General features: G+C 37.2%; 3 protein-coding genes across 3 annotated transcripts; 2 read left to right on the top strand and 1 right to left on the bottom strand.

Moving 5' to 3' along the window:
* Positions 1-51,527: 51,527 nt before the first annotated feature.
* On the bottom strand, positions 51,528-181,692 carry LOC140147511 (uncharacterized). The gene is made up of 18 exons (XM_072169293.1): positions 181,592-181,692; positions 150,444-150,640; positions 149,833-150,003; positions 148,047-148,207; positions 147,817-147,889; positions 147,578-147,654; positions 144,205-144,362; positions 143,903-143,935; positions 143,586-143,695; positions 142,851-143,079; positions 141,866-142,017; positions 141,139-141,342; positions 140,317-140,490; positions 138,750-138,991; positions 137,554-137,725; positions 136,978-137,126; positions 87,810-87,954; positions 51,528-54,252 (listed from the first exon to the last, which is right to left on the bottom strand). The coding sequence occupies exons 2-18, from the start codon at positions 150,637-150,639 to the stop codon at positions 54,125-54,127; spliced, it is 2,574 nt and encodes an 857-aa protein (XP_072025394.1). The 5' UTR covers position 150,640; positions 181,592-181,692; the 3' UTR covers positions 51,528-54,124.
* Positions 181,693-183,820: 2,128 nt separating this feature from the next.
* On the top strand, positions 183,821-197,250 carry LOC140149168 (succinate--CoA ligase [GDP-forming] subunit beta, mitochondrial-like). The gene is given in 12 exon segments (XM_072171365.1): positions 183,821-183,953; positions 186,382-186,529; positions 187,710-187,751; positions 187,754-187,808; positions 189,944-190,034; positions 190,728-190,880; positions 191,541-191,630; positions 192,101-192,197; positions 192,650-192,811; positions 193,311-193,453; positions 193,839-193,959; positions 195,360-197,250. Coding segments are annotated over 12 exon segments (1,293 nt in total). The 5' UTR covers positions 183,821-183,872; the 3' UTR covers positions 195,470-197,250.
* Positions 197,251-232,160: 34,910 nt separating this feature from the next.
* On the top strand, positions 232,161-280,461 carry LOC140149167 (sodium- and chloride-dependent GABA transporter 2-like). The gene is made up of 15 exons (XM_072171364.1): positions 232,161-232,312; positions 244,528-244,755; positions 257,938-258,069; positions 261,426-261,589; positions 262,549-262,691; positions 263,847-263,979; positions 265,480-265,614; positions 266,055-266,158; positions 267,173-267,297; positions 268,125-268,237; positions 269,108-269,245; positions 270,071-270,173; positions 272,091-272,191; positions 274,302-274,469; positions 277,149-280,461. Exons 2-15 carry the CDS (start codon positions 244,587-244,589, stop codon positions 277,284-277,286), a joined length of 1,866 nt encoding a protein of 621 aa, XP_072027465.1. The 5' UTR covers positions 232,161-232,312; positions 244,528-244,586; the 3' UTR covers positions 277,287-280,461.
* Positions 280,462-288,358: the final 7,897 nt, after the last annotated feature.

Here is a 288,358-nt window from a genome sequence, read left to right as displayed (position 1 = left end):
GTCGTGCGCAGAATGGATTTTGATGTTTGTAAGTCTTCAGTATACAATGTAGGTGTCATAGTATCTGTTATAACAACCTTTTCAGGTGCAACTGTTGTTATCGCGCCTGAACCCAAATCTTCGCTTGCTAATGACGTAGCTATTATTTCTTCTGTATAAAATGAAGTTTGTTCTGGTGCTTCAGTAGTAAATGTTCCAGATACTTCAATATCAACAGGCGCTTGAGTCATATTTCCGTTGCTTCGGTTTCAAGTGTTGTTCCTTCAGTTTTCATTACTTCCGTCACAATTTCGACTATTCCTGACCCTTCTTCAGTAACTGACGGTGTCGGGGAAGCGGTAACATCAATAAAACCTTCTTCCGTCGTAGCCTCTGTTACAACATAAGTCGTGCGCAGAATGGATTTTGATGTTAGTAAGTCTTCAGTATACAATGTAGGTTTCATAGTCTCTGTTATAACAACTTTTTCAGGTGCAACTGTTGTTATCGCGCCTGAACCCAAATCTTCGGTAGCTAATGACGTATCAATTATTTCTTCTGTATAAAATGAAGTTTGTTCTGGTGCTTCAGTAGTAAATGTTCCAGATCCCTCAAAATCAACAGGCGCTTGAGTCATAATTTCCGTTGCTTCGGTTTCAAGTGTTGTTCTATTTTCAGATTCCATTACTTCAGTCACAATTTCGACAATTCCTGACCCTTCTTCAGTAACTGACGGTGTCGGGGAAGCGGTAACATCAATAAAACCTTCTTCTGTCGTAGCCTCTGTTACAACATCAGTCGTGAGCAGAATGGATTTTGATGTTTGTAAGTCTTCAGTATACAGTGTAGGTGTCATAGTCTCTGTTATAACAACCTTTTCAGGTGCAACTGTTGTTATCGCGCCTGAACCCAAATCTTCGCTTGCTAATGACGTAGCTATTATTTCTTCTGTATAAAATGAAGTTTGTTCTGGTGCTTCAGTAGTAAATGTTCCAGATACTTCAATATCAACAGGCGCTTGAGTCATAATTTCCGTTGCTTCGGTTTCAAGTGTTGTTCCTTCAGTTTTCATTACTTCCGTCACAATTTCGACTATTCCTGACCCTTCTTCAGTAACTGACGGTGTCGGGGAAGCGGTAACATCAATAAAACCTTCTTCCGTCGTAGCCTCTGTTACAACATAAGTCGTGCGCAGAATGGATTTTGATGTTAGTAAGTCTTCAGTATACAATGTAGGTTTCATAGTCTCTGTTATAACAACCTTTTCAGGTGCAACTGTTGTTATCGCGCCTGAACCCACATCTTCGGTAGCTAATGACGTAGCTATTATTTCTTCTGTATAAAATGAAGTTTGTTCTGGTGCTTCAGTAGTTAATGTTCCAGATACTTCAATATCAACAGGCGCTTGAGTCATAATTTCCGTTGCTTCGGTTTCAAGTGTTGTTCCTTCAGTTTGCATTATTTCCGTCACAATTTCGACTATTCCTGACCCTTCTTCAGTAACTGACGGTGTCGGAGAAGCGGTAACGTCATTAAAACCTTCTTCAGTCGTAGCCTCTGTTACAACATCAGTCGTGCGCAGAATGGATTTTGATGTTTGTAAGTCTTCAGTATACAATGTAGGTTTCATAGTCTCTGTTATAACAACCTTTTCAGGTGCAACTGTTGTTATCGCGCCTGAACCCAAATCTTCGGTAGCTAATGACGTAGCTATTATTTCTTCTGTATAAAATGAAGTTTGTTCTGGTGCTTCAGTAGTAAATGTTCCAGATCCCTCAATATCAACAGGCGCTTGAGTCATCATTTCCGTTGCTTCGGTTTCAAGTGTTGTTCCTTCAGTTTTCATAACTTCCGTCACTATTTCGACAATTCCTGACCCTTCTTCAGTAACTGACGGTGTCGGGGAAGCGGTAACATCAATAAAACCTTCTTCTGTCGTAGCCTCTGTTACAACATCAGTCGTGCGTAGAATGGATTTTGATGTTAGTAAGTCTTCAGTATACAATGTAGGTGTCATAGTCTCTGTTATAACAACCTTTTCAGGTGCAACTGTTGTTATCGCGCCTGAACCCAAATCTTCGGTAGCTAATGACGTAGCTATTATTTCTTCTGTATAAAATGAAGTTTGTTCCGGTGCTTCAGTGGTAAATGTTCCAGATACTTCAATATCAACAGGCGCTTGAGTCATAATTTCCGTTGCTTCGGTTTCAAGTGTTATTCCTTCAGTTTTCATTACTTCCGTCACTATTTCGACTATTCCTGACCCTTCTTCAGTAACTGACGGTGTCGGGGAAGCGGTAACATCAATAAAACCTTCTTCAGTCGTAGCCTCTGTTACAACAACAGTCGTGAGCAGAATGGATTTTGATGTTTGTAAGTCTTCAGTATACAATGTAGGTGTCATAGTCTCTGTTATAACAACCTTTTCAGGTGCAACTGTTGTTATCGCGCCTGAACCCAAATCTTCGGTTGCTAATGACGTATCAATTATTTCTTCTGTATAAAATGAAGTTTGTTCTGGTGCTTCAGTAGTAAATGTTCCAGATACTTCAATATCAACAGGCGCTTGAGTCATAATTTCCGTTGCTTCGGTTTCAAGTGTTGTTCCTTCAGTTTTCATTACTTCCGTCACAATTTCGACTATTCCTGACCCTTCTTCAGTACCTGACGGTGTCGGGGAAGCGGTAACGGCAATAAAACCTTCTTCAGTCGTAGCCTCTGTTACAACATCAGTCGTTCGCAGAATGGATTTTGATGTTTGTAAGTCTTCAGTATACAATGTAGGTTTCATAGTCTCTGTTATAACAACCTTTTCAGGTGCAACTGTTGTTAGCACCTGAACACAAATCTTCGGTAGCTAATGACGTAGCAATTATTTCTTCTGTATAAAATGAAGTTTGTTCTGATGCTTCAGTAGTAAATGTTCCAGATACTTCAATATCAACAGGCGCTTGAGTCATCATTTCCGTTGCTTCGGTTTCAAGTGTTGTTCCTTCAGTTTTCATTACTTCCGTCACAATTTCGACTCTCCCTGACCCTTCTTCAGTAACTGACGGTGTCGGGGAAGCGGTAACGTCAATAAAACCTTCTTCAGTCGTAGCTTCTGTTACAACATCAGTCGTGCGCAGAATGGATGTTGCTGTTTGTAAGTCTTCAGTATACAATGTAGGTTTCATAGTCTCTGTTATAACAACCTTTTCAGGTGCAACTGTTGTTATCTCCCCTGAACCCAAATCTTCGGTAGCTAATGACGTAGCAATTATTTCTTCTGTATAAAATGAAGTTTGTTCCGGTGCTTCAGTTTTAAATGTTCCAGATACTTCAATATCAACAGGCGCTTGAGTCATCATTTCCGTTGCTTCGGTTTCAAGTGTTGTTCCTTCAGTTTCCATTACTTCCGTCACAATTTCGAATATTCCTGACCCTTCTTCAGTAACTGACGGTGTCGGGGAAGCGGTAACATCAATAAAACTTTCCGTCGTAGCCTCTGTTACAACAGCAGTTGTGCGCAGGATGGATTTTGATGTTTGTAAGTCTTCAGTATACAATGTAGGTTTTATGGTTTCTGTTATAACATCTTTTTCGGGTGCAACTGTTATTATCGCGCCTGAACCCAAATCTTGGGTTGCTAATGACGTAGATATTATTTCTTCTGTATAAAATGAAGTTTGTTCTGGTGCTTCAGTAGTTAATTTTTCAGATACTTCAATATCAACAGGTGGTTGAGTCATCATCTCTGTTGCTTCCTCTGTTGCCATTTTATCGGTCATGATTGTTTCTGTAAGACTCTCTACAGTATGTTCCTGTCCAGAGGTAACACCGGCATTGGTCACCAGTGGTGTCGTTTCGGAAAGAAACACAGGCTCTGTAATTCCATCTCCTGAGGTGATTATTGCACCGGTGGTTCCATCTACAGAAAATGCATCTGTAACAAGAACAGGAGTTGTGCCTTCTTTTATGATTCCGGAGGAGATGTAGGCTGGGATAATTTGTCAGTGGTTACCGAAGTTGCTGTCGTTTTATGTGGAAACTCGAGTTCACTGGTAACATCCCTTGACATGCTTGATGGTGTTGTTGATGGCTGCGTTTGTAGCTCGGAAGTAAGAGTAATAAAGGTTGTTGCAAACCCTGGCTCAGACGTTTCGCCAGAAAATGTATCGGTTACACCAATTGTTGTAAGCTCCGTCATTTCTGTAAGCCTTTGTGTCAGTGGTTCTAATGTAGGTGATGTATCAATTTTGGACAAGGTAGTTCTCTGATCTGTTGGTATTGTGTCCGTGTCCGTTTGAAAAGGAACTTTCGTTGCTGTAACATAAGATTCGGTAGTGTGGTGACCTGAAAAGGCATCCGTTTCCTCCATTTCGGTTGTCGAAGGTATTTGTGTTGTTTTAACTGAGGACTCTTTAACGGTTTCCATTGTCTCAGTGGTTGCTAGAAATGTTTCAGACGTCTTGGGCACGTCTGGCGCCTTCGTGGTTTCGATTGATATTGTACTGGACACCAACACATCTGGTTCGAGTGTTTGATTTGCAGATAAACCACTAGTTTCTGAAGTAACAGAGTTTGTAGGAATGGAAGTCGTTTCTAAAATCAAACCGTCTGGTGTTGAAGTTTCTTCAAGTGTCGTTGTCAAAATACACCTCTCTCTGTAGTTGTGCTTTTAGTTAAAATGCTAGTTTCTGAAGTTTTGTCTCCTGATGAAAGGGGCAGTTGTGTCGTGACTTCTTTGAAAAACATAGTAGTCGAAGTCTCTCTACTTGTTCCTAGATCTACATCAGTCATAATTTCTTCTGTCGAAAATGGCGTAGGTGAGGCAGTATCAGTTTTCTCAATGTCCACGGGTGGTAATGTCACAGGCGTTGTCTTCATTTGTTCTGTTAGATCCGACAGCATCGTGGTAGGTTTTGGGAACAGTTTCTGTGTTGTGGGTTTTTCAGAAGCGGTTAGAGTCAAAGCAGGGAGTGCTGTAAATGTGGTAGTTTCCGGTTTTGTAGCTGATTCGGTGGTCGTTGCAATTGCACTAGGAGTTGTTGTTTGAATATCGGGTGACGAGGTTCTTTCTATGGTAACTGTCGCTTTTATTTCCGGAGAAGAAATTGGTGTCACTGTTTCGCTACTTTTTTGACTAGTTGCATCCTTTGGTTCTGTTATAAATTTTGGTTCATTTGTAGCACTTGAAAGTTCAGGCGTAGTTGACATTACCGTACTACTAGTTCGTTCATGAGATGTAATCTCCGTTGTTAAATGAATAGTTCTAGTTGGTTCGGTTTTAACAGATTCTGTACTAGCTGTCGAAGACAGTGAAATTGCACTTGTTGTTTCTAAAGGTTCTACCGTTGTTGAAACATCAGCAACGGTTGTGTCTAACTCATCCCCTGTAAAAGGAGTTGTTCTAATACTAGCTGACGTGGTTTCTTGTACTGATTCTGTTATTCTACTAGTTTCTATACTGGGTGATATACTAGTTGTACCAGACTCATCTGGTAATACACTAAGTGTTACAGTGGGTGACACAGCACCCTTTGTTCTTGGCGACACAGCGCCTGTTTTGGAACCTATACTTTCTTCTGTTACAACAGAAGTCCTTGGTTCTAAAGTAGTAACAAATAGTGTTGTTTGAACATTATCCACAGGTTCTGTTCTTTCTAATTTACCAGTAGTTGTTTCTGTAAACACTGTTGTTATGTCACTGGGCTTTTGCGTCATTATATCTGATGTTTCAGGTTCAACAATTGGTCCAGTGGAAGTATGGGGTTCCGGCGATTTTGCAGGGATTCCCTCTAGTTGAGTTGTTGATAGTGGTGGTGACGTTGTGGTACTCAAAATTTTTTCGGGTAATTTTCTAGTTGTAATTTGTTCTGTGGTAGTTTCAACTAGTGTTTCTGTTGTATGCTTCACAGTAGTAGCCTTTGGCGTAGTTGTAATGAATGGGGTAGTAGTTTGCCGGATTGGCTCTGTAGTTGGAGGCTGCGGTACAGTCTGTGCACGTGACTGTGGAGTTTGTGACGGAGCAACTGTAGTGGTGGCTTTGGTGAGATGTGGAGTAGGAGTACTGGGAGCTTTTGTTGGTTTCGTTCTTGTGACGATTACTGCAAAAAAGGAAAGAGACAAATGGTAAATATAGATCAAATTAAGCGTAGTATCATTGTATGTTATATGTGCCTATCACATCATCATGTATATAGTTATAATATTTGTACCTTAACTTGTATTTTACTTTGTACCCCAGCTTTGCACATTGTAATATTATGTTTGCTTCACGTACTGATTTTTAAAAATGCTTATATTTAATTGCTTTCTATTTTATCGTGTTGTACATGTTGTAGTTGTACTTAAATTATATTTTGTTTATATCAAGTTGTATCATGTGTAAGTTTAAGTTAAATTTGGTAGTTTTATGTATTTTATTCAGTTGATTTGCATGTTTTCTTTGTAAAGCGCCTAGAGGCTTTTTTGTATTCCCTTGTTTGGTTACAGAGAAAATATAGCACCGATATTAATTCATCAAGACTAATGTGTCATCAGCAAAGTTTCATCACTACATCATCGAAGTCTTCCAGAGTAAAACCCGTGTTTGTTACCTGTTATGTACGCAACAATTATTAATTTACATTCATAAATATTTATTCACTGTATTTTTAGCATACCTTCCTGTCTGCACTCTCCTGGGTACAGCAACCTTAAGGTGTCGTCTCCCCGTGCACAGGAGAGGAAAGACATGAAGCATCTATTGAGATAAGTCTTGAAGTCTGTGCCGCAAACGGGTGCGTATGTGGCCTCGCATTCATGTCGCATTGACTTTCGCATCTTGCATTTTCTAGATGCTTTCGGAGCACCTGGATGATAAAAGAAATTTGGAGTTAAAGAAAGTAGAAGGTTAAATTTTGGAGAGTCAGTGGACTTCAATAGGGTACATAATAATAATAAGGATATGTTCTAAAATAATTATAATGGTAGATTGGGTTAATAGGATGAACACCATTTATCTGGGTCATCTTGGATCTATACGCCGATATAATTTTCCCGCCAAGCATTTAATATCCGGGGAAAACATATAGCGGGAAGTATATTATGAGAATGTCGATGAAGGCTCTGATAGTCACTACTGCATGTTACGTCAACAAAATCACACTTGTTATGGTTATACTGTCAATATTACAACCGCAAATAAATAAACACAAATGGACTTACCGCCAAATTCACATTCTCCTTTATGAACATAAAAATTAAGACTGGGATCATTATTGATGCAAGCTGCTGATTGCAGTACACCTCTGTTGTAGTAGGTTTTCCCATCTGGTCCGCATACAGGTCTGTATCTTAGGTTGTAATTGGTATTACACATCCGGGAGCCTGTCACAAAGTAAAATCGACATTATATATTACATGACATTCATTATGTGACGTAACCAACCTTACTTTTTTATATTTTATTTAGCGCAAGTCTTGAAGCTGGGCACACGAGGATTGACATGGTCAGGTCCGACGTTATTACAAACTAAACTCTTTGAAAAAATGCTTGTTTGAATAGAACTGAAGCATTTCAGGTTGCTAGTGTTTAACCACAACCTTAATTATTTCTTCATAATTATGATATAACATAATTATGCTATAGATTTGCTATAGGGACACCATGTACGAATTTAACATAATTTCGACGAGTACAGACATTGCCTCAGCTGATTTACCCATTTTTATAGGTACATGAAACATTCTTTTATGAATTCGTATAAACGTTGATATCACTTTAACATGTTTAAAGGAAAGTACTGGATGGAAGCTATTTATTGCGTAGAATATGCATGTATTATCTATGTACCCACTAGCTATACCTGAAATAGTACAGTAGAGTCTATTCCATGTAGACACAAATAGAAAGTATAATCCTATGCACTTTTTTTTAAAAGTCTGCTTGTCAAATATGTAAGAATGACTTTTATACAGTTAGACAACGAAAGCCAAAAGGAAGGATAAATTTACAGTTTAAGTTAAAAATGGAAACGTGTTTATGTTCAAAGAAATACTCAACAATGGGTCTTTTTTTCTCAATTTTATTGTTAGCGAGTTTTCTGTCTTAAGATAATTATACCACCTTGTCTTAAATAGTAAAGTATGCAACCTCCTTATAATCGGAGTATTAATTGTTATGCTGTTCACTCTTGGATACAAAGGTTACACAAGGGTTCTAAATTGTTTTGGGAGAACCCTCACAATTGAACCCTCAAAATGGTTCATCATTGTAACCAAATACATTCTTATAGTTCCTTTTAAGATGCATCAATGGTTTTCCTGGAACCTTTTTCTCTAAGACTAGAGTGCTAAACAATAAAACAAATGTACAAAGAAAACTGACCAAGAGCTACCAAGTTGCCCAACTTACCACTATCAAGACAGAATCTATCATGTGACTTGACTAGTCTTGGGTCTCTCCTGAGACAAGCAGCTGCTTCCAGGTGGCAATAGGTATCATAACTTCTGCCGTCTGTGCCACATACAGGTAATACCACATCTGGACAATCTTTTGGGCATATCTGGTCTATCGCTTTACGAAATAGGAGAAAATTGAAAAAAAAGTCATCATAATGAATCATTATTTATCTCTTAAAATATTCCACATTTTATTTGCCGGGAGGAGTTCTCTCATTTCTCATTTTCATGGCTGCAATGATATGTATTCCTAGGTTATTCACATTTTATTTATAGTCTTAATATAGATTCACTCCCTAAGCCATTTTTGAAAGCCGTATTTACATACTTCCCAAAGTTATTTTCATTATAAAACGAAGTCTGAAGAATAAGTTAATCATGTTTATTTCAATAAAATAAAAGTGACGAAAGTCCACTTTGTCCACGGTTAATTCTATTCTTTTACAGTCTCCCATCAGAAGGGCTTGCTCACATCTAATGCATTAACTTATCTTAAGGGGTAGGATACAGGTTATTTTTAGTTTAGATTCCAGAGGGAGAGTATATGTAAGAGACACTGTCATCTGCAAAAAGTTATCTCTAACTGATATCGTGTAATTTTAATTCTAGCCAAAAATGGTGAAATAAAATGTTACTGAGTATATGATTACCGACTTTCTGTGTTATTTAAAACACCTGTCCATTAAGGATTGAATGTGGTATTATTTTATCATTAACAGAAAATGGACAAAACAGTGATTTTTTGCTAATTTGCCCATTATAAAATGCCCCCAATACGCTTTCCTATTCCTATACTTACGTAATGGGTGTATGGTGACACATCTCCCTTGATAATCTATTGTTAATGTTCTATCTTGTTTTTTACAGGCCACCGTCAGCAATACACAAAAACTGTAGTATGTATTTCCATCTGTACCACAAACTGGTGCATAGTATCTGTCGCAACGTCGGCTGCATGGATCCCGAGCTGAACAATTGGGAGAAAGAGACGCAATTAAAGATAAGTTAAACACTGCCGCTGTTGTTTGATTGCAATATTAAGGAATTTTATGAATTTTTAAATTGTATTAAAATTCAAACGCCATAATTTAAAGAGTGAGAAATAATTCAGATCTATCAATTAGAAAATACGACGATTTCGATCACAAATACACAGAGTGAGGAAGAGACGTGTCTATCCGGAGGAATCTACATTTGTACCACATTTTAGAAAAGCAACTAAGTTTAGCAATAACATATGTAGGTGTGCTCTCACAATAATGCAGCATACGGGTACAAGATCACCGCTTCAACATGCATTCATTTTGAGTTGTATTTACTTACGATTAAACACGAAAGGATCAATAGAGGCGACCATATCTGTGAAGCCAATCCATAGTAAGATTGAAAACAACCACGTTATATCCATTGCACTTTAAATATATCACTAGCCAGGCGGGCCAAAACTCGCGTTCTGATTGGCCGTTAAAATGAGATTTCTCTTGCTAATGCTCCAATAACAAGCTTGCAACCACCCGGCTAGTTTGAGTTCTAATCAAGGCTGACGTTCTGCCTGCGTTGTTGGTTTCGAACCATCCATTCTATGATTTCTGTTGAAGGAATGAGAAAGTATTAAAACAAATGTTAAAGGAAAAATATTTAAAATAACCATACAAATATAGCTGACATGACATTTCGGATTTTTAAATGAGCGAATATGAATTGTTCATGACTGTTATACCATGTATGTGAAATGCCGCCCCCATCAAGTAAACCGCTCACTTCAGGAAAACTCAGAGGAAAACTATTACTAGTAACGAAGTCCAGCTACTAATCATGCTAATAGAGTAAGCTAGAGTAGAGGTTTGAAATTATTCTGAAGAGGTAATATCACGTTCAACTTCTATATTCTTATTTTGAAACAAATTTACATACAAACATAGTTCTTTTTGTAACAGTGTAGCAACATTTTAGCATACTTCTAGCACACTTTGCACTAGAGTCCATCACTCCGGCACAAACACTACAGTGATTTGGTGACCAAACCCACGGTATCAGCCATTATAATAAAATCCACCTGCGTTTTCCAAATTTCGCATTTCAAGATTGTGTGATACCTCTTATTTTGGCAAGTAGGCCTATCACGTACGTGGAATCAAAATAATTCTTGAATTGAAGTACATGTAGACCCTATGATTCGGATATTAACAGAAATTCAAACGGGAAATCCCGGCTGCCTTTAGCAACTTGAGCATCAGGCGAGGCCTACGCTTAATTCAAATTCCTATAGAATGTATTTTCGTCATTGGTAGCATATAGCACGAAGGGTAAGTAACATTCCCATCCAGATTCATCAACGCTTCAATAATACGATACGCATTTTACATTATACGAATTTTATGAGCACTAGTTATCATAAAACTCATGATATGAAGAACTTTCCGATCTAACATATGAAAAGGTTTGACTACAAAAACGATTCTCTTATAAATGCATATACGCACAGTTTCCACCTCTATACACCTGAGCACACAGATATTTCCAAGCACAGCGAGTCTAGCCTCTACGCAGTCTGTTTTATACTACACGGTTGAGTGCATAGCATCATAAGAACTGTGTGAGATCTAATGGAAAATAGGCATCTGTGATTGGTTTTTGTCAAACCCTCAAGTGTTCTCTTCATCCAATCAAATTTTTTTTTTATATATCGAACGAAAGCTAATAATTCCCCCTAAAAACTTTTTTTTTTTTTCATTTGGTCAACAGATAACGCAATTCATGCAAAGCGAGGGTGGTACATCTCTTGAAAACGACATATCACCTATCCCAGCATAACTTTTGATCAAAATGTAGATTTTAAAAGTCAAAACTTCAAGTGTTCCTTACATTATTTTCCAATTTTATGTCATTAAATGAAAGAGCACACTTATATTATCCATATACTACATTGTAGCTTAATTTTAATGGGCACTGGCCAATTCTCTTTAAATTGCAAATCATGTGCAAAAAGTTACCATTTTCGCCTGTTTTGCCATACGGTTGTAAATTCAATGAACTATGACTTTGCTAAAGAGTGCTTATAAATTGATATGTATCCAGTCATAGGTCGCATCTCACGAAAATACGTTCAATCCCGTGAAGATGGTGAAACTTGCAGCAACTACAGTGTTTATCTTCTCTCTCCTTATTCCTGCACTTGTTCCTGGCCCTCGGGCTCCACAACTCCTCCCCTCTCATAGATGTTGGAATACAACCCAATACAATAATATACCTCGGCAAATCCGTAAGTCTAATTCTCTTTTGACAATATACCATATTATTTTGTCAAATGCCCTGGTGAGTGGGCCCTGGTCAACCATGTCAACAGCTAATATTAGTGAACTCGTCATTCGAGCACTTGGTTATAGACGTGAATGAATATTATTTATTCACATTTTTAACTTTATCATCTTTCAGTTCCAATCTTTGAATCTGATTTTAAACAAACGCAAGGTTCCAAGGCATGAGTTTAGATAATAATCAGGTTCAATGATTTATATAAATTACAAATCATTTGTGAGCATGAAAACATCCGTCAAATGGCGGTGTATGCGGAAGAAACGAAGTCAAATGTTATTTGAACATCCAAATTAATACAATTTATGTTCGTGTACGGATACATTATACTTGATTTACTTGTTCAACTATTAGCCCCATCATGTCATAAAATGTGCATTTATATCGCAAATTTTGAAGAAAAAAAATTGATATCAAAAGGACTTTCTTCGTTTTCAGAATGCAGTTCGATATGTATGATGTGCTCTCAGGTTCCACAAAAAATACTGTCCAAACGTTCATATCCCACCCCTTAAAACAGGGACTGGCTAAAATCATTTCTATAGTAAATATCTAGTTATAATATTCTAGTCAATCAAAAACAGCTGAAATAGTGTTCATACAATAGTAAACCATACTTCTTACAGCATGATTTTATTACGTACTCAGAGTTTTACGCCTGAGCGTCGATCATCAGTGAAGTGAATTTTGAACTGCAACTCCAAAACAATATGGTTTGCCCGATGGTATGTACCTGATTTGGAGTTCTTGTTGAAGTTAAGAATTCAGCAGCAATTTTATCTGATGATCGGAAATATGTAAAATACGTAATCCTAATCAAGCATATTTTGTGCAAATTATATAATTATGTTCAACATTTAATTTCCTTCAACATGTTTAAATTTACACATGGTATTTGAAATCTATACGACGTATAGTCCTAAGCTTTCAAGAATTTAAGCAAAGTTGATTTTAGCTCGAAACCGAAATGTTTTTAATTACTCAATTAATTCAGTCAACTATATAGTCTGCTTGTTCTGTGGCGTCACAGCTGGCCAACATGTGCCGATAGTTTAGCCCAATTTTACAAACTGTACATAAATATTATTATAAATTTATGTATTATTATTATTTGCAAAACGATTTCAAGAGACTTATTTTGTAAATACGATAAATAACACGATGCGCTTCAATCTGTTAGTATCTTGATGCGTGCATTTACGTATGACACGCGTTTATCTCGTTTTTGATTCGCATATCCGCACTATAAGTGAATCTAAAAAGTCGTGTGTCAATATTTCTGATTGAAATGATAATGTTTACGCAAATGAAACCAAACCCTATCCAAATCCAGGATTAGATGTTCTGATTCCCATTCATGTGTTTGGTTCAACATGATCTGGATTCACTTCCTTTTTTTGGCTCATTGCTTAGGGCACAATTTCAAAAGGTTTAAAAGTATTAAAGCATCATTTATCGTTATAACATTTGAGTTATTTTTAAACATAAGAGTACAATGACATTGACATCACAATGTTTCTGTATGCAATGTGTACAAACATTACAAACGAACAAACATATTGTCATGGTTCCATTTTAGAATACTCAATAGGTACGCACATTGTTTTAATTAAGTGTGGAAAGAATTATCTAATTTGAAAGTAGCAAAAAAATTAACAAAGTTTTCTTGTCGCTTTTTTGTGTGGTTTTTTAGCAGATGGAAAACTGCAAGCATTGAATAAATTTGTTGCAATTATAACTGCAGTCAGTGAGCCTGGAACACATAAACACACAGGGCATGTGCATCTATTCCATGATGTTTGATTACAGGTCGAACACAGCGTCAATTTGCTAAAATATGATATCATAAAAAAACTAATATTGAATACGGTATTCACTTACCATTTATAACCAAAGTTAAATATAATTTTGCAGTAATACCAGATATTGAAAAAGTGTAACATTGTGATGCTGATGATGACGATGCGACTGAACTCAGAATGAGACAATGCATTACATCTATTGAAGAGCGCAATATTTTCATTGGATAGGTAAAACCTACGAGTATAATTGCAATTCCAGATAAGTAACATGAATGTGTCATACTTTATATAGGTTTCTTTGTGTGGTGGTTTTCATACGAGTATGGTATAGACATGGTAGACCACGAAACTAGTGGCATATGGTTTGGTATGTGATTGGTTAAAAGTTACAAGCCTTTAGTTCTTTGAACCTCGGAAGTGCAATCATATTGATAAATGGGGATAGTACGGTTATTATTTTTAGTTACTATGCTTATTAACGGAGGAAATCGCGCTTATTATTAACACCATAGACCCTATAAATCGGTTATCGGAAATTTTGTGTATCGCATTATTATTGAAAAAATACAAACAAGAAAATCATAAATCACTTGACATAAATGACATAGTCCAATGCGAGCATGACAATTAATGGGAACATTTGTACTCCTATAAGCATGATTATAAGTGGCTATAACAAGAAGTGAAAATAGGAAAGAGAAAACAATTGATAAAAAACATTTTTTGGTTCAAGCAGAGAAGGGGTGGATATTTTGTTGTATTGCATCGCTTTAATAAAATTATATGTCTTTTATATCATGCTTTTCATATTAAAACTTGATTTTATTTGGTTTGAAATTGCTATTACTCTGGTAGAAATTGCAATCATTTTTCATAAAAAGGGTGGTCATTAACTTTCGAAAAGTTCACACCTAAAATTGAGAAAACAATGACCTCAGAGTTAAATTGAGTTAACCGGCTCATTAATACACTCCCTTGTCCTCCGCCACAACCTAAAAGAATCATTAGACCTTAAATACCTAGATTGGTTAAGTCGCCGAAACCCTTCAATATAAATACAGACTACATGAATTTAATAATTTTGCCCTAGGGTTTACAAAGGTTGCTGTCATAGTGAAATTGTGCCGGTTGCCCATCATAATTTTATGCTGGGTGGTTTAAATTAGTATGATCAAAGAAAACTTTTGGTACGATATAAAGGCGTGACTGCCGGAAGATAATAGGCGGTCAGATTTGCACTGTAGGTATGTCGGTACACATACATCATGGAGTATTGTGCACGACAAGAACTTGAATATCATGGAATTAGTCAATTATGTCTATTATGCATATAGAATAATAATAAGGAATATAATTATATACCGGTAGAGATAAAAAAAAAATACAGGGAACAAGAAATATGTTGTATAGTACATAGCAAACGATGAAAGAAACTCGAAAGAAAGATTCGAACCAAACAATGCAGCCCAGAGGTATACCTACACGAAAATAAAGTAGCTCATCAACAAGCGAAATTTCAAGCGCCATCCAGGTTGATTCATTTACTTTTTGAGAAAAATAGGACACCTGAATGCTGCAGATCTTGGTTTTGATTGAAGCAGCTAGATTTATTCTAATGTTCTAAATTGCCTTCCGAAATTGCGACCCAATTTGACTGTTCAAGATTTCATTTACTGGATGACTAACCAAGATGGGATAGTGTCGGACTAGTTGGAGCCTGTAATTTCCAGGTCATCTCCATGTGAGTCTCAAAACATCATTAGTAAATTTGAATAATCTGAATCCATATATGAAAAGTTTCACGTATTGTGGTTTGTATAGGAGTTGATGCTACGGTCAGATCCCCGGCGTTCAGTGACCTTGTGAACTACTCTTAATTGTATTCAATTTGCACCATACGTATATTACTATTTATTAGAACTATAGAAATATTAATTTAAATTTTTGTGAGTGAATTTGAAGATGATATTATGGAAACCCAGTTGCAGCTAGAACCTACCCTGCAGGGAAGTGAAATTCGAAGCATTTAAAATACAGATATAAAATGATAACATTGACAATCTTAAAACCAGAAAAGGATACTACAGTGACAATAGATAATAATTTGCAAGTGGAAATATGTAAGTCTTTCATATTATGAAAAAATTTGTTAATTTTTCATTGTGCTTGATTTCCAAAGATCAAAGACAAAGATCCAATAATTATTCAAATGTACTTTGTAAGTAAGACACGTCTTTCTGTTGTGAAATGCGTCTTAGTTTAACAGCAAGAGCATTCATTTCGGTTACAGTTTCCAAAATGTGGAACCTTTAATATACATCATAGAACACTCTTTGCACTCTTATCATTTCATCCTCTGAAGTTTAAACACAATATTCTCAAATTAGTATGCTAAATGGCGTTACTTGCTCATTTACAGGGGATACTTGTCGCAAGTGATTTGGTAGAGTAGGCATATCGGTTTTGAGAAAAGACTAGTTATTTAAGGAAATAAGAAGTCCTACATGTGGTTGAATAATTGCGGATTTCGTTCAAGATTGAAGTTACTTAACTCTTTGTGAATATTGACAATCAACGTGCTGAAATACTTTAAGGGATCAAATCAAAACTCGACCGCCGGTTGACCGCCGGTTCCAACCAGTACGACACATTGGACAATTATTTACTCATTCAGTTACTTCAGTTTTCTGGCGAATATGGAAATCAAGTTGAATGACCGTAAGATACAAATTAGTCATAAAATATGATATGAAGTGTAAGGATCTAGTGCTGTCTGTTTAGGATGCACCATTAGATACTCAGGGGGGGTAGGAAGTTGGGGTCGGGGGAAGAATTTTTTTTTTCGCCGCCGAAGGCGGCGAATTTTTTTTTTTTTCGCCGCGGAAGGCGGCAAGTTTTTTTAAAAAATTTCATGCATTTATACACAGTTAGGTGGGGAAGGTTTTTTTTTTTTTTTTTAGTGTTGGTGGGGAAAGTTTTTTTTTTTGCTCATGTAGTGGGGAAGTTTTTTTTTTTGAAAACTTCCTACTCCCCCTGAGTATCAAATGGTGCGTCCCTTACTGCATGCAATTTCCATGATTTCGTTTGCTCACTAAATACAGGAAACTCATCGTGTCTATATATTGTCTGCCATCAACTTTGGAAATCAAAAACTTCCTCAATGATCTTGTCGCGGTCAAGATGCATATAATGTCATGGTTATTACACAACAGATTGATTATTCACTGAGTGACTCGATACGCTACATTATTCCATTCCTAATGCATTATGAATTTTATTTTGGAAGGTGTTCAATGTGACAAACACACAGACGATTTTATGATCAGGGGCGGCATTTCAGGGAGGGTATTGGGGATAATCCCCACCCCTCTCGTGATTTTGTTTATAATTAAAACGTCATTATCTTACGATCCCGTTATCATGGTTATTACGTGACAGATTTATTACAGGCAGATATTTATGCGTTGGATGATACATATGTATTAAATTCTTATGTAATTCGTAAAAATAAATCTAGATATTTAAGTGATTCCATATAAAATGCGTTATGTAATCGTATATTAAAGAAAATCAACAGAGATGATAATGAGGCATGTTTCATTCAGGAAGAGCATGTATGGATGATAGCTTATCCATAGAAACCTTTGCAAAGTAAAATAGTATAATTCTTTGTCGTTTTGTCATAAGGTTATGTGACATGTCCCCGGGGGGGGGCACTCAACTTTGGAAGTCGCGAAGTAGGGGCCTATCGGGTAAAAAGATTTATATAAAAAAAGGGGTCATTGGGTACAAACAAAATAAAAAAGGGGGTCATTGGGTACAATATTTTGAAAAAAGGGGGTCATCGAGTATAAAATTTTTAAAAAAGGGTCATCGGGTAGAAAATTTTGAAAAAATGCAGCAAAATTTTGAAAATTTCGGCATAATTTTGAAAAAATGGAGCAAAATTTGACAGTTTCGGCATTTTTGTGGTTGCATTTTGATGATGCTATTCTAGAAAAAAGGGGTCATTGGGTAGCCTCAACCAAAAAAAGGGGGTCATTGGGTAGCCGCAACTAAAAAAAAGGGGGGTCATCGGGTATGGCTTTTAAAAAAAGGGGGTCATCGGGTATAGTCGACTTCAAAAGAGGGGGCCTATTGACAGGCACATACCGTCACTTCCAAAGTTGAGTGCCCCCCGGGGACATGTCACAAGAAAAATTATTGTAGGGCATGTTGAAATCCCGGGTTGAAATATAGAATAATATAGACAAGTTTCTAGGCCTAGGTTTAACAGGGCCTTTGTCACACAAAAAATTCACCCTTAAAAATAAAGACCTATGATCTCTTCAAACATTCCTGTTAACGAATGACGCACACTAAAATAAACATGTCACGCTTATTTATGTGTTCGCCACTGTCCATGCATCCTGCTACTGGATAAGAATAACCCAATCATGACCAGTTATGTCCAATGAGTCTGTCCAAGCAAGGAGTCTGTTTGCCGCGATAACCCGTAGCAGCAACATCTAGGACACAGCTCGTTGAACCCACTCCCGGTTGTTTGTCACTCTTCCTTTACTGACCACCGCTAAATACTGCAACACTCATGTATTCAATGTCCGTTGTAGGCCTACCATAAGGCTCTCACGCCAATGGCAAACTTGTCTAATTTGTCTGCGGGTACTAGCCACCTTTATTGATGACCAATTTCCTCATCTTCAGGGGGTCATCAAACTCACTCTATGAAGGAATTATGCTTAATGTTATTATTTTTGTCTCAAAGAGAACTGCAAAAGAAGAAAGGTATAGGTGACCATGCCGATGGTATGAAGTATGCCAGGTGTACATTAAGTAACTCTTATCGTTAATTTGTATGTGTAGCAAAACATTAACTTTGTTTGTTTTCGCACTTAGTTTTGTCATTTCCATTAATAAGACTCACTGGACCCAAGAGAGGAACTAAGCATTATTTCTTCATTTCGCGTCAGTTAATTTGTGTTGACGGTATGTATGGTATATAAAAACGTTGCTCGCAATTTTCTGGATTGTAAACTGAGCTCAAATAGAAACTTATAGTTTTTCACAAGGTCATATTTTAAAATCCTGTCCATCAAAATGAACCAAATTTACACACAGGGTTACTTCAATACTCTACTCTAAGCACATGTCAGTAACCAAGCAGTTGTCTGACTGATACAACAGCAAAATGCACTGACATGGAACAGCTTTCTGGACCACATTCACAGCCCAATAATTGGCACCCAGCACAAGAATTCTGTGAGAATGTGTATAAGATCCTTACATAGATTATAATTTCCAAAGAGCAAGTGGAATAGTGTGTGCTGTTTTATGCTTTTCACTGTTTTAAAGAAAAACCAGGTCTTATTCCATACTATTTCCACTTACTCACAGAATTCTGTTGTTGGGTGCCAGTTATTGGGCTGTGAATGTTGTCCAGGAAGCTGTTCCATGTCAGTGCATTTTGCTGTTGTGTCATTATGACAACTGCCTGGTTACTGGAGTATTGAAGTAATCATATGTGTAATTTTGGTTCATTTTGATGGACAGGGTTTAAGATATGACCTTGTGAAAAACTATAAGTTTCTATTTGAGCTCAGTTTACAATCCAGAAAATTGCGAGCAACGTTTTTATATACCATACATACCGTCAACACAAATTAACTGACGCGAAATGAAGAAATAATGCTTAGTTCCTCTCTTTGAACTCAGTTATGTGTTTGCTACAATAGTATTTGGCGGTAATTAACTTTGATATCTTCAATTTGCCTGAATTGGCGAAAAGTGGCTGAAAAGAACAAAACTTGTTTTCAAGGTGTGTAGGTCAGTAGCGTAGCCAGCGGGGGGGGCAGGGGGCAGAGTGCCCCCTGACAAAAAATGAAAGAAAAAGTGCCCTCTGACAAAAAATAAAAGGGCAAATCAGGAGGGCAAAGGAAAAGAAAAGGGGGCAAGGAGCCCTTTTCTACCGAAATTCAGCCCGAAAATACAAACTTTTTCTGCGCTACGCGCGCATATTGCAAAGATTAAGCCCTTTCCATCCTGATAATAGGCAAAAATAGTGTAAAATACCACATCGTCCAAATAAAGCCTTTCGTCTCTATGTATTGTATGATGCAACTGTATTTTTTTCGTCTGTGCCCCACAAATTTCATTTTGCCCCCCCCGACCAAAAAAGCTGGCTACGCCCCTGGTGTAGGTGGGCAGATCCTTCTTTCTGTAGGGTCTGTGGTAGGAGAATTAAATACCTGATTTGAAGGTCACCTGAAAATAGTATGTGGAAAAATTTAAATTAATTACTCAAACACACTAAAATTGAAGTGAATTCCATTTAATGCTATCAATTCTGTTTCAAGAAGCAATATAATGTTATCATCAAAGCTCTTTATGGAAGACTATTTTATTCATGTTACATTCTCAACAGCTAGATGTAAAATATTAGTTGACACCTTGCAGCGTGACAGGCCACAAAAACATTGTGAATTTAGGTTCAATATTGACCCGATGCTATGTTTGAATTCATGCCAGGTAAACTCAGCAATGAGGTAAAATATACTATATTTAGATATGTCGATTCCATCAATTGAGAATTACAAACGCTAGGGCTCAGTGCATATGATAAATGATGGAATTCACACAATTTGCAGTTGTCTTTGTTTTATGTTCTTGTTCTTTATTGACAAATGTATGATACTTTCCTCCCAAACTTATACAATTACGTAAAAGGTTCTTCGTACAGCTATACAGCTACAGTTAATAACCACAAAAGAGTTCACTCTTTAGTCTCTACAATTTCGAAGGTTTTGAGGAAAATTCTATCACTCTTGAGTTTTGATTTGCATAAAGGAGAATAATTAATAGGAGAATAGTTAATATGTTCAACATGATCGCATCACTCATGACCTATATTGTTTATTTGCTATTGGTTCCAATGTGAAAGGTTATGTGTATATAGTATTCGATTCATGCAGTCATTCCATATGTGCAAATGATGTTTATTATTCTTGAAATGGCATCATCGCTTGGTATATTAACATCCTGATAATCATGATAATGATACGACGTTCCGTACATTGCAACAAATAGACCAAGCAACATCTAATGGGTACACTTTGATAAGCATATGCAATAAAAGGTTCTTCAGCAGGAGTTGATGTATACCTATACATTATTTAGATTACATGATTTTTTAAGAGTGATATATGAGCGTATCATCATGTACAAATAGAAAAACATTAACTTAGTTTGTTTTTGCACTTAGTTTTGTCATTTCCATTAAGAAGACTCACTGGACCCAAGAGAGGAACTATGCATTATTTCTTCATTTCGCGTCAGTTAATTTGTGTTGACGGTATGTATGGTATATAAAAACGTTGCTCGCAATTTTCTGGATTGTAAACTGAGCTCAGATATAAAATGAACCAAAATTACACACAGGGGTTACTTCAATACTCTACTCTAAACACATGTCAGTTGTCCAACCGATACAACAGCAAAATGGCATGGAACAGCTTTCTGACCACATTCACAGCCCAATAATTGGCATTCTGTGAGAATGTGTACAAGATCCCTACATAATAGATGATAATTTCCATAGTGTAAATGGAATAGTGTGGAACGGTGCAGCTTTATGCTTTTCACGCACTTTCATCAGAAAACAGGTTTTGTTCCACATTATTCCACTCACAGATTTCTTTTGCTGGGTGCCAGTTATTGGGCTGTGAATGTGGTCTAGGAAGCTGTTCCATGTCAGTGCATTTTGCTATTGTGTCATTATGACAACTGCTTGGTTACTGACATGTGTTTAGAGTAGACAAATGGTAGAGTATTGAAGTAATCATGTGTGTAATTTTGGTTCATTTTGATGGACAGGGTTTTAAGATTATTATGACCTTGTGAAAAAGTATAAGTTTCTTCTTGAGCTCAGTTATAATTATGTTTGCTACAATAATATTTGGAGGTTGTAATTAACTTTGATATCTTCAATTTGCCTGAATTGGCCAAAAGTGGCTGAAAAGAACAAAACATTGGTAATCTTGCCAAAAGACACACACACCAACAGGCTGTACGTCAGTAGTTTCAAATGAAGTCGCTGTCAGACACGGTTAAACTACAAACACTGGTCAAAAGGATTTTTACAATGTCCTTAAAAACGAATTTGGGAAACTGTAATTTGAACGTTCATGCGCCATGCAGTCGATTACAAATTCCATTCTAGTGCATTGTTTTCATGCCAATCATATAAAATCTGGGAAATAACGGTGACAAATCTTCAACCACTTTGCATAATCATTGATAATATAAGATGACCTATGATTAAAAAAAATATTGGTTTCTGCAAGATATCAGGATAATGGTGGTGGGAGAATGTTTCATGTATGTGCGTCGTGGAAGACATTACCAGCCTTATAAGACAACTATCCTTCAAAATCTTGCGGTCTTAGAAGAAAGAAAGATCACATGGCCTTCATAAGAGATCGAATGACCTTGAACCACACCAAAAACATTGTCGTGACACTAAGTCCTTTATGGAGTAGCCACGTGACCTTAATAATTTCAATTGAAGTTGCTGAATCTCCAGCCCAACCTTTGCAAAACGTTGGCCATCTAGCTCAGACTGTTCTTCTCGTCCAAGCATCACTTCCGTGTTACCTTCGTCAGATACTATTTTCCTGATATCTTGCATCATCTGGACATTTTGTGGATAAAACTTCCTTCGTCTATGCGTTCAAGCGGATTTCCATTAATCCGTCATTGCATTAGGTACTGGAATGCTCGCATTACCATCTAGTATCAGTATATTGGATGAATGCAGCAGTTTGCCCATATCATTTTTTAGCGACAGGAGGAAACAATGACTCTGATGAAAAGAGCTGCATGTGCGTGATGTGGAAATAATATATCTAAAACAATAATATTAGTAAACCGCTTTAAAGATCACGCAATATTTCACCTTACTATACAATAATTAACGGAATATCCAATCGGAATTCACATGTCCTCTGGTTTGCAACTTCATCTACAAAATAATGACTAACTTTTTCATTAATGTTCTTTTAAGGAAAAAACATCATATGCTTTTGATCAGTGCAAAAATATTCCACTGAAATATAACCTCACAAAGGAAATCATAACATGTAACATAAAACCAATCATTATATCAAAGTAATCATATAGTTTCATGGTCATGATGGTAAGGTATAGGTTTTTGTATGAATGAATGTGTTGGAACACATTATGTTCTCTTGTCTTGAAGGTTTTATGATCTATATTACTCCGCACGCTATTTGTTGGCACGTTGGCTTTCAACACGCAAAGCGTATGTTAAAGAAAAAGTTAAAGAAAGCTTTATTTTTTCATATAACATTATACACTCCTTTGAAATTCGGTTGAGTTCTCAATTTGACAACTAAGTATTAGCGGACTTCCCTGTAACCGGAACACTCTTTCAAGTGACACACGTGGGCATTAATTGGAGTTACTCTGACATTTTACAATATATTCAGAGTTCGCAATAATTTCATTGATCAAAGAATCATCAAACATTGCGATATCCCGAGTGTTCTTACATGCTGATTACCCTGAGTTACTTTGGACCTTTTGTCATTACAAAGCACCCTCCTATTTGTAATTCAAACCACGCTAACTAATCCTTCATCAAAAGTCGTTTTACAGCTTATTATATTCGGGGCGTAATTTTGCAGCGTGGAAATGTATTTGTTCCGGGATCCACCGCTGATGATGGCAACTTTTGTTGTCATCCACTTAACTTAAGTAGAGGGAGTGACATGGGGAGGCCATAGGGATATCCAGGATATTACCAGTGTCTTACCCAGGTCTTAACATTATGTCTTCTATTAACAAAATCCACAACGTGCGGTCAACAAACTGTGATCTAGGACACATGAGCAAGCCTTCCAGATGAGCCAAAGTTTACTTGTCTCGGATTCAGAAACATGAGTAATGAACTTATCAAATATTCAACAAGACGAGATGGATTTATAATTAAGACACAATATATTATGAGACATTTAATATAAGACGAATTAAGTTGTGTAGTGATGAAACTGCCTATCATAAATAGTGGTGTTTCCCTTATCAGAGGGGAGGTTTTGGTATTTTTTCTTTTTGCGTTTTTACGATTTACCTCAGGAAAGAATTTTCGTCAAAAATGTTTCGTTAGGAGGGTTTTAATAAAGTATATCACCAATGCTTAACTGGTATGAACGTTTGGACAGTATTGTTTGTGGGACATAAGAGCACATCAGACATGATCGAATTGCATTCTGAATACGAAGAATGTACTTCTGATATCAAATAATTTTGATTTTTTGAAATTCGCGATATAATACACATTTGTGATATTGAACAGTCCTCGAAGTAAACTTTACAAATTTAATGGTGTACTTAAAGCATGTTAAAGCGTATGCAGCTGGGATGAAAAGCCGGCGATCAATTGAAAAATTTTGAGCTTTCATATCGAAGATATGGAATTTTTTCCTAAAAACACCAAAACAAATTAGGGAAAACATTTATATAATTACCTTAATTATGAAATGTCAAAATTTTCAATCGATCGTCGGCTTTTCATCCCAGCTACATATATTTCAATATCAGGACTGAGTATTATCACGACAAAGAAATTATTTACTGTAGCTAACATCCATCTGTGATGTCAGCTGGTTGATGTTGATGTGTGGATGAGTATAAATCTATTTCTGTCATAAAATATCGTATGTTCCCAAGTTATGTAATAAGCATGTCAATGATACTTGATTAAGATCATGGGCTGATGTATTCCTAATTACGCATCCGCTTGCGTCCATTTCATTAAACCAACATAGTTCCCGAGTTTCTGAAACGTTTTTCCTTAGCACATGCCGCATGGAAATATCACATGCCGCACCACACAATTAACATGACCACTACCATTGAACTTAAAACAAATAAATTCAAATTATATCCCAAATTACTAATTCTAATCATATTAATTGTAGTTATGAAATAAGTACTCAATGTCAAATACATGCAGTGTAGCCATAGTTTTCCTGATTACAGATGCAGAACGCTCCACAAAGCTCCACAGGCCTGATTTGGCTTCAACCCAGACTTCAACATGCTCAGGACCTTGATACTTTGGAGCAACTTCAAATGCCTCTGAAACCTTGAAACCTCAATTGACTACATTTATTTACAGATCTATACACAGCATGTGTCAACAAATGTATACGCACAAAAAAGAATAAAATAGTAGGACCGAGAGTCGAATTATGTTTCTGTGCCCCTTTTCATAATCGATAAGTGATAAATGCAATGATGCAGTAAATGTGCTTTTGAAGAAGATAAATCACAGAGAATAAAATTCTTTGTATAACACACAATATTTATAGCCCCTATTTTTAATATGACTAAGGAAGCAGTATATTCAGTAGGTCAATCTAGATATGAATGTAGAGCTGCATTGGGACACCAAAAGCTGCAATAATAGAGCGCCTGGATAAATTTGTTGAATGTCCTCTAGACTAGACAACTATAACACTGTTACAATGCTTCAGACACTCATCGGGGATTGTATTTTGATGCTACCTCTGGCAAGATGTACATAAAATAGTGTCTGCTTTCTATATTTGTCAACTTGACCATGTTGACTCATGATGAGCATCACTGAACATGCTGAAGATGTGTACGTGTTATCTATAGAAGTCTTTTTTTTTTTGGCGAGAGATTCCTTAGATGTGCCACCAAGCCAATTTTGCGAGAGATTCCTTAGATGTGCCACCGAGCCAATGTAAAGACATTGGCTCGGTTCAAGTATTTGCCTCATTAAATAATGATATCAAGTTTTTGTGATTTATTCGGTTTTTTACACAGGGTTATCAGCTTGATCAAGTGAAATTGTGTGCACAACAAAAAAAGCTGGCAATCCACGTAATTAAACAAACGGTAGTGTTACAGAATATATTAATCCAAGGCGTAACGTATTCTGTTTTGCATAACTCATGTTTCTCACGCATCTAGACACTTCAATTGGTCCTGACTACTACGTATGGAACCCGGGGTATGGAACCCAACAATAGGAGCTACAAAATTTAATGGATTTGTCAAGCAAATAATAAATATGTTTGAATTACAAACTTTTATCAATATGCAATACGAAAGATTTGTAACAACCTATTGTCATTGTTTCAATGTGTATTTTCGTAGAAAGATTCGAGCCAGGTATACCAACTTGGTGTGGGGAACAAAGACAAAGACAAGATAAAAACTAATGCAGTATGTAAACCAGAATGGTGTACATGCACTGTTACGTCTGCACTAGAAAAATCCAAAACCACAGGGATGGTAGACAAAGTTAACAAAAATACAACTGACGTTTCGAGCAGATAAACTGCTCTTCTTCAGGGACAGACAACAAAATATAAAAGCAGTATTTTCGTAGTTTTAGTGTTTTTAACCATGTTTAATTTTCTTTCTTTTTTCTAATTATACAAAATTCCATAAAGTTAAAAAAAAGACTTCATAATTTGTCAAATCTAATTTTATCAAAGTTTTTATATGTTTCGATAATTATGACCAATTTCATTACACAAAAATCATTAAATAAGAACTCAGCCCTACTGCACGCCCTAGTTCTGTCATTCGATACAATTAGCTTCAATATTTATCCCACATACCATGCATACTATACTCCCCTTAAGAAAGAGTAGAATAAGGGGTTCACATTTCCTGTAATTACTTCCCGTAAACGAGACAAACAGGCCATAACACTTGCTTATGATAGAAAACTGTTTCAAATTGTTTCGATAAAAGCTTTAAAATCCGGTTTACTATCGACATTTCGATATTAAAATCAAGCAGCTTAGCTCAAAAAGTGACGCTTTGTTTTTAGTCGAGACTATTGTCTAAAATAGCACATTGCGACATGGCCCTTTTCCTGTAGCACAGACGTACTAATGCCAAGAGGTAAATATGTATAACAAGTAAAGCCAGCGAGAGTTTGCATTGGGGTTCTCTCTAATATCACTCTGAGACAACCTTATGATTTGTTAGGCAGAAGTAACTAGCATCAATGTTTCTTAGGTACTGTAACATCTCCAAAGCAGGTTGTATAGGGGTTCCAATCGTATTCACTTTAGTGTGCACATCAAAGCCTTGCATTAAATGATAGACACTGTTAATTTATAGTGCCAAATAATAGGATGGTGGAATTGTGTTCCACAAGGATATAAATGCAGGCCAACACCATTAACAATGGATAAGTAATACGACAATCATCGGACACAATAGGAACCTTGATCTACAATATTATATTCTACATTGTATCATTCATTTAATTTTGTAAATGTACTTGCAATATATTATTTATTATTATATTTATAGAATAATGAATGAATGAATGAATACTGTTTCTAGTTTGCCTTACATTATTATAATTATTAACCGTCTATTAGTGCCATTAAATTGCCCTTAGTGCCAATCATATTCTGACGCCTAAATAATAGGTCATTGTCCCATGCCTTAATTCTATCACACAGATTGGTTTCCTTACCTTTTTCTTGCCACTGTAAGTCTGCATGTTATCTAATGGGTTAAACTAGTTGACGTTGTTGATTAAATGGTATTATGGTAGTAGTGCTAGGTAATTATTGTTTCGGCATTGCTGTTTCAATCGCCTGCAATGTAAAAATAAAAAAGGTCAAGAACAATTAATACCTACATTTTGATATTTTCCCTTACTTTCATTTTTAAAATCACATACACACATATTAGATCTTTTTAGAAACAAATATAATCCGAGGCTCTCTCACAAAACATTAAGAAAAGAGAGCGATGTACAGGCTGTATCAAAAGATTGGTACCCATCAGCTTTGCTGTCTAATGAAACACCTGCCTCTTCCACATTCAACATTAGATCCTCTTGAAATGACTACAAATTACAGTTTTATGACCGTTTATAACATAATCTACAAATAAAATAAGGTAGATGTTAAACTGCATTTTGATGTGGGAGTCTTAGCCATGCTCAGTGGATGGGTATCAAATTAACCAAACATTTTGATTCACCCTGTATTAATTTCTATTGACTTTATTCTATTGACAATATTATCAAGTTGTACTTCATTTATCGCTTCTCAGTGTAAGTTTCGAAGTAGTCCAACAAGGGTTTTTTTTTTGTGTGTGTGTTTTTGTTATATACAGATTACATTTTATATAGTGAAATGAATATTTTCTTAAATGTGACGACGTACGCGTAGTCACCTTTTAGGTCTTTTTTTTGGGTTGGAGGGAAATCTTCAATACGAAAGGTCAAAATTTTTAAATGATCATCGGCTTTCCTCCCAGCTACATACACTAAGTTTACTTCGAGGACTGTTAAATATCAAAAATATCAATTTTTAATAAATTGCCATAAAATTTGTATTATATCGCGAATTTCAAAAAATCATTTGATATCAGACGGACATCCCTTGTATTCAGAATGCAACTCGATATGTCTGATGTGCTCTCATGTGTCAGAAAAATAATGTGCAAATGTTGCTATCCGAGCTCTTAATGAATCAGATAATGAATGCCCGACAAGTATTTCCGCCATGCATTACATCTTAACTGTATCCATAATTAAATATATTATAACATTAACTTAATTTACTACTATTACAATCACGTGCTCGATTAACTCTTATTTGATAAGCTTCCGCTTAGTTTAACAAATTTAGAACTGGAAAATAACTTGAATGGATGCACTAAGATCGAAAAGCTGCAAGCACTACGTTACACAGTTAAGAAAAACACCCTGTTATTAACTTGACGGACAAGCAATATTCAAGAAACAACATCTTTAGTCCGTTTACCAAATAATTATGTTGCAAGGAAATTATTAATATATTATTTATATTGCCTACGTATATTATACATTTGTATTGCTGGTTGAACATGATTGTTAAAACTATGGCCATGCCATGGCGAGGTTCGAATAAGACAATAAATATTTTTTTTTTTTGTTACTTGAAAATTTGGATCTCCTAACGTTAATCTACGAATATGATAAACTTCTAAACGCAGTTGTACTAAAAATATACAGTTACAGTTGTAAAGGGATTATAAGTTAATAAAATTATATAAAAAATACAACAAGTGTTTAATTGTAGCCGAAGGATTGTTGCTAACCTAAATAATGTTTAATTTACACACGCCTGTCATTATCATGTTTCTGTCTCGGATTATAATCTGTATAGCTTACCGGGATTTCTTCGTGTTCGTAAGGCCTATTTTTGGGATATAATACTTAACGCCGCATGTTATGTGTTACATTCAAGTTCACAGAATAGGCTATATGCCAAACTAAAGACAATAGAGATATTATAACATAATGGGTTTCGTGTTCAATAAAAACATTTCCACATGGAGTGTTTTGAGAAAGGTATAAAGAGGCATAGCTTTATTATACAAACCTATATGCTGTTAGACGTTTTAGTAACTTCTGCTATTGGGCAATAGTTTTTCAAGAATAAAATTCCATGGAATTGCATATGCCTAATTTATCAAGTTATAAAATCTGCTTTGTTGGCAAAAAATGTAGCTATAAGTTGCATTAACCGCACGATAAATGAAATTATCCTATATTTGTGAAAATTGCAGATATCATTTTTTTTCATATCATTTACCGCCAAATCTTAAGAATACAATCCAGGGTTTAGCAGACGACACACTGCTAGTGGTTTATGCGGTCATGCTGTCTACCATCCGTAAGAATTGCCACCATATAGAGTAAATAAATATCACAAGGAGACATTTGAAAAGTGATACACAGCGTTTTATAGCTGACAGATGATGACCTAATATTGAAGAAGGTGTCCATGTCTCTGTTATCTTCATGTTGGTCTAGGAACAAACTGTGATTCAAAGATGCGCCTCACGGAAGGGAATGTTATCAGATGTTAGCTCCAGTTTCAGAGCTTCTTGCATGCATTGTTCAACTTTGTTGCCTTCTGACAGTAAAACTGTCTACGAACAACTTTCTATAATAATAATAATAAATATTGCATCTTGCAAATAACTATCTCTGATTTTTCTGCAATACATGGTGTCTCTGAAAGATTGGTAGCGAAAACACTGTGGGTTCCTTTTCTAAATTGAAAGTCAGAAACATGGGGATTTACCAAAGGTACCAATGGTAGGCATGTCCCGTTTTAAAATTTTAAAATTCACTTATGTTGTTTCGGAAGTACAGCGATTTCTCCAAAATCCATGAGCCAGCTTTTCATCCACGGATGATTAGCTGATACACACGTCATTTTTACATCATTTGTTAGCCTTATTACTTTGCTTGTAAGCTCTTGTATACTTGTGTTTCAAATTAAGTGCGTGTTTCTAGGATATTGTGTACGTATTAAGGATGTTTTTATTCTTAAGTAGTCAATGCTTTACATGGAAATATAATTGTACAAGTATAATTATGTCAAGGAACTTAGTAAAATGTTCGATTTATATTTTGTTATTATTTTCAATTTTCAAGGTCACTTAAATGCGAGACCAAAAGGCCCAGATATATTGCACTTATGAGAAATAACAGCTTAAAGGTCCTCCTTAACGAAATAATTATATAATACATTGGGTAATACAATATTGATGTTTGGTCTACATAACAAAAGGTCAAAGTTCAAATATCCCTTGGTCGGATGGAATATGAACCTCTGCACGATGTCTATTGGCGAGTTCAACTTAAGAAAACACAAGTAAGTAAGTTAGTGTTATTCGCTGTCACATTTGCTCTAGTCAGTCTCTGTTTACAAGAGCTACTGATGATACGTCACCTTGGAGAGTGACACACTTTTAGCTCTGGAGATGATGGTTGAAAAAGTGAAGATGGAGTTAAAGCAGTTGTAAATCTTTCATACACTCTTAGATAGCGATAACCAATCAGAACAAACGTTAGAAAAATGCAAAGAGTACCGGTATATGAATTGTGTACATATGCACGGGCGCGCACTCCTCGAAATACTTGCAGTGATTTCGGATGCGTTCATTTTTGTTACGGGTTGATGCAATTATATATTTACTCGCAGTTTCTAACATTTCTAGTGAAAATTTTGTTTAAAAATAGCAAAAATCACGGGATTTTTCACTCGTGTATGAAAAAAGGTTACTAAATAAGTATCACTTGTTGCTCGAGAAATTGTACAAATTAATGCACTTGTACTGAAATGTTGATGCGTCTAATGCACCCCCTGTGGTGGCTCGTGCATTAGACGCATCAATATCTCCGTACGCGTGCATTATTTCGTACAATTTCACTCCCAACGAGTGATACGCATTTATTAACCTTTAATATAAGTGTATGAAAAAAGGTTAATAAATAAGTATCACTTGTTGCTCGAGAAATTGTACAAATTAATGCACTTGTACTGAGATGTTGATGCGTCAAATGCACCCCTTGTGGTGGCTCGTGCATTAGACGCATCAACATCTCCGTACGCGTGGATTATTCCGTACAATTTCACTCCCAACAAGTGATACGCATTTATTGGCTTTTGTCTAACACACGCGTCACGTCACGTCACGTCACGTCACGTCACGTCACGTCACGTCGCGTCACGTCACGTTGATATCTTCTTAAAAGTTACAAACAAGTCATACGGATCAGTTCACGATTTCGTTTAGTTTTTCCGGGGTGTTTCCGCATCGAACCCGTCATTATCCCAGGCCCACAGTGAAATGGTTATCGGCGTGGCGATTGCTGACGGCCGCACACCACCAAATAAGCCCCATCGAAATGCACGTAAAAGGGCAAACAGATTCGCGATTTTACCTTCCATGAATTTCCAGACACGATCATTTATTTAAAAATGACTTTTTCTATGGCAAAATATTTACTTGTATTTGTATGAACAAATATTCCTTATTAATTTTACTTGGCCTATACAAATGTAGGTCCTACCAGCTTTAAACCACGATGACGATTCGCATCACAATAGCCACGACAAACGCGGAGTGATTTTATTTTTTTATCCTTTTTTCCAACTTCAAGTAGCAAACCTTATTTATTATTCGGACTAGCAAGCTTTGATATCTAAATTCGGACTTGCGAAACGGAATAGAAAGAAGAAAAGAACTAGGGTTCATTGTGAGCACATGTGCACATGTGCATTTGGCAACGAATTGGCCTTGACCTTTATTTGACCTTTGGCCCCTCAACGGTAGATTGCACATCGGGTCACTGTGGAAACGTTTTTGGTAACATTTATTGTTGACCTCTGTTTTCAGGTCAAAAGTCATACGTGGGTCAAGGTCATTCAACATGTCAGGTCAAGGTCAAGGTTAATTAATTCGACTAGGTTTGGATCAAATCCATTGAGTCTGGAGTGAGATCAAACTTTTAACACAAATGACCCCTCAATGACCTTTGACCTTGAAGCCATATAGGAAACTTAGTAGCCACTTACCCACTTGTGCTTCCCACAAGGTTTGTGCGAATTATATGACCAGCTATTTACACCGCCATCAAAGAAGACCAAATAATACCGCATCATATACCTCATAGATTCTGCAAAAATGGCTAACGTGTTTTATAAGTCTGAAACACGCGAATGAGGTAGCTTATTTTGTTTTGATAGGCCATTTTCACGTGTGTTTCAGTGGGAGCATTATTTAGTGGTGTGCGCACTGTACGTAGCCTCCGTCGCAGGCTACTCGTGTTTTTATCACACTCATAGTTTGAGAAAAGCGAAAACGCACCGCCTGCAAAAGAGGCTACACTAAACTAGGATACGGGCTGTGGTTTAAAAGTAGTTCCAGCAATCCCGATTATTTTATTCATTGAAGCTTTGCTGTGCTTTGCGGCATTGATGAAAAGCTGGAATTCCATGGACTATTTCACGGACTATTTATCACGTAGGGAGATAAGGGTAATTGTGGAGTTAATAATTTATTATGAACTTTTGATAACATTTCAACGTGACACGACGTGACGTGACGTGACGTGACGTGACGTGACGTGACGTGACGTGACGTGACGCGTGTGTTAGACAAAAGCCCATTTATTAACCTATAAATGAACCAATGGTAGGTTTGTGTTTGAGGTTGCAAAACAACTCTAATAATATTATCACACCCCCTACATCCCACATTGTAGCATACGATACAAACGCACCCCCACACAAATCAATAAAAATCGAGTTAAAGTAGTTTCAACACAATGCATAAGACAAGGGGGAGGGTGCCTTATTAAATAATGTCCTGTGTTGATAACAAACAATTTCCCAAGTGGAAAGTGACTATGCAATCCTTTTACCAAACTCACTGACCAAAAAGGAGGCCATATCAATGATAATAATACTGAGTGCCATATTCCCAGGTAAATCATGTTATGCCAGTGACCATTGAATGAGTTGAATCAATGGTCTGATGTGTTCAAATTGAACTTGAAGATTGTACCGTTGAAGATTAAAGAGACGTTCACACTGGCACAACACCTTTGAATTTACTTCAATCTGGATCATAGTAATTTAGATTACCCAGTTCAATTCAACACCCACTTTATTTTGTGTTAATGCATGTGTATCGCGTATGCTGCATTGTTTCATCAGACTGAGAGTTCATCAGATCTTGATTGATTCGCATCTTTATCTCAAACAACGCTGCACTGGATTGGTACACTAAGAATGAATCCAGATTGGTCTCGGCTCATAGATGACCTCAATTTTGTCAAGCGAACGGTGATAGAGATCAGAGTTTCCCTTGTCTTACTTTCACGACTAAAAGTATCAATTCACTGCTAAATATAGCTTTTGGTTCTAAGCTCCAACTGGTACTCCGCGAAAATTACGTTTAAAAAAAGAAGTCATGAATGTCAGATTAATACTTTCAAACGGTGAACTTGAACCAATAAACTTAACAAAGTATATTATGTCATATGCAACAAATGAATGCTTTGATGGAAATTTGATTACGCACAATTTTATGATTCCGCATTAAGGGCTGGGGTATGAACGTTTGGACAGTATTTATTTTGGGACATCAGAGCACATCAGACATATCGAATTGCATTCTGAATACGAAGAATGTCATTCTGATATCAAATAATTTTGATTTTTGAAATTCGCAATTTAATACACATTTTATGGCAAATCATTAAAAATTGATATTTTTGATATTTAACAGTACTTGAAGTAAACTTTATAAATCTGATGATTTATACTTAAAGTGTATGTAAGTGGGATGAAAAGCCGACGATCAATTGAAAATTTTGACCTTTCGTATTGAAGATATGGATTTTTTTCCCAAAACACCAAAAAAATTAGGTCTTTTTGGGAAAAAATCCATATCTTCAATATGAAAAGTCAAAATTTTCAATTGACCGACGGCTTTTCCTCCTGCTACATACACTTTAAGAATATATCATTAGATTTATATAATTTACTTGAGGACTGTTATATATCAAAAATTTGAAAAATATCAAATTTTTATAATTTGTCATAAAATTTGTATTATATTGTGATTTTCAACAAATGAAAATTATTTGATATCAGAAAGACATGCTTCGTATTCAGAATGCAATTCGATAGGTCTGAGGTGCTCTCATGTCCCACAGAAAATACTGTCGAAACGCAATAAACACTCATTTTAGATCCCTTAATATAGATGATATAGATGAAGACCTCATAACAGTGAATTTGCATTTTGCAAATTTGTGTCAAATAGCTCTAAAAATATAATGGTTTATGTTATAGATTTAGCTTAATAATCTGTTTGAATAATATTGCTTAGTGTTCGAAGTTAAAGCTAATTTGTGCAAGAATCATGTTATTTCTGAAGTAGAATAAAACCACTTGAATAAAGTTTTTGATCTTTAAATCACGAAATCCGATTACAAGACCATCCATGCAATCGTACATAAATGACAACCATGCTTGACAGGTGTAATGAGTAGAGTATTTAAACAAGACAACACTGACGTACACCCCCTTAGACACCCACACACAACCAACATACAAACTGCAACAACAACCTAACAACAATAACAACAGCAAGAACATCCTCAACAGCAAAAACAACAGCAACAATAGCAACAGCAGCAACACAACATCATATGCACCCGGAGCATGCAGCAGCACCAACAACAGTGACAAAGCCAATTCTGATCTATATAGCAATCGAGTAGTGCGAGTTGATTGTTGAGATGGGATAAGAATGAAATGTTTCTTGGCCCACTGAATGATTGTTCGCCTGATTTTGTCATGTTGGTGGCAGTGACCTTCTTTTTGCTTTGTTGCTTTTCCCTCTTCTTTCAAGGTCTGCATGCTTATGCATCTTTAAGTCGGGCTTTGGCACTTTGCCTCAGTCATGTCAGTCTGGCCTAAGAGTGTTCCGCACGACAACGACCAGTTAAATAGTAGTAAATAAATTAACAATAAATAAGCAAGCAAATACACCCCACACACCCCTCCACGTTACCCACACATCACTAACTACAAAAAAACACACATGACACATCTGCTCTTTCGAATTTATTACGAGGATTCAGATAGACCCTCCCTCGGGTCCGTGGAGAACGACTGGTAATGTAGATTACATAGCATTAAAAATCAACCAATGGACTTTCGCGTTCACTTATATAAATACGAGTATATTTCTATATTGCTGCATGGTTGACTGTGGTGGGTGTAATTAGTGGCGTCGATTTGTGGATGAAGAGGAATGGGTTTTTGGCATTGAAGAAAATAAGGGGGGAGTTGGCTTTTTTTTCATAAGGCATTACGTAATTATTTATTGTTACATTATCCAGAGATGGAACCGAACCGAGACTGGGGGCCAGTCTAGGATTCAGATTAAAGGAGACGCTCAAAAGATGTTCACATATTAGCATAACATTTCAAAGGTGGTCATATCACATTTAATTCTTCAAATTTTCAAAAGCGTGTGATCGCAACATTTTGTCTATATAACCTGAATTCTCTACAGGTATAGTCGTCGTATTCGCGGGCGTCCGTTACCCTCACCTGTTCCGACATGACCTTCTTACTATTTCGCGTAACCTCTTTCTCGCGTTAAGTATATTTTGATAGTAAAATTGAGAAGCAAATGCTGATATTTGAGTTTTCATAAATTCACCTCGGGAATAATTGATACGACCATACAAATGTAGCATGTGTGCAAACAGCGGGTTCTTCTGACTCGAGTGGTTTGTAACATCCAGATGTATTTTGTTATCATGGTTATAGGTTCTTATTCTTGAAGATTATATCTTTTAATGACTCCAAATGTCCAAAATAATAAGCTTTACTCTCCCCTGAGTACATCATTTGTTGTATACATGTGCCTGTATGGGAAACCTTTCGTGGGCGATGGCTTGTCCAGTTCACACAATGTGGATTGTTTTCGTCTACCGAAGATAGCATTCTTGTCAAACGTCAGTAGGTACCTCAGCAGTCATCACATACATGTTTCAATATCTTGCTTCATATTTCATACTTGTTGGATACACGTGCTTAACATAACATTTGTCAAAATTAACCCACCTCCCCTTTGACGTGTTATTTATTTAAATTATTGCATAGCTTTGATTTGTTACATGGGTATGCCAGGCATGATGTGAAATGTTTATACAATTTAAAAAACAGGTTCAAGGTTGTGTGTGTTTTGACGGTATAAAGCTGTGAAACTCACTAGGAACATGGTGAGACACATTTGATCTTCCAACATCTGTTACTATGGAAACGACATCAATAAAAGATACATATATTGGAATCATTTTACCCATCGCGCCGGTAGAGTAATTGTTATATAATATGCTTGGATAGAGAAGACAAATAAGGATGTAGTGAGATAACACTGGGTATCCAGCAGTGGAATTTCGGGAGTATTAGACACACATCATGAAAGGTGTCAAGTTATTTAACGCGAAATCAGGAGGTACATGGGCTGCTCCAACGGGTATCACACTATTAGATTTAAAAAAAACTTTTTTTGATGTTCAAAATTTTGCATTTACTCAAAATATGTAGTTTTACCCAATTAAGGTACCAAGGAATTTGAAAAAAGCAATAAGTTTTGTGGTTTTCGAAGAAGTAGTTCAATGTGAAAAAAATGTACCATTGTTTGATTGAGGAAACCCGGTCAGGAAACGTTACTGAATAAAATGTATGCAGTTTCCGACGTGAAGATGTATAAAAGGACACTTGCAGCGGAAAAAGAAGAACTACCAAACATTTTGTAAAATAAAGAAACATTAAGGATTCCCATAAGGACTTAAACCAAATGAGCTAATGTTCTATGTTAAAAATATGGAAATATTATGGTAAGACACATTTTTGTCACATTTTACAATCGAATGTAACAGTCTAATTTATCCCGGGAATTTTATATTTTGTTTAACTTTCCGTGTAAAAGAAAATCTCCTTGCATAGTAGAATTATTATTGAATATGTTGAACGTTGTTAGCATTGACGATGTGCATGTGTCGGGCATGGGTGTAGTCGGTAAAAGAAATTAAGATGAAACCCCATTTCAGTAATGAGTAAAACAATCGTCCATAGCATCCAAAGCAAGTTGACTGAAAGGCTTAAAACAGAATAACTTGATTGAACTTGATATGTACCTCTGATCATGATAATTGAGTGCATCCTGTAATACACGCTCATACATATGGTACCACTCGCGGCGAGGGTGCATGGTTGGAACACCGAAATGCTCAGTGCTTTCAAAACTCTTGCAGATTATTATGTTATTAAGTGTATTCCTAAGAACTATATGTTTTCCAGACATGTAGAATCTTAGCGAATAATTATGGTAGAAACTTTCAAGGTAATCATGGTAATTACACACTTGAAGTAGTGAGACACATATAATAATTCGCCTATCTAAGATGATAAGTATTTCGCCTTCGGATGTTGTCAATACATTGAATTTCAAAGATGTTCGTGCCTATGTTTAATCCTTTGCCCCTATTATATGCAGTAGTGTAATGTAGCATATTTAATTATGTAACAGGCGTAAGACGATACATATCCTAATTGAGCACACTAGAACACACACAATTAGCACGTAAAATCGAGAGTAAAAAGTTGTGTAAAACCTACTATACACCATATCGTGCATTAGTAATTAAGCAGTCAATTTATTTATAGGTTAAAGTTTAATGTAACTTTAATATGAAAACGTAAATTATCTGCGTTAAAATATTTCATGAATCAAAACATTATGAAAGCGTTCTTAAAAAATATGATATAGATAATTTACTGCTATATATAATGCTGGTATTAATCATCCATAAATGAGCTGTTTATTATTTCATCTGTAATCTTGGACTATATAATTTTACCGCGATTATCTAGCGATGGTTTAAAGGATATCATTGATTGCGTCATAGATTTACCACAGACATATAACAGGGGTTGCAGACACTCTTAATATATCGTCTTCGTACTTTATAGACCTTGGACTTCAGACTTCTAGTTCAAGATTGATTCCCAACTTACCTCAATGATATCCCATTAAGTATAACCGTATTTCATAAGGAATACCAAACAGATGGCATGTTATTAAGGGTTTTATTTCATAAATATATCATAAGTACCAAATAGTGTGATTTAATATTCAATCTTCAATGCGGAAGTAACTTTGAGTAACAGTATTTGAAATACTGCATGAAAGAACAAGTAATGCAGCAAATAGAGCAATGGGTCCACTTATTAGATAATAATACCTGTTCTAAATGTATGTAGTCACTCAGGAGAGTACGTCAACCCGTAAGCCTTGCAAAGTGCAGACAATGTAACATAATCGTATGCACCGTGACCTTGAAAATTCAAAAAACTGATATAAAGTAATGTGTTGCTAGCATATCAACATGAATCGCAACATTATTCACAACATGAAAGTTGTTTTGTATCAAGTTTGCTTTACTTTGTTTACAGCTCTAAGACAATCCAGCTAGCGGGTGATACACTAGAAATCGCGAAATTAGGTTAAGGATAGAAAGGTAAGTAGGGGGTGGGTATACAACTTTCTATCATGGTGGCCACGACGTTTCATGAACGCCGGTATGCACGGAAGTTGTCAACTTCGTGAGCCGGCGCCAAAGGCTATCCATATTTGTGAGCATTTTGTTTTGCTTGGTTCAATCATGAAATAATGTAACTGAAATGTGAATATGTTTTAAGTTATTAAGTATGATCATGCAATAAGTGAAAGCAAAGAAAAACGCGGTTATTTTGGGTGTGGTCGCTATAAATTGAAGACTGCATCAATATCAAATTCATTTGAATATGGAGTTATAAATCGGTTGTGATAAGTTAGACGTTAATATTGGGTTCGGTCACCAGCATAATTTTGATTTTTTTGAAATTCGCGATATGATACAAATTTTATTGCAAATTATTAAAAATTTATATTTTTGATATTTAGGCCTAGCAGCCCTCGTCATTAACTTTATAAATCTACTGATGTACTAACTTTAAGTGTATGTAGCTGGGAGGGGAAAGCCGACGATCATTTGAAAATTTTGACTTTTCGTATTAAAGATATACATTTTTTTTTCCAAAACAAAACCCCTAAAACATTTCCTCCCAGAAACATACATTTTAAGTACATATCAGTAGATTTATAAATTTGACTTCGAGAACTGTTAAATAATTGTGAAAAATAATAATATGCCATAAAATGTGTTTTATATCGCTAATTCCAAAATTACTTGATATCAAAAGGACAATCCTCGTATGCAGAAAGCAATTCGATATGTCAGATATGCACTCATGTCCCACAATGTGCAAACATTGATATTCAATCCCTTTACAGCTTTAAGCAACTTGATTTGTGTCTTCTAAATCTGAAATATTATCAATAAGGCTAGGGTCTATGTGAAACATCTTTCGTATTATTTATTTTCATTGAGATAACTAATGAATGTCAGATTAATATTAAATATAAGTAAAAGTTTATCAGCTATCTAATATATAATCACATAATTTTCACATGGGAAGATTGCGTAATCAAAGGTGTAAATTTGGAGAGTGATAGTGACTTCCTTTCATACATGATGCAAGGCGTGTTTGCCGGTATAACACAGGGGTAGCATAGCCCTATATCATGTATATTGTCCAGCCCTTGATCTAAAGGTTATAACTCACATATTAAGAAACAAAACAAATTGTACACTACCGGTAGCCATTAACGAATTTGGTCTCAATTTTAGGTTAATTTTCTATTTTGTACAGCTATCAAGATTACAAAAGTGAAATTTCGACAAGTTGCGGGTTGAACGGTTCACACATGATGTTACACCCGAAGTTTATCATGAAACGGAAATAATAACGCAACTAATTAACACCTTGAATAAGAGATTGTGTCAGGTGAGAAAAGTCCAGTTCCGTAATAAGGTTGATGAACTGTTCATTAATGGATTCATTCGGTGTTGTGCAATCATTGTGAGCTATTATGAGCCCCATGGGGTAAAATTTACATATGTCGTGGCAAAGATTGCTCGCCTCCCCCCTCTCGGCCTGCTAAAAATTGCTTGCCACCCCTCTCTCGGCTGGCCAAAAAATCTTTGTCCCTCCACCCTCCCACCGGGCTTATAATTATTGCACAACATCTAGGGCCCTAATTAATTTTCATTTATTATTATATGTGATGCGATCAAGCAAAATCAGTCGGAACTCGGAAATATTGATTTTGAGATAGAGCCAAACAAAGATAATTTCCTTTTGTTCCGTCTTGTTTTGGAAACTTTTTAATTGCTCATACCTTTGGAACTGGTTGTTTGATTTCATTGGGGTTTTCTGCAAAATCAGACTACTCTCCTATAAGAAACTGAAAATTTAATATTTCCGAGTTCCGACTGGTTTTGCTTGATCGCATCACATATATTACTCGTATTTATTTATCATTATTATTATGAGGGCCTACGCTTGTATTGTTATTATCATTATTATTATTATTATTATTATTATTATTATTATTATTATTATTATTATTATTATTATTATTATTATTATTATTATTATTATTACAATTTTATCATATTATTGATTATTTAAAGGTCGTAAATATTTGTCCATTCGTCAAGGATTTTGTGAGAAAAGAAAAGAGTCATGTAGTTCCATTGAATTTTTTTTCAATTGTTTTTCATTATACTACATTAGGCCTATATTATTTATTTGCAATGTTTGGAATTTTTCCTCTGGAATAAACTTGCCCCTGCCCATTTCAAGAAAACTTGGTACTTTAATGAATGTGGAACATAATATAGTTCAATATGACTACCTTGTAAAATATACATTGTAAGGAAAGTAGCTGAAAGTATAACAAACCTATCATTTATGTGTTCCGCACTTTACCTTCATCAACAGATTGAAACAAATTTGGTGTAGGGTACATCACAAGGTGGATAACATTTTGTGAATCGTAACAACAAAGTTGAAAAATAGTAACGTCTTGCTTTTTGATGCGCTTGGTAGTGTATTAAAAAAACTTCCTTTTTTCCTCGACCTAGGTAAAACGCCCGGAGGCAAATATTTTCATGTTCATAATAAATATAATAACCCTAAAGCAATAATATGCAATGCGCACAGCATGCTAGCAGATTTCGGTTCTGCCAATTTCTGTTTCCGATTTGAGAAATTAAAACTGAAAAGCCTGGCATAATTTCCGCGACATTTAGTTGAAGGCTCATTCATATTATTTCAAAATTCTTTTCTTTTATTTCTTTTTTAACCTTCGAGGTACTATAAAAGTGTTTTTAACACGCAAGCCTATTGGAGTGAACCTTTAAAACAGATTGATGAAGTTTTTTCAAAAAATAATCCCCACACTGCATGAGCCACCAAGCAACTTGGCTTTATTTAATAACAGCCAAAATCATATCAAACAATAATTCAAAACATGTTAAGGCCGTATAAAATTATTGTTTTGGTTCTCGTCTAGAAGATTTTCATAAATTGATGAGGGTGTTTTTTCTTCTTCTCAATGTAATATTAGCATTATCAGTAATTTCGGTCTCTTTCACAGTGCTCGAGGAAAGGAGGGGCTCTTTTTTTTCAAATGTGAGATTCTTAGACATGTTAGACTACCACAAAAAAATCTTGGAAGTGATCCATGTTCTCTAATAAACTTACAATTATATGTATAAAGTTTTCCTAAAGTATTTCAAAGTCTAAAATGTTTTGAAAATCTAAAAAAAGGTATATACTATCATGTTAAAATATTGCTTGATCAGTTTCATATCAAAAATTACCGTCAAATTTGCAAGACTACTATTATTTTGAACACACAATGTTTGCGCTACTGAAAAAGAGCAGAAGAGCTTTAGTATCATATATAAATAGTAACTAAAGAAATGCAGGTCATAAAAATTAAGTTACTCACCAACACTAGCAAAACACCCAATCCAGTTTCATAAACTTATAAAAATATATCCAAAGATTTCAATAGTTGCAAAATATACAATAAATATAAATCCAAAAAGGCGCAGTTATCGTCAGTTGTAATATTTCCAGATTAATTCCAGTTTGCATAAATCCTCAAGTTCTTCTTAAAGTTGTAAGTTGTTTCCTTTCTTTTGAAGTTGCTTCTTGTTGGTTACCTTGCTATCACGTGTGAAGAGATACGCGATGATACCTTGTTACAGATGGAGTGAGCAAGTTATTCCTTAGTTCTGTCGTGCTTGTTGGACACAACACGACTGGCTAGACATTGGCGGATCCATATCACGGTAGCTACAGACGACCATATATCAGAGATTTAATTAGGCGCAGAAAGGCATCAAGTTTATTAAAAGCTCTCTATGTTCAGAAAGGAAAAGTGCCTTGGGAACACACCAAGTGGAACAGCGCCACTTAGCGAAGAAATAGTCATAGTGTTTCACGTGACCAATGCTGCTTTACTATTGACCAATCACAGACGAGAGGATAGTTGGTTGGTACTGATGGTATGTTTCACATGCATCATGAACAAAATTGCGCTAATCGACTTTAGTTGTGAAACAAACGCTTTTTCGTGATTCGAGACACACTTCATAATTACAACACGATTTTTCGTGCAGTTGGTTATGAGCTGTTTAAAATAAAGCAACACTGAAAGCACAGACAAAAAGAATTATTATCTATAGGCTGCTTGATTGAAAAAAAACCAGTAAAAAGTCTTGATTTGAAAATCGTCTACTTACAATTTAAATTCACAAGCAGGAAAATATCTCTACAGTACAAAGCAAACAATGAGTTATTAATGTTTATTTGGGACTTCTACATGTGGGACGAGTCATCCTGGGTACGAGCGGGTGACGAGTTGTCATGAAATCAGAGTTAGGGTCGTCTTTCTACATTGTTTCTAACACTAAGGGGCCGGGGGTGTTCATAAATACTTTGGTGGGTGGTTAGAAAATATAGGGGTGGGAAAAATAAAAAAAAATGAATCCTAAAAAAGGGGATAAAATCATAGGGGTCCAAAAATTTTGAGGGTAAACGTCCAGGGCCTACGACAACGCACATGTGCATTCTAATTTTTTTTTGCGCGCTTCGATCGAATGAATGTTAAAATATTCGATTGTGTACTCGACAAAATTTGCGTTTGCGCACTTTACAATTAGGATCAGGTAGGCCAGTTTTCAGGTAGGCCTATTTACCTGATTTCCTACTTTTTATTACTCCAAATTTCCGCACTTTTATTTATTTTCAGCCCATTTTGAGGCTTTATAGCCCAACTCGCGCACTTTTTCAGGCTTTTCCTGCAAAGTCACTTTAGGCCACTGGCATCCCTGTTTGGGTGTAACACTATGACTCCAATGAGTAATAGGCCTATACTCCAAACGGTCATAACTCCAATAACCTAAATTTTTGGTTTCTTTTTTTTAGGACATGAAGAGGGGGGGGGGGAGGGAAAAAACTTCCACCCTTTTTTAGGGGGGGGGGGTCAAAAAACTTTTCCAACCCCCACCAAATGATTATTTACGAACACTCCCTAAATAATAGAAAATAACCCTAGCATTTGGACATGTAAATATCATTGAAACGAAGTATGATAGTAAATTGCGTGATAGGCTTTTACGACCGGAGTTCATAACAATTAGTAAGTTTTTAGCGGGTTTGCCGTCAGACAAGTTTGGAACTGTCAAGCTTTTGTCAGGAGTAGGCCTAGTCCCGAAGAAGTCAGAGCTGCTACTCTTTTCGAAACTGGCTGCGAGATACATGTACAGCTCTGAGTACTTTCATGATTCATTCACCCAATTTTATATGAACCATGGGAAGAGCGGAAGTCTGAATTTAATCTACAGAGGTCCCTAAATAATTTCAGACTTTTTTCCAAGTCAATATCCCAGCAAATCACCACCGTCGGGAATTGAACCAGGGGCCTTATGCACTATAAAGACAAGTACCCTAACCACTGCGCCACGCTCTCCATTGAATGTGAACAATTTTTTAACATGCAAATGTTGCAAATTACCGGTATAAGGTATCACGATTATTATGCCAAGATATGTTGCATTCGATAACATATGTAATATTCTTACTTCAATCATGTTAATTGTGACTAATTAGATTAACCATTTTGCCATTTATTGATTACATTACGTGTGATAAACATTTGTATAATTTCGACCTTCATGAACTGAATATGTTCATGATGATGAATAACTTATTTTGCATTGATCAAAAATTGACTATATTTAGAGCATAGTCTATGCAACATGATCCAATATTTAAAGACCCATTCAGTGATCCCAGCCAAGTGTGGAAAATTTTAATTTGTTTATAAATTGCTTAAAATTGAAGGATAAGTCATTCAAATTGTCATTTGGTATTTTTGAAATGACAAATTTGGAAAAAAACGAAGAAAACAGCAGTACTATGACGAAGTTGAAGCCCCATTCAAATACATGTAGCTAATTTAGATACTGTCAGTATCTAAATTACAGGTTCGTGTAAAATGTCTTATTTTGTCTTAAATACACGGCTTTCGGCTGAACCACTCGCAGGCTATGTTAACACATCTATGACAATGACAAAATCCGAATTTTGATGATTTTTACGATCGTCCGGAGGAGCAAATCACTGAATGGGCCTTTAAAGGAAAACGGAAGAATTTGCTTAATGTATATTACGTAGCCATGTCTGATTGTTTAATTATTTCTCAGAAGATTTTTATGAAATGCAATGAGGTAATGATTGACCTCATTTAAGACACCGAGTTGTAACTGCGTTCAACATATTTAGTAGTCTTTTCTGGCTGTAGTTTTCTTACGGTCCAGAGAATCTCCATGTTCATGTTTCGTGTGTTTATCATTATTGTGCATGATATGTGCGCTGTTGCGGTGTATATATTAAAATATTAATATCTTAAAATCCTGTGCATCAAAATGAACCAAAATTACACACAGGATTACTTAAATACTCTACTCAATGTCAGTAACCAAGCAGTTGTCCAACTGACACAACAGCAAAATGCACTGAGATTGAACAGTTCCTGGACAACATTCACAGCCCAATAATTGGCACCCAGCAAGAATGCGTATCATCAGATACTTATACATAGATGGAAATTTCCAAAGAGTAAATGGAATAGCGTGGAACGGGCTGATTTATGCTTTTCACGCACTTGCTTCAAGAAACAGGTCTTGTTCTACACTCTTCTTCAAAGATTTCTTGTGCTGGGTGCCAATGATTGGGCTTTGAATGTTGTCCAGGAAGCTATTCCATGTCAGTCCATTTTGCTGTTGTGTCAGTTGGACAACTGCTTGGTTATTGACATGTGTTTAGAGTAGAGTATTGAAGTAATCCTGTGTGTAATTTTGGTTAATTTTGATACACAGGATTTTAAGACATGACCTTGTGAAAAATTATAAGTTTCTTTTTTGGTTTAGTGTATTTATCTTGTTATGTGATGTAAATAATCAGTAAATTATTGCATTTTATGTAGAAATAGTATTGGTATAATATTAAAATTGAATAAATGATCCTCTCTGAGCATGAAGCTAGCAGAGACTAGCTTAGTGATAATTGATTGAGTGGCTCTATATCAGCTTTATAAAACAAGTCAGTTATATTCCTATGATGAACATGGTGAATCTCACAAGTTTTTACAAGCCAATTCGTCAAGCCATTTCGCAAAGCTAAGACTTGCAAGACTTCTTTCCACATTGCAGTGTTCAAGTACATGTATTGTCTACATCTCAGCATTATGACGTTGTGAGTTCATTCATTTAATGCGCCTTTCCTAATTCATTCAAGTTAAACAAATATGAACAACAAGATGCGGATATGAAACGCGGTGAGGGGGATAATAAAGGGAAGGGAGGGGTCAGCAAAGGAAAAAGTCAGACCATTCTCAGATAATATGTTATATTAGTATAATGTGAAATGTAATATTATGTAAATTCTAAATAGTTTATCTAATGATGTGCTTCAAGGCAATGAAGTGAAAACTCTTTGCCTTTCTTGCTCTTGTTTCCCGCTTTATATTTGTGTCATTGGTTTTATCATTATTCTTCACACTTAACCTCTCAACACCTCTGGCGAAATAACGCATTCAAAATTATCTATATTATCAAGCCATACCTCGGGTTATATAGCCCTAATCCGAACCCTAATTTTCACTTGTATTTCCGAATCCAAATGCGATAGAAAGAATTAAGCCAAGTATACAAACTTAAGTGGAGGAACAACCAGTTCAAGGACAGGAGTTAAAAATATATGGAAAATATAATTTAAATATTGTACTGCAACACCCAGGGAAAAGATGATTACTGAGCACTAAATACGGGACAAAATTATCTAGAGCACAAAACAGACAACCGATGTTTTAGGCAGATACACCAAACTTCCTCAGGGATAAACATGAAAATTACCAAATAAAAAAAGTGCAGCAAGAAGTAAATATTGTAAATGTCAACATCAAGACTTGCCTTTCTTCAACAGGATTATGCCCCAAGCTTGGATTTGTTGTCCCCACTTTTTGAAGGGTAAAATAAGGAACAATTCTTGGCTTTTTAAAATTCTCGAACATGGCAAAGAGTGTTCTGTAAAGTCGTAGGCCTACCCCTCTTACAGATTGGAATATTCTTATCATTTCAATATTATTTACTTCTACAGTAATTTGAATTTGACCCCTGTTAAATTGGTTAACATAGCCTATTGTTTTCTATGCATTTTTTATTGATCTAGAGACGTCGATTACAAGTTGATTTCTGAGGAAGCACGATAGCCCCCTTCTTCCAATTATAATAGCGAACCATATTTTTCAACATATAGCGAACCTGTGACATTATAAGGAACGTTCCCGGGGGAACCTTCGACATAGCAGGCTGTACCTACTTTTCTGCATGTAGACACGGAACATACCCGTTTCACCTTTGAAACAATCAATCAGGTATTGTCTCAAAATGCAGTATTCTGAATCTCAAGACATCTGATAACGTCAAAATATCGTTATAGCAGAATGCTATTGTTAACACCCTGCTTATGTTTTAAACAATATGTTGTACTACCCATGCTAACTGCAGTGTTCGGGTTTATTTCCCCAAGGCTTTTTGAAAATTGCTGCTCTATTTTGAGACTTACCTTGGTGTTTAATTTCCTTTTTATTTAGTTAAGTGGGTAAGTGTCAATTTTTGTTATCAGTGATTTTAGGCAGGTGAAAAATCCTTATCTTACAACTAATTATTGGTGATTATTTCTTTTAACACATTTGTTATTACTCATTTTATATTATCATGATTATTGTTACAATTACTCCTGAACGTTTCAACATCTTAATGCAGATTCCCTTGCCATTTCTTTATCGAAATATCAGTGGCATGCAACTGGGAAAACGCGTGTTACGAGAAAACAAATCAGCAGCTTAAAACATGCATTCTATGTCCTGTAATGTTTAAGTTCTAACGAATATTTGATGACATAAAATCCATGATGTTACATAGAATCTGGTAGAAATATAATATGTTACGTCATCGAATATTTGTTACAATTTTCACAGTGCACCATGTTTAAGGCTCTATGCAGACAGAATGTGACATTATCAACCCTTTCACAGTGCACCATGTTTAAGGCTCTACTATGGATGGATTCTGTCCCTGGTATTTGTCAGTATGCAGATAGAGTGTGACATTATCAACCCTTTCACAGTGCACCTTGTTTAAGGCTCTACTATGGATGGATTCTGTCCCTGGTATTTGTCAGTATGCAGATAGAGTGTGACATTATCAACCCTTTCACAGTGCACCTTGTTTAAGGCTCTACTATGGATGGATTCTGTCCCTGGTATTTGTTAGTATGCAGATAGAGTGTGACATTATCAACCCTTTCACGGTGCACCATGTTTAAGGCTCTACTATGGATGGATTCTGTCCCTGGTATTTGTCAGTATGCAGATAGAGTGTGACATTATCAACCCTTTCACGGTGCACCATGTTTAAGGCTCTACTATGGATGGATTCTGTCCCTGGTATTTGTCAGTATGCAGATAGAGTGTGACATTATCAACCCTTTCACAGTGCACCATATTTAAGGCTCTACTATGGATGGATTCTGTCCCTGGTATTTTGTCAGTATGCAGATAGAGTGTGACATTATCAACCCTTTCACGGTGCACCATGTTTAAGGCTCTACTATGGATGGATTCTGTCCCTGGTATTTGTCAGTATGCAGATAGAGTGTGACATTATCAACCCTTTCACAGTGCACCTTGTTTAAGGCTCTACTATGGATGGATTCTGTCCCTGGTATTTGTCAGTATGCAGATAGAGTGTTACATTATTAACCCTTTCACGGTGCACCATGTTTAAGGCTCTACTATGGATAGATTCTGTCCCTGGTATTTGTCAGTATGCAGATAGAGTGTGACATTATCATCCCTTTTACGGTGCACCTTGTTTAAGGCTCTACTATGGATGGATTCTGTCCCTGGTATTTGTCAGTATGCAGATAGAGTGTGACATTATCAACCCTTTCACGGTGCACCATGTTTAAGGCTCTACTATGGATGGATTCTGTCCCTGGTATTTGTCAGTATGCAGATAGAGTGTGACATTATCAACCCTTTCACAGTGCACCTTGTTTAAGGCTCTACTATGGATGGATTCTGTCCCTGGTATTTGTCAGTATGCAGATAGAGTGTGACATTATCAACCCTTTCACCGTGCACCATGTTTAAGGCTCTACTATGGATGGATTCTGTCCCTGGTATTTGTCAGTATGCAGATAGAGTGTGACATTATCAACCCTTTTACGGTGCACCTTGTTTAAGGCTCTACTATGGATGGATTCTGTCTCTGGTATTTGTCAGTATGCAGATAGAGTGTGACATTATCAACCCTTTCACCGTGCACCATGTTTAAGGTTCTACTATGGATGGATTCTGTCCCTGGTATTTGTCAGTATGCAGATAGAAGTGTGACATTATCAACCCTTTCACCGTGCACCATGTTTAAGGCTCTACTATGGATGGATTCTGTCTCTGGTATTTGTCAGTATGCAGATAGAGTGTGACATTATCAACCCTTTCACAGTGCACCATGTTTAAGGCTCTACTATGGATGGATTATGTCCCTGGTATTTTTCAGTATGCAGATAGTGTGTTACATTATCAACCCTTTTACGGTGCACCATGTTTAAGGCTCTACTATGGATGGATTATGTCCCTGGTTTTTGTCAGTATGCAGATAGAGTGTGACATTATCAACCCTTTCACAGGGCACCATGTTTAACTCTCTTCACGCGGGTGTCAACTGCAGACGACAAGTTTCAATTTTTTTTCAAAAGGTCAAAAATTTCAGAAATGTGAATTTTCATGACCATATTTGGAATCAGCATGAAAAATGCATTAAAATGAGTACAAACAAGCCTACAATTGGTTCAGTGGTTCTTAAGATAGCTCTTGATATTTTGAGAAAATACCTGAAAACTTGGACTTTTCATGTTGAAGCCTTTGGCTAGCATGCAGAGCATTAAGGCTCTACTATGGATGGATTCTGTCTCTGGTTTTTGTCAGTATGCAGATAGAGTGTGACATTATCAACCCTTTCACAGTGCACCATGTTTAAGGCTCTACTATGGATGGATTCTGTCTCTGGTATTTGTCAGTATGCAGATAGAGTGTGACATTATCAACCCTTTCACGGTACACCATGTTATTTTATTTTATTTTATTAGATCTTATTTTGCCTGGGGAACAAACTCAGTGGTCCACACTGATTTCCAGTCTGGCCCAGGGGTCAAACAAAATACATCAAAATACAAATGAAATACATACAAAAGAATTACATACCATGGATTTAACAAATAACATCATATATGAACACACCAAGGAAGCACATTTGTGCAGGTCGGCTGCAGTGCAGCAATGTCGGCAGGCTTCTAAGACAGCCCGCAGACAGAGTCCGCACTGCAGGATCTACTATGGATGAATTCTGTCTCTGGTATTTTGTCAGTATGCAGATAAAGTGTAACATTATCAACCCTTTCACGGTGCACCATGTTTAAGGCTCTACTATGGATGGATTCTGTCCCTGGTATTTGTCAGTATGCAGATAGAGTGTGACATTATCAACCCTTTCACGGTGCACCATGTTTAAGGCTCTACTATGGATGGATTATGTCCCTGGTATTTGTCAGTATGCAGATAGAGTGTGACATTATCAACCCTTTTACGGTGCACCTTGTTTAAGGCTCTACTATGGATGGATTCTGTCCCTGGTATTTGTCAGTATGCAGATAGAGTGTGACATTATCAACCCTTTCACGGTGCACCATGTTTAAGGCTCTACTATGGATGGATTGTCCCTGGTATTTGTCAGTATGCAGATAGAGTGTGACATTATCAACCCTTTCACGGTACACCATGTTTAAGGATCTACTATGGATGAATTCTGTCTCTGGTATTTTGTCAGTATGCAGATAAAGTGTAACATTATCAACCCTTTCACAGTGCACCATGTTTAAGGCTCTACTATGGATGGATTCTGTCCCTGGTATTTGTCAGTATGCTGGATTTAATTTGATTAGAATTTGGTATACTTATGATTAATATTTGAATTGAAGTGTTTAAAAATGATTTTAATTTTCATACTTTTTTTTATAAATTCTGAAAGTTTGAAATAATATTCTGCTTGGATTTGTTAGCTTCACAGCAGGATAGTTGGGTAATTAGAGACAGGTAGAGAGAGTGACAAAATGCAAATGGATAGACACTTCAAATTATTATCACAATATCATATATGATATATTTAATTTTATCACAATAAATATCTTTTCATTCCACAAATATACAAGAACATACCACACAATTCATATGTTTTAATGCCCATAAAAACCTATATTGAACCTTACATGATAACATATATGCTAATAATGTAATTAAGGGCTGGGGTATGAACGTTTGGACAGTATTTATTTTGGGACATTAGAGCACATCAGACATATCGAATTGCATTCTGAATACGAAGAATGTCATTCTGATATCAAATAATTTTGATTTTTTGAAATTAGCAATTTAATACACATTTTATGGCAAATCATTAAAATTGATATTTTTGATATTTAACAGTACTTGAAGTAAACTTTATAAATCTGATGATTTATACTTAAAGTGTATGTAGGTGGGATGAAAAGCCGACGATCAATTGAAAATTTTGACCTTTCAGTATTGAAGATATGGATTTTTTTCCCAAAACACCAAAAAAATTAGGTCTTTTTGGGAAAAAATCCATATCTTCAACATGAAAGGTCAAAATTTTCAATTGACCGTCGGCTTTTCCTCCCTGCTACATACACTTTAAGAATATATCATTAGATTTATATAATTTACCGAGGACTGTTATATATCAAAAATTTGAAAAATATCAAATTTTTATAATTTGTCATAAAATTTGTATTATATTGTGATTTAAAAAAATGAAAATTATTTGATATCAGAAAGACATGCTTCGTATTCAGAATGCAATTCGATAGGTCTGAGGTGCTCTCATGTCCAAACAAAAAATACTGTCGAAACGCAATAAACGCTCATTTTGGATCCCTTAAGGCATTTTCTTTAATTCATACAACATAAATCTGCCTCATATTCACCAGGCCCAAAAGCAGTGAGCTATAACAGCCCCAAGATGACCAACCGCTATTGTCTTTTATACAATGGTTTTAGATCTGCATTTCTGACTTCCATACTTTGTTCAGCTTATAATTGGTGAAAAAATGGGACTCATAACATTGTGGATTGATATAGAATGCCGTGCACAAAGTTGGGGCACAGCACCTACAATGTATCGTGTTGTGTGACTTGAGCACGCTTATGTGAATTTATGTGAGTGTAAGTTAGCACTATTGGTGTGTGTACTGTGTAGTCACAAAAAAATAATAAAAATTGTCAATTATATAAGCTGAATAAAGTAAAATTACTATTCTGCATTGGTGGCAAGCAGCTTTTTTCCAAATGATCAAATCTAGAACACTAAAATAAAATCTTTCAAAATAATTTTTCATCAATAAAATTCCCACGATGTGTTAACGTAGACAATTGTCCACCCAAAGGTGGACAATTGTCCACCTTTAATTAGTTTATCTGCACAAAGTTCCAGTTTGAAGATTTCAGAATGACACTTTTTCTGGAAAAAAACTCATTTTGAAAGATTTTATTTTAGTAATTTAGATTATATCTCATTAAAAAAAATCTTTGGACCTATAAAAGGCAATGCTATGAATCCAACTTGCTATGCATCCTATGCATAGGGTCAGTCAGTCAGTCTCCTTAGGCATATACACTGAGCTAGCTAGACTAGGACACATCCAAGTGCCTTTGGTGTAAAGCTCTGCTTCCTGCAATCCCAGGGACAACCTTCAATACACTTATAGAAATCAATGGGCTTCCTGAATTTCTGCAGTGGTGTTGAAAGAGACTGTTTGACCAAGACCTATGTAAGGTTTCTGGTTACAATATACTACAGGATAAAACTTCAAATGTACCCTTACAATTTTGGTTTAGTTTGATAATGTTGATGCTGAATGATGTCTGCTCTTGATGCTGGTCATTGATACATGTCTACGTTTGAATGATCATAATGTATAACACAGCCACAAACAAATGAGAAAGATATTGGCAGTCAATGCTAAAATAAAAATATGAATATCTATTCTTTTGTAGCAATACTTACACCTTGATATATCCTCTTTCAGGAATCATACATTGTGATAAACTGACAATGACTGTATTTTGATAAACGTTGTAGCACATTGTCAGCCTGCTACGCTAATTGCCTAAGTCATTTTTTATAATTTTGAGAACAAAGTACAAAATGTGGTTCATGCATGCATCAGTTACGTAATCACCATGATTATTTTGGATTATACCTTTTCACTTGTATCCTTCTCATTTGTTCTTGTTCAAAGATCAGTGAATAATGCAGATTTGACCCATATTTTGTACTTTGTTCTCAAAATTACAAAAAATACTTACACAATTAGCATAGCAGGCTGACAATATGTTACTTTTCTTTTGTCGCATCAAATATGCAACTTTATCATTTTTCTGTGATGGGGAAGCCTCAGATTTGAGAAAAAAACCCTTTCAGTTGGAAATGATACTGACATGCTGAATTCATACCTAGATCTTTACTCATTATTGGTGCTAATTTTATGGTGCTGTTTTCACACCACATTTAGTCCATTTTGGAATGATTCCTAACATAAAGCCAAGTAATTTACATGTATCATAAGCAACTTGTTGTTTGAAATTATCCTGTGATAGACTTTTCATCAAAGAGGTTGTTAATATTTATAATAGAGCTTGAGGTCTATGGCAGTGAAGAATCATATGAAATCCGAATATGAACTGAGCCTTATATCAAATTTAGGAGCAACTTATCCTGCAATCATATGAAATCCGAATATGAACTGGGCCTTATATCAATTTTAGGAGCAACTTGACCTGCATTACTGAGACATCTTGGCATGGGTGAACTATGATTAGATCTCTCCAGTATTATGCAACTTACACAGATAGTACTACAGTTGTTTGAAAAATATGGAGCACACTAAGCTTCACACAATCATGATAAAGTCCTTCTTACTTGTAGTACTAAGTAAGAATGTTGAATTGATAGCCATCACAATACAAAACGCTAAAAGCGTGCAATAAATGTTGTCAATTTAGCTCTTGGGTATAATTCTGGATGTTATCAGATTATACCTAATACAACAGCCCTTTTTAATTTTCTGCAGTTGATTGGAAATCTTCAGAAATCAGGTCAAAAAGATGTAATGTGCAGTAAACAAAAATACCACAACTAATCACACACTGGCGACAACACATTCGATGAGCATGTGATGTAGTATGATTGTTCACACCAATCATGTACCGTGTTGGTCTTACTTGATGCAATGTATTGAAAGTGTTGTCCACTGCGTGGTCGAATATGCATTCAAATCTCCATATTATATCTCCATGGTCTATATTTTGATAGCCTCTCATTATCAGCGTTTTTCTTAAATGTCCTCCTGAAAAGGTCTATATAGTAGTAAAGCCAATCACAGACATTGCAGAGCTTTTATCCCCCTTTGCTAGATCATGTGCACAAAGATTTTTTTTTGATACAGCCATATGATTGACTAAACTAGCCTCTTCTAAAGTCATGAATCTACACTGTCATGGTTGTGGTGATCCGGTGGGGAGTCAACAAGTTTGTCCTTGCATGAGTCGGAGTCTACAGGTGATGCCATTAAATCACTGTTGTCAGGTTGACTGTGTAGCATAGGTCCTGTACAAAATATAATAAGAAATAAAGAATAGAAAATGAAAGATTTTTTTACAAGACCTTTTGCATCATTCATTATCATATAACCCCTCTGCAGGGTAAAACGTTTTTTTTGGCTTGTGCAAGGGCAACCAGGTAATTTGGCCATTTCATGCTAGAGTACAATGGCAATCACATGCTAAAGAATATGTGATGCGATCAAGCAAAATGAGTCGGAAGTCGGGAACTTTGATTTTGAGATTCAATCAATAATAGTATTCAACTTCTTTTGTATTTTATTGTTCTGAGCAACACTAAAATGGCCATATCTCCGGAACCGTAAGTCTAATTATGATGGATTTTTCAGTGAAATAAAGCTCTGAGAATAGCTCATATAAAGAGATTGAAAACTCAATTTTGATTTTGATCGACATCCGACTGATTTTGCTTGATCGCATCACATATGTCCAAAATTATACATTTGTTGGTGCACCAAGGCAAAGGAATGGCGTATCCAAGGCAAATGGTTTCACTGCCTTTGGTTATTTTCCCCCTGTCTCTGCAGTGCACATAAAATAGCATACACAAGTTTCTTAGCTAGAATTTACTTGTTCTCGTCATTTGCACCAAAACTGCATGTCTAAAATCTGATCTTGAAAACATAAACCACCTTCTGGGATTCAGTCAGTAGAAAAAGCTTTTGCTATAGCCTTGATTTATTGGTCTGGTTTTGTTTTGAGTTCACAGAATTTATTCAAGCATTATTTTTAGAATTTGGCACACTGTATAAACAGGTATTAATTTTGCTTGTCCCACAAGTAAACTGGTTGTCCCACAAGTAAACTGCCTGTCCAAAGCAACTGGACTGCCGATGGGTGGCTAGTTAACACATTGGTACACCCCCCATTTATTCATACAACACTGCACAAACAGCATGAACAAAATAATTTTCATAATAATAATGGGAAATTATATCCAAGAACAGATCAGTATAAATTAAACCTGTGGTAAACACAATGAATAATATCTAAACATTTAACATGTGTCAAACTTCTAAATTTAAATACTAAATTTCAAAGCAAAAAAAAACCCCAACCACAATGAACATTCACTTGGTTCCTTTGTTTTCTATGGTTATAAAAAACAAGATGGAAGCAACGAACTTAAATTGGAAACAATTACAGCTGATTTCCTCCTGAGTTACACAGAGGGTACACAATCAATTGATTTCTGGCAGCTCATACAGATACATACATGCATGTTTAGGATCTATCATGGCCAATTATTATATTAGGCCTATATATAATCTGGTAAATGTCCTGTTCTACGTCACAAAACTATGTTTGGTATTTTCCTACAGTTTTCACATTACATCATCAGGGACTGCCTTTTGAGGAGAGTGAGAGCTAAATCTGATACAGGAGAGTGATTTTTAGCTCTCCTTAGTTGACCATTCTCTCCTTACATTCCACTGAAAATGCTCTAAACAACTCTCCTTGAAGGCTCCAGAAGAGCTATTTAATGCTCTCCTGCAAATTCCAAAAGACAGTCCCTGCATCATTTTACTAAGGCTGATTTGATGTAACTTTTTAAAAAGAAAGAAAATCCTTAGTCAGGACCTAAGAAATTGAGTCTAGTAGCTCACCACTTTTATCCCATTAATTGGAACAGGTCAAGTTTATTCACAGAGAACTTGGTAGTAATTATATTCTGACCTATATGATGTTGTCCAAGATGTTTGTTATTATGTAAACTGGTTTCTCCTTTGGGTCAGGGTGTCATATCAGGTTAACAATGAGTAAACCCATGGATGAACCATGCTATACTGCATTGAGTCCACCATCAGCTTGCTTACAAAACAACATGGTCCACAAGAGCTACATGTATATCATGAAAAGAGTTCTTAAGATTAGTTTACTTTTTGGGCACATATCTGCTGATTTCTATTGTCTTTTAATGTTGTTACTAGTGATGGCAGAGAAATTGAAATAAAAAATAATAAACAAAGTATGTATCTACATCAATATATCCCAACTAATATGGCAATGGTAAGCTATATGTTTCCTTTGGCAAAGCATGATAGTATTTTGTAAATGCCAAAAAATAAAACATTTACTGCTGTATTTTTTTCTGGATTTTATGGAGTGGCTTCTATGGACCTGGTATTATCCATACTGTCTTCCACCCCAATATGATTTTTATATAGAAATGAAGACAATTGATCCTGAGGTTTTAGTCAGCCAACCCACATCAATTAAACAATCTAGTTTAAAAAGTTTGAAACAATGTATTAATTCTAAGAATGCCTAATCCTTAAGTAATGTATCCTTAAGTGTTGAAAACCAGCCTGTAACCCCTATGTCATCAATGTAAAGTAGAAGGAGGAGGTCCGTCCATTCAGCCTCCATCATCCCTCGGATTAATGGGTCAAGCAGTACTTCCTATCCTCAAACTAGATACCAGATGGTGTGGCCATAGATGGTGTGGCCATGTATGACTCAATTGGTAGGCACATTGTGATAGACTGGGGTTAACCAATATAACCAGATATATTGACAGACAATTTGCCACATGATAATCATTTTTTACAAACACAGGAAAGATATCTGTTGAGTGTATACAAATATTCCTACTTTTCATATACAAATATATACCAGTACAAATAAAAGTTATCAATCAATCACTAGGTTTTTCGGTTAAACATATAATGTGCATAATTCTCTTTAATACACAAAATTTTCATTCCCCTACAAATTCTAAGGAAAACAAACAAACAATGAACTATTAAAATAAATAAAAATAATAAAAATTAACAGATAGTCCTACATAATCAAAAACAGAAAAAAAAAGATTAATTATAGGTTAATGAACACCTATAACTTGTTGGGAGATAAATTAGACAAAATAATGCATGAGCACTGATGTTGATGCATCTAATGCACAAGCCCCAAAGGGAAAAGTGCATTAGACACATCAATATCAGCGCAACATCAGCACTGCGCTTAGTATGCTGAGCGCACATTAGACACAATCTATGCATGGTTTGGATTTTTCTAACGCTTGTATGAATGCCCACTAATATTTCTCTAGTAGCAGTCGATATTTTTAAACTTTGTATACATGGGAACACTTTTGTACACATATCCATTTGGTTCTGCTAAATACATTTTCTAAATTCTGAAAATCAGGTGATGGGGTAAACGAAGAAAATTGTGTATTTAAGCTGGTCAATCAGTCGCATTGCATGTATTATTCAGCAGAGCTTCATGCAACTGGGATGTATAAATAAGACATAAGACGAATAGCAATATGCACACAGTTTATACGTCACTGATTCAATGATACATGTACACATGAGCTCACACACACAAGACAAGCCATCATTCGATCAAAGATTCAATGATCTCTGGATTTAAAATTAAAACTTCAATTTTACTGTACATAATTAAAGCACTTCAGGCTTAGTTTTTCACATGATATTTACAATCATGCAAAAGGTAGCAATTCAAGAAAAATTAAGGGTGTCGCTCTAGAGCATAATCACTTATTATGGCTCTCACTCATTAGTCTGCCTTATATGCAAATCTGGAAAATAAGAAACTAGCAAATCAAAAATAAAGTAACCACTGTGAAGTGATTTGTATCGCTTCCATGCCTTCAGAAATAGAAAAACTTAACATGCCTAAATTCAGAACTTGCAGATATGATGGCAAAATTACACAAATTTACTATGGAAATCCTGACCTAAAATTTGGAACCTGAAGTTGGATACAACCATGTGTAGCCACTGACGGAGTAAGACATTGTCTGTGGTTTAGCCAATCACATATTCCCTAATTTTAACAAATGACCTAATGGAAGTAAACTTTTGACACCAATAATTACGTAAGTGTTGCTTATGAAGGGCGCACACATAATGTCCGTGCTCGTTAATGACTCAATCTACATATTACATGTTACTAATAACTGTCTATGGTTTAGCCATGGACAAATGAAGACACTGTCGGTGGTTAAGCCAATCACACCTTCCTTAATTGTTAATGATCTGATGGAAAAACTTTTCACCATTACTTCACACCATTAATTACACCAGGTGCCCACACCTGTCCCTGCATTGCTCATTAATGACTCAATCTACATATTATGTAAATCAGGATCTAATTAATACTATAATACATTAATAGTCATTGGGGTACAGGGGAAAAGAAGAATCATGCAATCACACACTAGCACAATTAAACATGAAATTACAATAGAAACATAACATGCATAGGCAGATAACCCAGAGAAAAACCTCCGGCCAAACCTGCCTGTGCGGGGAATAGAACCCCAGACCTCTCGCTTATGGGTTGATATTAGCAGCTACATTAACACCCTTCTTTTCTGGGTTTTCCCAAGGCAGAAAATAATACAGAATTTTTCCTTTCCTTGAAAACCAGAATTCTGGCTAAAACTGGAAAGTGGCATCTCTGCAGGTGAAGTAATTCTGGGAGCAGATGGCTTAGAAATTTTGAAGGACACCCTTTCAAAAATTGAAAACTTGGCTACACCACTGTACACATGCATTTTTGCATCTTATCCAAACTGCTGGGGCAATTTAACTATTCCCCCAATTAGTCGATATCCAAGTCATCAGGTCAGATGAACAGCAATGTAATAGTGACCTATCATGTGCTACAGATTATATCATGCAGCATTTTTAGCTATTTTTACTGTGACAAATCACATCAAGCACAGTGGTTTCAGGAAGCTTCAATGATATAATTTGCATACTCTCTTTATTTCTTTATTGCGGGCTTTATTGATATTTTGATCATATATTTTGATCATATGGGGAAACTGGTTCAGGGAAATTTAGAGCATGGGAAAGCAATATAACAGTATCATTAAAAATATTGTTGCACAGCCCCACAGAGGATGAGTGGCCCACTGTTATTGCTGTGGAATTACCAGTTCTGTGGGCATGATACAGGTTGGAAGAAGAGTTAGTAAAACAGTAATTTTCAATAGTAATCCCTCATAAAAATTTAAAATATACCTTTGTTTGTGAAGCTGAATAGTAATAGTAAAATTTGAATGCCGAGCTAGGTCAATTTGGGGAAAGTTTTTGGGTCCCTATACATGCTCTGTATAGCTGTGTGAGTGCACTGTACATGGCTGTAGGCAATGAATGGATGATGTCCACATAGATTTCATAAAGGTAGGTAAAATATGCAAATAAGCTCATTAATATTCATAAATATGCAAATAACATGACACAAAACTATACAGCACATCAGGCCACTATTATCAATCACCCAATAAAGTTTGAAGTTGATTGTACTTGTATACATATTAACATATTAATTGGTAATATGTATACATGTAGTAATATTAATCAGTAGGTATGTTTCTGGCAGAATGACTCTTAGCACAATGGTATAGTTTCTGGACTATGGATCCATAGGTTGTTGTTTCGACCCCTGGTAGAATGCTGGTAGAATTTTAATTCTAATAAATTTCTTTTCTTTTTGTTAAGAGGAAATAATAATGGCAAAAAAACTTGTGTTATAAAACTGAACACCGTGCAGGGGCGGATCCAGGAATTTTTGATAGAGGGGGCACCTTTTGGTCGATGACAAAAAAATGGTGTTAAGGGGGTTACCCCCTCGAAAACTCAACGGTTTTGGCCCATTGTTTGCTGTTCATGGCTGAATTTGTTCATTTTTTGTATTTCTTTCTTTTTTTGTATTTCTAAGTTAGGCCGGCGCCCTTTGCTAGTCAAAAAATAGAGGGGGCGCGCGCCGGCTGCGCCCCTCCCTAAATCCGCCACTGCCGTGCAATCTAACCTAATATGTGACATGATCAAGGGAAATGAGTCGGATGTCACTAATATTGATTTTGAGATATTGGCAAAGAAAGTGTTAAAATTCTTTTGTTTTAATTTGTTTTCTGCAATTGATAAATTGATGTAATTTAAAAAAACAAGTCATATCAACATGGGGTTTACAGTTTCTGAAAGCTCTAAATGTCCGCTTTAGAAGCATATATAAAAGTTATTTTCGACTAGGGTCGACATGTGACTCATTCCCCTTGATCATGTCACATATACGATGTATGGGATGTAAATGTTAACTACAGGAAAAAATATCTCTGCCCAGAGAGCCAAACAAACATTTGTACCATAACATACACATTGTTGTGGAAGCCAAAAATACAAAAAAGTTAAACTTATGTTTTTGACCAAACCTTCTGGAATAGGGTCAAACTTTGAGGATGTGAGACAACCTCTTGGAATGCCTTGCACTCAATTCTTAGAAGATGCAAAAGAGTATTCAATGTTATATCAAATTTTGTGCTTGTGTATTTGTTTTGTTGTATGAATTCAACTTCATGGCAAAATGGTCCAGTTCCAGTGACAGATTATCTAGAAAAGACAATCCTGGTAATGTATGGTGGTGCCAGTGTTCACATAACAGAATACAGTTATAACAGGTGACAATATGACACAGCGCATTGTATTTTTGATGGCAGATAATATGGAATGGCCATTATGTGCATGCATAGTCATCAAAAGGAAGCGAATTAAATTTATTTTAAGAGTGTTATATAACACACATATATTGTAGACAGTTTTTATGGTAACTTAATAAAACCATTTGGTGCTCTGCTATATCTGAGCTAGACAAGAAGGAATACTGCAATACTGCTATTCAGTTAGCAGCCTGCACAACCGATTCTTTTGTTTGGCAAGGCTCACTCAGTCATTTAATGAGGCAATACAAACGATCGAATTTGGTGTTGAAATGAGCTAAATTTTTAGTTACACCTTTTCGATGTAAAATTAATTTACTCGGCCAAATGAAAAGCAATCATTTTCATTTTTTCAGTAAATGTCAAGAAAAATTGTAGTGCTTGATACTGTATTTTTTTTTTCAAATTCTAGTGTTAAACTTAGGCGTGAAATTTAGTCATTTAGTGTAAGATTTTCGATTTTGATAGGCTTAAACTCTGTCCATGAGCCTTTTTTTGGATCAACCTTTTAGCTTTTCAAAGTAAGATAGTTCGCTAATGAAGGATTTTTCCCAACTTTCTAACGCACATCACCGTGAGCGATATATCATAGTTTTGTCAGAATTTGCGTTTTCATTTCACTATTTTAACTGCCGGGTGACCATTTTTCAAAATCAACGAGTGAAATCTATAGGCTAATACTAGCATTGTGGATCGATATCCCTGGGTTTAATAGGAATACCGGCATGGCTACAGTGTTGCTAGAACTTCAATATAGCAAAGAAATCCCCAGGCCTATAGCGCTCCTACTGATCATGTTTAACCAGAACACTCAATTGGGGATTTGGGCTACAAATCGCTGGTCGAACAATTTGCTTTCAATGGAAAATTGACCTGGATAAACAACAAAGGAAATATCGACTATTTCTGTTGGTTGCTCTCGAGATAAAAGCACTGAGTTAGACATTTTCGGAGTATGAAGGGAAAAAGGGTAAAATAAAAAAGGAAATTCTAACAAAACTATAATATATAGACCCACACGATGTGCTTTACAGAGGTGGGAAATATCTTTCTTTAGCAAACTATATTAGTTTGAGCGCTAAAAATGAATTCCGTAAAAAGCTGGCGTGCGAACTGAAGGCCTAAAAAAAACAAAAATATCACACTAAAAGACACAATTTGATGCTTAATTTTAACACCAGGATTTGTAAAAAAATGTATATCAAGCACCAAGTTTTAAACTGACATTACTGAAGAAAAAAATATTGCTTTATATTTGACCGAGAAAATTAATTTCATAGCAAAAAGGTGTATCTCTGAATTGTGCTGATTTTAACATGTATCGATCGACTTTCAGCAGCGACTAAGCATTTCTAAAGAATCGGTTGTGCAGGCTGCTAACTGTATTCACACCTTGATCAGTTCATCCATTATTGGGTAGAGCCTCAAACTGGCAACAGACATGAAAAGATACCTTTATACAATGTTAAGAACTCGGTCACCCACCTTTGCACAGTATTTTTTGTGGGATCTGTGAGCACATCAGACACACCAATGACATTCTCAATTAGAGGAATGTGATTCTGATATCAAATAATTTTGACTTAAAAAAATTGTGATATACAAATGGTGACCATTCCATGGGATTCTGAAGTATTGCATAACTACCAACACTATATCAATAACAATTGTGTTCACACTGAACTTGTATTCCACAATATTGATCATGTCTATGAACTTTGAGATTCCAAAAATTTGACAAAAACTTAAACAGTGTACCATGGACTGTTAAATGAAATAGCCTGTGATTGTACTGGTGAGGTCTTTGAAGATGTTGTGTCATGTACCAAAGATCCTAAGGATCTTTGCATGTACTGGTGCTAATTATCTTGAGATTTCTGACTCTACTGGTAGAATACATGCCATATATGTCATCAGCTTATATCCAATCAAAGTATATCCTCTAACATAAAAAGAATTTTTGATCAAAGCTTTGCTGGTTACAGACTAATCTTCAGTTATCATTCAGATCAACTAAGATCATCTCATAATAACCTCTCAAGTAGGTTCAACAAAGAGTCCAATATCTTCAAAAATAGGTCATCTTTCCTTTAGGATATACTCTATAGGGGTAAAGATAACAGTAATTGTGTCCTTAATGCTATGCCTAGATGCACCCTAATGCTATGGACTTACTCGATAAATCTCTGGTCAAACCTCAGACTATGCCTTGCAAACCACAGACTATGCCTTGGGTTGGACCTCAGGCCAATGCTAAGGTCTTGTGTTGTCATAATAGAATGAAGCATGCAGTTCTTGTATGGTTGAAGTCACATTGTATCCAGCCACAGTAAGGTTCAGTAGGCCAACAAACTCTGGCAAGCAACAGGTCATTTTTGGTCATTAACTAAAATGCACACATTGTACCCATATCCATGGTAACAGCACAACTTTTGAACATGAAATTGCCCATTTCCATGTAAGTGTAATTAAATACTTTGAAATTAAGCACCTCAAAATAAAGCATACCAACATATTATGATAGATAGACACTTGCATCATCTTTTTAGAGTGATAATTACTGATTGCTCACTATTATTTTCCAAATGTTACCTCAATGAAACACATCATATCAATGATCAAATAAGATAGTAAGGCTAAACGAGGACAAGTCTCTCCTGGTGGGTGTTGCTATTTTAGGGGTGGAGGACCTCCAAATGCTAAAGAACCATAAAACCACTTTCTGTCATCCTATACATGCTATAAACAGCACTCATTCACCATCATATTTCTGTTAATCATCCATACATCCATAGAGCAAAAGCTTCAGGCAAGGTCTGTCTTCCTGGAAGGAAAGACATGATTTCTTATTATTTACATTTTTCTGAAAACATAGCAAACATATTGAGCATCTTTCCTGCAACATGAATTGAAGCTGCAGGCATCTTATGAAAGGAAGTGAGAAGAGACAAGATAATAATAGACCCCTCTCTCTCTCTCATCCTTGATTAATTGTATTTAGGCTAGGAGACCACAGAATGGATGAAATGTGTGTCACAGACTGTATGTATCAGGTTTAAATATGCTGACAGACACTCAGTAGTAATAATAATGCATGAGGAAACTTACAGGTTCTGACCTTAATTTCACCTGAAAATCACTACAATCAAACTGAGAAATTACTTTTCATATAGGCCTATAATGTTAACTAATTTATGTTTAACTAGAGCGGTTCTCGACTTGCGCGGTTCTCGACGCAAAGCATCGGCCACAATGCCTCCACCATGAGGCGTATGATGCCCATATGACAGTTTTCAGTAACTTGACCCCAGATGGCCCCAAAATGACCTTCCAAAATTTTGGCTCTAAATGTTACCTGTACCCACAAAGTTTCATGCCCATACAACAGTTTTTAGTAATTTGACCTCAGATGACCCCTGGGTGACCCCAAAATGACTGCCCAAAAATGTGACCCTAAATGTTGACTGTACCCACCAAGTTCCATGCCATACAACAATTTAGTAACTTGACCTTAGATGACCCCTGGATGACCTTGGATGACCCTGGAATGACCTTCCAAAGATTTGACTCTAAATGTTGACTGTACCCACCAAGTTTCATGCCCATATGACAGTTTTTAGTAACTTGACCTCAGATGACCCCGGATGACCCCGAAATGACCTTCAAAAAATTGGCTCTAAATATTGACTGTACTCACCCAGTTTCATGCCCATACGGCAGTTTTTGTTAATTTGACCTCAGATGACACCTGGATGACCTCTGGTGACCTTGACCAACTGACCAATACAAACTTGTTCTGTCTAGGGTCAAGATGCACCCACCCACCAAGTTTGAGGAACGTGCAACCCCTAGTCTCCGAGAAAATGGTATTTTGCTTGTTACGCATAAATTATGCAAATTAGGTACTTAATTACCATATTTTGCGCTGAAAATCTAATCAGGTCAAGAACCTTTAGCCCCGCTACTCCCCAACAAGTGACGTCACTGTAACCCATACGGATCTCCAGATAATCTGTTCACAAGGTTTTTTTTGCTTGATACGTATCAAACACGCATAAATTATGCAAATTAGTACGCAATTAGCATATTTTGCGCTGAAAATCTAATCAGGTCGAGAACATCTGGCCCCGCTACTCCCCACCAAGTTACGCCACTGTACCCCATACGGATCTCCAGATAATCTGTGCACAAGGTATTTTGCTTATTACGCATATTATGCATAAATTATGCAAATTAGGTACTTAATTACCATATTTTGCGACCAAAACCTCCTATAATTTGAAGACCCCCAATGACCATCCCTCCACCAACTTGCATCACTGCATGTCTTACCAATTCTGAGAAATTGCACTCGCAAGCTCGGACGGACAGACAGAGAGACGGACAACCAGGAAACATAATACCTCCGGTGGAGGCATAAAAATGCTATAGTTTTTAAGTAACAATCTTCAAAGTTAACATTTCTGCACCATCAAATACTCTGAATAAGTCTTGCAGACAAGGGGGACTCAAGTTTGGTTTGGGTAGAGGTGTGCTGCTTAAAATTTTAAAGTGGACCCATCAATATACCAATTTTTCAAGAAATTTGGACCTCTACCTGGACAATTCACATAAGAAGATATCAGACCAAGTTTCAGCATTATTATGCTTTGAGAATCTTCCATCCTATACTTTATACACATTTAAAAAAACCAATTCTCCAAAGTAGCCAAACCTCCTCCGTGGACAGAGTGAAAAATGGATACATTTCTTTAAAAGGGCATATCTTCAAAAGTTATGAGCCGATTAAAATAAATGTTTCGGTTTATTAAAGCTAACGGGTAAAGGCTTCTTTACATACCAACATATACTTGATCAACTTTTCTGAAATCTAAATAGGAGAAAATGAGGGTGCAATGAGGGCCTCTTTTTTTGGGACACCCTGTATATGTCTGGCAGACTTAAAATACTGCATTTTTAAGTTCAACATATTTTACTTATGCAGATGCTGATATTTATAATACGAAATAGCGAAACCCTCAGCCATGGACAACTGGACAGGGGAAACATGCAGGAAATGGTATTTTACAACATTTCTGTTATATCTTCAGTTTTTCAGACGAAAAGTTCATGACTTTTTTGGGAAAATGTAAAAAAAAACTTTAAAAAAAAAGTTCTACGGTCGGGACTGCTGAGATGGTCGGTCGGACAAGGACAAGCAAACAACTTTTTTTTTTGGCCTTAAACAAGATCTTAAAAACAGCTAATATAATTTGGTGCATCAACAGAGTTTATGATGATAACAATGATCTGAGATGTATGAGAAAAAGCATCAGTTTCTCTATCATGTTGTTCTACAGGGAGTTGTCCACTTAGTAAAGTAAATCCGTCCAATACCTAAACAAACCACAATACATTGAACTGATTAGATAGTTCCTTCTATATTCATTACCATTCTTTTACACACACAAATTACCTCAATGATGAGTACCTAGCCAACAGATGACTTAATGCCTCCGTTAAGATCTAGTACTTCCTGGTCAACTAAGCCGCCTAATTTACACTGGAGCCCAGTAAATGGGCCAATACAATTCAGTTTTTCAAATAGTGAATTGTTCAGCTTGTAACAACAAGGAGGATTATCTAGGAAGTCCTTATCATGTCCTTAATTGAAGATGATTATAGCAGACTGGATAGCTTGACTTTAACATCAAAATGTGGCTGGCGACATCCACCCAGATTAGTTAAAGCTTCATGTTCAAGTTCCTGTCCTTTTTGGGTCAAGTTTCCCAAAAGTTTTGTCTAATCAAATTGTTTTCCTTTAAATATTAAATGTGTATATCATTTTGTATCAATGAATTTCTAATTCAGGTATAATCACTTAATCATATGACACTAAGCTTCATTTTCCCTAAAGGGTAAGTATTTAATTTAAACCACATCATGAAGGAACTACACATATTTCATTCTTTTATGTTTGAGTTATGAAATATCTTTTATGTTTTTATGTGAGATTGGGAAGTTATAATTTTGTTATGGAGGGAAATAGTAACTTTGCTACCTAGTGACTCACAGTTTTGTTTATTTTGTTACAGTACTATCAATAGCACACAAAGCCTACATCTACAGGGTGGGGTAAGAGAGTATTATCAAAAATGAGCATAAAGGAACGCATTAAGAAAAATTCAAAAGCAATTTAAGCTTCATGATTACTCAGTATATTCATTCCATTTAAGTCTTTTTTAGCATGCGCTTATTTCCCATTTTTTAGAAATGGTTAAACATACACTGCAATTTCAGTTGAAGAGCCACCAAAAGTGATTTTTTTATCAGAGAGTTTTGCAAATTTTTCATGCTGAATGACCATACCTTTACTTGAAAGGTAATGAGGAAATACCCTGAGCATATTTTTACAGATTAATGAGTATGGCAAAGTTTGATATAAAATTGGATCGATTGAGCCCATATTTATTGGTCGAGCTGTGAGTTTTAAAATAGTGGACGAGACGTAGTCGAGTCCAATGTTTTAAAACTCATATAGCGAGACCAATAAATATTGGGCGTAAAGCATCCAATTTTATCATTATGTTTTGGATCTAATAATGTATGAATTTATATTTACTTTGCACCTTATTGTTTTTGTAAATAATCAATGTAGTTAATGAGATCAAATGAGTGCAAAGGCCCATTAATATGTAATTTTTGCCAATATTTTTCTAAAACTATGTACATAAATGTTCAGGGTACTTTTATTTTAAAGACATTTACCTTCAAATTTGGTGAAAGTGTTTCTGATATGCTCCAATCAATGTATTATACTGTCTAGCCACCCTCGATTTGCATAATTAATTAGCATTTACACAAATTAGCTCATAGGGCTTCATTTTTCGCAAGTAAATTAATTTCAACAATAACACACAAAATATATTCAATGTGCAATAATTATTAGGAAGTTCACAGAGAAGGCACCGTTTATTCATACTGTAAACATGGTAAATGTATGTTAAAAGCCAAGACCAGGTGTTAAAGCTCCACATGTTCCAAAATGTTCACAACCCTGCATGTTCCAACGCCAAACCGATTGATTGCACTTTATTAACACATTACCAAGCCATTTGTGCCCGACAGGCCTAAATTTACACCTTATTGTATAAGTTACCTACACCACCATCCAACCAAACTACTGTGTACATTCAAATAAACTGCATAGACGTTTTGACATTTTGCAGTTGAGCCAAACATTGGAATAGATTCATGCACCAACAATTTGTTTAAGTTTATCAACAGAAGCTTATCCCGATTTGTGCATTGCAGGGACTCTCACACTCGCATTTCAGAGCGTTGTTTATCCAGGTGTAAATAGCAGGGACTCGTAAATGCGATGTACATGTAGCAGTAAACTCGAAGGCGAGAAATGCTGCGGCCAGGGACCAAAAATAAATGGATGGGGCTCAATTATAGATAAGAAGATATAAATATGAAATTATTTACACAAGATAGCTAGATAGACATATTATGGATATGTTTCATGGGTGGGATAAAATAGGTCAAATTTGATTTTATCAGTTTTGATATCAAACATGAAATAGGAAAATGACTTTCACATTTCCATACTTGGCAAAAGCGTAAAACCCTGACCAAGAAAGAGTATTAAATAGGTCATATATGAGCAGGGCATAGGAAAAATATTTCCTGTCTGGGAACTTAAACTATGTTGCTTAAAATTTTCTGTGAAATTTTAGCGCCTTTGTCGCCGCCCTTAATGGTTGGGGTCCAGGGGCTCAAAAAAAGCCTAAAAAGCTCATGGATTTTAGACTTTTAAAGTAAGAAATCAGGCACTAGAGTGAGCTTTGATGAAAAAAAATCTGAAATATTATCCATGTGGGTCGAGGAGGCAGAGCCCCTGCGGGGGTCGAGGGGGCAGTCGAGCCCAGGCGATTTGAGCAGATTTAGCACCCCAAAAGAGGCCATTTGTGACATAAAAATGCATATATCTATGTTACAGTAATTCTTGGCCTGTTTCAGACATTTTTGAAAAAATGCTTCCTTCATCCTAAAAAAGTGGTTTTAAATGTTCAGTTTCCTATACTTTTGTACATGAGAGGCATTCTTCAAAGTTTTTTCTTTGCCTAATAACATGGCCTACATGGCTGAAATTGATATATATAATGCACAATATAAAACAATGATTCATAAAATTTTGACACCCCTCTTGGTATGTGGGAGGGGGCCCTAAATGGGGGTACTAATGTGCATGAAGAATGCATTGTATGATAAGAGTAATGTGTAAAATATGCTACATTTTATGGGGAAAAAGTCTAAAATTCTGAAAATACAAAAAAGTGTCATAAAAGTGCATAAGCTTTTTTCTTCTGGGTAAGAATTTTTTTCTTGCATGCAACAGCCTTTTTCTTGCAGGTTAGAAATTTGATAAATAGGTCCATGCATGCATTTTGTATATGATGACCTATTTATCAAATTTCTACCATGCAATAAAAAAGCTGTTGCATGTAAGAAAAAGTTCTTACCCAGAAGAAAAAAGCTTTTGCACTTAAATGTAATTTTTTTTGTATTTCCAGAATTTTAGAAATTTTAGAAAGGTTTCTCTTTTATTTTGTTAGCAATAAAAATAATAATTTCCATGAAAATTGAAATGAGGCAAATTTAAATTAATTAATTATTCCCTTTTGGGGGTAAGGCCAAGGGTTTTGGGTTATGTTAAAGGTTAGTTGGTCTTGGGTGGTTTGAATACATGCAGTAAGGTTTGTGAGTGGGTAGGAAAACATTTCAAAAAACTTTAAAAAATTTAAAAAAAAAAAAAAAAATCGATTTTTTTTTTTTTTTTTTTCCACTGTGACCTCCACTTTTTTTCTGGGAACGGCGCGGCCGCATTACCGCAGATTTCGAGGGCCTGTATATGAGTATGAGTTGAAAATGTAAATGTCACTGTGGATGAAAGAAGGGAAATAAAACTCATGTCACAAATCAGAATAAAGTCAATGAAGGAAATAGGCCAAGTACTGTCAATGAAGTGTAGCTATTTAAGTTGATATGATCTGGATAGTTTCACAGTGTCTACTGACAACATAATTGTTGAATCAATCTAGATATTTATGATTTTTTAAATATTCTTCATTATTTCTTTAAATTACCCTCTCTCGAGTCCCACTAGGACATTGTCACTTCTGACAACTGAGCAAGCAACTAGAATTTTATTCAAGTCTTTAATACTTGTTTAGTCCATGGTTTCCTCGAGGCAGTAATTTAGGTATTGTTTTTTATCGTATCTTTTTTTCTTACTGTTTTGAAAAAAATACAACAAAAAAGACGTACAAAATATTAAAATTATAGAAAAAAAAAGTTCCAAGGCCTTTATCATATGCAATTTACAGCTTAAAATGTGTGTAAAAAAATATATTGCCAACCGACCTACCCTTATTTTTTGTTATGTTACGTCAATCAAACAATTTTTTTAGGCCAAGGATATAACAGTAAACATTTTCAGAAACGAAATGACACAAGGAATCCAACTAGCATAACAAACTCCGGCAGAAATGAGCCGTTTTTAAGAAAATTGCAAAAATTGCATTTACTTTACAGACCTGAGGAAGGTATATGGACTATATACCTATGATGCATCAGTTCTTTTCAACCTAATATGCACATACACACACCCACCCCCACACAAATGAACAAAAGACCACAAAGTCACAAAATGCTACATATTGTCAAGAGAGGAAGAGGATTCACCCATTTGATGTTAAATGACATAGATGTAACTTCAAACAAGGCCTGCCACCATTGTTTAATTTTCAAAAACCAATGCAAAGTCCACAAACTGGCTACCCTGAAGGGCTCAGAGTGCACCAGAAGGGCCAAGTGACTGAAATGTGCCCAATATAGGCTAATTTTGCATGATTTTTCTGAAAACCCAGGGAGGAGGCATTGAAACCCCAAAGCCACCACTGCAATATCACCCCTCATCAGATGCTCTCATTTCATTCTGGACACATTAATTACTGTACATGCTCTTCACCTAACATGAACAATTCCAATAAAGATGCACAAATCTCCCCAACCTTTTGACAGACAACACAATTGTACACAAGGGGTATATAATGTCTACAGACCCTGATCTATTTTCATATCAAGAGTGCAGTTGTATCGCAGACTAGCTTAGCATAGCCGTTGGTGTAACTAAGGGATGGCGACAGCTCTAGCATCTTGCAAGGCAAACAGCAAGTGTTGTCTTGAAGGTGTAATCAGAGTATTATTAAGTCATGTTGGGCATGTAACAGGTCATCATAAGGTCGTTCCAGTAGGGATTCACCTAGATAAACACCTTATCATCAATCACAAATTGTTCTTTAAACTTCAAGATCAATTCAAAATAATTTGATCTTCTTTTTAATTTCTTTTCAACTTAAAAATGTATTTAGTTTAGATAAAGGTACAATATCTTGACCTGGTATTCAAGATTTTAGAAAATCATACTTTGGAAAGTGGCAGCGAATCAACAAGTTTGAATGACATATATTTATGTGGATAACATACAAAGCTTCAAAGTCATAACACACATGTTGGGCTCAAACATAACAAAAACAAGCAACCTAAATGAGGTTTAATGACTACTTGTATGTCATGATTCTAGTTTGTTTTGCCTTTTGCTTGTCATCTTTTACAGCACCGCTCTCAAAGACTGTGATGATGACAAAACCTAAAATAAGATTTAAAATTCAAATGTGGTGCAAGCTGTCATTCAAATTTGAAGACTAACATCTCTCACCTTTGTTTTGCTACCAAGAAAATAAATAAATGTATGGATGAATTGATCAATGGAAAGTAATACAAAATATAAACAATCCAAACTAGACCACTGACATCTGTAACACATATGTGACGTGTCATATCAAAAAGAGACACTTTTGGGCAGGTTATCAATTTTGAGTGTTTTACATATCTTAAATATGGAGATATTTTGCTCCAAAACACAGTTTTCCCCGATGAAAACGGACATTCCAAAGCACAGATATTGAGTTCGTAAGTTATGGTATTATAAAATTGGGAATTGAGATATCGGCCTTTAAAAATATAGTGTTGAAAGTAGGAATTACCTTGAAAAATTCCTCGAAAAAACAAGATGCCAGTTATATTCCGATCTGAAACTAGCAGACAATATTTTAAACATTATTAACATCACAAATTTGCAACAAACCCAAATTGTGAAAAAATCACCCTCAGGCAGATTTTTTGCTATTTCTTTGCTATGTGTCTCCTTTCGATATACCATGTAACATATACAAAAAAAAAAATCAAACAGATGAACACATCAAGGGTTGAGAACCAGAAAGCCTTAACTCACAATGGATTTCATTGTGAGTTAAGGCTTTTCTGATTCTCAACCCTATACATACATGTATAGGGAAATGAGAAGTATTGAACTGAAGACAACATTCTTAGCACTATAAAAATGAGAAATTGATCATGACAAATCCACCAACTTTCAAATCCCGATTTCGGCATGGACAAATATAACGATGAAGTCATCACTAGAAGATCAACATGCTCAAGTATATTTAGTTGAGAAAGACCTATTTCTTCACCTGAATCACAAGTAGCATTTCCTGGATGGATGATGGTACACTTCATCGCTGCGATTAACAGATTACTTTTTTTGGGCTAAGGTTGTTTCCGATGCTTTTGGTACCTTTACATTATACAGTGCATTAAAAACAAAATTTATGAACACAAAATACAGCTTTTAAGACTTTTTGGCAATTGGTCCACTCCTCATAGAAGAAAGACATACTTAGCCCCTACTTAAACTTTCATCTTTAATCGGAAGAGCCCTTTGTGTAATGAATATGTGTAAACAAGATGGATATTCAACAACAAAATTTCATTAAAAATTGCAACAGCTAGGGATTGGTTACCAAAAATCCTGATGGGTAGAAACATAACACAGGAGTGTCTAGCTGACATTGAGTCCACCCAATGGCCAGAGTTCACAGCACTCTCCCAGCGGGCTAAAACTGATCCAACTGGCACACTTTTGCCGCTGTATGAACTTGGTGATTTTGGTGTTAGCTTTCCTCTACCTGTTTGAAGTTCCTTGTTAGGGGGTCTGGGTGTAGGAGTTACAGCTACCTCAACTTTCAGTGACTTTTGAGGTAATAACTGTGGGATCTGATATAATATTTCGACCAAAATAACTTATTATTATACAACTTCAAGTAGATGCAGGGACAAATGAAGAAAAGGGGAATCGCCAGATCATCTGAGTTACAAAATGTGGTGGAATTTTAACATCTACAATCAAGGAAAAAAAGTCTTGGAACGCTTGCGTGTAAATAACGGAAAACTGTCACCCCCTCTCCCCCGTGCAATGTTGAGAACTGCCAATGTCTTCAGCGGTTCCCCAATGTGTTCCAACATTGCTTGATGGGGGGGAGGGAAGGGTAAATCATTGTTGTAGATGTCATGTTTCTTCCCAAACACAATATTGGTCATTTCCATGAACATAAGAAATTCTGCACGGAATTTCGACAGAGTGTATAAGCGTTCAAGGACTTTTTCCTTGATTGTCTCTACCGAATGCAAAATATTTCATCTAAATTTCGTTTTTGTCTCATAACTCAAAAACGGAATGTCGTATGAGCTTCAAATTTCACACGATTTGAGAGCGGGTTATATACTTTGCAATCAAAATAAAATTGTTGATAACGAATTTGGTTTACTTAGGGAGTGGTCACCGAAAACACCCCATATGCTAAATTACACACGTTTCATAATTATGGCTCTAAACTGCTCTAAAATGTCGTTTTTGTCCATAACTCAAAAACAGAATGTTGTATGAGCTTCATATTGTACACGATTTGAGAGGGGATTATATGCTTTGCAATCATAATAAAATTGTTGATAAAGAATTTGGTTTATTTAGGGAGTGGTCACTGAAAACACCCCATATGCTAAATTACACACTTTTCATAATTATGGCTCTAAACTGCTCTAAAATGTCGATTTTGTCCATAACTCAAAAACAGAATGTTGTATGAGCTTCATATTGCACACGATTAGAGAGTAGATAATATCCTTTTGAATCATAATAAAATTGTTGATAAAAATGTTGAGTTATTTAGGATTGGTCACTGACAACACCTCCTATGCTAAATGACACAAGTTTTGTAATTATGGCCCTCTTCTGTATGATACTGAGTCAATTTTCGTTTTTGTCTCATAACTCAAAAACACTACAAATGCATTTTTCGTACAATATCACAATGTTTTGCAGCATGTTTCCAAAATGGTTTTTTTAATGTTATTAAAACGTTATGTACCCTTTATGATATAACCTAACGTGTAAAATTTATGTTTTCTCTAAAACTTGTGTTTACTGAGTATAGGCACATCCGGCGAATCAGAAAGATTATGATGTAACAATTTGAAACAACGCTTTTCTGAATAGTATTTATAACAAAAAACGCTTTTGCGATGAGAAAAAAAAAAAAAAAAAAAACAACAACAATTTAATACACTTAAAGAAAAAATATAGACCACCATTGGGACTCGAACCATGCACATCAGTCAATAGCCAAAAGGTTAACAGTCGGAGGACTAATCCGCTTCATGCGCTGCCATTGCACAAGCGAAGTAACAAGTTTTGTTCTTTTATAGTAGTCAGGTATCGGAAAGTGTAAACTTGTATAGTAGAAATGGCAAAAGTGTATCAGTTTACCATAATGACAAAATGGTCCAAAATCGACATTTTATGTTTTTGAGGCGCATCTCATACAGCGTCACGTTCGTTTACATTTGCTATACCAATTGAGAATGTTTTATTGCAATCGGAATGACACCTTGATCTCTTATATGAAATTTGTTAACACTTTACCATTTGAATTGAAATAAATATACGTATTTCTTTCAATTCAGACTGATAACCTGTTTGACTATTGACCGATGTGGTTCAGTCCCAATGGTAAAATCTTTTTTCAAAGTATATTCAATTGTTGTTTTCTTTTTTCTTTTTTTTTTTCTCATCAAAGCGTATTTTAATATAAATAATATTCAGAAATGAGTTGTTTATGCGTATTTATTTCAATTCAAATTGGTAAACCTAACTGTTAACAAATTTTATATCATTCCTGTTGCAATAAAACATTTTCAATTGGTATAGCAAATGTAAGCGAACGTGACGCTTCGTGAGATGCTTGCCTAAAAACATAAAATATCGATTTTGGACCATTTTGTCATTATGGTAAACTGATACATTTTGAGGTTTCTACTATAGGGTGCTTGCATGGAAGATCACAAAGTTCAAACCATCCTAAAGACACGCTCCAGAGGACATGCAAATGCACGGAGTACAATACCAATCACCTGTTTAACTGGTTTTGATCAAAGTAATTCTTTGTACTCCATGCATTAGCATATCTTATGGAGCGTGTCTGAAATGATTTGAACTCATGACCTTTCGTGCAAGCACTCTATACTAAGTTTACACTTTCCCCGATACCTGATTACTATAAAAGAACAAAACTTGTTACTTGATTGCGAAATGGCAGCGTGGCGTAGCGGATTAGTCCTCAGACTGATAACCTTTTGACTATTGACCGATGTGAATGGTTCGAGTCCCAGTGGTGGTCTTTTTAAAAAAGTATATTCAATTGTGTGTTTTTTTCTTGTTTTTCTCATCGCAAAAGCGTGTCTTAATAGAAATAATATTCAGAAACGAGTTGTTTCAAATTGTTACATCATGATCTTTGTGATTCGCTCGGATATGCCTATACTCAGCATACACAAGTTTTCCAGAAAACATTTATATATGCCTATACTCAGCAAACACAAGTTTTAGACAAAACATTTACATGTTGGGTTATATCATAAAGGGTACAAAATGTTTGAAGTTTTAATAACATTGAAAATATTTTGGAAACATGCTGCAAAACATTGTGATATTGTAAATAAATGTATTTGTAGTGTTTTTGAGTTCTGAGACAAAAACGAAATTTGACTACAGTAGAGGGCATAATTACGAAACTTGTGTAATTTAGCATAGGAGGTGTTTTCAGTGACCACTCCTGAATAACCCAACAATTTTATCAAAATTTTATTATGATTCAAAAGGATATTATCTACTCTCAAATCTGGTGCAATATGAAACTCATACAACATTCTGTTTTTGAGTTATGGACAAAAACGACATTTTAGAGCATTTTAGAGCCATGATTAAGAAAGCGTGAGTAATTTAGCATAGGGGTGTTTCAATGACCACTCCCTAAAAAACCAAATTCTTTATTAACAATTTTATTATGATTACAAAGCATATGATCCACTCTCAAATCGTGTGCAATTTGAAGCTCATACGACATTCCGTTTTTGAGTTATGAGACAAAAAAAGCGAAATTTAGATGAAATATTTTGCATTCGGTAGAGACAATCAAGGAAAAAAGTCTTGGGCAACTTGCGTGTAAATAACGGAAAACTGTCACCCCTCTCCCCGTGCAATGTTGAGAACTGCCAATGTCTTCAGCGGTTCCCCAATGTGTTCCAACATTGCTTGATGGGGAGAGGGAAGGAAATAAATCATTGTTGTAGATGTCATGTTTCTTCCCAAACACAATATAGGTCATTTCCATGAACATAAGAAATTCTGCACGGAATTTCGACAGAGTGTGCCAAGCGTTCCAAGGACTTTTTTTTCCTTGATTGTCTCTACCGAATGCAAAATATTTCATCTAAATTTCGTTTTTTGTCTCATAACTCAAAAACGGAATGTCGTATGAGCTTCAAATTTCACACGATTTGAGAGCGGGTTATATACTTTGCAATCAAAATAAAATTGTTGATAACTGAATTTGGTTTACTTTAGGAGTGGTCACCGAAAACACCCCATATGCTAAATTACACACGTTTCATAATTATGGCTCTAAACTGCTCTAAAATGTCGTTTTTGTCCATAACTCAAAAACAGAATGTTGTATGAGCTTCATATTGTACACGATTTGAGAGGGGATTATATGCTTTGCAATCATAATAAAATTGTTGATAAAGAATTTGGTTTATTTAGGAGTGGTCACTGAAAACACCCCATATGCTAAATTACACACTTTTCATAATTATGGCTCTAAACTGCTCTAAAATGTCGATTTTGTCCATAACTCAAAAACAGAATGTTGTATGAGCTTCATATTGCACACGATTAGAGAGTAGATAATATCCTTTTGAATCATAATAAAATTGTTGATAAAAATGTTGAGTTATTTAGGGATTGGTCACTGACAACACCTCCTATGCTAAATGACACAAGTTTTGTAATTATGGCCCTCTTCTGTATGATACTGAGTCAATTTTCGTTTTTTGTCTCATAACTCAGAAACACTACAAATGCATTTGTCGTACAATATCACAATGTTTTGCAGCATGTTTCCAAAATGGTTTTTTAATGTTATTAAAACGTTATGTACCCTTTATGATATAATCTAACGAGTAAAATTTATGTTTTCTCTAAAACTTGTGTTTACTGAGTATAGGCACATCCGGCGAATCAGAAAGATTATGATGTAACAATTTGAAACAACGCTTTTCTGAATAGTATTTATAACAAAATACGCTTTTGCGATGAGAAAAAAATAAAAAAAAAAAACAACAACAATTTAATACACTTAAAGAAAAAATATAGACCACCATTGGGACTCGAACCATGCACATCAGTCAATAGCCAAAAGGTTAACAGTCGGAGGACTAATCCGCTTTCATACGCTGCCATTGCACAAGCAAAGTAACAAGTTTTGTTCTTTTATAGTAGTCAGGTATCGGAAAGTTAAACTTGTATAGTAGAAATGGCAAAGTGTATCAGTTTACCATAATGACAAAATGGTCCAAAATGTAAACATTTTATGTTTTTTGAGAGGCGCATCAAAACATAAAATGTCCGTTTGGACCATTTTGTCATTATTGTAAACTGATTTTAATGCATTTCTAATATACAAGTTTACACCTTGATCTCTTATATAAATTTGTTAACACTTTACCATTTGAATTGAAATGGCATATATATGCGGATTAGTCCTCAGACTGATAACCTTTTGACTATTGACCGATGTGGTTCGAGTCCCAATGGTGGTCTTTTTCAAAGTATATTCAATTGTTGTTTTCTTTTTTTTCTTTTTTTTTTTTCATCGCAAAGCGTATTTTAATATAAATAATATTCAGAAATGAGTTGTTTATGCGTATTTATTTCAATTCAAATTGGTAAACCTAACTGTTAACAAATTTTATATCATTCCTGTTGCAATAAAACATTTTCAATTGGTATAGCAAATGTAAACGAACGTGACGCTTCGTGAGATGCGGCCTAAAAACATAAAATATCGATTTTGGACCATTTTGTCATTATGGTAAACTGATACATTTTGAGGTTTCTACTATAGGGTGCTTGCATGGAAGATCACAAAGTTCAAACCATCCTAAAGACACGCTCCAGAGGACATGCAAATGCACGGAGTACAATACCAATCACCTGTTTAACTGGTTTTGATCAAAGTAATTCTTTGTACTCCATGCATTAGCATATCTTATGGAGCGTGTCTGAAGATGATTTGAACTCATGACCTTCGTGCAAGCACTCTATACAAGTTTACACTTTCCCGATACCTGATTACTATAAAAGAACAAAACTTGTTACTTCGATTGCGAAATGGCAGCGTGGCGTAGCGGATTAGTCCTCAGACTGATAACCTTTTGACTATTGACCGATGTGAATGGTTCGAGTCCCAGTGGTGGTCTTTTTAAAAAAGTATATTCAATTGTGTGTTTTTTTCTTGTTTTTCTCATCGCAAAAGCGTGTCTTAATAGAAATAATATTCAGAAATGAGTTGTTTCAAATTGTTACATCATGATCTTTGTGATTAAGCTCGGATATGCCTATACTCAGCATACACAAGTTTTCCAGAAAACATTTATATATGCCTATACTCAGCAAACACAAGTTTTAGACAAAACATTTACATGTTGGGTTATATCATAAAGGGTACAAAATGTTTGAAGTTTTAATAACATTGAAAATATTTTGGAAACATGCTGCAAAACATTGTGATATTGTAAATAAATGTATTTGTAGTGTTTTTGAGTTACGATACAAAAACTAAATTTGACTACAGTAGAGTGCATAATTACTAAACTTGTGTAATTTAGCATAGGAGGTGTTTTCAGTGACCACTCCTGAATAACCCAACAATTTTATCAAAATTTTATTATGATTCAAAAGGATATTATCTACTCTCAAATCTGGTGCAATATGAAACTCATACAACATTCTGTTTTTGAGTTATGGACAAAAACGACATTTTAGAGCATTTTAGAGCCATGATTAAGAAACGTGAGTAATTTAGCATAGGGGGTGTTTCCAATGACCACTCCCTAAAAAAACCAAATTCTTTATTAACAATTTTATTATGATTACAAACCATATGATCCACTCTCAAATCGTGTGCAATTTGAAGCTCATACGACATTCCGTTTTTGAGTTATGAGACAAAAACGAAATTTAGATGAAATATTTTGCATTCGGTAGAGACAATCAAGGAAAAAAAGTCTTGGAACGCTTGCGTGTAAATAACGGAAAACTGTCACCCCCTCTCCCCGTGCAATGTTGAGAACTGCCAATGTCTTCAGCGGTTCCCCAATGTGTTCCAACATTGCTTGATGGGGAGAGGGAAGGTAAATCATTGTTGTAGATGTCATGTTTCTTCCCAAACACAATATAGGTCATTTCCATGAACATAAGAAATTCTGCACGGAATTTCGACAGAGTGTGCCAAGCGTTCCAAGGACTTTTTTCCTTGATTGTAGATGCTGCAAATAAAGCAAAGATTGCAAGAGTTCTTATAGGAACAATAAGGCTCTTCATTGCACCCCGCATGGATCATGTCATCACAAACTTGCTACTTGATGTAAGCTTAAAAATGAAAGCTCCACCTGTCTTAGCATTGTCATTTAACAATGTTAACAGCTTGTGTATGAAAATTTAGCTTGAAATAGGTTAACTAACTCTTTCTTCCATTCTTTCCCACAAATGCCCTTTCCAAACTGTCTCGCTATCCCCATGAAATGGCAGACTGTCCCCTTCAAGCAGGCTGGGATAAAGCCTAACACTCATGCTTTGTTGACAGTTACTATGGTAACATGCATAGAAATGCCACTGAACTTTTTCACTACAGCTTTTTACGTCGATATTTGCATGAACATTATCACCTGTTTTAATTTTAGAATGAAATATAATATATTGACCCTCTTTCTAAATATTATTCTTGTCTTTATATATTAGTTGATGATTATTTGAGTAAACCTGTGTCATATTAAGCAAAATGTAATTAATGAATAGATATATCATTTCTATGATCACAAATGCACAAAATACTTTAATAGAAATGATTAGCTAATGGATTGGCATTTAACTGGTCTTCAGCTTACTCCTTGCCACTTGTATAATTGCTAAATTGCTGTGATCACAGTTTGTCATAATAACTTCAAAGTGAAGTAGCAGAAACATTACTTTCTTTGTGTTTTGCATTCAATTTTATACATCATTAGCTAACCATACCCAATGTAACATTGTACTTCTATCATCACAGCTAATGCACATGATTAAGTTGTTGATGTAAAGCTAACACTGGGTTCATGGTGTAAATCTATTTAGAACCATTTGTGAGAGCATTTGTCACCACTCCTATGTATTTGCATCCTCAATAAGCCCCATGAGCATAACAGTGTTACCACTCAAAGGAACCTGTAAGCCAAATTCATGCAGCATACAGTTTTGTCTGCAGTGCAAGAACTAAAGTGCAGTTGTTGCCCAACTTTAAATGCCTTGCTAAGCAGTACCGTCACTTCATGGACTGGAGATTGGATCTTTTAGAAATTTCACAAGTTATAGATCAATTTATGACTTAACCAGAACAGCTACAATATCTTCTGAACTAGTTGGACTACATGGTGGATATCCAATCAGATTCACACACCAATTTTCATGAATCTGTCCTGATTTCTGAAACATTAACATGCTTTTAAAAGGCCTCAGTCACATAGAGCACATTTAAAACTCCTGAATATCTGTAAAACATGAGACATTTCTTTAAAATGTTGCAAATAAAGAAAATGAAGTGCAGCAACAGTTGTTTCTCAGGTAAGACAAATTCCACACTGACAAAATACATCTTTACAAGTGCATAATGAACCGGGCCAAATATAGAGCACAGCAATTATGGCTTATTTGCACAGAATTCAGGGACCAAGGAACTCCACACTGAGAAAATCTTATAGTACCTGGATTTAACTTTGAACTGCTGTAATGGTTCTAAAGGTGATATTAAGGTGCTGGTGTGGTGCATTATGTGTCTCACATTGTGTCTAAAAGCCACACAGGTCTGAAAGCATTCAAAGAAATGCAACACCACTATTTTGAACCTGAAAATAAAGACTTTTATTTGTGATTAACACATACGACTTGTATGTGTTCCTGCAGAGCACACACACTTCCATGCACACATGCATGTGTTTGTGTAAAATCACCTTTTGAACAACTTTTGAGTATAGTATGAAGTGTCAGTTGCATTCAAACTTATAAAACAATCATCTACAGACATTACTCTTTGGTCCCTTCTCATCTCCTATTGCTAAAATGCACCTCTACGTTGACTCATTGCTTTGCATGCTAGACAGAAAATAACACCCCTGTTGCCACTTTAGCTAATTTAGACCTCCCCATGCTAGGCAACAACTGCCGCTAGATATCCTCTTTGTGCTCAATTCTACATCTCATGATCTGTTGACTCAAATAATCACAAAAACAGCCAGGATTCAATCCACCAATGTATTGCTTGTGAATTGGGGAGCTACTGTCAGATACATTTATTCACCATCAGAAAAAAAAAACCCATGCTGTAATTATAGCTGTGACCCAGTCACTCATTCAGAAATCACCCAAAAATTTAAAAGCACATTGATGGTACACACTGCAAAGTACTTGAATTTGAATTGCCATTTGTTGTTTCATTGACTAACTGACAATATGTGTGAAATAAAATCTGTAAAGATCTTTGTGAAAAATACCTAGATTTTCTAGTAAAATATCCTCTGCTATTATCTGTTGAAGCTATCTGGTCAGCATACAGCACATGAAAATATGACAAGGTAAATCATCAGGCAATGAAGATACTGCAGAAGACAGGAACTTAACACAGGACTCAAGGGGAACATAATATGACAAAGATGTGATACAAAATATTTGTATCATTTCCTTTCTAGACATAGAAGGTTGGGTGGGTGTGGTCTACACATCATCAATAGTGAGTACATTGGTGACAGAGAACCATACCCTGCCTTGTACAAGAATATAATGCGATGTGTTAAGTGACATGGTCATCAACAGGTTTTCAAAATCAATCCACTAGTATCAGTGTGCTTTTTCAGCATGCATTGATGTTGTTTGAGTAACTTTCAAGATATTTAGTGTACCATAATGGTATCAAGAAGTCTGATAACTAACCCTGGTAATCAGAGCCATCGAAGTCAATGCAACTGAAGTGACAAATGATGTTAGATTGCCTTGTGAATTACTTTCACAAGCAATATTTGTCTGGTCAAAATGATCTGCGATGCTGTACACAAGATGCATCACTTATTGAATGTCAGATATCACCAATAAAACTTCTTTGGTATAAAACAATTATTGTTGTCTGCAAGTTGAGAATGTAATTGTAACCATATTTGTAGCATGTTAAATTGAAAATAATTTCGGCTGCTTGATATCATAGTTTAAATTATAAATGTGTCCAGAAATAAACCTGTTTGGCTCATAGCCTGAAAACATGTATCTTTATCTCCAGATAATATCCATCTATGATGAGTGGGTTATGTGGGGGAATATCAGAGTCAATATCAGCATCACTGGTGACAGAATTGTATGAAACCTCTGCAACCAGACCCAACATCTACCTATTTCTGTCTATCCCTGTAAAAGGCTATAGTGTGTTGATGGGCAATATCATTTTATAAAGGATGCAATCAATTTGGTATCCTAGCTCTTACCTCAATATGCTCATATAACTGACACATTATATTACACATAAAGATGGTATAGATTCTAAATGTGTAATAACCAGGTGGAACCATTTTAGTCGGTGTAATTTAACTGTGTAATCTCAATGAGAATTTATCTAAACAGTTATAATCTATCTATTAATCAGTTATTTGCTGGCTAAGTATGATGTTAGAGCTTTTAGCACATAGAGAAACCTGGTTCACACTATGCTTTCTTATTTCTCACAACATTTAATGGCTTACCGAGAGGGTAAGCTTTCATCCAGTTTACTCTTGGATGTCGTCAGCCACAATACCTGACACATGGGAGCGCTGTTGGGCTATACTGAGCCACGGACACCAGACAGTGTCAGTCGACTCAGAAGAGAGTTGTCACACTGTAGGTAGGTAGAACCTCCTGGCATCTCTGTTCAGGTTGCTCTTGCTAAGGCCAAGTAAAAAATAAAACATGTTTCACGTCCGGGTTTTCGAAAAAAAGGAGGAAGAGGGGGCTTTTTATTTTCTATTTTTTATCGTAAAATTGGTGTAAATACCCATACTTAGAGCCGTTTTAGCGTAATACAATAATGCCTGGAAAAAGGAGGAGGCCCTTTTTTATTTGTTGTTCTGAGAGTTACACCCCCTCTAATGATCACAAAACCTTCCTAAAATGTTTCTTGTATCTTAACAAGGCTATAGAAAGCATCCCAACTTCCTAGACATATTTTTTGAAAAGTTATAACTGAATTTCAAAAATAAAAATTTATTTGAGAAAACCTCAAAAAGGAAGCGGGAGGGACGTGAAACATGTTTATTTTTTTATTTGGCCTAATCCTTATGTGGCAAGCCTCGCGAAGTCCACACCCGAACCAGGACTCATCCTGGTCAATAACTTTGACCTAATCTGTGGAGATGTTATGTCCAGTATCCCTGGCATGTAGCACTACAAGAGAAGGTCCTGCAGCTGATATTTTTAACATTGGATAAACTACCTTAGTAGTGGGAAGTCTATGTGTTCATCCCTTCATCACACTTGATTTCCTCTTCACAAAAAGAGTAAAGACAATTATAAGAATTAAATATTCTACCAGTGTTGGAACCCATAATCTCTCATCGTAGACCAAATTTCCACTGTGCGATGAAAACTTTCACCACCAAGGTTGATATAAAATTGGACTGATTGAGCCCATATTTATTGGTTGAATCCAATATTTTAAATTTCATAACGAGACCAATAAATATTGGGCGTAAAGCATCTAATTCAAGTCAAGTCAAGTCAAGTAAGAATATCATTATTATGTTTTGGGTCCAATATTTCACACACTTGGATTCATCAAAACATAAAAATGTAAAAACCTGATGTGGAGTCTGAATCGGACTTAATACATGTTATCAGTGAACCCAGTGAATCGTTAGGTCTGCTTTTGTATTGTGTGTGATTATGGGCCAAAATTAACATTAGTCCATCACCAAACAATAAGCAGTCTACTGGTATGTTATTTTAGTAAGTAACTAGTCTATGAGTACATACCATTTTAGGTCTGAATTTCCCTGATTGAGAAATGTGCTGCTTTCTTCCAAAACTAGGCATACACCAAACTTAGTTGACAGCAGAGATATTCTTAACAACATCCCCATCCATATTGTCTCTAATTTGTCACACCTCATTACTTTTGACAAGTTGCTTCACACCTTATCTAATATAATACAATAGTGCTCCATTCCACAAAACACTTCTCTACCACAAGGGTGGGATTAGAAGCAGCTGGAGAAATTTTTTGTCAAAATTGGTCATAACTGGGATAATTCAACAACCTGGTTCCTCATTAATTCCAATAAAGGAAATGTGAATCTCTGTGATACACTTACTCATTCCTTTCATAAGATAGGTCACCAATAAATATCAATTACAACTGTACAGGTGATGTGAGTTATTCACACATTGGAGGAATCTAGGGACTCATGATGAAGCTAATAACATATGACAATGACGGGTTGAATGGACAGCTGGCTATGCTTGCTTCATTACCATATATTAAATTGGAAGATTAAACAGGTTATGGGATCTAAAGACAGTACCCACTTGGCATTGGGGATAAAAAGGTATTTGACTCCTGCATGTGACAACTTATGCAATTTCATTGCAAACTGTGGTTGAGTCACTACAGACATTAAAAAAATAATCATCATTACTTCGTACTTATGCCGTCCACACCAGCAGTGGGCTGTGTGATGGCTTCTGCTTCACAATGTTCTGCCATCTGCCTCGGTTGGTTGTTAGCCTGCTCATTTCTGTTAGGGTTGGTATTCCTCTTGCTTGCCCATCTGCTTTAGCACACGCCAGCCATCTTTTACTTGGTCTTCCTCTTGGTCTTGTTCCATGTGTTTTACCCTCAATGGTTATCTTTGGATATCTGTTTATCTCCATCCTTTTAATGTGGCCAAAGTACTTCAATCTTCTTTCTGAGATAGTGTCTAAAACTGTGTGTTCTTTGCCTAGGGTTTCCCGGATAGCCTGGTTACGAACTTTATCTAGTCTGGTGACTCCAGCAATTCGGCGAAGGCATGCCATCTCGAAAGTCAGAAGCACGTTTTCGCCCTGCTTTCTGAGGGTCCAGGGCTCTGATCCATATAGTAATACAGAGAGGATGAGTGTTTGGTACAATTGTAATTTGGTGTCTTGCTTGATGTCTTTTGCTTTCCAGATGCTGTGGAGACTTTGAACTGCACCTACTACTTTGCTGATTCGGTGCCTCACATCTTCCTCACATGTCCCATCTCCAGATATGGTGCCGCCCAGATACACAAATGATTTTACTTGTTCCAGCTTATCTCCTCCAATTGTAATATCCAGTCTGTTGTTATATTTGGTAATGGCTTGAACTTGTGTTTTGGCAATATTTATTTTGAGTCCATAGTTGCTGCTTTCGTTGTATGCTTTGTTTACCAGGGTGTGTAGTTCTTCTGGTGATTCTGCTATTAGAACTATATCATCCGCAAATCTAAGATTATTTATTTTGAAGCCAGAGATAACTGCTCCTGCATCTTCATTTTCTAGTGCTGAGGATATAACTAGTTCCAGAAGTATGTTAAAAAGCTGTGGCGAGATCACACAACCTTGCCTCACACCAACTTTTGTGTGGAACCAGTTGGTCAGTTCTCCATTGACTCTCACGGCACTCTGTGATATTTCATACAGTGATTTCAGTAGGCAGATGATCTTCTGTGGGTATCCATAGAACCTCATTGCTTTCCATAGTCCTTCTTGCCAGATGGAATCAAATGCTTTTTGGAAGTCTATGTAGCATAGGTACAAGTTTTTATTCTTTTCCAGGTATTTTTCAATGATCATTATGAGATAATATTTACACAAGATGGACTAAAACAATTGACATTTTTGGTAAATCCCATATTTTTCAATCATCATTATGAGATAATATTTACACAAGATGGACTAAAACGATTGACATTTTTGGTAAATCCCATAAGCCTTTGTGGGTAGACCTGAGATGTCGTCATTTGACTTCACACCAATGTGCACATCATTTAGCGAACATTGTTACTGCACATTTAAAGCTGTGAAGTGTGCAGCAATGATGCATGTGCACATTGGCGTGATGACATCATAGGTCTACCCGTAACTTTAGGCTTATAGGATTTACTAAAAAGGTTAATAAGACCACTGTAGAACTTTCAAGATGTCTTCTTTTGCAAGTTCTGTGAATTTTGTCCCAAATACCCTCCAGCATATCAAACAGTAGGTTCTAAAACACAATCAGTGTTGAAGCTATGCCGGTCGGGTGTAATCCGCACTGATGCTAGCCAACCGGCCCGGCCAACCGGTAGGAGTGATAACCCTGTAGCCTATTACATAATACCCCACATTCACTAAAACGATTGTGCCAAGCCAGCGCTCCAAGTGAATAGTAAAATTAGCTGGCACTCAACTTGGGCTAGCTACAGCCTACAACCCTGAACACAATGTATGGTATTGTGTGCCCGGGATTGTGTGTCAAAGAATCTCTTAATTCTGCTTAAGGGATCTAAAATTAGCGTTTATTGCGTTTCTACAGTATTTTTGTGGGACATGAGAGCACCTCAGACCTATCGAATTGCATTCTGAATATGAAGCATGTCTTTCTGATATCAAATAATTTTCATTTTTTGAAAATCACAATATAATACATATTTTATGACAAATTATACAAATTTGATATTTTTCAAATTTTTGATATATAACAGTCCTCGAAGTAAATTATATAAATCTAATGACATATTCTTAAAGTGTATGTAGCAGGGAGGAAAAGCCGACGGTCAATTGAAAATTTTGACCTTTCATATTGAAGATATGGATTTTTTCCCCAAAAGACCTAATTTTTTTTTTTGGTGTTTTGGGAAAAAATCCATATCTTCAATACTTAAAGGTCAAAATTTTCAATTGATCGTCGGCTTTTCATCCCACCATATACACTTTAAGTATAAATCATCAGATTTATAAAGTTTACTTCAAGTACTGTTAAATATCAAAATATCAATTTTAATGATTTGCCATAAAATGTGTATTAAATTGCTAATTTCAAAATATCAAAATTATTTGATATCAGAATGACATTCTTCGTATTCAGAATGCAATTCGATATGTCTGATGTGCTCTGATGTCCCACAATAAATACTGTCCAAACATTCATACCCCAGCCCTTAATTGCAAGCAACATTCAAATGTTTCAATGTAATGAATGGTATAACAATAGTTTCTGTAAATTATTCCTATCTTATAATGAAGTTTGAAATTTGATAGGAAGGTCCTTTTGATGATCCCAAATTTGAGTGACAGCCCTACTGTGGAACATGGAATTAACTATAGAAATATTTGTTACTTAATAAGGTTAACTTGTGAAATTTCAACAGGGCCATGTTTGCTACTGTGGCCTTGCGCTCAGTTAAACCTTACTTGCAAAATAAGTTCCTGTCAATTAGGAGTATTGTAACTCAATGAAGCTATACCATACCTCCCAACTGAAACACACCACCAAGTTGACTATCTTCAACGGATCCTGATGATTGCACAAGATCTGATGAGGGTGCTGAACTGACGATTACGAGTGTGGTCTCTGGTTCGCTACTTACTTCTGTTAAATCTGATGAACCCACATCCTGCAAAGGCACAAACAAAACACAATGCAATTATTTTCATTGTTATATTTATAATCAACTGAACAATTTAAATGTTTTAAGTTGTACATCCACACATACTCTGTGAAAACAATATCTGTGGATGTTGAATTGTTACTATCCAACTGTGGATGCATAAAGTGAGTTTTTTTGCCTTACCATGGACATGGTTATTTTGTCGAGACTGCCCCTACATGGTCTATGCCAGCAACTGTGGTTTATGGATATAATGCATTCTTATGCTGTTTTAGATCTACGAACACTGTCCAGGAAGGAAGTGTGTCCACACAACAATTTCTCAGGTGTTTGTTCTTGTTTGCTGATGTTTACAAATACGCACCAAACCCTATTCACTTGTTGTTTGTTTCTTTGCTTTTTTTTCTGTGTCCAGGGATAAAAACAAGCACTGACATCATTTCCTGAAACTTCTTAAATTACATTTCCTGAAAATACTTAACACAGGGAAGATCCAAGCAAAATTTCCTGAAATCAGAAAATTTCCTGAATATCTACACCCCTGTGTGTCAGTAAAAAGATTTGGCAAGAATTTCAAGATGAAATGCAAGATGTATTGAGGACATTGGAAGCCTACTATCTTCACCTGACATACATTAACTCACCCATATCAAACAAACAGTAGTCATAAAAGGATATCACAAACATGTTGGCAACATTTTATTAATAATCTTAGATTCCTTAATATAGAGGAAACTAAATGTCACATCACTGTACCTCCTGCTACCGATAACCTTTGCAGTATGTTTTACTTAAGAGATAAGGAATGATTTCCCTTAGGGTACTTTGATTATGTTTTAAATTTGTGTAATACCTTAGAGCAACTTTAAAACCTGTGTCAAAATAATTTCTTTTTTTTGTGACTGAAAAGTGTAATTTGCAAAAGGTTTATCAAGCATTTTGTCATTATGATGAGGTGTTATTTTTAATTCAATTCTTGGAAACCATTTCTGAAAGTGGATACATATATACGCCTCTGGCTCTATGGTTCTTTACATTGATAGGTACAAGCTATGATGAAATCAAGCTTTGTATAATTCTGAGAGATCACTAATGACCATATAACCACCCATACTCAAGCTATACAATCAAGTTGCTAAATGACACATAAACAAAAAACTTTCTTTTATTCCAATTGCTTATTTAAATAGTTATTTAAATATAATTGATTGCTTTTAGAAATTGCTTTGCATTTAATTTTATCATTCTCATTTCTTTTTTCATACAATCAAACACAGTGTTCTGAACTGATTTAAGAGTCTCTGGTAAACCAGTCATACATTCAGGAAATGAAATAATTAATATTAAACACTTCATATAATCTATTCACTGAATATAAAAAAATAATAATGAAACATCTTGCAATTAAGCCAAATGCTCACTTATAAGTGCCCTATTGTACAGTTGACTTTTCTTTCTTTCCAACTGGAATATGCTTCCTGAATCTAGTGATGTTGAAGTACTATCAGGAAGCAATTTTATTTTTCAGAAAATATAAACAATATGGAGATCAATTACTACAGCTTGACCAGAAGTATGCGTTTCTCCTTCCCTATGGCTCCTGTAATGCAAACCAAAATAACTGCTAGCACAATTTAACAGAATGTTCAAAAACATACTAAAAAGCAGTGGAAGAATAACAATGTTAATTGAAAACACTTCACATAAGTTTGGATAACAAGTGTAAAATCACGCTGGGTAAAAAAACTGGGCATTTTGTGAGTCTATTTATATTTGAGATGAGTATGCCTTTCAGATATTTTGATGAGTGGTTAGGTGACCAGTGTGAGAAGTTCACTGGTTACATTGATGAACAGAAAAAAGAACAAATCATCAATGTGACCATTTTGCACGTACTCTGTTACTAGTAAAAGTAGCGTGAATGTTTACAATGAAATCTCCTGTAATTGTGGATAGGAAGTAAGGAAAATTGGATGACTGGCATTTCAATGGTTTAAATGTGAAATGAAGGATTTTTAACGATCAGTGAAACACATATATTTTATGCCTGTGGAACATTACCCTATTGCCTATGAAATAGTTCCCTTGGTGTCAGTGTTACTAATATTTTCTCGAGCTAAGAAATATTTTAATTTGCATAATTTATCAGTATACTTTTGTAGCTATACAAGTAATACTGGTTTAGTTTTGAATACCCCTTCATTGTCCTAGAACTGAAAACAAATTACACATTAACCCTAACCATTGCTTTATGCTATTGGAAGTTAAAGAAAGGAGAGAAGATGAACAAAGAAGTCACTTGGTACCCGGGATTCGAACCTTAGACCCCTCGCGTGCTAAGCACACGATCGCCGACCCGTAGCCTCAGGGATTGCACTGGCCTAGCCAGCGATTCCCTGAGCATGTAGCACTTCTAAAGGGTGATTGTGTCACTGCATCATGTGGGATTCATGCATGCGCAGTAGTTATCATTGTGCCTAGCCGTGTAAGGGTTAATACATGAACAGATGAAAGTCAATGTATAACAAGTGCATCAATGCCAGCCTCTTTCAACAACATTTCTAAAAAAACATATAGAGAACATTCTCACTGTTGGAACATGTAAATGTTGATTTTTCTAGGGTCTGTGATGGCACTAGAGTTTATCTCAATCAAATGTATAAGAATTATTTTGTTTTCATTGCTAGCATGCAAGCACATTCTATCAAGAGACAAACCTCCAACTGATCGGCCTGCAACATTTTTCATCGCATTAACTCAAGAATGAGAGTAATTGAAATGGTAACATGAACAATAATGTGGTCAACCCCAGGCAGTCACTTTAATCGTTATATTTCAGCAAGTAAGTTAATGGCAGATTAACTGAACTATTTCATTTCTTCTTGATCCAACTGTTGTTTCAATACCCAGGACTTGATCGTAAGCAACGTGTAGTGGCAACCCCCTCCTCATGGAGAACACACACATACAATAAATTGAAAACAAAATATTACATTTGAAAAGCAAATTTCTTATCAACCACTACATGTACTGATCAACAAAACCAATGTATTTACAAATGATACCTAGTATCTATTTGCTTGTTTTAAATGATCCTCCAAAAGGCACTCAGCAACAACCCAATTCGGGGATACAGGGTGTATCAAAATGATTGGTACCCATCAGTTTTTAGTGTTTATTGACAAGCCACATGCTTCTTCAATATGCAACATGGATCTTCAAATGCCCAAGATTTGTTTGTTTCATATAACCTTTCATAACATTCATCTACAAATAAGGTGTACCTCATAGCCTCTATGTTTCATTTTGTTGTGGTAGTCCATTATCACTGGAAACTGACGGGTACCAATCATTTTGATACAGCCTGTAGGGTTAATTATACCCCAACTTAGGTCTACAGCAAGTCTGTAAGCAAATCTAAAGCTAGTGGCCAGTTTCTACAAACTTATTCTTTTATAGGAGATGCCATTTTAGCTCATTTTAAGGTAAGTGCCTTGACAAATCCTTTTTGGATGGTACAGTATTTACTCTAGCCTTTGTTTTTAGCATTTTGTAACATTGTTTGACATTTTGACTGTTCTTAATGTCCAACAACATAAATACAATAAATACTAGAACATTTAAAAGAATTAACCCTTGTGACATCACTCACAAATGATCCAGACAAGTTTTTTCTTGGTCAAGTAAACCAGTAAATGTCCTATTTTTGATTCAATTGGAAACAATCACCTTTGTTGTTAAACCAGCTAGCCTCTCCCTAAGTGTGCTAAGCAGTCAACGCATGAACCCACTAGGATCTGTTATTGCAAGAAATTTTCCTTGATGGGGATTCTGTAGGGTTATCCACATCAAAGCGTTTAAACTGGAATTAAAGTGGAACGTTGAGTTCTAGTTGTGAAGGGAAATGTGGAAACTGCTCTTGAAATTAAAGACCAGTATGAAACACAATTGACACAAACATGCATGTGCTGTTGAAAATGAAGCAACAGAAGTAAATAACAGTGGCATCTGTATCTACTAACGGTACAAACAGTGTGGTCTTTACACACAGTGGTATTTGGTGGTTAAACGAAACCCCACCAAATGATTTGGTTTGCTAACTAACTCAACTCAAAAATGAAAACTGCAACTCGCTAAAATGACCCCTACCTAAAAAAATTATCCCGTAAACCCCCACAAATAGTATAAACAGTACTATCTTTTGCTACTAACAGTATGGTCTTTGCTGGGTGGTTAAAACACCCCAAATGATTGGATTTGCTAACTTAACCCCCAAAAGCATATTGCAACCCCCAAAACTACCCAAAGAAAAATTCCAACCCTAAACCAATACAAATGGTGTATGTGAAAATTGATACGGTAAACACAAAATGTCACCTTTATTTTGGGCTAAATGAGTGTAAAATTGAAAATTGGCTTGTTAAATACAAAAAGTTCATCTTTATTTTGTGCTAAAATAGTGTAAAGGTGCAAAAAAATGGTCAAAGTACCACAGGGCCAAAATGATGCCTACGGTACCAGGAATTTCCTAACTTTTCTCCCTCAGACAATTGACCCTGATATTTGGACCCCCAAAAGGATTTCCACAAAGGCCACACTGAGTACGAACAGTGTAAAATCCTCTTCTGAAGACAAGATAGCGGAGAGGAAACTCTAATCAATGTGTGGGGAAACCAGTTGTGACTGATTATTGCCGCATCAGGAACTGGACAACACTGGACAAGCATGGATGAAAAGTACAAGAAACAGTTAACCTAAAAACAGAAGTGTTGGGATGGTTTAATTGATTAGGGTACGTAAAGATGTGCTACCTTCTTCCACATATCTTTACTTTGCTCATAGGCAACAAATAGTGTCCAATAATAATTGGTGAGGAAGTGAGAATTGGTAAGAAAGTGACATGTTGTACAGTGTCAAAAAATTGCAAACACAGATACAACTTTTTCCAAGTTTTTCCATAGGTGTCCCATCTGTTCTCATTGTAGACTGGTTTGATTCCGCTTCAATCTGAATCAATATTTGTAGTTTGAATGGTCCATCTCGCATTATTCACCTCAGTTTGTTGGGTCTGCACATTGCAGTCTGGTATACTTTGTCCTACATAGGACAACAATAGTTCTTTTACCTCCAGACTGACTGCATAAAGAAGTACCTAGATGTTTACCCTGTTTTCTTAGTCATGAACAAACATTGAAATGTCTGTTCCAGTTCCACTGACATTGATCACAAGATCATGCAGGGGAGATGAAGGTGAAAGCCAGTTGGATGCATGGATTGCATCGCAATTTGAAGCTTTTGAGCCGGAAGTTAGAGTGAAAAACAAAATCACATTCAGAATATTGCTTCTGTGGAATCAACAAAACTCTTTATACATGAATTAAATGATATATCAGAATGTTTAATCAAAGCATCTTCAACCATAATATTCTTAAATACATTTTACATTTGCTTAATATCTGAACTATTCGATGCAATTGTTTGGTTTTTCTAATATTTATAAAAATAATTTTATTTTCTGTCTGCGTGTTTGCTCTTTGTATACAGTTCTTGCTAAACTAAAATAGATCAAGGGACCAGAAAGCTACATGTACACACTGCATGAGATAAATATTTCTGTCCAATCCCACTGGGTAAAGTTGGTCACAATGATAAGCACATTTGTAACACAAAATGTCTTGGATCGTAATATTAGTTTCCTAATGAATTACATAGGGGGTAGATCCTGTCTACCTCAACTTAACTGTCCTGTTGTAAAAGTGGGTTTCCTTAGCTTTTCCTGCTATCTCTCTGTAACTACATTGGGAAGCTGCTATATTTGTACAGAAATCAAAAGTACGAAGTTCTTGCTATTAATAGTATACATGTTTATATACACACACACACCTACACAAAAATCTTATTCTGTAAAGTACCTATCTTTATCACACTTTGGAACAACACTCTTCCTGAAGACACTTCCACTATGAAAGTATATTAAAGCTGACATTCACACCTAGACATAGATGGTAATCAAGTCAGTGGATCTGAATCAAAATGCAGAGCACATATCACGATATGGTAAATACTTAGTGTGCAGGTATTATTTTGTCAGATTTTTGCTTTAATAAAGCAAAAAACAGGTATGGCACACTACTCAAGAGATCGGGAAGTGCATTTCTGCTCCAACACAGATAAGCAGAGAACTTTTAACTTAATTGTGTCTTTGATTTACAACTCCTTGTATATGCAGAATACTAATGTCACATGGCAAGTCACAGCGCTCATCTCATCAGTATACAATTTTGAATTTGATGCTTATGTAAGCCTGTTGGAAATATTGAGGACACGTATTGTCATGAGAGTGTAAGAACATTGTGCAACCGAGCTGTCTCATAACATCAGCATTTTATTGCATTCAAATCAAACATACAAAGTTGGTCACTTGATTTTGCAACAGGTCACACTTGAGAGTACTTATAATTTGCCTTTTTATTATCCTCCCCAAAAACCACCTACAAGCATAATGAATACCTTCCTGGTATTACTTCAAATAGGATCCATAATGTCTGACAGAGAAAAGCTGTGGGTTATGTTATGCAATCAAGCAAAATGAGTCACATGTCAATGACATATACTAAAATGTTGTGCTTTCCTATATATAATTAATCCCTGCATTTTGACACTGCAATTTGCTGGAACTATCTCAAACTTATTGGTTATAGTATCCCTTAGAAAAGTACATAATCACAGTCACAACATGCCACTCATTTTGTTTGATCCTGTCCAACAGGATCAATATTTTGAATGCAACTATAATGAAAGACAGAGATAAAAAGACTAGTTCGCATCGGACGTCAGGGCAAAGGCGCACCGTGATTGGTTCCCGACCTGCACAGTACGGCATTTTCTGGTTAGTTATCAGAATTTTAGATGCAAACTAGTCTTTTTATCACTGTCTTTCAATATATACTATATAGGCTGATCCTTTTACTGGAATAAGAATTTTGAATCTCTTGCTTTGTACACATCACATTTGCATCTTAAATTCCATTTATAACTGTCTAATGCTAACTAGTCTTTTTATCTGTCTTTCATTATATAGGCTGATCATTTTACAGGAATAAGAATTTTGAATCTCTTGTTTTTACACATCACATTTGCATCTTTAGTTCTATTTATAACTGTCTCCAGGCAACATGATAGCTGGAGTAATGTTAACTTAATAGACCTGTACATGTAGCCCTATCTTGACATTAAGTTAAGTAATGCTGATACATGGGTGGGGTTGACTGACTAGCTATAGACTGTCTTGATCAGTTTATCAATGTCCAGCAGCTGTCCAAAAAGGTACTTGACCCACATGAACCACCTCTTCCACCTGTCCAGTTGACTGCTGGTAAATAAATATGAAATAGAGGCATTAATAAGAACCGTTGGATCATGTAATAACACAGGGTCATTAACACTGTAATTAGTGACAGAGGTGTTAATTAGGTCATCATGGCTTCCTGCATATTATGCATGCCAAACTTAACTCAATATAGGTTATTGGGAGGACATTTTAAATATTTGGTAAAAACCCAACTTTGTGTGGTGTTCTTGTCCTTCAGGCTTTTTAAATCACTGAAGGGTAGAAAAAAAGAGAGAAATCTCTGCTCTACAAGTGGAGGCATTCTTGAAGTCCGGTCGGTCGGTTGTGGTATCTTATTTTAACATAACATGCATTCTCATAACAATTAATTATTCACAATATTGGCCTCATCTTAATGTTATAATATTATATATTGGTTCAGTATTGTCAATAAAAGCATTTCTATTACTTTGGGTATAATATGAATTACAGAACCAAATAATTAGATAAATATGTTTAAAAGTTTTCTAATAATATGGATCAGTTGGGCCAAAGAAGATGGTTTCTCTTTTTTGTCCCCTAACTCTTTAATGTGAATATATTATTTAACAGGTCTACTCTCTATAAAGACATTTGATGAAAATATTATGATAATAAAAAAATTCCCTTTAAAAGGGAAAGCCAGCCTCAATGTAGAAGAGGTCTTGTAATTAGTTTGGTCACCATGAAAGGCATTTTAAGCACATTATAAAGATTATTGTGCGGCAAAATTTCATACAGCTTTCATACAAAACAATTAAGAAGTATATGGTTTACAACTGCTATACAATAATTATATACCAAGTAAAGTTCAAAACATCAAGTCTACAATATTGTGAATACTTTGTACATACATGTTCATATTTTGAACATTTAACTATCCAAATGAACCTTTTCAGAATAATTTTATATGAAATTGATACAGATGTGTAAGACTTTTAAAGTAAGTCATCCAAAGATATGGGTAGTGCATACCATTGGTCTTTGGGTGATATTTCCAAGGAGAAATAAAGGTCTTTGGGTGACAAGAGCATGGGTTTGAAAAACATAATGGGTCTTTGAATGAAAACAATGCTGAAAAGGGGGCCCTTATAGTCCGGGCTTATAGTATATTTGCCATTTTACATAAAAATGCATCACAAATGGAAAAAAAATTTAATTGCCAACTTCCCTTCAGATATTGGGACCAAATCCATCTCAAAGAAAGTGGTAAACCTCTCTAAGTATATAAAAGGAAATACACTCACTCCACATAATTATGGCTGACTGTACAAAATATCCAAGTGTTATTCACTAAGCAAAATATATAAAAATTGCATATATATTACTGGGGAAGAGCTCATTTTCAGGAATGGGTTGTGTCTGTGTACAAAATCTTTTTATTTACAAAAAATACAGACAGAAACTTCGTTCTTAGCATATTCAAAATAGATAGTTAGCGACACATTGGCAGTCGGAAGTGAAATATGGTGCAATCAAAGCGGAAATTCTGATAAAAGCGATGATATGTAGCCCTGAATGATGTCCTTTAGCAGTTGGGAAAAATCTTTCATTAGCAAACTATATTATTTTGAAAAGCTAAAAAGTCTGCCCCCCCCCCCAAAAGCTCATGGGCGAAGTTCAGGTGCGTCAATATCGAAAATCTTATACTAGAAGACTCAATTTCATGTCTAAGTTTAACACCAGGATTTTTTTTTAAATAGTATCAAGCATTATGGTTTTTTCTGATATTTACTGAAACAATGAAAATTATTACTTTTCATTTGGCCAAGAAAATTTTAGAGAGAAAAGGTGTAGCTCACAATTTGCCTAATTTCAATACAGAATTTGATCACTTCCAGTGCCTAATTAAATGACTGAGTGAGCCTTTTATAACAATAGCCGGTGAGTGACTAGCACTCTGAGTGACAGCAGCAAAAAGTGAAACAACAGAAAGTCTTATTCTTGCATCACTATTTAATATGTGTCTTTTATCACATAGACTCTGACAGGAAGAGAATTTATATTTTATATTAATATTATGTAAGCTTATGCCAATACCACATTTGTAAAATATCTTTAGGTGAGACAAAGATGACACACAACATTACATTTATCCCAAAGTACAATGACATAAATCAACAGTAATTCATTATAGTGATCGTAAAATTTAATTGGTTTTTTCCTCACTGCAATAAATGTTATACAATCAAAAAGTACAATTCTGAAATTAAAAAGAATAATTGTTTTATTTCATTAGCACCTCTTCATGAATTAAATGAAATATATCTTCAAATGAAGGATGCACATATTATTTTAGCATCACATTAATACAAGCAAGATCTGATACATAATTCACATTCTGGTCATTTGATGTAAAACATTTTGTTCTTTTCAACAGCAGTGCAGGTGATTGAACAGACATGCACCTGGTACAAGTGCATGATGATTATTGCATATGGTATAACTAAGCAGATGATACCTGATAGAGATAGTATTTACCATCAACACAGGTGATGATGTAAACCAATCACAAATTATAATATGAGTAAGTTATACACCAAGCACAGAAAGTAGCTACTCAGTTTTATAAGCTGCCATGCTTGTAAGTCATTCAATGAAACTAAAATCTGAAATAAGGTACTGTTACGTTTTGTTATGGGAGATGTCTTCTTTAATTTGACAACTCATTTAAGTGGAAATTGAGCACAAAAAAAACCAAACAATTCAAATATTGGGACAGAAAGTCTGTTATCATCCAAATCAAAAGTTGCACTTTGTGAGATTTTCAATGTGATATGTGATGGATAAATGCACACTGTCTGTGTTGTATGATTCCTGTTGCCTATCTCATCAAATGCATCTTTTGATTTGGATGATAACACAACTTTCTGGCCCAATATCTCCCTCATTTCTTGGTCAATTTTCACAAACAAGGTGTCAAAATTAAAGAAGACATTTTCTGTAATGAAATGCTTTTTTGGATTTTAGTTTTATTAAACAACTTAAGAGCAGTTTGATGGGAATTCATAATCAAATCCATTTTTGGTGACATACCTTGTTACAGTTTCATGATGCTACGCAGCACTTCATCAGACTGTCAACCTTGCTTCTTCTCTCCTGAAGTTTCTTTCCCGAAGTTGCTGTTGTTGGCGGCCCCAGAAGCTGGTCGAAAATATTCAGTAAGAAATAGTACCCTTCATTTCTGCTCATGGTGTTTCGCCTTCGTCGCCTGATCCAAATTGCCTCTCTAATATTTTGACCACCTTCTGGCGCCACCAACGACAGCAACTTCAGGAAAGAAGAAGCAAGGTTGACAGTCTGATGAAGTGCTGCTACTGCAGCATGAAACTGTAACAAGGTATATCAATAAAAAAGTGGATTTGATAGTATGATTAGAATTCTCATCAAACAGTATCCAGTTAACCTAATATAACATATTCGAAGTGACTTAGGAGCAATCATGGCTTACAAACTGAGCAGTTACTTATTGTGCCAGGTGTATGTTTGCTACTACCATTAAAATCCCACATTCTGATGACCTGGTAACAGGAATACTTGGTAACAGGACCATAGCAAGTAATTTGATATTATGTAATTCTTTTTTAAAACATCTTGACCATTGTATCAATTTTGCCACAGAAACTTATTTGGGGCCATCCTAATTCTTGATGGTTGCTTCAATATTGTCTACCTTACTTTTTGCCCTACTTGGTGACCAAGTTTATGCTGGTATCCATGGTGATTGACCTACTTAATCTCAATCATCTACTAGTAATGTCAAGTGCACATTTCCTCGGTAATCTGCATGGCTGGAAACCTGTCTATGACAATGACATAGGCCTACCGGTATCTGATCAACTTGCTGCCAAAAGTGATTAAAAACTTCCACCTAGAAATGATGGCACTGATAATTACATTAGTGGTGCATTCTATTTTGAAAACAACAAACATCAAACAGCATGCTGTTGTTTTAAGCTTCAGGCCCCTGAACATGACTTGGGGAAAATGCAAGGGTTATAAACTTGTTTGGATAGCAGCTTGATTCCGCAAGAATTTGGAGTACCAGAAGTGGTTAGTTTGTAGTCTGTGAATTGTACTTGATGAATTTCTTTACTGGTAATATCATTAGTCAAAATGACTGACAAAGGGGGGTACATATATTGGGGACAGGATGGCAAATCAGGGATTCAGGTCATAAAAGATGAACATTGAGGGTAGATGAACCCTCTATAACCATTTGAATACCTGAGTGGAAGAAGGGCCCAACTACATCAAAACTGTTTTTGAGATATTAAGAAAAAACTTACTATTTGGAAAAGTTTAATAGACAGAATGTTTTCATCTTCAGGGGACCTTTAAGACATGACCATACAATATTACATACATTCGAAATTATATATGATGTTTCCATGGCAACAGTACAGGTCTTAATACGAGCTGGAGTTGGGCCCTTCTTCCACTAATACACTGCAAGTGCCAGTTCCGTAAGCAAGAGTGTTATAAATAGCTACAGAAAATTGATAATTATCCAAGTAGAAGCATGTAATATGTTAGCAAATAAGTTTATTGTAGTGAAAAGCAGATTTAATGGATGACAAAATTCCAATATTTGTGGAAGAAGGGCCCAACTCCATGGAGTTGGGCCTTTCTTCCATGAAAACCATGATTAAGTGTAACGTGGAAGACTATTTAGAGAGTGGATTTTGGCTCATCTTTCACACACAAGGAATAACAGTCTGCTGGCAATAAAATGCTGGGTCTAACTCATTTTTGTAAAAAATTGGAGTTGGGCCCTTCTTCCACTCAGGTATTCATTTATACCCTTTGACTGTGCCAAACTTTTCCTGTAAACATGTTTTGGTACTCCTGTACCTCAATGAGACTTAACTGGGTAGGCCACACCCCAATGGTTTGTACCCACATATATCCTAAAAAGAAACTCTCCAAGATCTATGGTTCCTGCAATATCAATAATTATTCTAAAGTTTTGACATGATCATCAAACACAAAATGAAATTTAGGCAAAATCACAAGCATGACTGTATGAAATGCCAAATTGACTGGCATTAAACTATAAAAGCAACTACATAAACATAAACCCCTGATAACTACAGACCAGTCAGTCTCACCTCTATACCATGCAAAATGCTTGGAAACTAAGTTAGAAAGCACTTTCTGCATTTGGAGGAGCTGAACGAAATCACTGAGGACCAGCATGGATTTATCAAGAGCAAGTCATGCATCACAAATCTTCTTGTAACCCTGGAGGACATCACAAGTATGTTGGATTGAAGGAGGAAGAGTGTATCTTTGACTATTCCAAGGCCTTTGATTTAGTACACCATCAGAGATTGTTGTCTAAGCTGCAAGCTTATGGAGTCCCCATGAGAGTGAGAAGAAAGACATGGGAGTAGTAATCAGAAGATGGGAAGGCAAGTAAACAGTATGCAGCAGCAACCAACAAAATTAATGACCAAGTTGAGAATAATCAAGGAGAGCTTGTAAGTTTTTCAACAAGGAGATCTTTATTCTGCTCTACAAAATGTACATCCGCCCCACCTAGAGTATTTTGTTCAAGCCTGGTGCCCAAACTACAGGAAGGATATATATACATGATTGAGAAAGTACAGTACAGGGCAACAAAGCTGATTCCAAGGCTAAGATCCAAAGAGTACTCTAAAACTAAAGTAGAAAGAGCTGAAGTTATAGAGTCTAGAATGGAGATGATTGAGAAGTGACCTGAACGGTCTGGAGGGAAAACTATGTTCAGAAGAGACAAGAACCAACTGTGGGCACAGTGACAAGCTGTTTAAACCATCACTGAAGAAAGGGCTGAGCTGTAGGAGCAAGTTCTTCTCCACAAGAGTTATAAACCACTGGAACATTCTCCTAGGAATTCTCCTAGTGATGGCAAAGTCAGTAAATGATTTCAAAAGAAAGATCAATACCTATTTGCAGCAAAAATTTGGATATAAGCTAAATAACCTATCTATTGCCCATCAACATAAGTATAAGTGTAAAAACCAACTTTGATCAAAGTACAGAAAACTTGTGTAAACAGAAGTTGAATCATTTCTAGTCTTGGCTTATTAAAAAATGATGAAAAACACAGTAAATGTCACATTGGACTATCCAGTTGAAATCCATACAACCCCTATGGAAGACATTACCTTAATCTTCCACACAGAAGTTGAAACATTTCTAGTCTTGGCCTATAGTATTAAAAAAATAATGAAAAACAGTAAATGTCACATTGGGCTATCCAGTTGAAATACATGTACAATCCCTATGGAAGACATGACCTTAATCTTCCACATACAAGTTGAATCATTTCTAGTCTTGGCCTAGTATTAACAAAATAATGAAAAACAGTAAATGTCACATTGGACTATCCAGTTGAAATACATGTACAACCCCTATGGAAGACATGACCTTAATCTTCCACATACAAGTTGAATCATTTCTAGTCTTGGCCTAGTATTAAAAAAATAATGAAAAACAGTAAATGTCACATTGGACTATCCACTTGAAACACATACAACCGCTATGGAAGATACGGCCTTAACCTTCCACACGGGGGTATAGATTTCAAATGGGAGTCACCCATTCAGGTTAACTCAAGTTGAAAATTAAGGTAATGTCTTCCATAGGGGGTATATGGATTTCAACTGAAATAAGCCATTGTATAAGATCCAAGTTAGCTACCCCAAGCCAGCACTTTCCAACTAATACCATGGATTTAAAAGCAGCTTAAAAAGTACAGGACATTCATGTGTAATGACCCTATGAAATAAAACTCATGAAATAATCATCTCAACATGTTAAGCTTAATTGATCATGCCGGAGTAAACCAGGCAGTGGCAGGAACATCAAGGTTGTCCGAATTTGCCCATATTTGGTGTAGTAGGGGTGTTTGATGAAACATTCTCACTGAAACTTTTTCAGGATTCTGACCCCCCTTGATAAGGGTTTATAGCCCTTATTTGTTTTGGTACAATCTACCCCCTTCAAAATGGATGAATTTTTCCTGAATTTAAGACAATTTTGTATTCTCATTTTTTCACAAGTGGTTGAAGTTATTTAAGTAAATTAAGTATTTGTAGGAAACATCTACCTCGGGCATTACAGGGAACAATTGACATTCAACCAACCCCTATCATTTGGCTTTAGGGGGTGTCTAAACATACCCCCTCAATCTGTCTTGAAGAATTGAATTTTTAGTTGATGAATTCAAATGCAAATATAAAAAATATACATCCAAATTTTCAATGTTTGTTGGTGTCATTAGAGTGACCCAACATGTGGCTGTGGGAAACAAATTAGAATATCTTGGGGCGGTGTTGCTTTTTTTAGAAAATACAGTGTTTCTATATGGTATTTAAGCAATATTACAAAGCTGAAAATATTGTTATATTAATGAAATACGTGATTATTTCAACTACATACTTTATTTAGAGTTGGTTATTAAGTTGAGTAAGGTTTTAAACTTTAATAAAATGGATAACAAAAGCAAAATGTTACTAAAATGTTAAGTGTTTCTAGATTTTATTCGATCTAAAATGAGAAAAACCTAAAATACTTGGTCAAACACTCAGGAATTTTAAAGAACAGTTTGATTATTATTCATTATATCTCATTCATTCTAGTGAACATTATAGTTAACAAATAATAATTCAAGCAACCCCTATCATTTGGCCTCCCTCAGAACTTCTTTAAAATTTTCATTTTTATTAAATTAATTCACAAGCATATAGAATATACATCCAAATTTTGTTTTGTTTTCATCTTCCTCCAAATGAACCAACCTTAGGCTGTAGGCAGCGTTCGAAATTTTGGTTGTCCGGTTGCCCGGGACAACTAAAAAAGTCACCGGACAACCAAAAATACTGATTCGGTTGTCCGCCGGACAACCATAAATCTAGCCAAAAGTCACATTTGTAGGCCTACGGACAACCAAAAACTTAGACAGACAACCAGAAATTGTAATCTGGTTGTCCGTGGGACAACCACTTATTTTTCCTAAATTCGAACACTGGCTGTAGGCCTAGACTGTGGGAAACAAATCAGATTATCTTTGGATGATGTTGATTGGTTTAATAGAAAATTCAGTGTTTCTATATGGTATTTTAGCAAGATCACAAAACTGAAAATCTCCGTTAATAAGGAAGCACATGTCTTTTAAGGCATTTCATTATAAAGTTGACCAAAGTTACCAAGCTGATATTAAATGGAAAATAAACATTACTAAACCTTTAAAATGTAGATGTTTCTATATCTTATTCCCTCCAAAATGTGTAAAACAAAATTATCGTATTTAATCAAATACTGAAGACTATTAAAGAACATTTGATTAAACAATCATAAAGCTGAAAGATATGTCTTTCATGCATAATGAAATGTTGCATGTATACTAAAATCGAATGAACATGTATGCCAGAATCTTATCTATGCAAGAATAGTATCATAAGAATAAATATTCTTATGTAGATCTTGAGGTTAATTTGTTTCAGCAACAAGTGTCAACATTATTTTCGAGTTGACTTGACATCTAAAGATCTTGTTTGGAGCTGAAAGTGCAAAGTTACATTCCTCTAAGCCCAGTGGCGGCGCCAGGAATTTTTTGGAGGGATGGCATTGGGGGGGAAAGTGACTTTCAGGGGGGGCAAAATTGGCAAATTTTGCCCAAAATTGCCCCAAAAAGTGGAAATTTACGTGATTTCGGGGTTTTGCCTCAAAAGTGGGGGGGCAAACTGGGGGCAAGATAAATATTTGGGGCCCCTTGACCCCCCCCTCGTAGCGCCGCCACTGTCTAAGACATCTAGATTGGCTGTGCCCTTATTGCTTTGTTTCAAAATATCACAATCAGCCTATAGATAATATAATGTAAGAAAACAAAATGTTACCTCATACTGGTGTTTGAAATACAATTATCGTGGCATTGTTGAAAAAGTCTATTGAAAACAAGTTACAAAGTAACCACTAAAGAAAAAAACAAAGCAGGATACTCGCAATATTTGGGTATCTTAAATGGAAATCTGTCACTTTTTGTTGGACATTGCAAAAAAGACAAGATTCTTGGATTTTACTCTCAATCGTCCATTGATATTTCTGATCCTGATTAATCCTGATAATATATATAGAACAACTCATCCCAACTTACCCAATATTTTATTGAAAAGTATACCATTTTATAACTCAAATATTTCAAGCACAAGCTAAGTATTCCAGCCAGAATTGATACTTTGATTCAATCATATACATCAAACATGTTTTACTTCTCAAGTATTTATGATGTCTTGCTGTAATATTATTTCCAGTTCAAAGATGCACGCAAAAGCTTTCAAAGGTCACTTTATGACTGTGCAAGTTATCTAGGTTATTTTATTCTCAGGAACAAATAACATAACATCTGATATCATGATGTTCCAAGAAGTTTGCTTTTTAATAAACAAAATATGGATTGGTACCAATCTTTTTGATACAGCCTGTATATATCGCATGTAAATGTAGGCCTATGAATTACATTCCAGACAGTTGTCCAAAAAATAAATTTCTAAAATTTGACCTCTGCATGACCTTTGACTTGACCCGTGCAAAATGTTCCCCTGGTCATGAGTTTGAGCCCCATACCCCTTACAGATGTCCAGAAAATGAAATGAAGATTTGACCCCAGATAACCTTTGACCTGACCCCTGCAAAGTGTTCCAAAATATTCCCCTGATCATTAAGTTTGTTGTCACAGAGTTTGAGTCCTGTACCCCTTACAGATGTACAGAAAATGCATTTCTAAAATTTGACCTCTGCATGACCTTTGACCTGACCCCTGTAAAATGTTCCCCTGGTCATGAGATTTGTTGTCACCGAGTTTGAGCCCCATATCCCTTACGGATGTCCAGATAATGCAATTGTAAGATTTTACCCCCTTAATGACCTTTGACCCCAATTCTTTGTACAAGTTTTAGACATTGGCTAAAGCCGAGGCAGGTATGCAAGTGACGTCATTGTGTTATGTAATTTGTGGAAGAAGAAGCATTTTTAGTGAAAATCACATTTTTGGCCATAATGACCTTTAAATGACCTTTGACCCCGAGTATGGTCATGTAACATTTGTGCCCCACCCATTGGTCCTTGTGACCAAATATTATGGTTACATTGGCCTAAAGCATATGGCTATGATGGCTCGTTACAAATTTGACAGAAGAAAGAAAGAAGAACTGATCATAAATAATACAATTGCAAATTTGAAATTTGCGATTGTAATTAAATAAAATAATGGTTTGATTTAGTGAATACTTCAGTATTTATAAGGCAGTTCCAGTTCAAGCATTATAGCATGAAATTGAAGATCATAAAAGACCATATTTGCCTCAGCTACTAGCTAGGCCTACTGGAACTACATCCTATGGCTAAGATTCTTGGGCACTTGCAGTATAGTGTTTCTAGAATAATTATTTGTGAATATAAAATGTGATCCAATTTATTTGAAATGATTAAGGGCTGGGGTATGAGCGACCTTCAAGTACAGGTATCTGGAGAAGGGAAGCAACGAGTTACCCCAAATCACAGCGACAGGTAGTGACTTGGCCGTCGAGTGTTAATATATATTTATTTTGGAAGGCTTGTGTTTGTTTTAAATTTTGGGGCGTTTTTCCAAAATTTGATATTTTTGGTGATATTTCAAAAAAGCGACATGCCAAAGACAAATGTTTTTGCACCTACTTTGTTATTGTTCATACAACTATTTTCAGGATACCTACGTTACAATTCGTTTTGGTGATTTAGTAATATTATAAATTTTGTGACTGCATTTTGGTGTTTTCGATGCGATTTTAGGCTTACCGTGATTTAACGTTGATATCTGGTCTTGCTCCTTTTATAATTTCACTTTGATCGTCGGCTTTTGTAAATAACAGAATGTAGATTGGCTCTGAATAAGTCTCGTAGTCCTCTTGGTGGTTTTTTTCATGATATATTTAGTTTGTATTTGCATGTAACAACCCAAAAACGACCTCTGATTTCAGGGTTGAAGGCTGTTTTCGGAATTTCCGTGGACTCAAACAAGTGCATGAGTGGCGACTATGGTTTTATACTTCCGCATTGATGATTGCGTCTACGCCTAACAATATACTTCTTTTTATATGTTGACTGTAGCTGGTAATAATGGTATATACACTGGTATACAAAGAATTGGTTACATGTCAATGACCATTAATTTCAGGGATAGACCCTTAGATTATTTATGCGCCTTTCTATCATGCAGTATATTTACCCGCAGACATGTGCCCGTGCCATGTGCCAATATTGCGTAACGTGAAAGGTTAATACATTTCTTTGACTTCGAAGAAACTGTGTGCTTCTATGGCCTAGCGGTCTAAGCGTTGTGGTTTCTAAGTTGCTGTTCTTGGCGCCGCTTGTTCGAAACCGTCGCCTGTCACTTTTCTTATGCTGCTTTATTTTTCCAACGTTGGGCTTAGAAACACTAATTTATAATTTCTTTTTGTATTATTTATTTATTCATTTGTTTATTGATTCATTGATTTATTGATTTATTTATTTATTTATTTTATATATTTAATGACGTTTTGGGGCTCGAGAGAACGGACACATTTATTTATTTATTTATTTTTGGATTGATTATTTGATGATTGAGTGAGCAGATTTGTCGATTGCTACTTTAGTTGTGGGATTTCTATTTGATTTTGAGTGACATCGTACATTAGTATTGATTTTTTCCGTTAAGCATTATCAAGAATTAATATCACAGGTTTTAGTGCAGATAGAAAGTTGGCTTAGTGATACTATCCGTTGATTCATAACCGGAAGATGCCGGGTTCGATTCCCACCTATGCCTATTTTTTTAAAGACTTGGAAAATTTCTGCAGTAAGTTTATTTGGCGCGCGATCTCAGTTATTCATTTTCTGATGGCTTTGCCTCTCACAGACACCCTCCCTCTGGAATCCAAACCACGGTTCGCTCATTACACCTCCCTTAACTTACTCCTTTATAAACTCTTGTGATTTATGTTAGTTATCAGCTATCATCACAGTAGCCAACTAATATTATAGTTTCTTACTCATAACATTGAGGGCTTTTAGGCATAATTTTTATTAATATATAAAAACAATATATATGATATAATTAAAAAATGCATACACAATAGGCCTAAATAATGGACCTATACATTTATATTGCAATTTTGTTCATCATGGTTTATCACAAGGTAGTCTTGTATTCAGTATTTCTGTTTTGCATTTTACTCAGATAGCTAAATATGAATTGTTTTGTATTTAGAAACACTTCTGCAGACTTGACATGATTCTGTTTAGAAAATCTAAAACAATGTCACCATATGAAAACATTTTAAGCATTTTAAGACTAAAAAATAGAATTGTCACATTCAGTTTCCTCCAATTTTTAGACTTACAATATCATTTTCAAGAAAATTATTAGGCGAAAATACTGTCTAGAAACACCAATTTTATGCAAATTAAGTTAATCGCCCGAATCTACCATTTATTGTTTGGAGTAGACCAATATAGCCTCAAAATGTTGACATTAAAAAAATCAATATTTAAGATGTATATTTTCATAAAAGGGCTTTAAAAATTACCCTTTTTTTACATTTTTTTAAAATGCTAAAGAGGGGTAACATTGATGACCCCCTCCTGAAAACACAAGACCCCAATCATTGCAATTTAAAGTTCTATATTACAAATAAACCATGCTCTTGACAAATATTTCAAAATAAAATCCAATCGAGAAGTTGCTGATAGAAAAATAACTTCATAAACTTTGCCATTTTTCAACTGTTTTCACAGCAATTTTCCTGTGTCAAAAGCCCCAAATTAGGGGGTACCCATATCTCCCTACCCAGGGGGGTCAGGTGGGTCTAGTCTGGCATGTGAAAATATGTCATCCAGTACATCGATCTTACAAAGTATGAACCGATTTGGCCAACCTTCATGTTCCCAGATTTTGTCATATTGCCTGGATCTCTCTCAGCACATACATAGAGTCATAGCCCAAATTGCTTTCTAAATGTTTCCTTTGACAAACCAACAGTTGATGAATTTTTGAGGTACATGAAATTCTTAAGTGTAACTGATATTACCCACTGCAATGGTATCATTCTCATTTCCTATCACTGGTTGATAACCTTACATCAATATACTGACCTAATCATTTCAAAGTTCAACACACTCACTTACGTCATCCATATCCTACTCTTTGTATGAAGTGTGAACGACTCTCTGGTGTGAATTGTCAAGTTATGCATTAATCACAATCACATATCTCATAGGATGTTGATTTTGTTTATTTGAACTAATCTTGTCTAATGAGCATATCGTTTGATCACATGAGAGGTTACGCAAAGCTAAATACCACAAACTTGACCACCATCTATTATATCATATCTCTCCAAGATAAATACAGTGCTTCAGTCTCAGTTGACATGTAAAACTTCCAAGGTTTCAAGTTGGCAGTGTTTCAGGAGTAGAAAGTCCTTGTTTAACTGGAAAAGGTCCTGGGTTGACTGACCTGAAGAAAAAAACCTGACAAGTATGTGAATCTGGGCCAAAAGCCTCCAAAACGGGCTGAAAATAAAGAAAAGTGCAGGAATTTGGACTTCATGAAAGCAGGAATTCCTGCAAAATCAGGAAAACTTGCATGCCTTTGAAAATCCAAGGTCTTATGTGGGTATGTGTAAACTTATGAATGGGCAGATTGATAGCTACTAGTATTCTCAGTTCAATAGTGCACATGCCTAAACTCTCATGAATGGTGCAGCTTTGATGAACAGGAAATCTCAGGAAAGACACTTCCCCTCCTATTAACACCTCAGTGAAAAAGTTTTCAACAAGTTATGTTTCTTTAAAAAGTGCAAATGTCATTACATTTGTACAAAAGTATAAAATATATCAAATTGGGATTAATTTTAATTAAAAGTTTTTGCTCATTTCCAATCTTTTTGAGGCACAGGACACAAGTTACGAACAGTCTTGTAAGGCTGGGTTGCCAAACAATTTCAGCCATTGGACTATAAGTATAATGAATAGAACTATTGTTTCTCCTCCTTTGCTGCAATTTTTCTCATAAATTAAGGTTCAAATATTTGTAATGTTACAATTTATTACTTGTATCATTAATTTCTTTTTAAGTTTCACACATGTTTTGATCAAGATTGGAATAATGCAATACATTGTAATATTAAAGCAACTTAAAGTAGCATGCTTCTTAGGCATGGACCATTGGGGGAGGATCTTGATATGGTTTCCAGAGACATGATTAACACCTCCCTCTAGCTGTCCATAAGTCATTTTGTATCCTATGGTAAATGTAAAGTTAAACAATAAAGTGCTAATTGTTTAATATACTCTTCTCGGAATAAAGATGTTTGAAGTCTCAATATCCTGTAGTTGTGGCATATATACACATAAAAAACGCAACTAACAATTTGCTCAATTGGATTATAAGCCACTTAGATACACAGGTCCCATTTGTAGGATCAATCATTTTATGTAGGTAATATTACATGTATGTACATATCCTCAGGGCTGAGAACGTCTTGTCATTTTATCTGGATGCTACAACAACATAGTAAGAGCTATACAACATGTGAAAATAAATACATGCAAGCAATAAGGTCTGTCAGGGGCCAATGCAATTGTATGTAATATGGGTAACATGGAAATGCTTGACTTGCAAAAGGTGTCTAAATGTTTGGGAATTATTTGTCTGTGACTGGAGGTTGTAGACATGTACTATTGCTCTGTGTGTTAAAGTTCAACTGCAGGGTTTGAGAAGGAGAACTTATTACTAAGGAGAAGATTAGGAGGGTTAATAAGACATTTCACCGTTTGGATTAATTTACGGCAATAAAGGGTATTATTGCACAAATGTGCCTTCTATCTCTCTCTGGGTCTGACTTTACCTGTCTGCCTTTTAGACTCTCGCTGTCTTCCTTTCTATCACTCATCCCATCCCATATTACTATTTAATCAATTTACATTTGTGGAAAAATATGGAATTGACATTAGCAACTCATTTAGAGCTATCAAATAAAAAGGAAACACACAAAACCATAATACTTTTTTGTAATTTTTAAATATATTCATAAATATTTCTGAAATTCTTATGTATTTTACACCACATGCATTTAGTAAACTCATGCTTTGTACACCTCCTCTACATCACCTGAAGCAATGGAGTTCAACAGTATATTACCACATAATCAATAGAGGGTGCTATTTGCCTTCTAGGTGATTTCTAGTGGTCAACATGGAAATCTTGAGCAACGACAGCTAAGACCTGGCAAGCTAATGAGTTGTATGGAATCTGACTGCTGATTGGATAAAAGTTTTAAAGTTAAAAGTTGAGTAATTCCTCCTGTATCAATGAAGAAGCTAATGTGAATGTATCTATGAAAGATTGTAATTAGAATCAAAGTAAGGAAAAGTGAATAATTTCAATCAGGCTACCTTACAATTTTCTGAATGAAAGGCATTGATCATCCATTCAATCCTCATCTTGTTTTCAAAATGCCATCAAGAGAAACAATTCATAAAAGTCCCACATTTTTGCAATATCTACTGGTACAATTCTATAAGATTGCCTTGGTTTGAGACCCAGTAAAATGTACAAGACAAAATAAGATATGCCACTATATTAATTTAGAAAGAAGTAGGCTGGAGTTCATATTATTATCCACGTCTATACATCAACCAGACCCATATTCATTCACACTAGAACTTCCCCTTTAATTGAGACATTTCTTTATTTCAATCATTATACTCTTAAGGGTCATTCACATATTTCGTGTTGGGGAAGTATTTTGGAGATTGCAGTAGATAAGGGAAGTTCCGGACATTCAAATATAAAGATATACTTTTATATAGGGAGAATGCCAGATGCTGAAATCGTTTGTAAGTAGATTTCAGGTTTTTTTCATAATTTTGATTTCCATTCAAATGCAATTCAAATTACTAATTATCAACTAATAACTCATTTCACCTTGTTTTTAGTAAAGGAAATTCTTTTTATATCCACTATTTTCCACTATTTTCTTGGACCCACTAGCAGGAAAAAACTAAATATTGCCTTTACACATTAAGAAGACTTTTGATGGCAAAACTTGTGAGTTGCACAATCATATGCAACAAAAACACATGTTCAAATGGGAAACATTATAACACAAGCCCAGCCCCCCCAACTCAACCCAAAATTGGCAACTGTGAGAGTTACCAAATAGCACGAAAAGGGATAATGTTTTTACCAGCAGCAAGGACCACGATATTGGCAAAATAGGGGGTATTTAAGACTGTCCACGAGATTGGACCATGAAATCAGCAAAATAGGGGGTATTTAATTTGCCCTGTTCGCAAAATTTGGATAAAAGGGAACTTAGACACCCGGCAATTTTATGTCAATATTTAGTGTCATTGAAAAGAGGTGTTTAAAATTCTAGTTATTAAAAAGGGGTGTTTGAAAATCTAGTCATTGAAAACCACAAAAAAGGTGTTGTTTTGGGCCAAATTTTGTCCTTGATTTTGCATGAAAAAGGGGGGTAAATTTGATGAAAAATCATTGCAAAGGGGGTCTCTGAAAGATTTTGGTAACTCTCATGGTTGCCAACTTTTGTGTTGAGCTGGGGGGGGGGGGCAGGAACGTAAGTTAAACAAGAGGTAGTATATTGGCAGTGATATTTGCTGATCTCATTTGATCAATATGGTGATTTGTAACCAAAATGATTGTATGTAATACTTCCAATGCACTTTTTGAAGAAATAAACCAGTTACATCACAATGGTTCTGTCGTGTCCTGTAATATTTCCTAGCTAGATTATTGCCTATGATTAATTAAAAATCAGTCCACCTATAGGCTCAATTAAACTTCCATGATTACTCAACACTGTCTGTGTTAAGTAATTATTGCACTTTTAACTGTGTCCTCCAATGGGAAGCAACCTATTTTCCACATGCATATATGTAATGTCAGTTTTATTAATTGATCTGAACCAAATTGCACTGATACATTCCAATTGTCAGTACAGGGCGAGTCAGAAATAGTGCAATAAAGCAAAGAAGTTATTTTTTCACCAAGTTGAAATTTACAGTTGTTGAAAGTTTCTATAGTCACAAAGGTAAAGGAGTCGAACCTGTATTATGCAGGACAGAGTGCCCATCTCTCTTTTGTTAGCGATTAGGCCAGACTCTACCGTTGCTGCGGAGTGATCGCCACACAGAGAGTCTGTTACCTTCCCCAAATGTATAAACCTGGGTGGAGAAGGGTATTCGAGATGAAGTGCCTTACTCAAGGGCACAACACGATGGCGTCACTGGGGCTCGAATCCTCCCACAACCTTCCCATTATGAGTCAGATATCAAGCCCGTTCCCTTCACAAAGTTTGAAGAAATGAAGTGAATCCCAAGATTATTTACTGTGATACCTTATTTCAATTTTTATCCACAAGGCACCAGTACATTGAATGAGAGCACACACTGCCCAATAAAGACACTCAATTTGAAACAAACTTCAACTTAAGGGCTGGGGTATGAACGTTTGGACAGTATCTATTTTGGGACATTAGAGCACATCAGACATATCGAATTGCATTCTGAATCGAAGAATGTCATTCTGATATCAAATAATTTTGATTTTTGAAATTGCAATTCAATACACATTTTATGGCAATTCATTAAAATTGATATTTTTGATATTTAACAGTACTTGAAGTAAACTTTATAAATCTGATGATTTATACTTAAAGTGTATGTAGGTGGGATGAAAAGCCGACGATCAATTGAAAATTTTGACCTTTCGTATTGAAGATATGGATTTTTTTCCCAAAACACCAAAAAAATTTTTTTTGGTGTTTTGGGAAAAAAATCCATATCTTCAATATGAAAGGTCAAATTTTCAATTGACCGTCGGCTTTTCCTCCCTGCTACATACACTTTAAGAATATATCATTAGATTTATATAATTCACTTCGAGGACTGTTATTATATCAAAAATTTGAAAAATATCAAATTTTTATAATTTGTCATGAAATTTGTATTATATTGTGATTTTAAAAAATGAAAATTATTTGATATCAGAAAGACATGCTTCAGTATTCAGAATGCAATTCGATAGGTCTGAGGTGCTCTCATGTCCCACAAAAATACTGTCGAAACGCATAATAAACGCTCATTTTGGATCCCTTAATTGAAGCTTGATTTTGCTTTCCTTCCTTTTTGTGTTCAAACAAAGCTCTCACATTTCTGAAGTCATTCATGGTAATTTACCATCATGTGAAATACTTGTGTTTCAAACTGATCTATACTGCTTTGTGGCAATCAAGCAACAAATGAGAGATTATACATTCTTGAGATCATCTTGATCAAGTATTTGATTTCACTGTCCAAGCTGTAACTTTGAATGCACTTTAGTCTTTTAGTCTTCCTTCATTGGCAAAGATGTTTCAACAAAATCAAATCATTGAATATGGTGTGAACTGATAATATGTTATATGCATTAATTGTTTTCTAAATCATGACAAGTATTATTTTTCAATTCATAATTTTTTTCTAAAATATGAATGAGTTTTTATTTTGTGACAAATTTTTTCAAAGTGCCATACTGAGAGTATCACTGGGCTCATTCCTACCCTGAGGTGCTACCAGCTATCACATTTCTTGACAACTTCCGTCCACTATATCCCCTGTTTCATCTAGGACTCTTGGGTTTATTCAATTCGTTCATAACCTGCCCATCAGCAATAAATGACTTCCTTTCAGCAAGCACACATTCCAAATCCAAACTTTCCCTATCTTAAAGACATAAACCACCTGCTGATGAGTGTTTGTGATCTTTGAGATTTCCTCAATCTTATATAATTTCCCCAGTATTTGTCTTTATTATAACATTGGGTGTTTTTTGTCTTCTCTTGAGACACATTTGTAGAATGTTTGGGTGAGAACTTCCCAACACTTGGCATGCTTACAAGTATAATCACATGGGAATTTCACTTATGTTAACATAACTCTGCTATCTTCCATCCAAGCTGCAATTTTGTCATGGTCTGCTATGACTTTTTTGCTTATTTCACATGCTGTTTTGCAGCGTGAAAACAACAGTGTCATCTGCATAAAGATTGATCTTCAGTAGACACAACTGAAGGCAGACTATAATCAGGCATGAGACTGCACTTTCCTAAAAGAAACTGAAAAAATTTGACAAAAAGTACCAAAAACAGGTTGAAATTAAATAAAGTTCTGACTAAAAAAACCTGAATTCGGTTTTAAAACTGAGATTTCTCATGCCTGTATAATCTAATGTAGTTTTTATCTGGGAATAATTTCAGAATATCTTCCACAAGTAAGATTAGTCAATTGGTCTATAACAGAATAAAGTGAACACTGTGTAAGTGTATTTTATGTGGTATCTTTGTCTCTAACCCACAGAATTAGTGGACATGGAGCAAAAATTAGGGGTGTTTGGTTTGCCCTTGGAATGCGCTTGTTGCAATCGTTGTCATGCAAGCACGACATGGATGAGATGCACTTGATGCAACCTGCACGCAATACCAAGCCGCTTAAGATAAGACGCAACAATTGTTTTCGTACATCTCCGCGCACCTTCGGCAAGGACCCGAATACCCCCAATTATCTCCCAGGCCCCATAGCTGATAGCACTATTGTATATGGTGGTATAGGGCGTCCGGGTTCTCCTTCTCTAATTCTGCGCTTTAACCACAGATCCAGAATCACATAATGACATAATACTGGCGCGTTTTGGGTCAAGCTGGGAGAAAAATCCCAGGTCGACCAAAATAGCGTATCACACGATAGACCACCTAAGTTATAAATGAATCGGTTTCTCCCAGGTCGACCGTAGAATTTTGGGTTGCCACATTCGGCCCACAAACGCCAGGATTTTTAGCCAGGTCGACCCATGACAAGCATGCAAAATAGCCCTACATACGCTACGTGCCCCGACCATGGCGATATACATGTGATGAGTATAAACCATTGTACCGCATGATTCATTCATAACTTTGTGCAAGCGCTGACTTTTACGATATCAGTTTCAGTGTCTGAGACTTGGCATCTATTTCAATTCAGTCATAGGCCTACTCTCATTTTCGTATTTATTTAATAGAGTAGGCCCTATTCTTGTTTTAGTTTGCAAAATACAGAGGCAGATATATTCATACTTCCAAGTTTTCTACTTTCTTGAATTTGCGTCAACATGTAGGCCTAAGCGCTTAAGCTTACATCCAAGCCGGGCATCCAAGTACGCAAGGACGGTACTATGACTCGATGTTTCAGACTTTACTTGTGAGAAAAGGAAAGTAATAAATTATGAGAAGAGGTCACAAATAGGATCAAATAAAATAATCCAACAAAGAATCACCCTGCCTAAGTGCCGGACATAGGCTAGGCCTACATGTTTTAAACTTTATTATTATCCACCACGAATGGAGTGCCAATTTCTATTAGCCTAGGCTGTCTTTCTATCAACAAACGTGGAATCTCCCAGCTTGACCAATTTGGCAATACTGGCCAACCCTGACTGTGGACATGATTACAAGGTACAATGAAATGTTCAGGAACATACATGTATACACAAGTATACACAAGTTAAATTTCCTTACCAACAAGCGATTACACATATTTTTTCAAGTTGATTTATTTAACACTGGGGCAATTGAAGAGGAAGAAATCAAAAGTAAGTTAGAATTTAGACTGACAGGGTAATCGGTGATAGGTGCCACATTTCACAACTCAAATTTGGCTTGATTTCCACACTTTCCTGTCTAGGCTTTAACTTCTATAAATTAATTCAGCATGAGTGTTTCATAATATGTATACAACAATGATATATTCACTAATGATGTGATATAACAAACATGGCTTTTGTTATCCATCAAACTTAATGATGTCAAATGAACCCAAATCATACCTGGTTTGAAGTTGAGAAGTTGGTTGCTCCACGATTGTGCCCCCTAATGATAGTAATCGTGTGTATATGACTTTAATAGGGCGACTGCATCATGGCATCACATGGGATTAAGGTGGTATTGGATGCATTTTCTAGAAATTAGAAAATGCTTTGAGCATGTTTTAAACAGATTAATTGAGTAGGGTAAAGTACACTGATCAATATGCCTTTTTTTGGAGCAAATCGGACATACGGTTTCCATAATACATCAATTTATATTTTCTTTGTATCCTATTGTTTTTGTCAATAATCAATATAGTTAATGAGCTAAAAGGACTAGAAAGGCTCATTAATATGTCATTTTTGTCAATATTTTGCTAAAAATCAATGCATAAATGTTCAGGGTACTTTTATTTTGCATACTTTTGCCCTGAAACTTGGTCAAAGTGTTTCTAATATGTTCTAATGTATTATATAGTGAAGCTGCCCTCTAATTTGCATATTTGCATAATTAATGAGCTAATTTGCATAAATGCTAATTAATTATGCAAATATGCAAATTAGGGGCAACTTCACTATATAATACATTAGAACATATTAGAAACACTTTGACCAAGTTTCAGGGCAAAATTATTTTGTAGTTAGGGTTAATCAGTGGCAAGGAATTCAGAATGGGGGGGGCACAAACTTGTAAATGTACAGACAGAAATATTTTTACCGACTAAAATTTTATACATTTTTAAACAAAATTTCCCCCCAGGATACCAACTGTTTTTATTAAAATTTTCTTTCTTCATTAGTAACTACTTTTGACAGGATTGCTATTGCAACACATATTTAACATTTATATAGCATTATTAGTCCCAATACTTTCCAATTCAAAATGACAGCATTGGTAATGCCACTGTCATTAATTGTTCTCCCCCCAAGAGTCACCTACCATGTAATACAAAATCAGGGTACAATAAGCAAAAAGAAGTTAAGGTGGTACGAAAGGCAAAATCAAGTTGCTCTGATTGAGATTAAAATAGACTTGTTGCAGAGAGATATGCAAAATAATCTTAAGGGCAGAGTAATGGGAGAGAACATGGACCTTTTCGAGCATCATTATTTTTTAATTGTATGTCGAAAGTATATAAAACTATACATTTTTGGAAAGGAAATGAGTCAAGGAATCCCATGGTGACGTCAGATTTATTCAAAAATCTCAAGTTTTTTGAAAAAATAACAAAAATGCACTTTTTTACCCCAATTTTTTTGTGACAAGTTTAAAAAAAATCCGTGCAGAGTAAAAACTTTTAGTTAGTTTTTCATGGAGAAGAGACATGAACTAAGGGAAGGTTTTTTTTATTTTTTTGAAATTCGTCTTATTTTTCAAAATATTGCAAAAAACATGTGAAAAAAACTATTTTGTCACTCTATTAAGCTAAACATTGCACATAATGGTGTATATTTTTGTTTAAAACAAATATTTTGAAAAAATGAGAAAACCTTCCCTAGACTTTGATGTGCTCTAAACGATAGTGCAAAATGTTTACCTTTTGCTTGCATATATTTCGAGTTATCTTGTCACAAAAATTTTGCAATATTGTCAAAAATGAACTCTGAGAAATCGATGTTTTAGTAAAAAAATGTCAAAATTATGCACAAAACGTCCTTATATATTAAAACGGTAAGACTTTCACGCTTGTAAAAGCTGTATCTGGTGCATGGTCTAAATATGCATCTTTTTGCACCAATGAATCTATAATGTCTGCTTTTAGTGCGCCAAAATCCAAAATAATTAAAAAATCTAAGTGGCTTTTTCACTGCAAATTTTTGTTTTGTTTACATCACATTTGCTGGCGTTAACAATATACCGAATGCGCCTTGATCTACGCCGGACATACAGCAAGAGAGTTGCGCTGGCGATCACGCGACGCTTGAATCGCTGTAGCGTAATCACAATATTTCACATTCGGCGCATTTCTGACTCATTATTTCCGCCAATTTACTAAGCTGTCTTGAGCCATGTGACATTTTAGATTTGAAAGGAGTGAAATAAATCAAGCAAAAATACAAGTAAATATTAGGAAGTTGTATTTTTGTCAGTTTCAAGTGAAAGAATACATGTTAGTGTTGATAAATATCAAGAAATCTCAAATTCGGGCATGAACGAATGTGTCTTCCATTACTCTGGCCTTAATTCTAAAATTTGAGCCAAATCGGAAAAACAGTTTTTGAGATATTGCTGTTGAAAGATTCTTTGTATTCTATAGTTTTTGCCAATATATTGATGAAGTTAATGAAGAAAATTGGCAAAATGTGCTCATTAATATTAATTTTTGCCAATATTTTCCCAATATTTTATTACTAAACCTTCATTCTACTTTTACCTTTAAGAATTTTGACCTGAAACTTTGCCAATGTGTCTCTATGACCTAAACCCTGCACATGTGATTTTCCTGCAAATCTAATTTGCATATTTGCATAATTAATTAGCCTTAAGTATAATGCTAATTAATTATGCAAATATGCAAATTAGATGTATGGAAAATCACATGGTAATGTTTTAGGCCATAGAAACACATTGGCAAAGTTTCATGACAAAATCATATAAAATAAAAGTAGTATGAAGGTTGAATCATAAGATATGGGTATAATATTGGCAAACATGAATATTCATGAGCACATTTTGCCAATTTTCCTCATTAACTTCATCAATATATTGGCAAAAAACAATAGAATACAAAGAAACTAAAAACATGCATATCTTGACAACCGTATGTCCGATTTCCTTCAAACAAAAACTATTTTGCTCAGTGTATTTAGCTTAACTTATTCAATCTATTCAAATGGTTCTATATAAATTCAGTTTCAGTTTTCCAGAAACATCGTTTCGAACCCCCTTAAGCTTGATCAGATGAGATATCAAAAAAATATTTATGTTTAATGTATTTCTCCTTGGTATTTGACACTTAAATTGAAAAGAAAAATATGCTGGGAAACTAATTAAGTGTTCGGATTTTAAAATAGTTCAACCCTTATGAAACCCATACTGGATCTTTGTGTGCATGTTATAGTAATTATAGACTAAAGCAGATTTTGGATGAAGTGATGCACTAAGGACCTCTTGTATTAATGACTGCACTTTTAGCTTGGATTATTGGTATCCATGACATGTTGCTAATAGATAATGCTAATCCTCACTAATTGGCTGATTGGGGAGGAAAAATCTTGATTCCAAATTTGGTAAAAATTAGATGATGTAAATTTATGTATCACTGTTATACAGTTATTACTGGGCTGATACTTCAGTGGCCTGCCTTAAATCTTCTTCTCCCCCCCCCCCCTTTTTTCTTCTTTAGAGGCCTTGTTCCAATTCTTGGAAGTGCTGGACCACATTATGAAAACTATGTGGACATCCTGCACTAATTACCTTCAGCCATGTGAGAGCATGTATAGGTGCACCAAAACACTTTCCCCCATCTTGACCCACTTACCTCTATTATTTATTTTTAGCTCTACATTCATAATTTACTTTTACTATTCAGCTTCTCAAACAGAGGTATATTTTTTATGAGTGATTACTATTCAAAATGACTGTTTTACCGACTCTTCGTCCAACCTGTAATATGCCTGTGGAACTGGTAATTACATAGATATAACAAGGTCACTTATCCACTGTGGGGATGTGCAACAACCAATCAAATCATTCAAAAATACATTGACAAATACACATTTTAATGAGGAGAAGCTGAAAACGCCAAAAGGCCTGAAACAAACACCCCCTAACATATATGGGCCTAAGTTGCATAATTTGCCTAATAAAACATTTACATACACACACACACACCCCACTCATGTCCATACCTACAGAAAAATTCAATGAGTAAAGAAAATGCAGGACATACAAGCCTAAAAAAAGGTTTGGTTGCCCTCTCCCGACCGACCCCAAAAAATTGAAAAATCACTGTCGCTTTTGGTTTCAAAGTGGAAATGTAGCCCTTTTAACATTTTGATGGAGTTCTCAGATTTTACATCATAATCACTTAGCATATCGCATAAGAGAGCTGTCATATGACTAAATATAGTGTAAAAAGCTACGAAATAGTAACATTTTGACATAACAGTAACCTGATCATGCACTACATTACTTCATGCATGATTTTTATGTGACAACATTATAATGACACTGTATATCAATTATAATGATTAAATGTGCAATTTCAACCAATAGAAATAAAGAGAAGTACCGGTATGCAAATTATATCATTTAAGCATCCCTTATAATTGTCTGAAACCAAGTGCTGCGTGATGCAACTTGTCACGTACAAATCATGCATGACATAATCTGTAGTGCATGATCAGGTTACTATTATTATGTAATTGTTTACCCAATCTGATGACCTGGATATCGACTGATTTGAGGACCCTCCAATTGTTAAAGAGGGATATTTATATTTTTTGTGTTAATGCCTGCATGAATATAACTTTGAATTTCAGAAATTAAAATTGTGAATACATTTAAAGATAAAAAGAAATGTATGAAAATATAAAATATAATTTTTTGGATGGAAAATATCACATTTTTGCATACAATATAGGGAGGCCAGCTGAAATGGACTTCCCAATGAAAAGTTATCATGGATATTATCAAAATAGCTTGACAGAACTTCAACTAGAATTACGTGGTTCGTAATTAAGGTGGCCCCCACACAAAGGTGTGTAAATAACAAAGGTTTGTTAATAAAAATGATATGTAATATGCAAATAAGCTCATTGATATTCATAAATATGCAAATAACATGACACAAAACTATACAGCACACCAGGCCACCATATCCAATCACTGTAAGTAATGATGAGAATATATTGAAAAACAAGGATAACTAGACTTAGCTGTGGTCTAAGACCACGAACACAGCCGTGTTGTGACCTCTTAATGACCTTTGACCCCAAAATATATGAAAACCCCATAGACATTGGCTAATGTCAATGTATGCGTGCACATGGCATTACTTTGCCATGTTATTTGTGGCAGAAGGGGCATTTTGAAGGTTTTTCGTCTCAGACAGGAAGTGACCCCTTAATGACCTTTGACCTCAAATCTGTGTACACCCCATAGACACTGGGAAATAACAATGCATGTGTGTAAGTGGCATCACTGTCCTACGTAAGTTGTGGGAGAAGATGCATTTTAAAGGTATTTCGTTTTATACCGGAAATGACCCCTTAATGACCTTTGACCCCAAATAAAAAAATACCATATATACATTGGGTAAACACAATTCATGTGTGAACATATCATTACTCTCCTATGTTTTTCTTAGCTAATAAAATTTTTTGAAGATATTTCGATTTATACCGACGTGACCCCTTACTGACCTTTGACCCCAAATCTGTGTACACCCCATAGACACTGGGTAATAACAATGCATGTGTGCAAGTGGCGTCTCTGTCCCACATGATTTGTGAAAGAAGATGCATTTTAAAGGTATTTTTTTATACCGGAAGTGACCCCTTAATGAGCTTTGACCCCAAATAAAAAAAACTAGACTTAGCTGTGGTCTAAGACCACAAACACAGCCGTGTTGTGACCCCTTTATCACCGTTGACCTCAAAATATATGAAAACCCCATAGACATTGGCTAATGTCAATGCACGTGTCCACGTGGTATCTCTTTGCTATGCTTTTTGTGGCAGAAGGGGCATTTTGAAGGTATATCGTTTTATACCGGAAGTGACCCCTTACTGACCTTTGACCCCAAATGTGTGCACACTATATAGACACTGTGTTATAACAATGCATGTGTGCAAGTGGCGTCACTGTCCCACGTAATTTGTGGAAGAAGAAGCATTTTAAAGGTATTTCGCTTTTATACCGGAAGTGACCCCTTAATGACCTTTGACCCCAAATCTGTGTACACCCCATAGACACTGGGTAATAACAATGCATGTGTGCAAGTGGCGTCACTGTCCTACAGAATCTGTGGAAGAAGATGCATTTTAACGGTATTTCGTTTTATACCGGAAGTGACCCCTTAATGAGATTTGACCCCAAATAAAAAAATACCACATATATATTGGGTGACTGCAGATCATGTGTGAACATACCGTTACTATCCAATGTTTTACTAAGCTGATACAAATTTTTGAAAGTATTTCGTTTTATACCAGAAGTGACCCCTTAATGACCTTTGACCCCAAATCTGTGTACACCCCATAGACACTGGGTAATAACAATGCATATGTGCAAGTGGCGTCTCTGTCCCACATAATTTGTGGAAGAAGATTCATTTTAAAGGTATTTCTTTTTATACCGAAGTGACCCCTTAATGAGCTTTGACCCCCCAAAAAATACCACATATACATTAGGTGACTGCAGATCATATGTTAACATACCGTTACTGTGCTATGTTTTACTTAGCTAATAAAATTTTTGAAGGTTTTTCGTTTTATACCGGAAGTGACCCCTTAATGACCTTTGACCACAAATCTGTGTACACCACATAGACACTGGGTAGTAACAATGCATGTGTGCAAGTGGGGTTGCTGTCCTACGTAAGTTGTAGGAGAAGATGCATTTTTAGTTGAAATCACGTTTTTGACCCCTGTGACCCCTGCGTGACCTTTGACCCCGCGAGTTTCACGTGACATGTAGGGGCATGGTCAATGATCATTGTGACCAAGTTAGGTCAAAATCGATGTAAGCATGTGAGTGCTAGAGCAAATGTAATGGTTGACAGAAGAAGAAGAAAGTCACGGCTGTGTAAATACCACATATACATTGGGTGACTGCAGATCATATGTGAACATACCGTTACTGTGCTATGTTTTACTTAGCTAACAAATTTTTTTAAAGGTTTTTCGTTTTATACCGGAAGTGACCCCTTAATGACCTTTGACCACAAATCTGTGTACACCACATAGACACTGGGTAATAACAATGCATGTGTGCAAGTGGGGTCGCTGTCCCACGTAAGTTGTAGGAGAAGATGCATTTTAGTTGAAATCACGTTTTTTGACCCCTGTGACCCCTCGTGACCTTTGACCTCATGAGTTTCATGTGACATGTAGGGGCATGGTCAATGATCATTGTGACCAAGTTAGGTCAAAATCGATGTAATCTTTTAGAGCAAATGTAATGGTTGACAGAAGAAGAAGAAAGAACCTGTAAGAAAAAAGACACAGCCGTGACTAACGTCACGGCTGTGTAAATACCACATATACATTGGGTGACTGCAGATCATATGTGAACATACCGTTACTGTGCTATGTTTTACTTAGCTAATAAAATTTTTAAAGGTTTTTCGTTTTATACCGGAAGTGACCCTTAATGACCTTTGACCACAAATCTGTGTACACCACATAGACACTGGGTAATAACAATGCATGTGTGCAAGTGGTGTCGCTGTCCTACGTAAGTTGTAGAAGATGCATTTTAGTTGAAATCACGTTTTGACCCCTGTGACCCCTGCGTGACCTTTGACCCCGCAAGTTTCATGCGACATGTAGGGGCATGGTCAATGATCATTGTGACCAAATTAGGTCAAAATCGATGTAAGCATGTTAGTGCTAGAGCAAATGTAATGGTTGACAGAAAGAAGAAGAAAGAAAGAAAGAAAGAACCTGTAAGAAAAAAGACACAGCTGTGACTAACGTCACGGCTGTGTAATTACTTATGTCAATAGGCTTATATCAAAACCCTCATTTGCCTTCCATTTCAGACATAGAACACTTTCATTAAAATGCAGTACTCTTTTTTTCAATATCCAATGGATGATGGAATCTTCTTGTGGAGTTCTTGATCGGCTAACCATGGTAACTGGTGTAAATAATGAATACATAATGCAGGTTGGGACAATGTTTAGTGCATGGCTTGCATACTTAAACAAAAAGGGACAACCTAAAACCGTTAATGTAAAAAACATGAAAGTAATGTTTTGATAATTATGTCTTTTTGATTGCAAAGTTGGCACAGGAACAGTTTGCAGGGGCAGCATAGTAAAATTTGTCAAAAGTTTCATACACATTCATTCACAAATATTGGGTCAAATAATCAGCTAGATCCAGGATATACCTAATGTTGTAAAGCTGTTAAACCCATTTTGAGCTTGGTGAAGGGGGAAACTGAATTATGAGAGGGGTAAATTTCAAAATTAATATAAATTAAGATTCCAGATGAGAGGATACTTCTGTAACCAAAGTATCCTGTTACAAAGTTACCAACTTTTCATTTTCCTCTTGTTCTGATTTTGTCAAAGTTTAAAAAGATATCTATCATATTAGCCATGTTAGAGGATTTTGAAAACAAAGGGGTTTTGAAAACCTACCATGTATTTTCAATTCTATGCGATTCATATGAATTTCTTTTCAGCACACAAGATAGCATGGCATAATCAATGTGTTCACATGTTCACATACCTAGTAAACTGTACATGTTCAATACAGGGATGTAAGTAGCCCTGAAGAAAAAACACGGAAAATTGTGAAATAAGTGCATAAATTCGGGCTAAAAAGCCCAAAAATGGGCTGAAAATAAAAGAAATTGTGTAAATCTGGACCACAAAAAAACCTGAATTCTGTAAAAATACAGAAAACTTACATCCCTGTCAATAATAAACATCAGATCTAGAAATATGTGACAGTGTGCACAAATCCATTTGGATTCAAGATCGCTGTGATTTACGTTCATCCTTCCCACTGCCCAAAAATAATGATTAAAAAATACTGCCCTCTATCAGTCAGTCACCAAATCAAAGATGGCGATCAGAAGTTGTGCGGCCTTTTCACACAACTAAATGACCATTTTTAGCTGTTAAAAAGCCCCCTCATATCATATTAATGTACAAAATATTACTGCTTGAAGTAAATTAGATTATAATTTGCCATTTTGGTGGTTCAGTTCAGAATTAAGTAATAAAGTGTAATTGCAGTATCAGTAGACAACTTGGAGTCAAACTCAGTACTTCACAAGTTCATATTTTTCTTTCTGCAAGCTGTTAATGTTTACATGAATCTATGTGAATTTGCCCTGTTGATGTTTTACAAGAATCTTTGCGCAAATGGATTCATGGATTGCATCAAATTTCTAAGCCTGAACATCCATATATCAACATACAACTAAATATAACATTTCCAATTTTAGTCATGGAAACCACATAATTAATTTCCCTTTTCTACCAAATTCTTGTTTTCAAAGGTAATCTCATGGATTCCACAGAGTCCATTGTGGGGTCATCTAAATTTGATAAGCACCAAACTGCCCTCAATTGATTCTAATTTTGCTTTCTAATATTCCCCTGTGAGAGCATTTGTTGAGTTCATTTCAAAAATGGAATTGCATGTACTTAAACTGCACATCTAAAACTTTGGTTCAATTCAAGTTTGGTAGTAATGAAGGTACATATTTCGATGGTCACAACATTGAACTGCGATAGATACACCCGCAGAGCACACACTCCCGTACAAGGGCAGTTTGTTGGTATGTTTGCGGCGCACACATACAAGGGTGGTTTGTAGGAACATTTACGGCGCACCTGTGCAAGGGCAGTAATGGCATGTTTGTAGTGCAACTGGAAAAAAAGGATTGATGCCAATATCAAACCTGAGGTGAACTGGAGTATAACTCATCCCTTTTCTAATACAAATTATTCTTTATTTGAGTAGTTCGAACAAGACAAACATTTTTAGAGTAATTTGTTCTCTTTTCATTATTTTGTTTAGGTGACTGTTTCAGGTTGCAGATAGACTTCCCTGACTTCCACTTATCCTTTACATCAATAAAACAATACTCATATGGCACTTTATACTCGAGAGATATTTCGGTATTATCTTCTTGACTACAAACAAGAAAAAGAAAAGGACAACTGAAAGTATGTTATTCCCCTAACATTACAATGAATTAGCATTTTTCTTCCATTTCATCTTTCCTTCCACATTATGTATAATTGATAGAGTTATGGAAACACCTGTCACCACATACTTGATACTCTCATGTATTGAATTGGAGTTTCTTGTCACCTGCTAGATAGGACTCAACACTGTAATAATGTTGTAGACATAACAGTACCAAAGGAAATGGCATTGGCATTAAACCATAGCTAATATGCAAAGGATGTTACCGCTTGAGATCCTGTGCACAGGTTCAAGTCAATGTTACCAGCAGTGCTAGGTAGAAGTAAGCACATCACATTGCAGTAATGATGAGACACATGTTACACAACTTTGCTGAGTGGAATTTGCTACCTGATATTTCCCTTCTAGATGTTGCAACTAAAACAAATGGTCTATGACTGATATTTCTTAATTTAGACCCAATCTGGAAGGAAGTGTTTTTCTTCCTTCAATTTATTTGTTCAATATCAAATGTTAGCATATTGTAGCAAACAGTTTGAAATGACAAACAATGATCTAGATTTACATATAGCACTTCCATTTCATAAACATGCTGTTAATAATTAGTAACTTCACTCTCATCAGAGACTAATGCATAACACATGACAATCATTTATGCAAGCTTCATATGACATAGTTGAACATAATATTATAGAATCACACATCATATTCTGAGAGCAGTTAGATACATCAGTGGTCTTTGACTTTGGAGCAAGAAGCCCTGGATTGGATTTGCGATGGAGGCAAAAGCCATTACCAATTATCTGCTATCTTTATTCATTTGAATTGTGATGCTGCGCATAACAAAGACATGCCCTTGTAGAAGATGTTGTGGATGGCAAATATCTTGGAATTGTTTAGTTTATATGAAGTATTTAAGTGTGAAGGGGAATTAACTTCTTTCCAAATCCCACTACTTATATGTACTGAAATTACATATAAACGAAAAAAGTTATCACAAACTGCTGTAAAAGAGTGCTCGATTTCAAAAAAGAGCAGTAGTATTACTACAGCAGTAGCAGTAGTTGTACTGAAATTACTGCATCCTGGTTAATTGGCACAAGATGTGTGAGTATTATGAACACATTTCAAACAAACAACTGGTGTTGAATGTATATATCTGCAGATCACCATAATTGCATAATGCCACAAGAGTGGGACTTTGACAAATAGCCAAATTACTTAATATTTCGGAAGAAAAACAGTGCCTGTAAGTATTATCAGTCTAGAAATCTAAATCAAAGGAAACTAGTGAACTGCTACAATATTACACTTTCACATAACTTGTTTATCATCATGGATCTGGAACATGATTTTTGAATTGATGAATAGCCCATATATTAAGATATCACATTCAGTAGGGAAACAATTAACATGGAGTGAACCACTGAACCAGGCAGGATTTCATATAGGAGCTAATATGTTTCTTCCATGAACTCGGCTACATTGAATATCAATTTTATCCTGTGGTTCTAATGTTCATGATCTACCTACCATACCATCACTCACTACATGTCCAGGGTTCAAAATTGGCAGATTTCCGAGACTTCAAATAGATGAACTTAATTCACTAATGTAGACTAAGTTGCCTTAATTCACTTATGTAGACTAAGTTGTAACATGGCTGTTCTATGCCCAGGTATATACATTGTGTATTTCCGAGTTAGTGATGTCAAAATGCTTTTGTGTATGTTAGAGCTTTCCCTTTGTGTTGCCTTTACACACAAGCATATTATGCTGTGATTCTGTGAATGGCATACACATTTTAAGGCTATCTAGTTGTAAACATGAGCCTTGTTATTGAAATCATGAAATTTCATTGATATAGAACTTGGCAAAATAAATAAAGGCCTATAAAAAAATCAAGTTGAATTCCCAGCAGACCCTAAGCAACTTGATCAAATAGAGCTGATCAGCAAGTTGATAAAGAGTCAAATGCGAGCCATGTGCTTGTCAAAATAATTGACTCCCACCTTATTTCTTTCTTCACACAACAACATTAGGATTTCAATGTTTAGTATTTATAGCACAACATTAGGAAAGTCTGACTTATTTTTGTTCTTATGAAGATTGATGGGGCAAAGTTTATCTCAAATACCATACTTATTTGTGACACAATGTTGAAATCTAAGAATAAGATCTGTCCAAGCCATTCAGGATATTGTCAGTATGTGATACGATCAAGCGAATACCATATTGTCTGTAATAAATGCAATTTTTCAAAAGGGGGCATTCATTAGAAGCAAATTTCAGTGAAAAAAGCTTAAATTAAAAATCAGGGCAAAAATCGCAAAGTATCACTCACTTATGCTTTGTTTCCAGGTACGAATCCAATATGGCGGTGCCCACATAATAGCATATTATCGTGGTAGATACTACAGAATTACATTTTGTAAATGCATTTTACCCAAGAATGTGATTGGCTTACAGAAATTCTACCATTATTTGGCAATGAACTGGATACAAGTTAGGACAGGTTTTGTCCAGGTAATTAAGTGATTGTGACAGCCAGTTTTAAGCTTACTTTCACCATGCTCACATGATATGGCATAGACTTGTTGAAAATCGGTCACTTTTTATTGAAAAATTGCAGAGTGACATTAATTAGAGGGGAGCATTTATTACAGACAATATGGTAAATTTAGATGGATATATGGCCAAAAGCTGAATAACAAGGCCAAAAAAAGAAAATTGTTTGCTTGCCCTCGAATGGATTTTAAAAATTGGGTCGGTCGGTCGGGAAAAGTTTTTTTTTTTTTTTTTTTTTCTTTCCGCTTCCCAGAAACAGACATGGCGAATACCGAATGCAATTAATGGTTCAATTCAAGCATTTCCGTAGCAGCAACATCACGCCATATTATGGTCCAGCATCTGTGCTCGCCACTTGCACCTTAAACAATTGTAGCTCTTCTACATGTAGGCCTACGTTTAATGAAGTGTACAATTCTCCTACATGTAGTGTTTTCTGCTTTTCAAAACTATCATATTAACCAGCGTGTTCGGTCCCTTGCTTCACCTGTACAACTAGCGCTACCGGTACTCGTGTTGTGTCCGCCATGTTTAAAGTGAAATCATATTTGTACCGAGCGATTTGTGCTCTTAATAAAAGTAGCCTCAACAAACATGTTGAAAAAAATAGTGCAATGTTACTTCCTAGTCGATACAAACAAATATCATGAATCTAAATATTTATAAACAAGAAATGAATATCTGGTACAACTGTTTTCAAATTTTATCTACTTTTACTATATTTTAACATCTGCTATATTGTATCCATTCTTGCACGATATGCACGGTTATATTTTGCCTGTAAATAAACTCATCCCTAGATGCGCTGTCCGAAATGTGCAGGTGGATAGCAAATTGTATTAGAGCTTAGACGCTGAGGTGGTATACGAAATTGCGGAACCCGACAGTCAGGTACAGCCGGACACGTAAACATGCAGGATATGGTATTTTACAACGTTTCTTTTAAATCATCGGTTTTTCAGACGAAAAATACATGCCATTTTTGGGAAAATCGCAAAAAAAAAACTTTTTTCAAAAAAAAAAGTTCTACGGTCGGGACTGCCGAGACGGTCGGTCGGACGAGGGCAAGTAAACAACTTTTTTTTTTTGGCCCAATATATAAACTTGTATTCAGCAACATGACAATATTCATGTCAGGAACTGAAAGACCCATTGCAATCAAGTTTCCAATACAGGCTAAGATGACCAAATAACATTAATTGGAAGCACAGAAAACAACATGTCTTACATGAGACTCAATTTGCTTGCTTGATCGCATCAGATTATGTTCAACAAAGACTTACCCTGTAGCATTTAAGCTTACAGGAAGGAAATATAACAGGGTTAGGAATGTTATACACAAGGTACCTGATCAACTCTCTATTATAACCAACATTTGAGCTATATATATTTAAACTGTGCTAACATCTTAGTGATGATAGTGGTTGGCTGCAGTTTGTATGTTTGCCACTACATAATAATAACTAATGACTTTTAAATATTTGCTATTTTGTCATCATAACATCATTTAGATATAACTTGATCTAGTTGTATCTTCCACATTGATTCAGGCAAGATGCGCTAGTACATCTCTGTAAGTCATACTTAGCATTTGCATCCTTGTTCAGCTGTTGGCAACAACCCCACCTCTAAACAATTTGCATTGTAACATAATACTGTATGAGTGGGCGCAAACTGCCCAGGAAATACTATATAGGTAATAGGGCCAAATCTGCTAGCCATCATGTCAGTACAGTCAAACTGTTGATTTATTGCTTTAACATGTGCACCACACAGGTAATGGTTTATATATAGCATTTCATGCAGTCATGATTGCTGTACGTTGCAACCACAGAAATACACATTTAATAGGGGGTGACAATTCATGTTATTTGTGGGGTTAAGTTATGACAGGATATGCACTATTAAAGGAAATCCATACACTTTCATTTAGGATTCAAATGGCATTTCTTTAAAAGCTTCCCTTTTTCACTGGCCATTAACTATTGGGTAATAGCTAGCAGCAATCATTGATATATTTAGGTTTTAATTGAAACAAAACAACTATCAAATTGCAGTCTGAATTTATTTTGTGGTTATTGTTGGCCAACGTAACAGTTGTTTCTTATAACCAACAGTCAAGAATTAATGAAGCCGTTATCTAAATGGAAAAAGTTTTTTGGACATCACATGTTTACTACAACTTATCCATAATTGCATGGGGACTTTCACAAGGAAAGAAAGGACAACTATAGTGAGTCCAAAAGGGTCAGAATGGGCAAATACACTTGAAAGGTGCAAAGAGATACTCATTATTACACCTCATACATATTCATGAGAGAATGACACCAATTCATTGGTCAATCGCAACTTTGGGGAAATGTTATGGATTGGTGTCATTCTCTCATAAATATGTATGAGGTGTAATAAAACAAACACTTGGTATTTTCAGGGAAATATGGTCACCATTTTTCCTTGGGTACTGGCTAAGGCCTACTACCCCTCACCCGTAGGCGCCTGTAGCCATTACCTCAGAAAAAATAGTTTCCCCTTCCCTTCAAATCATTACTAGATATGTGGAGATATGTATTACCAGCTGCTCAAAGAATGTTGCCATTTACAGTCAACAATAACTAGAGCAGAGGCGCTCAAATGTCATGACAAATGCGACTCTATATGCCATTCTGGGGAGCCTGAAGGGGGTACCCCTGGGAGTAGACAAAATGTGCACAATTCACCCCTTTTTTCAGGATAGGAAGTACTTGAATCTAGTGCAAAACTGTCTCAATCACAGGAAAATTGATGGAGATTTGATAATGAACCTTTTATACAATAATCTGAGACAACTTTTTAGCAATAATCAGTAACAATCCCATTGAATTTCTATGTGTGTGAATCACACAGTTGCAGTCTAGTGTTTCCAACCAAATATTTAACAAATATGTGAATTGATATTTCAAGACAGAAAATCACATGAGACATGAATGTGAAGCTATGTAATAACATTCAATATGGAGGTGGTTATCAATGGTATTCAAACCTGACAAGAGCGTGTACATGGGAGGAAATGCATAGTTTTATTTTGGATATAGGTGTCAATTCAAACTTCCCTTTTCTTAATACTTATGTGAAACTAGATACAAAAATAATAATTGGAAGGAAATTCACAAAAACTGACATTATTTATGTTTTTGATAGGATTAATGTTAAACCTGCACTTTTACTTTTCTGTATTTAACTTTTTTTCCTATTCACATAAAACTATAACTTTGTATCTTATTTTGAAAACCCATAGACCAATTTCACTATATCTTACAATCCACTTTTCCAAGTTACTTCCATCAGCATCAAGTCTTATGCATCACATTGCGGAGGTAAGGCTCACCTGGGGTAGTGGGTGGGACATATGGGAAAGGTACACAGAATTTGATAAAAAAGGAACATTCTGCATGGTTTTGTCAAAATAATCTGTACTTGGCCGAAAAAGGTGGATTTTGCGATGCAGTCTCAGACAACTGCAAGGTTATATGTGACATGATCTGCTCCATGGGAGGCCAAAGGAGGCACTTTTGAAAATTGAGTTACTATAATTAATACCAATTATACAGCCCTCGAATTAAGGATCTGAAGGGGCACAGCAACTTTTTCAGGGCAAATTGAAAATTGCCTTGGATTTTCACAGAAAAGGCAAGGCAGCACGGCAGTTTGTAATATTTCAAGAGGGCATCATGGCAACTGTTGAAAATTTGAGAAGGGCACCAAGGCAATTTCTCAAAAGTGAAGAAAACACACACAAACATAGATAGATGATTTCATAATGAAGGGGCAGGGCTGGGGCACCGACGGCAACTTCATTAGAGGGCACGGCAAGTGACTGCCTTGGGTAAAGGACATATTTTGAGGGCATTACGGCAGTGGGGATGGGCACCCACGGCAAAATGCCATGGGTGCCGTGGGTTAATTCGAGGGCTGCAATTATACAAACGATAGGCTATCTAATACTTAAAACACCTAGGTCCGTATGCACAAACAAGTTAGACCGGGTCTAAACTTAGATCTGGTCTAAGTGGAATTTAGTCCCAGGAGAAAGGACACTTTCCTTTGCATTTGGTTAAGTTATTTTGTATTATTTTTGAACTTCACATTTAAATCTTAAGAATTTGCTAGCTACTCTAGGAAGGAAATAAGAGTAAAGTACCATTCCTGGTGGAACAAAATTCTACTTAGACCAGGTCTAACTGTTTTTTGCAAACGGACCCTAAGGTTTAGCATACTTCGTCGGCAGAGTGCTACACTATCGTAAGTGACATTTTTGGCCAAAATGAGATTTTGACGAATAATGGAAGACCATATAAAAACACACATTTTAAACCAGGTTTTAAGTTTCAAAATTGCTTAATTATTTTTTAATTAATAAAATAAAATATCGTAAGTGCAAAACGATTTTAATTAATGCATGCAAGACTATCGTATGTGCCACTTACGATAGTCTTGCACGCTAATTTTGTTTTTTATTTGCTGCAAGACCATCGTATGTGCCACATACGCTACTTTCATTCATTCATTCATTTCATTCGGCTGCGAAGCAGGCGACTACAAAGTTTCTCCATGTACTACGATCTGAAGCCAAAGTGGCAATGGCATCTGGCAGAAGAAAGTTGTCAAAATCCCCCAACAGTTTTTGCACATAAGACAAGTAGGATGTTCTTTGCCTTCCAGGTCTTCTTTTACCATGTAATGGGGTGTAGAGAGCATATCTTCTGCATGGTTCATCTTCCTGCATCCTCAGGAAACATGATGTACCAAAAGCGTTGATCTTATTTTCCATGTCAGTAGATATCACCCAGGACTCGCAGCCATAGAGCAATACTGTAACACAAGTGGTATGAAACAGCTTGACTTTTGTTGCAACAGTGATTGTTGGACTTCTCCACAGGTGCTCCAGTTTCCAAAATGCATACCAAGCAAGCGCCTTCCGTCGGGAGAGGTCACTGGTGCTAGAGCCCATCATGGAACCAAGATATTTGAAATCAGTGACATACTTGATGGGTTCTCCGTATACTTGGAGTGGTGGCTGAGGATTGCAGTTGATGGTCATGTACTCAGTTTTGGGAACACGCTACTTTATTGGGCCTAAACAACAAAATCACGGAATGCTACAACATCGTAAGTGCAAAACAGTCTCTAACACAACACAGGCTGTGACGCTGAATGACTGTATGCGTTGTCATCATGCTGGCTAAGTTCATAGCTCCCATGACTGGTAATAGAGACGATAAATCCGGTGTTTTTAGTTTTAGATTCAGTAATAAATCTTGGGAGATAATATTACGGCAAAAGGTGTCTTGCTATTGTAAATATTATGTGTCAAAATAAATTAGCACTTGTTAAGAAACATAAAATGACAAAATATTGGACATTTGAGCCGATATTACGCATATCCTAGTTTAGCAATGAATGCTACACTATCGATGTGGCACATACGATAGTGTTGCATTCTACACTTATTTCTATTTGAGTGCAACACTATCGTATGTGGCACATACGATAGTGTTACACTCTACACTCATTTCTATTTAAGAGCAACACTATCGTATGTGGCACTTACGACATTTAAATCAGTAAATAATTCATCGATTTATTAAATTTAACACCATTTATATAGTTTATATTATTAAAATCAAATTGCTTTACATTTCCATGTCATTTTATGGCTACTTGGAAACAAACGGCACCGCAAAACACAAAAATGCTCCTCCTGTAAAACTGTCCAAACTGCACTTACGATAGTGTAGCACTCTGGCGACGACTTGGTTCTAAAGTTATGAAGTTTTGTGATGTCTATTCTATTATGTATTTTATTGTTGGTTACTCCATATTTTTCCCTTTATCTCAATTTCAAATTTGCAGCCTTTGGCCTCTATGGACCAGATTGTGTCACATATAAATAAGTATGAAATAGACCCTGTAGAAAAGAGCCTCTGTTTTTTAGTCATCTAAGCACTGCTATTAGTACTTTATGTTAATTACTTATCATGGTCTCATGCATGTCTCTTACGTAATATGTATATTAATAAAAAAAAAAAAAGAAAAAGGTTTGTCTCAAAGCTCATGAGAAATTTAAAACAAATGCGAAATGCGATTTTTTTTTTTTTGTTTTTTTATTCCGACTTTTTTCATGGTATTTTGAGAAAAAAGTCTGATTGTCGCCGATTTTTTCTGGAAAAAACTATAAAGACTTGTGTTCTCACATGACTTCTATTAATCTTTCATACTGTTATTGCTTAACACTACTTAAATCACTTGCACACAAGAACTAATAGTACTCCTTGCCCCAGACCTATCCATGTGAGAGCAGATATCACTGTACTTCAGCCCTAATCCTTCACACAAGTAATAACTTTCAAGACTAGTACTAATAGTACTGCTTGCCCTAGACCTGACCCTATGAGAGCAGATATCATTGTACTTCAGCCCTAATCCTAAATACAAGGAAGCAGACACTCTAATACATCAAGATATCCCTACCTATAATACCAGATCAAATCAGCATCAGTCAGCAACTCAGCATTATACTTCACAATACTAATGTTATCTTTGTGCAACAACTGCTATCCGTTCATTCACTCAACTATACCCAGCAAATATAAAACATTAAAATATCAGTCTTTCAACTTTGTTGACCCTCCAAGACAGATCAGACACATGAAAGAAACAACATCCTGGCACATGGAATGCCGACTGACCAACTCACAACCTTGTCATTTCCAATCAAATTATACCTAAATCATTTATATTGGAAAAACTGAGGAGGAAATATGTAAGTTTTGTATTCACATGGTTTTATATCAACCAATTTCCTACGTCCACGGTGGGGTGAATGGATAAATGCAATCAATAGTTAAGTAGCTATTGTTTCACTACTTTGTGACAGGGATACTGATGGTGTAGCTATGAGGGTCATTCAAAAGGTTATGCCTCAACTCTCTTATTTGGTCTGCAAAATGTTAGTAGCCATTTCATATTTCCATGACTATAACCTTGAGGCTTATCTAGCTTGGAAGAAAATTTAGTTGTAATATTTGTTCTTGTTTCATTTCCAGAAGGCGAAGGAGAATGAAATTAGGATACATTAGAGCAGAAACAGAGAAATTCAGTACAGATACCTACAATGTCTATCTCTAAAATTTTATCCTTCCTGAATTGCTCATTGTACTATGTCCCCTGATCTTTCTTAGTATCACTGGTCTTTGGTTCATAAGTTACTTTATTGACTACTTTTACAATTTTGTTTCGTAATGTATGGATTGTCCTGTCTTTGTATGTCACCAGTCATTGCAGTCAAAGTATCTTAGGTTTTCTCACATAATATTTTTACATGTTTGTAGTATGAATGTTGTAACTTGTTAGAGAGATTAAATTCAATCTAATCAACCAGATTAAAAAATTTTTCAACATACCTTGAAGCAACCAACGTTGCGGTCAGTATCACTGACCGTCAGCTGGGTTAACTCCCTATGATGTCACCTTGTGACATCATTTGCCATGGTAGAGTTCTGATTGTTCTGTCCCAGGCATGTCCTTGGCAAATGATGACACAAGGTGATGTCATTGGGAGTCAAGATGTTTAACATCACAACCCAGCTGAAGGTCAGTGGTACTGACCGCAACGTTGGTTGCTCCAAGGTATGTTGAAAAAATCTAGTCGACTAGATTGAATTTAACCTCTCGTAAAAGATTCCCAGACGATTGAGAGTATTCACAAAAAACCCCATTGTTGTTTCTTTTTTTTTTTTTTTTTTTGAAGGGGCCATAGCTTCGACAAGTCCCTTGTGAATTTTTTCTATGGCTCCTAACAATTAATCCGTTTTCCTTATTTTTTTAGTTTATCATTGTACTTTAAGATGCTGATATAAACTTGTATATAGTATTTTATAATCTACTGGTAAAGCTGCTTAAAGACAACATTGCCTTGAAAAGTATATTTATTGTGATTGATTACTCCATAAAGATTATATTTCCTGTTGTGAACTTTGATAGGTTAATTCAATACTCAGTTTTTTGTTTTTTTTATTCACTTTACAACTATCTGCATTTTGCTAGTTGCATGTTATGTGCTATGTCTCTCCTTTTGAGCTGGGATTGGCTGCTGGTATAGACCAATCACAGCTCTGCTCTTATTTACATAAATCCTAGCCAAACTCACCTGTTGTGCTCAATAGCCATCATGTCCCTCTCATTATAGCAATATTACATTGTTTTACATCACTTGTTGCAAGTAGCTTCTTGGTTAGGCTGATGAAAATGACTCCACTGCTGATATTCAATCAGGAACAAGCATGGAAAACAAAACAAAAAAACCTACCTGTTGTGATAGTACTGCATCTGTTCCAATGAGTTGTGATTGGCTGTTCATTGTCTGGTCTTCATTTGAATCTGACTGACTGATTTCTGTTGCTAGGTGGGTGCTGTCATTGGTAATGTCATCTTGTTGTGATGAAGGTACTGATAAGCCTGTAAATGTCATAGTAGGATACAGAATGAAAGAAGTAAACTAAATCATATAGTAGTATACATTTCCTCCATTATATTTTATTCCATTCACCAGAGCATTAAAAACATGCAATTGAGACATAAACTAATGTGATAATATCAAAAAGGTGGGGCCCCTGGACCAGTTCATGAAACAAACAAAATATTATTACTTGATTAAATCTGTCTTCAAATTATATTTACTTGAACAGAATTCTTAGCTCTTCAATGTGGGAAAGCATGCAATAAATATACAGTAAGGTGAGTGCATGATGGATTCATATACAAATCTGTAAATATTGGTAAATCCAGTTGTATTTCCCACTGCATACTAACTACATTTTACATACATCTTACTTCTCATTCTCAATACAGGGCAATATTTATTCACTCAGCAAGACATACTTACTGGTATCAGTTGAAAGATCTGCTGTAGTTATAGGTGGCGCTATGTTGCTATGATCCAGATGACTGGAACTGCATGTTGATGATGGCTGTGACTTACTCGTAATAATACTGTACCCATGTTGAGATTGGTTTAATTGAACTGTGACATTGTCATTGCTCTGTATGGGTTCAGCCTGACAGATATATAAGAATGACATTGGTAAATAATGAAATCAGGATATGGATTAATACTGGTAACAGGTGACATAACCTTCACTTACAATGAGAAGGGTCCAAGTCTAGACAAATGAGGCATGTGATACAAGACCTTGAGTTATTTATGTGTACCTCCATATTGGTCTCTACATTAGAATTAAGTTCAATGTTAACTGAAAATGTGTTTTGGGTAAACACATTATTGGTATATATGTGCTGTGTAATGTTAGGGGAAAACTTGAAAGTTGCAAAGTCATGCTAACCTGCTCCCAAAATGAATTGGCTGAGGAAAAGTTGCATGAATTTTGTTTCTCTAAATTGGCCAAAAATTATGTTAAATTTTGGTCAAATATAGGTATACAGGATTATGCTCATTACAAGTTACTGTATAAGTGGATATTTAGCCTAACCCACCATGGTCCTGATAATACACTCTAAGTTCCGCACAAGGAGAGGATGAGTTCAGAATATATATAGTACTTTATTTAGTCGTAGATCTTGTGATTCTGATTGGCTTACACATTAACCTGCATGTAATTGATATCATATTCATGTTGTTGCTTACACAGGCATAAAAATGGTACAATCAATTTAATCAAAAATCCCAGTGTTACAACATTCGGGCCGATGCACATTTTTTAACCAGTAGCATAATATAGAGATGCTGTAATAGCATCATGCTCATCAATGCATACCTTTAGCCATGCTTACAAGCTATGACACAAAATGATGTGCATTTGAAAAAGGTCATTGTGAAATAGTTACCCGCATCAAACATGCTGCAGTAATTTAGACACTGTCAAATAATGAGAAGGGTGTGTAATCTAACTGCTGTGCATAATATTACTGGTTTTGCATGGCAAATGCTATAAATTCAAACAGCAAGTGAAATTTGATTTTTCAAAGCAAATGACAGAGTTGCTTTACAAAATCTGATATATGTGTTTGCTCACTGCAAACAAAAGCATTGGGCTCAATTGATATAGTCTGTGCTGCACTTACCCGCATTGCAGAAAAAATCAGTTGATTTGATGAACTAGATGTACCAGCTCTGCTATTAGCAAGGAGTGAGTTGGATACTGACTGGGTTGTACTCAAATTTTTTTGTAAAGGTGTAGCGATGAAGTAGGTGTTTGGTGATCCTCCAGAGGTTTGGAAGATTTCCAACTCTTGGATGTTGTCCATATTACTTGCAGAAACTTGATCAGCATCACTGCCATCCAGTGTAACAGTTGCTGAAGAGCCTGAATGTTGTGAAAAAATTTCATAAAATATTGAAATTTTTCTTATAAAGAACATTACTTAATATTTGTAACTGTTTTGATTTAATACTTGGACAATTCAATGAAATACCACAATTATTGTTCTGATGCCTCAATGAAGCAAGCATGATTAGTAAACCACTTCTGATTGGATGGTTCAATGTAATCTACATGCTGATAATATCCATGCCTGTAGGGAGTGGCATAACTAGAAGTTTTGTGTTCGGGACAGGTGCCTAAATCCAAAAAAAAGACAATTATAACTTGAACAATTTAGCATTTTAAATTAGGCCTGAATTCTTATCGCATATAGCGTAGGCTGGTAATGGATTCAATATCTACGTCAAAACAGTATTATTTGTGTCAAAATAAGGCCCAAATATACTGTCTGAAGGCCATTTACAGTTTGCTACAGTGGATAATACAGGTGGACAATCCTTGAGTTGGTGGCTGACCAAAACTTTCCTGACTGTTCAACTCTGACAGTAAGAGTAGCTGTAGCACCTCTCATGTCAGCCACTGCAGGCAACGCTACCCTGTCCCTGGCTAACTTGATTCTCTTTGGCTGAAAAACCTACCTGACTGTTCAATCTGGATTGGTACTCGGACAGCAAGAGTAGCTGTAGCACCTCTCACATCAGCCAATGCTGGCAACTCTACCCTGGCTAACTTGATTCTCTGTGGCTGATGTGAAACCTACCTGACTGTTCAATCTGGATTGGTACTCGGACAGTAAGAGTAGCTGTAGCACCTCTCACATCAGCCAATGCTGGCAACTCTACCCTGGCTAACTTGATTCTCTGTGGCTGATGTGAAACCTACCTGACTGTTCAATCTGGATTGGTACTCTGACAGTAAGAGTAGCTGTAGCACCTCTCACATCAGCCAATGCAGGCAATTCTACCCTGGCTAACTTGATTCTCTGTGGCCGATGTGAAACCTACCTGACTGTTCAATCTGGATTGGTACTCTGACAGTAAGAGTAGCTGTAGCACCTCTCACATCAGCCAATGCAGGCAACTCTACCCTGGCTAACTTGATTCTCTGTGGCCGATGTGAAACCTACCTGACTGTTCAATCTGGATTGGTACTCGGACAGTAAGAGTAGCTGTAGCACCTCTCACATCAGCCAATGCTGGCAACTCTACCCTGGCTAACTTGATTCTCTGTGGCTGAAAAACCTACCTGACTGTTCAATCTGGATTGGTACTCTGACAGAAAGAGTAGCTGTAGCACCTCTCACATCAGCCAATGCAGGCAACTCTACCCTGGCTAACTTGATGCTCTGTGGCTGATGTGAAACCTACCTGACTGTTCAATCTGGATTGGTACTCTAACAGTAAGAGTAGCTGTAGCACCTCTCACATCAGCAATGCAGGCAACTCTACCCTGGCTAACTTGATTCTCTGTGGCTGATGTGAAACCTACCTGACTGTTCAATCTGGATTGGTACTCTGACAGTAAGAGTAGCTGTAGCACCTCTCACATCAGCCAATGCAGGCAATTCTACCCTAGCTAACTTGATTCTCTGTGGCTGATGTGAAACCTACCTGACTGTTCAATCTGGATTGGTACTCTGACAGTAAGAGTAGCTGTAGCACCTCTCACATCAGCCAATGCAAGCAACTCTACCTCGCTAACTTATTTCTCTGTGGCTGATGTGAAACCTACCTGACTGTTCAATCTGGATTGGTACTCTGACAGTAAGAGTAGCTGTAGCACCTCTCACATCAGCCAATGCAGGCAATTCTACCCTAGCTAACTTGATTCTCTGTGGCTGATGTGAAACCTACCTGACTGTTCAATCTGGATTGGTACTCTGACAGTAAGAGTAGCTGTAGCACCTCTCACATCAGCCAATGCAAGCAACTCTACCCTCGCTAACTTATTTCTCTGTGGCTGATGTGAAACCTACCTGACTGTTCAATCTGGATTGGTACTCTGACAGTAAGAGTAGCTGTAGCACCTCTCACATCAGCCAATGCAGGCAACTCTACCCTGGCTAACTTGATTCTCTGTGGCTGATGTGAAACCTACCTGACTGTTCAATTTGGATTGGTACTCTGACAGTAAGAGTAGCTGTAGCACCTCTCACATCAGCCAATGCAGGCAATTCTACCCTGGCTAACTTGATTTTCTGTGGCTGATGTGAAACCTACCTGACTGTTCAATCTGGATTGGTACTCTGACAGTAAGAGTAGCTGTAGCACCTCTCACATCAGCCAATGCTGGCAACTCTACCCTGGCTAACTTGATTCTCTGTGGCTGATGATGTTGTCTCAGTGTCCTTATATGTGGTCTCTTTGGAAATGTCTTTAAACACTCTAGGGTAGCTGCAAGGAGATCAAATGTGTTTATAATACACAACTTACTGTGAAATATCATTTATAACATTCATATGAAAACAGGTATTGCCCAATCCTGTGGATAGTGGTTTGGGAATGAAGTATATGTGTATACACATGTACATTAACTGGTACTCATTGCCAAGTATTCATACTAACAACCCAAGTACTCATTCGTACAAAAAAGTACTCACACTACAAGTCTGACCTGCTTATGTTAAATTTGTTTGGATTTTGATTTGAATAAAATTTGATATCTGCAATGGGGAACTTCATCAAAATAGAAAGTTTGCATTAAAGAAGACCTACAAACCTTGATGGCTTCACATATCATGGTTGCCTACAAATTACTCTTAGCTAACTGTGAACTGATGAAGCAAGCTTAAGTAGGGCCACATAATAATATAGTGAGAAAGTGGGGAACTTGAACAAGCATACTTGCACTTATTCAATTGTTTTATACTCCACGTATCATGTACAAAACAATTATATTCTTTTACAAAACACTGACCTTGCAAGCTTAAGCTTTCATTGCCGATGACATTACGTTTGAGATTCCACCATTTCGATCTGAGCCATTGTGGTGACCTCACACTAGACCAGTCCTTAGCCAACTCCTCCCAGTTTAATAAACGTTCTTCTTCTACTTCAGATGCTTCTATTCTGTAAGGAAATCATATCATATACATCACCAAAGTTAACCAGAGTATCATGTAGTAGCTTGCTACATCACTTTGTTAAGAAAATCACCATCAATGATCAATGATACAAGAAATTGTGACAACCCACAGCACATGCCATCAATAATGGGTTATTAACAGTGTTAATATTTTAACAATTTTAATTGTTCTGAACAATTTTGTGGTTTCTTTTACTATTGATTTGAAACAGTTATATATGGAAGCCTATGGGTTAAGTTTAACTAAAAGCAAAAAAAAAAGTTTAACTTAAAGCCATCATTTTCCGTGTTCTACTTCTGAAATTCCGTTTTGTCAATATGTCACTTTCTGTGAATTTTTTTTGTGTCTGTCCATACTTTGTCCAATTTACCATGTTTTATCCGTTTTACAAGCAGTTTAATAAAGATATATTACAAAGTTTACCACATTTTTTAAACCTTTTATTTCTTTTATTGAAAACAACAACAAACAAACATTTTTTGATTTTTTTTTTCTTCATATTTTCTTCACTTTTATCAATTATTTCACTTATTCCAACTACATAAAATCCCGTTTTCTACGTCTTATGGCTCTATGTTTAACTGCAAAAAGCATGAAAATAAAAACCTTGCAAAAATTTCCCAGTATATAGTATTGTGTATTTAGATCATGTTTCTATTGTGACAAAACAGGTATATATGTTCTCAGCATAAGTTATTCAATTGATATATTCATATGCAATCAAACGATATCCATCAGGATTTGAGCTACAACTATACATTCTGCATTAATTATAAATCAATAATAGTAACACAATAACAAAGATTGTATTCTGACCTTTCAATAAGCTTATTATCATCCTCTTTGCTCCACTCAGAACCTCCCTGTTCTTTCCAATTGAGATAATTGAGCCACTTTGCCCGACACTGTTTCTCTGTTCTGGTACCCACTCTTTCAGCCACCTGAGCCCAGGAGATACCGGTAGTAATACTCTCACCAGGCTCTGCATTGGAGAGATCGTACACAGCAGTTGCAAGAATATTTTCTTCGTCTTGGTCCCATTTGCCTGTGGTAGATTTGAAGTATTGATAGGCAAAAAGAAAACTAAATAATAATTTGTGACTAGAAAAAAGAAAAAGAAAAATTACATTTTTGAGTGTATTTTCCCATGCAATTGAAATTAAGGCATAGTACAAATGGGAAATAATAGCATGATCCAATATTCAAAACATGACACAATTGATACATGCTTAATCTTCATGGTCATTATTTTCTCTACATCCTTTTCTCTAGAGCATAGTAACATACTGTTCTGTCAGCCTGGCTAAGTGATTACAAGATGTTTCATTTTCAAACTGTAACAAGCTACAGAATGTCTTGAAAATATCCCATTCTTTATTTAAAGATTGGTACTTTTTTTTTTGTATAAACACACATAAAACCAACATGCATCTGTTTACATAAAGAAAACAAATCTGAAATGCAGATTGCAAATTTTAATGACATGAAGCCTTATAAACTTGATTGTACAAAGCAAATCCAACATAATATATTTGTCAACAAATGACTTGCCTTGATGACAGCGTTCCTTCAGCAGTCTGAATTTATCCTTAACAGAAGAGGCACTGCGTCCCATCTCAGTGCCAATCAGAGCCCAATCATTGCCATGTTTTTCACGCAACCTAAGTGCAAAAATGGTAACATATATCATAACTGTTACAATTTGCTCCTAGACAGAGAATACCTATTCTTGAAGTTGGTAATTTTCTAACAGCAAACACAGCTACTTTACTGGTAATCACTTTCATAATATTATAGTTGCCATGGTAGCACTAAATGGACATTTTTTTTTCAATTTAAAGGAGGTCAAAATATACAGTTGTACTTACTGTTTTAATTTTTCTATGTCCTCTTTAGAATACCTGAAAATAAGCAAAGAAAAAGTTATGTATAATCAAGCAACACATTCTACTGATATGAACCTCTCTTTAAGTTCACAACTACAGGAAAATATGGGGGCCCATATTTAGAATGAAATATGCCACAAATCGATAACAAATGATTTAAGTGGATACACATACATGATATAAATTAAACACCTTTCAAAGCATATTCTGTCTGTAAAATTTGGTGTTACACTTCATGTGACACAAATGAAAATTCATGTAATACAAGTGACCTAGTAACTTACTTTCCCACATGGTTCTTCTGGTCATACATTCTAATCACCCTACGGTACACTGCAAACAATGGCCTCTGCAGGTCTTTAGCAATAAAACGATAGAAGTCTTTCCTCTCTTCTTTATTCATCTCAAATATCACTTCATTTGCATCAGCTATACTATGTAACTAAAAGGATACAATGAACATAAAGTATATAAATTAGTACTCTATGATATTTAAAAAAAAGAAGACACTTTAGTATATTAGTTTAATTTTGGCATTGTAATGTATAGTCTTGCATTCAATTTAGTTCCAGTAACTGTATTCAGTATCTTCATTTATCATTATGATATTATTGGATACTGAGTGCCATATTTAGGTCTTTTTTGCAAATATGCTTTTTCTATGCACACATGCCTATTTACAGCTAGCCAACAACTTGCAACTCGTCTTTCTCTAAACCACTTACATATCTTACACTAATGTTATTCCGATATATATACTGCAGACACTCATATCAGGCAAACTAGGCCAAAAAAAAAAAAAAAGATAGTTCGCTTGTCCTCCACAACTTTTTCAGAATTGGGTTGGTCGGTTGGGATTATCTAATTTTTTTTTAAAGGTTATATCCAAAACATGACTGTATGCCTTTAATTAGCTTTTATAGCCCAAATAGTTGTGATTTGGGATATTTCTCCACTGTATACCACTTCATTCATGTTTTTAAAACAGATTAGAAGTGTGTAGAAACTGTAAGAAAAACTTTTCAGGATGTCAAAAATGTTGAAAAAAAAATCTGGGATTTCCAAAATTAGGATCGGTATTCATTTGTACAGCAAAAAAAAAAAAAAAATGTTGCCAGATTTTTGCTCCTGTTTACTGCGTGTTTTTCAAAGCACAAGTCTTAACATATTTTATGTAAATGTTCATAGACACCATAGAACTGAAAATTCATGGCATGTGCATGATTTGTTACACCCCCACACACACAATCAAATGATCAGCTGAATATCCTGTGTACTTTCTTGTCTGTGATAATTTGTAAACACGCCACCAAGTGCTCATTAATTTGACCTCTAACATCCCTCCGTCGACAAGTCTCTAATTAGAATATAACTGGACAGAAAGTGCTCCTGATTTAATTGCTTTTTACAAAAAACAAGAACAAAATGCAGTGAGATTTCAACAACAACGTATACATGGAAAGCTTGTGTTTTGCAGGAACATATTAGCAATGATGTAGGTATTGAGTTACTATAACACATTTTGTGGATGAAATTGAAAAAGCTAAACATTGAAAACATGTCTACCAAGCGCTGCATGCCAACAGGCCTGTAAATGTCAGTGTGTTCAAGAATATGGAGGCATGCTGGCAGGTCTAGTAGCCAATTCTTTTAATGAATTCTTCACCAGTGTTGCTTCCACATTAGTTGAGAAACTGCCTTCTCCAAAGAATCTGTACACTACCACCTCTGCAGTTTTTCAGAATTTTTATTGTGACAAATCTGTCGGCTTGAGGTGTGTTGGTGAAGAGTTTATTGAAAAGGAGCTGCTCAATCTCAACCCAAATAAGAGCACTGGGCTTGATAACATTCCATCAAGGTTTTTAAGGGATGGTGCCTCAGTTTTGAAAGTTCCTATAACCCACATTGTTAATTTATCGATTATGACCAGTACTGTCCCTACCGAGCTAAAATTGGCTAAAGTTACTCCTCTTTACAAAAAGAACAAAAATACTGATGTAAGTAATTAACCAGTAAGTGTTTTGAGTGCAATATCAAAAATTCTTGAAAAATCAATTTATGTTCAATTGGAAGATTTTTTGACATCAAATAACATTTTGTATGAACACCAATCGGGTTTCAGAAGCAAATTTTCAACAGATTCTTGTCTCATTCATTTGATGGACCATATCAAAACTCAATCTTCCCGTGGTTTATATACAGGCATGATCATGATTGATCTCCAAAAAGCTTTTGACACGGTCAACCATCAAATCTTATGTGAGAAATTAAATGCAATGGGAGTTGAATCCGTTGAATGGTTTCATTCATATCTCTCAAATAGGCAGCAAATAGTTCAAATTAACAATGCTAATTCTAAATCCCTTAATATTTCATGTGGTGTGCCCCAGGGTAGCATACTGGGGCCACTCTTATTTTTATGTTACATTAATGATATGATCATTAGTATAGACCCAGACTGTAAATTGATGTTGTATGCAGACGACAGTACAATCCTATTTTCTCATACAGATCCTAGTGTCATATCACAAAAATTAGGCCAAGTTCTTGAGTCTTGCAGCAATTGGCTGGTAGACAACAAATTGTCTTTACATCTCGGCAAGACTGAAAGTATTATCTTCGGATCCAAAAGGAAAATAAAAATGTTGAAAATTTTTCTGTTGAATGCCCTGGCCAGATTATCAAAGGCCAGGAGTCTGTGAAATATCTGGGTATTAACATTGACCAATCTGTGTCTGGGGAAGCAATTGCAAACAATATTATTCAAAAGGCAAATTCCAGGATGAAATTTATGTATCGCAATGGCAGCTGTCTCAACCAAAACTGTCGCAAAATTCTGTGTTCGGCTTTAATTCAATGCCACTTTGATTATTCATCTTCTTCATGGTATTCCGGTCTCAGTCAACGGCTTAAAAACAAACTTCAAATCACTCAAAATAAAATGGTGCGCTATATTTTACATCTAGAACCCCGGTCACATATTGGTCAAACCGAACTTAACAGTCTGAATTTTTTAAATGTAGAGTGTCGAGTAAAATTTTTAAAATTATGTCATGTGCACAAAATTTATTATGGGTCAAGTGCCCCCTACCTGTGCCAGTTTTTAACCAAAACCTCAGAAATTCACAACTATAATACTAGAAGGCGGCTTTTTAATTTCCATGTGCCTAAAATCAAAAGTTCAGCTGGCACTACTTTTTATTACAGTGCAATTCGGGATTGGAACATGCTTCCAAATGACATCAAAAATATCCCCAATCTTAATCATTTCAAGAGTGCAATCAGGAAACTTTTCAGTAATGGCTAATTTCCAGTGGGGTCTGTTGTCCATTGTGTGCTTTCTTTCTTCTTTTGTTTATACTCTTGCCTTTTTTGCCAAAATCTTTCTTTCAAGGACCCCATTGGAAATAAGCCTGAAACATTGGCTTTATGGGTTATCCCGGTTCCTAGTGTATTTTTATCTTCACATTGTATATTTTTTAATTTCTTATTTTGTCAAGTGTTATATTTATGTAATGTATTTTAAACTGTGCAATATAATATTTTTATGTATTTTGTATTATGGAACCAAATAAAATCAATCAATCAATCAATCAATAATGATGTTATATTATACCCTAGCTGAAACTTTGATCTGTCATTTACATGTTAACTTACTTTGAGATATTCTTCAATGTTTGACTCTAGGATGTCTACTTCTTCCTTTGACCACATTCCTTGCTTCCATTTATGACCTGGCACACAAAAAACATAAATCAGCTCAGTAAAATATCATACCAATAGGTTTTATTTTAAAATTGTATCAAGATCAAAAATGCAAGGGAATTATATACAATTGAATTGAGAGCAATGGTGAAAATGTTATATAGTTACAGCAATAAGGGAACAAATCATACCTTGTTCAGAGAGGTTGTCCTTGGTGTGTTTGCTTGTAAACCAAGATTGAGTCACTGGGTCAAAATTGCCACTCTATAATAAAACAATGGAAGATGGTGTCAGTAGATTAATGATTTGTCAACACATACCACTCACATTATATATCAATACAAAAGACTATGGCTAACAGATTGAGTTCATTTGTATCACTGTTATTCTCTGATCGTCTATTGTATGAAAGCAAACTTACCTTAGATGTAGACTCCATCATGTAAGTTTCATGTGAAGTTTCTCCTACAGATTGTTCTACTTCCCTTCCTCCTCCTTCTACACCAGTCAATGATGCCAGTGATGCATGCAGCTTAGCAACAGCTTTAGCTGCTGCCAACTGTTGCTCAATTGTGTCATCTCCTAACAAAAACACAAATGCATCAGGTTATCAGCATATTCAAATGGCAAGTCTAACTTTAGTTTCAAGTATAAGTTTTTGTTGCCACAACAAAACTATTAAACCAGAGAATATGGAACAACTCCATTAGTCAGAGCTACTGTAATACACTCTATGCTTACATCACCATAATGCTACCTGGGTATTTTTGGAATACCATTCTCACATTCAGAATGAATGGTTGGTATAGCGTTGGTTCCTGCTACTATACTATTACTTGACTTCCTGTGTTGGCATCAGTCAGAGGCTCATAATGGCAATCTGTTTTCCTGTTCCTACCACTTGTTGCAATAATGTTGTGAATTTTGAAATGTATATTTTCAATTTGTATCTTACAATTGAATACCTGAGTGGAAGAAGGGCCCAACTCCATCAAAACTGTTTTCGAGATATTGAGAAAAAACTTTATATTTGGAAAAGTTTTATAGGCAGAATGTTTTTTCATCTTCAGGGACCTTTAATACATGAACATACAATATTACATACATTCGAAATTATAAAAGATGTTTCCATGGCAACGGTACAGGTCTTAATACGAGCTGGAGTTGGGCCCTTCTTCCACTAATATACTGCAAGTACTAGTTCCGTAAGCAGATGTGTTATAAATAGCTACGGAAATTTGGTAATTATCCATTAATTACACAAATTGAAGCATGTAATATGTTAACAAGAAAGTTTATTGTAGTGAAAGGCAGATTTCATGGATGAGCAAAATTTCTCTTTAACCCAATATTTGTGGAAGAAGGGCCCAACTCCATGGAGTTGGGCCTTTCTTCCATGAAAACCATGATTAAGTTTACGTGGAAAACTATTTAGAGAGTGGATTTTGGCTCATCTTTCGCACACAAGGAAGAACAGTCTGTTGGCAATAAAATGCTGGGTCTAACTCATTTTTGTAAAAAATTGGAGTTGGGCCCTTCTTCCACTCAGGTATTCAATTTTTCATGATCAATGTTTTTGCACTTGAATACATTTTTGTTTTGCAAATAAGAAGCCCCAGTCTGGGGTCTTTGTGTCTGTTTGGGGTGTTCCTTTTGCACTACGCATCATCATTTTTGGCTCTTTGCGCAATAAAGGTAATAATAAAAATTTACAAAAAGTAAAAATGCTACCTGGTACAATTTAGCAATATCCCTTCACACTCACACAGAATGGTTGGTATTTACATGTATGTATCCACCATCCTGCATCCATTTATGAAAATGCATATGAAAGGTGTACAAAAGAAACAACATGCACTTAGCAAGTAGAATCTAATTTGGAAATGACTATACAAAGGGTCATAAGAGCTGGTTCCTGCTACTATACTCAGAACTCCTTCAATGTTCCCTGTGGTTACGTACATCATACATCAGTCAGAGCACCATACATGTAGTACCTATAGACCATTCATATACTTTTCTGCCATTGAACATAACGAAAGAGAGGCCACAAAGTTTATCGCATGATTATAAAATAATGAAATCAAGGACAAAAAGATATCACATGATTACAAGGGTATAATCAGGTGATGTTCGCCCCATCAACGACATAAAAATGCAAATTTATAGGAATGGTCTAAAGGTTTTCAATGTACCATCATACTTACCTACAGAATGAATGGTTGGCATAGAGCTGGTTCCTGCTACGATACTACCAATGCTTCCTGTGGTGACATCATTCAGAGCTCCTGCAATGCTGACAGGAGTACCATCTTGCAATGTTCCAATCAGATGACCACCTTCCCCCTCACATTTGATGCCCATACTGCCCATATTACCTGTGAGGAGTAATGATTCATCTATATTATTAAATAAACCACAATTTGCCATGACTTTTTAAATCCCTGCATTTTTTTATATTTCTCACTGACTACAAATCTAATACATTCTTACAATGGTACATTCACACTTCAAGCATGTCGAAAGACTTGACAGGTCATGGAGTGTGGTAAAATCTCTATGCACCATAAAGTGTGCACAGGCATGGGAACATTTTCCTTAAAATGTAATTACATGTAGGCTTCCCTCACTCTTCAATTCAAAACAAAAATTACTGTGTGAACATTCCACTAGGCAAAAATTGCCAAATTGTAGATAAATTGTCAGATTTTTGCCTCTCCTAACACACCCACCCACGCTCCTGGTGCTGTCACTGTTGTTACACAATACCTAATTCTCTTCAAATTCATGTGTATTTATGCCACAACTACTAATTTACCTGTTGTAGCATCCCCTGGTTGGTTAACAGGGAGCACCAACACACAAGTTCCCTCATCCAGCACAACCCCAGTAGCATCCTCACTCTTCTGCTCTTCACCTGTTTCCATGGTTAGGTCTAGAGCGTTGGCTTTCACATCAGCTGCTAAAATATCACCACAACTATCTACACTTTGATTGTCAAGATCAGGGTCCATCCTGCAAAACCAAAAATGTATACCATCATAAGCTCAAAATGCCACTTTTGAAACACATACAAATCAGTCAAAAAGTAAATGTGCATATTAAAGGAGGATTTCGTGATCCTAGCATCCTCTTTTTATGACATTTTTTAGTAGATATCCACGAAAAAGCTTATTTCCAAAATTTCAGTTGATTCCGATTTTGCGCTTATGCGAGTTATGCATGATTATGTGTATTACACTGCTCCATAGACAATGTGTTGTAATTTCGTTCTGGTGTACCAGAACGCCATACTGAAAAGTTATGTGACGCGATCAAGCAAAATCAGTCGGAACTCGGAATTTTCTTATAGGATTATAAGCTTTATAACATTTACAAAGCTGGATTTGGCAGAAAACCCCATTGAAATTGAACAACCAATTCCAAAGATATGAGCAATTCAAGTATTTCAAAAACAATAGGAAACAAAAGGAAATATTTTCTTTGTTGCGCTATATCTCAAAATAAATATTTCCGAGTTGTGACCGATTTTGCTTGATCACATCACATATAAAAATATAGTCTCTTGCCTATCAGGCAAAACAAATAGAAAAGGGGAAACAATCAATTCATGAACCACATACAGTATAGTCTTGCCCGGTTTTACGATTTGACTCACCCTGACATGATATGACCAACCCTGACCCCACTTAAGGGTCTATGCCCTGACACTCCTTAACCCATCCTTACACCCCATTAACCCATCCTGACACCACTCAACCCAACATGACACCACTTGACCTAACCTGACAACCCTTGACCCACCATGAGACCCCTTGACCAACACTGACACCACCTAACATTATTTGACCCAACCCTAGCAGTAACACCCCTTGACCCACCAACATCCCTCTACCCACAAGCCTTGACCCACCAAATCATGCATGACACCCGTTGACCTACTGACAGTGACAACCCTTCACTCATCCTGAACCCTGACACTCCTTGACCCACCCTGACAACCCTTGCACCACATAATTGACCTATCCTGAGACCACATGACCCACTTAGACACTTGTTAATAATTAAGCTCTCCTTACATATCCTGACCCATGTGACATCCTTTGAACCACTTGGCCCACCCTGAACCCCTCCTGCCCCCCTTGATCCACCCTGACATGGTGGTAACCACTTGCACCAACATGACACTACTCAACTCACCTTGACCCCACTTGACCTGACCTACCCTGCCACCCCTTGACCCACCTTAACCTAGAGTCCGAAGTTTTCCGTTTTACGGAAAACGGAAGAAAATCACGGAATCGGAGGTGCAACACGGAAAATGGCATTTTTGTATGATGTGACAAAAATTGTTAAAAGATAAGAGAAATAAATGTTAATAGGGATGAACCAAGGCATGAACCCCCTATATCCCTTCAAACATCGTAATAGTCGGCCTATTATCGTGAGAATATTCCAATCAGAGCATATTGATCACGATATTGAACCCCGTATTGAACACTTTATTGTGACATTAATATCATTGTTTATACATTTTAAGCTTTATTCATGACACAGATTTACAAATTTTACAACACGGATTACAACACGGAAAATGGATTTTAGAAAACGGTAAACTTTGGACTCTACCTTAACCCATCCTGACACTAGCAACCCACCCTGACACCCATTGCCCCATCCTGTCCGAACATGCCACCACTTGACCCAACCTGACACTCCTTTACCTATTCCGACACCTTTTGACCCTCCATGACACCATCTGACCCAAAATGACACCACTTGACCCACAAAACTTACCCTGACACCACTTGACACACCTGACAACCTTTGACCCTCCATAACACCATTTGACCCTCCATGATACCATATGACCCAAAATGACACCACTTGACCCACTCTGACACTACTTGACCCACCCTGACAATCATTGGCCCCCATACAATCCTTGACCCACCCAACGCCCCTTGACCCATGCTGACACCACCAACCAATGACACCACTTGACCCATCCTGAGTCTTCCTGACCTCCTTAACCCACCCTGATACCCCTTGTACCAATAGTACAGGGTGCTATGGGTTTGGGATTTTAGGCATTTTGATTGAACCTGGTCCCTTCACTCAGGGCTCATTAAATATCTCTTGCTTCGCACAGAACAGCCGTTTTTTACATTGAACAAACAAATGTACAATAAATAAACAAGATTAAATGTGTGTTTTAAAATATAAAAAAAATAATAATGAATGAATATGTTAATATGAAAGAGTCTCCTGGCCCCGGCTCCTGACTAAATCTCATCACTTGGCTAAATTATATGTAACAGGGAACTCAGTTTCAAATTCAAGGGCAGGCTGTCAAAGACATGTCATGTTATTGTTTCCTTTTTTCTAAACTTAATAAATTTCTTTGTAGAACTGGCCCGAGGCGAATGTCTGTACATAATATGTAGACCGTCGCGTCCATGCAGTAGAGTTTAGTGACAAATCTATATAATAATGCGCTATTCTCTGTTTGTCTGTGACTCGGGCCTGATTGTGGTCCTAAAAAAAAAATCTGTTTTGGTTTAAGTTGGCGAACGGAGCGACCATAGTGTCGCCCCTCACGGCGGGGGGTCTAGGGGCCCGCTTAAGTGCCCCGGTGGGGCCCAGGTGCAATCCCCCGGTGGGCCGAAGCTCCTGGGTTTCAGCCATATCAGAGGGTAAAAATTGGGCTTCTGAGGCATATAATTGTATGGGTTTCCAAACTTGGTGGGTGGGTGTAGTTCTGTCCTGGCAAGAAGAAGTTTATGTTCGTAAGTCCTCTGACCCCGGTGCCCCCTCCCAGGGGTCATCCAAAGTCAAATTACTAAAAACTGTCATATGGGCATGAAACTTGGTAAGTACAGTCAACATTTAGGAAGGTCATTTTGAGGTCATCTGAGGTCACCCTGGGATCATCTGAGGTCAAATTAGTAAAAACTGTCATGGGCATGAAACTTGGTGGGTACGTCACCATCAGCCAGGTAGTTCTGTTCTGGCAAGAAGAAGTTTATGTTCGTTAAGTCATCTGACCCCGACCCCTCCCAGGGGTCATCTGAGGTCAAATTACTAAAAACTGCCGTGTGAAGCCGTCGTAGGTCGTATGGGGGCCCAAACTTGGTGGGTGGGTGTAGTTCTGTCCTGGCAAGAAGAAGTTTATGTTTGCTAAGTCCTCTGACCCCGGTGCCCCCTCCCAGGGGTCATCTGAGGTCAAATTACTAAAAACTGCGTATGGGCATGAAACTTTGTGGGTACAGACAACGTTTGGAGCCAAAATTTTGGAAGGTCATTTAGGGGTCATCTTAGGTCACCCACGGGTCATCTGAGGTCAAATTAGTAAAAACTGTCATGGGCATGAAACTTGTCAGGAACAGTCCACATTTAGAGCCAAATTTTTGGAAGGTCATTTTGGGGTCACCAGGGGTCATCTGAGGTCAAATTAGTTAAAACTGTCATATGGGCACGAAACTTGGTGGGTACGTCACCATCAGCCAGGTAATGGCGCCCAGCCGAGAACCGCCAAATATGGGTAACCGCCTAGGCGCCTAGCATTTATTTATCCCCTTCGGACACGAAAGAAGATGGCTCGATCAAAAAAATATTTTTTATGCTTATTATAATTATTTTGGATAGTAATTTGTGAAAAATTTTAAAAAAAATTACCTCATCAATTAAATGCAAATTAGGGCATATGTACAATTGTACACATTGTGACTTAAGTGACAACGTTTACAATGATTTTTTGGATACAATTGTACACATTATGACTAACTAATGGCAGTAAAACTTGGTGGAAGCAACAAACTTTAACCCTTTGTTTCTTTTTTCTGTTGTCTTCATACGTCCGTATCTGTAGGCTCTTAACTGTCATTAATTTGGTATGAAATGCTAATAAATAGTTCTTGTCTTTGGAGAGACCGAGAAAGACATCACACTTAATAAACTTGATTTCTGAGACTTAATTTTGTTACTCCACCCAACACGATCCATTTTCAGGCACATCACCGACCAGTTACTCCTAACTACCTCTGTAATAATAGGCCAACAGAGTGGTTTTGCCAAAAGTGCTGTAGTGGCTGATGCCCTCTTAGATTATGAAAAGTGACAATCAGTTAGGCGAGGGCGCTCTACACTGGAGGATAGCATATATGCACCATGTGCACATGTGCACAATTGTGTTTGAATACACAATTGTGCACATGGTGTTTGTTTGCAGTAATAGGCTTCCCTTGGTATACAGGGATCAATAGAAGTCCATGTGTACAATTGTACACTCTATGTACGAAGGGGATAATATTGAATTGTGGGATAAATTGTGGGATAGGCTTTTACGACGGGAATTCAATTAGTGGGTTTTTAGCGGGTTCGCCGTCGGACAAGTTTAGAACTGTCAAGCTTTCGTCAGGAGTAGCTCTGACTTCTTCAGGACAAAGTACCTAAAAATGAGACATGTAGACCGCCCTTGTCTACTGATGACTCTGAAAAGAGTCGTTCACTGAAGACTGCCCACTCTATGTACGAAGGGGATAATATTGAATTGTGGGATAAATTGTGGGATAGGCTTTTACGACGGGAATTCAATTAGTGGGTTTTTAGCGGGTTCGCAGTCGGACAAGTTTAGAACTGTCAAGCTTTCGTCAGGAGTAGCTCTGACTTCTTCAGGACAAAGTACCTAAAAATGAGACATGTAGACCGCCCCTTGTCTACTGATGACTCTGAAAAGAGTCGTTCACTGAAGACTGCCCCTTGTCAACAGAAAACAAGCAGATCTCGCCTATCTGCTAATAAAGATTGAGGGTAATATTGGATGGCTTTATTTGGTTGTATTAGAATATACTGCACGCGCCATGAATGATATTCAACAAGCCGGTACAGCAAGTTGAATATCATTCATGGCAAGTGCAGTATATTCTCATACAACCCGAAATAAAGCCATCCAATAATATTATATTACTAGGCGGTTACCCGTATTTGGCGGTTCTCGGCTGTCGCGATTACCTGGCTGATGGTGACTGTACCCACCAAGTTTTATGCGCATAGGACATTTTTACTAATTTGACCTCAGATGACCCCTTGTGACCTCGAAATGACCTTCCAAAATTTGGCTCTAAATGTTGACTATACCCACCACGTTTCATGCCCATACAACAGTTTTTAGTAATTTGACCTTGGATGACCCCAAAATGACCGTCCAAAAATTTGACTCTAAAAGTTGAGAGTACCCAGCAAGTTTCATGCCCATACAACATTTTTTACTATTTTGACATCAGGTGACCCCGGATGACCCCAAAATGACCGTCCAAAAATTTGACTCTAAATGTTGACTGTACCCACCAAGTTTCATGCCCATACGACAGTTTTTACTAATTTGACCTCAGATGACCCCTGGGTGACCTTGACCCACTAACCAATACAAACTTGTTCCGTCTTAAGTCAAGATGCACCTACCCACCAAGTTGCATGCCCATATGACAGTTTTACTAATTTGACCCCTAGATGACCTCTGGTGACCTTGACCCACTAACCAATACAAACTTGTTCTGTCCTGGGTCAAGACGCACCCACCCGTCAAGTTTGAGGAATGTGCGACCCCCAGTCTCTGAGAAAAACAGTTTTTACTAATTTGACCCCTGGATGACCTTGGGTGACCTTGACCCACTAACAAATACAAACTTGTTCTGTATGGGGTCAAGCTGCACCCACCCACCAAGTTTGAGGAACGTGCGACCCCTAGTCTCCGAGAAAATAGGCGGACAGACAGACAGACAGAGGCACAGACAGAGGCACAGACAGAGGCACAGAGTCACAGACTACCAGTATTATTATATAGACTAGGCGGTTACCCGTATTTGGCGGTTCTCGGCTGTCGCGATTACCTGGCTGATGGTGACTGTACTCGCCTTTACTAATTTGACCTCAGATGACCCCTTGTGACCTCGAAATGACCTTCCAAAATTTGGCTCAAAATGTTGACTGTGCCCACCACGTTTCATGCCCATATGACAGTTTTTAGTAATTTGACCTTCGATGACCCCAAAATGACCTTCCAAAATTTGACTCTAAAAGGTGACTGTACCCACCAATTTTCATCCGCATACGACATTTTTACTAATTTGACCTCAGATGACCCCTGGGTGACCCCGGATGACTCCAAAATGACCTTTCAAAAATTTGACAATAAAAGTTGACTGTGACCCACCAAGTTTCATGCCCATACGATAGTTTTTACTAATTTGACCTCAGATGACCCCTGGATGACCTCGGGTGATCTTGGCCCACTAACTGAAACAAACTTGTTCTGTCTGAGGTCCAGATGCACACACCAACCAAGTTTGAGGAACGTGCGACCCCTAGTCTCCGGAAAAATAGGCGGAAAACAGTTTTTACTAATTTGACCTCAGATGACCCCTGGGTGACAATACAAACTTGTTCTGTCTTAGGTCAAGATGCACCTACCCACCAAGTTTCATGCCCATATGACAGTTTTTACTAATTTGACCCCTAGATGACCTCTGGTGACCTTGACCCACTAACCAATACAAACTTGTTCTGTCCCGGGTCAAGACACACCCACCCGTCAAGTTTGAGGAACGTGCGACCCCCAGTCTCAGAGAAAAACAGTTTTTACTAATTTGACCCCTGGATGACCTTGGGTGACCTTGACCCACTAACCAATATAAACTTGTTCTTCCTCATACCAAGCTGCACCCACCCACCAAGTTTTATGCCCATAGGACAGTTTTTACTAATTTGACCTCGGATGACCCCTTGTAACCTCGAAATGACCTTCAAAAATTTGGCTCTAAATGTTGACTGTACCCACCACGTTTCATGCCCATACGACAGTTTTTAGTAATTTGACCTTGGATGACCCCAAAATGACCGTCCAAAAATTTTACTCTAAAAGTTAACTGTACCCACCAAGTTTCATGCCCAGACGACATTTTTTACTAATTTGACCTCAGATGACCCCTGGGTGACCCCGGATGACCCCAAAATGACCGTCCAAAAATTTGACTCTAAAAGTTGACTGTACCCACCAAGTTTCATGCCCATACGACAGTTTTTACTAATTTGACCTCAGATGACCCCTGGATGACCTCCGGTGATCTTGGCCCACTAACCGAAAACAAACTTGTTCTGTCTGAGGTCCAGATGCACCCACCCACCAAGTTTGAGGAACGTCGACCCCTAGTCTCCGAGAAAATAGGCGGAAAACAGTTTTTACTAATTTGACCTCAGATGACCCCTGGGTGACCTTGACCCACGAACCAATACAAACTTGTTCCGTCTTAGGTCAAGATGCACCTACCCACCAAGTTGCATGCCCATATGACAGTTTTACTAATTTGACCCCTAGATGACCTCTGGTGACATTGACCCACTAACCAATACAAACTTGTTCTGTCCCGGGTCAAGACGCACCCACCTGTCAAGTTTGAGGAACGTGCGACCCCCAGTGTCTGAGAAAAACAGTTTTTACTAATTTGACCCCTGGATGACCTTGGGTGACCTTGACCCACTAACCAATACAAACTTGTTCTGTATGGGGTCAAGCTGCACCCACCCACCAAGTTTGAGGAACGTGCGACCCCTAGTCTCCGCGAAAATAGGCGGACAGACAGACAGACACACAGAAACACAGACGATGCGTATTATTATATAGACTACGCGGTTACCCGTATTTGGCGGTTCTCGGCTGTCGCGATTACCTGGCTGATGGTGACTGTACTCACCAAGTTTTATGCCCACAGTTTTTACTAATTTGACCTCAGATGACCCCTTGTGACCTCGAAATGACCTTCCAAAATTTGGCTCTAAATGTTGACTGTACCCACCACGTTTCATGCCCATACGACAGTTTTTACCAATTTGACCTCAGATGACCCCTGGATGACCTCGGTGATCTTGGCCCACTTACCGAAACACACGTGTTCTGTCCAAGGTCCAGATGCACCCACCCACCAAGTTTGAGGAACGTGCGACCCCTAGTCTCCGAGAAAATAGGCGGAAAACAGTTTTTACTAATTTGACCTCAGATGACGCCTGGGTGACCTTGACCCACTAACCAATACAAACTTGTCTTAGGTCAAGATGCACCTACCCACCAAGTTGCATGCCCATGTTTTTACTAATTTGACCCCTAGATGACCTCTGGTGACCTTGACCCACTAACCAATACAAACTTGTTCTGTCCCAGGTCAAGACGCACCCACCCGTCAAGTTTGAGGAACGTGCGACCCCCAGTCTCTGAGAAAAACAGTTTTTACTGATTTGACCCCTGGATGACCTCGGGTGACCTTGACCCACTAACCAATACAAACTTGTTCTGTCTGGGGTCAAGCTGCACCCACCCACCAAGTTTGAGGAACATGCGACCCCTAGTCTCCGAGAAAATAGGCGGACAGACAGACAGACAGACAGACAGAGTCACAGACAACCAGTATTATTATATAGACTAGGCGGTTACCCGTATTTGGCGGTTCTCGGCTGTCGCGATTACCTGGCTGATGGTGACTGTACTCACTAAGTTTTATGCCATAGGACAGTTTTTACTAATTTGACCTCAGATGACCTCCTGTGACCTCAAAATGACCTTCCAAAATTTGGCTCTAAATGTTGACTGTACCCACCACGTTTCACGCCCATATGACAGTTTTTAGTACTTTGACCTTGGATGACCCCAAAATGACCTTCCAAAAATTTGACTCTAAAAATTGACTGTACCCACCAAGTTTCATGCGCATACGACATTTTTACTAATTTGACCTCAGATGACCCCTGGGTGACCCCAAAATGACCTTCCAAAAATTTGACTATAGAAGTTGACTGTACCCACCAAGTTTCATGCCCATACAATAATTTTTACTAATTTGACCTCAGATGACCCCTGGATGACCTCGGGTGATCTTGGCCCACTAACTGAAACAAACTGTCTGAGGTCCAGATGCACCCACCCACCAAGTTTGAGGAACGTGCGACCCCTAGTCTCCGAGAAAATAGGCGGAAAACAGTTTTTACTAATTTGACCTCAGATGACCCCTGGGTGACCTTGACCCACTAATCAATACAAACTTGTTCTGTCCTAGGTCAAGATGCACCTACCCACCAAGTTTCATGCCCATATGACAGTTTATACTAATTTGACCCCTAGATGACCTCTGGTGACCTTGACCCACTAACCAATACAAACTCGCTCTGTCCCGGGTCAAGACGCACCCACCCGTCAAGTTTGAGGAACGTGCGACCCCCAGCCCCCGAGAAAAACAGTTTTTACTAATTTGACCCCTGGATGACCTTGGGTGACCTTGACCCACTAACCAATATAAACTCGTTCTTCCTCATACCAAGCTGCACCCACCCACCAAGTTTGAGGAACGCGCGACCCCCAGTCTCCGAGAAAAGAGGCGGACAGACAAACAGACACACAAAGACACAAACAAACAGATTCTGGTGAATTATAGTAGGACTAGGCGGTTCTCGACTGTCGCGATTACCTGGCTGATGGTGACTGTACTCACCAAGTTTTATGCCCATAGGACAGTTTTTACTAATTTGACCTCAGATGACCCCTTGTGACCTCAAAATGACCTTCCAAAATTTGGCTCTAAATGTTGACTGTACCCACCACGTTTCATGCCCATATGACAGTTTTTAGTAATTTGACCTTGGATGACCCCAAAATGACCTTCCAAAAATTTGACTCTACCCACCAAGTTTCATGCGCACACGACATTTTTTACTAATTTGACCTCAGATGACCCCTGGGTGACCCCGGATGACCCCAAAATGACGTTCCAAAAATGTGACTATAAAAGTTGACTGTACCCACCAAGTTTCATGCCCATACGATAGTTTTTACTAATTTGACCTCAAATGACCCCTGGATGACCTCGGGTGATCTTCGCCCACTAACTGAAACAAACTTGTTCTGTCTGAGGTCCAGATGCACCCACCCACCAAGTTTGAGGAACGTGCGACCCTAGTCTCTAAGAAAATAGGCGGAAAACAGTTTTTACTAATTTGACCTCAGATGACCCCTGTGTGACCTTGACCCACTAATCAATACAAACTTGTTCTGTCTTAGGTCAAGATGCACCTACCCACCAAGTTCCATGCCCATATGACAGTTTTTACTAATTTGACCCCTAGATGACCTCTGGTGACCTTGACCCACTAACCAATACAAACTTGTTCTGTCCCGGGTCAAGACGCACCCACCCGTCAAGTTTGAGGAACATGCGATCCCCAGTCTCAGAGAAAAACAGTTTTTACTAATTTGACCCCTGGATGACCTTGGGTGACCTTGACCCACTAACCAATATAAACTCTTTCTTCCTCATACCAAGCTGCACCCACCCACCAAGTTTGAGGAACGCGCGACTCCCAGTCGCCGAGAAAAGAGGCGGACAGACAAACAGACACACAAACAAACAGAGTCTGGTGAATTATAGTAAGACTAGGCGGTTACCCGTATTTGGCGGTTCTCGGCTGTCGCGATTACCTGGCTGACGGTGACTGTATTCACCAAGTTTTATGCCCATAGGACAGTTTGTACTAATTTGACCCCAGATGACCCCTTGTGACCTCGAAATGACCATCCAAAATTTGGCTCTAAATGTTGACTGTACCCAGCACGTTTCATGCCCATATGACAGTTTATAGTAATTTGACCTTCGATGACCCCAAAATGACCTTCCAAAAATTTGACTCTAAAAGGTGACTGTACCCACCAAGTTTCATGCGCATACGACATTTTTTACTAATTTGACCTCAGATGACCCCTGGGTGACCCCGGATGACCCCAAAATGACCTTCCAAAAATTTGACTATAAAAGTTGACTGTACCCACCAAGTTTCATGCCCATACAATAGTTTTTACTAATTTGACCTCAGATGACCCCTGGATGACCTCAGGTGATCTGTTCTGTCTGAGGTCCAGATGCACCCACCCACCAAGTTTGAGAACGTGCAACTCCTAGTCTCCGAGAAAATAGGCGGAAAACAGTTTTTACTAATTTGACCTCGGATGACCCCTGGGTGACCTTGACCCACTAATCAATACAAACTTGTTCTGTCTTAGGTCAAGATGCACCTACCCACCAAGTTTCATGCCCATATGACAGTTTTTACTAATTTGACCCCTAGATGACCTCTGGTGACCTTGACCCACTAACCAATACAAACTTGTTCTGTCCCGGGTCAAGACGCACCCACCCGTCAAGTTAGAGGAACGTGCGACCCCAGTCTCCGAGAAAAACAGTTTTACTAATTTGACCCCTGTATGACCTTGGGTGACCTTGACCCACTAACCAATACAAACTCGTTCTTCCTCATACCAAGCTGCACCCACCCACCAAGTTTGAGGAACGTGCGACCCCCAGTCTCAGAGAAAAGAGGCGGACAGACAAACACACAAACAAACAGATTCTGGTGAATTATAGTAAGACTAGGCGGTTACCCGTATTTGGCGGTTCTCGGCTGTCGCGATTACCTGGCTGATGCTGACTGTACTCACCAAGTTTCATGCCCATACAACATTTTTTACTAATTTGACCTCAGATGACCCCTGGGTGACCCCAAAATGACCGTCCAAACATTAGGCTCTAAATGTTGACTGTACCCACCAAGTTTCAGCCCATACGACAGTTTTTACTAATTTGACCTCACATGACCTCGGGTGATCTTGGCCCACTAACCGAAACAAACTTGTTCTGTCTGAGGTCCAGATGCACCCACCCACCAAGTTTGAGGAACGTGGAAAACAGTTTTTACTAATTTGACCTCAGATGACCCCTGGGTGACCTTGACCCACTAACCAATACAAACTTGTTCCGTCTTAGGTCAAGATCCACCTACCCACCAAGTTGCATGCCCATATGACAGTTTTTACTAATTTGACCCCTAGATGACCTCTGGTGATCTTGACCCACTAACCAATACAAACTTGTTCTGTCCCGGGTCAAGACGCACCCACCCGTCAAGTTTGAGGAACGTGCGACCCCCAGTTTCTGAGAAAAACAGTTTTTACTAATTTGACCCCTGGGTGACCTTGACCCACTAACCAATACAAACTTGTTCCGTCTTAGGTCAAGATCCACCTACCAACCAAGTTGCATGCCCATATGACAGTTTTTACTAATTTGACCCCTAGATGACCTCTGGTGACCTTGACCCACTATCCAATACAAACTTGTTCTGTCCCGGGTCAAGATGCACCCACCGTCAAGTTTGAGGAAGCGTATGCGACCCCAGTTTCTGAGAAAAACAGTTTTTACTAATTTGACCCCTGGATGACCTTGGGTGACCTTGACCCACTAACCAATACAAACTTGTTCTGTATGGGGTCAAGCTGCACCCACCCACCAAGTTTGAGGAACGTGCGACCCCTAGTCTCCGAGAAAATAGGCGGACAGACACACAGACACACAGATACACAGACAGATAGACAGATAGACGATGCCTATTATTATATAGACTAGGCGGTTACCTGTATTTGGCGGTTCTCGGCTGTCGCGCTTACCTGGCTGATGGTGACTGTACTCACCAAGTTTTATGCCCATAGGACAGTTTTTACTAATTTGACCTTGGATGACCCCAAAATGACCTCCCAAAATTTGACTCTAAAAGGTGACTGTACACACCAAGTTTCATGCGCATACGACATTTTTACTAACTTGACCTCAGATGACCCCTGGATGACCCCAAAATGACCTTCCAAAAATTTGACTATAAAAGTTTACTGTACCCACCAAGTTTCATGCCCATACGATAGTTTCTACTAATTTGACCTCAGATGACCCCTGGGTGACCTTGACCCACTAATCAATACAAACTTGTTTTGTCCTAGGTCAAGATGCACCTACCCACCAAGTTTCATGCCCATATGACAGTTTTTACTAATTTGACCCCTAGATGACCTCTGGTGACCTTGACCCACTAACCAATACAAACTCATTCTGTCCCGGGTCAAGACGCACCCACCCGTCAAGTTTGAGGAACGTGCGACCCCCAGCCCCCGAGAAAAACAGTTTTTACTAATTTGACCCCTGGATGACCTTGGGTGACCTTGACCCACTAACCAATATAAACTCGTTCTTCCTCATACCAAGCTGCACCCACCCACCAAGTTTGAGGAACGCGCGACCCCCGGTCTCCGAGAAAAGAGGCGGACAGACAAACAGACACACAAACACACAAATCTGCTTCTCCGAGAAAAGAGGCGGACAGACAAACAGACACACAAATCTGGTGAATTATAGTAAGATTATCTATCTATCTATATAATAATACGCATCGTCTATCTGTCTGTTTATCCGTCTGTCTATCTGTGTGTCTGTCCGCCTATTTCCTCGGAGACTAGGGGTCGCACGTTCCTCAAACTTGGTGGGTGGGTGCAGCTTGACCCCATACAGATCAAGTTTGTGTTGGTTAGTGGGTCAAGGTCACCCAAGGTCATCCAGGGGTCAAATTAGTAAAAACTGTTTTTCTCGGAGACTGGGGGTCGCACGTTCCTCAAACTTGACGGGTGGGTGCGTCTGGACCTGGGACAGAACAAGTTTGTATTGGTTAGTGGGTCAAGGTCACCAGAGGTCATCTAGGGGTCAAATTAGTAAAAACTGTCATATGGGCATGCAACTTGGTGGGTAGGTGCATCTTGACTTAAGACAGAACAAATTTGTATTGGTTAGTGGGTCAAGGTCACCCAGGGGTCATCTGAGGTCAAATTAGTAAAAACTGTTGTATGGGCATGAAACTTGGTAGGTACAGTCAACTTTTTAGAGTCAAATTTTTGGACGGTCATTTTGGGGTCATCCAAGGTCAAATTCCTAAAAACTGTCATATGGGCATGAAACGTGGTGGGTACAGTCAACATTTAGAGCCAAATTTTGGAAGGTCATTTCGAGGTCACAAGGGGTCATCTGAGGTCAAATTAGTAAGAACTGTCCTATGGGCATAAAACGTGGTGGGTACAGTCGGGTGGGTGCAGCTTGACCCCATACAGATCAAGTTTGTGTTGATTAGTGGGTCAAGGTCACCCAAGGTCATCCAGGGGTCAAATTAGTAAAAACTGTTTTTCTCGGAGACTGGGGGTCGCACGTTCCTCAAACTTGACGGGTGGGTGCGTCTGGACCTGGGACAGAACAAGTTTGTATTGGTTAGTGGGTCAAGGTCACCAGATGTCATCTAGGGGTCAAATTAGTAAAAACTGTCATATGGGCATGCAACTTGGTGGGTAGGTGCATCTTGACTTAAGACAGAACAAATTTGTATTGGTTAGTGGGTCAAGGTCACCCAGGGGTCATCTGAGGTCAAATTAGTAAAAACTGTTGTATGGGCATGAAACTTGGTAGGTACAGTCAACTTTTAGAGTCAAATTTTTTGACGGTCATTTTGGGGTCATCCAAGGTCAAATTACTAAAAACTGTCGTATGGGCATGAAACGTGGTGGGTACAGTCAACATTTAGAGCCAAATTTTGGAAGGTCATTTCGAGGTCACAAGGGGTCATCTGAGGTCAAATTAGTAAGAACTGTCCTATGGGCATAAAACGTGGTGGGTACAGTCACCATCAGCCAGGTAATCGCGACAGCCGAGAACCGCCAAATACGGGTAACCGCCTAGTCTTACTATAATTCACCAGACTCTGTCTGTTTGTTTGTGTGTCTGTTTGTCTGTCCGCCTCTTTTCTCGGAGACCGGGGATCGCACGTTCCTCAAACTCGGTGGGTGGGTGCAGCTTGGTATGAGGAAGAACGAGTTTATATTGGTTAGTGGGTCAAGGTCACCCAAGGTCATCCAGGGGTCAAATTAGTAAAAACTGTTTTTCTCGGAGACTGGGGGTCGCACGTTCCTCAAACTTGGTGGGTGGGTGCATGTTGACCCCATACAGATCAAGTGTGTATTGGTTAGTGGGTCAAGGTCACCCGAGGTCAACTTAGTAAAAACTGTTTTTCTCAGAGACTGGGGGTCGCACGTTCCTCAAACTTGACGGGTGGGTGCGTCTTGACTCGGGACAGAACAAGTTTGTATTAGTTAGTGGGTCAAGGTCACCAGAGGTCATCTAGGGGTCAAATTAGTAAAAACTGTCATATGGGCATGCAACTTGGTGGGTAGGTGCATCTTGACCTAGGACAGAACAAGTTTGTATTGATTAGTGGGTCAAGGTCACCCAGGGGTCATCTGAGGTCAAATTAGTAAAAGCTGTTTTCCGCCTATTTTCTCGGAGACTAGGGGTCGCACGTTCCTCAAACTTGGTGGGTGGGTGCATCTGGACCTCAGACAGAACAAGTTTGTTTCGGTTAGTGGGCCAAGATCACCGAGGTCATCCAGGGGTCATCTGAGGTCAAATTAGTACAAACTATCATATGGGCATGAAACTTGGTAGGTACAGTCAACTTTTATAGTCAAATTTTTGGAAGGTCATTTTGGGGTCATCCAGGGTCACCCAGGGGTCATCTGAGGTCAAATTAGTAAAAAATGTCATATGCGCATGAAACTTGGTGGGTACAGTCACCTTTTAGAGTCAAATTTTTGGAAGTTCATTTTGGGGTCATCCAAGGTCAAATTACCAAAAACTGTCCTATGGGCATGAAACGTGGTGGGTACAGTCAACATTTAGAGCCAAATTTTGGAAGGTCATTTTGAGGTCACAAGGGGTCATCTGAGGTCAAATGGTAATCGCGACAGCCGAGAACCGCCAAATACGGGTAACCGCCTAGTATCTATATAATAATACGCATCGTCTATCTGTCTATCTATCTGTCTGTGTGTCTGTCCGCCTATTTTCTCGGAGACTAGGGGTCGCACGTTCCTCAAACTTGGTGGGTGGGTGCATGTTGACCCCATACAGATCAAGTGTGTATTGGTTAGTGGGTCAAGGTCACCCTGAGGTCAACTTAGTAAAAACTGTTTTTCTCAGAGACTGGGGGTCGCACGTTCCTCAAACTTGACGGGTGGGTGCGTCTTGACTCGGGACAGAACAAGTTTGTATTAGTTAGTGGGTCAAGGTCACCAGAGGTCATCTAGGGGTCAAATTAGTAAAAACTGTCATATGGGCATGCAACTTGGTGGGTAGGTGCATCTTGACCTAAGACGGAACAAGTTTGAATTGGTTAGTGGGTCAAGGTCACCCAGGGGTCATCTGAGGTCAAATTAGTAAAAACTGTTTTCCGCTTATTTCTCAGAGACTAGGGGTCGCACGTTCCTCAAACTTGGTGGGTGGGTGCATCTGGACCTCAGACAGAACAAGTTTATTTCGGTAAGTGGGCCAAGATCACCCGAGGTCATCCAGGGGTCATCTGAGGTCAAATTAGTAAAAACTGTCTTATGGGCATAAAACTTGGTGGGTAGAGTCAACTTTTAGAGTCAAATTTTTGGACTGTCATTTTGGGGTCATCCGGGGTCACCCACGGGTCATCCGAGGTCAAAATAGTAAAAAATGTCGTATGGGCATGAAACTTGGTGGGTACAGTCAACTTTTAGAGTCAAATTTTTTGACGGTCATTTTGGGGTCATCCAAGGTCAAATTACTAAAAACTTTCGTATGGGCATGAAACGTGGTGGGTAGAGTCAACATTTAGAGCCAAATTTTGGAAGGTCATTTCGAGGTCACAAGGGGTCAAATTAGTAAGATTTGTCCTATGGGCATAAAACGTGGTGGGTAGTCACCATCAGCCAGGTAATCGCGACAGCCGAGAACCGCCAAATACGGGTAACCGCCTAGTCTATATAATAATACTGGTAGTCTGTGACTCTGTGACTCTGTGCCTCTGTCCCTCTGTGAGTCTGTCTGTCCGCCTATTTTCTTGGAGACTGGGGTCGCCCGTTCCTCAACCTTGGTGGGTGGGTGCAGCTTGACCCCACACAGAACAAGTTTGTATTGGTTAGTGGGTCAAGGTCACCCGAGGTCATCCAGGGGTCAAATTAGTAAAACTGTTTTTCTCAGAGACTGGGGTCGCACGTTCCTCAAAATTGACAGGTGGGTGCGTCTTGACCCGGGACAGAACAAGTTTGTATTGGTTAGTGGGTCAAGGTCACCAGAGGGCATCTAGGGGTCAAATTAGTAAAAACTGTCATATGGGCATGCAACTTGGTGGGTAGGTGCATCTTGACCTAAGACGGAACAAGTTTGTATTGGTTAGTGGGTCAAGGTCAACCGGGGGTCATCTGAGGTCAAATTAGTAAAAACTGTTTTCCGCCTATTTTCTCGGAGACTAGGGGTCGCACGTTCGTCAAACTTGGTGGGTGGGTGCATCTGGACCTCAGACAGAACAAGTTTGTTTCAGTAAGTGGGCCAAGATCACCCGAAGTCATTCAGGGGTCATCTGAGGTCAAATGAGTAAAAATTGTTGTATGGGCATGAAACTTGGTGGGTACAGTCAACTTTTTAGAGTCAAATTTTTGGACGGTCATTTTGGGGTCATCCAAGGTCAAATTACTAAAACTGTCGTATGGGCATGAAACATGGTGGGTAAAACTTGGTGGGTGGGTGGACCTTGGACTAACAAACACAAGTTTCCATGTTGACCTTTTCGTCAGACCTACGGTTGTCAAAGGTCAGGTCAAATTTCAAATTGAGAGCGAAAGTCAGGTCAAATTGCAAAAAGCTGCAATTGAGCTCAGCTGTGAGGACAGCCTGATCCCAGCCAAAGGACACACCCTGATTTTGAGATCTGCAAAAGCCAATAACCATGACAGCCGAGAACCGCGAAATACGGGTAACCGCCTAGTAAATAATAATACTGGTAGTCTGTGACTCTGTCTGTCTGTCCGCCTATTTTCTCGGAGACTAGGGGTCGCACGTTCCTCAAACTTGGTAGGTGGGTGCAGCTTGACCCGAGACAGAACAAGTTTGTATTTGTTAGTGGGTCAAGGTCACCCAAGGGTCAAATTAGTAAAAACTGTTTTTCTCAGGGACTGGGGGTCGCACGTTCCTCAAACTTGACGGGTGGGTGCGTCTTGACCCGGGACAGAACAATTTTGTATTGGTTAGTGGGTCAAGGTCACCTGTCTATCCGCCTATTTTCTCGGAGACTAGGGGTCGCACGTTCCTCAAACTTGGTAGGTGGGTGCAGCTTGACCCGAGACAGAACAAGTTTGTATTTGTTAGTGGGTCAAGGTCACCCAAGGGTCAAATTAGTAAAAACTGTTTTTCTCAGGGACTGGGGGTCGCACGTTCCTCAAACTTGACGGGTGGGTGCGTCTTGACCCGGGACAGAACAATTTTGTATTGGTTAGTGGGTCAAGGTCACCAGAGGTCATCTAGGGGTCAAATTAGTAAAAATTGTCATATGGGCATGCAACTTGGTGGGTAGGTGCATCTTGACCTAAGACGGAACAAGTTTGTATTGGTTAGTGGGTCAAGGTCACCCAGGGGTCATCTGAGGTCAAATTAGTAAAACTGATTTCCGCTTAGTTTCTCGGCGACTAGGGTCGACGTTCCTCAAACTTGGTGGGTGGGCTGGGTGCATCTGGACCTTAGAGTTTAGACAGAACAAGTTTGTTTCGGTTAGTGGGCCAAGATCACCCGAGGTCATCCAGGGGTCATCTGAAGTCAAATTAGTAAAAACTGTCGTATGGGCATGAAACTTGGTGGGTACAGTCAACTTTTAGGACGGTCATTTTGGGGTCATCCAGGGGTCATCTGAGGTCAAATTAGTAAAAAAATATCGTATGGGCATGAAACTTGGTGGTAGTCAACTTTTAGAGTCAAATTTTGGACGGTCATTTTGGGGTCATCAAGGTCAAATTACTAAAACTGTCGTATGGGCATGAAACGTGGTGGGTACAGTCAACATTTAGAGCCAAATTTTGGAAGGTCATTTCGAGGTCACAAGGGGTCATCTGAGGTCAAATTAGTAAAAACTGTCCTATGGGCATAAAACTTCGTGAGTACAGTCACCATCAGCCAGGTAATCGCGACAGCCGAGAACCGCCAAATACGGGTAACCGCCTAGTTATTATATAATATGAAGCTTTGTCTATGCGTATTGAGTACCCGGTACCAAAGTATCAAACTAAACATGCTGGTGCCATTTGGAATCCAGTCGTTTAGTGTACGGTAATCATTTTCATCATGTTTGCCGATGGTACAAAACAACAAACTGCGTAAATCAATCAATTACGCCTGCTTTGGTCTCTCCGCGCGAGGTATGCCGCGTAACGCCCGTTCAGTATCAAAATATCTTGCAGTATTAAAAATTTGTGGTATATAGCGAAATGCTTCGTATTATATTCATACATACACGCTATGTAACAGCGTGCGTGATTGGTCGAGAGCCGGGCACCGGTGTCCCGGATGTGAGATCACCGGGTACGGAAAATGAAGGAATATCATATTTTTTAATAATGTTACTGGTAGTTTTTTGTTATTATTTTAATGAAATAAGAATCACAAAATGTTCTGGTATGTATGAACGGGGTTCATTCATATATTTTCATGACTAAATGGTTGTTTATGCCCTCGGGCCGCAAGTGGCCCCTCCCTCGGGTATAAACAGCCGTTCATACACGCTATGTAACAGCGCGCGTGATTGGTCGAGAGCCAGGCATAAACAGCGTTTATGCCCGGTGTCCCGGATGTGAGATGGCCGGGTAGGGAAAAGAATGGAAAATCATGTTTTTTAATTATGCACTTTAATATGGTACTTGTAATTTTTTGTTATTATTTTGATGAAATAAGAATCACAAAATGTTCCGCAAGCAGCCCCTCGGGCATAAACAACCGCTTAGTCATGAAAATATATGAATGAACCCCTAATTTATACTTTAATATAGTCATGAAAATATATGAATGAAACCCTAAATAATAATTTATAAATACATTTTGTACTGCATGATATTTTACTGCCGGCCACAGGTATACATTAGAATTTAGACTCAGACATAGACTTTAGGCATCAGATTTCGAGCGGAAAGACACCAAATTGGTGTCGTATGACCTTTGACATTCTTTTGTGGCGAGTGACATGGTCTTTCAATTCACGCCGAGTGTCCTTGACAGGCGTGACTATGCTTCAGTGGTCATGAAAGAATTCAAAAGATAACCTCTGCCCCAATAATCCCAAGCTATTGTCTGAACTGCACCTCGGAAAATGTATGGTAAGAACTCAGTCCTCAAATGATAGTCATATAACGACCAAAAGATAAGTGACTGACTATCATTGAGTAGGTATGCCAGGTGAATTCAAATTTGCCATCAAACTGCATCATTTTATATATCAAATTAAAGCCCTTGAGTAAACAAAGCCAAAAATGAAAACCTTTTTTTCATAGCATTTTCCGTAGCAGTTACATCTTGTCAAAGATTGACTTTCATCAAACAATGTCAAAAAGATTCAGCTAGCAAAATTCCCCAAAACGGCATTTCGGGGGTGTTTCTAGATCTTAGTCTCATGATGATAGCAGCTTTTTTAATGGAACTGCTATCAAAATCCTCTAAAATTCCATGTGCGAGTGACTTATCACCATAAAAAATCATATATTTGGGTCAAGTGAAGTATAGAAAACATATTTATGTAGGTTTCTTTCTTCGGCCAGTTGTTTTAAATTTCTATGTAAAAATGCATTGACATTGTCGGCGAATTTGGCTGACTAGCAAATGTGTTTGCCTGACATACCTACATTGAGGACTGAGTTCCGCAGTCTACATTAGACTGCGGAACTCAGTCTTCAATGGTAGTGAATCATTTATCATTTGGTCGTTATATGACTATCAGATATAAAATACAATCAGTGAAACCAAATGTACATGTAGTGTAGTGGCAGTGCAGTGTTAACTGTTATGTAGCTACACTCATATGACACTAGCTCCCACTAGACTAGCTGCATGCAATGCAATGCAATGTCTTGTGATGTGAGTGAAACGATTGAAAATCACTACTCATTGTACTAAACACAGCCAAATTAAAAAGTCTCCAGTAGTTCCGTCCCCATTTAATCAGAGTCTGATGAGTTTATGGCAAGATAATGTGTATAATAATTTTCTATACACTTTCCTTCAAAGGTTAATACCAAATTTGATATCAAAAGTTTAATCATTGTGAGCCGTTGTTTGGAAATTCGTGCAATTTTAAAAATGACAAATTACGAATTGACCATGCAAAAGTCAACGCATGGTATCAGCTTATTATGTGGCCTGAAGCAACCCGTACAGGAATCATTGTACACTTGCCTGCGCACAATTGAAAGAGCGGGGTATTTGATTTGCATTTTGACATGCATGGGTAAACCTTTAACCTGCCGGCCTATTCAGGCGACGTAATTCTTGGCACTCACGCTAGTTCCGCACGTGATACAATTCCCTATGTCATTTTTCAAATTGCACGAATTTCCAAACAAAGGTTCCTCTGCTCACGATGATTAAACTTTTGATATCAAATTTGGTATCAACCTCCGAAGGAAAGTGTATAGAAAATTATTATGAAAACGATTTTGCCTAGATACAGACTTTAAGGTACATATTTCGAGGTGCATAACAGACACCAAATTGGTGTCATAACAAACACCAAATTGGTGTCGATGACCTGACATGCTTGCATTCTTTTGTGATGGTCTTTCAATTTGTGCCGAGTGTCCTTGGCAGACTTGACTATGCTTCAGTGGTCATGAAAGGATTCAATAGACCTCTGCCCCACTAATCCCCAGCTATTGTCTGAAATTGCACCTCGGAAGATATATTATAACAACTCAGTCCCTCAAATGATAGTCATATAACGACCAAAAGATAAATGACTGACTATCATTGAGGACTGAGTTCCGCAATCTAGATTTTGCCATAAACTCATCAGACTCTGAGTAAATGGGGATGGAACTACTGGAGACTTTTTAATTTGGCTGTGTTTAAAGTTGTTTTCTTTAAACTTCCGTGGTCGTGCCTGTGCGTATCGCGTACACGAGCGTAAACACAAAAGCAATAAACAATCACGCTGATTGGCTGATCAATGCACTTGACAACAAGCCGGCTGACCCATTGGTCTTCGGCGCGGCGCGTAGTAGGCGACCTTGTCACTTCTACGCGATCGCAATTCACCAGCGCGTACCCGGACCACGGAAGTTTAAAGAAAACAACTTTAGTTACAATGTCAAGGGGGCGCAACACTAAATCACTACGCATTTTATGTAAGAACGAAATTCGGCTAATATAGTGCATAGTGAATATGAGATTGTAGCGACCATATCTACCGACATGTTCACTTTAAATCACTCAAAATCAGCTCATATGAATTCGACAAGTGTCTTTAATGATAAGATGCAGAAAAAAACGGACATTTAATCTGAAAAGCAATTCTCTGTGGCGGATGAAGACAACTTCCGATTTTGAAATGTGAGTGGTGAATTTAGTAAATTTTAGGCCATATTTTTTGCACCGCGAAATAGCGGAAAAAGTCAACGGTCATCGATATATGCCGACAAAAGTTTTGGAATCTACAGAAACAGAGCTTTAATTTGATACCAAATTTATTTTGCCAAGTATTGCAGGGACGCCAGGAATGGCGCTCGAAGTAGGCCGAAATCACACGTTATCCTATGGGACGCTTATTTAGTGTTGCGCCCCCTTATAACGGACCGTCGTTATGAACAGCGTTCTTTTTACATTCTTGCGCAAAATAAGAAATGCGTTTCATGAAATGTGTTCTGTTTCAATCATGATGATAAACAAGTATTACAAAAAGTCACCCTGGTGAATTATTATTGGGAAAAACGCTTTATTGGCCGAGCAGGCGCCTTCAAAGTCTAGAAATTGTACCCAAAAATCTTCAAAAAGGCTCAAAAACGGGTTTTAAAGTTAATAGACATTGTTAATCTGCATGAAGCCGTTTTGCTGCATATTCAGTAGGCCTATGAAAAAAGATCATAATTGTTACTACTGAAACAGGGGGGTGTTTATACTTCACACTCATTAACAAGTGCTTTCCAAAATAAAATGGCAAGACAGATAATCTAGAAAAGAAATTAAACTTGGTTCAAAGACGAGCTTAAATTGTTGTCTGTCACCAGTTTCGTGAGTTTTGTACAAACTCTCGCATATTGGGGGAAAAGTCGAAATATGCGATTTTCCGCGTTTCGGCACTGATCTTTAAAACAACATTTCTCTTGAACGAAATGTCGCAGAGACATGAAATCTTCGGTGTTGAGCTACAAATTGTCTCTAGTTTAATTAGCAAGTGACAAATGTGGATTTTGAAAACTTTTAAATACTTATAAGGGGGCGCAACACTAAATCACTACGCATTTTATGTAAGAACGAAATTCGGCTAATATAGTGCATAGTGAATATGAGATTGTAGCGACCATATCTACCGACATGTTCACTTTAAATCACTCAAAATCAGCTCATATGAATTCGACAAGTGTCTTTAATGATAAGATGCAGAAAAAAACGGACATTTAATCTGAAAAGCAATTCTCTGTGGCGGATGAAGACAACTTCCGATTTTGAAATGTGAGTGGTGAATTTAGTAAATTTTAGGCCATATTTTTGCACCGCGAAATAGCGGAAAAAGTCAACGGTCATCGATATATGCCGACAAAAGTTTTGGAATCTACAGAAACAGAGCTTTAATTTGATACCAAATTTATTTTGCCAAGTATTGCAGGGACGCCAGGAATGGCGCTCGAAGTAGGCCGAAATCACACGTTATCCTATGGGACGCTTATTTAGTGTTGCGCCCCCTCAATGTACTACGAGCCATGCGCAGCCGACCGCCATGTTTAACATAAATTTGCGTTCTTGCATGAAGAATACACTGTTTGTTTCTTTTTCATGTTTTTAATCACAATTTAACATCTAAAACTGTTCACTTTCTCCAAAACATGTTTTACCACTTTGTATCAGGTTTTGTTTTGATGACAAACACGTGGGGACCGGTACTTCCTGTTTATCCTCCGGCACCGCTGTTTATGCATGACATTTTAGTTGTACGCGCTCGCGCATGGGCACGGCATTTACAGCAGGAAATGGCGGGAAATTTCAACCATTTTCGCCATACCGTACAAGACGCACCTGGTCACAGTTCCTTCCAAAGCTTCAATTTCTTGTGTCCAATTACTTGAACCCGATATTATTTTTGTTTAAAAACGTTATTCCTAGAAGTTAGAAATGGTTTTTCCTTGCTTAGGCTCTTCAAAATATTAAATTCACTTCATTCAAAAGGGTTCAAAATATGTAACATTTTATCATGTCAACACTGATTATAAGATAAAAATCATCTTTTTTGATCACAATTTTACATTTTTTCTGAGGTTATCCCACTGATTGGAATATTTTATTATGAAACAACGGCCTTTGATAAATACACTGAACCTTTAGTTTCTTTCTCAATAGGTCGATTTCGTATTTTAAAGGAAAATTGAATTTACCGGTTTTTTCTACCATGATTTTCTCTAACTTCTCGGAATTCAATATTAATAAGTCCATGTTGATATATTTCAACCTCATCCACTCCATTAAATTTGAAATGAAATCATTTCATTGAAATGTATGAACTTTAATACTATTATATTATAAATTCGTCACAGGTAGGCCGGCCTATCTGTAACTAGCCCCTTCTGAGGTGGTTTGTTTACAAACAAGTCAGCATGACATGACATGTGACACGTACTGGCTAGCTAATCGAGGAAGAGCAGTATGGAACCAGAGTCGTGTATGGAACAGAAATGTGTACATTTTCAGATGCCAAAATAGAGATTGAGTATTATTTTTAAAAAATATCTGCATGACATACTGAACTCTAAATATTACAGAGCTAGATCCAGTTTATTATGGCATTTAAATACACGCCCGCGACACGGCGGAACAGCATTAAAAATGCAGGCTGTTGTTTAATCACGAAGAAACTACGGCCGGCCACGATGCACGCTAGCCGCGCCCGGGACGCTAGCTGTGAATCTCATGGCAGCCCGGCATGGCAGGGACATGGGGAATACGTAAAACCTTCATAATTAAATTTTAATAAATAAATAAATAATAAAGTATATTAAAAATGATTTATTGATTAAGGAAAACACTGTCTGACCCCTGCTGAAAACTGAAGCATTTCTCGGCAGCATGACTAGGCCTACTACATGTGTACTAGGCCTATCCCGCATGTAGGCCTACATCAACATCATTTCATGAAAATAAATTTCATGAAATGATGTTGATGTAGGCCTACATGAGATAAACCTCATGTAGGCCTTCATCAACATAATTTCATGAAAATGATTTTCATGAATGATGCATGATGTAGGCCTACATGTCATGCTGCCGAGAGCCACTGCGGGGTAAAATGAACGCCCGGGCCAATTTCTGTGCTTTTAGGGACCGTTCACAAGCAATTGTAAGGGGGCCTGATGCAAAAAAAAAAAAAATCATCGCAAAACATTTTTGGGGCCCCACCTCAAAAATTTCAGCCCCCCCCCCTTTTTGGCATTAAAATTATGGGTCAACCCCATAGAAAAGCATTTTAACTCAATTTTCTAGGAAAATTTGTCATTTTTTTCAGGGCCCCCTTAGGAGGGTCAAAAATTTTCAGGGCCCCCCTTTTTGCATCAGGCCCCCTAACAAATGTTTGTGAACAGTCCCTTATGGCCCCATTAAGGTATGTTTTCTTTATTTTTTACCTGCACCCCCCTAACCCCCTTGTCGGCCGCACTGAGTAGGCTTATTGATAAAGCTTAGGGGTGGTGCCATAATCATGTCTACCCCAGGGTGGTCAATTGTCAAAAGGTCTGCCAAAATCACTTCCCACTTCACCTAGGGAGGCGAGTTAAGCGCAGCGGTAGTTCCCTCGCTTTGCACCACTGAGGTCTCGGGTTCAAGCCAAAACCCAAGGGCGCATGTGCACTTGGTTTATCCCGATTCCATGCTCACTCTGCAGGTTTTCTCCGGGATCTCCGGTTTCCTCCTGTATCACAAAAATCGGTGATTAGTTGTTTGGTTATCAAAAACTTCCTTCACCCAATGGAATTTGGGGAGCTGCACATAGAATTAGTGGAGCGTTACAATCTAAATGCGGATAGGTGTGCGCCAGGGTTCGAATTCGGTTGTATCGCATAGCAGTTTGCTCCATATTTTGAAGTAACTGCTACCCAATTTTGCATTTGTATATCACTTTTTATCCTGATTATGATGAATTAACCAAAAAACTGCTATGCAAATTTTTTAAACGAATTCGAACCCTGGTGTGCGCCGTTCGTCAGCAACCTAGTTGATGCGATCTGATTGTGATTATTCACCATTGCAGCGAAATTACAGCGCTTTGAGTCCTCTAAGTTCTGGAGAAAGGCGCTTTATAAATCCAAAATTAATTATCAATTAATATGTCTGGAGCAGTCAAGTTAGCTCAATCGATAAGGTGTTCGACTATGGTGCGAGAGGCTGCGGATTGAACCTGGCGGTGCCTAGTATGCTCTTGTGGAAAAACGTACTAAACTCTGGGGCTGATCCTGGTTGCGAACTTTATTTGTGGAATGTCTCATGAAGTAGCAAAGTCCCTGAATTGTGAAATGGTTTATGGAATGATGTTGGACCGTAGAAAAGTGGGGCGATGAGCACGAAATGCCCCTTTAAAGTAAACATGTCTCTGAAACTATACATCTCACACTAACAATACTAACACATTTTTTTGATGACTTTGACCACAAATTTTATTTTTCAAATATCTTAAAAATACAAGAATCTAAGCTAATTGAACAGACAGTAGTACTACCCAAGTTTTTTTAGTGGCCCATATATAGCAGAGTTACTGCAGGGCTGCAAGCTGGTAACTTCCATGCCCTAACTTCAGAATTACTCCACAGCTACTCCATCACAAGCTACTGTATTACTCTAAGTTATTGCACAGCTTCTCCAGCTTGGAATAGTCCTGCAGTATTGAACTCGGCTATCCATGGCTACCCAATAACTGGCCATATGAATATGGTTGTGTATGTTTATGATTGATCAGAGTGTGACAAAGTAAGGATTCACCAGAAGTTTGATTACACTTTCATAACATATTTAATTTTCTTCATGCATAGTGTATTCTACATCAATTTGAACTGCATATTTGGATGGTGAAAGCTTTTGTCATAAGAAAAGAAACAGGTCGTTGAACTTTCCACATAGGGTCAATTTTAAAATTACACAAATCCTGTTCAAAACCTACACTATCGTAATCCTCCTCTGGCAATAAAGATTCAGAAAAAGTATACTTTGACATACCTATGAATATGATGTACGGTTAGGCCTAAAAAATTGTTTGATTGGCGTAATCCGACCGACCTAGAAATAAGCCCGACCCTAGACTTTTTTCTTACTTTTTTTGCAAAGAAATTTTAATTAATTAAAAAAATTCCAGAACCTTTATCATACGCAATTTACAGCTTAAAATGTATGCAAAATAAAAATTACTGACCGACCTACCCTAATATTTTTTACGTTATGCCAATCAAACAATTTGTTTAGACCTTCATAGAGTTACGAGCAAAAGAGTAACATTGTGACGTCATAGGTCTAATGAAAATGAAATTGTTCTGATTTTTATGAAAATGATCTCAAATTAGGGGCTGTGCAATAATTATGAGCCCTGGGGAGGGTAAAATTGGGGGCAAGAAATTTTGGCGAGCGAAAGGGGGGGCAAGCGATTTTGGTGGGCCGAGGGGGCAAGCGATTTTGGCGAGCCGTTCGGATATTTTACCCGCCCCCCGGGGGAGCTGATAATTATTGCTCAGCCCCTTATTGGTCTTCTTGCAAGAAATCAGACAAAGAGAATAGTTCTTTTAATTATCTAGGGTGCTTTCTTATTTTTGATATCAATTTCAAATTATAGAACTCAATAAGACTCGATGTGTATTGTCCTTTTTTGAAGTGTTACCAAGGTAACAAAACATCCTATACTGCACAGGTTCACCATCGGTACTTGACTTTTGCAGTACAGCATTGTAATGTGTAGGTACTCTGTGTGTACCAGTCAGGTACCTTGGGGATGATGAACCTGTCCTGGCGGCCACAATAGGGATACATGTACATAGTGCAAACTATTATTTTCTGATTTATCATAGGACATATAATTGGAGACCATTTCAACTTCGAGCATCCTCTGAACCCTTTTGACCTCGGGAACACCAGCTGGAACATTATTGTTTGTGTTTAAGAAAGTCCAAGCAATAAAGCAAATTTAACATGATTTGCACATCATTGTATAACATCCTTGTCCAGGCGATGTCGTTATCACGCTGATGACAATGTCACAATGTACACCAGCACCAACCCTCTTCATGAATGGAACTACATATCTTCGCCCAGTTTCTCTTGAACATCCATGTTCTTTTCTGTGAAAATAGAGCAATAAAAGAAAATAAAAAAATTAGTAAATAAGCTTAAACTGAAAGTTGTTATTGTGTATATCAATTACAAATATGAATCACTGATTAACTTGATAACTTAAGCTGAAATTACAGCTAGGTTTAGGTGACAAAAAACCCTGTTCTACAGGCCTGTCTGACCTAGATTTTTGTGTCTCAGGTGTGCTTTTTTTGGAAAAAAACTATGAATGGAGCAAGTGAAAAAAATTGAAAATTTTTTACAGATCTTAAAATTTACAGGTATAAGGTCATTTGCACAAGAAAAATGCTCAACTGACAAACCTACATGGGTTTATTTCTGTCGCATTTGAGTGTACAAATTGAAGAATCGTGGAGGAAAAGTGAACAAAATGACAGACCATACAGGCAAAAGCAGCCTGCCTATTCCCAATTTCAACAACACAATCTTGATGTCCATCATTTCTATTAAAAAGCAATGAGCACCAACTCGCCGCTTTTTTTAGTGAGTTTTGAGTACTTTCGTCACCACCTATCCCATGGAATGTGGGAAAATGATGGCACTTGTAATTTTTTTTTTTTTTTAACAGTCTATAATTTAGTTGAAGTGCAATTTTAGCAACAGTTTTGATGCGATGACCCCATCATTATTTCCGCACTACCCTTGCTATTATGGTGTCGTTCTTCATCAATTTCTAGCCTCAAAAGCTATTGGTGAGCAAATTCTCCGGCAAATTCGAAGCTAGACTACCAGGGTGCATTCTACCATTGCCAATCCGTGGGTTGTATAGGGTTGGAAATATTCCAACATGCTACACGTTCCACCCCTAGAGTGCACCAACAGGTTAATTCCTGTTAATTAAAAATGTATGTAAACCCAGCTTACAGCCCCACATTTTCTAGGATGGGGGAATCTGGGATGATGGGGTGAAGTAGGCCTACTTGAAATGAATTGCATGATAATATCATGATTAGGCAAAAAAAAATATTATTGTGTTGCCCTCAAGTGGGAAATTTAGGTCGGACGGTCGGATTTCTTTTTTTTTTATTCTCAAATATTAAATAATGCTTCTTCAATTAGGGACATTTGTCAATTTTGACTTCTGGATACCTGTTAGACATCAATTAAAGACTAGTCTTTCAATAAGATATTACTTTTAAGTGAAAAACATTGAGTTTTTGAACAAATCTGTAAAATTCATCATTCAAAAATTGCGACCCTGATTTTTCAGGATTTAGGGTCGGACGGTTGAGGCAAAACAATAATTTTTTTTTGGCCTAACGCATATCACACACATAACACATTTGATCGAGAAGTCTATCTTTAATACAGGCCACTGATATAGAAACCAATGATTGATTATTATGGATTGAGCTTTGGAGCTACATGTATCTCCAAATCATGTCAGAATCAGTCAAGCATAACACCACATTTAGCAATGAAAATTCGGAAGTAAACAACAACGCAGATCACGATGGGTACAGCACCCCGAAAAAGCTGCTCAAATGACACATCATCAGCGAATTGTGAGCATGGGGCCATGGTTAATCTCATAAAATAAAAATGAGCAAACTTTGGCTGCTCTGAAGATACAGATATGTCATCAAAATAAATTTGGTACCCGGTAACATTAAACTTAATAAAGAATTTTTTAATGTGTTTGAAAATTGGCGACGATTAAGTGACTGAAGTAGTTAAATAGTTCCATGCTCTATCTCTGTCCGTGTTCACACTCACTGTGTCATCGTGGATAGTAGATACGAGTTCTAGATCAAATAGCGCACAGACAGTAAGCTTACTTCAACCCAACAGAAGCCAGCTGCTCGGTCATAATATTGAAGAGTGCGCATCGCGGTGCAATATAATCCTTCTAGGTACATCCACGGCCTTGCTAACGTACATGTTTACATACACATAGCCATCATTGCCCATTTACATGGCATAGCACTCAGAAATACATGCATGCCATATACATGCATGATATTGAAATCGTTTATTATTTTTTTTAATAAGGACATTTTGTAACCTTTGGCCATTCATTAATTCAGCCTATTGAGAGCGTTTTTATTCACTTGCATACAAGATCAGATATAAAAGAAGGTGTACCAAGTGCCCAAAATCATGGGTAAAGTACAAAAAGATTTGAAAATCCTACCGCTGCTACTGCCTTGTTGCAGCACGGTGCACAGCTCCGGACACAAGTACAGAATTTGGGTGCAAAGTAATGTCCAATTTCAGGAAATATTTATCACTGATGATGAAACCGGATTCATTTTAAGAATATCTTAGATCAAATAATTACCTTCGATTCGAAAATGTAGTTACTCTTGCAATATTAACACCTTTTTGCAGCATTTTTATTCCACCACGGCTATTGTTTACGTGCAGACCGCCAGCATCCATCTTTAATTGTGTCAAGGGCATAGTCTCGTTACCAGTCGTTTTAAGCTCTTCGGTACAACTAAGTTGCGGATTTTACGCAAAATAAACAGCGGTGCCGGGAACTTTGCCTGTAAAAAAATGCCAGGATGAAGTGAAATCCCAGGATGTTAGAATTACGAGTGAAACATTGCGAGTTGTACACTCGGAATTCAAATGGCTAATGTACGTGCGAGCGCCAAATTCAGCTACTGCAAGCTAGATATATCAAAACTAAAATACTTACAAATGATAAATATGCAGCTAACAGTCTAATTTGTGCCTTCTTTTTCGTAGAAAAATAGGGCCAAATGTACACCGACTGAGAATACCGACTGTCAATTAAATTGGGTAAAGCTAAATTGTGTGACAATACGTACGCAACTTGAGGTTTCTCAGAGGTACGCGGACGTGATGAAAATTGATTTGGCCTGTAAATTGTATTATGCATGACATGATTGAAAAGTGTGACCAGGTTTTAAACTCTTAATGTATATGGACTGGTTTAAATAATGGTTAGTTTGATTTAAGATTCTCGGCCCCCCAAAAATCGCTTGCCCCCCTCTCGGCCTGCCAAACTTCGCTTCGGCCCCCCTCTCGGTCCGCCAAAAAATTTGCCCCCCCCCTTGCACATGGCAAATTTTTTGGGATCTCAATTTGCAAACTTTAAATAGTCATTATTCATGTTGCGAGCGCAGCGTAGCAGAAAAAAGCGTTTTATTTAATCGCCCAAGAATGTGCTGACCAATGATCATGCCCCTCCCCGTCTCTCGGTTTGCCAAATTGCTTCCCCCCCTTGGCTCACCAAAATTTCTTGCCCCCTAAATTTTACCCTCCCTAGAGCTCATAATTATTGCACAGCCCCCCGGGGGGCACTCCAACTTTGGAGGTGACGCGTACTAATCCGGCGGCTGTTAAGACCCCCTTTTTCAGCATCGCTGTCACCCAAAGACCACATATTGTTTTGACGAACACGTACATGCTCTGTCACCCGAAGACCCCTATTTTTCCATTTGATCTGTCACCCAAAGACCCTTACAAGTTCAATTTGAACAGCAACTTTCATTCATCACTGATTTTGTTACTTATTTTGAAGAAATTTGAAGCCATTTAGAACTAGAAATTCGATTTTCGAGGTTTCTGTGGTGCTGTTTCGGTTCTCACCCAAAGATTCCATTTAAAAAAAAAGTCATGTTCTCACCCAATGACCCCATATTGCCAAAAATGAAGCTCTCACCCATGACCCCATAAGTTTACATTTTGCTCTCACCGAATGTCCTAGTGCGAAAGTGCCAGCTACACCTATATCTTTTTCAAATTGAAGTGCCCTCCGCCCCCCCCCGGCCACCGTAGCCCAATCCATTACCAAAGACTGAACCGGTGAAGAGACGACTAGGCGCCGGGGACTTCATTTTGTAGGGGAAACAAAAATGGGGTTCTAAACTCGAAAATTTTGGGTCTAGTGAACTATAAGAATAGATAGGACCAATCATGGCTATAATTGGCTGAGGATTTTCTTTTGGACGGGATATCAATATCATACTGGTTGGGGATATTTTTTACACCAAAAATAGGGGGCTCAGTGCTCACTGATAATATTGTTTGAAATAGGGGTTCATTAATTCACATGATCAAGGGTGTAGATTTCTTTTTGACATGGGGGGGATGGGGTTGGAAAAAAGTTCTTGAAGTATAGTGAATCCAGCACCTTTTGGCGTCGGACAGGATAAGTTTATGATAGAAATGCGCACGAAAAATGTTGCTTTGTTAAAGCTGAACTGATGGTGCAAAAGTGGAATAAGTGCGCGCGAAGCGTGCGAAAATTTGCACTTTTGGGAGATAAAATGGGCAAATATGAGGTTCATTTGGTCAGAAACCATTCAGAGGTCCACATTAATAGGTCATTAAATAGCTCCCAAATAGTCATTAAAATGAATAGCTCCTTTATGGTTCATGTCGTCGAGTTATGGTCCTGGAGCAGTACAAGGGGACATAAGGGACCGTTCACATGTAAGGGGGCTGATGCAAAAAGGGGGGCCCTGAAATTTTTTGACCCTCTAAGGGGGGCCCTGAAAAAAATGTTTGTATGCTTTTCTATTGGGGTTAAGTTGACCGATAATTTTCATGTCAAAAAGGGGGGGCCCTGAAATTTTCGAGGTCTGTAAAGGGGGCCCCGAAAAATGTTTGCGATAATTTTTTTTTGCATCAGGCCCCCCTTACAAGTGTTTGTGAACGGTCCCTATTCTCCAACGTGCGGTTAACTCCTCAATTTAGAGTATCCCATTTGAAAAATACCCAGATTTTTATAATGGATATGCCAAGAGTATCATGCAACTGCTAGAAATTTACAATTATTTATGATTAAAAGTGCTTTTATTTTCTTTAATGTTATATATTTAATAACTAATAAAATCTGAACATTTGAAAACAGAACTATGGGCAAATAGAACAAGGATTTTTTTGCTGCTGTTTAGTGCTGTACTAGATACCTAAACAGTATCTATTTTAAAGTTTACACATCTTACACCATGGCCGCTGTATCGAGTGCACTAAAAAACTGTAGGCATAAACTTTCAAGTCGATTTTTGACAGCGTTATGGCAAAAACAGGTATTTGCGAGATTTAATGGGCAATTTTAATATAATCTAATCAGTTTATGATATGCAAGTAGAAGAATTTTAGGCAAGTGCCGCAGAGCTGTAGGTTTCACTATACCAACCTGACGAATTCGGCAACCTGTTCAGGTTGCAGCATTATCGCATGCCATACACGGGGGGGGGGCGCATACATGTAGACTTCTCATACAATTTGGACTGTATCTGTATTTATATACCTCATATATAGATTCCTGTCATCTGATTGGTTGAAAAAGCAGTCATTGAATTAACTATGCCCGCAAAATGAACTATGTCACGTGATGTCTATGACCGGTCCATGATGCATGAACTATGCCTGGACCGGTCACATGCATCACGATCAAACTGCGCGTTTTACCCAGCGTAAAATGATATTACGCACGCGTTAATGTTTTCACGCGCTATAATTACGCAGAAATCGCAGATTGTAATCTGTGTGCCGTTTGCATTGAAAATATTAATTTCTCTTCACAATTCGATGCTTTTAACCAAACAGATGACAAGAATCTTAAGATTTGGTATATAAAACAAATATTGACTGCTTTTAATTCGGGGCATGGTTAAAGGAAATCTGTACCATAAACTAATCAATGGCTATATAGTTGCAGTAATAATAAAAACGACAAACAGTAAAAGTCCCAAGCTTATATGGGTATAATCAGAAATAATGGCACCAAAGTGTGACAAAAAAAGTGTCAAAATTACAAACAGTGTTCAGAAATGTAATTGTTGTCTTATTGTAAGCAAAACATATCTAAATTCATGAAAAAATAAAAAAATTACTTCAGTAATATTACTAAATATATTTTTCAACAGGTTTATTGGCAAAAGTAGTCCAAAATCTTCAGAAATATAACACAAAAGACCCATGTCATTCCTTGTTATATTTTGACAAAATTATGCAAATATGTAATTCTTTGAGTTTTAATTAATTACTTAGACACTAAACTAAAATAGTCATGTAGAATTTTTCACATTGAAACAAAGTTTTGGAAAAAAAATTAAAATTTTCATTTAAACACCTAAAAATTCGCGGAAATCAGGAACAAAAGTTTTTATTTGTCAAAAGAAATATCTTGAATTATTTTCTGTTTAAGTTTATATCATGCAATATGATGTGCAAAAAATGTGTTGAAGTTTTTAGCATCACATTGTTCTTCAAATTGATGTAAGGATCTATCTAAGTAGTGCTATTGTGTAACACTCCTGACACTGTACACTACCTGTATGCCCTGAAATATTTTATAAACTACATTTTCTAAAACAGTCTTTGTAATTTTTTGTTGACAACATCCATGGCCCTCTCAAAAAAGGCACAGAATTTAGGTGATTTACGTTCATTTTTGTTTTTCGAGCCCAGCTTGCATGTTTTTGTAACACTCCTGTCACTTTGCTACAGTAACTGTATAGCCTCAAATATATAAATTTGCAAATCACATTTTCTAGAGTAGTTTTTGTAATTTTTGGGTGACACTATCTATGGCTATCTCAAAAAGGGGCAAAAAATTGAATTACATTAGTTCAATTTTATTGTTGAGCCTATATTACTTACAATTGATTGTCAGGAGTGTAACATTTTGGTCGAGCTATGAAAACCATGTTTTTATGTACATATTTCTTGAATATGAAGGTCTTTACATCATGATTGCAGCAGTTTGGCTTCAGGAATATATTTTCAGGGCTAAAAGAACACCAACAGACTGGTAATTTCTTCAGAAATTTGAATTATTGCCAATTAATTAATTCTGTGTAACACTCCTGACATTGACTATTTAGATAGCTGTAGCAAACATGTTCAAGCAATGGCAAATATTTTTCTTGTTTTTGAGTTCCTATCCCAATGCACTAATAAAATAAAAAGTAATGTATGAATATTGCCAACTTGGTGTATGAAAAAAATCAAGTTGAATAGTTCAAACTCACTCAAACAATTAATATTACTAACCCTAAACGTCTAAGGATTTGGCTGAAAAAGGACCCTTAAATGGTGATGCCTTTTGAAAAAGTACCCCTTTTTCAAAAAGACAAGTAGTGAGTAACCCCCCCCCCCCCCCGGGACCGTGGCCCGGCGATTGTAATAATAATTATTGTGTAATTACAAAACTCAACACGAACACACGGTAGAAACGATAGCTGTACAATTTGTACAAAATACAAGTTTGACTTTGACATAGGCCTAAACATTTATGGGCGCAAATCGACCATCCGTATTATGAACAAGTCTCGGGTTGTGGCCGGTCTAACACAACTTTTTAAAAGCAGTTGGTAATGACAAGGATTATGTTTAATCCATGTATTGAGGTTGTCAAATGTATTAGAATGCGGAAGAAGATGAGGAGGTGTCTTTGTGTAATTAATATTGTTTCTCGAAGATAATTAATGAATTGTGGTTGTTTTACAGTCAGTGGCAAGGCCAATTGTCCCAGTAAGATGGTTGAACCTACAAGAGTACCAGAGCAAGAAACTGATGGCCGAGTATAATGTTGCTGTACAGAAATTCAAAGTGGCAACCAACTCTAAAGATGCCATCCAATTTGCAAAGGATCTAGGTAAGAAAACTAGCAGGCAACTACTCTAAGGATGTCGAACATCCAATTTGACAACTTTAGATCATATGATGTTAAAAACTATAGAATAACTTGCCATTCTATCAATTTTGAGATTTAGAAAAATTATTTAATTTGTGTACATCGTGGAACATACTCTTTGCGTGGCTATAACCTCGCTAATATGAATGCGTTGAGTAGCGTTGTACTTGTACGCTCGTGTATTAGCATGATTAGTCACAAAGTAACAAGCGTAGTTGAATGTTCCACAATGTACGCGAATTAAATAAAAGTGCTTAGTAGCAGGAAGATTATCACACCCAATACATACTATGCCAAAATAGCTTTACAAACATACTAGAAAAAAAAAGTGCAGAGAAAAGTAAATGATGCTCACCTAAAATCATTGAGCATGGTACAGTGGAAAATCCAGCCTAAACCTTATTCATTATTATGACCTGATAACACAAAATACTAAAGGAGCTTTTGGAAAATGCTTATCCACAAAAATTGCCTGTGTAGTTTTAGGTCAAATTTAAAGGCAAAGTGACAAGACACTGATACTGATACAACACACAAACATATATACCGGTATTTATATCAAACATAGACAAAGGGAGAGGAAATGAGATGAGAACACAAAATACTGTAAACACAAACTTAAATCCAAGGCCCCTGACAATTTTGTGTTTTTTCCACTCTATTAGTTTCTCTAATAGAGTGGTCTAATATTTTGCACTGAACCCAGTGATAGATATATCTATCTACATATATCTTGCCCAGGTAAACCAGAAAACAAGAAAAGTTTTACCAGTTTGAGTCCAGCATATAAATAGTTTGTTTCTATTTGATTATAAGCTTCATGACATTTAAAATTCAACTGTCAAACATAACAAGAATGAGATGAAGCAATTTACAAGCACTAAAATTGTCCTCTTTAGGTGGATGATTTGTTCCTCCCTTCAGAGTGAAGCCCAGTAGATAATTGTCACTTGTCACTTGTCAGTGTTTCCTTTGGTTTAGTGGAGAGACAACAATTTATTTTTACCTTCAGTCCTAGAATTAATTTGTAAATACATGCACTATGTATTAGATTTTAGACTACTTTACCATCATGGAGCACAAAATAATAGTGCTGTAAATTTGGAAACATTAACATTTATTTATTTGCATTTTTCTGCAGATGTACATGAAATTGTTATGAAAGCTCAGATTCTAGCTGGTGGGAGGGTAAGGGCAAATTTTCAAGTGGTTTACAAGGAGGGGTACATCTAACAAAAAAGTAAGTAGTTACAATAGTGATACATCATGTAGGTGCTGGTATGAAAAGAAGCATTTAACGTTGACATACCATATTTACTCTATTAAATGCCCAGGGGCCGGGGGTTGCATTTCCCAAAAGGGGTCATTTATTAGAGGTCATGTTTAGAACAATTCCTGTTAAAATTATCAGATAAGCTTAAAACTCATATTGAAATGACAGACTATGAACTAATTACTTAGATCAATGACTTCGGGTTTACGTCACGATGATACTTTCACCAACTACTGATGCCATTACTGATGCCGATGTGTGTGCAATGTGTTCAGCTTACTACACAACATAGCATGAAAATTTCAGCATTTTTTGAACATCTTGTTAAAAAAATGGTTGGGCTGTTTAATAGATGGGGCAACTAATAGAGTATATGGTATTTTATATGCTGTACTTTATATAATTTAAAAAAATTCAACATGAGAGTTTATATGACTATGAAATGAGAACAAATGAAATGCAGGAAGTTGAGTCTGTGCATTTGTGATTGTAATACAAATTACCAAGTGAGTTAAAAGTTATTACTTCCAGACTGGCTTTTGAAACCTTCTCTTTTTTAATCAAAAATATATTGCTGATTTAAATTTCCCAAAATGATATAACAATTACAGTTGCTACCACAGAAGGACAGCACTGGCTAATGCGTGTCCTGTTTATCACAACAGGGTCATGCCAGGATAGTACAAAGCTACACATAACTAATGAGTTGTTGATTGTTGTGTACGTGCTAATAAATTAAACAATTGCTGTTCTTCTTTGCAAGCAATTACAGCCATATTAACCCTAACACCATACCACAAAATACCATGATGAAAACCAATGCGCATGCGTGAATCTCAGGGTCTGCGATGACGCAATCACCCTAAGTGTTATTTGCTCACAGAATCGCTGCCCGGAGCAGCGTAACCGTCTAAGGTTTGAATCCCGGGGGTGCCAAGTGACTTCTTGCACAGCCGCTATCGGCGCTGTGCATTCTTTTTTCCGCGTTCTTCTTCTTCTTCTTCTTTCTTCTTTCTTCTTCTTTCTGTCAACATCATTAAATCAGCCATCGTAGCCACATGCTTTCAGCCATGTTGATCATAGTTGGTCACTAGGACTATTGGGTGGTGCCACAGATGTCACATGATGAACTTCCGATCAAATGTCATCCACTTCCGGTCAGTGGCCAAAACCGTGATTTTCACTAAAAATGCTACTCCTTCACATATTACATAGCACCGTGACGGCACTTGCACACATGCATCACCTATAGCCAGTGTCTAAAAGTTATACCACAAAATTGGAATCAAAGGTCATTAGGGGGTCACTTCCGGTAAAAGTCTGAAAAATTTGTAAAAAATATTCAAAAAATCACGTCTTTACAAATTACATAGCAGAGAGTCGCCATTAGCACACATGCATCGCTACTAGCTAGGGTCTTTAGGATGCCTACAGTTTTGGGGTCAATGGTCATTAAGGGCTTACTTCCGGTCAAAAACCAAAATTATCAAAAAAGTTTAAAAATTTTTATCTCAAAATGTAAACAGACCAGAGTAATATAATCATCATACATGAATCAATGTTACCTGATGTATGCATGGTATTTTTTTATTTTGGGGGTCAAAAGGTCATTAAGGGTCACTTCCTGTTTTAGCTAAATAACTTTAAGAATTTTTATCTCGACAACTAAACAAAGTAGAATTTTTTTATTAAAATTGGAACAATGCATTTTGTCAGTGTACATGTGGTTTTTTTTCCATTGAGGTCAAAGGTCATTAAGGGGGTCGAAAGGTCAATCATAAATTAAAAAAAAAATCAAAATCCATGTATAAGTTCCGATTAAGCTGAAATTCACCAGGAATATTCCTTATGACATCCTAAGCACTATGTAATATTTTTGGGTCAAAGGTAATTAAGGATCACTTCCGGTTCTCACAGATTCGGGTCATAACTCATTTGTCACTGCTGGCTGTGCATGCTCGCGGTCGCAGGCGAACACAATCAGATCTCGTTTCTTCATCTTCTCTCCTTTTTTGTTTCTTCTTTAACTTCCGATAGCAAAAAGCAGGGTTGGGTGTTGGGGTTAAAGATATGACAAGTATGAATTTGTTAAATATTTTCAGTGCTGATGATCTTGGACCTTTGGTTGATCAGATGATTGGGTATAACCTGGTGACAAAACAAACACCAAAAGATGGAGTTCCTGTACAAAAGGTATGCACACACAAATTATGCAATCATCATTCTTTGTTAAAATCTGGTTTATTTCATCACTAGTGTCATTGACACATTACAATCATTTATGACAGGATCAAGGAGACAGTGTTTAGCAGTAAAAAATTGGATGCTGGTATAATTTAAGTTTAAGTGCGTTTTTATAAGGGATCATCTTGCTGTTTGGTTACACATTTTATGTTAAGTTACAATCTGTTAGAATAATCATAACATTTGCATATCGAGCTAATATCGTAGGAGGGATACGCACATATTTTCATGTAAAGATTTAACGAATTTGTCTGTTTCCAGTGTATCAAATCTTATTCTTACAAAAATCTGAAAAAGGTATTAATGTACTTTTGCCCTCATTTATAGGTGACATTGCTGGATTTGCATATACAAAACCAAAGTTATAAGGAGGTAGAACTTATTGAATGACCCTCACATCTCAGAGCCAAGTGACCATTATCAATGGAAATCTCAACATATAGCATATTGTGACAAATATCTGCTAGAATGTTTCATGAGTAAAATGAACATTGAATTTGCCATCATTTGTGCCCACATTATGCATCTAATTGTGCTGAAGTCAGAGCTTAGTCTTGTGTTATCTTCTGATGATCCACCACTAAATTTGGCATGATATGGAAGTCAGATCATCTGTATACATACTTGTTTGTTTGCTTGTAGGTGATGGTAGCTGAAGCATTAGACCTTGAACGTGAAACCTACCTAGCTATCCTTATGGATAGGGAAATGATGGGACCAGTTATTATTGGCAGTCCTCAAGGAGGCATGGATATTGAGGAAGTAGCAGAGAAAACTCCAGAACTTATATACAAGGCAAGTGTGAAGAAAACAAGTTTATGATTATTTACAACAAATGTTTCTGTCACCTACAACAAATTCCACACAAACTGTGGATTGCTAGGATCAAAAGCTCAGAGCATTAATTCAACTTTTATTTCACTACATATGTTATTTTTGTGGATAGATAGTTTTCCATCAGCTCTTGTAAAAGACAATGTCAAAGCAGTAAACAGCACCTTTGAGCACCCTACACAGTAAACAGGATTTAAGGTGTTCAGTAGTGCTGTTGATGAGAGCAGATAATAACTTTTTAAAGATATTTTCATACTTTGTTTTAGGTGAATGTGTTATAGACACAAAATCCTAACTTGCTTGCATCACAAGCAATTATAATGTCAATGTGTAATTGTGTATGCTGTCAAACTGGTCAAGATGCAAGTTTTTGTCAAAACTGGCTCTTCATTTTAATGTTTCTGTCATAAAAGCTTGACGATTTTAATTCATCAGTCACGCGGTATACTTGATGAAACCATATTGCTTCACTCAGTAACTTTTGGTTGGCTGGACTTGGTAACAAATGTACTGTGACTGTATGATTAAAGAAAGATTTGGTAATTCTGTTGTTTAAGCTTCCTATTGTATTTTGTTTAACAAGTGGTTTTAACTAGGGCATGTAATTTTATTCTCTTCCAGGAAGGAGTTGATATTAGCAAGGGTTTAGGTGATGATCAAGCCATGAGGTTAGCTGGGAATCTACTGTTCAAAGGAGAGTTACAGAGACAGGTAAATAAAATATTGTACTTGTAACTTCATAAAGTATAATGAGAAACAAGTAAAACACTGTGTTACATTTTATCATGATTGTCGCTGCACTGGTGATTGAAGTGAAATGTGAATTTGTGTTACAATTGTATTGTACTCGGGTTAAAAAGTATTAGTCCTCAAACTGAAATATTAACATCATTTCATGTTTCATCACCATAGATATGTAATAGTATATAGGTATTCCAATTGAATGAACGCAGCTTTCTATAGCGTGAGCATGATTGGTTAGCATTGTATCCCAAGGTCGTGTGTTCGCGTTGTAGTTCGAAATATGTGATATATACGATCGCGGTTGGATCAAGTACAGCTGTTGAAAGCTGCATTCATTCAATTGGAATTCCTACTATAGTCTTGAGAGTAACCATCTAATCTACCAGTATTCATATCAACTCATTTTGAGTTTTGATGGTTTTGTTCTTTTCATTAAGGCTGCTGACCAAATCCAAAACTTGTATAAATTGTTTATAGGAGTAGATGCTACCCAAGTGGAAATTAATCCATTTGGTGAGACTCCAGATGGGAGAGGTGAGTAGGCTTTATCAAATTCAGAAATTGCAATATGTACATTTTTTGCTGAAAAGCTTGTAAACTAAGGTTGCACACTTCAAATTTGTAATAGGTAACATTTCAACAACAAACATGAAACTACTGAAAGGCAAAAATATGAATAAACACCTATCTGAATTAACACCAGGTGTGTAACAAAGATTGTTACCAGAGGAGCATATCACAGTTGGGATCGCATAGAACACAGACAGGCCAGACTTTAATAGTGCATTGCCATAATCATGGTATGGTGGAAATGAAAGCCACAAGTTAACTCCTGCCATACCATTCTTAGTCATGAATACAAATGTAGGGAAGCAATTGAGCTTTGTATGTAGTGTTTTTGGCATTGAATAATGATACTTATTATGTGGTAGTGTGTTCTCCTAAATCATACCAATCCTGACAGTGATTATCTTGTTGCTTTTCAGTTGTGTGCTTTGATGCAAAGATCAACTTTGATGATAACGCCGAGTTTCGACAAAAAGAAGTATTTGCAATGGAAGATCTCTCAGAGAGTGATCCAAGGGAAATTGAAGCTTCTAAGCACAATCTAAACTACATTGGAATGGATGGAAATATAGGATGTCTGGGTAAGGACAGTTTGCACAATGCACAAGTTTTGTTTGAAAGCAATTCTCTGTTGTACTGGGCTAGATCTATACAAGCTATGAAAGGCAGTCAACAATTGGATATTTCTGTTAAAATGCATGCACCCTCTATGGAAGATGTGACCTCAATCTCTCACGCATGAGTCATCAGGTCATGTCTTCCATTGGGGTGTATGGATTTCAACAGGAATCGCCCAATAGATATACCGACCAGAGGTGTAAAATGTTAAGACAAAATCAACCAAACCTTTAAATTTCCAGTCATAAGTATTATTTAGACATCTGTTTGAAGCCATGACCAAAATAAGTAAGCATCCTGAATGTGTGAGATATTTTGTCCTCTGTTCCAGACCCAGAATTTCTTTTTCTGTTGCTGACAAAGAATGATGAGACCCTTCACCCTTATCAACTACCAGTTACTCTTTAAAAGCGGTTGTCATTGTCGATGAGTTAGAAAATTAATTTGTTCCTTTTTTTGCAGTGAATGGTGCTGGTCTTGCTATGGCTACTATGGATATAATCAAGCTACATGGTGGTGAACCAGCCAATTTCTTAGATTGTGGAGGTGGAGTACAAGAACACCAAGTCTACGAGGCATTCAAACTTCTTAGTTCAGATAAAAATGTAAGATTTTGTCATTAGTGTTACTTGTAGTTATAGGGTGTATCCATAATACAAGACAATTACACAAAAGATCATAGAATAAACGCATAATCCTTCTTTGTAATCTATTCACCAAATTCCATTCTCCCGTACACAAGGATGATCCAAGTTTAGGCTGAATTCTGGAAGGTGTTTGAAATTGATAATAGCTAACTTGATGTGTGTTAATGATTTAATGAAGAAATTAAAATAACAGCAAAACTTGCTGATTGATACTATAAACTTGATTGATTACACTGTTGTGAATCATTATAATGCTTCAACAGACTTGTTAACATTTAAGTTTTATTATGTTACTCATATTTCGTCATTTTTGTAACTTGGCTCCTGTTTTTGATTTGCACAGGTACAAGCTATCTTAGTTAATGTATTTGGTGGTATAGTGGATTGTGCTATCATAGCCAACGGTATTACCTCAGCTTGCAGGGGAATGGATCTCAAAGTACCATTAGTTGTCAGATTAGCAGGTATGTTAAGTAGTCACAGTTTGTATATATGAAGTCATTGATTAATTAGAAAATAAAAGATAGGATTTTGTCTTTTGCCTATCCAATATTTTGTCATAATGTATGGACTGGCCAATATTTTGAGTAGTGGATGACGGTGCATCTTAATAAAAATATTGGCCAGCCCATCCATTATGATACGATATTGGATCTCATAAAAGACAAAGTCTTACGCATTAGTATTTAACACATGAAAGCGCTGGCTACCAATCCTTTTAGGTATTTTCATCTCAGCTTCTGTGGCCAATGATTTACCTCTCATATATTTAGTGAATATGGGAATGTGATATGCTCCATGGATACCAGATGAAATCGCAGTGACATGATCTGATCCACAGGGGCCAAAGGCAGCAAATTTGAAACTGAGATAAAGGCAAATATATGGAGTAAAAAAGAATCAAATACATAAGAAAATACACATCACAAAACCTCATAACTTGATAACCAAATATGCTAGACCTTTGGTGTTTTCAGTATTTCCGTATATGATAGCCTAATATTACTACAAGATAATAATTATAGTAACTCAATTTTCAAAAATGCCTCCTTTGGCCCCTGTGGAGCAGATCGTGTCACATATAATGAAAAGGGATCATGAAATAAGGAATGTCTTTGTATATAATTTTTTCTGACCATCACCAGGGACTTGTCTTTTGGAATTAGCAGGAGAGCATTGAATAGCTCTTCTGGAGCCTTCAAGGAGAGCCATTTAGAGCATTTACAATAGAATGTAAGGAGAGAATGGTCAACTGAGGAGAGCTAAAAATCACTCTCCTATTTCAGATTTAAGGAGAGCATTAGAGAGTGATTGCTCTCACTCTCCTCAAAAGGCAGTCCCTGCATGATCACCATGTACTGACTTCTTTGGTTGGATACTTTTGAATAGGACTGCATTACAATGGTCATTTTGAACTTAGTTAGTTTCTATTGTGACAATCTGGTACCAAGCTATGTATTTGTCACTGTGATTCTATCTGGGTTTTCTTGGAACATTCTTGATATTTGACATTTAAGGCCATCTTTCAGAGGTTCTATTTTCCCAGCTTACTTTGTGGTATGGATAAGTAAAAAGAAGCAAAGTGTCTCAAAATGTGTAGCATAGGTTTTTAGAGGACTTGAATATTTCTTTAAGTATGATTTCTTGTCAACTTGAAACTTACATTTTTTGTGATTTTCTATTGTTTATTCTTGATCTCCCATCAAAATTTTTGATATTGACATAATCTTCCAGAGGTCCATGTTACTGGCTAGCATTGATTTAGGAGAGCACAAATCACAACATGACTGATTAATCCAATATTGTTCTTATTGTGTCTTGCCAAAAATGTATAATATGATCAATTTTTGTGTCTTGTTTATAGGGATGAATGTTGATGAAGCCAGAAAAATTCTTGAAGATAGTGGACTACCAATACAGACAGCTGAAGATATGGGGTCAGCAGCCCAGAAAGCAGTTGCATCACTGAAGTAAACAGAGAAGAATTGTAAACTCTGATGCACATTTGTTAAACCATGAATCCTGTAAATGCAACTCCAGAGAAGTCATACTTCACATCTTACAAGATGTTATAAACACAAGATGAGAAGTATTCTTGGCAAAAAAACACTACCTTTTACAAATATGCAACAGAATTTGAGTAATTGAGGATGACACTATCAAATTATGAAGGTATCCATCAAAATGCCCTTGTGTAGATGCATTCTAAAGAGTTTTGTACTATCTTCCCAAATTTACAGTCTTTATGTACCAAATACCATATTCTTTTCTTTTGTTTGGTTCTAGTAGCCTTACTTGTATTCTGATCAAATCAGATGTATTAGAAATGTTTACTTTGACCAAGATTGAGTCATATGAATGTTTGCAACATTGCAACATTTTTTTTATCTCACTGAAAGCAGCTTTTGACACAGTTGTTACAACATAATGGTATTATGGCTCTGGCAATCTTGTGATCATTCTGAAAATGGTACATAAGTTAGTGTCTTCATTTTTCTTTTACCACAATATTGGTTCAACTTCATAAGAAGCTCTTAAACTATCCAAACATAATCATGGAATTTGATTAAAATTTTAAACAAAATATGAGCATTTCAGTGGCGTAACTAGGGGGGTGGGGTGCCAAATCGGCCTCATGAACTGATGCCATTCCCACACCCCCGCGTCTAAGCTATTCTCGGCTGGGGGGTAGGGGTACCAATTTAGTTTCTTGCCCCGGGCGCTACCAAGCCTAGTTACGCCACTGGAGCATTTCACTGTTTTAGTGTTAGTTATTACTGGACCATTTAGGACCTAAACTAAATCTATGATCAATTATAGTATATGGATACATGTTTGGTATGAAAAATTTAAGTAGAAAATGATCTGATTTCCATTCCAAAATATTCATGTGTATGCAAAATATTTTTGGAAGTGATAGTGCAAAATATCTGTACAGTGTAAATGCAAGTAAACCAAGACAATGTAGTACCTGTGTGTTTTATGATATGGGTGACCAGTGGTGTAGCATAAGTTATTCAATTGGAGGGCACAAAACCTGATTGGGGGACACGGACACTTCTGCCATTTTCAATGGTGTTTTTCACAATTTTCTCTTTGATGGGGGCATGTCCCTCTGATGCTACGCTACTGTGGGTGACAAAATTTGAAGTGATATAGACCATGTTAAATTAATATGAGCATTTGAGATACTTTTATTGTAACATGACCATGTTAAATCAGGTGAATGCTTTTTTTTGTGTGTGCAAAGATATGCCTAAAGGGACAACTCGTAATGTTTAGAACTGATAAAAGACCAAAAACAAAGGACCAGTGTACCTACAATTGACAATAACAGTGTTCAAAGTTCAAATATGGTGCCATATAAGCGCGCGATATAGGTTGATAGTGGCATTGGTTGATATAAAACATATTGAATGACAATCAGTCAATGAGGTGTCTAGAATTTATGTGTGATTGATATAGTAATCTCTATCCATCACCAATCATCATCACCTTTTCTGGCTACCATGACGATCATTATTTGGCCACCAAAACAGTGTATAAGGTTGTAAAAGAAATTAATACCTTGTGAGCTGTTTGTGGGGTAGATCATAAAATCTTATTAGATGGGTACAAAGCACATAATAAAAACTGTATTCATCTGATACTTTTTAAAATGGACTGAAATTATATTAGAATTTTTGTGAAATATATACGGAAAAGAGAAAAGGAGATACATAATAAAATAGATATCATGTTTCAAAAACTAAAAAGTATGTATTTTTTGTTTGTATGTTTGTAAAAAGTGTTCATTCAAACAGGTCTTATATAGATTTTAAGTTTTAATCTACATTGTTCAACTTTTTGATATATACATATAGGTTGTTAAAAAACATTATCTACAGGCCTATCAATCCAAACAGAAATATATGATAATAATCATCCTTTTTCATTTGCAAATATCTGGTATTATGCTTATGCAAAATCATTTCCTGTTTCCATTAACACTCTTCGGGGCAAACCGAAAATCAGTGGATCAGATTGAATTTTTTTTTCAAAATTTACGGATTGGGGTGGATATCATAGGGTTAGGCCGGATTGGGGTGAGTGCTTGTCAAGTTGAAACAGGCTGGGTTCGAGTTTCAGTTCGAGTCGGGATCAAGAAAAAAATGAACAGTGTTCTGTTCTCTATTTTTTTATTCACAGTAAAATTTCACTTCAAGTAAGTGCAAATGATATTATAAATCCATAATTTTATGAATATGGGTAATTGCATACATGAGGTCATTCTTAGTTTTCATTTAACATCAGATCCGATTTGAAACTTTGAAAAGCTAGAATGGATCGGTTCAGATCAGCTGGGATCATCTGCATAGAGGTATGACTGGATTTCACACTCATCACCCAGGTCATCAATGAAGACAGAGAATAAAAGTGGGCCCAATGTTGACCCCTGACGAACTGATGCATTGATGGAGGAAATACATTGTACTTGATGACTGGCCAGATAGGACAACTTTGATGGAACGATCTGTCATGTAGCTCCTAATCCAGGTGAGCAGCTTGCCGGATACTCCTTTTGTCATGAGTTTTGAGCAAAGGCCATTGTGCCAGACCTTGTCAATGCTCATTTGATGTCCAGGGCAATCAGGCGCACTTCATTGCCTCTGTCCAGGTAGTTGGAGTCAGAATGATGAAGATGTCAGCTGTGCTGTGGTGTGGCCTAAATCCAGACTGTCTATCAGAAATCAGTTGGTTTCCAAGGAGGTAATTCTGAAGTTGGTTCTGTACAACGGCCTCCATGACCTTGCTGATGATGCAGAGCAGAGAGATGGGGTGATACATAGATGGATTAGACTTCGAATCTCTCTTGTGAATAGGGATGACAGATGCAGTCTTCCATTGGCTTGGGAAAACTCCCTTGGAGAAGAAAAGCTCAAACAGCAGGCTGTGTGGTCTAAAGGACTCTTGCAGGGATTTCGTCAGGACCAGTAGCTTTATCTGTTTGCAGATTCCTGATAAGCTTCCTAACATCTTTGACCTTGAAGGCTATCTTTTCTGTTGAACACATTGCTGAATGCTGATTTTCAGGAGCAGATTCTTCTGCGCTGGCAAGCTGAAATTTAGCGGCAAAGGGTTGGCAGAATTTGTCAGCTTTGTCTTTTGATGTAGTGTAGACTTGCGGCCATCCTTAATCACTGGTATATCAACTCCAGTGGACTATACCAGCTAGGGTATTAATAGTGTTCCACCATTTCTTAGTGCTGAGCTGTTATAGCTCTTTCTGGCTACCTTCTCTGCACAATCATACTCTTTTGTATAATTTTGTAAACTTATCCTTGTATTCCATGGTGTTATTCTTTTTCAGCTTCCTGAATAATCGGCGCTTCTTGGTTGCTGCTCGTTTCAGTGATCATCAAACCATACCTTGTCTCCACTCTTCTTGATAACGATCTTTGCTGGTATGAAAATCGCCATAGCATCACTGATGATAGTGGTCATCAGATTGGAGCGAAAGAGACTAGTCTGCAGATGCAAAACCTCTCATTCCCCAGTAGTCAGCCTTGTCGTACTGCCACACTTTGCGCTTGTAGGGTTCATCTGTGTACATTTGTACAGCGGCACATTCAATTAAAATGAACTGGACCATGGTCTGAAGTACCTAGTCTTGCATGTACTGTGCAGGTGGCATAAAGATCAGTGATGACCAAGTCAAGAATCTGGTTTTCCCGGGTAGGTTCTTTGACAAATTGCGTTAGACCAAGAGCATTACGCATCTCAAGTGTGTGCGACATCCACTGTGGTACGGCTGCCAAACCATTTTTCGTGGTGGACATTAAAGTCGCTAAGAAGAATTACTGATTGTGCATTGAATTCAGAAAGCTTTGACAAGGTGATGATATCATTGTTAGTACTGGGTCTGGGTGGTCTATAGACAGCAGCAAAGAGTATTTTCTCTGACTTCATTGTTACTGAAAACCACATCCGCTCCAAGTCCTCTGGATCAAGAGTACTGTCATGGTATATGGCGATACCCTCCAGGCAATAGATGGTGATCCCTCCTTAGTTGGATGTAGGTCTACGCTGAGGGAGTATCCTGGTATAGTTATGCAGTCAGCACCATCATGAAGGTTTCTACGATGACAATAATGGATGGCTTTAGTTCATGGCACAGATTGAACAGCTCACCGATGTTTGAACGTGTCTTCTGATATTCACTTCTAGTAAAGTCATGCCCGTTTCACCTAGTCGTTACTCGTTGGGCAGGCATGGGTCGTTTCCTTTTTGATCTGTCCATTCGATGCTTCTTTAACTTAATTGTAGCGAGAGAAGTTGAAGAGTGGGGGGGGGGTGCTAGACCCCTCACCCCAGATTCACAACTAAGCGTTGCGGTGGGGATGTGTACTATATATGACCTAAACTGAAAGCATCCTGAGATTCAGAGCAGTTGGGGTATCCAGATGGCAGACGATACCTCTCGGTCAAAGATGGGGTGGTCAGTGCTTTAGGTTGCCCCCCTCTCCAGCTGAAGCGTACCACAATGGAGGAAGTCATCAGCATCCAGGTCAGACAAACCCAGGGCAGGTAGACAGATGCAGTGCAGGTAGAGACTAGGAGCCCAGACAATTTATTCAGCTCAGAAGAGACAAAAGGTTTGATGGTCTGATTATGTTAGTATAGGCCCAAGATTCAATATTCCATATTGCTGCCGGCTCACAGCCTGTCACGTTCAGCCTGGGGTCACAAAATAGGGGGCCAAAAATGCATTTATTCAGCTCAAGAGAGACATGGACAAAACTTGTTGGATATCACTGGGAGGATACTTTTCATGCCTATAGCAATGACAGCAATTTTGGCCTGTACGGTGGCCCAGACAGTAGCCCCAAAGGGGCCCGCCCATATGGTGTTATTCAGCTGAAGAGAGACAAGGATGAATCTTTTTGCATTGGAACTATTACACATTGGGGTGCACAAAAATACCAATGACAGCAACTTTTTCCTGTACGGGGGCCCAGACAGTAGCCTCAAAGGGTCCAATGTCCCATAACTGATTTATTCAGCTGAAGAGAGACATGGATGAATCTTTTTGCATTGGAACTATTACCCATTGGGGTTTACAAAAATACCAATGACAGCAACTTTTTTCCTGTACGGGGCCCAGACAGTAGCCTCAAAGGGCCCGATGCCCCATAACAGGTTATTCAGCTGAAGGAAGACATGCGTAAATCTTTTTGCATTGGAACTATTACACATTGGGGTGCACAAAAATACCAATGACAGCAAATTTTTTCCTGTACGGGGGCCCAGACAGTAGCTTCTAAGGGCCCGATGCCCCATAACTGGTTATTCAGCTGAAGAGACACGTGGATGAATCTTTTTGAATTGGAACTATTACCCATTGTGGATTACAAAATTCCAAGGACTGCAACTTGTTCCTGTACGGGGCCCAGGCAGTAGCCTCAATGGGCCCAATATCCCATAACTTGTTATTCAGCTGAAGAGACAGGTGGGTGGATCTTTTTGAATTGGAACTATTACCCATTGGGGTTTGCAAAAATACAAATGCCATCAACTTTTTCCTGTACGGGAGCCCAGACAGTAGCCTCAAAGGGCCCGATATCCCATAAATTTTAGCACCCTGACTGGTAAGTCCATCAGAGTTTATATACCAGTGCTGCAGAATGGGCGTCAAGTCTACACTACATCAAAAGTCAGAGCTGAAACATTTTGCCAGACCTTTGCAGCTAAATGTTAGCTTCCCCGCACAGAAAAATCTGCTCCTGAAGTGAATTTCAGCATTCAGCAACATGCTCAAAGGAAAAGATACTCCTTCAAGGTCAAAGATTTTTGGAAGCTTCTTAGGAATCTACAACCAGATAAAGCTACTGGTCCTGATGAAATCATTGCAAGCGTCCTGAAGGAATACAGCGCAGAACTGGCAAGACCACTCAGTCTGTTTGAGCTTTGCTTCTCCAAGGAAGTTTTTCAAAGCCAATGGAGGACTGCATTTTTCATCCCTATTTACAGAGATGCGAAGTCTAATTCATCTATGCACCGCCCCATCTCTCTGCTCTGCACCATCAGCAAGATCTTGGAGGCTGTTGTACAGAACTTCAGAAGTACCTCCTTGGAAACCAACTGATATCAGATAGACAGTTTGGATTTAGGCCATACCACAATATAACTGATATCTTTACCATTCTGACCCAAGAGTGGTCCAACTAACTGGACGTGGACGACCTGCGTCTGACTGCCCTGGATATCAAAGAAGCATTCGATAATGTCTGTCATGACTTTGCACTCATGGCAAGGAGTATCCGGCAAGCTGCTCATCTGGATTAGTAGCTACCTGACATATCATTCCATCAAAGTTGTCTGTATCTGGCCATCCTCCATTAGGGGTCAATATTGAACCCACCATTGTTCTCTGTCTTCATTGATGACCCGGGTGATGAGTGTGAAAACCCAATTCTGCCTCTACGCAGATGATTCCACCTTGTTTTGTGAGATTACATCTAGAGACAACCCTGCTAGCCTGAACGGAGACTTGGAAAAAATGAGGATCTGGGCAGATAAGCATGACAGACGGATGGTGACTTTCGAGACATCGAAACGTAAGGCAATGGCAATATCAAGAAAGAGAAATCTAACCAAGATATATATTCTGTTTGGTACCACCAAACTGGCTGAAAAAAGAGGAGCTGGAGATCCGGGACTCACAGTCGACAGCAAGGTGACCTGGACAAAGCATATTTCTAACGTCTCATACAGAGCAGGACAGGAGTTGGGCGCTCTGAGGAGAGTTGCAAATAAACTTGATGTCAGAGGCAAGGCTAAAGTTTGCAGTGTGATGGAATACACCTCACTGTCTAAGATGAGGGCCAGCACATCCACTCTAGGATTACTAGACTCTATCCAGAGGAAGGACCTTCGAATCATAAGAGTGAGCGAAGAAGAAGCAAGTACAGAGCTGAACATCGCATCTCTCCATCAAAAACGTCAAGTGACTGCAGCAACAGTCCTCTATAAAATGCACACCAGCTTGTACCCACCAGATCTGAAGGCACAGCCACTAAAGTCATTTGTAGTCAGAAGGGCTACCCGCTCAAGCCTGTCCATGCCTTGCCATGCTCTCACAGTACCAGTTTCTAGGACCATACCTACTGGCAGGACCTTCATCCACACTTCAGTTTGGAATAGCCTACAGTCGGAGAGCAGCGTGCATAAGCATCTTATTTCACATGTCTGATGCTTTACCCTTCACTCCTGTGATCCACTGATTGGCACATGTGGTTTTCTTTTATATAGTGCCTACATGTATATAATCGAGTGCTATAAGTTCTTGAAATGTGTCACTCCTCATGGGCTATTGTTCACTTTAGTATTTAAAAACCAGTAAAAATGTTTTTGAGCCAAAAAGACACACAGATCTTTTGAATTGGAACTCTTGCATATTGGGGTTTACAAAAATACCAATGACAGCAACTTTTTTCCTATAAGAGGGCCCAGAAAGTACCCTCAAAGGGCTCGATGTCCCATAACTGGTCAATCAGCCAAATGTAATGAGCATGTTAAAATGCTGTGGGGATGCCATGAAGGAAGAAAGTGTTAATTTTAAATGCTCTCTTTTTCCAAACAAAATTGGTTTAACATGAGGGAATAAAGTCGCATTGTGCTGAATGAGGCTTTAAAATTGGCTACGAAGAAGCATTGGCTACGAAGTACCTTTCTCCTGCTGATATTGGTATTGATGAAGTAGCTATTTTTAATACTGGTGATATCAGTATTCATGAAGTAAATTACCTACTCCTGATATTGGTTTTGATGAAGTATAGCTGTCTACTGCTGACATTGGTATTGATGAAGTAGTTATCTATTGTTGATACTGGTGATACTATCTTATGCTAGCTGAATAAATCAGTTATGGGACATCAGGCCTTTTGAGGCTACTGTCATGGCCCCCTATACAGGAAAAAGTTATTGCCATTGATTAGTATTATTTTGTAGACCCCAATATGCAATAGTTCCAATTCAAAAAGATCCATCCATGTGTTTATTTGGCTGAATAACCAGTATGGGATATCTGGCCCATTGAGGCTACTATCTGGTCCCTCGTACAGGAAAAAGTTGATATCCTTAATATATTTGTAGACCCCAATTTGCAATAGTTCCCATTCAACAAGATCCATCCATATGTCTCTTCAGTTGAATAACCAGTTATGGGATATCTGGCCCATTGAGGCTACTGTCTGGGCCCCGGGCCCCGTACAGGAAAAGGTTGGTGTCATTGGTATTTTTGTATACACAATGGGTAATAGTTCCAATTCAAAAAGATTCATCCATGTGTCTCTTCAGCTGAATGGGTAGGTCATTGGTAGATCACCAGCGTGGCCATCTTCGGAGTCTAATTTCACCCTTCTTAAGATGAGCACTCTTGGTGTAATTTTCTCTTGCAAGATGACAAAATTGGATAAATCAGTTAAGGGACATTAGGCCCTTTGGAAAATTTGAAACATCGGTTATGGGACATTGGGCCCTTTGAGGCTACTGTCTGTGCCCCCGTACATGAAAAAGTTGCTGTCATTGGTATTTTTGTGCACCCCAATGTGTAATAGTTCCAATGTACAAATATTTATGCATGTCTTCCTTCAGCTGAATAACCTGTTATGGGGCATCGGGGTCTTTGAGGCTACTGTCTGGGCCCCTGTACAGGAAACAATTGCTGTCATTGGTATTTTTGTGCACTCCAATGTGTAATAGTTCCAATGCAAAAATATTTATGCATGCCTCTCTTCAGCTGAATCAGTTATGGGACATTGGGCCCTTTTAGGCTACTGCCTGGGCCCCGTACAGAAAAAAGTTTCCGTCATTGGTATTTTTGTGCACCACAATGTGTAATAGTACCAATGCATATAGATTCATCCATGCCTTCCTTCAGCTGAATAACCTGTTATGGGGCATCAGGCCCTTTGAGGCTACTGTCTGGGCCCCCGTACAGGAAAAAAGTTGCTGTCATTGGTATTTTTGTGCAACCCAATGTGTAATAGTTCCAATGCAAAAAGATTTACGCTTGTCTTCCTTCAGCTGAATAACCTGTTATGGAGCATCGGACCCTTTGAGGCTACTGTCTGGGCCCCCGTACAGGAAAAAGTTGCTGTCATTGATATTTTTGTAAACCCCAATGGGTAATAATTCCAATGCAAAAAGATTCATCCATGTCTCTCTTCAGCTGAATAAATCAGTTATGGGACATTGGGCCCTTTGAGGCTACTGTCTGGCCCCCGTACAGGAAAAAGTTTGTGCACCACAATGTGTAATAGTACCAATGCATATAGATTCATCCATGCCTTCCTTAGCTGAATAACCTGTTATGGGCCTTGGGCCCTTTGAAGCTACTGTCTGGGCCCCTGTACAGGAAAAAGTTGCTGTCATTGGTATTTTTGTGCAACCCAATGTGTAATAGTTCCAATGCAAAAAGATTTACGCTTGTCTTCCTTCAGCTGAATAACCTGTTATGGAGCATCGGACCCTTTGAGGCTACTGTCTGGGCCCCCGTACAGGAAAAAGTTGCTGTCATTGATATTTTTGTAAACCCCAATGGGTAATAATTCCAATGCAAAAAGATTCATCCATGTCTCTCTTCAGCTGAATAAATCAGTTATGGGACATTGGGCCCTTTGAGGCTACTGTCTGGGCCCCCGTACAGGAAAAAGTTTGTGCACCACAATGTGTAATAGTACCAATGCATATAGATTCATCCATGCCTTCCTTAGCTGAATAACCTGTTATGGGCGTTGGGCCCTTTGAAGCTACTGTCTGGGCCCCTGTACAGGAAAAAGTTGCTGTCATTGGTATTTTTGTGCAACCCAATGTGTAATAGTTCCAATGCAAAAAGATTTACGCTTGTCTTCCTTCAGCTGAATAACCTGTTATGGGGCATCGGGCCCTTTGAGGCTACTGTCTGGGCCCCCGTACAGGAAAAAGTTGCTGTCATTGATATTTTTGTAAACCCCAATGGGTAATAATTCCAATGCAAAAAGATTCATCCATGTCTCTCTTCAGCTGAATAAATCAGTTATGGGACATTGGGCCCTTTGAGGCTACTGTCTGGGCCCCCTGTACAGGAAAAAAGTTGCTGTCATTGGTATTTTTGTGCACCCCAATGTGTAATAGTTCCAATGCAAAAAGATTCATCCTTGTCTCTCTTCAGCTGAATAACACCGTATGGGCGGGCCCCTTTGGGGCTACTGTCTGGGCCCCCGTACAGGCCAGAATTGCTGTCATTGCTATAGGCATGAAAAGTATCCTCCTGGGAGTGATATCCAACAAGTTTTGTCCATGTCTCTCTTGAGCTGAATAAATGCATTTTTTGGCCCCTATTTTGTGACCCCAGGCTGAACGTACAGGCTGTGAGCCGGCAGCAATATGGAATATTGAATCTTGGGCCTATACTAACATAATCAGACCATCAAACCTTTTGTCTCTTCTGAGCTGAATAAATTGTCTGGGCTCCTAGTCTAGTATGCAGTATTTGTGAGGAAGGCAAGAGTAAAATGGCCTGCAATATCACAGGAGAAAGTATGGGAGGAATTCGATGAGAACATCACTTTGATCCTGGAGAATACTTTGAATGGATCACCGAAGAGTGATCGGTAACTATATCTATATACATGTATGACGGTACTGAGATTTGGTGGAAAAGGTGAGCTTCCAGTGACTTCATATATGATGGTAAAACATGTGTACAAAATTTTCACAAGGATAATACAGAACAGAATAAAAGGAGTGCTTGATGGAAACCAACCAAGAGAACAGGCAGGCTTCAGAAGTGGATATTCAACAGTAGCCCATCTGCATGCCATCAACCAACTCATTGAGAAGGCAAATGAATATAATTTGAAGCTATGCATTGGATATAGTAGACTATGAGAAGGTCTTTGACTCAGTGGAACATAAAGACCTCTTTACAGTACTACGTAAAGTTGGAGTCAATGAAGGATATGTCCAAATTCTTGAGGACATCTACACAAATGCCACAGCCAAAATCCACATATTCACTACAGCAATGGAAGTTATATTCAGAAAGCTGAGCCTACAGGAGAGGGGGAACAGCAACTACAAACAGCCCAAAGAGCAATGGAAAGGAAGATGCTACACATTTAATACTTTAAGGGATAAAATTAAGAACACTGAAATAAGACGTCAAACTGAAGTCAAAGACATTATGGTGAAACTCGAAGAAGGGAAATGAAGATGGGCATGTCACCATACACGAAGGGAAGATAACAGACGGACTAAACGGCTTACAGAATGGCAACCAAGAACAGGGAAAAGATCAAGAGGAAGACAGAAGAGGAGGTGACTTGATGACATTACTGCCTATATGGGACCTACATGGACAAGAAATGCAAGAGACCAGGGGCGTAAATCCATTTTTGAAAGTGGGGGGACACACTGACAGTGGGGAAATCAATAAATACAGTAAAAATGGGCGCAAAGCGGCCATCACGTTAGCTTGCGCGACGCAGGGGTGTCTGAGGGGGATGTGCCCCCTGAGAAATAAGAAACTTTTTCAAAATGAATACCTAATTGAAGCGATTTGGTGGCCCATTTTGGCACTATAGTGTGTAAAATTTTACAAAAAAAAAAAAAAAAATTTGTGAAATGACAGTCCACAAAGCCTTTTGTGGAAAAGTTGTCCCTAGGCCTATAAATGATATAAACTGGCAAATGTGGAAAGCAGAAGTGAAAATGGCTACTTGTTTAGCTACTACACAGGGGGTGACTGAGGGGGATGTGCCCCCTCAGAAGTAAGAAACTTTTGCAAAATGAATACCTAATTGAAGCGATTTGGTGGCCCATTTTGGCACTATTAGTGTGTAAAATTTTAGTTTAAAAAAGACAAAAATTTGTGAAATGACGGTCCATGAAGCCTTTTGTGGAAAAGTTTTCCCTATTATTGTAGGCCTATTAAATTACATAAATTGGCAAATGTGGAAAGCAGAACCGAAAATGGCTACTTGTTTACCCACTACGCAGGGGTGTTTGAGGGGGGATGTTCCACCCTGAGAAGTTGAAGCCATTTGGTGCATCATATTTACACTATTTAAATCATTGCTTAAACAGAAAAAGGGTCCGAACTCAATTAGCAAAATGTTAAATGTTATACAGGTCCACTGATATGTTAGGCCTATAAGACCTGCCCCCCCTGAATCCGTGCCTGCGGGTGTAGAAGTGAAAGCGACCACTTATTTACAGGCCTAGACACACAAGGCGTAGGGGATGTCTGAGGGGGATGTTCCCCTTTAGACTTTGGAAAATTTTACAAAATGAAGGTCCAATTGGAAGTCATTTTGTCAAAATTTTACTTGAGATTTGAGATTCACAATTACTAAAGCATGCATGGATTGATGTTGAAATCATTTTTTTGATGATAAAATGTGACAGGCCCTGCATATAGGTGGGCCCGCAGGAATTTTCACACGCTTATGGGCCGTGGACCCACCTTCACGCAACGCCTAAAATAACCACAGGCCTATATATAACCGACTGTGCGGTTTTTGTAGGCATGGGCAGTGATGGGCATACTCAATTACATGCAATTTAACCTTTCTCTTCTTTTTTTCTCCCTTTTTTCTTCTCTTTTTCTCCCTTTCTCTTCTCTCTTTTCCTTTTTTTTAGGGGTGGGGACCAAAAAGTGGGGGGGACATTTGATATTGTGTCCCCCCCACTTTAAAAAGTGAGGGGGACGTGTCCCCCTGTCCCCCACCCGATTTACGCCCTTGCAAGAGACACAGTGGAAGAATCATGAAAAGGGCTACGTCCAACAACGATCGAACACAGCCTGGTGTGGTGAGCTGAGTGATATAGCAAAAAGCTCGAGTCGTTACACTTGAATTTCGTACTATTCATTTTTGACCCCACACGTGCATGGGGCTTATGGTTGCCTGCTTGCCTGCGTGGTTGTTTGCCTGCCTGGTTGTTTGTCTGTCCGGGCGGAAGCAAATTCATTAATCCACTGTGCAGCTCCAAGTTCCAACGCAATAACCGATCAACTTCAAACTTGGTATGGTGATAGGATATGGTGACCTGATGTGCTGTATAGTTTTGTGTCGTGTCATTTGCATATTTATGAATATTAATGAGCTTATTTGCATATTTGCCTACATTTTCATTAATCCACTGCAGCTTAAACACAATATAAACTTCAAACTTGGTACAGTGATTGGTTACATGGTTATGGTGGTCTGGTGTGCTGTATAGTTTTGTGTTGTGTTATTTGCACATTTCTGAATATAAATGAGCTGATTTGCATATTTTAGCTACATTTTCATTAATCCACTCCACAGCTTAATCGCAAAGACCGATCAACTAACTTGGTATGGGGATGAGTAGCTTGACGTGTGTCAATATTCTGAATATTAATGAACTTATTTGCATATTTTGCCTACATTTTTATTAAATCACTTCAGCTTAAATGCAATAACCGAACTTTAAAGTTGGTATTGTTATAGTTTATGGTGGCCTGATGTGCTGCATATTTTTGCGTCATGTTATTTGCATATTTCTGAATATTAATGAGCTTATTTGCATATTGCAAATTATTTGTATTTACAAACCTTTGTTATTTACACACTTTTTGTGTGTGGAGGGCAGCTTAATTACGAATCGCGCAATTATTATTCTAGTTTTTTTAATGGAATCCGTTCTCATTTATTTTTTAACTCTTCGTTTTGATGAGATATAGGCCTATATTTATTAGGTAGGGCCTATAATTATTATCACTTTGAACCAATAATCTTATCAAAATGAAAAGTTTCCGTTTTATTTTAACAAGTAACTATTCAAATTGACAAGATCTCCAAATGATTATTTGGCAAAATTAGCCCCCTACCCATTTCATTTTGAGAAGATTCTGTAAGCCCCCCTCTGACAAGACAAACTATTCAAATAAATTTTTGATAAGAACCTTTTCATTTTTGACAATAACCTATTCATTTTTTAAATTGTTATTATTATTATTATTATTATTATTATAAAAATGCTTATTATTATAGAGATTATAGAGCGTAAATAGGCCTCTAGGTCTACCTGTAGCGTACCTCGAGTGCCACCAGTGCCGTAATTGTATACTACAGGCTAATCGGGATATATCCCGTATATGTCCATATCCTGTTTCTTAAGATTTGCCGCGCATTTAAGCCGCGCATTATACCGCCCAACACTATAATTTACATCGCGCCACAGACATCGCGACCAAATCACATCACATGTGGACACCATGGTTGAGTCAGGTTGAGTGAGATACAGCCATATATCAGGTGAATCGTTGACGGGGCGTGGTAAGCTTAAACAAAAATTTGATGGCTGGTTTTTCAGTAGTTTTCACGATCAAATTATGAATTACGGTGCTAGTTCATGAGTTATACTATTACTAGGCTTGAGGCTAGTTTACTAGGCCTAGGCCAGGCTAGGCCTTATCTATCAGTATGATGATTGACCTCAATCATGAACTGCATACAAGATGTACAACACTCGTTAACAGGCATGACAGGGTTGCAACATTTGACATTTAATAGGCTCTGCTAGATAAGTGAGAATTGGACTATTAACTATACTACATGCATACTATTAAGTAAATATTATATTTGGCTAGCCGTAATCTTTGCTCACCCCATTCATGAGATGGTAACTTTCATGAAGACTATAAAAGTATTATCATGAGCTAACGCTAAGGCAGCCCGGGTAGCATGGAAGGCAGCCAGCAATTACAGCCAGGCGACCTTTGGCTAAGCTTAGCCTTAGTACAATAGTAGACTAGTTAGAATTAAAGCTAACTTTAATGGCCTATGACGTCATGTATGCACCTAGTGCTAGGCTGCCTTATTTATTACTATTAGTCGGACCTTGTTTTGTACATTTAGCTAGTTAATATCACTCTTATATTTATCGCATCTCTGACCGTCAAATATTGGTAACGACATTTTTGGTCAATTCAGCGGGCAATTCAGTGACAGTGTTTACTAAAAGCTCCACGCACCTGTGGCTGTGCATGTGAATGTGATGCTTAGGAAAGTTACATGCACAAATAAATTTCTGCATGCACAGCACACTGCACATTCACACAAGCTTGACAAAAAAAAGGTTCTGTACGTAGCCAAGAAAAAGATAGGTTCTTTGTAGAACCGTAAGCTTGAAGAACCTTTCAGGAACCATTAAGAAAGAACCTTCAATGGGTTCTAAGTAGAACAGAAAAAACCGGGAGAAAAAAGGTTCTTTAATCTTTATCCAAGAAAATGATTTTTAAGTACCAAAATATGTTTAGGCCTAACACTACTTTTTGCTTTCCTTTGTGATGACTGAGTGAGTCCCTGAATTAATTAATTAATTAGAACGTTCCTATAGGTCTATTTAAATGTAAGGTTCTTTATAGAACTTTTTAAGGTTCTGTATTTAGAACCTTATCACTGCTTAGGGTTCTGCATACAGGACAAAAAAGGTTCTAAGTTGTACTTTTTTTTAAAGAGTGTAACATTGTCATTATTATTTTGTCTTCACACAAACCTCCGTTGTCCTAGAAATATTCCTCCATAAGGCTGCGATCACATAGAAGTATACTATTCGGGTATACGGTGCACGTTTTGCAGGTGCACGCGTATAGCTTAAATCGAGCAAGGCAATTTCATAGTAGGCCTACCGGGTCACATAAGGCTGCGATCACATCTTAATACTATTTACAGAGTGTCCGTCCGTCCGTCCGTCCGCGCGCTATCGCGTTCGCGTCCGTGCGATTCGCGTTCTCGCGGTGCACTATCGCGTGGTCGCGGTGCGCTATCGCGGAGTATCAACAGGATTGTGCGCGGAGTATACAGTGCTCGCATCGGAAAGCATTACAGTGTGTCTAACAGGTGCATCTCATCGGACCAATAGGCCTATTTTCAACTCAATACCGAACACGTGCATATAGGCCTATTTCAGCAGAACCCGACTATTTCCGGGGTCCTCCCCTTAACATAAAAATTTAATCAGTTATGGTAAGGCCTATAACCGCGTTTGCTTGCACGTTTCTCCCGATTGATTTCATTACTTTAGTAACGGCCTATATCCACGTCAAGATACTATGTCCTCCAAAGTGGTAGCAGGACAGGGCTTGGAAGAGGCGAATGATGGGTTTCCAGATTAATATGGGTAGGCCTACCGAACTACCGACTGAAGAAAGCATCACAGATACAAAACAAACAGAGATGATTAAGTTGTGTCCAGTTGGGTCATTAAGAGACGCATTTTAAAAGGTCAGGGCAGGTATATGGGTAACGGGGGCGGGAGGTAATTAGAAAGGTGATTAATTAGAAATAGGCCTATCGCGAGAACCGCCCGACCCGAGTACCGCGAAATCTAGTAGAAGTATACTATTCGGGTACGGTGCACGTTTTCCAGGTGCACGCGTATAGCTTAAATCGAGCAAGGCAATTTCATAGTACCGGGTAACATAAGGCTACGATCACATCTAAATATACTATTCGGGTATACGGGCTTAAATCGAGCAAGGTAATTTCACAATACCGGATCACATAAGAGGGCACTATTCGAAAAGGCCGTAGGCTATACCTGGATTACCTGCGGGTCCTGCGTATAGTATAGTATAGTATAGTGGGAATCGTGCGTGTTCGATTTTAGTGCAGCGTTTACCGTCCTAATTTTAAAACTAAACCATATGTGGGTAAATTCATTTTTTTAAATAGATGCACTATCTAATTCTGCACATTATGACACTTCATTGAATGCAATGTGACCTCAAGAAGTAAAGTTACAAGCATTTGATTAGACGAAGAAAATTGGTAAACTGACCTATACTCGCTATTCGCTATACGAAATACGCTCATTCGATCAGGCTGAGTTCACATAGTATACTCCTATATGAACTCAGCCGGATCGAATGAGCGTATTTCGTATAGCGAATACCGTTCTTTACACTGTTCCCTCCTTTAGCTCACATCCCTCTTCTACCTCTTATCCGCTCTGCTTCTTATCTGTCCATAGTATCATTTCATTACTTCTTCCTAGCCAAAACATGTTGCTAAACATTTTGTGAATGTGAAAATAAAATGTACAATTTTTAAGTTAATATAAGAAGTAGGCCCTTTGCTCAAACAATTTATAACGGCTACATGCCAAGTACATATCCACACATTTTAGAAAATACAAATCTAGATTCTTGAATGGTTGTCAAGGTAACAGAAGGTAACAGGGCTCACCTTGGGAATTCCAGACCCATCAAATGTCAATTACCTTAATACCTAGATCGATGGCTGTGATTAGACCTTTGCCCTTAATGCAAGATGTGAAACCTATTTAGGGCCCATTAGGCTGCGTTCACATAGAAGTATACTATTCGGGTATACGGTGCACGTTTTACAGGTGCACGCGTATATAGTTAAATCGAGCAAGGTAATTTCATAGTACCGGGTCACATAAGGCTACGATTGCATAGAAGTATACTATTCGGGTATACGATGCACGTTTTGAAGGTGCACGCGTATACATTAAATCGAGCAAGGTAATTTCATAGTACCGGGTCACATAAGAGCTATTCGAAAAGGCCGTATACCTGCGTATAGTATAGTATAGTGGGAATCGCGCATGTTCGATTTTTAGTGCAGAGTATACCGTCCAAATTTTAAAAACCTAAACCATATGTGGGCAAATTCATTTTTTTAATTGATGCACTATCTAATTCTGCACATTATGACACCTCATTGAATGCAATGTGACCTCAAGAAGTAAAGTTACAAGCATTTGATAAGACGAAGAAAATGGGTAAACTGACATACTCGCTATTCGCTATACGAAATACGCTCATTCGATCAGGCTGAGTTCACATAGTATACTCCTATATGAACTCAGCCTGAACGAATGAGCGTATTTCGTATAGCGAATACCGTATACCGTATACTTCTATGTGAACTCAGCCTTAGGGATAATGGCACTAAACCAATGGATAACCTTTTTGCCCTTTACTATACAAGAATGCACTGTCCCAGATATTGTACAAGGCATATACATGTATCATTTGGTATTCTTTGCAGTGCCTTGGTTTAATATCTTTTCACTTTGTTAAATTTGTGTATACTTTGCACAGAGCAGTTTAAGATGCAATCGAAAATCAAAAGATTTTATCAAAAAAATTTACCATTTACCATTTACTGATTTATCCTTAGTGTGTAGTGCATGAAATACTAATAGGATTAGAGTTAGGGTTAGGATTAGAGTTGGGATTTGTTTGCTATTCTCTTACACAAAGGATACACCCATTTATTTGTCATTCCACTATGTGACAACATTAAGTTGCATCCTTCCCACACTAAAACGGGTAGGAGCCTATAGGTGTTCCCAACAGGATTACAAAATGTATGCATAACGAAGGTGATTTTAAAAACAATTAATGGAATCTAATTTTGAAATAGGCACACACCTATAAATATGTATGCCATTTTTGGAAAGCCCATACACAGGGTTTTTTTTGAGGGGGACGGGGTGCTGATTTTGTGGACCTTTTTTCCAGGGGGGGGGGCATGTTTGTGAAAAGTGGATTTTCTTCTCTAAATTTGGACTTGTTTCTGAGAATACTTTAGGTTTTTTTAATTTGACTATATAGGGAAATGTCATATTTTGGTTTAAATGATATTCAAAATATATGTGTTTTATTTATATGAAACTGTAGTATAAATGCATAAAATCATTAATTTCTTGTAAATTCTGACTCAATTTCTGCATTTGTTTCTTTAATTTAGGCAGCGTTAAACATACGTTGTAACTTTAACACTTACAGGGAAATGTGGGATGGAAATTGTGTTCAGTCGTCTTTCCTGCATTGATTTGAATCACATTTAGCTGTTGTATTTTCGATAAAATATGCACCTGAAGATGTGTACATTTGTAAAGCGCATGCTGTCTCTAATTCTCTCAAATTCTCTAAGCAAAGTAAATGTGACGCACATCGTATTTTGCAGAAATTGCAAAAAAATAATAAAACAAATAGCAAAATAAAAAAAATTATATATATCGATCGACCGACCGACCCAGGTGTTGGTACCTAAAAGGCGAGTCAACTTTTTTTTAGCCTTATAGTAGGAATGTACCACACAAATTTCAAAAGTCACTTTTTGCTATAAAATTGGTTTTATTTTAAAGATATCATTGAATTCTTTCAAAAACTGTTTGCTTTTGAAAATCGTTTACTGGGTTGTGGCGAAAACTGAAATTGAAATTCGAGAAAATCAACATTTTCTGGTTATAAATGCCCTGCACTTCTTTTGACATACTACAATACATACTAACAAAATATCGATGGAACCATATGAAAACATTTTACTTTTAAATTCAGTGCTGTGGAATAGCTAATTTGTTCATATGAATAGTGATTTTCTGTCCATTAAAGATCTAGTAGTTGTGCCACAATTTGAAATATCAATATTTGGTAAACCATATTAACATTTCACTACTTCCTTTTTACCTTTTCTTATTGTACTCTACACCAAATTAAATATATGTGACCATAAGTGATGCAATGTTAACTAACTGTGAAAACCAGGTCCACTGAAATCAACGAAAAGTTGGCAAAATTGGATATAGTCATATGCATAATTTGTGTCCAAAAGCCATGCAATGTCCTATACAAGTATGTACCAATAGTAATACCAATCATTTAAATAAAAATAAAATCCAATCATTGCATATTTTTGCATATTATTGAGGCTAAATGAAATATTTTTGGCAAAACATGTCTAATTAAATATGCACATATTATGTATGCACATATATTAAAATATTAATATGTATATTAATTTGTTTTTAAATTTTGATAGTTTTGAAGCTTTTCCATGTGAAAAATTGGTTTGAATTGTTAAAATGTTAGGGAAAAGGTATGTGTGAAGTGTCAGAGACCTCGGATATAACAATCATGCAAATAAGGGTCTCAATTAGTTTTCAGGTTTCACAACCAATTTTCAATGAAACTGCACATGCTCCAGAACTTACTCTTAGATCAATATTAGCTCAATGTTATCTATTTACATAATTATATTTCTTATTAATGTGCATTAATTATTATCTCATTAGTGACTTGTCATTTAAAAAGGGGTCAGACTGAGTATGATCACCATAATGAATCATGAAAATAATATGTCCTTGCTCACAAGGTATTAGCCAGAGTGGTGTCTTTAGGGTATCCAAAATGGTCAAAAATATATTTCTACAAAATCAAGGTGTCCACTTCCTATTCATTCCATTATAAAAATCTGAATTTTAGGGTGTCCAAATTTAAAACAGGGCGTCCAAATGACACCTGGACATCCCTCTGGCTAATGCCTTGCTTGCTCATCATGTACTTTTTTGTCATCTTCTGAAGCACCATCCATTTCATTAGTATTTGCTTGAATCCAGATATCACCTTAGGCTTTATACCACTTTCTCATTATTCTCCAAGTTTGTGTGGTTGTTTGTTTCATCATCTGTGTTTTACGGTTTTCCCTATCAAATCTAAACCTTGAAAAAGTACACTTTTTTGCACTGATTTTCCTTGTTTTTATACATATTCCGCTTTATCAAGTAATCTGCATTTTAAATGACAAATTCTTGTGCGTGTTTCCTCAATTTTCTCCATGTTAACGCCTGACCTGTTGGGTTTGATGTTAATGTCATAAATGTAGATGGTACATTTACTGCCATGTTCCACATTCCAATGACAAATATTAAGCTGTCCAATAATGTTTGAACTGCGTGTTCCTTCCCACCACAGAAGAGTATTGTGTGGATTCAACAGAATTTTCAGAGTTATAAAAGTTGAGTTCCCTTTTGATGGCATTCTTCTTTGTCTTTTGTGGAAGAATATTTATTCATGAGAACTTGCACTCCATCAGCATTTTTCTGTTGATCATCTGTTGTGACTTTGTAAACTGTTTAATTCTTGCAATTCTTTCTTGTTGCATTTTTTATCCAATCCTTCAAGGCATTTACATTTTAAATATGCCCGGTTTTCTTTTGATTTGGCTAAACATTCTCTTGCTTATTTCACGGAGAAGCGAGTTCAATTTCATCCATTTTATGTAACGCTTCTGCGGTCTTATTGTAAAAATCGTAAGCCCGCTTTGAAATCAAGCTTGGCCGTGTTTTTCACCCTCAGGAGTCGGTTGAGACCAAGAAAGTCCCATTCCGATATCTCATTATTCCTCGGGACACTGCATATTTCTTCATAGGTGCCTGCATTAACTTTATTCTTTTCTTCATCTTCATCTTCAATTGTATCCTCACTTTTTTGTACATCCGTCATATGGCAGATCCTAAAGATAAAAACATAAAAGAAGTACACTTTAAAGAACAAAAACTAGTACCTTTGGGCAGTCATTTTCCAACGTATTAAGACAATTCAATAAAGGGCACCCTTTTATAATACCACTAACCTACACAAAACACAAAAAGTACACGCTATTGTACGCCTAACGTGGCCTATACTGTACAATTTCACTTGCAATATTTGCTCTCTGATGTATGCTGTAACTACAACTCCCAATAAAAGCTTTTTACCTGTACAAGCACCCTGTAGTACATGGGCATGTACATATATGCAAGTTATTTCATGGAACAAAATGCCCAAAACTAAATACCCTCCTTTAAAAAAATAAGATACAAAATACACTGAAGGTATCATGATCAAAACCGAACCCAATTCAGAAATGAAAGTTTGTTACTTTTGCACAAGTTTTGAAGATTCCTCTTTTTTTCATTTTGGACATTTTATATAGGAAACAAAAGTTGATCTATATGTGTTTACATGCATACATACATCTGTAACGCAACAAAAAACATGTTCTTCAAGCCCAAGCGACCCTAATTTTCCATTTGGGGATTTTCTATGTTTTGGATGTGTTTTTTATTTTTTAAATTTGCTGCACACATAAAATCAGCCGGCTGTGTCCTGACCAAAAGTAGATTGAGTTTGGTGGAAATTGCTGCACGTATTTGGGCCCAACTTAGATTTGTTTTGACTGAAGAAAAGAATCGAGCGAAGCAAGGGGAAAAATATTCCAAGGAATTTGCAATTTTTAAAAATATTTTGGTTCATTTCAGAGTTATTTGCTGAAAAAAAAAATAAATAAATAAATAATTCATGATACGAATAATAACAACATGTTAAGCTATGTTACATCAGTCATCAAATGCCTGTATAAGCTATCTATTTTAAACTACATGTAGGCCTATATCATCAAATTGAACATTTACATGTTTCGAAAATGTATGCTGCCTCAGTTTACAGATGTATAACCCTAAATTGGTTACAAATAAACAATGTATACCAATTTGTGGAGCCTAACAATAGCTAACAATATCACTAACCACAAAAGCTTTCACTACTTCCTATCATTACTATAATAAGGGTGGTGCAATAATTATGTGTACCCCAGGTGGTGAATTATAGGGGAAAAAGATTTTTTTGGCAGGCCAAAAGGGGGGGCAAGCATTTTTGGCAGGTCGAAAGGGGGAAGCGATTTTGGCATGTCGAAAGGGGGGAGGCAAGTGATTTTTGGCACAAATATTTTGGGCACCGTTTCTACATGTACATTACACCCTAAAAAGGTGTAGGAAAACATTTTGAACATGTTGAAATATGCAAAATTTCCTACTCGCTGCGCTCGCATTTAATATATGATAAGAAAATTAAAGGTTTTAAATTCGGGTTCCCCAAAGTCTTAGTGTGTAAAGGGGGGGCAAAGATCTTTTGGCACATCAAAAGCGGGGGATAAAGGTTTTTGGCACGTCAAAAGGGGGGGGGGCAAAGATTTTTTGGCACGGCCAAAGGGAGGCAAGCTAATTCTTTATCAATTATTACTGTATTAAAATAAAACAGGCAAAAAAAGCCAGTATTAAAGTAAGCACACTCGTAAACATCAAATGGCATTAAGACTAATTATTGGGATAACTAGTATAAAACAAATTTTGCAATATGTGACGCGATCAAGCAAAATCAGTCGGAACTCGGAAATATTAAATTTTCAGTTTCTTATTGGATAGGGAAAATCATGTTTTAAACTGCATTTTGCAGAAAACCCCATTGAAATTGAACAACCAGTTCCAAAGATATGAGCAATTAAAGAGTTTCCAAAACAGTAGGAAACAAAAGGAAATATTTCCTTTATTTGGCTATATCTCAAAATCAATATTTACGAGTTCCGACTGCTTTTGCTTGATCGCATCACATATGAGTTATAAAGTAGATAAAATGAATAAATTTACCTTTCTCTTTCTTCTTTTTCTGTAACTTTTTTGTCTCCATTTCATGCCTGTTCTCTGTTGCATCACATATCCCTGTTCCACTGCACTACTGCTTCCACTTTCTCTCCGTTTGCATTATTATGTCTCTGCTCAGTGCTCTCTCTATTATAATGTTTTGTTGCAATGTGCACTTTAAACTTTAAGAAACATTTGGATAACCAGCAAATTGTCAATTTTGGCAAAGTTTAGTAACCCCTCTTGTGTGCACTAGTCTATGTGAACTATTTAGCCAACCTTGCTTAGCTTGTGTATTCCAATATAATCCCCAGAAACTAGTGGGTTCATTTTCTCTGCATACTGATAAATGCAGGTTATTAAACTTTGCACAGGAATTGACTTATAATGGTTTTAACCATTTCATTTCATGAAAGTCTATAAATATGATTGCCTTTATCCAGTGTTGGGTCATTGGGGTGAGAAGTTGAGTTGAGTATATCATTTATCAGGTTGTCAATTTAGGGAACTGGGGCAGCAGATAGGGTAATTGGGGTTACCAATAACATTTATCAAGATGTCAACACAATTAGCTTGACAGTACTGACATGGGCAAGTGGAATTCCCAGTGGTACGCCTTTTTTGGCAAATTTTGTTTCTAACTTCTGTCGTTCTGTTTCTGTCATGATTAATTTGTATTTTTGCCATAATTCGCACAGTTTGATGGTCACTCACCCATGCATCGCGGATTGTTAAATAATATCGCCAACCCATGGCACCCATGCACACTCCTCGGTCATTTTTATTTTCCCGTGTTTATTATTCCCACTTGCTTTAGAGGCAGCGTGTTGATATGCTTTTATCGATTGGCTCCAAACAAAGGATTTGAACCGGTGTCCTTCACCGTAATCATGGCGCAGGTGCAGTCCATTCAATCAAATATTCTCATCAACCTATTTGATCTACTCCTCTTTTCGTCAAACGACAAGTGTTTCTGGAATGCTGCTAAAATAAGAAAACTTTTAATGCTAATTTATTGCACATTCTAGGGAAGCGTGGTTACCTTTGTTTAAATAGCCGAGTGACAGGGTTTTCAATGAAATATTTTTTGTGTCAATTGAAGCATCCTATGTATAAAAAGTAAAAGAATATATGAATATTTACTGAACATCATATATAACGATTCGTGATACCCAATTGTGGCACATTTGATGTCGTTTAAGAAGCAGAGAATTTTATTTCAATTTTATATACGCCAAAATGTTTTTAATTGAGCAAGAATAAGGATAGAAAAACGTTGAAAATTCTATGTAGAACTTACATTATAGACCTCGCCAAAGATTACTGTTTCGTTTTTATGGTAATCTAATCTTTTATGTCCTGAAAAAAATCGAACATCGAACGTGTATACAAGAAAAATGGTAGGCTTATACTGACACACATGTATATACGATACGAGCGCACGTGTCCGGCGAGTCAAAATCGATATAATGTATTGTCCATGTACAGGCCCATTTATTGTCGGATCTCTGTATGTAGAACACGCAGTTAACAACAATCGAGCGCTATTAATACACATTAATGTTTTTAGGCAAATAAAATTCCAAAATATGGTACGTTTTCTGCCTTTGCTTGTCACGTGGAGTAGGCCTATGTTGAAATTGCGATTATATGTTCAAATAAGTTTCAAATGGATACCAACAAGACAAGTGGCCGAGCGGTCTAAGGCGCTAGGCTCATAGAGTATCCAAAGTGGTGCGCCGTGAGTTCGAACCCCGCCTCTGCCAAACTTAATTTTACTTTTTTTAAATTTCGTATTAGGGAAATGTGACTGGGAGAATTTATATATGGCGTGGAGTGGTGTGTATTTGATCGTAGTGCATTTGTTATACGAGACGAACTGTCGCGGTAGATTGCAATGCAGGCAATCATGCTTTTGTTGAATGCATTTGAGTAGTCCGCCATATTTACGGCATGGTACGTCATATGCACAACCTCTATACAATTTTGGACTATATCGCCTTGCGGCACTATAACCAACGTTCCCGCGGTATCTATGCATCGAGCCATATCATTCTGATCACTCGCACCTGGGCTGTAAGATAAGTATCTTTGAAAAGAGCTGTATTGTATGCAAGGGTGAAAATAAGTGGGAGACGGGAGCCGTTTAGCCCCCAGAAACCCTGACATGGCCCTGGTCCCATCTAAATTTAAGCTGACCAGGGGACACTTTTCTTCATAAACTGGCCCCTGGTCACTATACCCAAAAATTCAATTCCATAGCCATTCATGCATGATGAACATATATCATGTATATCCAGAACAAATATTGGCCCCTTGTTGATTAGAAGTGGCCCCTGGTTCCATGTTGAATGAAGTGAAGCAGGGGCCATTTTGTGTAAAAAGGAGCCCCTGGTTCACCATTTCTTATTTTCACCCTTGATTGTATGGTTGCGGACACGATTGCAGATAAAGTATACGCCGACGAAGTTACGTAATAATCGGATTAACTACCATAGCAATAGGTGAACACAATTTTTGAATATACCGCGCTGAACTGATACGTTCACGCGGTACCTCTGCATTGAACCATATTATGCTGGTCACTTGCACCTGTAAGATTAGTATCTTTGAAAAGACCAGTATTGTATTCAATCTATGATTGTAGACATATACAGGTGGTGAGCGTTATACATACATGCATACATACATACAATTACAAAGTATTTATGACACGCTGTTTCATAGAGATCACAGCGTACACTACAAGATTCCTGGCGACGGTGTACCTCTGCTGCACTGGTACTTTGCAGGTACTACTGCTGCTACTACCGAGTACCCCATCCCGTGGTAGCCGACGTTGGTACTACACCAAAGTACCAGCGTCGGCCACCATACTGTAGATACTCCCGTAGTTGAGTACCTATGTCGGTACTCCACCATGCGTCACCTCCGAGTCAACTGCGGTGTACCGAGTAGGTGACTTATAGGCACACCATAGTGTGGGTACTTCTAATAGTCCTTCCATGGAAGTACCTGCACAGTAGCCGCACCTACTGTGTACCCATGTGTCACCTACTGTGTACCTCATGTGTCACCTACTGTGTACCCCATGTGTGAAGTAGCAATGAAGGTACTCTTGTCGTGTTTTTGCATTCCTAATCGAATCGCCCAGCGATCACCGTGATGCGCGTACTCACTCATATTTGGCCGTGACGACGAGTTACGAAGAAACATCATAATTTTCTCAGTTTTTAAACCAAAAAAAGTCAAAATTTCCTGATGTTTATGTCTTCAAATGTTGTGCATGTAAAGATTTGCTGACTTATATGTGATGATACACTATATAATAAATAACAAACAATATAAAAGCAAGCAAAATAATATGAAACAAAAGAAACTCATTGTGTGCAAAGGTGTGTTTTAAGTCCTTTCTTAAACATTTGAAGTGATGGCACAGAACGCAGAGCAGGTGGTAAAGTGTTCCACAACCGGGGAGCAACATATGTGAATGATCTGTCGGCAGCAGATTGAAGAGCGCGAGGTGTGAAAGTTTGTTCAGTGAGTCTGGTAGTGTCAGTTGAAGATCGTAAGCCAGTTCGCGCAGGTGAGTACAGAGACAAATTGCAGGCAAGGTATGATGGAGCAAAGCCATTTAGGCACTTGAAAACAATGACAAGGATTTTGAATGTTATTCTGTTCTTGATAGTAAGCCAGTGGAGCTCTTTGATGAACGGTGTTGCATGATCACGCTTCTTTGCACAGAAAATTAGTTTTGCCGCCCAATTTTGCAGTCTCTGAAGTCTCGCGATGTCAGTTGCTCCAAGTAGAACTGCATTGGCATAGTCGAGACGAGAAAGAATTAATGACCTAACAACGTGGTGGCATGTGTCTCTGTCTAAGAACCGGCGTATACGTGTTGTTACGAAGATGGTAAGTGACATTACTACACAAGCTTGTAACGTGGGTTGACATGGAAAGCTGACCATCAAACAGGACACCCAGATTGCGAACAGTGTCAGAGGGAATGATAACATTGTTATCAATTTGAAGACGGATATTAGATGGTAACTTGCGTCTATTGTGTGGTGAAACAGCAATAAAAAACTCCGTTTTGTTGGCGTTCAGCATCAACATGTTGTAGTCATCCACAGTTTTATTTCGCTAATGCAGGTTGAGAGTCTTGACAGAGCACTTTGAATGGGGGATTTGCCATTTGGTCTAATGCCATTTGGTCTAATATCCATTTCGTCTACATCCATTTCGTCTAAACCCATTTGGTCTATATCCACTACGTCCAATAATCATTTGGTCCTTTAACCATTCGGTCCGATAACCATTTGGTCCGATAACCATTTAGTCTAATAACCAATAAGTCTAAAACCATTTAGTCTAACAACCATTTAGTCTAATACCCATTTGGTTTATAACCAATAGGTCTAATAGCCATTTGGTCTAATACTCATTTGGTCTACAAACTATTTAGTCTTACAAGCATTTAGATTATTAATAAATAGACGAAATGGTATTAGACTAACTGGTTATTAGACCATACGAGTATTAGACTTAACGGCTATTAGACCAAATGGGTATTAGACCAAATGGTTATTAAAGAAATATTAGACCAAATGGTTATTAGACTATATGGTTAGTAGACATACCGGTTATTAGACCAAACAATATTAGACTAAATGGACATTAGACAATATGATTATTAGACAACGTGACAATTAGCCTTTCTGGTAATAGACCAATTGAATATAGACTAAACGGGAATTAGACGAAATGGTATTAGACCAAATGGCAATAGACCCTTTGAATGGAATTCGGATCAGATGGATTGAAATTCAAAAAGAGCTGAATGTCGTCGGCGTACATATGGTAATGGATTTGATGCTTCCTGATAATACGACCAACCGGGATGATGTAAATTCTGAAAGATGCTGGACCAACGATGGAACCCTGTGGAAGGCCATAGTACATTTGATGAAGATCAGAAAAAGTATCATTGATACAAATTTTTGGTGGTTCTGTTAGTAAAATATGATGACTTGTACCAGTCTAGTGCAGTTCCGCTTAGGCCGATTTCGTTAGCCATACGATGAACCAAAACACTATGCTCTACCATGTCAAATGCAGCTGACAGATCTAGTAATACCAAAAACACAGCTTGCTGGTTGTAAAGGTACTGCATGATGTTAGTCTTGACGTGGAGAAGCACTGTCTCTGTACTATGCAGAGAGCGATAGGCCGACTGGTATTCTTCACCAAGATTGTACTTTATCAATACCTGCTCATAGTGCAGCGCGATATGTTCAAAATTGTTTTACCTATTGCTATGGTAATTAACCCGACTAATTACGTAACTTCGCCAGCGTATAGAGGCCCTGCATGCTTTTATCGATTGGCTCCAAACAAAGGATTTGAACCGGTACACACCGACATCGCCCGGTTAATAATTACATTATGCAGCAGAGACACTGAATTGAATACCCGGAATCGATACACGTGAATGTGCTATGCACGATTTGATATTCAGACGATAAATCTTTGGATACCGGGGTAGAAAATGATGAATATCTCCGGTAATTGATTTAGTCTAAAGAAGCCAGGTTTTGATCCTTGCACTTGAATATACGTGTTCAACGGATATGATAGTCGTTAGCTTTCGTCTTGATAAAGAACCATTGCGTCAAAAACCTGAAAAACTGACAAAAATATTCTGACTTTATATGTGCCGAACTATAGCGCAGTGTAGGCTAGCTGCACTCACTCGTGCAAGCAGTCTAAAAGCATATGACCATTGACATCATCAATGGCGTATATGCTCACTAGCACACAGAGATGTAAATTACTAGGCTATTGTCAGTAGCCTTAGTCGGATTTCCTTCTGCTCATTATGCGTCTCAAAGGTCGGAATAAAATGGTCATGCGTGGCTGTGGATTCAACCTATGGCGATTTCTGCCATGAAGATATCGGGGCGATGATACTGTGCGGTGTTCTTCACCGTAATTATGGCGCAGCACCAGCACGGTATGATACGTCATATGCACAACCTCTATACGCCGTAGAAGTGACGTCATAATCGGTTTAACTACCATAGCAATAGATGAATACAATGTTTGAATATACCGCGCTGCACTGCAGCAGGTTGCACTCATCACCTGTCTTCAATCATATAATAGATTGAATACAATATCGCTCTTTTCAAAGAGACTAATCTTACAGGTGCAAGTGATTAGCATTTCTTTGACATCTATGGTTCAATGCATCGGTACCGCATGAACGTTGTAGTGCGGGGCGATATAGCCAAAATTGTATTCATCTATTGCTATGGTAGTTAATCCGATTAACTACGTCACTACGTCACGCCGTAGAAGTGACGTAGTTAATTGGATTAACTACCATAGCAATAGAGGTTATCCGTTTTCTATAAGCTGCATATCCTATCAACGACTGCTATACCACAACTTTCAAAAGAAGTACCTGCATGTGCAACCATGACTGTTTCAAAATAGCCCGCCAAGAGTCATGCAGGTAACTCCGAGGTCATGAAGTGATTTGTTTTGAATAAGGAATACTACGGGAATCGGCGCCTTTTGTTAGAATTCACACATGAGTGAAGTGAATAACCTCTATAGATGAATACAATTTCGACTATACCGCCCTACACTACATCGTTCACGCGGTACCAATGCATTGAACCATAGGCCTACATGTCAAAGAAAGGCTGATCACTCGCACATGTAAGATAAGTATCTTTGAAAAGAGCGGTATTGTATTCAATCTATGTTTGCTGACATACACAGGTGATTTAGTGCAATCTGCTTGTTGTGCAGGGCGGTCTATTCAAAAATTGTATTCATCTATTGCTATGGTAGTTAATCCGATTATGACGTCACTTCTACGGCGTAAACAGGGAGGCGATGAGTGCAATCCTGGTGCAATCTATTATTTGTACAACGCACTGAATGGTCTATTGTTCTATTGTGTCCGATTTGAGCGCAGACATACGCTGCCGAAGTTACGTAATTAATCGGATTAGTTACCATAGCAATAGGTGAAAACAATTTTGAACATATCGCGCTGCACTACAAGCAGGTTACACTCACCACCTGTGTATGTCTGCAATCATAGATTGAATGCAATACAGGTCTTTTCAAAGATACTAATCTTACAGGTGCAAGTGATTTATTTATTTATTACATCTTCTTTAGCCTGGGGATACCCAATCAGTGAAACACTGTTTTCCATGGGTGCCCAGGGGTCAAACAAAATACATCAAAAGGTTAAAACATTACATATGAAATATAGGCCCTACAAATTCTTAAAAGTACATAAAGAAATAAAGCAAAATACAACAATACATTATTAATATACAAGTGTAAAAAAGCAAGTGTTAAGAAATAATCTGTTTGAAAATTGTTACACTAGCAGGAAGAGGTTGTTTGGCCATGACAGGCAGATTATTAAAAGTTACCACCCCCCTACACCCCCAGACAAACAAGAACCTAGACCTATAACTTTGGTTTGCGTAGTGAAGTCAACACTGCTTAGCAACGATTTTGACAAGGACGCAACCCGGACGCAAACAAGCAGACATGTTCGCGTCTGCAGAACATGTTGCGTTTGACGCGGGCGATAACGGCGCAGCAATCACGCAAACGATCGCGTTTTTCGTTCCAGACATGAACGCTTATTTCTCCGCGTCCGACCACCCGACCAAAATCACCTTGGATACGTGGCTTCACCTACTGCCATGGTTAGGGATGGGCAGTTACAGGTCTAGGTGGTATGTCTATGCCTACACCACATTTCGCCATACTGCATTCTAGAAACGCTTGCTGTTAGAATAAGAAAAATTTTAATGCTAAATTATTGCACATTCTAGGGAAGCGTGGTTACCGTTTTGAAATAACCGAGTGAGAGGGTTTTCAAGAAAATATTTTTCCTGTCAAAACTGAAGCATCCTCTGTATAAAAGAAAATATGAATATTAACTGCACATCATATATAACGATTCGTGATACCCAATTGTGGCACATTTGATGTCGTTTATGAGACAGAGAATTTTATTTCAATTTTATATACGCCAAAATATTTTTTTAATTGAGCAAGAATAAGGATAGAAAAAACGTTGAAAATTCTATGTATAAATAACATTAGACCCGGCAAAAGATTACTGTTTCGTTTTTATGGTAATCTAATCTTTTATTTCCCGAAAAAACATTTGGGGTCTAAAATGGATTTTTTATGTACGGTACATGTAATTGATAAAAACATCGAACGTGTATACAAGAAAAATGGTAGGTTCCTCTATAGTATTTTACTGACCATGGAAATGTACTGACACCGTGCGAGCACGTGTCAAAATCGATGTAATGTATTGTCCATATAGACGGGCATTTATCATGTTTATTGTCGGATTAACAACAATTGAGCGCTATTAATACACATTAATGTTTTTAGGCAAATAAAATTCCAAAATATGGTACGTTTTCTGCTTTTGCTTGTCACGTGGTAGGCCTATATTGAAGTTGCGATTATATCTTCAAATAAGTTTCAAATGGATTCCATCAAGACAAGTGGCCGAGTGGTCTAAGGCGCTAGGCTCATAGAGCATATCCAAAGCGGCGTGGTGCGCCGTGAGTTCGAACCCCGCCTTTGCCAAACTTTAAAAGAGGTAAAATTAAAATTTAACTTTTTTAAATTTCATATTGGTGAAATGTGACTGGGAGAATTTATGTATGGAGTGGTGTGCCACCCCCCTAGAGATAAATTTTCTTTCATCTGAGTTGTTTCTACATAAAATTTGAACCAGATTTCCTTGAGAGCCATGATCAGCATGATATGGTTCAATGCAGAGGTACCGCGAGAACGTATCAGTGTAGCGCGATATATTCAAAAATTGTTTTCACCTATTGCTATGGTAGTTAATCCGATTATTACGTAACTTCGCCAGCGTATTGGAAAATGTTGCCAATCAATATTTATGAGAGTGTACACTCAATTGAACGTCCAATTTTCGAATGTGTGACTTGTGCTTGGCAGGTTTGAAATACATCTGACTGGGCGTTCTAATTACGTAACGCATAGGCATTGACATCATCGAATGGCTGCTTATAGTGCTGTTAGTGTTAGGCCTATGTGGGGGGGGGGCTGTGTTTAGTTTCTATAATAATTATTATAAGGCCTACATTTATTTGTCATTCCTTTCTTTTCCTTTCTCTGTACTTATTCTTTCCTTGCTAAAGTATCAGTCCCTTTTCTTTTCTCCTTCCCTTCTCCATCCCTCTTACTTTTTGTCCCTCTCATTCCTATCATTTTCCTTACCCTTCTATTTATTTACTTCTATTTATTTATTTCTCTTCATTTCTTCCTCTTTCTCTCTTCCTCCAGTCCCCCTCTCATTCTTCATATCCTCTCCTCCACCTCTTCCTCCCTCATCCCCTCCCAAGACCTCTCCCAGAAGAGCTGCCCCCCCCTTCGGTACGCCACTGTTTATGCCAATTTCCTTCTTAGAATAAAATAAAATGTCAATTTGTGAAACAACTTTTATATAGGCCTATACCGGTACTTATTATGTTACATGTATAAAAAATTGTATGTAGCTATTACCATTATACAGTACTATAGACATGCGGATATGGCAGCCTTAATACATTCTGATGTTTAATCGATCAGCAAGCGCATTCAATTTATTTAAATGAAGCACCTAAAATCAGTGGGCGACAACGAACTGTTCATCGGCGGCTAATGTGTGCCTTTTGTGCTTACGGCTACTCAATCACACCGTTGGGTTGTATGGTAACAAAGGTACTTTTCGTTCCAGTAGGCGCTTTCACGCGAATTTCGTTTGATCACTTATTGACAGTAGCCTGTAAAGCGTTAATATACAGTCAGGTCAGTTTACCGATTTAATGGCGGAAGCCCTTTGTCCCGAACAAAAGGTACCTTTCGATGAATAGCTTGTCGGAAATCAAATCGGCACTTGTGAACAACGTGTTACATAATTTATTGCTTCTCCATCTTTAATAGCTCCATGATTATTGTAGTGCACGGCGATATAGTCAAAATTGTATTCATCCATTGCTATGGTAGTTAATCTAATTTATTACGTCACTTGGACAGCGAATTGTTAATTTGGAGTTGTGTATATAACTTCAAATTTATTTCGACTCGTGAATCTAGTGACCGAGCTAGTGGTTAAAGGATCTGGCACTATTATACTGTACTGACAGTTAGTGAATTTCGATAGCGGAAAGTGTATATAGCGTGGGTTCGACTCTCTCCTCTGCCATAGGGCCCTACAGTTGCCTTTTGAAAATTTCATTTTAGGGAAATGGGGCTAGGCGAATTTATATATGGCGTATAGGTTTGTCTTCAGGCTGAGAGTGTCCTGAGTGTGACTGTCCTCACAATAATATTTATGTTTGTCCCGTTTGTTTTTGATAATCTATGCTAGAATGCTCATCAGCTATCACACCAATATTTATTCTCTCTTCCCGTCTCGTTAGCCACCTGTTCTTTTAATTTTAGACTGATAACATGTTTTAGTTTTTAATGATTTTTAATTACAGATGATTTATGATAAATGTTCATGATGAGGTAATTTTTCTGGGAATCTTTCGTGACAACTTCCATATCAGATGATAGATTTATCGATATCCTATAGCTCTAGCCACCCACGACAGTATAAGTTTCTACAGCTATTACCCCACCTGTTAACGCAAACACTAATTGGGTAAGTAACAGGTGTTTCATAATTATCTGCGTATATGCATGGTAAAATGGGGCGGGGGTGGGCGATAGAGTGCTCCTCCTGACAAACAATGAAAGAGAAAAGTGCCCTTCCGAAAAATGAAAAGAGAAAATCGGGAAGGCAAAGGAAAAGAAAAGGGAAAAGGAGCCCGTTTTCACCCGAAATCCATCCCGATCATGGGCCAAAATCAGTGCAAAATACGAAATAAATTTCGCGCTACGCGCGCACATTGTCCCAATTAGGCCCGTTTCGCCCAGATCATGGGCAAAAATAGTACATAATAGACAATTTTTGCGCGCTACTCGCGTACATCGTCCCAATAAAGCCTTTTTTGGAAGCTCAAAGACATGTACATTATCTCTTCAAAAACGGTATTCGCTGTCGTAGTGCACGTTAGAATATGACCGTTGCTAGGTCAACTGGATCACGCTTTCTTTGTTACGAACCACTGATCGAAATGATCACAACACCGTGAGCCTATGGCAAATCAAAATTCGGAACAGGTGTATGAGCCCAGGCTTGGAGCAGTAACCAATGGTTATTAACGTGCACTACGACAGCGAATTATAATACCCTCCGATAATACCGGGTCAAAAGATGCAGCCGTGAATTTTTTCTCCGTTTTACCCCCCAATCAAGAAAGCTGGCTACGACCCTGGGCTCCGAAAAAAATTGTACGGGGATGTGCCACGATGCTGTTACTTAAACCGAAACTTATCTTTGGTATTGTATTTTGGCTAATCCTCTAAAAATTGTGTTGTGTTGTATAGCCCTTTGATCTTTAGAAAATTATCTTCTAGTCTGGTCACACTCTCGGTAAAAGTGGAAGAGCAATCCACCCTTTCCATCAGTCACTGGAAAGTACTGGGTGCATTGCACAGCCCGATAGGTTAGTAGTATATGATGTACCCCCACTGAGAGGGTTTACGTGAGGTACTGGTGTGGCGTAAGCTCACGTCATATCTATTTTGAGCGCGATGACGTAATTTACGAAGTTTCTCATTTTTATTTTAGCGCGATGACATCATTTTGGAATGTCCGGTCCATGGCAATTGACTCTACATTCAAAAATAAAGGAGAATGCTAACCATTACAAATGGCAGGCTATTCACCGTGCTCACATTGAATTACTGTAATAGAGTCAGGGTGACTCTATAAATGGAGTCAGGGTGACTCTATAAATGGAGTCAGGGTTACTCTAGGGCCAACCACTACGCGACTCTATGTCAAAATGACTCTAATATTGGGATTCATCTGACTCCCTTGAAGAAGCTTGAAGAGTCATAATTTGTTGACTCCGCTGACGAGTCACCGTTGATGACTCTACACAGGAGTCATTTGACTCCCAATATAGAGTCATTTTAGACATAGAGTCGCAGAGTGGCTGGACTCTGCTTTTAGAGTCAACGTTGGTTTTCAGTGTAGCGTAAACACAGAGCCTTTAAACCAGAGTTGAATGTTGTGTAACTCGTGGAGAATTGTTGGCCAGAGTGAGAACTCCGTTAACCACTATAGGCCTACTATCTTTATTACAAAACAATGGAGCGATTGAAGCAATATAGCTCAATATCATGCCGTTACAAATGAAGAAGTTATACGAATGCGCCTAAGGAAGAGAATTAAAGTCATCCCAGCGAAAGTGTAAAAAATAAAATTGTGTATAAATTACTTCAAAGTGAGGATAAGTCATATTATCATTAGTATTTCTGAAATGAAAAAACAACAACAAACAAACAACGTCAGCATTATTGACATTGAAATACGTATATACAGATTCATGTAAAATGTCTTATTTTTGTCTTTACATTACACGGCTTTCGACCACTAGCAGGCTAATACACTTACAAAGGTACTATATAGTACAAAATCTGAATTTTGATGATTTTTAAGATCCTCAGGATGAGCACTGTATGATGGGGTAGACGCGGTACGGTTGGTCGAAGCAGTCAAAATATCGATTTTCATTATCTTAATCAATATATTATTGAAAAATAACACTTTGATGTTTTGCAAAAGTTCATTCTACAAATCATATACTTTGAAAACTTGCTTGATTTATTGTTGTTAATGAGTTTATGTACGTTTTACAAAACTTTTGTTGTTTCAGCCCTCTTTACAACATAACTCAAGAACCACAGGACCTACAAAAGTGTGATATTTGAATTCTTCTACACACTCGCTATGAAAATGATCAATGCAATATTTGCCAAAGCTCACTACCATGTGAACTACCAAATCGCAGCAGTTTAAAATAGTCGCTAAACCTGAAGAGAAAAAGGAGATGAGGAGAAAAAGGAGCTTAAAGGTCCGTAACCAGGATTTATTGGGGGGGCTGATTTTGAAAAAGTGGACCTTTTATCACAATTTGGACCTTTTTTTACCAAAAAGGCATAAAAAAAACCTTCTATTTTTCGCTCGCAACGCTCGCAAATTGAGAACTTTTTGCGATCTTGGCGATGTGGGTTACGGTTCTGGGTTTAATAATATCAAAGTATTCCATAATGCTTTGAGAAAACATAGGATTGGTTGTGTTTTCACAATGTTCGTGTGAAATACGTGTATACTGACTCTTGCCGCAGAGTGTGCTCTTCAACTGCGACTACGTCGATTCTGTTCGTCGCTGCGGCATATGAATGTTTCTATATACCATGTATACGAGGTGAGCGTTTAGTATTGACCGTCATATTGAACACGGACAAAAATAGCAACCAGCGATCTCTGTCTTATGTGCATGGCCAATATACCCTGGATATAAAGTTGGTCAATGGAATTATTATCTTTTTCGTATTTCACCTTTATTTCAAAGATAGGTAAGTAAATAAATTGTAGAATTTTTTGGCAATAGAGTGATAGTTTGCAGATACTTTTTTACGTTTCATGTTCTCACGGTCAAGTATAAGGCTGCAGGCAATGGAATAAATTGAGCTATGTTGGTAGCAGTTTTTGTGCATATGGGTTTTAACAAGTGTAACAAAAGGTTGCAAGTGTTCGGGGGATGATATGTACTGCACTACTATACCGCTGCGTTCGCTTGAATTGAACATGAATAAAGTTGATCTTGAATATCAACATCACGCAGTTTTTTCCAGACTTCAGTAGAGTAGTTTTGATAGTTAACGAAATATAGAACTTTGATTGTGTTTTCATTGATGGCTCAATTTTACTTTATGACCATGTGTTAATATTTCACTGCTGTATAGCGCATTTTCAACACCAGGATTGAGTATTTTATTTACTAAGTGTCGTCAGGAGAAAACATGTCAGATGAACTTTGGATGAAAATGACACGAAAGAAGACGTAGCAATTCGGGGAGTGTAATACCCGTGTGTACAGATCACTGCCCTGGAAAAAAGGAGATTGTGTGAATAATATGTAGGCTATAATATTGTCGCACATGTATATTATATTATATACTGAACACCCGACGATGGATATTGCCGCCAATAATTTGTTTTCACAGCCATGAAGACCATGATAACTGTATTTGAATAGCATTGAATTTGAGATGCAAGTCCGACCTATGTGAACTTTAAATATGATTGACCTTGGATCACCTTAATGATTGTAGGCCTACGTGTCGATTTAAGGGTATATATGGTATACGAGGTATTGTTGGTCGAATCAGCCAAAAACAAATCGATTTTCATTATCTGAATCAATATATTATTGAAATATAACACTTTGGTGTTTTGCAAAAGTTCATTCTTCAAATCATATACTTTGACAACTTGCTTAATTTATTGTTGTTAATGAGTTATGTACGTTTTACAAAAGTGTTGTTGTTTCAGCCCTATTTACAACATATTAACTCAAGAACCACAGGACATAGAAAAGTGTATCTGTGATATTTGAACCATTCGCAAGATGCTGTGATCCCAGATAGCATGGCAATGGTGGCCCAATGAAGGGCCAATGTTTGAGTCCAATTGGCCCAACATTGGCTAACAGTATTGGGCCAATCATGTTTTGCTCATGGGCCCAAGGTTGGCTCAATATTGGGCTTGGGCCAATGTTGGCCCCAGCTTGGCCCAAACCTTGTCACAGTTATTGAACCAACATTTGGCCTGTACCTATTTCTCATTGGCAAACAATTGTCTGCCAATGTTTTAACAATATGTAATTTTAGTATTGGGCCAATATTGATGCAATGGATTACTTTAATAATTGGCTCGGGAAAAGACGACGGTATCATCTCTTGCCCGCTTCGCGGTAAGAGAGGATCGAACTATACGACTCATCACCGTGGTGTTGAATAGCCATCAAGAGTATTTGATAGCATGTTGACACGTACTTTAGAAATTATCTTTAAAAGTGTGGTCTTAGAATTGAAATTGCCGAAAATTCATGTGTATTTTCTTTAAAATAAATAATCCGTGGTGTTAAATAGCGTTTGCCCTGCGTTTTATCATCCGTGGTTTTGTTTCCTATTATTTCAACTTAGTATAATATTTAGGATTTAAATAAGGTCTTCCAAACACTAGTACTCATCACAATAATTATTTGTTACCATATTGTTACCCAATTTGTTACCGAAATTGGTGTGATAACCTATATTGGCTGCCAACATGATGCCAATGTAAAAATTGCCAATTGAAAGCCAAGATTGGCCCAATATTATATACTGATCAAACGATATATAAAAGGCCAACATTAAACCAATGATTGGTTTATTATTGGCCAGAGATCAACTGCCAATGAATGGTGAGCCAATATTGGCCCAATATTATATACTGATGTAATGCCAATGCAACTTTTTGCCAATATTGGCCCAATAAGTATATGTTATCTGGGGAACTACATTTTTTGTTGCTGCTTCGACCAACAATGCATCGTCACACAAAAACGTGATTGACTCAATCGTTCGAAATATCCGAGTTGTATTCATAATCATACAATCATAGATATTGCTGCACGGTGTACATCAGAAGGAGAAAGGAATTAAAATAGGGAACTTGCGCTTCATTTGTCATGCATGCATTGTGTCTGATTTCGGGATCTGATCCAGGAAAACACACTCAACTTATGATTTCGGCAAAGGCTGTTCTTTCTCATCTTCCATGCAGCGACGAACTTTTTATTAGTTTATCCCCAAGTCATAAATGTCTCCCATAAGTCTTTAAACATGGTCCGATCAAATCACATACATATCAACCTTGAGCATCCCGACTTTTTCTCCATCGATCATGTAGGTTGAAAGTGAAAGTGTGATGTTTGTCATCAGCATCAGTCGGCTGCGGAGCAGGCGACTACAAGCTGGAACTGTTGCAATCTTGGGCTAGCGAAACAATTTTGTTTGGCTGCAGCATCCCCCTAGCCCTTCTGTATCTCTCAGGAGGTGTTGGACATACTGTAACTTCAGTGTGCGCGGCCTCCCCGGTTTCCTCTTCCCATGTGGTGGAATATAAAGGGCATTATTCTTTCACACAGGCGCTTCGTCTGTAAGACGCAGTATATTGCTAAGAACTTTGAGTTGATGTGTCATGATAACTCCTGCAACCAGTTGGATGTTGCTGGTCAGATTGTATATTGTTTCAGTTGGAATCCACTCCACACGCTTGATGTTTAACAGAACTCTGTAGCAAGATGTTTCAAATGCATTGATCTTAATTGTTTGCCTGTTTGACGATTACACATGACTTGCACCCGACGGTAACACAGGTTGTCTTTTGATTGATTTTTGTTTCGATTGGCAGGAATGGACGTTCCAGTTTACATAATGATGCCCAGGTTAGTGTTTTTCTTTTTTTAGGTCTCCAACACTAGAGCCCATCCTGGAACTCAAGTACTAGAAGTCTGTGATATGGTTGATGGTACTACCAATAGACTTTAAGTTCTGAAGGAGCGTTACAGTTTGCAGTTATATATTCTGTCTTAAGTGCACTGATGACAAGACCCAGATCTACTGCTGCAGTTGCTACCTAATAAGCTGTGACTGGGCCTGGGTTATGAAAGATTCCACCAGGGTAATATCAGCGACATCTAGGTCATTAAACATCCTAGCAGGATACCTCGACGTGGGTAGGTAACAATTCCAGAAGTGGATTTCTTCAGAAGGTAGACTACCACGACAATGAACAGAAATTGTGTCAACACATCACCCTGAAGCACTCCAGTTGTTACCTGGAAAGGCTCGGAGATGCTTCCGTCTACCATGACGGCACTACTGGAGTCCTTGTAGTGCACCTGACATTGACCACATGGTATTCCGTAGTGCCGCAGCACTGAAAACATGACGGACCATGCATGTTGATGGAGTCGAATGCTTTTTTAAAGTCCACAAAATGACTGTCAAGGGAAGTTGATACTCCTTGAAGCCTTAAATGATGATGTATATATTGCTGAGCAAATAGAACTAGCTCCATTCTCAAACCGCGAAGCCTCTCGATTTTACAGCAAGCGCAATCATACAGGTATCAGAATACAGCACAGAAGGCTGTGCTAAGCACAGTTGCGTCCTGATTTAAAGCCAGCCTGGTTGCTTCTCAGTAAAGGTTCAATGTGAGATCGAATCCTGTTAAGATGAATCTTGTACACATTTGCAACAATAGACATAAGCAAAATACCACGTTTGTTTGTCATGAGAGAGGGAGAGAGGTCGCCTCTCTTTGGTATCTTCTTCTTTGGCCGGCGCGCACTACTGACGATTGGCTACCATCTGGCTTCATCCTTATCTCCTGCTTCCAAGCTGTTCTGTTCTGAGCTAGACGTTTGCCTTGCAATACGTTCATTCCTGTCCATTCTTTGATATTGTCAAACCATTGTTTCTTCTGTCGTCCTCTCTTTCTTCCCCCTTCAACCTTTTCTTTGGTATAGAGGAATAATTACATTTGTAGTGGCGATGGCAGCGTTGAGGATACTTCCATGCAGAATTTGAGAGTCATATCAATCATGCTATCCCCTCCTCTCTGGAGTTTTACAGTCCAATGCGTCAGTGCTTTCTTGTTGGTCTTCATGGCTGCTATTGCTTCGATTACTTCTTTACGAGTTGGGGGACTCAGTGAAAATAGGAAGATTTTTAACAGCTGGTGCAGGAAGTTCTGAAACTGCTGTGCCGGTGTCGTTGTTAAGGCCAAGGAGTGGGCTAAAAATTAATATTCCCGGGAAAATATTCCTCTCGGAAACAGCTTCAACTTTTCAACACTCTCTGAAGACTCTGTGAATATGCTTGGACGTGACCAGACCCACTCCTTCGTGCCATTGGCAGCAGAACTGAATATTAAAACACAGATGACCAAAGTTCATCAGTCATAATGAGACTCATGATATTCTTGAATTCTGGCAATGTAAGAGTAAGGAAAAGAATCAATTGTATAACTTTGCTCTTAGCCCTTGGGTTGAGAAATAAGAAATTGGGGATCTTATTCCATGCCGGGATTTTCTCCGACTTTTCTCGAAACATGTTTGATTTGACCGCCGTTTTATCTTTTCTTTTTTTTTTTTTTGGTGGTATTTTGAAATGTTTGACATACTACCCATATGACATTTTTGTATTCCTATTGCAACATGTGTCACGGAATCGTTGAAAGCAAGTTGTGGAAAGTAATGTATATTTCTTTAGCATATTTTAAAGGTCGCGTGACACATAGGTCTATTAAATATTTTCCCATGCACTATTTTTTTACAATGATCTTCAACCCTTTTATTATTAGTACCAGTATACTACACGAGTAAGAAATATTTGTACTCTTGAGGTTTTTTATTTAGCCTTAATGTTTTGATAACTAAAATGTTCCGACTGCATCAAGACATGAAGCAAAAGTTATGTACCCAACATACTGAGCTATACTGATATAGTCCCTCTTTATTTTTCGCTATGTCTTTGAATTCGATACAATGTATTGACATAGGGTCTTAGCGTCTGCATGTGGGTTAAATCCATCTGAAAGTCCATATACTGTTTTATAGAGCCTGGGGCTGGGAGGTATTTAAAACGTTCCATATTTTGATTTTTAAGTCTTTTTTTGAAAGTTTTTCCCGAAATATCCTCCTTATTTGGACTTTTCTTTCCGGGTCAAATGTTTCAGTGCCTGGAGCAAGACAACCCGTTGACCTGCCACATTCCAAACACAACTTGGATGCTCGTGTTGAGAGAAGAAGACAGCATCACAGGACTCTTGAAAATTTACTATAATCTAATTTAGCCTTTTTTGGGATACTTTTTGTACATGTACATTGTATACTGCCCTATGCCAAAAATAATAATAGTGTACATGCATGCATGCCACTATGCCACTAGAACTTGAAACATCAAACATATGCTTGAAAAATGTCTTGGCATGCATGTTCCATTATGACAAAAGGACTTGACTTTTAAAGGAGTATTTCGTGATCCTAGCATCCTCTATTTATGTCATTTTTCATTAGATATCCACGAAAAAACCTATTCCCAAAATTTCAGTTGATTCCGATTTTGCGTTTGCGAGTTATGCATGATTATGTGTATTACACTGCTCCATAGAAAATGCGTTGTAATTTCGTTCTGGTGCACCAGAACGAAATTCAAATTTCACGATATCTTTGCTAAACGAATTAATCTGCAAGAAATATTTTGTACATAAACATTATGTAGCCAGAGGTTTCCAATGATATAAAAATCTCAACTTTTTTAGAAAAGTGGGGGATGAGGCTGTGGATCACGAAATGCCCTTTTAATAAGTGAATGAACGTTAACTTAATTTTATAAAGGTTTTGGGATCTGATTAAAAAAGTTAACCCCCGGTGTGGCAAGTATATACACACAGTTCATTCTTATATCAAAAGTAATTATGGAAATTGTTTTCTATTCCTTCAATGAGGACTAGTTTTGAAGATAATTAGCCCTGGATAATTAGATCTGCATGCTCCAACCCTGAAGACGCTTGATCCGCTCATAGAGAGTGTCTTCAGAGTCTATGATCCGCTTGACCCTCTTCTATGTGTAGATATGTTTTCAAAGAACTATCTAACCAGTGTTCTAAATCGGTAAGTTACCGGTATTTTACATCGATCGGCATAATTACCCGGTAATTTACCAAATTTTAATTTACTTCAGGGGTACTACACCCCTGGCCAATTTTGTGCCTATTTGCTGAATTTTCAGTGCAGTAGGCCTAGTTGTAGTCTTTGCCCCTATAATATATATACATATCTTACCTGTCACCATTGTGCTATAATTTTTTGAGAAAAATGCAAAAATAGGCACAAAATTGGCCAGGGGTGTAGTACCCCCTTAACCGAAAAATAGATAAAATAAGTGTTTCTAGACTTATTTTCTCAAATTTCGGTATTTGTGTATAAAATTCTAAATTTTGTATTTAATTTGTTATATAGTATTTTGATTTCCGATTGATTGTTGACATTTTTAATTGCTTCAAAAATGCATGGAGTACATACCTTCAAAATCGCTCCCTCCCATTAGTAATCATTGGTAGTTAAGTACAAACTTTTTAATTTAATTTTGCTAAATGGGCTAAATTGATAGAAAGTTTCTATCCTTTGCCAATTAATAATTTGCTGAAAAAGTAAATTAAGCAGTAGGCCTACTCTTTTTCCCTTTCAGGATGTATAAATAAAACGCCTACCAAAAATAATTACCCCCCGTTTATTACGATATACGGTAAAACTCAAAATCTATGCACCAAATTTAAAAACTGAAATAGCAAAAACAAATCGAGGTTAATTCTGCAAGTTTTGATACCTTATTTGTCTGGCCACAGATCCTGGTGTGGCTCAAAGTTTGTAGCCATATGTATGGTGATACTTTGAATGAAAAAGATGTATTTTCAAAGGTTGACCTAAAATGCTACTCAAGTAATTCCCTCTTCATGACCGGTCAAGGATGACCCGCGGTGATTAGTCCTTCTAGAAGGACAATATCCACACCGGCTGACGGACTATATCTAAGCCGGCCGACGGACTAACTGCCCGGACTAACTGTTGAGTCCTTCTGGAAGGACTAGCGGTGATCAGTGACGAACAGGCACTCTACAAATGTAGCAAAAAACAAAAGCAACATTTTCAATGGGTTTTAGGTGAAACTTTAGAATGGGGGTTTTTTCCATTCAAAAGGTCACCATGGCAACAAATTAAATTTTGGTCCATTAGACCTTTGATTAGACATTTATGAGGCATCAGAATTTGCAAAGTAAGACTGTATCTCGCACTGTGTTTCCTTTTGCTATTTCAATTTTAATTTTGGATGCATAGGCTTATATTTTGAGTTATTATCTCATAATATTAATATGACTTAAAGGGTATTTCGTGATCCTAGCATCCGCTTTTTATGACATTTTCAGTACATATCCACGAAAAAAGCATATTCCCAAAATTTCAGTTGATTCCGATATTGCGTTTGCGAGTTATGCATGCTTATGTGTATTACACTGCTCCATAGACACTACGTTGTAATTTCGTTCTGGTGCACCAGAACGAAATTCAAATTTCACGATATTTTTGCTAAACGAATCAATCTGCAAGAAATATTTTGTACATAAACATTATGTAGCCAGAGGTTTCCACCCGGGTTTCCAGTGATATAAAAATCGCAACTTTTTTTTGAGAAAAGTGGGGGGACGAGGCTGTGAATCACGAAATGCCCTTTTAAACCAACAAGTGTTCACCCGATCGAATTCAAGAAACTATGGAAAAGGGTCAACATGAAGGATATTCTGAACTTGTATCGGTTTTGTTGTGCAAAAGACACGATACCCAGTAAAACTGTACTATCTGCAAGTATTAGATACTGATTAAATTATTTGAACAAAAATAAAGCAATTTTTCAGAAAGAAAGCTGTAATGATTTCCACATGGAAGTGGGCAACCTTTTAAAATCAAAATTAGCCTTTCTTTTCAGACCGTTTCCGACGTATCAGCATGATCAGTAGTCGCCCTAACAATCACATCTAACAACCAAACATCAAATAACCTTTATTTTGTAGCCAGGATTTAAGAGCAAAAGCATGGGTAATTTCAATATCCTGGCACATAAGATAACAGAGATGTGACGATGGAGGTACAACTTTTTGAATGACCCTCGTACAATGAAAATTATTGATTTTTTTTGTAATTGAACGACCCTGACGAACTCCGACACGTCTTCCAAGTATTTATCAATGCAAAATTATGAAACATGATCTTTATCTATGGCGTTTTTTTTAAAGACAGTTCAATGTGGTTTAGGCTATTTATTGTTTAGTAAAATACTACTAGTAACATGAACAAGTAACTGCAAGGGATTGTGTGTGATCTTTCGATTGTTCTTAATTACAGACTATTACACAAACCAGTCAAAAGGCCTCTGGCTCATTTTCCTAAACATAATCTAAACACTGCAAATGGATATTACCTTTGACAATCACTGGGAGTCGTACCGAATGACATTTGCCTCGTTTACTTGAATACGTTTACCTTTAACAGTATATTGACTGTGAAGGGTAATGTAATATACCCGGGTAATATAGAACATATTGAAGTTTGAAAAGTTCACGAAAGCCTTCATGTCAATCTGGTAGTACGGTCAGTAGGCCTATGCTGTTGTAGTGGTATATAGATATTAAATGAACAGCTGGAAGAACTGCAGTACATATAATTATTATCATGATTATAGGTCTAGATTAATGGACCTTCATATGATTCCGAGTTTACCGTTGGTCAGTTGTTCAATTCACTTCAAAGAGTTTGAGGACCCAGAACTTGTAAATTATTGAGGCTTTTGGATTTTGAACACTTGTATTTGAAGTAAATATTATTAAAATTGACATTTTTGACATTTAACAGCCCTCAAAGTAAACTTTATTAATCTAATGACATTTACTGACCATCATTTGAAAATTTTAACCTTTCGTATTGAAGATATACAGCCCCCCCCCCCCCATTTTTTTTCTTTCATCTGGCTGATTCTAGTTTTCTTACTGTTCATTTTGGAGATCTGTTTTGGTCCTTTACCACTTTCTAGGATGGACTCAATTTCTTCTCTAAAAGTTCTCTTCAATTTCTGCTTCTTCTCTGACGCCTCTTCTTTCGAAATTCCTTCACAGTTTCCTTGTACTCAGAGGATGATTTAAGCACTTCCCAGCAAGTCTTGCGGTTAGCACAGCTGTGTGAGTGAACATGACACCACTGCCCGCCCACTGCATACACACGTGCATGGTTAAATTTGAATTTGGACAGATATATTTACAATAAAAACACCTTCTAAAGGTTGGTCGATTTCACATTTTATGTTATCTACAGAAGGTGTGGATTATCCTTCATGCATACATCACTTCAGATCTGAAATCGACCAACTAATAATGACACACGGGCAATTCTAAAACAACATCTTTTGCACAGAGTTCAATGAGATTTGAAAAGTAAAGTGGCAGTTGAAACTCTAGTGATAACACTTTTACAATGCATGATGGGGCTTCCTTAAATCATCCTCTGCCTTGTACTCTACTTTCTGAGTAGAAGTTTTGTCTATGATTTCTCTGAGTATCTTTCTTTTAATATCTAGCTCCTCAATCTCAATATCTTCTTTGGTTTTTTGTTTCTTTGTTCTTTCTTGTGGTGCTATCTCTTCAGCAGCCTCTGTCACTATGCTGGATATATTAGTGTAGATCTCGAGTCTATATCCATATCATCCATATCCAGTGCTGTGAATCGATTCTTTGAGTGTTAGTTGAAATTCTTCCCTCCTTTCTTTCAGTCGCATTATATTAAGTTTGCTCTTTTTAGAATTCTTGATGAATTTGAGTCTTGCAAGTTTCTTGTTCAATAGTATCTTAGCTCTAATCATCCTGTGATCGCTGCCAATGTCCACATTCGTGATCACTTCACAATTCTGTAGCATGCCTCTCTGGCTATACTAATAGTACAAAATCAATATGATTCCTGATCTTTCCTCCTGGGCTTTCCCATGTCCAGTATCTGTTTTCTTTCTTTTTGAAGAAAGTGTTGGCAATAACCAGGTTTTGTTGTGTAGCATATTCAAATAGCACCTCTCCTCTTCTGTTTCTTTCGCCAACTCCAAACCTTCCCATGATTGATTCCTCTCCGGATTGACGTCTACCTATCTTGGCGTTGAAATCTCCCATTACGATGGTGTAGGTCGCTCTACTTTCTTCCATCGCCTTATTCATATCCTCATACATTTCTTCTACTGCTTCATCCTCATATTCGCTGGTAGGTGCATACACTTGCACAACACATATGTGATTGTTTGCTGTCAGTTGTACATTAAGTGAAACAACTCTATTTGTATTTTTATTTCTCTGATATAGTCTTTGAATTTTGGATGGATCATGAATCCAATTCCTTTCGGGATTCCTACATCTAGTTGAGAAGAAATACTCAACATCTGTGCAGAGTTTTACCAAGACCTATATAATATATATAGCTCTCATTCTAACCAAAGTAAACCAAACTTCTTGTCTCCAGATCAAACAGACCTACCAAACCGTTAACGTAACTGTTAAAGAAGTAGAGACAGCAGTAAAACAAATGAAAGACAACAAAGCACCTGGCACTGGTGATATATATCCAGCGACGTGTATAAGATAGGAGGTGCGGAAATCATCACTCAATTAACAAGACTCTACAACCAAATATTGACAGAAAAGAAGATACCAGCAGCCTGGAAGGAAGCCAAGATTATTCTTCTACATAAGAAAGAGGATATCAAAAACTACCAATTAGTATGCTATCACATGCATATAAAATTTTCACACGAATCATTCAGAATAGAATCAAGATAATCTTGAATGAAAATCAACCAAGAGGGCAGGCAGGCTTCAGAGTGGATTTTTCAACAACTGATCATCTGCATGCTTTGAACCAACTGATTGAGAAAGCAAATGAGTATCAGCTGAAGCTTTGGCTATTATGGATTATGAGAAAGCTTTTGATTAGGTGGAACATAGTGACTTATTTGCAGCCTTAATAAGGATTGGAGTTAACGAAGGGTATGTTAAGATTCTAGAAGACATTTGCACAAACGCCACAGCTACAATCCACATAGATAAGGATGTCTCCAAGCCTATCCACATACAGAGGGGAGTGACACAATCTCTCCAAAAATATTCACAGCTGCCATGGAACAAATTTTCAAACAACTAGATTTAGAAGAAAGAGGTATTAACATCGATGGAGAATGGTTAACCGACCTGAGGTTTGCAGATGATGTAGCCCTTACATCACCATCAGTCAAAGACTGGGAAGTTCAGCTAAACAGTTTGAATACTGAGAGCAGGAAAACTGGACTAAAAATACACAAAGGGAAAACGAAATACATGACCAACTTTGACACTAGAGAGTCCATTGAAATTAACAATGAACCGATAGAGAAAGTAGATAGCTACAAGTATCTGAGCAAGACAGTCAAAATGGAGGACAAAACAAGAGATGAAGTCTTACTGAGAATCAAGGTTGGCTGGTGTTGTTTTGGTAGGTACAAAGACATCCTTTGTGATAAAAAGCTATACCAATGACATTGAGGAGGCGTATATATGATCAATGTGTGTTACCCACTAGACTTTACAACGCTGAAACCTGGTCGACAAATAAAGATCTAGAACAAAAACTCACCACGACACAGCGAGCCATGGAAAGACGTATGCTGAACATAACTTTACGTGACAGAATCAGAAACAGTGACATAAGAAGTAAAACTGTAGTCAAAGACATCATGGAAAGGATCGGTGAAGCAAAATGGAGATGGCAGGACATGTGGCAAGAAAAAACGACAACAGATGGACAAAAAGAGTCACCGAGTGGCAACCAAGAACAGGAAAGCGTAGAAGAGGAAGGCAAAGACGAAGATGGCGAGACGACTTAACAGCATATATAGAGGCACCACTTGGGCAAGGGATGCGCAAGACAGACAGAAATGGATGATTCTTGAAGAGGGCTGCATACTACAGAGGATGAAACAGCCTATAGGTGAGGTGACCCCCCCCAAAAAAAAAATGTTGTTTTCAATACGAGTTCAGGTATTTTGGTTGAAAATGTCGTTTTTGTTTAATTTTGCACCCAATCTGTACCTAAAAGTCTATCATTTCTATCTTTCAGGATAAAGCAGTGCCAATGACCACAAAAGATGAACGACAGAGAAGGCTCCGTTACCAGGAATGACAAGTCCAGTGGTGGATGGCAAAGCAGTTACAGAAAAGAAACCGCCAGTCCCAGAGAGGGAGCAATGGGAAGGACGTTTAGACTTTATCTTATCTTGCATTGGCTTTGCTGTAGGGCTGGGAAACATTTGGCGGTTTCCATACCTATGTTATAAGAACGGAGGCGGTAAGTTTTTTGGCGTGTATTATGTGGTCGTACACTACGAACGAAACGTAAAGTCGGCAAACTGTATTCTGAGTTACAGTGCAAAATGTGCGTGACGGTCGTATTCATACCTCAATTTGTTGCGACATATTTTTCATTTGATAGCGTTTTAAAAACCAATCAATAACCCTATTGCTGAAGAGGATAATAATCTTCTACTTATTTCTATAGAATCCTTAAATAGTTCTAGTCTTTGTTTGCTTTGGTTGAATCTTGTTCAAGTGGTGGTTACAAAGCATTGTATTTTGTCTAGGTATGTATAACCAATAATTAACAATAAGAGGACATTTCTGAACCTCGTTGAATTGGGGATGATTTGAAATGACCGCAAATTATGACTATCTGATTTATTACCAGCAATGTGGAAAAAGAGACACATGTGACACCGAAAAGGGCACCATTTTGTTGAAGGAGCAAGTTCAACAAACTAAAAGTCGGCTTCTGCATGGATATCGTTTGAAATCAAATGATATATCATTTTAAAGCTTATGATATCTATTTTCTAAACACGAAATAAAACCTTTTTGTGATCAGAACCACCTACCTATCTCCACACCCACCAACACACCCCTTTGATTTGATTTGTTCGGGTTTTGACAACCCTGGATAGCCTCTATTGAAGCTTATTTCCATTGGGGTCCATTTGAACACCGGGACGGGAACAGTCAGGGGTTAACACCCTACTCTTTTCGAAACTGGCTGCGAGATACATGTACAGGTATGGCTCTCTGTACACGGGACCGACGGCTTAACGTCCCCTCCGAAGGACGGAGTACTTTCATGATTCATTTACCCAATTCTAAATGAACCATGGGGAGAGCGGAAGTCTGAATTTAATCTACAGAAGTTGCCAATTAATTTCAGACTTTTTTTTCCAAGTCAATATCCCAGCAAATTGCCACCGCCGGGAATCGAACCCGTGACCTCATGCACTAAAGGCAAGTACCCTAACCATTGCGCCACGCTCTCCCTTATAATACTACACGCCCCCATTATAATACTACAAGCACGTGTGTATCCCTAACTCCCTCTTCATCCTGCTTAGCAACATTTGCACAGTATTTCTATGAATACATTGTATACACTTCCCGAATTGTATATCCATGATATGCAAAAATCATGCTGGGCAATGGTCGTACTTAACACTCATGATTGATCTGTTGCGTTCAATGACCAGGAGTAACTACGTTTGGATATAATTTACCTTCAAATAAATGATGTAATCGATATATATAATTGTTTTGTGCAAAAATTGATTGATTACAATTAAATGCACACGACATTGAACTGACTAAAAATCAATGAAAATGCTAAAATAACGGTAGAACATAACTTGTTGCAAAAGACAATAATATCGTAATGGTCGTATTGATTTCACTCTATTAAACATGAACGTTTCGCGTTTGTCATGTGTGTAGCAACTTGTTTAATCATCTGGGTAAAAACTTCGTTATCGCCCTATTCCTTTTGTATATAGACAGTGGCTTGATAATACAGTGTATGAGCCCCGAGCCCGACCCCTCAGATGGGGGTAATGCTACTAATAGTTATGGGAAGTTGACACAGTGTACACAAAAGTGCATGATAGCAACCGGGGTAGCTTTTTTGCGGGAAAGGTCATCAAATTGTGTTAAAAACCATACAAACGTATATACTAGTTATAACTAGTACATGTAGTTCACTAGTCATAAGGATTCAGAAAATTTAAGTTTGACCTATCTAGGACTTACCGTTCTGGAGTTATTACGGAAAAGTCAAAGGTCACGTTTCTGGTTCTATGGGGGTCAAAACATCAAAGTGCTTCATAAACAAAAAAGGTGTCAAAATGTTCGTACAATAATACAATACAATAATTATAGGACTAGGCGGGGGACTAGGCTACACAATCTAGGATCTACGTAATGCATTCAAGAACGGGAGCCATTTCAGCAGCACCCGTATTTTGTGGGGAAAGGTAATTGAACTTTTACACGGTGTCAAGTTCAAAATTAAAGTTAAAAACAACAATAACGTGTTCATCTACCCATAATGATTCAGAAAAAGTATAGTTACGGCTATTGAGTTATGGGTAAATACAGGGTGTCCCAGAATGATCTATACCGGGAAAGATGGAATTTTTTAGGTATGAAGAGCATGTTGAATGGTCATATTGTTTTGCATTTTAAGTTCTACATATATTTAGCGTTCTCAGATTTTTTAGATTTTAAAAATTGGACGTTTCTAGTAGAAGTTATAGAAGTTTGCGTAAAAATGGTGAATTCTAAGTTTTGACAACGCAACCTATTTTGAAAATCTGTAACATTACTAACCGTTCAGCACAAAGTTATTTGGAAAAAGTTATGCGGATGATTTAGTTGTGCCCTGTTCATATTTCCACTAAATAGCCGATATCTATCCATTATTTATGACGTTACGAAGCAATCATTATATGAAATTAAGGATTTGTGGCCTATAATCCTATTCTCTCTTTGGCTGTAGTTTTAAATAGAGTAAATAACGTAAAGAAGTTTGACGAGCATGGAACTGTCAGGAATCGGCAGAGTGAAGCTTCAGGTGCTCGTAAGACTGTAAGTAAGAACTAGAGCGAACATTGCAGCTGTCCGGCAAGCTTTAAGGCGCAACCCCAACAGTAGTTGTCGTCGAAATGCTGTTCCAAACATCCCACATTCTTCATTTAATCGTATCGTACCATTTTTCAAAGGTTTGCGAGTCGTTTTTCATCGATTTTACATTATTGCATGCCACGCCAAAACAAATAAAGGTAGCGTGCTGAAATTAACAGAATAAGTAGGAGACATGTCTAACATTTATAATGCTCGTATCAAAAATAGATACACTGCCCGTCTTCTATTTTTAGTTATTTTTGCAAACACGGTACAAATCATTCTGGGACACCCTGTAGGTAACATTGTGACGTTATAGACCGAATTTTGGCGAAAATGAAAATTGCTCCAATATTGTTGAAAAAGGTCTCAAACTACTTGTTTTGCCACGAGAAATCAGAAAAAGGTTTTCCTATGCAGGATGTTTCGTTTCCTCGGTAATAAAGCAAAATAGGACAATATCCACTGGGTCGCATTGAATTTTATATTTGACCTTGACAATTGTTGTTACCCGGAATTAAATATACTCTTCTTTTTCTCCTTTCATGCAACGAGATGAATAATTTTCAGACTATTTTCAACAAAATCAGACCAATTTTCATTTTCGCCCCTGCGGAGCCAAAGTTAATCATATGACGTCACAATGTTAAACTTTTGCCTATAACTCCATAACCGTAAGTCATAGATAGGTCAAAGTATACTTTTTCTGAATCCTTATGTGAAGAGGTTGACAATGGTGTGGGTTTTGAGCAAGTTTGAATAACTTTGAACTTCCAATGCAAAGTTCAATGACCTTTTTCCACTAAATGAGGGGTGTTGTTGAAATGGCTCCATAGCCTAGATTAATCACCTCATAAGTACTATTACTCTGCCAAATATGGCAACTTTACCCGGGCAACTTTAACACGATTTGCACGATTTTTAGTGCATAGAAGTGAAATCTTTTGAATTATAAGCCTTTAAAGCAGTGAACGAGTTTATTGAAAAGATACAACAAGGGTATTAGTGAAGAGTTGCTGCAACATCGTACGGCCTATGGTCCGTACAAGTATAGCTACAAGTGGTACAACAATTTGTAAATCACCGTAGGCCCTACATAGTGTGGAATTTTAAATGTCACATTTACATGGATCATAACATAAACATGGTAAAGTACATGACTGTGAACGCGAACACATTATACATGGCTCATTTCATGACTATGGATGAGTATAATGCGTAAGAGTTTGTTCAACCCATTTGACTATTCAATCTGAATATGAAAACACGACGTGTCTCGAGGGTGGCACAAGTTGCATGCTCCTATTATCATGATTATAGTAGAAGTTTTGCAGGTGTCCGAGGATCAGTGTGAAATGCAGTGCACAGTGTTTTCCACTTATCGGATTGTCCTTCGTTCAACTCCTTGAAAGAGTGGAAATTCACTCTTTTATACATTTAGAGAGTAACTTTAAGCACGCGATTCGATACTGCGACCAGCGAAATAACGCACCTACGCCATGCATGCCCAGCATGCATGCAACTACTACACAACACGAGGTAAAACTATATACTAGTATATATAATCGTATCTAAAGATACGATTATTGAAGAGTAATTTCCACTTTTTCAAGGAGTTGAACGAAGGACAACCCGTTAGGTGGAAAACACTCTAAATTGAAAGAAAGTACATTTCTTCCCGTGATTTTCTTTAGGCAATATTCACTCTTTTGAGAGTATACAGACTACTTTTTTCAGTCCTTTTAGAGTGAAGTTTTTCCACTCAAAAAGGGGTTGTCCTCCATATCACTCTCTCACTCTTTTTTCCACTCGGTGTAGGCCCTAAATGTAGAGAGTAATCGCGCAGAGCGTATGTACGTACATACACACGTGAGCTAGGTCGGTTTGTCGGCACCCTTGTAGCCTACTTGTGACATAACCGCGAAAAAGCATTGACGTCACTACCGAACTTGATGTGTACCGAAGTATAATAATTCACTTTTCAAAGTACTAATGGCACGGTGACACCCGTCAGTCCAAAACACCGTCAATCCGAACCACCGTCAGTCCGAACACCCGATAGGGTTAGGATTAACGCTAACCATCACCGCTTCTCTAACCCTAAAGTTAACTAACCCTAACACTAACCCTAACCCAACCCCTAACGGGTTTTCGGACTGACGGTGGTTCGGATTAACGGTGTTTCGGACAGACGGGGAGACCCCAAATACACAATGTAGGCCTAATGGTTTTTATATTATATCAGAGTGGCATCTCCTGTTTAGATTTAGACCTTAGATTTTGTCCCCCCCAAAATCAGTAATGATAAATGTTCCAACGTAAAATGAACGTATGTGAAGTGAAAGCCGCGTGGCCTTGAAAATATCGAGCATAATGGAAATCCGATAACAGACGTCACCTAGAAAAACTATACGTATAGTAAAGTATTCAGTGAGTAAAAATGCGCCTCAAGTACAAAATGCGTTTGTTACGAAGTGCGAGCTATCGAATCGGTTTCACATGGTCACTATATTATTGTAACATTCTGACTATTGCTGGTCGTGCTTTGCCCAGTGCCGATAAAACTGGCTAGACGAGTTGAAAACGAGGTGCACGGTCGATGCTTTAAAAAAAAGCATTGCGGATGACTGCAACACGCTCATGGACGCATGAGTGCCATGATAATTTTATGATCATCACAAATGCATGCATGGTTACTATTATCCATTATTAATCTATGCTATTATCAGTACTGAGCTAAAAGCAATACGAACATTGTTCAGTTCCTTCCATTGTCTCGTTCTCTTACCTCAGATTTCAGGTAACTCTCGGATAGTGAACAAGATCGCGATCCAAGTCCATCGATACATGTGGCTCTGAAAAGAGCTGTGAGATACTGCGTAGCTTGCCCATTGTCTGTATACAAAGATATCTGAACGATCTTGCGGTGGACTATACATGATATATAGTCCAATGCCATTGAACTTGAATGCTCTCTTCAGTGTCACCGAAGAACTAGAGGAGGGGAAAATGGTGTCTTGGCAGAAGACACGTTTTAAGACGGATGTAATGTCATCAGGTGGGAGACGTGTATATTTCAAGACCTGTATTTTATAAAGACGTGTTTTTCTCCAAGACATGTCTTATGTCATCAATGGGAAGACACGTATGCACTTCAAAAGACATGTTTAGGTTAAGTCACGTCTTTACACAAGACACCACTTCCACGAAGTCACGTTTTTCTCCAAGACATGGAAATGCATCATCTCTTATCCGCTTCGCGATTTTATTTCCATCGGATCACGTAACGTCCTTAACATTTTTCATAATTTTTTCCTGGGGGGACTAATTGGCTGATTTCAATGACATTACACATTCACTGTTAGTTTGTGATGGGTTCAATCATTGAGCAAAATGTAAAAAAATCTATAATTAGAAATAATTTAACGAGTGTTACGGACGTTTCATAAATCGTTACGGACGTCACAGCTTTTGCTCAAGGCTTTGAAGAGCTTCTAAATGACACATCTTTGTGAGCTGTAGTTTAACTCCTCTTCAAAAATGGTTTAGTCTTGTAACTGCTACATAATATAGTCAGCGTATTACTCACACACATTGCCTGCAGCACGACCCCAAGTAACCCTGAGGCAGACTGATTGACCTATAATTACACATCTTCAATACAAGAGCACACATGAGAAGTACATGATTTTCAAGACCTGAAGTTAAATTGGAAGAACTTCTATTTAGTGTAAAGTTACCCGTAATATGTATTAATAAAAAAATCCCTTTAAAAGGGAAGGCCAGCCTCAATGCAGAAGAGGTCTTGTAAATAGTTTGGGTCACCGTGAAAGGCATTTTTAGGATCACGCTTACATCCATGTTACATGACAGTTCACCAAACCATCAATGGTGAGAACATGCACACTGAAACAGCAAAAAACATTAACTCCTATAACTCCTGTCAACTCTTTAATTCATTACTCCAAATTGTTCTGTATTTTTGTCTTTACTGCTTTTTACCCATGCTTATTATTAATAAAATCAAAAAATTCACTGCAGTTGTTAGTTAATTCGCTATGTTAACTCAACTTACATGCACATTTTATTTTAAAATAATTTTATATTATTTCGCAATGTATAGTTTACTATAAAGTAGATAGTGGCAAGCACATGATAAAGGACTGATCATTCACTACAATCTTCACTTTTAAACTGTATTTTTTGAATGTGTTGATTGTTAGTCCGAAACTCCTGCAAAGCTATGGACATGGCATCTAACCTACTCCATTCTGTAATAGTCTGCATTGTGTGTTTTCTCAGTCTTCAATCATTTTGTTGAATGTAATTTTATGAATCAAATAAAAAAGATAGAAATTGGCCTCACTTTAGTTATGTGTCATTTTACAGTATTTATAATTTATAAAGTAAGACAATGATTTATTTATTTTCTATAAATGCATGTCAAATTATGGGATATATTGTTCAATATTATAGCTAGCCCCTAAAAACTTTATTTTCAATCGGATTTTTCCCGTTGAAAAGACAAAACTGATGTTAAAGATAGCAATAATATCATCAATAACATTTTGAGTCAATTTTATCCATAAAACGATACAGGATAGGATAGATAATTACTTTGACTTCAACGTGGTCCATATAATGAAGATTTTGATTCTACAACATTATTAGATCTGTTATCAACATATCAATTATGCACTCACAGGCAACCAAACACCATGCTATGCTCAGTAGTCCATGTCATTTTTTTGATATGCTGATTGCTGAACAAGTTTATGAATATATGTGTAGGCCTAACCTATGATAACTTTTTAAGTCATAATTAATTCAAACATAACTTTGGCAATACTCAATCGTTTTCGTTCGTTGAAACGGCAAAACATACTTTCTTTTCCTTGCAAATCGAATTAGCAGACATCAAAAACATTTCCACCACGAGAAGTAAAAAAAATAATTCATACCAATAGAAGAAGGCTATAATCTTAGCTAATCTTTAGTGTACACAAACCCCATCTCAGAATTAGGTACCAGCCCTATGGGCTGACGAAAAGCTGATTATGTACAATTACACCTAAGGGAACAGCTCTTAAATGTTGTTTTATTGATTTTAATACATGTAACGTCCGTATACAACGCTTTAAAATGTAACGTCCGTAACACTAAATCAACAGCATAGGACGATATAGGAGTATTAATGTCAAACTTTTCATGTTTGAATAGAATGGAGTCAGTGCTTGCTCAATATAGTTAACAGGAAAAAACCAGAACTTCAGATTTAAGGATGATGCATCTGTCAAAAAGGCAGGCATTTTTGCGTAACGTCCGTAACGCTCGTTTCTAATTTTGGAAGCTAATTACCTAAGAAAGCCAAAACAAAATTGCTTCATTATATTGAACATTAGAGTGCGTACCAGTATATAAGTAATAAAGTTATCCTAACAGCAAACAGGTGTGCTATTCACCAGTGTTGTAGTCGAGTCCTCATCATCCGAGTCCGAGTCCGAGTCCTTGGTATCCGAGTCCAAGTCCGAGTCCGAGTCCTTGCCAATTTCTGATGTCCGAGTCCGAATCCTCAATGTTCGAGTCCGAGTCCTTGTGTATCAAATTCAAGCCCTGGGGTTTTGACCAATACTTTATCAACGTAGGCCTATATTTAACCATAATTTTAGTTCTATATTATTTTCTTGTAAATACATAATTTGTTAGTCCCACCTTGCATGCCTAGTATAGTTTTGGGGCTGTGCAATAATTATGCGGAGCCCGGGGAGGTGTGAAATTGCAAGAGATGCTTTTTAAGGGATTTTGGCGGCCATTTTGAAAAACGCCCTCTACCAAGAGTTCCCCACATTTTTCGATGGGTCAGACCCCTCTCATTCAAGTTATTCAGCGTCCTGAAATCTATAAAAGAATACCTTCAAAACTTCTTGTACTCAAACCGAGAACGGGACTTCCATTCTGGATCCTGCTATATCCCCTCTCGGCCTGCCAAAAATCGCTTGCCCCACTCCCGGCCTGCCAAAAAAACACCAAGCAGTCATGCTGTTACAATGACCGATTGGGCTTTCCGTAGATTGGACTTTCCGTACAAATAAAATCCATTTCACCAATTAAAGATAATAACTGAAAGCAATCTTGATTTTTGGTTGTACTTTTATTTATAAACTGAATTTATTTGCATATAAAATTACTTAAATTAATCATGTGATGTGATCATTGATCAAGCATAAGAAGAAGTTTACAATGAACGAAAATAAAAGACCTAAAAAGACCCTATTTTGCCTTGAAAAAAGGACTCGAGTCCGGACTCGAGTCCGAGTCCGAGTCCCGAGTCCTCCAACACTGCTATTCACTTAGAAGTCGCATGTATCTGTAACGTCCGTAATGGTGGAATTGCCCATGTTTAAGAAAAACACAAGGTATTGAAACGGGCATTTACAAAACTTATTGTCCAACCCTATATAGAAGAATATTTCCATACCAAATTCCTCAACTATAGCTGGAAATAACTACACTGACACACTTTGAAAACAGCGAAATCTAAATCCTCATATCGGTCGGGTTTGGGATCCTGATCCTGTATTATCGTATTTCATCGGTGTGTCTTTTTGTTATGTATTTCCCTATCCTCGTTTGTTATCTTCAAGTGTAAATATAAACTGAATGCTTGGTCTTGGTATAGTACTTCAGTATTTGAAACCTATATCCAGAGACTTTCTAAAGTTCCCCCTTGACCATAAATCCATAGAATCAGTCAGGGTATGCTTGACTCCTCAACTGATGGTACGGGACAGTGTCGGCAATGTAAAGTACACCATCCAGGTCCGTGCTCTTAGCATGGTTAGTATATACGAGGGCGGTCAATAAGTTCGTAGAACAAGGTACTTGAAAGAGTACTAGCCAAATTCTTTCTATCTCACTCTTGAGCATGGTCACTGCAAACCTTAATGCACCCGTCGCATTTTTTCTTGAAACCTTCTATGTCAACAAAATGGAAGTCTTCCGATAGCTCCTTGAGCCACTCTTCAGTGAAGGCTCACCAGCATTAATCACCAGCAAACCTGATATTATGAAGCTAGGACTTAAAATTCTAAAATAGGTTTCACTAACTGGAGGCCATGCCTGAACCACAATGTGGTTACTTTAGTTAACTGACCCCTATGTCGTGAATGGCAGCTTGACAAACTAAGAATAGCGCGCGTACAGGACACAATCCGAGAACAGTCACATTCCTACTATCAACCTTCTTCACATGATGGCTTGCCTCAATTTTGCTATCAAAATTGTATGATATATGCCTATGATTGTACTTTCATTTGGCAAATGATCTTTCATCAAGATTTTCCCTAAATCTCAGAAACAGCGATGAAGACCTTGCACTATGGTGACCGGGTGATGATCTTCTTAGGTGTGGGAGATCCAGGTGCTTCCACTATATGCTCTCGTAATTCCAGTGATTAATGTATGTTTTATCACCTTTAGCCACATATAGATTAAACTTGCCTCGGTCCTCATTCTAATTGTAAAGGTGTGGAATTGAATATGTCAATTGGTATCAAATTCTGGGACCCCATCTAGAAGACACCCTGGAATACCCAATGTTAATGGATTAATGTTGAAAACACATTCAACAGACTTGTCATATTTTGAGGCTATCTCATCTTTCTTTTTTGGCTCTTTATCCATTATCAGTGCCACTGTACCAGCAAGTATATCGTTAGTGGTGACGTCAGCAAGTCTTTTGGACCTTGGATGATCTTCAAGGACGCTCATTCCATTCTTGAACTCTAAGAACCATTTCGTTGCTGTTGAATATCAAGGACTTCATTACCATTTACAGCAACTGTACATTGTTAAATTTCATTTGAGTTTTCACCGCCGTTCGGAGAAATTTCCATAATGACCCTGTACTCACTTCTGGTAGTACCTGTGAATTCATGGAGGTAGGCTTCCTCTGAAGAGTGTCCTGCCCACATACAGTGATGCAAAAATCCAATATCTTTGCAGTAATGTTTTGAAGGAACAAGCTTTCAAATGAGACCAAATTCAATACCGTGCGACAAAGTAGCATACCGACTTCTACGAACTTTTTGACCGCCCCTCGTATATATAAAAAAAAACCTGCTGGAATAATTTAAATAACATGAGCATGATGAGGTCTGCATTATCTAGCAATGGCTCTTGGACTTTTTATTTATCAAATACTTACAATTTCTTCATGGTTTCGTTTGCCAAAGGCATCAATATTTTAAACGATAACAAAAATATTAATGTTTACCAACTGGTATAATACCATTGGGCACGGAATGCACTGAGCTTCCAGGCATAGAAAATGCCCATATTCATGATTTGAAAATGTATGGAAGATCTTGAAGTACCGCGGAGTTGATAGACTTCTCCGTAGTCCACTTGCCAATTGTGCATACTAGCTCATACTCTGGCTATTGCATTTAAGCTTACTAAAACTCTGATTCAATTAATTTGTGCACAATTGATAGATTTTCACATCTGATCTTTTCAGTCACCGTACTCCCTCTGTTTGTTAGCTTCCCAAGTGGACTACTGACTTTGGACATGCTTAACACGTCTATGGATGAGATTGTCGGATTCCTGGCCTACTAAAATTGGCCATGATGTAATGCATCTTTAAATGGATATGGCTTGTGATTGGTCGCCTAGATCTCGTTATGGTTTAAATCCTCCGGGCACCTGCCATTACCATTAATAACTACATGGTACACAACTATACTGCCCTTTGTGTTGGCGGGAACATTAAACTCTCAGTAGGTGCATGAGCGCGTCTTGTACTTGCTTGCGGTTTAATTGGATTGATAAACAAGTATGATTGACAGTATATGTGTGTTAGGGATGGCATAGTGTACGGAGTTGAAGGCCTATCGCGAATTGCTGAGGGTTTGTCGTGTTTGTGATGCATTGTATCATTATATTTTATTGATTTATAAACTTTCCACATGACCTCAGATAAAATTGATAGAACAAACTAAACGAACAATCTAAAACATAATATAATAGATATCTATGACTTAAATGTTCCCATCACCATGATCACACAAACGAACGACCCTGATATTCGGCCCGTGGAAGACATCTCTTGCAGCCTCTTCGTATGCCACGTCGTTCGTGCGTGGCGTTTCTACTGCTATTTAAAAAAAATGGGCTATATAATAATTATTCGGTAGACAATATAAACTCAACCCAGTATCGAAACGATTATAGATGGTCAGATATATCGGAAACTGAAATATATAGCAAAAACTTATTTAATTTATATAAAGCGCATCTTTCTCCTGCGCATTTTGATACCTCTTTTGTTGCTCTACGATATCATTTGGTCGAGGTATGGGCGCTTGAGTGGCTTCAAGTCGGATTTTGAAAGTTGCACTTAGCTCCTACTCAAGCCAAATGCGTTCGTCGTGTACACACACACACACACCCCCCCACACACACACAAAATCAAGACAAAGGACACCGATGTGTTCTGTTTACTTAACCATGAACCTTACTTTATTTTACTCCTTCGACTTCCAACTTCAATACTTGCTACCCTTTACTTATCTCTGACTTATCTCATGAACTTTTTCTGCTGACATCTCAATACTTGGTGTGCCCACCATCACTGTCTATCACTGCCTGGATTCGGCGGACAAAAGCAATGGTCATTTATTGGTCACAGTACAACGCATTTGGCTTGAACAGGTGCTAAGTGCAACTTTTAAAATCCGACTTGAAGCCACTCAAGTGCCCATAACTCGACCAAATGATATCGTAGAGCAACAAAAGAGGTATCAAAATGCGCAGGAGAAAGCTGCGCTTTATATAAATTAAATAAGTTTTTGCCATATATTTCAGTTGGACGTGTTTGTGTCGACCCTCTATGCAGAAAGGGCGGGAGAAAGGGTAGCTTACTTCATTAAATGAAATATGATATTAATTTGCACTTTAATTAGCATTGGTTATATCTTATATATCCCGTATTGTTTTTATTTTTGACAATGTGGTTATTGTTAATATAAACATGCACCAAAAGTCAAAATTGAATATCAGACATTTCTCTATACATTGCAAGTACATATTTTCACACATTTGTGTACACTTGACGGCCTTCAATATCATTTGGGTCAATCGGTTGCTTAATGTATTGTGCAAATTACATTATGGTAAACGGAGTAAAAGTGATGTAGACCTTAGCGTATTTGCTTTTGCTAGCTTTGGAAAGTATAGAAATGTGGGTCAAACTGCGAAGAAAAACAAAATACTACACATGGTGTTTAGTTACGTGCTTACATTGCATATGCACCGTCTACAGATGCTATGGTATTTACGTTCACGAGACTAGAAAAAATACCACTTTTCATATTCAAGCTCATAAAATCTGAAATTAACTTCCAATACACAAAGTAACGTACAAATATTGCACCATAAAATAATACAAATTGTGTCTTTCTTTAAACTTTATACTTAACATGCTAAAAGCAGTCAATGTTGGTATAACATTATTTTGTCTTCATTTTCTTCCATACAGGTGCCTTTCTAATTCCATATGCAATCTGCGCAATTACAGGTGGAATACCTATATTTTTTCTAGAAGTTGCTCTTGGTCAGTTTATGTCTCTTGGTGGTATAAAATGTTGGCGAATCTGTCCACTATTTGAGGGTAAGTTGAAACAAATATATTATTAAAAGGGGGATTTCGTGATTTGAGCATCTTCTTATTTAGGATGTGTATGGTTCAATATATGGCATAAAAATCTTTGTTGGAGTAAGTTGGAGGAATGAGCCTGTGGATCATGAAGTACGACCGACCGAATGTGCAAAAAAGGTCTATACGATGCACGCTATCATGATAATAGTCTCTAATGGCAGATCTCATTTTTTCTGGTTTTTGGATTAAGTTGTTGGGGGAATTAGGCTGTGGAAATCATCGACATCAATTTCCTATTTGTTCTTTTTGTTTAAAAAATCTGAAATACGAGTTGCAACAATTGCAGTGATATTTTAAGTAACAGAAACTTTCAAAATTTGTGGATCACGATGTAATTTAAAACAACAAATCGAGGTACCAAGATATTCAAGTTTGATAGCAGGATTTAGATGAAATCCAACGATATCCCGAAGGAATGTCATTGCAAGAATTCACCAACCACTTGAAAAAGACTTCTACCAAGCTGTAAATCTCTTGCCAATAGCGCTTGCTCCGATTCGCCACTGGTTCATGTTTGATATTTTCCACAAGACAACTGAATAAAGAATGCACGATATGTCGAATTTATAAGGTTGCTGCTCCGCTGAAAGTAAATATAGTTAACCGCAAAATATTTTTAAAAATTGAAAGAAAAAAAAACCAGTTTTTAGGCTCAAAATATACACGAATGACTTCAAGAATGTTCAGGACATTGCACTTCTGGATTATGTTTTGAACAAACATGCACAGCAAGATGCATTTAAATATATATATATATATATATATATATAAATAAATAAATATACAGTTCATTAAATTTTATTCATATCCTACAAACTTGTTTCAAGAAGACTGTTGTCTCCTCTCATCAGGGATAGTCAAATGTAATGAAAACAAAACAAAACAAGATGAAGTGTATCTTTCCTGTGCGTAATTGCGGAATTAGCGTTCGCATTTAACTCTCGCGCGCGCATTTAACTCTCGCTCCTTTACACTTAAAGTTGAGCACTCTCTGAAGAAACTTTAGTTCATTACTTTGTATATATACTAGAGTACCTGTAGCTGTGAGGGCACTGTAGCTGTATGTGAGAGTACCACCAGCATCAGATAGTGATACTGTTTGACCCCCAATTTTGACCCTAGATGACCTTGGCTTGATCCCTTTTGACCTTTGATGACCTCAGTTTTACTTGATACATCCGTTTGAAATTTAGAAATCATTTTCAGCTATGAATGCTGGGAAGACATTGCAGTTCTCGCAGGGAGTGGTGAAATCTTCCTGTTCCTGTCATATTGAGAATTTGTTATACCATGTTTAAGCCCTTGTATCAAGGATTCCACCCACCAAGTCTGTGCCCGATCGGACAAAGTTTGAAATTTGACCCCCTCCGTAATGACCTTTGACCTCGGTTGACCTCAATGTTATTTTGCGCATATATTCCCCTCGTAGCAAGGATTCCGCCCACCAAGTTTGAGCCTGATCGGACAAAGTTTGAAATTTGACCCCCTCCGTAATGACCTTTGACCTCGGTTGACCTCAATGTTATTTTGCGCATATATTCCCCTCGTAGCAAGGATTCCGCCCACCAAGTTTGAGCCTGATCGGACAAAGTTTGAAATTTAACCCCTCCATAATGACATTTGATCTCGATTGACCTTAATTTCATTTCAGGCATATATTCCCCTCGCATCAAGGATTCCACCCACCAAGTTTGAGCCCGATCGGACAAAGTTTGAAATTTGACCCCTCCGTAATGACCTTTGACCTCGGTTGACCTCGATTTTATTTCGGGCATATATTCCCCTCGCATCAAGGATTCCACCCACCAAGTTTGAGCCCGATCGGACAAAGTTTGAAATTTGACCCCTCCGTAATGACCTTTGACCTCGGTTGACCTCAATTTTATTTCTTTCGGGCATATATTCGCCTCGTATCAAGGATTCCACCTACCAAGTTTGGGCCCGATCGGACAAAGTTGAAATTTTGACCTTTGACCTTGACCTCCGATGACCTTTCAAACTACCCCATAAACGTGGAATGCCCGATACCTATCTGTATCCGAAATATCGGAGCGATGCGTCGAAGCGCGGCGAAACGCATTGCCGGACAGACAGACACACAGAGCTTATTATTTTATTAGTATAGACTAGTGCACCTGCAGCTGTGAGAGCCCCGATGCTGTGAGAGCACTGGCTGACCTCAATTTTGTTTGCGCATATATATTCCCCTCGTATTGAGGATGCCACCCACCAAGTTTGAGCCCGATAGGACAAAGTTTGAAATCCATGACCTTTGACCTTTGACCTCGGATGACCTCCATATAATATTTTTCATGCTCCCCTCATACAAAGGATTCCACCTACCAAGTTTGAGCCCGATAGGACAAAGTTTGAAATTTGACCCCCTCCGTAATGACCTTTGACCTCGGTTGACCTCGATTTTATTTCGCCCCTATATTCCCCTCGTATGAAGGGTCCCACCCACCAAATTTGGGCCCGATCGGACAAAGTTTGAAAATTTGACCTTTGACCTTGACCTCCGATGACCTTCAAAACCACACGGTCAACATGCTTTTCCCGGCACCTACCCATGTCCCAAATATCGGATCGATGCGTCACAGCACGGCGGAACGCATAGCCGGACAGACAGACAGATAGACAGACAGAGACCGCTTATTATTTTAGTATAGTAGATATATATATACGCACGAGAAGCGTATGACCCTCGTATACTAATAATTACGATTTCTTCCATCAATAGATAAATCCCCCTTTTTAAAACTTCGCTAAAAAGTCCACACCCACACCATGTACAACTCGGTATAATGGAAATGTATTTCAAATGCAATTTTCCCCGAGTACAAGGTGACTATAATAACAACGTACGGTATTACCCAATTCATTGTTAAACTGGTAGCAATCATAATAGACTGAATTTTTGTATCCGAAAAAATGTTGTGCAAAATCAAAGTTCAAGTACTTTATAAACAGCTTAAGAATGGACCAGCCTGTGGGGGGAAGGAATTGGAACAGTTTTAGCTTACAAGTCAAATCTGCTCAAAGAAATTGCCTCATGAAAATACATTAAAATGCAGAAAAAACCTTACCACGCCACACTATACCGTAAGTGTTTATACAATCTATTGCTATTCGAATCGCGTTGAATGTGCAGCGTAATGCTGAACTGTAAAAAAGTACAAATAAATAAATTAAATGAATAACAGTTTAACAAACATTCTCTTTCTCATATATTTTTCATAGGTCCCTTGTTTTGTTGTAAGTACCTATATATTTATGCAAAATACTGATCTACTGGTTATTTGTTGCAGGAGTTGGGATTGCAACCACCGTTATCTGTTGGTGGTTAAATCATTACTACGTTATTATTTTGGCATGGGCTCTGTTTTATCTCTTTAATTCATTCCAACGAGACCTACCATGGGCGTCTTGTGGAAATTGGTGGAACACAGAAAGATGCTCTGTCTCTTTTGGGGTAAGATTTATTTTTGTATGCAATTGGACAATTATTTTGATCTACTTTGTGATCCTGTGATGTACAAGTCCGATGTATAACAGATGTGGTCAACTTGTTAAATAACTTTCAGTAGTGTACTATTTAGTCAGGTACGATAAGCAGAACATTGAACAAAAACTTTATAAACCCTTTCTGCATTTTTTCCTGATTTAGATTTAGCAATGTTTTTAATATTTTACTTTTAGATCAAATATCAGGTTATCAAAGGATATAAAACGTTTTAGTAACATTTGGAAAATATTTTTGAAAACTCGATGTAAAACATTTCAACATAGTCTTATCAAGGGCAAAAATGTTTGCCAAAAATATTTTGCAATAACATTTTGACAACATTTTAAAATGGTTTTTTTTTCATAATAAATCGTTTACAAATATTTTCATGACATGATGACATTTAAACGTTATTAAGGTTATTAATTATTTTAAACTGTTGTGATTTGGTAGTTCACAGCATCTTACGAATGGTAGTGAGTTTTGGCAAAAACTGCATTGCTCAATTCATAGTGAGCTTGTAGAAGAATTAAAATATCACAGAGATACTTTTATATATAGGTGCTGCGGTTCTTGAGTTACGTTGTAAAGAGCGCTAAAACAACAACACTTTTGTAAAACGTACATAACTCATAAACAACAATAAATTAAGCAAGTTTGCAAAGTATACAATTTGTAGAATGAACTTTTGCAAAACATCAAGGTGTTAAATTTCAATAATATATCGATCTAGATAATGAAAATCGATTTTTAGGTTGCTTCGACCAACAATACCTCGTCTACCCTAAAACGTTTTGACCAAGCCCCAATGCGTTTACAACACGTTCGGCCGTTCGTATATCGTTTCAAACCCATTTTTTGTGCTTGCTTATTTGCTAGAATTACTTACGTTGTCATTTGTTGTTGTTGTTTTTTTCCTTTTCCAGACCCTAAATTCCACTTGTCTTAATGTAACATCAACGAATGACACAGATTTACTATATACTACTGCTGCTACAACATCCAACATGACCAATGCAACTATTTGTAATAATTTCACCAGAGTGTCATCTGTAACGGAATTTTGGCAGTATGTTAAAGTTTGAATCTTTATTGTATTATGTTTATTGGACATGTATGTTCAAAAAATAATTGCGTGCATGATACCTTAGGTATTATCCCGGGTTATTATGCATATTTGTATCTGAAAAATTCTCATTGGATATCATTTTGAAACGGTTCTGTTGTATTTGATTGATATCTTCTGACCGGGTAATTGAGCTAAACCACTTAATCATGTTAAAAGGGCATTTCGTGATCCACAGCCTCATCCCCCATTTTTCTCAAAAAAAGTTGAGATTTTAAAACCACTGGATACCTCTGGCTACATAATGTTAATGTACCAAATATATCTTGCAGATTAATTCGTTTAGCAAAAATATCGCCAAATTTAAATTTCGTTCTGGTAGGCCTATACCAGAACGTAATTACAACGGTGGCCTATGGAGCAGTGTAATCACTAATACACATAATCATGCATAACTCGCAAACGCAAAATCGGAATCAACTGAAATTTTGGGAATAAGTTTTTTTCGTGGATATCTAGTACTGAAAAATGTCATAAAAAGAGGATGCTAGGATCACGAAATCCTCCTTTAAATAACAGATCCAGTGCCCAAAATGAAAATATGCAAGTTTCTGACCCTTCCTGCTGCCTTCCATTCCCAAAGAAAGTTCCATGTGTGCATGCGTTCGCATCGTCTTATAGAATTAGCGAGCGTTTGTTAAAAAATAGCTGGAAAAAGGCGAGCGCTATATAAATCTGAAATTTATTTATTTTTATTTATTTATTACCTGGCAGACTTACCGTAAAAATACGCTCTTCTTCAGTATTCGCCGTAGAAGTAGTGATGTATCAGGACTGCTTACCGTAGCGATATGTGAACATTTTTGAATGTATTGCCCTGCACTAGACGTACGTTGAACTTGTAATACTGCATGGCACTATTATTATCAAAGAATAGGCATAAATATCTGGATCGTAATTTTATAGAAATTTCACATTATGCAGTGTCCATATACGTTTACTCGCACCTGTAAGATTATAGTGTCTTTGAAAAGAGCAGTACGTGTTGTGTCCACACATACACAGACATGACAACAGGAGATGAGCGCAGTCTGGCAATTGTTTAAATTCACATAATACAGCGACTTATATATCTATTTCTTGACTATTATGCTGTAGGAGACGAACCTTGCAATTATCTGGTGGTATTGATGAAGTTGGGGCCATCAACTGGCAATTAGCATTATGTCTCATCTTTGCTTGGGTCCTTGTGTACTTTTGCATTTGGAAAGGAGTCAAATCAACAGGAAAGGTAAGAATTTCATGATGAAACTGATATATATACGACAAGGTGTTAGAATAGGAATCCCTACACCACCATGACCATGCCTTTCAGATTATAAGATTTTAAAGGTTGAAGGTTAAGATTAGAATTGGACATCTATATACCAGTACGTCAAGATGTTAGAATAGGAATCCCTTCATCCATGACATCTCCATGACCGCGCCTTTCAGATTATAAGATTTTAAAGGTTGAAGGTTAAGTTATAAAGAATTTGACATGGGGTAATATTCGGGATTATAAAATTCTAGAGAAAATCTGTAATACCACTTACATCTAGACTGCGGAACTCGGTCTTCAGTGATTGTCAGTCATTTATCTATATTGGTCGTTATATGACTATCATTTGGTGCTTCATCGGATGATCGCGTTCGTTTGGAGAAGAGTATAAGCAAACGCTAGAGTACAACAAGCAAACGATTTCAACACATTTTATAACATCGAGTGATTACACTCTGAATGCATGCAATAAGAAAACAAATACAACAAAATGTTTCCTTTAAAATACTTTCTTAGCTCATTAAAAAAGTTAACACGATAAGTAAAATCTCATTTCTTGAGTATGTACAGAAAGTTTGAGTATTTAATTAGGCTTTAATTGTTTGTTTGTTTGTTTGTTTGTTTAGCCTTTGTTGTATTTCGAAGTTCTCAGTATTCTTGCTTGCTACTCTTCGTGTTTTAAGAGGAACTGTAAAATGGACTGGGGTTATCAAGTTAAGGAACGAAACGTTCCCTGTAATGCTGCAAATGAAGCTCAACTTTAGTCGCGCTGGGACATAAAATTGAAAAGTAAACTTGGGAAAATGATTGTAACAACAATAAAGCCTGTACATATGTAGTACTCAAGAAATGTGAGATGACGACACACTGATCATGATTAACTTTTCAGTTACACTCTGCATGAATCAGATGAGACTCACGCGTAGGTTATTTCTCATCCAATGATTTAATATTATACAATAAGAAAACAAGGTTAATACGAGGTGCTTTATAAAAAAAGTCTGATTTTAGGCTAGTCAAATTAAGAAAAATAATTTGTTAACCCACCACTAATTGCAACAGAATATACACTGCAAAAACAGTTTTTAGAAAGTGAAGGCAAGAATGTGTTTAGAAACGTTATGTTTAGAATATGGATGTCAGATGTTTAGAAATTGAACACCATCACTGACCAATGTTCAGAAATTTGACACATGCATAATGTTTAGCATCTAAACGTGTTTACAAAGTGAAGGCGATATTGTGTTTAGAAAAGTGTTTTGCAGTGTATATATCGACATACCACATGTGTTTTGTTGGTATAAATTCCCTGTATTCCTGCTTATGGAAGATGTGTTGTTAACATGTAAAAGTAAGCTAAAATAAATTCCACCAAATTAGGCATAACGATTTGCATCAGCTGTCCTAAGTCAAAGTGCACTTTCCTTATTACTTTACATGACATGGGGTCTCTTAATTTTCCCTTTACAGGTTGTCTACTTTACAGCAACTTTTCCTTATGTGGTATTGACCATTTTGTTAATACGTGGTGTGACACTGCCAGGAGCTGCCGACGGATTGCTATTTTATGTCAAACCTGATTTTACACGGCTCGCAGATCGGCAGGTATTTAATTGGAACTACATTTCAAGTTGGTAGATATTTTTGCACCCTTTTATTTCATTGTCGTTGGTATTTGTCATTATTATTATCATGCATTATATTTACCCGCAACGTTACCAATTTTGAATCCTGTATTGAGCAATTATTGGAATAAGCGTTGTCGCATATTCATCATGCATATAGTTATGCCTATTACTATTAGTATTTGCAAATTATCATAAAATAACATGGAAATGACGTAAAAACATAATTATTATCTTTTTACTGTATTTTTTTTATTAATTGACGAACGTACATTTCAACATATTTGGAAATGGATTTTTAAAATACTCCAGTTTTATGCTTTAATCTACTTTACTCTATCTCATGGGGAATTTCAATGACTACTTTCTCTGTACCGTGTCATAATTATCTCAAGTAGAATGTTGTTTCTTGTAATTCAGGTGTGGATTGACGCTGGTACACAGATCTTCTTTTCTTACGCCATCGGCCTGGGAACACTTACTGCATTGGGGAGCTACAATAAGTTCAACAACAACTGTTACAAGTAAGCATGATATGCCCCAATTATAATGAATTACGACAGTGTTAAAGTTAAATAGTTAAAACACTATCTTGTGTTAAAAACATAAACATCTTCATATTTTACATGTACCTTCACTGTACAAACCTTAGCCTTTTAAGGTGGTACTACACTAATTTGTGACTATTTTTGCATTTTTCTCAAAAAATAATAACGCACTGTTAACAAAAGTTATGTATATTATAGGGGCAAGGAATTCAGTTACTACACTGGAATTTCAGTGACTCAAGACAAGGGGTATGTTATTTATGATAAGAAAAGAGGTACCGCTAGAATGTACCTCATTTCTTAACATATATAATGAACCACTTGTCTTGAATCACTGAAATTTCAGTGAAGTAGGCCTTATTGGATTCCTTGCCCCTATAATATACATAACCTTTGTTACCAGTGTGTAGTTATTTTTTGAGAAAAATGCAAAATTATTCACAAAATTTATCACGGGTGTAGTACCACCTTAAAGTGTTCAAGTGTTTATTAAGTGTTGCTCTGTTGTTTTTGCAGTGTATGTATTATTAAGATAGCTTTCAAATTTTTTATTTTTTGTCGGGTATAATGATGGACGATTACTTTGATTACATACTTTTTCAATTATGTATTTTACCTTTACATGACCAAAACCTGTTAAACGAGAAGTTATCTTGGTGAAAATATATAGTATATGGCACTACATTTATATATTATAGAAAAACAATTGCGTTAATATTCACTGAATCGATTAATTTTATATCACGTCATGAACGGACAAACAAATTTCCAAAAATATGTACCTGTGACATGTGCAATATGAATATGATGTAATATCATGATCAAAATGATCATAATTATATCAATAATTTAGAAAATCGTAATTCTTAGAGTTGTCAGAAATCAATACTGCCGACCACCTGTGCTGTCTCTTGCCCGATCTGTTTACATGTGTCTATTTTTACTCATTTACATTTCATTATGTGTCCTTTGTTTTAACCTTTTATGCAGAGATACACTCATTATTGTATGCATAAATAGTGCAACAAGTTTATACGGCGGCGTTGCCATATTTTCAGTACTCGGATTTATGGCACATGAGCAAGGTGTTCCGGTTGAAGACGTCGCTGATAAAGGTATAAATGTATAATTGACGGGTAATGAACAAATGATATACCTAAAACATATTTGAATATAAAACATTGTTTCCTCCCATGATATGTAACCAATTTAAAGGGGCATTTCGTGATCCACAGCCTCATCCCCCCACTTTTCTCAAAAAAAAAAGTTGAGATTTTTATATCACTGGAAACCTCTGCCTACATAATGTTTATGTACAAAATATTTCTTGCAGATTAATTCGTTTTGCAAAGATATCGTGAAATTTGAATTTCGTTCTGGTGCACCAGAACGAAATTACAACGCATTGTCTATGGAGCAGTGTAATACACATAATCATGCATAACTCGCAAACGCAAAATCGGAATCAACTGAAATTTTGGGAATAGGCTTTTTCGTGGATATGTACTGAAAAATGTCATAAACAGAGGATGCTAGGATCACGAAATACTCCTTTAAGCAAATATAACCATAACAAAACTGAAAAGTTTGTAAAAGCGGCAGGGCGTTTCAACCAATGACAAGCCTTTATTGTGTCCGTTTGTCTGCAATGCGCGTGCGCCACGCCGCTCAGCGGCAAGCGGCAGGGTAGTATGAAACCAGCATTACAACAATTAACCAATAAAAACAGCATGCATACCTACAAATTTGGCGATTATCATGATTCAGAATGGTTTACTATGATGTTTCATCTGCTGAAGAGATCTGGTCGCGAGTGATTGTTGATGATATTCTATCACAATTCAACTTGCTAACTTAAAATAAGATAATTTTAATTTCAATTAATGCCATCACTATACTATACATTTATCGTAATATTATGAATTTCGATGTTATATTTTAGGGCCTGGTCTAGCGTTTATTGCATATCCTACGGCTGTGTCGATGATGCCATTGGCACCGTTCTGGTCTTGTGTATTCTTCTTCATGCTTGTGCTTATGGGGCTAGATAGCCAAGTAAGTTCATTTCATTGACTAAAAAAACTCGATACAATTTTTAGGTTAAAAAAAAGCACCCAAGACGAACAAGTTGTAAACTTACATTTACATTTTTGCCCTACTACTTTGACATAAATGGACTTAGTGTCTGCCTGCCTCAGAGTATAAAACGACAAATATATAAGATGAACTTAAGAATACCAGAAGGCTATCTGTCAAGGCCTGTCCGAATGTTTATAAATAATGGTCAAAAGGTTACAATTATTACAAGAAATTCGCTATAAACAATTAGCCAATCATATTCTGAAGGATTGACAGCAGTGCGCGAAGTCTGATTGTAGAATGTACCAAAACAGGCTTACTTGTGTACTTCGTGTACGTGTGCATGCAATTCAAAACGAACGTGAAAATTACATCATATTCTGCAATTCCTATCTTGTCTTCATAAAGGTCATTTAGGCTTAGCTATATATTGTTATAGTTATGCCTAATATAGGTCTTCAACATATGTGGTGACAGTGGAAATGCATCATGAAAAACCACCCAATAACATATTACCAACCTTTGCTGGCTCATTCTGGTGTTGTTGTTTTTTTGTTGAAAATTCACTATAGTTTAAAAGTAGGTCAATGTGATGGTTTTGCGTGGGATTGAGATGCACGCTTGAGTTGAGCACAAACCATTACAAATTGATCTTTTTTGCATACTTTATGTGATTGTTGTGGCGTTATTTGCAGATTGTTTGCCACAACATTTTATTTGGATATCTTTCTTGAAATGTATTCCAACTTACAGCTACTACTTGACCTCAATAAATCGTTTGATATAATTTCCTTTGATCATCCTATTAGTAGTAGTAGTATTTATTATTACTATTATTATTTTCAGTTTGTAGCAGTGGAAGGCTTCGTAACAGCTATAGTAGACTTGTATCCTCGATTCTTACGGCAAGGGTATAACAGAGAAATATTTATCTTTTTGGCGTGTTTTGTGTCCTATTTCTTTGGTTTAACTATGGTTACAAATGTAAGTATTCAATCCACGAGCTTTCAATGAATAACGCACTTAGAACAAGACGGTCTTGAATACAAACCATATTTTATACACAAAAACTTACATTGACGTAAAACAATATTATTGGTTGATAAAGAATACTAATCTGTTTCATTCAGCCATGGATGAGAATGTATTTTAATGACGTAAAACCATTTATTCTGTTTTTCTTTATTCTTGCTACCAGCGCCGTGATCTAATTGAAATGGCGCTTTATCAAATCTCTTATTTAACAAAATGTTAGACATGCACATTTCAATTCAATTCAGATTCAATTCTTATTCTATAAAATCATTTTGGTGCAATTTCAATTCAATTCTTCTCTGGTTTAAATAATTTTGAATCAATTCCAATTCAATGCATTGAAATTAACTGCTCAATTCCAATTCACAGCATTTGAATTCAATTCATATTGAAATTCAATTCTTATTACCAACACTGATACATTTTACCTGGCATTTGGCTAAGAGTAGTTCAGGGAGAAAGTTTGTTCTAACTGAAAGCTGACAGTACAGGTGAAATGGCAGAATAAAAATACATGTTGTATGCATTTTCGATTCAATGAATTGAATTGAAATGAAAGAATAAAAACATTTCGATTCAATGAATTGAATTGAATTGAAAAACCAAACATTTGGCCAAAATCAAATTAAATTAAATTCCTATTCCAATGCATTGAAATAACACTAGTGCTCACGGGACTAGCCTATACCTGTCATATTCATCGAACTATTAAAGAGATCCGAAAAGGAATACACCTGTTAATGCTGATAACATTATTTTTCTGTTCATTTGCAGGGTGGAATGTACGTATTTCAAGTATATGATTACTATTCAGCTAGTGGTATGGTTCTTCTTTGTATGTCATTCTTCGAAACCTTAGCCATCGGTTGGTTCTATGGTAAGAGTCGGAGTAGAGCCACTTGTATATTCATTCCTTGTAACACTATATACAGAGATCACATCAAGTGGTTGAATGGGGTTCCTACTTCCAAGTCAAGCCCATTGAAAAGTATACTGTTTGTGAAATATATTTTGTTTACTTGCTAAACTTAAACAATAATGGTTATTATGATTTCAACCATTTTAAACAGTGCAATCTCAGCAAACAGAAAATGTTTTATAAATGTCATAAATGTGTTATAATCGCGTTTTGGTATTGGTCAAAATGTTTTAATAACATTCAATTGTTATATAAAGATCATGAAAACATTTTAAAACGTCTTATATAAAACACACTACACCAACATTTTTAAAATGTCAAATGTTTTCGCAAAATATTTTTGGCAAACATTTTTGCAAAATATTTCGTGAACATTAGTAACAACATTATGTTATTGTTTTACGGAAGTTTTCAAAAATGTTTTCTGAATGTTATTAAAACGTTTACAGAGAGAGAGAGAAATGTACTACTATGGCAGTATATTTTCAGATAACATTCAGAACAAGTATAGTCTTTAAAAAGGCAATCGTCGCTAAGGCAGTTGTAATGTGAAGCTGAAGTGAAGTGAGAAAAGGACATGGACCGTTTACAATCTCTCCTAAACAAAGCCGCTAAACTTAATTTACTTATTTATTCGTGCTGACAAGTGTGAAAGCCCACTCCTGGACTCCACACTGGCTGCCCATACAGGAGCGCATCAAATTCAAGATATGCATGTATGTCTTCAGGGTGATGCGCCAGTTTATCGTACGGACATTATCACTCATAAACTCAAACCTGCTACTGGACCCATGTTCATCTTCTGACACGTCTCTTCTCTCTGCTTATGTGGGGACTAAATCCGTTTTGGAAATAAATCGTTTATGTTTCTCACAATTGGAAATTCAAAATGAGAATTCTTTGAAAATGATGAGAATTGGACACAGCTATATGAGAATTGAACATTTTCTCACTTCTGTGAAACCTTCTCATCCAAATAAATGAGAAATACTTATTAACGTGTCAACAACCTGTCACATTATGTTATCATGTTAAATTTTCTCATTAAAAAAATGTGACAGGTTGTTGACACGTTAATTAGTATTTCTCATTCATTTGGATGAGAATGTTTCATAGTAATGAGAAAATTTTTAATTTCTCATATAGTTTTGTCCAATTCTCATCGTTTTGAAAGAATTCTCATGTTAAATTTCCACTAGTGTCTGCTCCTACACTATGGAACATCTTCCCAAGAATAATCAGGGAGGCATGAACTGATGAACACTGCCTAGTTTCAAGAAGGTTTTGAAGTCTCATTTCTTCCATCCATGAAAAGTTTCATGCAATCCCTAAGAATACTATGACGAGATTAGGAAACGTTATGCTTTCAAAGTGTTGGATTTCTCATACTTGTATGGATCCATCAGTCACTTGACCCTAAAATGGCTCGTGCGATGCATAGAACAACGCCAGTTACTATATGATAATGTCATAATTTGATTTTATTTAGAATTTGTGTGTGTGTGGGGGGGGGCGTTGTTTTTACCGTGAATCGTGGACACACTCGAGCCATGAATAAAACCTCAGTGAAAAGTGGAAATAATCGAGAACATCCTCGGGTTGTAGAATGGGGCCTCAGTTATGAGCGTATAACCTCTCCGCAATCTCATATTAAATGTCAAACCAGTGTTAAAGAGTCTACGGAGTGGCGATTAAATTTTAAATGTGTGTGTCCTCGGTTTTCAAGATGTTGTAAAATCAAGGGCCTACTGATGTCCTCGATTTGCGGTTGTTATACAGCAGTTTGTGCTAATATCATATAGAAGGAACATGTTAACAACAAAACAGAGGTATATTCAACTGACCTTTTCTGTGTTACTTGTATTTGACATGCAGGAGCCGAACGGTTTTATCAAGACGTTGAATTCATGATTGGTTTTCGGCCGACGCCGTGGTTTAAGTGGTGCTGGATGTTTTTCACCCCAGCCATTGCGCTAGTAAGTGATACAAACGGTGTTATACTTGTGTCGCATGTCATTGTAGGAGCAAGATGGGCACCTAAAAAGTGGACGAATTTCATTTTCCAATAATATTTTAAACAGTTGTAGCCAAGAATTGCCATAAAATCAAAAATATTTTCAACTTTTGTGCCCCCCGTATCTCTCTAGTGGTTAAGTCGACAGGGTAAGAATATCCCGCCAACTGTATGATCAGTATGATTTTCAGAAATGATGAACTATGTTAATGCACTATACAGGGTGAGTCAAACAAAGTGCAATAAAGAAAAGAATCCATTTTTACTTAAGAACCGTGTTGAACTTTTTAGGTTTGAAAACATTTTATATATGATATATCCATCAGTGACCTTGTGTGAAAAAATTGAGGAATTAACATTTACCGTTTTGTTTTTATGACACATTTTATAGCGCTACCCAATTTTAATGTTTGTCCAAGAGACATCTAAAATTTGATTGTCAGCCCACTCTGTGTAAGGTAGATTTGGAACAACTGCCATTTTCTTAACCTCATTGGCATTAAAATAAAATGGAGCACCCAAAGTGTTATTGCCCTTGGTCTTGTTTAAGGAGAAGAAACATTATTTGTTGTTATTTTCATTTTACCTTTACTTTAAAGATGTTTATTCTCTATCAGAAACATACAAATTTGTAGGCGGGTTTTTCAAATGTCAAAATGAAATGCGCGCAAATTGAAATGGAGTGAATTACAAAATATCCAGTAAGTTGGACATATTGGGATTTAAAAAAACACCTGGAGTTGGAGTCGAGTGAGGTATGAAGGACTTAAAGCAATGTTACAAAGTTTGTTTGAACAGAAAAAAAAATTAAAATAACGCAAAAATCAACCTTATTTAAGTTAAAGTCAGTTTCAGATATGGTGCCTTTACCGCGCACTGTTTGCTCTCATTCAAAATACATGGTACCTCGTGGACAAATAACGAAATTGGGTATCGCAGCAAAAGGACTCATCAAAATTAAACGGTAGTTGCGATTCACTTCATATTTTCACAGAAGGTGGCCATTGAGAGTAGCAATTATAGAATCTTACAATATTGGGAAAGTTCGATTTGGTTCTTACATAAATATCGATTCTTTGCTCTATTGCAGTTTTTTTGACTCACCCTGTAGTATAGAGACCATGTTTTGAGTATAAAAATCCAAACACCCCCACCCACTCTTTAAGTTTAAATTTCATATTTCTATAACCTAATTTGAGAAAAATCTATTTTAAAATATACATTTATATAGAGATCTTTGTATTAGTGACATGTCATTTGTACCCCAAAAAACGCAATATTTATTTTAGGTTAAACTTGGTGTCATTGATAATTGTCAAAAATAATTGTCAATTGAAATGGAAAATGAACCACCTTTTGACAAGTGACCACATTGTTTTCTTTGGAATCTATGAGGCTGAGAGGTTATGGAAATAATATTAATAAAATTATAGATTATTGTAATTCTTTGTAGACCAGCAGGTAGCTTATTTTAAACATATTTTATTCACTTTATTAAACTAACTCAAAGGCTTTAAAAACGCCATTATAAGGAACACACTTAGCACAACAACGCGTGTACATAATATGATCTGACGTGCGACTAAACATTCTAAATGGGACAATAACGGTACTTACCGGTACTTGGCTGCACACGCAAAACACGTATTAGGAACACCGTGTGACTACAATGAATCTGAAACAGTTGCAAACGTAATTTTTAAAGTTATAACACTTTTTCATTATAAAACCTTGTATTTACTTATCACTGCTTGTAAAAATTGTATTTCAAGTGCCATGAAATAATGTAGTAATTTATTTATTACTGAAACAAACCTTTGCTCATTATGTTTGAATGGAAGAATTGTATTGTAAGCGTATACTGGAAGAAAAACGAACGAACAGATAACAAAATTAGAAAACCAAATACATGTGCTTTTAGAATATCTAAAAGCAAAACCTGCTGGCGACAATAATATTAACTACAGCTTTATTTCGTGAGGATGATGTTGTTACATGGAAGTTCAATGAATTAAAAGGTGTTAAAATTCCGCCATACAATCTGTATAATGATATTGTTTTTAACTTGACAGGGTATATGGATTTTCAGTGTAGCTACTTGGGAACCATTGACATACAATGATTATGTTTTTCCTGTGTATGGTGAAGCTATTGGTTGGTTTTTGGCTCTATCATCTATGTTGGTTATACCTATCTCAGTTATTGTAAAATTCTTACTAGCAAGAGGAACATTAAAAGAGGTAAGAAAATCAGTTTTATTTGAGGTACGTGGAATGTTACAGGTATTTAGCGGTAGTCAATGGTATAGTATGAATTTGGAGGTCAAAACATGTGATAATCAAATAAAAAATATTTTCATTATTCACATCAGTGGTCATTTTTTGAAACATTTCAAGTTTATCATTTTCTGTGACCAAGAAGTAGAAGACCATTGTTGGTAACATACCTGCCAATCAGGAAATTTCGAATTTAACTTAATCACTGAAAGTTCAACTTGCAATATTGCAGGACCTTCTTTACCCAACAAAATTGAAATCTTTTCAATTTTAATAATGACCACTGATGTAAATAATGACAATTGTATTGATTATCACATGTTCTGATCCTCTTTAAATTTCATAAAACAAACAGAATAATGCAATGAGAGCCAAACAGATTTCCTTCAATGGATGCTGAAGGCAGAGGATGTAATACTTCTAATCTTTGGTTACCTTCATTTAAATATATGCTGCAACATGGGACCATCAACAAATGAGGTGTTATAAAACGCAGAAATAAATTCTGCTCCGACTTTATATCCATAGGGTAAACCGTTTTGGAATAATGGTCATTTATTAAGGGAGGGGTATATACTCTTCTTGATGTGTTTATATTGACGATCATTTTTGTTAACTCTGAAAACAATCCCGTCTACTTCTTGTTTAAACCTTTTATATTTGAATTCACTCTGTTTACTGTTTTAAAATGCACTTATACTATCATTTGCTATCAACAGATTTCCAAGGTGCACTTTTAGTACCATGATTACTTACACCATTTAGGCATTTAAAAGCCCTAATGGTTGCTCAATGAAACAATATAAGATGTGTAATATATTTATTTCAACCCTTGAGACCATCAAGTAATATTTACACATAGGCCTAGGGTTACTTGTGGCAGAGCTAAATATATAGTAAGCTTGTCATTTAGATTCGTCTAATGCATTATTGAGTTTAACTTGAGGCTTGGTTTGTTACTTGTTCATTAAGATGACTTCAAGTTATGAAGTAGCACTTACCTATTATATAGGTCCATGTATCCTTGGGCTGTTATGATTGGTTTTTTTTTTCTAAATCACCTCAAATTTAAATATGCTGACATTTTGTATGTCTGTGTATGTTGGGGTGAATATATTCAAGTCCAAAACAACGTTATAATTGACGGTCAAACACTTTTAAGACAGTTCAACATATTTCTATAAATATTTGACGCATAGGAAGCGTTACACGATTAACACAATAACACGCTCGTAGAGACATTTGTGTGATGAATTATCATAGTAACTATTTTTGAAACTCGTACTGATAAACATTTGAAAAATTATGAGTAGAAATACTTATCAAGAGAGTGATCTTAGAGCAAACAGAAATAAATCCACATTATGACATTAATAAAAAAAAAAAAAAAAGACCTGTTCTACGGGCCCGACCGACCCAGAATTTGCGTTTTGGAGGTTTTTTTTTTTAATTTGGCTAATATCATGTAAAACCAGCCGTTTTGAGGCCAACATTGATTAATTTTGGCTGAAATGTTTGGAAAATGTTATGTATATTATAGGGGCAAGGAATCCAGTTACTACACTGGAATGTCAGTGACTCAAGACAAGCGGTACGTTATTTTTATGATAAGAACAGAGGTACAGGTAGAATGTACCTCATTTCTTAACATATATAAATAAAATTTCAGTGAAGTAATTGGATTCCTTGCCCCTATAATATACATAACTTTTGTTACCAGTGTGTAGTTATTTTTTGAGAAAATGCAAAATTAGTCACAAAATGTATCAGAGGGTGTAGTACCACCTTAACAAACTTATTGTAATTATGAGACGTTCTTGTCACTCCACAATGGCTTACGGTTTGCCATAGGTTGTGTGCGCGATCCTGGAAAGCACTTCAGATTTTGACCCGTCATCTGAAATAATGGCACCAAGAAGCTGGTTACTGTGTCTAACCTTTGTTCACTTCTTTCCATTGTTTCAATGATTCCTGTTGGATCGTTGGTCACCAGCCTGGTCTTTCTGCACTTATTTCCATTATATACCTCTGTGATGTTTGATGGCGGCTGTTAATTGAAATGTGAGGAATGAGCAATTTAGGGGTCTTTTTTAATACTGCAACTTTACAAATTAAGGGCCTTTCGGAGCTCTATTTTGGTCAAATTTATGGGGTCTTTCGGGCCTGCGAAATCCAAAAAGAGTAGTCTTTTGTGTTAAGTGCCTCTCCCCTCTAGCGCATCAGTCATAATTCTTTCTAGGAATAAACTGAATGGTGTTGGTGATAGTGGGCATCCTTGTCTAACCCGACCGTCAATGTTTCCATTTGCCAGAACTGCACTCATGGCATAACTACAGCTGTTGACACACTCTATCGAACGCCTTAAAGTCAATGAATACATGATTTAAGTCCTGTTGGAGATATTTTTCACACATTATTCTAAGGTTGAATATCTGTTCTGCGGCACTCCTTCCTGCACTGAAGCATACCTGTTCTTCAGCGATGATGTTCTCCACCGGAGGCTTCAGTCCGTTGAACATGTTGAAGGTCATTCTTAGCATTATTTTGCTGGGGTAGCTGATGATGTTGATTGTACGGTAGATCTGACAAAGACTTGATTTCTTGGCTATTAATATGCTATTTCTTTTTGTTTATGTATTTCAGCGATGGCGTTATTTGCTCACACCAAAATTTACCATACAACAAATGCACTCTGGAAATCCGTCCACCGATGACGGCGAAGTTGTAGCAACGGAGCAGGGTTATCATCTGACAAAACAAGATCATGAAACGGGACTGTAGTACTAGTAGTCAATATTACTGACTTTGTATGATATTAGTACTATTTCTTTCTGTAATATCATTACAGGGTTTGTAATAAAGGGATATCTGTATACAGGGTATGTCATAATGGTCAGGTAATATAAATACTTTTCATACAATGCAGTTGTTTATACGATTTTGTAAAAAGTGTACGCTGAATTAGCACAAGTTGTATCATACTTAGCTGGAATTTTAGGTAGAAAAACAATATTTTAAGTAAAACAAACATACAAACCCCAAACATGACTTGATGATAATCGACTTGACCCGTTCCATTTCCCTATTTCAACTTAATACTGAATACCCATTATGTCGGACGACAAGTTTGTGTTAATGAAGTTTATATATTCCCAGTTCAGCAAATACCATAATGAATAATACAATATGTTTATTTTAGCAAGATATCGTTGGTTAAGTTTTGTCTTGGTGACTGAAAAAGTTTCTTGGTTTGCGAAAGACATCGGAATTACGCTCATGGGTATTTGCTGCGCCTATTTAATTTCACTTTTTGTACCCTACAATTGTTGCATCGGAGACTATAATAATAATGTGCATCCTGTAGTCAAAGATTATTTAAATTATGTCAAGAATAATATCATGAGTGACGATTGTACGATATTTACCCGTTTGATTATTAGTAAAGAACCAATGAATTTATATAATGTAGCTTTCAATTAATCCACTCTATGCATATATAAGTGCAATATTGGGGAATTATTGAATAACTTGAAACATAGGATGGTAAAGCATGACAAGTTTGATGCTGATGATATATAGAGTCACACTGTTCTCATTAATGGTCTAATTTGTATGTTAAGACAAACATTTTAATTATCCACTTTACCACTGAAGATTAATTTGTAAGTTGTTTCGCAGGGTGAAGGTAAAAAAGTTGCCATCCAATATATTGACACTGCACTGTACTCTCTAATGTACACCGAGTGGAAAGAGTGGAAAAAGAGTGAGAGAGTGAAATGGAGGACAACCCCTTTTTGAGTGGAAAAATTCACTCTAAAAGGATTGAAAAAAGTAGTCTGTATACTCTCAAAAGAGTGAATATTGCCTGAAGAAAATGTACTTTTTCTCATTTTAGAGTGTTTTCCACTCAAAAACGGGTTGCCCTTCGTTCAACTCCTTGAAAGAGTGGAAATTCGCTCTTTTACATTTACAGAGTACAGTTTTGTGCTGCATTGGTGGTGCCTAGTGGTGTAACTAGCTCGTCAGCCTTATCCCCCATTTTATCCATCAAAATGGAGATTTTATCATCAGAAGAAAGCTCACATTTTATCATAATCCCAGTGATATTTTAGGTCTGAAATCACCCTCCAATAGAGTGAGAAGAGTCAAAACCATTTCTAAAGAGTGAAAATCTCTGTGTAAACCACTCTTTCCAGGTATGATATATAGCCTAAGGGACATAATTTACTCGAAAAAGAGTAATTGTCTCTTATATGGTTTCCACTCTTACGAATGGTTTACTCTTTTGGTGAGTGAGTTGTTCACTCTTTTACATTAAGAGAGTGATCAAAAAATTGATATCCTCATCCCATAGTGGTTACCACTCGTACTATTCTATGGGCCGGCGTTGTGAAACAATATATTCTTATATCAAAACCACTAGCAGTGACTAGAGCACTTTAAAAACTCAATCGGATTATTTTGGTATAAAACGCTATATGAAAATATTTGACAACCCATCCACCTTTTCAATAATAAGCTAATTTGCACAAATCCGATGCACAAAGCCCGGCACAAATTCAGATATAAATAAGACAGTTGGTATTATTTTAACATTCTCTCTGGCTATATCTCATGGTCTATTTCACGGTTCACATGTTCACCACGAAAATGATAGAGGAAAATGCCTTTAATAGTAATATTATCTTATTTCACCATGTGAATAAATAAATGATAAACAGATAATTATGTTACTATAAGGAGGAGGTATCTAAAATCATATAATTATCTAACTGAACATGAATGTTTTCATCCTTAACCTATATTCATTATATTAAAGCCATGCTGTAATGTTTCAATATATTTGTATTTCTTTTCTTCAAAATGTTAGTTTTCTCAGGAAAGAAAAAGAGCAAGGTACACCAACTTGACGTGGAGAAACAAGTAAAATACAGACTAGACAGTATAGAGGGGGACAAAAAGCAAATGTAAGCATTGAAATAGGTAAAGTTCGATAGCATCAAATTACCAGATCCAAGGCCCACAGAAGTGCTAAACCTGCAAAAACGAGGATCAATGGTAGTACAAAAGTACATTAGGACAAGTGATGAAAATCACTGTGCACATAAACAGACACGATAAACCAAACAACCAATGTAGGCACAAAAACAGGCAAAGTTCGATGGCCAAAAATGGCTAATTCCAGAGCCCACAGAAGTGTCAGGAAAACAGTAGGCCTACAACAGTACACTGGAATTGATGACAATCACTGTGCACACTCTTATCATTTTTGAATGCCGGATGTTAAAAGAATGAACACCATTTACACACATTTAAACACCTTTTTTGTAATAGTTCATGAACACCTTAATATGTTCCACTATTGAACACTTGTGTTCCAAATATGAACGGCAGTGTTCAAGGTGGTGTTCTAGGTTTGTTCCACTATTGAACATTGGATGTTCAAACCTAGAACCCACCTTGAACACTGCCGTTCATATTTGGAACACCATCTTCAACATTGCCGCTGCAGCAAAAACTGCTGCAGCAATACCGGTACAACTCAAAATTTGGAAATATATTGTTTTAATGTAGGCCTCAATCTAAAATAGAAAATAGAACATGAAAAATCGGACCACGCCTCTTTGAAGCCTTGCTATACAATTTCGGTCCGATTTTTATTCGGTTATTCTTTGCCAAATATTATAAAATATTTTGATCATTTTAAGCCAAACTAATGAGGTAAATTGAAAGAAAACTCACTTACTTGGGAACCTCTGGATTGATATTTTATTTATATAATCATGTTAGTAGATTATAGCAAGTAGGGCTAGCCATTATTTGGAGCTTTTAAACTGTGTCTAAGTTGTAAATAATTGATACATTCTTTTATGTTCTTCGTTATACTTTGAAATTGAATATAATGTGGTTTTAGTCAAACTGTTTGTTTACGAAATAAAGGACAAGAAGTATAGAATGAATATGCTGATGCTGTTTCTTACTTTTATATGAAACCTGAATTTGCCCATGATGTACTTTACATGCACGCTCTAGGACTCGCCAGTCCCATAGAGTTGTATATACATGTACATGGGCGGGGGTGGGGGCTGGGAAGGGGGTCACGTTATTATTATCATTATTATCATTTCTTCGTAATCGTAAGTTCCTAGTACACACATTTTGTTGTTCCCAAAAACAAAGTATTGTCCCATGGGTGGGGAAAGGTCATTAAACTTTACATGGGGTCAAATTTCAGAAATGTATAGTTTTACCTATCAACATTTTTGGCCTGCTCCGAGCCGCGAAATGCTGAAGGGAGCGAAGCTTTTGAAATGCATACATTTTTACATGAATTGTACCTTACATTTTGAATTATACCCTAAAATTTGAATCTGATCCTAAAATTTATGAATGTTACCTTAAAATTATGAATTTTACCTAAAAATTTATGAAATTTACCTTAAAATTATGATTTTTACCCTAAAATTACGGAATTTTACCTCAGATTATTGGGGGGGGGGGGGGCTCTAGGGTACTTGGGCCCCTCAACAAAATTATTGAGGGGCTGGGCCCCCAGTTCCGGAGCCACTGTCTAGGACGTACCGTCTTGAGTTATTACCAAAAAGGTCAAAGGTCAAGCGTTGACCTCTAATGTTTGCAAAAACATTTTGAAAACATTTTAAAAATATTGTTGTATTAGTGTGTTTTCATACAAAACGTTTTAAAACGTTTCCATGACCTATATAACCCGACATTTTAATGTAATTAAAACATTTTTATCTCAACCAAAACCCAAAATATAACATGTTTAAAACATTTTTGTGTTTGCTGGGTATGGCCACACAATGGCCTTTGACGTTGCTTTGTTTGCCCTCGCAAAACTATTCTTTTTCTGATTCGTGTCAGCTATACAAACAATTTGCCACCATTTTGTTTTCAAAATTGGAGCAAGTTGAAATTAAATTTGTATCCCTGTACAACCAAAAAAAAGTGACTTTCTACCCCCAAAATGTTTGGTGGACCATTTTGGCACTACATGTAGGCCTATGTGTAAAATCTTGGTTTGAAAAATCCGAAAATTTGAGAAATGACGGTCCAATAAGTTTTTCATGATGGACAAGTTTTTCCTGCCTATAATTGTGTTAAACATATAGGGCCTAAATTGGAAAATGTCAAAAGAAGAACGAAAATCAGTAGCGTAGCCATGGGGGGGGGGCAGGGGGCAGAGAATGAAAGAAAAAGTGCCCCTCTGACAAAAAATAAAAGAGAAAATCAGGAGGGCAAAGGAAAAGAAAAAGGGCAAGGAGCCCTTTTCTACCAAAATTCAGCCCGAAAATACAAAAATTTTGCTCGCTACGCGCGCACATTGTAAAAATAAAGCCCGTTCTATCCTGATAATGGGCAAAAATAGTGTAAAATACCAAAGTTTTACGCGCGCACATCATCCCAACTGTAATTTTTTCGTCTGTGCCCCTGAAATTTTATTTTGCCCCCCCTGACCAAAAAGCTGGCTACGCCCCTGACGAAAATGGTCGTTTATCCACTACGCAAAGGGGTGTCATTTTCATCGCTTTAAACAGAAACAAGAAGAGTCTTTCAAAAAGGCACAGTTCACGGATCAGGTGTATAGTAATTTGTTCTAACTTTCCATTTTCATATCTAACCTACTCTGCCCTATTATAATAAATCAGTGATTTGAGGCATAATGATACCTACATCCTGACTCTGGCTTATAACTCTCCATCCATCCAGCAAGAAACTCATTGAAATACACACTTTCAAATCAATATATATATCACTATCATAGGCCTATTGAAATTCAATTAATATACCATGCAGATAATAACCTTGGCCCAATAATTATTAGGGTTCCAATTAAGATAAGCAAACATTACTGGGTAGATAACAGGAACTACATTTCGTCAGTTGGAAGTAATTGAGTAAATCGCCTGTATCAAAATAGAAGTGTATTTATATTCAGTAATATGCTCAGCCTTATCACAAAATAAACTAGAAACCACAGTTGTGTTTGACCAAACACGAATATCTATGCCCGTGTCTTCCACCCTAACAGCCTTAACCCACCATGACACCCAATAGCCCACCCTAGCATCCCTTCACCACCTAAACCTACACGGATACCTCTTAACCCACCATGACACCCCCAATACACTTTGGACAACATTTGAGCATTTTTATGCTAATTAGCTAATTTGCATATAACTCAAAACAGAAGCGTCCAATGAAAAAATAAATCGCCTATGGGTTGTTGCTCATGAAATTTGCCACATTTTGGTACCAATGACGACACACTTTGGACCAAATTTAAGCATTTTTATGCTAATTAGCTAATGTGCATAACTCAAAACAGAAGCGTCCAATGAAAAAAATAAATCGCCTATGGTTGTTGCTCATGAAATTTGTCACATTTTGGTACCAATGACGATACACTTTGGACCAAATTTGATCATTTTTATGCTAATTAGCTCATTTGCATATAACTCAATGCAGAAGCGTCCAAGTATGATCCCTGAGGGCGCTATAGTTCTTGAGCTAGATCCATTTTAAATTTTACATATATTGCTCACTGTAGCCCATGACCTTTGACCTCTGGGGGTCGATGTTACTGCAGAAAATATCTAAGGGTCATGGGCCATCATTGTACCAAGCATGAACCCTGAGGGCGTTATAGTTCTTGAGCTAAAGCGGTTTTAAAAATGTACACATATTGCTCCCTGTAGCCTGTGACCTTTGACCTCTGGGATCGTGGCTACCATAGGTTACTTCTAGGGGTCATGGGCCATCATTGTACTAAGTATGAACCCTGAGGGCGCTGTAGTTCTTGAGCTAGAGCTGTTTGAAATTTTACACATATTGCCCCCTGTAGCCCATGACCTATGACCTCTGGGGTCGAGACTAACCTACTTTAGTTATTGAGGTAGAGGAGAGCAAAGGTGTGGTCGTAAGGAGAAGGAGGAGGAGAAGAAGCCGAAGACTAAACGCAACAAATACAATATCTATGCTCCGTTGCACGGGCATAGATAACAATAGCACCGACCTTACCCACCAATCAGTAAAGCCTATTATAATCATGGCTCAATCCAATAGTAAACATGCTTAGAATAAAGGCAAAATAATAGTCCTGGATGCATTGTCTCCGATGCTACAAGATAAGATGTGCTAAAAAGTCCTTGTCATGTGGGTAGGATTAGGGGATACAAACCTGGGTATGAGACATTCGGAATTATTTCCTAGCCTCTTAACCACAGGGTTGATGGGCTACAATAGCTATTCAAGACACAGTGTATGTAAGGGATAAAATGTGCATGAGATATGGGTTCAAGTGGGGAAAATGTTCACTCCGTGAACAAAAAGGGCCCGAACTCAATTTGCAAAACTTGAGACTCGCAATTATACTAAAGCATGCATCGATCGATGAAGTCAGTATGGAGTCCGTCTTTAATAATCTGGAACGAAAATACCAACATTGGTCTTTTTTTAATAGGCCTACATTACTGACTTTGGTAGCAAAATGTGACGGGCCCTGCATATCAGCGGGCACGCAGTAATTTTCACATGCTTTTTAGGACGAGGATCCGCCTTCAAGCAATGCCTAAAATAATCGCAGGCCTATTATAATATAGGACCTACTTTCAATCGACCCGATTGCGGTTTTTAGGCATCGGCCTACTCAATTACTATTATTTAACCTTTTCTCTTCCCCTTTCTCTTCTCTTTTTTGGGTGGCCGGGGGGTCTTGCGGCTATGCTGCTTCCCCCTATTATCATTGACATCCGCGGATGAAGACTTTCAAGTCTTCATTTAAAAAATCTTCTTTTGTAGGCCTTACTTGAGATAAATTACATTATAGGCCTAGGCCTAATAATATAGTATTATGTGTGGTATTTAGGTAGGCCTAGGCCTAAAGTTATTCGAGGGGGGTCTTCGAAAAATTTTGTACGGGATGTGCCACGCAACTTTCGGATGCTGACTTTCTTTATACCTAGGCCTACTTTTTGCTGTTTTTGCCACCCATCAGTAGTATAGGCCTATACCAATTTTTCACCAAAACTAAAGCACCCAAATTTGCCATAACTTGGGCGATTTTAAGGGCTCTGTTACCCGCACTGTTCTCCGCTAAAAACCCACCCAGGCACCCATATACCAAAATCGCTGAAATAGCGCATTGTTCTCCACTGAAAACCCACCCATATAGTCTACCCCGAACCCCGTATAACTCCAACCAGGGTACTTTATGCTGAGCTATGCTGCTTGCCCCGGCCCCCAATCATCAGCAGTCAATCATAATCCCGTCAATCTTAGCCTAAAATTAGGTGAAAATAGCGCATTCTCAAAAAGCTTTTTTTTCCTGGAGCACAATACGGTCAGTGGTGTAGCCAGTGGGGGTGGGGTGGGGCTGGGGCTGGTGCCCCCCCCCGCTCATCAGTGCCGTCGGATCATCTTAGGCCGTCGGTAGACGACCGGCCTTGGCTAAAAAAAATTGGGGGTCACGAATATATAAATTTTTTGTGTATAGGGCCTACATGTTGAAACAAAGAACATGTCGCTCAACTATTTCAAATCTTGGATATGACTCTTCTTTTTTAGCTGTTTATGTTAGCACATTGAAGGATACTGATATAGACCTAGGCCTATTTATAAACGTAAAAACGCTGTGAAATTTTTTTTGAAAATTTTTTCCTCCCCCGCACTCAACAATTCACAACTTTCGTCGGCAAAACAATTTTCTTCGGTAGGCCTACATGTACAAGTTGTGCCCCCCCACAGCGTCATCATCCATATATCTTCGTGTCAAAAATTGCCGTGATAGTACGGCGAAACCTCTCGTTTTTCAACAGCTACGCGTGGCGATTTTGTTCGAGATAGGCCGAGCGACTCAGGCTAAGCATACCATTTACACCATAATAGGCCTACATGACTATCATAATGAGATACCGCAGTGTTTCTATTCTACACATTATTACGATTTGCGCATGCTCTAGTACCCCATATGATGTTGTTATTACAAGAAAATTCGATTTGTTTTCAGGTAAAACCCAGGTTTTGTTTCCAATACACTAACTTGAAATGCAATACTAATTAGCGGCCATGGCTGTTTGCTGTGCATTTTATGCGTAAAGATTTTGAATCGTAAATCAAAATTGTGATATATTTAATTTTGAGAATTACAATTATATACTAGTGGCAAATGGTGGTCATAGAGCACAAACCTAGCTGGGGCATGTTGGTGTTTTGAGGTATCTGACGGGGTATCTGACCCTGCAAAATGTTCCCTGGTCATGAGGTTTATTGTCACAGAGTTTGAGTCCTGTACTCCTTAGAGATGTTCAGAAAATGAAATTCTAACATTTGACCCCAGATAACCTTTGACCTGACCCCTGCACAGTGTTCCAAAGTGGTCAGTAAGTTTGTTGTCACAGAGTTTGAGCCCCGTACCCCTTACAGATGCCCAGAAAATGCATTTCAAAAAATTTGACCTCTGCATGACCTTTGACCTGACCCCTGCAAAATGTTCCCCTGATCATGAGATTTGTTGTCACTCGGAGTTTGAGCCCCATACCCCTTACAGATATCCAGAAAATGAAATTATAAGATTTGACCCCTGTTAACCTTTGACCTGACCCCCTGGTGTTTTGGAGGTATCTGACCCCTGCAAAATTTTCCCCTGGTCATGAGGTTTATTGTCACAGAGTCCTGTACTCCTTAGAGATGTTCAGAAAATGAAATTCTAAGATTTGACCCCAGATAACCTTTGACCTGACCCCTGCACAGTGTTCCAAAATGTTCTTCTGATCATTTAGTTTGTTGTTACCAAGTTTGATCCCCGTACCCCTTACAGTTGTCCAGGAAATGCATTTCTAAATTTTGACCTCCACATGACCTTTGACCTGACCCCTGCAAAATGTTCCTCTGGTCATGAGATTTGTTGTCACTGACTTTGAGCCACACACCCCTTACAGATGTCCCGATAATGCAATTGTAAGAATTTACCCCCTTAATGACCTTTGACCCCAAATCTGTGTACAAGGTAGAGGCACTGGGTAAAGCCGATGCAGTGTGCAAGTGACGTCATTGTGCTATATAATATGTGGCATAAGAAGCATTTTGAAGGTATTTGGTTATATGCCTATACCAGAAATGCCCCTTTAATGACCTTTGACCCCAATTTCGTTTACACCCTATCGGGTGCTGGATATAGCCAATACTTGTGTGCAAGTTACGTAATTGTAGGGCGTAACATGTAGGAGGAGAAGCATTTTGAAGTTTTGTTGCCAGAAAGAAGAAAGAAAGCGGAATCGGATATCATTAGAGTACCTAGCTGGGGGTGTACCCCCCCCCCCTCAGCTAGGTAAAAAGCTCTTATAAAGGAACACGTTTAGCCCATTCACCTAAGATCCAGGTGCTTCTATAGAATATTCAATCACACGTCTATAACACAATGGGGCACAATGCATATGTAAACTTTCTTTATCTGTGTCAATGATAGAATATTGATTTCAATAGAATTGAATAGGGCCTACCGGTAGGCCTAGGCCTACATTTTGAGTTTGTACTTTACCACTGAGCGATCTTAGCGATCGATTTCTAGCCAATCAGATGGGAATCTTTTTCTTCCGTTCGGTGAAATACCAATCGCCCGTTGCTCACCAACGGAGTATGGAGCTGTAGGCCTATTGAAAAAATATTTATAAGGCCAAATAAAAAAATTAATTCGTTTCGCGTCCACCTCCCTCCTCACTTTCTTGGATCAGTCCATATTTTTTTTATTTTTCAATTTTTATATTAAATTGTAAGTTTTTAATACTTTAGTAGGCCTATAATGCTAATGCTGATAAACAAGTTTATTAGTCAGCATGATTCACTTGAAAATGTTTTTGTGGAACTCTAAGGGGTCTAACCCCTCATAATCTTAAAATAAAAAGGGCCTCATCGTTTCCCTGGCAGATGCTGAAAGCCGATAGCAATGTCAATTTTACGTGAAAACTGCTGTAGGCCTACTTTGTCAATTTAGGAAAAAAAACAAACAAAAAAAACCTCCCTCCCTCCTCACTTTCCAAAAAGGTGCGGACGTGAAACGAATTTTTAATTTTATGTGGCCTAATATAGGGTGTTGACACTGTGCCCCCCGGTTCCGAAAATCTGGCCGCCCCCGGGCTACGCCACTGAATAGGGTTACACGAATGGCACATTGCCGGGCACATTGCTTAGCAGAATGCAGTGTTCCCTACTTCCTTGAGGCTGCCTCATAAATGAGGCAGATCATATTAGTAAATGTAGCTCAAGTCTTGTGTAAAAATTATGTAAAACGGAATTACGGAAAATGATGTACAAAATACAAATATTGCGCCCGATACCCACCTGGTTCATAATAAAGAGGTATGCAGCGCCATCCCACCAAGTGTAGAGTTACTGTAGCCAATCTCATATTGACTTTGGCTGTTTCTAATATTAGCAGATGGAATTTTCCATCATTGAAATGATTGATATGAAGCCATTTGACATATTTTTTACCCATTTACCCTCATGATTTTCAATGGCATCATATTTTGGAGCTTCTTGGCGGTTGTGTCTTTCGTATTGGTATCCATCATACTCCGGCCGTGCAAATGATGCTCTATCTGTACGCGGGAATTCCTTTCACCGATTCTCAATCACACACCACCAGTTTCAGTTCGCCAAACATTTCCATGAAATCGGCCCGACCATAATGCGTCTGTTGGGGAGAGGGAAAGAATTTTTGGCAAGCCAGCGCCAAAAGGACGGGCAAGCAATTTTTGGCAGGTCAAAAAAAAAAAAAAAAAAAAAGGGGGGGGCTCGCGATATACCGATACCGTACGGTCAGCTTCTAATTA

The sequence above is a fragment of the Amphiura filiformis genome, chromosome 3 (assembly GCF_039555335.1).
Source record: "Amphiura filiformis chromosome 3, Afil_fr2py, whole genome shotgun sequence".
NCBI classification, from domain to species: domain Eukaryota; kingdom Metazoa; phylum Echinodermata; class Ophiuroidea; order Amphilepidida; family Amphiuridae; genus Amphiura; species Amphiura filiformis.
This window is presented reverse-complemented; position numbering and strand designations above follow the sequence as displayed.

Bases quoted from the DNA above. Each gene is read 5' to 3' on its own strand.
- LOC140147511 (XM_072169293.1), bottom strand. From the start codon at position 150,639: ATGGACCCTGATCTTGACAATCAAAGTGTAGATAGTTGTGGTGATATT. The intron at 150,004-150,443 runs GTAAATTAGTAG...TACTCCTCACAG, and splicing joins ACCAGGGGATGCTACAACAG to GTAATATGGGCAGTATGGGC. The intron at 147,890-148,046 runs GTAAGTTTGCTT...GTTTTATTATAG, and splicing joins TGATGGAGTCTACATCTAAG to AGTGGCAATTTTGACCCAGT.
- LOC140149167 (XM_072171364.1), top strand. From the start codon at position 244,587: ATGACAAGTCCAGTGGTGGATGGCAAAGCAGTTACAGAAAAGAAACCG. The intron at 262,692-263,846 runs GTATGTTAAAGT...ATTATGCTGTAG, and splicing joins TCTGTAACGGAATTTTGGCA to GAGACGAACCTTGCAATTAT. The intron at 270,174-272,090 runs GTAAGAGTCGGA...TTTGACATGCAG, and splicing joins AGCCATCGGTTGGTTCTATG to GAGCCGAACGGTTTTATCAA.